The following is a 288,358-nucleotide window of genomic DNA, read 5'->3' as shown; positions in this document are numbered from 1 at the left end:
CATAATATCGTGTACGTCTTGCAGCCAGTGTCTCTATAAAGAACGGAGGCACTGTTGCCAACTTCCATTAGCAAAATGTCAGTAAATTCAGTTTAGAAAGTTGCCAGAAAGTCGCTAAAACTGATATTTTGCCGAATTCAAGCGCAAAAACTTTTTTATATTGCGAAAACACAACATAAACTTAACTGGTATACGTAAATAATATTTATTTAAAACAGAAATCCTGTAAAGGAACTTACCTATTCCTAAAGAAAGACGATCTCATTCCGTGTCAGCCTTCGGAAAATTCTGTGTACAACAACGCAACGAAAAAGGTAAAAAGTCATTATAACTGCCATGTCAATTATTGCAAACTAAACAGCAAATTTTACACTCCTTTGACGCAAACTGTTAAGAAATGTGACCGACTGTCTGCTCAATACTTCTTCACCTTTTTCGAGTTTACCCATGTTAATTTAGAAACATGGCATTTTTAAGGTGGAATAAAAAAAAACACACACACACAAACGAAACACTTTAGTCACTTGAATTTATTAATAACATAACAGTTTACGCGCTATACTACTATCGCACTACGCACTATACAGAACACAGTGCAATAAGACATTGTCTAAACTTGATTCGAAATGCTCTGATTCAATGGTGAGTAAACTATGGCTTGTGGGCAAGATGCGAACTCCTGAAAGTTCTCTTCGGTCCGTGATTATGATGCTTAATTTTAAGAATGAAAAGATAAATGTCGTTTCTTTGTAAGATACGTGAAAATTTTACTTCATTTCAGAGAATCACTGCACCAAAGTACGAACAAGATTAAAAAAAAAAAAACTTGGTAATAGAAATTAGTACTATAAGAGTTGTCAAATGTGCCAGTTTATTTATTTATCTATTTATTTTTTTTAATATATTGGACCGCTTAACATTATCCCTCTTTTTCTTTGGCCCCCTTCGAAGAAAGTTCAATCATCACTGCCTTCTGTTTGGAAAACGAATGTGCAAAAACCACCCGCAATCAATTTTTTCCTTGCCCAGTCATGAACTGTCAAGTGTCAATTGACATGAGGCATCAGTACCATTGCCAAGAGGTTATGTTGTCAGTTGTAACAAACCACAAGGGAAGTTCCAAATATATTTCACATGGTGAGTTCAGGTGACGACGTCATCAATTTTTTGACAATCGCTCAGTAAATAATATCAACAACTTTAAAAGGCAAAGCATAGGGCGAATTCGCCAGTTTTGTCGCCAACACATTTTATAAAAGTCGGTAAAAAAGATCGTTAGTCACTTTTCGAAAAATTTTGTCGTTTGCCTCTCAATATCCGCTAGATTTAGCGACTTGTCGTTAAGATTGGCAACGGAGGGAAAATGCAATCTGTATAGATCTGCGGGAATTGTGATGGATCTAGGTTCATTCTCTGGATTTAGTCTTTGATGGCCTTAGGCTCGGTTCAGACGTGCAGAAAAGTCTGTTGCGGGCCCGCAGCAGACTCGTGCGGGCGTCTCAGCCCAACCACTTCACATAGACATAGAAAACAGCTCATTTTATTTTCAGCTGCAGTTGAATGAAGATGGAAACTGAAAGAAGAAAACGTTCTGTTTTTGTATACTTAGCCAGTAAAATCCTAAGGAAGAAACAGAGGCGATACTGGGTTCATCCGTACGTAAGCTCACGACTGCTTAAACGTGAATTTTCTTCCATGTTTATTGATTTGCGCAATGACGAAGAAAAGACCTTTAATTATTTTCGCATGAGCATCACTTCATTTGATGAACTCTTATCGAAAATAAGTGATAAAATTAAAGCAGAAGATACTTTCATGAGACTTGCGATACCAGCAATTGAAATGTTGGCTGTTACATTAATGAGTTGATTTTGAGTTTAACGTCCCGTTCAGCAGCGAGGCTATATGAGACGTTGACGTACTGATTAACTTGGAATCCGAACCACATGAGCTCCCGACGAGAATCGAACCCGCGAATCCCACGCCAAAGGCGGGTACGCTAACCGCTTAGCCACGGAGGAGCTCTGGCTGTTATATTAAGGTAAGTTAATTATGTTAACTAATTATCGTTTGTAAGAGCACAGAAAGTTAAACATTCGGAGACCTACTCATAGACATTTTCAAACGTTATTAGTGGCCACTGGCGTAGTTTAACAATTGCGTGACTAATTTCGATTTTTTGACATAGTTGGTGGCATTAAATTAAAAATAAAACATTTATTTGAGACTTCCCGAATATCCCGCTTAAGAGGGGGCGTTTCAATAATAGTAAAATTTCCCTTTATTTATTCACAAATTACCGAATGTGAGGATTCGCTTCAGTTAAAGATGTAAACTTCGGCATATAAACTCATATTAAAAATAATGGAGCACAGGTTTCAGCGTCTTCGAAAATTTTCTTGAAGGGGAGATGGGAAATTTCTATAGTAGTGGGATCCGGTGGCTCACTGATAGTGTGTTCACCTCTGGTTCGATCCCAGCTTGCGTCAAGTGGGCTTTGTGGTGCGAGAAGCACCGTGTGCGCGAGTTTTCTCGCGGTTCTTCCGTTTCCTCTCACTTTATTCATTCCACCATTTCATTCATTTAGCATCATCATCATTATTTCCTTTAGCCTACCCTGTATAATCGTGCGACGTAAAACTCAAGGATTTAATTTCATTCCTATAATAGTGACATTTCCCGTTATATATTGAGAAAGTATAGGACTCGCTTAGATTGGAGACGTGAAATTCTTAATGTAAACTCTTAAATAAAAATAATGGATTTAGTATTTCCGAATAGTCCATTTCTAAGGTGAGAAAAAGGAAACATTTTTATAATTGTGACATTTAACGATAGGAGGTTTTGACGAAATCCCCAATACGTGTAGCACACCAAAAGGAGGCAACGCAGCAAACGGAAGCAGAAACAGGTGGGCTGATTATTTTGTAAGCGACATAGGTAGAGGAGTTCCATGGCAAGATAACTTTGTTTAAGTTGTTCTTTATGTAAGAAAATATTCAGTTGTTATCTCTAGAAAAGCAACGACGTGCACAATATTATCAATTGCACGAGAAACAAAAATATTTCTGTTACATCTCCAGCATGCTTTTTTTATTTTTTAACCTCATAAGTACCCTGATGTTCAACAATTTTCGTGTTAACTCTATCTTTTTTTTTTAATTTAGTACATTAACAAATAAAGACAATTGTCAGCCGAAAAACGATGTTTTTTCTTTCTTTTCTGTTCTATTATGTTGTTGGTTGTTTTGGACTTCAGCGACCCTTTTGAGCACAGAAGCTACTATATAATACGTGACCTCGACCCAAGAGCGCACATGTTGTGGTTTTCAAGGGGGGGGGGGGGCAAATATAAGAGACTTTTCAAATATAGTTTCATTTTTTGCTGCAACTAATGTAAAAATTCTATTGGGTTTTCGATATTCCCAAGTACAATTTCCTCTTACGGGGGGCGAACGCCCCACCTTGCCCCCCTTGATAGGCACCCTTGTCTCGACCTAAAGTATAATGCAACGTACGTTATAAACAGTCGGTTCATTCCGGAGTGAGTGACAAGAAATCTCATCAAAGAAACTGCATTAACAATAAAGGCTTTTTCTCCAAGCGTATTTGTTGTCTATTGTTACCACAAAAAAGTATTCACAGCCTCTCTGCTGGAAAGGGACGCTAAACGAAAATCAAATGTAAACACTACATGAATATTAGATTTTTACATTGAAAAGTAATAATAATACATACCAATGCTGTTTTTTTCTTCTGTTTTTTCATTAAATTTCTCACATAAAGTTTCACACCTTATTCCATGCATCCCGTTTTTTATTTCTATCTCTATACATTTCGCACTTTAAATTCCATATCTTGTGATATTTTTGTATTTCGTTAATGAATAGTTCTTCATTCAGTTCTTCGCTTTCCATTTCTGCGGGCGCGGGGAAGTCTGCACGTGTGGCTTGCCTCATTCCCAGCAATGGTTTTCCGACCCGCAACACCTGTGCGGACTCGCTGCGAGCCAGCAGTCCCCGCAACTCAATTTTTGCCCGCTGCGGGCCCGCAGCAGAGTCGTGCGGGAAAGTCTGCACGTGTGGCATGAATGATATGAACCAATGTATTTCCGGCTCGCGCGAGTCCGCAACAGAGTTTTCTGTTGCGGGCCCGCAACAGACTTTTCTGCACGTCTGAACCGAGCCTTATGGAGTGGCCGTTCCGGCGAGTACATCGTGTCTTGTGTGCTCTGTGAGGACGAGAGTTGAGTGGGCCTTTCTATACATATACAGTACACTTACACTCTTTTTTCCATTTACACGTTCATACATTCCCTTCTTTTTTCAACACTTTTTCCATTCATTTTACACTCCCACTTTTCTCTACCTTTTGCCCTGTCCATGTTGGCCTTCAGACCTCTTTAACTGTTCGAACTTCTCTCCCGATTTTGACCTTTACCCTATTGTGTCATACTTCTCTCCTGATTTTACTTTTTCCCGATTGTGACATTACTTTTTTATCACGTATTTTTTACTTTATCATACTTATTCCTTTGTACATGTCTTTTACCTTTGTACTCATCTTATTACTTTGTATCAGTTTTCCACTCATCAAATCATTACATTTTACACGTTTAATTACTTTTGTAAATTGCCGATAAGTCTTTTTCAAGACAGTGGCAACGTTCTTTTGCGCCACTTATGTGACGCTTCTACAAATAAACAATGGCCTTATGCAGAGTCGTTCTGCCGCGTGATTAGTGCCATACTAAAAAGTTCGACTAACGTATGTTTCCTACAGTAGTTAGCCCTTTAGTATGACGTTAATCACACGTCAAAACGACTCTGCATAAGGCCCTGAGTTTCCAGATTTATGTGAACAGGAGGTACCCTCAGGATGCGAGTGTATTTGTAGAGACGCGTTGCCCATTTTGAGCATGTTTTTCGTAAATGCATTTTTTTTTTCAGTTGCTGAACTCAACGACAATATATCGTTACTGTAGCTGCTTCCTGTACAGAATTTTCAAAGTTTATAATGCTATTGAGATCTACATCGTATAAGCAATATGGTGTCTCTATGCAAGGGCGCCCATCAGGGGGGTAAGGTGGGGCGCTCGCGTCCCCCCTAAGAGGAAATTGTAATTGGGAATATCGAAAACCCAATAGAATTTTTACATTAGTTACAGCAAAATTTGCAACTATATTTGAAACGTTGCTTATACTTGCTCCCCTTTGGAAACCACAACATGGGCGCCCTTGCCTCTATGCCTACAATTTCAGAAAAATAAGCAGGAACTCTATTCTCGTTCTCTTCAGCAGTATATCATATAACTCGTAATTTAAAACGAGCATTGGAGGGAATGCTTTTACATGGCATCCTGCCTTTAAGGGGAACGGACAGAATGGCAGGCGGACAAAATGGCAGGGGACATAATGGCAGGAAATAATGGCAGGAGGACAAAATGGCAGAGGACGAAATGGCAGGCGGACGAAATGGCAGGGGACAAAATGGTAGGCGGGCGAAATGGCAGAGGACGAAATGGCAGGAGGACAGAATGGCAGGAAGTTCATTTGAATTGTCGGGTTTTAAACTATTTTGTTTCTTGCTTGATAAATGAAGATTTCAACATAAATTTTCGATTTATTCATTATGCTCCAAAATTCGAACTGCTAATAATATTTCAATTCTAATTGACAGTCGTTTACAAACACCTTATTATTGCAAGTTTCTATTCACACCAGCAGTGTCTTAATGAAAGAAATTAGTTTTAGTCGTTTTCTTTATATATATGTATTGTTTAAGATCTTTTCGGGTATTACTAGAAGGAAGCAGCGTTTATCTTTATTTCCCACTGTGATATGTATATGCTCAAGTGAAGACAAAAGTTATTTGCAAAACATTTTAAGTAACAAGCCAAAAAAAAAAAAAAAAATGGCAAATACATAATCCTCCATATTAACTTGCGAATAAACTAACCTCGGTATTGTACAAAGGATCAGATACTTTCTGTGGCAAAGAAAACGAATTAAAATTGATCGATTCGACTCGTTCCGAAGTTTTTCACGAGAGGATATATAGGATGTGTACTCATTATTTTCTGGTGACTATCTCTAGTATTTTTAAGTCTATAAAATATGCATAGGGACAAATTCAAGGGAAGCTTGGGGCAAATATCATCGGAGTAAACAAATTGTAGAGTACTCACAAGAAACATAGAACTTTCGGTAGACATAGGGTCTCCCATTTTCAAAATATAGGATATTATTAATTGGGGGGCAGGAAAATTCGGTGTAGGAAAATTCGGTGTAAGAAAATTCGGTGTACGAAAATTCGGTGTACGGAAAACTCGGTGTGGGGAATGTTAGGTGTAAAGAAAGATTCGTTGTAGTAGGCCGTAGGATTTATTAAAACTCAACTTTGAGGATAAATGAGCGTATTAGTTTTAAGTTCAAACTGAAGTAGACCGTAGGATTTATTAAAAACTCAACTTTGAGGATAAATGAGCGTATTTGTTTGAAGTTCAAATTTTGTGTAGAAGTACTTTTACTGTCTACTATCATTTTTACTGTTTACTGTCTACTTTATATTGCTTTATATTGAATTGTGTTCCTGAAATTATTGGAATTCTAGATTTCGACGGATTTTAACATTTTATGGCCCTTACATGACGAGAAATTTGTTTTTCGAAGTCCGTTCGTGTGATTTAGCGAAGCGACCATCGCTACCAATCGACATTTAATTTAAAACTTAAGTTCTTATGCTGTTTTGGAGGATGCCTCCTAGAATTTTCTACTTCCAAAAAAAAATATAGGTTACTGGATGGGTAAAGTTGAAAATTGTAGATTTTTCAAAAATGTTCTAACGATTTTATGTCTATTTTATAAATAAATATTTAAATCTAAATTCTTCAAAAATGACATTGTTTGTTTATGTTACTCAATGGTGTAAAAATAAATGTCTCAACTAAAGTATCTACGGCTGATTGGAGAAGTCAATAAGGAGTCAATAGGGTTGCAGTACTTGTTTACCTTAACTTAAGGCAAACAAACTAAAGTGTCTTATTGGAGGAAAAGTCAACTATTTGTACAACTATTATCTGATAAAACCATCCTGCTTTATATTGCCCTTTCCACTAAGACTTTTTTGATCAATATATTTTTGCATCTTACATATGTATATACAGAGTGATTCTTTCAAAACTCACGGATTTCATTTGGCTCTAGAAATTCTAACTCAAATCCGATTTTCATGCGGTTTACTGCAAATCATCAAGGAAGGATGGAAGATTTATGGGATTATGTTTACTGGTTTAAATTCATCCGGGGTAATATAGAGCAGGCCGCAAGAAAAACAGCAAATATTCGCCATTGTACGTTACAGTTCGAATGAGATATTGGATATTTGAAGCGAAACTTAAGAATACAAATTAAGTGTTAGTGGTAACCCACATAAATCACATGTTGAATAGAAATTTCTTGGGTGACTTAGAGTCGGTAACTGACATCTTCCACAACATCCGCCAGCGAGGTCCGATCCTTACCTGTCTTCCTCAGAAGCGATCCTGTTTCCTGCAATTTATTCACTAACAACCATATTATGTTTCTGTCTGGGACAGAACGTGAGGCAAAGTGGTGCTTTTAGTTGTTCCTATAACTATTCTCTGAACTTATAGTTGTAATTGTTTTATTTCTGACAAAAAGTGTCAGATTCATGGTGTGATGTAAAGTAGTTCATAGTAATACCCCGCAAAAGACATGAAACAGATATTGGACTCAAGGCACAAAAAAAAAAAAAAAATGCTTTTCTTGAAATAGGTAATACATTTTATTCATTACATTTTATGGTTTTCGTTTTTACAATATGAAGTGTCGTAAATTATCGTAAGTGGTAATATTCAATATGTATTACACCGAAACTACCTTACACCTGAATTTCCCCACACCGAGTTTTCCGTATACCGCATTTCTGTACACCGAGTTTTCTTACACCGAATTTTCCTACACCGAATTTTCCTAGACCCGATTAATTGTATATATGTCATATGATTAATTGTATATATGTCATATGCAGTTTGATAAGGTAATATTATGAACACAAGAAAGAGCATTTATCAACGTTTAAAGATGCGCAAGTCATTACATAATTTACTTCATTAATAAATATGATTTAAGTGTCGTTATATCAATCTTTCGTGGACTCGTCGTAACCTGGAAGAATTCCGATAAATTCTATATGAAACTAAGACGGAAATCAGGACACATTTTGTACATAAATTTACAAAAAGAGACGAGACTTTTACAAACATTTACGACACGAGACGACAAAACCTGAATTCTCATCTCGTCTCGAGGGCAACGCTATGAGCAAGCAAATTAGAAATCAAATATGCACGATCATGGTTCCTTTAAGCTGCACTAAGCTGTAAATATACCCAATATCGCATTGGGGATGAAAGGGGAGCGGTTAAAGTGGAATGCCTGATAATTTAAGGTTCTTCATAACTCCAGTGAAATTCAGGAAAAAATCTCTGGATTACGAAAAAACAAAAACATACAAAATACATTTTCAGGGTAACTCTTACAGCCATTACGTCATTATAAGATTAATGCTACTTCTGAAACCGATTTGATTGAATATGTATTTGGATGATGAAACTACTTTCATAAGTTTTTCAAAGTATCAAGTTTGAGAAGAACGAAGTTTGTCTTCCACTGTTGTTATCTCGCTGCTCATAGATACCTGTGATGAAATAATTGGTCGAAAATCACTCGGCCGCTTCTTACATCAATTCCTGAAGAAAATTAGTTCCAATATTAGATACCTAAGTTCAGTATTAACAAAAAAAAAAAAAAAAAAAAAAGCCTCTTGCAACCATGCGTAGCACATTTTAATACTTACACTTGAAATAAAAATATGACTGGATAAAGACGATTGCCTTTGTCTTTGAATTTCATATGTGAATAACAATATAGGGCTTTTCAGATAGAGGAGGGGGAGGGGCAGGTTTTATTAAACAAGATCGTACATCTGATATGTTTTAACTATAGGCAACTTGTACTTGTAGGCTAAACTCAGTCATCTGAAGTCAAACGACAAATACCATTAAGATGTTCAGGAGAATAACGTATCAGCATTATTACATAGTACAGACACAAAGATACCACTAGGCTCCCAAGTTTCAAAATTATATTGTGTGTGAAAGCAGTTAGTAGATTTAATTCTTTGTCACATGGTAGCTAGACCCTGAGAGAAATTCAGAGGGAGTCCACGGGAAAATTCTTTCGTCATAAATAAAAGTTGTACTACTTAGAATTATTATAAAACCAAGATATCAATTGGAAGATGGTTAAAAAGAAATAAATTTAAGAAAAAAGTTAAGACATGGATAACGGGTCTAGGATGTTTCGGTGTAGGATGTTTCGGTGTAGGGCGTTTCGGTGTACGGATGTTTCGGTGTACGGACGTTACGGTGTTCGGGCGTTTCGGTGTAAGGACGCTTAGCTGTAAAGGACGTTTCGATGTATAGCCTAATATTTGATTGTATTAATCATATAGTTGTAATGAACAGTCATGAAGTGTCACAGTGTAGCAATACTAAGGCTACTCTGCAATAGTTTAAACTAATTAACGTTGTTATTGAGTCTCGTTGTTATTGAGACAGTATGATAATACAACACCAATCCATTCGTAACAATAATTTCGATTCAGAAGTATCCATAGGCGAATTTTATAGAATAATAATCAAATCTAATTCAAAGTCAAATTTACTGCAAAGTATTCAGCTTAATTTCTGAATAGAAATAAATATATTGCACAAAGTTCCTGAGATACAGTAATAATACATACAAACTGAATAATATCTCAAAGGAATTTTGTTGAAAAAATATACATAGAATCACTCAACTCAGAATCTAAAATTGCACGCAATTCCTCTTAAGAATTAAATTACATCAGATTTGTAATTTTCACAAACGTTGCTCAGTCTCTTCGTAACATCGGCTATTTTTCTTTGTTCTGACTTTATGTCCGCCAATTATTTGTTCCACTTGAACAGCACTAGCAAGGAGACTTACGGAAGTGTAATTTAATGATTTGAATGAAATTTGGATACTTGTAGAATATCAAAAAAAATAATCGACACGTATTTTTTTTTTATTTCGGTAGTGGTGCGGGTTTAAGGGTAGAAACCACTCTTTGAATGTTAGGGGTGGCCTCCAAGCATAAAAAGAAAATAATCATTAAATTATAAGATTAAATGATGCGGACAGCTTACTGCCAAGGGGGTTTTAGGACAGGTGATTCAGAATCTGACGTTAAAATTACAAAATTGAAATTGGTGGATCCAATATGATGACTACAATTACAAATAGTCTTCTGGTTTGAAATGCTCTGCAGTTAGCCAAGAACAATTATAATTGGCAGGGGCTACTGCGAGAAGGTGCAGACTGATTTGAAACCCCTTTCTGTACATATTTAACAGGACGCTTGATTAAAGTAAATCTATAGCCAAATTATTTAGAAGCCAGACCCAATGCATTTGTCGCGAATGTGAAGCAACACATGTTGGAAAAGAAAATATTTATAACTCTGAACAATACGGTTTAATTTGGAAATTCAGACGGGACTTACTCCAGTGTTTACAGGGACACAAACAGTAGAAAGTGTGGCACAGTCAGTAAATTCTATGTCTCGTAGCTACACTATACAGCCTTTAATTTCTGCAAATAGTGTTTTGTTATCACCGCTGTTAACTGTTTTGTAGGAAAACAATGGAATATTTGATCTTATAGTCCAAAACAGCCTCTTTAAATTTGAAAATATCCTTGTGAAAGCATCAAATTCGGAAAAATTAACAGCAAGTCTTGTGAGATCATGGTTTCAAGACATTTTTCTTCAAGCGTTTAATGAAAAGTCCATTTTGTTATTAGCTTCGTGGAGTGGTCACAATTCACCAACTTTGAACCTATTTTAAGAACAAAAGAGTAACTCATAATAGAAACCATTCCTGTAATAACAACTGGTAGGATTCAGCCTCTTGATGTGTTATTCTTTAGGCCGTGGAAAAACTTCTTGAGACATTTTCCTGACACTGTCCTTCTCTACAACTATAGCATGAATTTATATCTCCGTAATAATATAATTAAGATCCCATCACTGATTCATAATCAGTTTTTTTCTCCTAGATTTGCTAATCTTATTGGGTATGCATAATATAAAAGCGGTTATTTGGAAGAAAAACCACCTGTGTTTAAAAATTTCCTTTCAAAGATTGTGCAGCACTTTGCGATTCGTGCACAGTTATTGCCGTAATAAGGTGTGTGCGGTGTAAACAATGTTTATGCATCACACACTTTTTTACGGAATATCATTACCGTAAAACGTTTTCCCAATCAATTCATAATTATAACATTTGAGGATATATGAAGTTCTGACATAAGTGAGGCGAGGGAACTCACTATAAATAAGCACCTCGAATGGTGGGAGGTAGAGACTTACTTTAATCAAGAATCCCATTAAAATAAGTACAGAAAGGGCTTTCAAATCGGTCTGCAAACTTCTCCCTTCAAATTATAGCAGCCAGTGGCGTATTTAGGGGGGGCTTCCGGGCTTAAGCCACCCCGAAATCTTACTTACTATAGTAAAGTATATGAAATATCTTGCAGAATTTTCACATTTTCAGGCAAATCCCCCCCGAAAGTTAGCAAAGCCCCTCCCGAAACAAAATCGTAAATACACCACTGATAGCAGCATTTAATTTTTATTTTATTTATTAAATTATATTTTCTATTTCATGAATTTTTTTCTCCCTAACGAATAATTTTCATTTTGAAGAGTGGACGTTTCGGTGTAAACATTGGAACTTTTCTACCGAACCAGCCTCACACCTAAACGTCCTTACACCGAGACACCCGTACACCGAAACGCCCTACACCAAAACGTCCTACACCGAAACAGCCGTATCCCATGGATAACTGATATTTACCCTCTTTTACGATCTTGGTTCAATTTAGCTGTATTTATATGCTTTAAACATTTGAGGTAGAAATGAATAAATCGAGAACCGTTACCTACTAACAAACACAATAAGTAAAAGCTAAAAGTACGAGCCCTAGGAGTTATAATTTTTTTTGCCAAATTAACTTCCTGCCATTCTGTCCTTCTGCCATTTCGTCCGCTGCCATTTCGTCCTCCTGCCATTTTGTCCGCTGCCATTTCGTCCTCCTGCCATTTCGTCCGCTGCCATTTTGTCCTCCTGCCTTTATTTCCTGCCATTATGTCCCCTGCCATTTTGTCCTCCTGCCATTCTGTCCTAAATTCGCCTTTAAATGGCAGGCAGTCATGCTTTATTCCGTCTGCAATGATATCTGAACGAGTCAAATTGCTTTGTAAACAAAATTTTCTTCTTATCATCATTATCTTTGAAAATCGAGTTACCTGTATTTTTATTTTATTTTGTTTTATTTATTTTTTTTAAGTCGTACCAAGTGTGTGACAATTTACTGTGTACAAAGTCTAAAATTCTCGTTGCAGCAATGTCACTTGGTAATAAAGTTGTGTTGACAATTTCAAAATTATCTGATCATGTTAAACAAACAAAAAAAGGAGTGTATGTTACGTAATGGGTGAGATACGTATGAAATGAACTGTGACGATGTTTGACAAGTATCAACACCAGACTGAAGATAAACTAAGGCGTTTCCAGCGAACTATTACTATCTAAGTGGACAGAAAATAAGAAAATCGTGAAGTGTATTCACTTTTATATAATAACAAGAAATTATAGCCTCTTTTCCTGGCGTTGCTTTTATTATACTGCGCTATGGAATAGAGCGGGAACGTGATGGAATATTACACTAGGATACTCCAACTATGAGTCTTACACTTACAAAACTACCTTTGCTCACGGAACGTTGAGGGGAGGGTGCCAGTATTGCAACTGTGAAATATACTATTCTACTCTTTAAATGGAGTTTTAAAGTCCCATGATCTTGTTTGTTAAACGGAGACAATGGTAAATGAAATGGAATGATAATAATAATAATACGAAGGTCGTTCAATAAGTTCTTAGAAAATCCGAAAGATGGCACGCATAGTATCGAAAAAGATTTGGTGGCCCCGCGTGGCGTAGTCGCTAACACTCCCGGGTTCGATTCCCGGTGGGGACACTCGGTCGAAAAAGTTCAATAGCTTTTTCAGGCCAGCCATCTTTAGTGAGGTTTTTCCTAGGTTTCCCTCATTCACACCAGGCAAATGCCGGGATGGTACCTACCATAATGGTCCGAGGCCAGTTCCTTTCTTCGCCAATCCTTTCTTCCTTCCCTTTCATCGGATAGTGTGCTCACCAAGGGACGTCATCCCTCATAGCGATGACCTAAATAGCCTTAGATGCCGACAGACCAGGAGTCTAATTCCTAATCCTAATCGAAAAAGGTTTGATTTTAATAAGCATCATGACTCATTAGATTGTTGTTAAAGTTTCAGCCATTTTCGTTATGTGGTTTCGTTGTCATACTGGATTGAAGTAACACTTTTGTTTATTTAGAAAATGAAAAGAAATGACTTTCGTGCGGTTACTAAACACTTCTATTTAAAAGGTTTAACACCCAAAGAGATCAAAGCCGATTTGGATGAAGTTCATGTGTTTGCGACGGTTTATAATTGATTAAATGAGTTAGACGTGGCTGTACATCCACAAATGAAGAAGATCGTTCGAGACGTTCAGTGGAAGTGATTTCTTCCGAAATGATTGACAAAATCCACAATATGGTTTTGAGTAATCAACGAATCAAAGTGCACGAAGTAGTTGAACCCATAGGCATATCACAAGGTACAGTGTTTTTAATTTTGCACGAAAAATTGGGTGTGAAAACAATCTCGGCAAGATGGGTGCCGTATTGCTCTCAGTGGAGAATCAACGCAATTGTGTGATCGATTCGGAGGGTGGTTTGGCGCTTTTTCGTCGCAATCACGACAAATTTCTGCGTCGATACATAACAGTAAATGAGACATGGATACATTGCTACACTCCAGAAACAAAGAAACAGTCGAAACAGTGAGTTTTGAAAAGCGATACAGTTCCCAAGGAGGCGAAGACGATGAAATCGGCCACAGTTTTCTGGGATGCACGCGAAAATATCTATATCAGCGTTTCCCAACCTTTTTCAACTTGCGGCACACTGCGGGTGTAACTTGAATTCTCGCGGCACACTCATAGATAATATTTATTATTATTATTATTATTATTATTATTATTATTATTATTATTATTATTATTATTATTATTATTATTATTATTATTATTATTATTATTATTATTATTATTTGCAAATACAAAATACCATGGTATGTTTTTTTCTGTGATTACTGATCTCCTCCTCACAGAGATGAAAGCTCGATCACTGGTTTTCCCCTATACTAATTATTTGTGCTTATTTTTTATTCTAATTTTAAAATAGAAAACAATTGATGTGAAATATAGGATTCAGATTTTTAAAAATACGCTTTCTTTTTCGAAAACTGTATCCAACCTTTCACTAAGAACGAAGATCACTAAATAACGAACGAACAAATAAATGTCTTGTACTTTTAACTTTGCTGTTTTAACCAAAACCGGTGCATATTATTGCAATCACACAGCTTGCGATGCGTCGAAGTCAAAACACAACTGTTGAACAAAGTGTTGTTCTGTCATTCAAGTGCGAAAGAGTGTTCTACAAACGTTCACTTGACGCGTACCATACAAGTGCTTTCATTTTTCAGTGTTAGTATGACTCTCAATTGAAGCATAACATAGCAGCTAAACGTGGAAATGTGTACAAGCCGAAATACTGTCTGCTACACAGTAATAGATGTAGAATAATATATTACAATTACAGTAATTTTTCCATGGTAGAAATTCATAGTAATGTGAAATACAAAAATGTACCATTCTTTCCCTATGTCTTGCAATTTGGTTGCTATAGAATTAATAATTTTGTTTCGATTTCCTCGCGGCACACCAGCGATCCATTCGCGGCACACCAGTGTGCCGCGGCACACCGGTTGGGAAACGCTGATCTATATCGATTACTTGGGGAAAAAAGACAAACGATAAATGGAGAGTATTATGCGTCGTTATTGCATCGGTTGAGAGATGAAATTAAGAAAGAACGTCCTCTTTTGGTAAAGAAAAAAAATCTCTCCCATCAAGAAATCCACAGATGCACACCTGTGCAGTTTCTATGGCGAAAATTATGGAATTAAAATTCGAATTATTACAACATCCAGCGTATTCACCAGATTTCGCATCCAGTGACTTTTTTTTATTTCCAAACTTGAAAAAAATCGCTTGGCGGAAAACGATTCACGTCGAACGAGCGTGCCATCGCCCAAGCAGATGCCTAATTTGATGATCTTCCGAAATCCTACTTTCTGGACTGTTTAAAGAAGTTGGAGAAACGCTGGAAAAAATGTATCGAGCTGAAAGGAGATTATATTCAAAAATAAAAACCTACCTAAATGATTTGCTGTTTTATCCTTTTCTAAAAATAAATATTGAGCGACCATCGTACTAATAATAGTAGAATAAAAAAGTGGGAAGGCAGGCAAACCTACCAATACGGGATTGTCCACTACAAAATTGATATAGCACGATCCAGGGTTGAAGCAGGAATTTGCGATCACTAGGGCTGAAATTTTTGGTGTGTCATCAAATCATAGAAATTGCTGGTGGTGAGTAGGGGTTTCCTGCAAAAATATTTCTTAAGTTAGCTCATGACTTTTGAGGTTCCAAGTTCGAAATTTATGTCCCCCAAATTCCGCCAAAAAAAAAAACTCTACTCAATCAGATAATTCTAACTAAATAAGTACTAAATTTTAAGTTTTCATTCGTTATCCATGCATACTATACCTACAGGGTGGCCGTAAAGTCCCGTTACCCTTGAAAATAAGTAAAGTAACATTAACAAATAAATGCACGTAAATAACTACACAGAAGGAACTGATTGACATGAACAAATCTGAAATGTATCAATCTTATCTCAGCCAAATCTGTTAGAATGTGTTTGGTTTCAAGATGACACAAGAAAATACTTACAGCCAGTGATGCTTCCAGACAATGTAACTATAGCCCCGGTTAATGTTCTATAAATGAAACTCTGCAGTTGTTTACAACAACCTATGTGTTCGATTTTGCACAGTGTGGATGTTTCACATCAAAACTGAGTTGTACAACTTTCTGTGGATGTAATGATGATCATACTTATGTGAATAGCTTCACGAAAGTTTCGAATATTTGAGTGAATACCGATGAATCACATCGAAAATTTGTTAAAATGTACATTTGTTTTGAAAAAGTTAAAAAGTATTTGGTGCAGAGGCACTTGTGTTAAGCAGTCACAAAGTAACGTGCTTTCCCAATTAATACGAAGAAAAATAATTAAGAGAATATATTTACATTTATTCTCTTATACGAATGAGGAACGAATAAACAAAACATTAATTATTTCAATACGGATTTTACAATTCTGTTTATGAGAAATTTGGCAACATTATGTAAGTCACGGTGCTTGATGTTACTCTGTTTATGCGTTCTGGTTTGGTTCTTTCTAGGGATCACCTGCCCCACAGAGCACCCCTTTAAACACATGTCTTACGTACGATGTAATCACACGTATTTCGTGATTAAATAAAGAAGAATCGATTTCGCTCGACAGATGGGTCCGCGTGAGAAGAGGAAATACGGCAGAGTCAAGATCTGTGGCTGTGCTGATGCACTCAACCGGAGCGAAGTAGGATGAATTTGTTCACTTCTCACTCAGACACACAAAAGAATGACTCATATCAAAGACGAGATGAATTCACAGTGGGTTTTCGAATGTTTGTTTATGATGCTCATATTCAAATTATTATAAGGGGAAAGGAATAAGAGCACTTCTTAGTGTACTTTATAATTTCGGAACTTAATTAACACCTGATGTAGGGTAGAGTGGGGTTAACTGGGACGGCAGGTCAACTGGAACATTGCTTGCTGGCGACAACTGGTGTGAGAAACGAGAACTCAGAGTAGTACTGTGGATGCAGTGTCAGACAGTCGTTGTGTATAGCACGTGATTCATGGCATCACAAAATTACAAAGAAGAGGAAAGCATAAAGATCATTTTGACAGGTAAAAGTAAATTCTTTGTACTATAGTATAAATGCAAGTTCCCCCTTAGAACATTGATTTATTATTCAGACGAATATCAATTGTGAACATATGCTATTAGGACTCCAACACAGCAACCCGAATCCATGTGCTAGTTTAAGCGGTTTCGAGTGAAAAGGTGGAATATTAAAAATGGCCATGTGTGGTCAACTGGGACATTTCGCTTGGAGGCAACTGGGACACTGACCCAGTTGTCCCCACTGGATATATTTTTGTATGTAGTGCTTCTAATAGTGTAAATAATTTAATGTATTGGTTTCCCTCAGTGGCGCTGAATGTACTAATAGCTGCATTCTTTTCAATATGTTTCAGGTAGGCCGAAGTTGTTATTGGAAACCATGCCACGGAAACTACTGCAGAAGACCACGACATCTTACAGCGAAGAAGCTCTGAAAATAGCAGTAGAAGAAGTAAATTCTCGTCGGCTGAGTGTAAGAAAATCCAGTGAGAAATACTCTGTGCCAAAATCTGTGAGACATAGATACTGTGTTAAATTTAAGCAACTCGAGGATCCCGCATTGATGAGTTTCCGTCCCAATTGTGAACATTCTAGGGTTTTCTCTGCCGAAGAAGAACTCATGTTTTTTAAAAAAAGTACATCGAGACATCTGTTAAGATGCACTTTGGACTGACTACTACTCAAGCCAGACGCCTTGCATATGAATTTGCTGTAAAGCGTGGTAAAACGTTTTCTGCAAATTGACAAGAAACGAAACTGGCGGGAAAAGAGTGGTTGATAGGTTTCCTGGATTGATACAAAATCAGCGTACGTACTCCAGAGCAGAAATCATTAGCGCGTGCTACAAGTTTCACAAGAAAGAATGTGGAAGTCTTCTACTCCAATCTTGAGCGTGTGATGGTAAAATATAAGTTCGAAGCTAGCGATATTTACAATCTAGATGAAACAGGCGTTCATACAGTTCATAAGCCCCCTCCAGTTCTTGCACCAAGAGGAATGCGTGGTGTGGCTAGTGTGACATCTACAGAACGTGGCGAACTGGTTACAGTATGTGCAATTGTTTCTGCTACTGGAAACGCAGTACCACCATTTTTTTGTTTTCCCTAGTGTCCATTTCCGTGATCAAATGATAGAGCATGCGCCCCCAGGTTCGGCTGTAAATGCATCTCCATCAGGCTGGATGAATTCAACAATATTCCTCCAAGTTCTTCAACATTTCATGAAACATGTGCGTCCGAATCCTCTGCAACCTAAATTACTTATCATGGACAGTCATGAAAGTCACATTTATATAGAAGCTATAGGCTTTTGAACGACTAATGGCAGCATCGTGTTAACCTTCCCACCCCATTGCAGTGATTGAATGCAACCACTCAGCATTTCTGTATTTGGACCATTCAAAATCTATTATAATGAAGCGTGCAGAGAGTACACCGTGATCAATAATCCTGGAAAACCCATCAATATTTTCGATGTCGGCGAGCTAGTTAAAAAGGCATTCCAGAGAGCTTTTATTCCAGAAAATATCTGCAGTGGATTTGCAAAATCTGGAATTCATCGATTTTCAAGGTCCACATTTACAGATGCAGACCTTTTATCTGCAGCTGTAACAGATCGTGATGTTCCGGCCGTTGGCAAGAGTGAGGCTGGACCTTCTTCTTCAAGTCAGGATATGTAAACCAGCTTACAATCCATCAGGACATAGCTAGCGATGAAAACGTAGCTCTAATCTTGGATATCTCCACCTTGCCTTCTGGTTCCACTCATGCCGATGGTGAGCCCTCCAGTTGTAGTTTGCAAAATAGTCCTATACTTGACCCTATTCCTACCTGTAGCATTACTCCTGAACACATACTACCCTAACCAAAGGCAGTCCACAGGAAAAAAAAAAAAAAAAAAACAGAAACGGAAAAGGAAAAGGATGACATCTGTTCTCACGTATACACCAGTGAAGCAACAAAGGGAGGCAGAGGCCGCAGAAAGAATTAAAAAGAAAATGGAGTTGCAACGTAGAAAAGAAGCAGAACCTGTTCAGCAAAAAGGAAGAAGACAAATGACACGCAATTGATCGACAGCACATCTGAAGATGAGAGTGACGAGCAAACATCATCCAACACAGAGTTTTCATATGAAGAGGCAACTTTTAGTGATATTTCTGACATGTCTGACCTTCAACCTAGTTCGTATATTGTTGTGCGCGTTCACGGAACGAAGAAGGATACTGTGTGGCATTACGTGACAAAAATAACAGACACATTTCAGGAGGGGTACAATGTCAAGTTTTACAGACACAAACTAGGAACTTAGCGATTTTCAGAGACATTGGAGGAACCAGCATTTGTATCATTAGCAGATATCTTCGCACAACTTCCGCATCCATTGGCAAGCTCAGTAGGTCGCTTCTCCGAGTTTGTTACTTTCCAGTAGATTTGTCTGATATCTCCAGTTTGCAATAGAACAGGACTAAATTCTGCTTTGTAAACATAATGGCAGTTATTACTACTTAATACTTATTACTACTTACTACTACTTGGTTAGGTATTACTACTACTTACTACTTATTACTACTACTTACAACTTATTACTACTTACAATAAAAGTTACAAGCATTCTGAACCTTTTTTTAAAAATATTTTTGCCGATAGTCGTAAAGGTAATTTTTACAATCTTGATCACTAAGAATTGCTCTTAAAAATAGGTCGTAAATATGATATTTCTTGTTTCTACACTCATATACTTAAAACTGGTACTGGTATGCCGTGTAAGTAGCCTATGTAATTTAATGTCAATTACTTATTATTTAGATAAATATTAATTTGTCCCAGTTGACCTGCCAATGTGGACAAATGGGACAATCTGCACTGTCGAAGAAACTTATACATATCTTTAATAAAATATTTTTTATTGATCTCCAAACAATGTGGAATGTAGGCGAAGGATCACTCTTTAATATGTCGCCTTTGGTTTCTCAATTGAAGCAAAATTGTCAGTTGAAAGAAAATCGGAATGAAAAATTGTTCCAATTATCCCCTCTCTACCCTATGTCAAGTGGAATCATTTAGCAAGCATTTAGGGAACGAATGAATATTCTTAAGCTACATTTTAAATTGATGATGTTACTGTGAAAGCAAATGTGGAGAGCCACAGATAAATATGAAGTGTTACACTTGAATTTCAAATACATAATTATAAAATATTATAGGTAAAATTAGAAGAAAGTTTAAGATGGGCAGCACTCACAGGTCAACAAGATCATTGAATTCGGTTCTCAGTAGACTTGAATATTTTGAAGCTTTCTTGTTTGTATATGGTTTACAACCGTGTCTTCGGCATGGGATACCAGAGTTCGATTCTCAATAGGAACATGTGTGATTCAGAGTCTATGTTCAACAGTCAGTCTACGTCTTGGTGCTGAAAATGAATGGTCGACTGAATTATTTATTTACTTTAGAAATGATCGAAATTCAATGCATACTTGTTTAGATACATCATGAAAATATTATCGTGTCTTTATTTTAGAAGAAAATAAATAAATAAAAAAAAATACGATAAGCGAAGCTAGTAATTATTCACTGGTATTTAGTTTTTGTATTCGTTTCAAATTACATTCTTAACTATCTATGTTAATGGATATGTAACTGATTTTTTACGGGATCGATTGAGAGGGGGACACGTGGCTTAGTGGTAAAGCGCTCATCTCTGGTATGAGGTGTTTCTGCTTTGATCACCACCACGCGAGTTTGTATTGGACAATATAATATGTATGGGTTTTATCTGGGTTTTCTCGTTTCCTTACACATTCTCATTCCACCAATTATTTTACTATTCAATTTAATCAATTCATCCGTTTCCCTAAGCCTAAAGGGAAATTGCATAGAACCAGCAACGTACGTAGGGGTGCGTCCTCGAAATACCGAATTTTCTATAACCCTAAATTTAGTCTAATTTTAGGGGTGATTTTATAGATTTTAATACAATTTAACCTCATATCTCATATTGAATTTGAGCCCCCCAAAAGCTTTAGACCCCAAAACCGAAGAAAACATTTGATCGATCAAATTCAATGGAAGAAATAGATTGAGTAATGTTGGCAACGTTAATTATTTTTCACTTCTTGAGTGATTTAAATTCTTTGTGCTGAATAGTATATAATATCAGTTAAGCTAAATATAAGGTAATTCTGCTAGCCTATGGATATATGATTATACAATGGCAAATTTTTCTTGCAACACTTGTATCTGATATCAGAATTAAAAGAAAGACTTCAATGTAAAATATCACTAGAGATACCAAAACTAGGGAGTGATTTTGTGACATGGGAGTACGTTAGTGTAAAGTCAGTTGTACTGCCATAATCGATGTGACTTCCTTGTTGCGAAACTTTAGGGCCGCCACTGTTTTGGTATAAAATGTATATTTTAAACATGGTCAAAAAATACACAGATATGTAGCATAAAAGTTAATAATTGTGTAATGCTTGTATGTATTGCGCATGAAGCGTAAAGGCTCAAGGTTGTGTAATTATGTAAGCAACGTAAAGCTAGAAAGTTCGTGAAATTCGTTTGAGTCATATAACTGTAGGTTAAAATAAGAAAAATGTTTTAGCAGCCATATTGAATTCATGCAACTAGATAGTATGACAAATTTAATCTCGGTTCCAACCATCCTCACTGAACGATATCCCGGTATTCAGCTAAATGTCGGGTCGGGACAATATCTTTAGATATATGTCGGCTTTCAAAGTCTCTTTTCATTTTAAATGGTTTTCAAGTGCAAAGCTTAACAGCTGTATTTAAAATTTTGTTAGAAATAAAAATGAGTGCCCCGAGTGAGGATCGAACTCACGACCTTCAGATTATGAGACTGACGCGCTGCCTACTGCGCTACCGAGGCTTCTTAGGCAGAGCGCTGCTTACTATTATATTCTTCAGTGAGACCAGTTACTCGCTGATAGTATGATATAGAAGGTCTTTTTCTTTTTTTCATTTCCGTTCAAAGTGACGCATGACGTAAGATCTGTTAGAGACGATGTGTAGTTCCGTTATTCAGTGAATAAATTCCTCGTGCATGCTTATTGTTTCTTCTTTCTTTTGAGCTGATGAGAGATAATCTATGGATAAGAATGAATTACTACCCAGAATGTTCGTATGAATTTACTGTAGACCTATCGTATACTTCAGCAGTGGCGGCGTCAGGCAAATTGGGACCCGGGGCCAATGAAGTAGGTTGGGGCCCCTTTTCAAACAATCGTGAGTTATACACTTCTATTTTTGACATTCATTTACATAATCGTTCTTTCTGTTTGCTCCTCCCCCTTTCCCGTTGGTGTGTGTGTTTAGATCATTATAATCTGGGATATATTAAACGAATGCATAGCTGTCTATTTTTTAAAAACTTAGAACCGCCTTCAGGCTGGTATCTACAAATAAAGTCGACCACGATTGTCATTGCATATTTTTTTCTTTTTTTTATTCATTTTTAAACAAAGAACACGATAGAAAAAGGATTAGGGATACAAGTGTAACGGAAACTACAACCCACAACAGAAATAACAATCTTAAGGGGTCAGACTACTAAATATTTTTCAAAACCTAAAAATTTTTCTTTTGCCAGTTTTCCGTAAGTGAAAAAGTGATAATGAAATGTTACTTACCACAGTAATAGATAATGTTATTCTACACCCGAAAATACGTATCAGAAGAATTTTCAGTGTTGCCATCCATAGAAATTACAATGGGACCAGAATTTGAATTACCCAAAAATCTAGGTTATGGCAGCGACTAGAAAAATGAACTCAACGGCAATTGATGACTTATCATGCTGTCTGTGTTCCTTGTTAACTACTTTTTAAAAAAATATTTGTATTTATTTTGTAATAAAGAGTACAAAATAAATAATTTTTAATAAACAGTAGAATTAAAATACAAATATTATTTAAAAAGTAATTAACAAGGAACACACACAACATGATAAGTCGTCAATTACCGTTGAGCTCATCTTTCTAGTCACTGCCATAACCTAGATTTTTGGGTAATTCAAATTCTGGTCACACTGTAATTTCTATGCATGGCAACACTGAAAATTCTTCCGATTTTCGGGTGTAGATTAACATTAATTACTGTGGTAAGTTATATTTCATTATCACTTTTCACTTACGAAAAACTGGCAAAAATTTTTAGCTTTTGAAAAATATTTAGTAGTCTGCCCCCTTAAGAACAAACAAAACGTAACAACCAAGAATCGAGAATTTATCCTACACCTATACTATTGTAGTATCAACGCGTACTGTAATTAGATGGAATAGTGGAAGTAATGCTCCTGATAATACAGTTAGAGACAAATTTACGTACAAAACGTAACAATGAACTGATATTGCAAAAATTGCAAATAATAATATAACCGATGCGATTTTTAAATGTAAGCTCTATGATTTCTAGAATATTTTTGTTCGGTTCTCGCCTTCGGTGTTTCTCCTGCGCAATTTCTCATATGGTTAAGTTTATTCATAGTTTCTGACCTGTCTGAATTTACGTTAGATGGATTTTATTTGATTACATTTTTCTTCCTAAAATTAGCCCTATTCACTTTAACCTTTGGTTTCTCTCCAATGATAATGTACGATCTATTTAGTCCCACTGCTTTTACCGAAATATCAATGAATAGTTAAGCACTAGAATATTTCTCTCCTGCTTGTCTTTTTTACTATTGTTTCCAGATTTCACACTTGTTTTATGATTATATTATTTTGTATTTACTAATTCAGTTATGTTTATATTCCGTCACTTATGACTAGTTCCATTATCATTTACTAACATACTTAGTATTAGAATATATTATAACAAAAAATCCTGAATATATTGAAGAATTGGGGATATTATAGATTAAATATGTGAGCACAGAATTCTACTACGGGTTATACCATCCTACCTATCATTACCACCTATCACCAGTCAATTAACAAATCTTGACAGGTTTTTACTCTAGTCTTTTGGTACTTTTGGGGGCACAATGGCTGAGTTGTAGAGCATTCATCTTCGATGCTTGGGGTCCCTGGTTCATTCCCAGCTCGCGCCGTGTGCTTTATGGTGGACAAACACCATGCTCGTGGGTTTTCTAGGGGTTCTCCCGTTTCCTCCCGCTTTCTTCATTCCACCTTTTCATTAATTTCTTATCATTACCGTCCCCTTTAGCCTAACCGGCATAACCGTGGGACGTAAAACAAATATTTCATTTTCTTTTGGTACTTTTGTATTTTTATTGCCTTTACTTGAAACATGAAACTACTTTCAACAGTGGTTCCACTACCATATTAATCTGTGTTCCACCAACATTCAGAATGATACCTTCCTTGCTTTGGTAGCAGCGAAAGTCTCAACTATATTATCAGAATCCAGTGGATGCTATTTCATTTTATATAGAAAGAATTGCCAGATTCGTGAATCTTTGGAACTCATTGTGGAACTCAAGAATGATTTTATCAATTTCATTTTGATGAAAAACCGTTCACATGATGCAACAGATACGGGCAGTGTTATCAAAATCTGAAGAGCGGTTGCCAAACTTAAGAAATTTCAAGCCCCATTGAAGATACATATTTCAGGATACCTTGTGGTGAAAAGTCAAGTTGTTCTTTAGCTTTCTGAGCATACCTTAGTGAACGGATCAAATCCTTACAGTCCTGAAATAATAAACCGTCCAGGTCATTCGGGTAGAACAATGCCAAATCAGAGAAACAATTTTTTAGCCTTTCCTTGCTCTTATCGTCTAGCTGCTTCACAAAGTTGGCCATAGAACACAGGAATCCAAATCTGTCGTTCAGGTCATGCATCTGAGTAAAATGATCATTTGTTGTCTCATCTCATCTAGAATTTCATTGATAAAGCGCTTCACTTCGGCCTGTGCAGTCAGGTTTCATTCTTTGCTTCTCCAAGCAAGCATCTCCTTCTACTGTGTGTACCCACAGTTATGTTCCATGCTCTACAACTTCTTTGAGCTGTGGATATGATTTCCTTGTCCAGCTCAAGTCTCCAGATATTAATGGTCTTAACCAGGCTCTGTAACTGAATAAGAGTTTGATTGAAACTCATATCCTGAGATTGAAGGCATTTTTGGATCCGATCAATATATGAGAGATTTGCAGACCAGAAATATAGTAAAGTGATGAAGTTAAATGACTGGATGCTTGCAAGAAGAAGACCAGCATCTCCTGTCGTATCAAGCGTTTCAATCGAAGTGTTACGCAGATCTTTCAACGGATCAATTACTTCATCCAATTGACTAGAAAGTGCCTTTAAAGCTTCTGCTTTTGATCTCCATCTAGTGTCATTTTCACGTTTCAGACCAATCTTTACGTGATTTTGCACCACATTCCATCGGTGAGTAGATCTAGAGAAGAATACCAACAAACGTTCCATTGCTTCCTTCAAAGTCACCGCCAGAACGTTAACGTGCGCAGCATGTAAGCACAAGGTTCAATGAATTATTATTACAAGGAACGAAAATGGCCAAAGGACTTATATTCCGTATGAAAGTTTGAACTCCAGAATATTGCCCGGCCATTGTAGCCAGATTATTACAAGACTGGCCTCTGGAATCTTAATACCAAGCCTATCACATTGAAGTTTCTTCAGTATTTCATCAGAAATACTCTCAGCAGTCTTTCCTTCGACAGAGATGAAATCAATAAATGCTTCCCGAACTTGAACAGAATCACGTTGTATGTCAACAAATCGAATGATTTGAGACAAGTGTTCCATAAAGAGAACAATCAGGAGTTGAATTAAATATAATGCTGAAGTATTTTGATTATTTGAACACTTGTTTTCTTATTGAACTTTTTCTTCACTCTAAATTTGTGGGCTGAAATGTAAATTCATATATATATATATATATATATATATATATATATATATATATATATATATATATATATATATATATATATATATATATATATATATATATATATATATATATATATATATATAAAAACAAGAGCAGAAATGGGGAAACCAGCTAAGCAAAAGGGTTTCGCTCGCTGAAAATTCGACTTGTAAAGGACAAAAGAATGAAGACAGAAGGAAAACAAGTGAATCAGCGACTAGAGCGTCTGCAACAAAGAGCTTTTAATTAGGAACAGAATGCTAGTATCCGAATAAAGCATTATATATACTCACCGGACAAAAAATTAGTCACCCCTCAAGAATTCGTGAACAGCAGTAATTAATAGCGTGTAACACCACCTCTGGCTTTGATAACCGCCTGGATTCGGTTTGGAAGCGAGTCCACAAGGTTTTGCAGGTATGTCACATCCAGTTGAAGCCACCCGTTCAGGATTTGATCGCGCAAATACGCCAAACTGCGTGGATGCCGATTTCGGCGTTTTACCTGCTGTTCCAACATGTTCCACAGATTCTCGATGGGGTTCAAGTCTGGTGACTTTGCAGGCCAATCTAGATGGAAGAGGGTTCGGGAGTGTTCATCATACCACGCACAAATTGTTCCAGCCCTATGAACTTTGCTGTTGTCGTCTTAAAAAATAGGAGTCTCCACAGCATACTCATCATGAAGATGTTGACTGAAAGGCAACACTTACTCATCCAGAATGTTCAAATACACATGCTGGTTCATTGGGCCCAAATCATGATAAGGAAAACACCCCCAAAACATCACAGACCCACCTCCGGCTTGAACATGTCCTTGCACACATTCAGGATGAAATGCTTCATGTGGCTTTCGGTGCACTCGACGACGTGCGTCATTGGAATACAAGCAAAAACGTGATTCGTAAGACCACATTACCTTCCGCCAGTCAGCTACTGTCCACGTGTGGTGATTTCTGGCCCATTGAAGATGCGCAGCTTTATGTGCCTGTGTGAGCAATGGCCCCTTGGGAGGTGCCGACTCCAAATGTTCAATGCATGCGGTTCCCGTCGTAATGTTCTTTCGCTAACAGGTTGGGATGGACCTGCATTCACTGTCTGCAGCAATTCCTGTCGGGTTTGGAACCGATTTTCATTCACAAGCCGAGAAACGCGTCTTCGGTCCGTTTCAGTCATGATCTTCTTCCGACCACAATTCTAACGCCGTGTTTCGTGGCCACGTGTATGAACCACTGCTTGTACACGCGTTGAACAGTTCGCTGCGAAACACCAACAAATCCAGCAACTTCCCTCACCGTATGGCCATGGGCACTTCCAAACACGATTGCCCCTGTAGGGATGGTACCGAGACCGAGACCGAGACGGACTTTTATATACCGAGACGAGACCGAGACCGAGACGGACTTTTAAATACCGAGACGAGATCGAGACAGACCTCTATAAATCGAGACGAGACCGAGACGAGACTTAGGTCAGTCTCGAAAGTCTCGGTCTCGTCTCGAATATTGATATTGATGTATACTAAAATTGCCTTCATTCAAAATTTGTTTCGTTGTTGTGTTAGGTAATATGAGAACGGTTGACTGATGTACAGTGGCGTATTTAGGGGGTGGTTATCAGGCTCAAACCCCTCCCAAAATAAATTTGTGATCATTTTTTGCATTGCACGTACAACGCAAATGTTTCTTACTCGTTCCTCAAGCCTCTCCCTAAACAAAATCCACTGCTGATGCAAATATAATTCTTTTTCTCTCTATCTCTCCATATATATATATATATATATATATATATGGTCGCGGTGCCACCCAGGACCGCCCTGCATGGGTTCCCAGGGCCCAACTTTAATTTTAAATGGAAGCACTCGTGGTACCTCGTTCGATACATCTTTAAAAACTAAAAAGCGTTCTGGCAAAAGATCTTTCATATCGGGCACTGTATTCAAAATGGCCGCCAAGACATGTTGCCTCTACCAGATACAGTAAAACGTGCAGTACCACTAATATGAAAACGGTTGAACATAAAGGAACGGAGCAACAACTCAAATAGAAAATGTCATGTGGCACATCGATTGATATTGTCGCAGAGGCTCCCAGGGCCAGCCACCCTTCATGGGGGCCCAGGGCGCAACTTCAAAATTGTAAATGGAAACATAGGGTGAATGATACCTCGTCCGACATATCTTTAAAAACTAAAGAGTGCTATTGCAAAAGATGTTCATATGGATCACCGTTTTCAAAACGACCACCAAGACATGGTACTTGCATCAGATAAAACGTCCAGTATCACTAATATGAAAACACCAGAACAAATATTCGAATAGAAAATCACAGAAAGTATTTATCATTCTATATCTCGGGAATGTTGCAACAGTCAAAAAGATGATTAGAGTGAAAGTACCATAATGGAAAGGAAGAAATCTAACTTCTAGAAAATTATTGCTCCAACCTCCGTAAGTGAGTGAAACGGAAAGGATCGGTGGAATTGCAGATGAGAGCCTTAGTTTTTGCAAATTGTATCTACGAAACAAAGTTATTTGAAATATGTTTTTATAAGAGATAAATGTCTCTGTAAAGGGATAAAGTATGTAAAATTCTTGTTAAATGGTACCTTCCATTTTGATTGCAGGCAATGATTTAATGCAAAAATGAATCAACTGAAATGCGAAACAAAATTGTCGAACAATGCAATTTTAGAACAATATTTAAAACGTTGGTTTTGTTCAACAGTCGTCTTCATGATATTGGTTCGCTTCTTTTCCTTTTATGTCTTCTTGCAAGTGATAGAATATGAGTTTCACTGAGATGTTGTCCACAGTTACATTCCGAATAACTTGGTAATTTCAGCTGTGATCCTTTGGTAATTTCAGCTGTGATCCTTAGTAACGAAACGGTACATACTGATGCAGATATGCCCCAAAAATCTTGCACGCATTGCGTTAAATTATCAAGGGCGGGCAAAATGTTGTTGAACTTGAATTTCACTTTATTTTTATTCATTATAGTACCAGTCATTTGTACACACAAGTGTTTCAGACAAACCATATCTATTGCAAATAAAAGTGAGGTTCTCATTTGAGATTTTACCATTCATTCCCGCTTCACCTACTTACGGACAGAGTTCGGAAAGATAATTTTCTATCATTTCCTCTTTTACATCATATCAATTATACTTTAATAATCTTTTTCTCCGTTGCATTTAACTTGAGCAGTGGAATGATAAATACCCTCTGTGCTTTCCTATACGAGTTTTATTCTGTTCGTTTATCTCCAACTATTTTCATATTAGGGGTCTAGTACTACTGGACGTTTTATCAGATACAGGCACCATGTCTTGGCTGCCATTTTGAAAATGGTGACCCATATGAAAAATCTTTTGCCACAACAGTGTTTAGTGTTTCAAGATTTATCCAAACACGTATCACTTGACCCATATTTCGGTTTCAAATTTCTAAGTTTGGCCACCTTGAAAGGTAGCCCTAGGAGCACTGCGAGAACATTACTAGACGCGCCCCATGCCCTTCCTGTTTCACTTTTTGACTGTTCGTTTATCTCCAACTGCTTTCATATTAGTGGTACTGGACGTTTTATCAGATACAGGCACCACGTCTTGGCGGCCATCTTGAATATGGTTACCGATATGAAAATTCTTTTGCCACAACGCTTTTTACTTTTTAAAGATCTATGGAACGAGGTGTTACTCGCCCCATGTTTTCATTTAAAATTTTAAAGTTTGGTTCTGGGACCCCATGAAAGGCGGGCCCGGGAGGCACCGCGACAAAACCGTTCGGTGTGCCCCATGGTATTTCTTATTTGAGTTTTTGTTCGGTTCATTTATGTTCAATCGTTTTCGAGATATCTTCATGGAAAGATTAAAATGGGCCATCCCCCCCCCCTCTCATTCTCTCTCTCTCTCTCTCTCTCTCTCTCTCTCTCTCTATATATATATATATATATATATATATATATATATATATATATATATATATACAGCCACGGATCCAGTATATGATCAAGGGAGGGGCTTCTGTGAAAGGGCACGAACAAATATTCTCAGTAAATCTCCGCTGTGGAGAATGTGTGACTCCTACAATGAATTAAGTCATAAAACTGATGTATTAGATATATTCAGTATGTCAGAATATGTATTTAGAAACAAGATTATTACCGAGTACCTGACACTCGAAGTGCATTGATTTATTGTACGGGTAAAAGTATATATGTATATGTATGTATTATACGACACTATAATTAGGCATTAAGCCTGTTGTGTTGTTTTCTAAATAAATAAATAAATAAATAAATAAACCATGGTTTACTGCTTTATCAAGTGTAAAGAAAGTAGGATTGAAGCCCATTTTATCCAGTGTATACCTAAGCGTTAAGTGGGGCTATAGTCCCTATAGCCTTCCCCCATGATCTGCGATATATATATGTATACTAAAAATGCTGAAATTTTGTACCAAGTCGGAAAATTCTTCTAGATTGCAAAACCACTAGATAAACAAAAATGAAAATGAAATGAAATCTTTGAGTTTTACGTCCCACGATTATGCCGGGTAGGCTAAAGGAGACGGTGATGATGAGTAATGAATGAAATGGTGGAATGAAGAAAGTGGGAGGAAACGGGAGAACCCCGAGAAAACCCACGCACACGGTGTTTGTCCACCACAAAAGTTCACTTGGCGGGGACTAGATAAACAAGCAATGTTGCTAAAGCAAAATACAAAAACCACAATAGCCCATACATTATTTAGTATAACAAAGGACAATACAGTATCACTAACATCAACATTTTGGAGATCTCTAATAACTCAAATGGTATGGAGTCTCATGGTATGGTATCATCATGTAGATGCTTCCCAAAGACTTAAATTCTTATAACGCCATTTACAACAATTGTTATTTCAAATCGTTTTAGAGATACCAAACACATTGGTAGTGGTGGTCATATTGCTTAAAATGACGTATTTGTATTAAATTTTTATAATGATTATTGCTTTCCTTTGCTTCTATAACATTACAACAATAGTTTTTGGTGGTTTTAATTACAAGTCGCAGTTACACTATTTTAAGCAGTGTTGCCCACTTAAATAAATTGCTAAATATTATTCTAAATATGTGCAAATAACGTAGATAAACTGCAAAATATTTTTAAATTACTCGTAATTTGTTTTATGGTGCAAGAATGATTTCAAGAGACGACGTTTTTCATAGTCTTTGGGCTACTTATAATGTTAATGTTTAAGTCTTCGTTCCAGAAATACATGTAAATGCAAATTGTAACTGAAATTAAATGTAACTGATACATTTTCAGTAACACTAGTTGTTCCCCCTAAGCCTTAGGCCTGGTGTACACTTTAGGTTAAGACCTGCTTAATTAAAAGTTATAATGACACCCTAATTACACTTCACTTGCTTTAGTTGGACCACCGATCACCTCAAACTCGATCCATACCATATAGCTATATGTAATTATTCAAGGACTTACAGTTAGTAATACACAGTATTCATTTTTGTTTTGTTTTGTTTTGTTTCACTTGATGTCCCAAAGTTATGCTAGGGCGGCTAAAGGAGACGTGGAGCTAATGATTATAGTGGAATCTGAACCATTTCGGTCGTTCAACATTACCCCTACCGGAAATTGAACTCGGGACCATGCGAACCGAAATCAAGCGTGCTATCCGCTAGACCAAATGGGGGTCCTCACATTGTGTTGATTTAAATCATTCAGTCATGTTTCCAGATCCGAGGATTAAAAAGTAGCGTGTCTGTATTCCGAAAGTAGCGAATTCGAACTATTTGTAGCCCAAATATGTAGAAATGAATACTGATGGTGCTAATGACATAATTTAATATGAGCTGGAAAATGTGCTGGACGTATTGCAAGAAGAAATTATGATGGACGGACGAAAACAATTTTAGACTGGATACCACGAGACAAAGAGAGCCTAGGAAACCTCCGCATACAAGAAGGTTTGACGAAATCAAGAACCACTGAGGAGTAACCTGGAAAAGAATTGCCAGAGTTAGATAGTTGTGAAGAAGACTTGGAAAGACCTTCATCCAGCAGTGGATTGATAATGGTTGATTATGATGATGGTGATGATTTTATTATATCTGGACCTCAAGGGTAAACTAAATCAAGTCATAATTTCGTGATTTTACAGAAGCGAAAAACCGGTTCCTCAACTGAGATCTATAGTACTGTTTTTCAAACTTACTAAGTAGTTACAAAGTTGTAGGATGCTTACAAAGTTACCTTATTACACCACTAGAAAGAACATAGTCTATTAAAGAAAGCATTCTTAACTCAATTTCGGCCCAAAAGTGACTTAGCATAGTCTACCTCTAAAGTTCATATATATATATATATATATATATATATATATATATATATATATATATATATATATATATATATATATAAACTACATAAGGTAGGGTAAAAATGGATCCAAAATTTAATGAAAGTCGTAGAGCGAAAATGTCTTTTTGACTATTCAATCCTTCATGTTGCAGCAAAACTACGAAAATTAATACAAAATAAAACTAGAAAGTTGAGAATCACTTGTTTTGGCGAGTGAGAAAAAATAGATACAGATAACTCGAATTACCTATATACTTATATAATATGTATGTCCATGTTTCGCAAGTAATTTTCAATCAATATAAAATTTCAACGTAATGAACACAGGATTAATTTTCTCGAATAAAGATTGCATGCACCGCTGAGAGCTAAGGAATTAGATTAATCTATGTTACAGCACTGGATATGTACTTATGTATTGCATTACGATCTCATGAACTTGTATAAGAAACAGAATGCACTTAAAATGAGACGCGAGCTATACGAAACATCGGACTTTGAATCTAACTTGTTTTCTAATCCAACCCGAGACCATAGATAGCAAAGATGAGTGTAGTGGCTCCCACCACAAGGTTTAGGACGTTCGTGTTATAAAGTGTCAATTAAACACAGAGATGTGAAAAGGTGATAAAGCATTTCATCAATTTCAAACAAAATACCTATATTGTAGTAATAATTTACCCTATTTGTTAAGATATGAACGTTATACTCTGTTTTGAAAATGACAATCAAAGCAGAATGTGTTGAATAATAAATGACAAATTGTAAAGTTTCAATTTCGGTACGATTAAATACATTCGTGCTGGTATGTGTTGCGTTATCCGTTAGGAGGTATTGATCAATTCTGATTGAAAGGAAGGAAATAAACTACTGTATAGTACTGGAGTTAATTTAATAGAGTTTAATTGTATAGGCAGTACTGAGGCTATATGAGACAAAGTCTATTGCTGAAAGTGAAATATGGGTTACTATTAGGGTTTTAGGGTGATATACCCACTGATCATTGAACTGGAATACACACATAAGTCAAAAATGAAAGGAAAAATAAGGGGAAACGACAGACTGTTCGAGAATAATACTTTCACTATTTTAATTTTATACTATTTATTTCGAGACTTTCGAGACTTTCGAGACGAGACCGAGACTTGGTACTCGAGACCGAGACCGAGATCGAGACAAGCATTTGTTGACCGAGACGAGACCGAGACCTAGACGGTGATTTTTTACTCGAGACGAGACCGAGACCGAGACCGTTATTTATCAACCGAGACGAGACCGAGACTGTACAAAGTCTCGTCTCGTCTCGTCTCGATACCATCCCTATTGCCCCTTTTTGACAGTCTGTTACATCGTTACTTTTACCCATTTTGACGGACACTGTCCACTTGCAACACACTTGTCTCACTGACTGAAGGTGCCTTATGGTTCCGTAGAGGCAGTGCGTGCACAGTTGTGCACGTAACTCGACTGCTGCGCCATCTGTACAGGCTTTACGATTCATCTCTCCTTCTGCACAATGGTGACTAATTTTTTGTCCAGTGAGTGTACGTTGATCCCTTCTTTTTACCCTTCTCTTGAACTGATATATCAATAAATAAATAAATAAACAGTGATAGTTTAGGGAGCAGGCTAGCAGATAGGGCCCCATTACTTGCATCATAAGTAGGGATGGTATCGAGACGAGACTTTGTACAGCCTCGGTCTCGTCTCGGTTGATAAATAACGGTCTCGGTCTCGGTCTCGTCTCGAGTAAAAAATCACCGTCTCGGTCTCGGTCAACAGATGCTTGTCTCGATCTCGGTCTCGGTCTCGAGTACCAAATCTCGGTCTCGTCTCGAAAGTCTCGAAATAAATAGTGTGAAATTAAAATAGTGAAAGTATTATTCTCGTACAGTCTGTCGTTTCCGCTTATTTTTTCCTTTCATTTTGACTTAGAATTATGGTATGGTGTACCTCTTCATAGCTAATTTGCTAGTGCTAATACTTTCCATGCGCGTATTCCAGGTTCAATGATCAGTGGGTATATCACCCTAAAACCCTAATATAACCCATATTTCACTTTCAGCAATAGACTTTGTCTCATATAGCCTCAGAACTGCCTATACAATTAAATTCTATTAAATTAACTCCAGTACTATACAGTAGCTTATTTCCTTCCTTTGATTCAGAATTGTTCAATGCCTCCTAACGGATAACGCAACACATAACAGCACGAATGTATTTAATCGTACCGAAATTGAAACTTTACAATTTCTCATTTATTATTCAATACATTCTGCTTTGACTGTCATTTTAAAAACAAAATTTAACGTTCATTATCTTAACAAATAGGGTAAATTATTAATAGGGTAAATTATTACTACAATATACGTATTTTGTTTGAAATTGATGAAATGCTTTATTACCATTTCACATCTCCGTGTTTAATTGACACTTTATAACACGAACGTCCTGAACCTTGTGGTGGGAGCTACTACAATCATCTTTGCTATGTGAGGTCTCGAGTTGGATCACAAAACAGGTTAGATTCAAAGTCCGATGTTTCGTATAATTCGCGTCTCATTTTAAGTGCATTCTGTTTCTTATACAATCCGCGGCAAAAAACCTGCAACATGAGCATATAAGTTTATTGTGAAATCACGAAGTCTTTTGCTCTAAAATAAGTGTGCATGGGAGGAGGCCGAGGTTTATCCTGGCGTGATTCGTTCCACTTAGACATTATGTTCATTCCCTGTGCTGTTAGGTGTAGTTTCACAATAAACTTATATTATGATGTTGCAGGTTTTTTGCCGCGGATTGTACAAGTTCATAAGGTCGTAATGCATTACGTAAGCACATATCCAGTGCCATAACATAGATTAATCTAATTCCTTAGCTCTCAACGGTGCATGCAATCTTTATTCGAGAAAACTAATCGTGCGTTCATTACGTTGAAATTTTATATTGATTAAAAATTACTTGCGAATCATGGACATACATATTATATAAGTATATAGGTAATTCAAGTTATCTGTATCTTTTTTTTCTCACTCGCCAAAACAAGTGATTCTTAACTTTCTAGTTTTCTTTTGTATTAATTTTCGTAGTTTTGCTGCAACATGATGGATTGAATAGTCAAAAATACTTTTTTCGCTCTATGACTTTCATTAAATTTTGGACCCATTTTTACCCTACCTTACCTAGTAAAAGTTATACGTATATATAGTCTTAGTTGAGGAACCAGTTTTTCGCTTCTGTAAAATTACGAAATTATGACTTGGTTTAGTTTACCTACGAGGTTTAGATATAATAAAATCATCACCATCATCATAATCAACCATTATCAATCCATTGCTGGATGAAGGTCTTTCCAAGTCCACAACTATCTAACTTGGGCAATTCTTTTCCAGGTTACTCCTCAGTGGCTCTTGATTTCATCACACCTTCTTGTATGCGGAGGTTTCCTAGGCTGTTTTTGTATTGTGGTGTCCAATCTAGAATTGTTTTCGTCCGTCGATCATAATTTCTTCTTGCAATATGTCCAGCAAATTTTCCAGTTCATATTAAATTATTTCATTAGCATCATCAGTATTCAATTCTATATATTTGGGCTATAATAGTTCGAATTCGCTTCTTTCGGAGTACAGACACGCTACTTTTTAATCTTCGGATCTGGCAACACTGACTGAATGATTTAAATCAACATAATGTGAGAACCCCCATTTGGTCTAGCGGCTAGCACTCTTGATTTTGGTTCGCGTGGTCTCAAGTTCGATTTCCGGTAGGGGTAAAGTTGAACGACCGAAGTGGTTCGGATTCCAGTATAATCATTAGCTCCACGTCTTCTTTAGCCGCCCTAGCATAATGTGGGACGTTAAACTAAAACAAAACAAAACAAAAGTGAACATTGTGTATTACTAACTGTAAGTCCTTGAATAATTGCATATAGCTATATGGTATTGATCGAGTTTGATGTGATCGGTGGTCAAACTAAAGCAAGTGAAATGTAATTAGTGTGTAATTAGAACTTTTAATTAAGCACGGTCTTAATCTAAAGTGTGCACCAGGCCTAAGGCTTAGGGGGAACAACTAGTGTTACTGAAAATGTATCAGTTACATTTAATTTCAGTTACAATTTGCATTTACATGTATTGCTGGAACGAAGACTTAAACATTAACATTATAAGTAGCCCAAAGACCATGAAAAACGTCTTCTCTTGAAAGCATTCTTGCACCATAAAACAAACTACGAGTAATTTTAAAATATCTTGCAGTTCTACGTTATTTGCACATATTTAGAATAATAATTAGCAATTTATTTAAGTGAGCAACGCTGCTTAAAATAGTGTAACTGTCATTTGTTTTAATTAAAACCATCAAAAACTATTGTTGTAATGTTATAGAAGCAAAGGAAAGCAATAATCATTATAAAAATTTAGTACAAATACGTCATTTTAGGCAGTATAATAATCATTACCAATGTGTTTGGTGTCTGAAACGATTTGAAATACCAATTGTTGTAAATGGCGCTATAAGCATTTAAGTCTTTTGGAAGCATCTGCATGCATGATGAGACGTGATGTCAGCGCGTTTTCGAAGTAAAGTAAAGAAAATTTAGAAATATTTAAATTTTCCGTTTCTTGTAACTTTGTTCCCTCATTCATTCGAAATATATTATACCATGATCACAGTATTTGACGCTAAGATACAGTTGATGCGCATTGCACCGTCCATGCCATTTGAGTTATTAGAGATTTCCAAAATGTTGATGTTAATGACACTGTGTTGTCCTTTGTTACACTAAATAATGTATGGGCTATTGTGGTTTTGTTAAATAACTAAATTAGAAATATGTAATACTCTACGTAGCGCAATTTGAGAAAATACAACTTTATTTTGCTTTTAGCAACATTGTTCATCTAGTGATATTGCAGAGAATCTAGAAGAATTTCCCATCTTGGTACAAAATTTCAGCATTTTTAATATATATATATATATATATATATATATATATATATATATATATATATATATATATATATATATATATATCGCAGATCATAGGGGAGGGCTATAGGGACTATAGCCCCCCTTAACGCTCAGGTATACACTGGATAAAATGGGTTTCAATCCTACTTTCTTTACACTGGATAAAGCGGCAAACCATGGTTTAGCCCCTCCCTTGATCATATACTGGGTCCGCGGCTATATATATATATATATATATATATATATATATATATATATATATATATATATATATATATATATATGTACAGGATGGCCCATTTTAATCTTTCCACAGGGGATATCTCGAAAACGGTTGAACATAAATGAACCGAACAAAAATTCAAATAGGAAATGCCATGGGGCACACCTGATGGTGTTGTCGCGGCGCCTCCCGGGGCCACCCTTCATGGGGTACCAGGGCCAAACTTTAAAATTTTAAGTGGAAACATGGGGCGAGTAATACCTTGTTCCGTAGATCTTTAAAAAGTAAAAAGCGTTGTGGCAAAAGATTTTCATATTGGTCACCGTATTCAAGATGGCCGCAATGACATGGTGCCTGTATCTGATAAAACGTCCAGTACCACTAATATGAAAACAGTTGGAGATAAACGAACAGTCAGAAAGTGAAACAGGAAAGGCATGGGGCGCGTCGAGTGATGTTCTCACAGTGATCCACGGCTGCCTTTCAAGGGGGCGAAACTTAGAAATTTTGAACCGAAATATGGGTCAAGTGATACGTTGTTGGATAAATTTTGAAACACTAAACAGTATTGTATCAAAAGATTTTTCATATGGGTCACCGTTTTCAAAATGGCTGCCAAGACATGGTGCCTGTATCAGATAAAACGTCCAGTACCACTAGATCCCTAATATGAAAATAGTTGGAGATAAATGAACAGAATAAAACTCGTATAGGAAAGCAAAGAGGGTATTTATCATTCCACGGCTCGAGTATAATCAGGCACGTAGCCAGGATTTCGTAATAGGGGGGTCCATGACATGAAATACTGTGGTTATCACACCAGGGGTTCGATAATTCTAAACTATTTTACTGGCAACATATATTGGTTCGTTTATCGAGGATTTTGTAATGAGGGAAGGGGGGTCGTGACTTGAAATACTGTGGTTACACACCAGGGGCTCAATCAATCTAAACTATTTTACTGGCAACACGCCCATATTAGTTTGTTAGGACAATAAAATGAGGATATATTAATCTTTTAATAACAAACTATAAAGAAATCTGAGGTAAAATAATATTTAAAAAATATTGAAAAATATACAGTCTTCGTAGGTAATTCGAACTCGGTTCTTGTTGTCTTCTTCCTTCTTCTTTTTCTTATCTTCGATTAATGCCGTCAAAGATAGCAATGAGATCTCTTTCGGCGATAAACACATCCTATAAAATGGATTAGTGTTGCCGCGAAATTAAAATTACTTTAAAGTGTAACTGGAATTTATGTTGCCAGGCTCTGGTGATTGTTGGCATTTCTTAAGTTCTATCTGAGAATCTACCTGATAGAACAGGTTTATTGATTGTCATTTGTAGTCCATAGATTTAGCATGAAGCTAAATGGAATTCGAAAAGGTCCGTTCAAATAATATAAATTTTTAGATTGAACCCCTTTCCTTTCCTACACACAAAGTTCCGCATAAGAAGGAGTAACCAAACGTTTGCTGTAGTTTTATACTTTTAAGGCTGATTCTTTTTTTTCTCGCTTCTTTTTATTTCATCCTTTGTTAATTTTTTTCATATATGATCTCGAAGGGGGGTTCCGGACCCCCCGGACCCACCCCTTGGCTACGTGCCTGGTATAATGCAACGGAGACAAAGATTATTAAAGTATAATTAACATGATGCAAAAGAGGAAATGATAGAAAATTATCTTTCCGAACTCTGTCCGTAAGTGGGTGAAGCGGGAATGAATGGTAAAATCTCAAATGAGAACCTCACTTTTATTTGCAATAGATTTGGTTTGTCTGAAACACTTGTGTGTACAAATGACTGGTACTATAATGAATAAAAATAAAGTGAAATAAGGTGAATGAAAATAAAGTGAAATAAGGTGAATAAAAAATAAGGTGAAATTCAAGTTTAACAACATTTTGCCCGCCCCTGATAATTTAATGCAATGCGTGCAAGATTTTTGGGACATATTTGCATCAGTATGTACCGTTTCGTTACTAAGGATCACAACTGAAATTACCGTTGAAAGTTATTCGGAATGTAACTGTAGACATCTCAGTGAAACTCATATTCTATCACATGCAAGAAGACATAGAAGGAAAAGAAGCGAACTAATATCATGCAGACGACTGTTGAACAAAACCAACGTTTGTAAACATTGTTCTAAAATTGCATTGTTCGAATTGGTTTCGCATTTCAGTTGATTCATTTTTGCATCAACCATTGCCTGCAATCAAAATGGAAGGTACCATTTAACAAGAATTTTACATACTTTATCCCATTACAGAGACATTTATCTCTTATAAAAACACATTTCAAATAACTTTGTTTCATAGATACAATTTGCAAAAACTAAGGCTCTCATTTGCAATTTCACCGATCCTTCCCGCTTCACTCACGTACAGAGTGAGGTTGGAGCGATACTTTTCTAGGAGTTAGATTTCTTCCTTTCCATTATGGCACTTTCACTCTAATCATCTTTTCGACTGTTGCAACATTCCCGAGCTATAGAATGATAAATACCCTCTGTGATTTCCTATTCGAATATTTGTTCTGATGTTTTCATATTAGTGATACTGGACGTTTTACCTGATGTAGGTACCTTGTCTTGGTGGTCATTTTGAAAACGGTGACCCATATGAACAATCTTTTGCAACAGCACTATTTAGTTTTTAAAGATATGTTGAAAGAGGTATCACTCACCCCATGTTTCCATTTACAATTTTGAGGTTGCGCCCTGGGCCACCATGAAGGGTGGCCCTGGGAGCCTCCGCGATAATATCAATCGATGTGCCACATGACATTTTCTATTTGAGTTTTTGTTCGGTTCATTTATGTTCAATCGTTTTCATATTAGTGGTACTGCACGTTTTACTGTATCTGATAGAGGAAACATGTCTTGTCGGCCATTTTGAATACAGTGCCCGATATGAAAGATCTTTTGCCACAACGCTTTTTAGTTTTTCAAGGTCTATCGAACGAGGTACAACTCAGCCCTTGCTTCCATTTAAAATTAAAGTTGGGCCCCGGGAACCTATGCAGGGCGGACCTGGGTAGCAACCGCGACCATATATATATACCATATATATATACCATATATATATACCATATATATATATATATATATATATATATATATATATATATATATATATATATATATATATATATATATAGAGAGAGAGAGAGAGAGAGAGAGAGAGAGACAGACAGAGAGACAGAGAGAATCCTATTTGCATCAGCAGTGGATTTTGTTTCTGGAGAGGCTTGAGGAGCGAGTAAGAAACATTTGCGTTGTACGTGCAATGCAAAAAAAAAAAAAAAAAAAAAATATCACAAATTTATTTCGGGAGGGGTTTGAGCCCGATAACCACCCCCTAAATACGCCAGTGTACATCAGTCAACCGTTCTCATATTATCTAACACAGCAACGAAACAAGTTTTGAGTGAAGGCAATTTTAGTATCCATCAATATCAATATTCGAGACGAGACCGAGACTTTCGAGACTGACCTAAGTCTCGTCTCGGTCTCGTCTCGATTTATAGAGGTCTGTCTCGATCTCGTCTCGGTATTTAAAAGTCCGTCTCGGTCTCGGTCTCGTCTCGGTATATAAAAGTCCGTCTCGGTCTCGGTCTCGGTACCATCCCTAATCATAAGACCTTAGAATGTAAATAACACAATACACCTTGACTTTCATTATATTTTAATCTACACTCAGCTTTTCCTTTAAATTTCTCTGAGATTATTGAACAGAGTGAAACTTTTATTTATTCATATTTTAATCCACATACATTTTTTCCTTTAAATTTCTTTGGTGCCCCAAGAGAGTAGAACTTTTATTTTATTTATTTTTCACCTACATTCAACATTTTTAAAAAAAAATTCTTGGGAGACCCAAGAAAGTGAAAGGTCTGTTTTATTTTTTCGCCTGCATTCAGCCTTTTCCTTTAAAATTCTTTGGAGGGCCCCAAGAGTATGAAACATTTACTTTATTTTTCACCTATATTCAGAGCTTTTTCCTTTAAATTTCTTTGGAAGCCTCCAAGATAATGAAACTTTTATTTTATTTATTTTTAATCTACATTCAGTTTTTTTTTTTTTTTTAAATTTCTTGCGGGTTCCCAAGCGAGTGAGGCCCGAAGATTATAGTTTGTTTAGCTTGTACGGAAATCCGGAACTGATTAGTTTTATTAGACACATATTTCTGTTGTTTCATCCGTTATTTGGTGTAATATTGATTGACAGTTAATTGCGTTTACATTTAGGGAAAGTGTGGATTATAAACCTTGACGGCCCTTGTACGGCTCATGCTAACAAGGTTCCTTACTAATTATCTTTTACCTACCTTCGGGGGCCTCCATAAAGTGGGGCCCGGGGCGGGGGCGCGGCTCGCCCCGCCCTTCGCCGCCACTGTACTTCAGTACAGTAGATTTTATTTTTAATTGTGTATAGCTACTATTACTTTTTTTGTAACTCCCTGAACACGGAGTTGAGTTTCACCCTATAATCACTGGCGCAAATGCGGGGGGATGAGGGGGACTGTATCCCCCAATAATCCGATTTGAAATGTGTTTTTGGGGAGAAATTTGATTTTTGTCCGATTGCCACACAGGAATATGAGATGAAATTGATGTCCCCTAGAATAAGCCTCAAATCTTCCCGCCTCCGAACGTTGAAGACAACTCTATTCCTCTGATCCTCCACAACATTGTTTTTTCAACTTCATAAATATTTTGGACATTGCAAAATAATAATAATAATAATAATAATAATAATAATAATAATAATAATAATAATAATAATAATAATTTATTATTATTATTATTATTATTATTATTATTATTATTATTATTATTATTATTATTATTATTATTATTATTATTATTATTATTATTATTATTATTATGGGAACGGTCTTACTCGTCCCCCCCAATGTTGAAGACAGATTTGTGCCGCTGCATATAATAACTATAAATATATAGTATTTCTTGAGAAATCGAACTCTCCCAATGTTTTTAGAGCTGTACATTGTATTGGTGTATTTAGAATTTTTCTTTCATATAATTTTGTTTCATAGAATTTTTTTGGATATACCCCTGAGTGAACTTTGTTCCACATAAATCCAACATATTTGATAATGTTTATAAAATATCCTATCGTGACATATAGGGGTATATCCCAACGTGACTCCCTTCTTATTTATCGTTAAATTAGTTTTTTTTTTTCTTTTTGTCAAGAAAATTCTCAACTCCACATATCCTTTTCATACCAGTAACACGGCGATATTAGGTATCTTACCCAGAAACTCTACTAATGAAGTGACGCGTGAAATAATTTGGAATTAGCCTATTATAAATAACTATGTCGAAAGAAATTTGTGAAGTACAAATTAACAAAATAATTTGTCAGTGTAGCGATCCGCAAGAATCGGCAGAACACGAGATGAGACTTAAGGGTTTATCATCTCGTCTACTGAAATTTATGTCTTGTCTCTCGAATTTCCACGCGAGACTAGAATAATACGAAATAAAATCGTAAGAAAAATATAGAGTGCTAGAAATTTCAACATTTTGATAATCGTACAACAAAACTTATAAGTTATGGCGGAAACTACTGACAATCGGACAAGAGAGACGGTAAAATGAGGAGACAATGTTCTTTTTTGTCTCTTTGAGTTACCCAACTTTGAAGTAGTGTTGCCAATTTGGGGAGAAAGTCGCTAGAGTACGTTTGTTTTATCTTGGCACGCTTCCGCCGAAAGGATGAATCTGTCTGCAACGCGTTCTTCCCACGCCACGGTTATGTTGTGAGTTACAATACGCTAGGAAACAACAAAACGCTACACCACTCTCAAATCACTGTAACACACTTGTTTGCGTGTGGCAACTAAGCACTTCAACTACCCGCCAAATAGCAATGACCTCATTTGATGGGCTGGCTGACAACTAACGTCACCTACACGACAAAGCCAATAAGGCGTCTATTGGATTAAAACGTTCACGTGAGTGCTAGCAGAAAATATTTAAAAGCCAACCAAGTGCATTGGTGGGAAATGTGCCAAGATAAAACAAACATACTTTAAATCTAGGGGATTCAATCTCCACGATAGCGACAAAAATTAATGTTTTTCGATTGGCGACTTTTTTTTGATGATTTTTGAATGACGAGTTATTGACTTACATACAAATCTAGCGACTTTTTGCTGCAAACAACCTGTTAATCTGTAGAGAACAGCGTTGCCAGATCTAGCATAATGATGCTAGATCTAGCATAATTCGCATGTCTTTAGCATCTATCATCTTGCTTTTGGCATCCTGCCCAAATCTAGCATAATTTCAGCAAGTTTATCAAAAAGCCGCAAAACCTGGAGATGAGAAAGAAGTTGGTCGTGGGAAGAAAAAGAACGGCAGAAATGTATTCTCTCCCATTGATTCATAGAGTCGGTAAACCATAAAGGCAGTCTCATTTTCCGAAGTAAGTTAGAAACGGCTTTCTAATCCTGTAACTGCGAGACATGGGTGGAGCTATGGGGGCCATTCTCCCCCCAACGTTTTGACAACTTCACCGTCTTTATTTCTGACTTCATGGCCATCTTTATTCCTGAAATGAAAGGTCCGAGACCGACCAAAAATCTGCCCACCAGCAGACAATTCCCAACTCCGTTTATGCTGCGAGGTAATTTTCTTTCAAAATATGTAAACAAACACTTTGCATTCATTTATACGATATATACGCCATTGAGTCTGGCAACGACTGCACTAGTTTAGTTGAATTAAAGCTTTGGTGGCGTATTGAGTTCTATCCACACATTCTTGCGCTCTGCGTATTTTAAGTTACGTTATCGTATCTCAACTTTGTGTATTTTACTTTTAAAACTCCTGAATTAGTAATTACGAGTATCTAGCATAATTTGACCAAATCTAGCATAATTTCGATCAGGTTTTGGAATAATTCCGAGCTGTGAGTCTGGCAACGCTGGTAGAGAAGCATTATTAGTTCAAAGCAATTACGTTCCTTTTTTCTGTTTGTTTCAATCAGCACTAAGTGATGACGAGTTAGGGAATACAGCGTAACTATCGTCAATAATTTTGCATTGCTATCTGTCCGAGAGAACAATTCCAGCCTGCATGTCCTTTAGTTTGCAGAATTTCCTTTGAGAGGCACAAGTAATGCAGCGTTACCGATAGCAACGAGACAAGCTATAGATACGTAAATAATTTGTCCTTTGGGATTCTTGTTTATTATTCTGCACTTTTCCTTTTTTTTTTTTTAAAAAAAAAAGCATAACGTAAGTACTGTAGGGTTAATTATTTCGAAACTATTACGATTCCAAAATATGAACAAAAGTGCCGGAAACAATGTGAAATTATCCCTGAATTCAAGGATTGGTTGCGTCCTGTTGACAAAAATGTGAAAGAACATATTGTTTATTTACATCTACAACTTTAAAACAATGGTTATAATTATAGTAGAAGTGGGTTATTCCGATCGATTTCGGAAGACGGGTGATTCAAATCGGAAGCAATAACTTCGCGACAAATGCTGCCATGTGACTGAGATTGAATACGACGTCAGTGTAGAGTGGAGTGTCCAACGTCAGTGACATTTAAGTGTGAGCGTAGAATATTTCCGAGACAGGAGCAATTGACAGTAAATATTACCTTGTAGACCGTGGAGTTATATTTTTATAATGACGTCTGGAAGTAGTATGTGATAACATACGCCTTGTGATACGAGTGGGACTAATGCAGAGATCCTTATATGAACAATGTGCAACAGGGACGTACGGAAGGGGGGGACACGGGGGTCCGGACCCCCCCCGAAATTTCGACTTTTTAAAAATTTAGCCTAATTTTAGGGGCAATTTTAGCAATTTTAATATAAAATAGCTTCATATTTAGTTTGAACCCCCCCCCGAAATAAATTCCTGGGTACGCTACTGATGTGCAATATGACCAGTGTTGCCACAGTCCTAGCTCTGGAGTGGGCTGAAAAATAGTACCAAATTGAAACAAAAAGGGCTGAATTATTTTTTATATATACTAGTGTAATATATGGTTCTATAACATGAAACTAAAAGAGGTAAAGTTCTAGAACACTTCCTCCCCTCTTTTCCAAGATTCCAAATCAAGAAAGTGCTCTTCTTAAAAATTAATTTTTAAAAACATCCAAATTGGGGACTCCGAATAACCATGAAAGTAGATGAAACTTTTCCCGCACGTAGGAAGTATAACAGAGGCCGCAAATTAAAAGGGAAAAACAGTTATCTTCCGTATGCATTGTAAGGAAACCAAGCGCATCTCTATTTCAAAGTGACCAATGAACCGAAACAGTACTATGGACATATATGAAAAAAAAAATATATAAAACAAGGGACAAATCAATCATCTCCGAGTTCGTGTGTAAACAGTACATTATAATAAAATATTAAAATATAAATTGTTGCACCATATTCTCGCTTATTTCACGACCAAAGGTTGATAATAGACACACAAAGTTCGTAGCGTTATGCGGTGCAACGTCACAGAATGAATGTTCAACAGAATTTTTTTTTAAAGAGTTTAACTCACAGTATAAGTAACGTGAGATGTAGGAGAAGTCTTACTGACACTTTTGAAAATGTGACAAGTATTCGTTAAATGGTGCTGAATTGGGTAGAATTGTACCAACTTTTTCACAAAAGCAGTGTTGCCACAATTCTAGCTCTGGAGTGGGCTGAAAAATAGTACCAAATTGAAACAAAAGGGGCTGAATTAGGACTAGCTCGGGAGAGTAATGCTCCCGAAAGTAGAAACGAGAAACACATTTCTGATTGGTTGGCGTTATTCACTTCTTGCCACGTTGCATTCAAATAGCAGACAACAAACACAATCTCTGATACGCTGTTGTCATCCTTAGTGGCCGAGTGGGCTAGTGCTATATGCTAGTAATAAAATACTCTTTTGGCGCGAGTTCAAACCCCGCCCGAGGAAAGTTTTTTTTTTACATTTCTTTTTACATTTTTATGACACTTATTAAATTAAAATAATATGAAAATAATACTTAAAAAAGTGATTTATTTATTTTTATGCAGATAAGTAGTTGTAGTACTTATGCCCTTGTACTCCATGATATAGGGTCGTTTTGTTCCCCATTTACTTCATGATATAAATTTTGTGACCAACTTAAAACAACTGGCTAGGACAGCGCGTAAAACAGCTGTCTAGAGTAGCGCGCGGAAAAACGTACTTCCGGGAGTATTACTCTCCCGAGCGGGTCGTGCTGAATTCATTATTTTATACTAGTGTAATACATGGTTCTGTAACACGAAACTAAAAGAGGCAAAGTTCGAGAACACTCCTTTCCCCCTCTTCCAAGAGTACCAATCAAGAAAGTACTCTTTTTAAAAAAATACTTTTTAAAAAGAGCCAAATAGAAGGACCCCCGAACAACCATGGAAGTAGATGAAACTTTTCTCGCACGAAGGAAGTATAACAGAGACAACAAATTAAAAGGAGAAACGGTTTTCTTCTTCAGTATGTGTTATAAGAAATCGAATCGCTTCTATTTCATAGTGACCAATAAGCCAAAACGGTATTATGACCATACATGAAAAAATATATAAAACGGGGAACAAATCAATCATCTCCGAGTTCGTGTGTAAACAGTACGTTATAATAAAAATATTAAAATATAAATTATTGCACCTTATTCTCGCTTACTTCACTACCGAAGGAGATTGTAAGAAGATTATAAGGTAAGTAAACTGACATTTTTAAAAAAAACGTAAAACCAGTCCAGGTTCCTAAAACCTTCCCTGAAAGACATCACAACACATTATTAATAATTTTAAGTCACAATAGTATCTATGGTGCTGAATTGGGTAGAATTGTACCAAATTTTTCACAAAAGGGGCTGAAAATGCCAGCGTGGTACCAACGGGCCGATGAATGACAAAAAGGGCTGAATTTGGTACAATTGTACCAAGTGTGGCAACACTGCACAAAAGGGGCTGAAAATGCCAGCGTGGTACCAACGGGCCAATGAATGAGAAAAAGGGCTGAATTTGATACAATTGTACCAAGTGTGGCAACACTGAATATGACTCAGAACGCAATGCCGGCTGCAGTGTTGCCAACCCAATGTTCAAAAGTATCTATCAATGTCGGTCGATTCCAATCGGCTTTTTGCGGTTGATTTCGATCGCGTGTACAAGTAGTTTATACAATTGTTCTATTGGAATAAAGTATTTCATCATAAATACTACACAAGGGAATCTATTTTTCTCGTTGCAGATGGGAAAGTACATCAGGGTAAAAGAAAAACGCTGAAGTGATGACGATATGAAGAAAGCCATTCAATCCGTATGGAGTGGCTTGGCATTAAAGGCAGCTGTCATGAGGTTCCATATTCCTTATACTACCCTCCAGAATAGATTTGCACAAACAATGGGTCGTAAACAGAACACATGAAAAGATTGGAGCTATGCAAATGTTTACAGCTGATCAAGAGAAAACGTTGAAACAACGCATGATCAGGTTGGCGAAGTTCGGGCGTAGTCTTACATGAAAGGATATCAGGAAAGCTGCATATGCTTTTGTAGTAGCTAATGACATTCCTAACAGATTCAGTGCGGTAAAACAAATTGCAGAAAAAGATTGGTTGAATGCATTTTTAACTGTCATCCTGACTTGAACATTTGTAAACTACAGGGATTATCGGAAGCTCGAAGTGCTGGACTGAACAAAAGAAGTAGACAGATATTTCGCTATCCTGAAAGAAATATTGGCATCACTTAGTCTGATGAACTCTCGTCAATCGATATACAACTGTGACGGAACTGGTATCCCACTAAATAATCCGACACAGCCCATAGTAACTCTTGCATGTAGTATCCAGAACATGTGTGGAAAGGGCTGGAAAATGTTACCATTTCCAAACGCTACTGGAGATTTCATTCTGACCTTTGTTATATTCAAAGAGAAGAAACGTTCTTCTGTTGACATGCAACTTGGGTTTCCAAATGGAACAAAAGTCACAACTACTGAATCCGGCTGGATCACAGAAGCTGCATTTCTTAAAACAGCATGACTGAAAGCTGCTACACCGGCAAACACTGAGAGTGCCTTTTGATCAACTGGCATTTTCCCATTCAATTCAGTCTTCCTTAATTATCGCCCCTTTTACAGATTCTATCCATACCAGACACGCTGAAACATCGACTTCCTCAATCATCACAACTGGACCTAATGTCGAAGACCTCCCTTAGACTACTGTGAAGGAAACACTGCCGGAAGCAATCAGTCTAGCCCTATCTACAATATCATCAGGTGCGTCATTGAAGGACATTCTTCCATCATCCAAAAAAAGGGAACATGCCAATTTTACACCCACGAAGTCCGAAACAAAGTGCCACTGTCTTGACATCAGTATATCATATTGCTGCACTGAAGTTAAAATCTGGTGGGAAGAGTTTGCTTGCCCTCACTAAACACAAATCAAAGACGCAATCAGGCAAGTCTACGTGGACTAAGAAATGATTTCTAGACACTCTTGATGACACGGTCGATGACTCCGATTCTTCGTACGAACCATCTGCCATGAAGTCCGCATTTGCATTCTTGCAACGGAGACCTGCACACGATTTCTGCAACTGGACTGGATTCAGTATCAAGGTAAAGGACGCGAATGGTACCACAAAGGTTGAGTGGGATCCAAGGGTAAAATGCAGTTTGTTTGCGGTATTGAATCTAAAAACGTCTAACATCTTTGATATTCGATTATCATTTTCGCCTCCATGTTATAGGATAGTTACGTTTATTATTAGCACATTACAAATTGTGTTCGTTTACGTGTTCTAAGCTATCATTTCTATTTATTGTATGTTCTATCAGGCACGTAGCCAAGGGGTGGGTCCGCAACCCCCCCCTCCTTCGGAGCCAGAAATGAAAAAAAATGAGGAAGGATGAAACAAAAAGAAACGAGAAAAAGAAAAATATAAATATAAATTAAAAATATAAAGCTATAGAAAGCGTTTGGTTACTCTTTCTTATGAGGAGCTTCGTGTGAAGGAAACGGGGGGAAGGGGGTCAAGTTGAAAATGGATATTATTATAACGGAGCATTCCGAATTTCATCCAGGTAAATACTAATCCTATGGACTACAAATGACCATAAACCGGTTCGATAAGATAGACTCTCAGGTAGAACTTAAGAAATGTCCACAATCACCAATAACATGAACCTATGGTAACGTAGATTCCAGTTACACTTGTTAAAGAAATTTTCAATTTCGCGGCAACACTAATCCATTTTATAGGATGTCTTTACTGCCAAAAGAAGTTTCGTTGCTATCTTTGACGGCATTAAACGAAGATAAGAAAACTAAGATAAAAAAAGACAAGAGAACCGAGTTCGAATTACCTCGGAAGTCTACCTTTTTCAATACTTTTTAAAAAAAATATTCTTTTACTTGAGATTTCTTCATAGTTTGTTATTACAATACTTACTAACATTTCCTCATATTATTGACCTAACAAAAGTATGGCAGTATGGTTATGTTGCCAGTAAAATAGTTTAGATTGATCGAGTCCCTGATGTGTAACCACAGTATTTCGCCACGGACCCCCCCCCATTACGAAATCCTGGCCGAACGAACCAATGAGTATATGTTGCCAGCAAGTAGTTTAGAATGATCGAGCCCCTGGTGTGATAACCACAGTGTTTCGCCACGGACCCCTCTATTAAGAAATCCTGGCTACGTGCCTGGTTCTATGTTATCATTTTCATTACTTGTTTGTACAGTGATATTTCCATGTTGTATGTTTAATATTAAACATAATAATGTAGCATGGTTTGTTTTGTGTAGTGATCGAAGTCACCCACCTGTGTGTCGGAATCACCCGCGATCGACAATAGGCATTTACAATTTTCTATATACATAATATATGACGTGCTGGCTTACTCAGTACTATTTGGGGAATTTTGGAGGACATATCAAGGTATGTCATTGTAATTTGTTTTAGTAAATTGCGTTTGTTATATTCAGCTCAGAGCTGTTTGTCCCCAAGATGATTAGAATCAGCCTCCTTTACTCTAGCTGATTTGAGGGGGCCGCGGTGGCTCAGTGGTAGAGCGTTCACCTCTGATGCTTGGGGTCCCGGGTTCGATTCCGACCCCCGCTAAGTGAACTTTGTGGTGGACAAACACCGTGTGCGTGGGTTTTCTCGGGTTCTCCCGTTTCCTCCCACTTTCTTCATTCCACCATTTTCATTCATTACTCATTATCACCGTCTCCTTTAGCCTAACCGGCATAACCGTGGGACGTAACACTCAAAGATTTCATTTCATTTCTAACTGATTTGAAGAATAACTTTTTTAAGCGACTTTTCACACAAAATTGGAGTCATTTCACCTCTCGTTTAGCGACTTTTTGTGCGAACATTTTGGCAACACTGCTTTGAGGTCAGTAATTTAGTTTATGTTTTGTTGCCCATCATCAGCAAATCCCATTCTTCCACTTATTTAAACACTAGCGAAAGTAATATTATATATATATACGTAACTATTTGCTACCTATAAAATAATAGTTTTTTTTTGTGTGTGTGTGTTGTCGGTGTGACTCATTCTGAAAGAATAAGTGGTCAATTCGATTATGATGTTATTCGCTTAGAGGGCAAACAAGCAAAGACGAAACTCACTTCAGAAACATTGATTAGCTTATTAAGTAGTATTTTGTATTCTGTATCAAATTACACAAACATATTAAGATATTATTCTTTCTGAACTATCTGGAAAAAGAAAACAAGGGATGGGACTAATAAACATCTAAGGCTCGAATACAAGAAGTTTGTTGTTCTCATATTTCAGATTTAAATATGTAAGTAAATCAACGTTTAGAGAGAAATATTAAGATTCTGATGATAATATTTATAATTATTTCACGACAGAAAAATACTACTTAAGATTTGATAACAGGTTTCGTACGTTGGTCTAAATCCGCGATAGCTCTGCTCTTCGGAGTGAAGTTTCAGGGTTCAGCGTTCAGGGCACGAATTCCCTTTAAATTCCGAATTATAGTAACCATGGTGAATCCTAAAGCTTGACCTAGATTTACCAATTTCATCGTGCAATATAACGCAAGGGTGTGTCCCGGTCGTCAACCCCCACGCATGAAATGTTGCCAGTGTCATCTTCTGAGGACGCAGTGTTATCGGATCGCCGCTAAGTTTCGTTTTTTGTTATTGTTTTATATTTTTGCTGTTATTATTATTATCATTTAATACGAATAACTTTTAGTGTTATAGTTCTTTAAAGTTTTTTTTTTTTTTTTTTGTCGCTCGTTTGGCAGCGTTCTTGGTGCACTTTTGCTGTTTCACTTTTTCTTAAATGTGCTTTCGGAAGGCAGCTACACGAATCGTACCGAATTCTCCCGATCCATCACACGAGAGGGAAAGCAGTTCTGTGATTCGTGTAAAATCCAGACTTCACGAGTCGTTGCTATCACTATAGTTATGTTAGGATATCAAGACATGATGTTCCGTAGTAGTAATTGCATGACTTGGCCTCACTTTTTGGCCCCTGGGTCCCTGCCTCAGGACCCATGGTCCCTGGCCCAGGGTCAATGACCTAGGGGTACCATGGCCCACCCCCTAAAATTTGGCAGGGGTACATAGGACCACCCCCAGGACCCATGGTCCCTGGCCCGTGTCAATGACCTAGGGGTACTTAGGACCACCCCTCTAGATTTTGGCAGGGGTACATAGGACCACCCTTAAATTTTGGAAATTGCCAAATCTAAAAATTGGGTGTGGTAGCCTAGGACCACAGTATGTACCTCTATCAGTATTGGGTGTCTATGTCGTTCCCTTTTATGGGTAAAAAATTGCCAAAAAAATTCAAATTTCTGGGGTTTTTTGACCTAATTTATCCCCTTTGATGAGGTATTATTATCCTATATGATTATATGGGCGTATACAGGGATTCATTACCTTTCATAAGACATGGGTATATTAATGCACCCCTTTAATTTTTGGGAGGGGTACCTTGGCCCACCCCTTCAATTTTGGAAATTGCCCAATTTCAACATTGGGTATTATAGTATAGAACCCTAGTATGTATTACTATAAATTTGGGTGGTCCACTTCGTTCCCTTTTAGGGGTACAAAATTGCCAAAATTTTAGTACAACCACGTGTTTGGTTTTTTTTTTTGGTTCATTTTTATTCCCTTGGATGAGGTCCTATTACCTTATATGGGTGTATACAGGTGTTTATTTCCTATTGTAAGACATAGGTACATTTGTTCACCCCTTTAAATTTGGCAGGAGTGCCTTGGCCCACCCCTTCAATTTTGGAAATTGCCCAATTTAAACATTTTGGTACAATAGTATGTATTACTATAAATTTGGGTGGTCCACTTCGTTCCCTTTTTAGGGGTACAAAATTGCCAAATTTTAGTACAACCACGTGTTTGGTTTTTGGCTCATTTTATTCCCTTGGATGAGGTCCTATTACCTTATATGGGTGTATACAGGTGTTTATTTCCTATTGTAAGACATAGGTACATTTGTGCACCCCGGTAGGGGTACCTTGGCCCACCCCTTTAATTTTGGAAATTGCCCAATTTAAACATTTGGTATTATAGTATAGGACACTAATATAGATCACTATAAATTTCGGTGGTCTATCTCGTTCCCTTCCAGGGGTACAAAATTGCCAAATTTTTAGTACAACCACGTGTTTGGTTTTTGACCTAATTCATTTCCTTGGATGAGATCCTATTACCTTATATGGTTATATGACCATGTATAGGAGTCCATTCCCTATTATGAAACATAAGTACATATGTGCACCCCCGGGAATGGTACCTTGGCCCGCCCCTTAAGTTTTTAGAAATTGCCAAATTTAAACATTTGGTATCATAGTACTGGACCCTAATATATATTACTACAAAATTTGGGTGGTCCACCTCGTTCCCTTTTAGGGTGCATTTTGTTCCGCTTTAGGAGTGAACCTTGCAATCGTCCCGAGTTTGATTCTTGGAAATGTTGAATTTAACGTCCCCGCGAAAACGGTGAGAGATGATAGGACGAAACATGAACTTACTTGACTGAGGATTGAAGCAGGGACCTCATACAGTAGAGACAAGCACTGAGCCATCGTACACGTGTGTTGATTACTATGCAATGGTCCCGAGTTTGATTCTAGGTGTTAGTTTCAGGAAATGTTAACGTTCCCTTGAAACGATGATGAGAAATGAGAAAACATCATAAACTTACTTGCTTGCGGATTGAAGCAGAGACCTCACACATCAGAAATAAGAGCTGAGTCACCATGGCCCATTGAGAAGTTCAGTTTGTTGATTACTATGTCATGGTCCCGAGTTCGATTTTTTGTGTTAGTTTTAAGAAATGTTGAGTTTAACGTCCCCTTGAAACGATGATGAAAAAATGATAGGAGGAAACATGAACTTACTTCGTTGTGGATTGAAGCGCTGAGCCGCCGTACTCCATTCAGTGCGAACAGTTTCGCGTATGAAAAGAAGACGAGCAGATTATGTTACATTACACATTTCAGTGCGAGCAGTTTATACTAGGTTTATGTTTCATATAGAAAGATAGAAGATCTGCGTTGTCATCTTTTTTACTTCGTGTGCAACTTTGACCTTGAAGAAAACCTTGTTGACTCAGTGCTAGCATTGACGTATACACACAATCTTATTGTTTAGTTGGCTGTATTTAGAGATGAATCAGACATGTAAGGTTGCTGGTTCGAATCTAGTTGTGTTCGCTGTAACTCAGGGTCTGAGCGATACTTACCGAAATTTTTCCAGTGTTGCCAACACTATCAGAATGAATCGATTCATTTAGTCGGAGCAGTTTCGTGACGAAAACTGATTTTTGTTTTGCACACAAAAAATTTTCTGAAACAGAATTTTGTTTGTACATAAAATTTTTTTTCTGAAACAGAATTTTGTTTGTACATAAAAATTTTTCTGAAACAGTTTTTGTTTTGTACACACAAAAAAATTTCTGAAACAGAATTTTGTTTTCGTACACAAAAAATTTTTCTGCAAACATTTTTTTTTCGTACACAAAAATTTTCTGAATCAGTTTTTTTTTTCGTACACTAAAAATTTTCTGAAACAAAAATTTAGTTTGATTTTTTTTTCGCAAAACATTGATTTATTTTATCGGTAAACTGATTCAGAAAAAAGAAATTGAAATCGCAGTACAGGAAAAAGAATTTGATTTTAGGATGTGAAATAAAAACACAGAATCATGTTTTTGTACATTTATTTTTAGCATGTGAAATAGAATACAGAATTTCTTTTTTCTTCAAAGGAAGACGTGTCCGTGACGGGTACAAATTCTGTAAAGAGAAAATAAAACATATGAATATACATGGTAATATTTATTTTGTTTCCTGTGAAAGAAGAAAAACAGATTATTAACATCGAACTAACTGATCAAGAGAGAGTGAGGTGAGAAAAGAAACGCAAATGTGACGTACCTGAATTCCTTTTTTTTTCTCCACGGGTTTCTGCAAGGTGATGTCATCTGAGTTTTTGTCTTCGCTGTGGCCTTGTTGAAGCATGTCCCGTGTTGCGTTGATTCTTTGCCCCGTCTTTGGGAGGTGATGTTGGTGGGATTAGGGGAAAATATGGCTGTTATTCTGTTCTGGCTTTTTTATACCCATAGGGCAATGTCTCGTATGTGTCTGGTATTAATCGGCGTTTTTTATAGTTGAAACTGTACTTCTTTTCTTCAGGTTTTGTGACAAGATGATGATCGTGGGTTCTGTAAATTTTGTGCGGCGTGCTAATGGAGATTTTTTCACTCGATTGATTTATGATCATTTGCTCCAGACTATTGAAATTTAACTTTTGACTTGCAGTATAATTGAGTGTGAATCCACGAATTTTGCATACATAACTGGTTGATTTCGTGTCGGGGTTGTAGATTTCCAAGGCGTACTGTTTTGGGCCACCAGACACGAATTTTTTAATGTATGCTTTTGGTCCAATTGATTCAAGTTCATTTGACATTGAACCAAGAAATACTTCTGGTTCTATTGTGGGCTGTGATGGTCGCTGCGTGAATATCACTGAATCTGTATCGAAATATAGTACTCTTTCTTGCAGAAGTTCTAAATATTTGTAGAGTTCCAGACGAGCTTGACACGTTGTAAATGCTCCAAGGACAACATTAGCATTGTGATTTTGTACTGGAACATCATCTTCATACTGCCAATAAAGGTATAACATCGAATCGTTAACAGGTAAAATTTGGTTGACTTTTATGTCTGGAGCAGTTAATTTCTGATACAGTTCTTTGGGGTCGTTAATGATGGTCGTTTGGCTGAAATTGTCTCTTATAGCGAGTCGTCCCCAGAAGGCATTCAAACAGAGCTTTGCAAGACTACGACGTGCTGAATTTGTCATTATATTTGCTGCATCTAAAGTTATGCCTTCCCGTTGTTGTACCACTTGGATATACTGCTGCTTTTCTTCTTCGGTGACGCAATTGGCAGGCCAACCAGAAGCTTCCAGCTTAGATTTCAAAAATGTATTAATGTATTCGCTGAATAATCCGCCAGTCTTGGTTTCTGGATCATATACGGTGATGTCGTAATCCCAAATTTCGTAAATTTCAATGACTTGATACCCAAGTTCAATGGCTTTTTGAATTTCATAGGACACCCATGTTCCTGTTAGACTTCGTTCACTGTCCGAATGTGTACATTCAGAATCTTGATTTAATGCTGTGGCACAGGCAGCACAAAGTGGAAACAACAACTTCTTATTTGAACGAAATGGCAGCACTGGATGAAACACATTTCTGCTAGGCAAGATCTTCAACTTGACCAATCCGTTGACAGTTTGAATGTCGGGCATTTCTGGATCTCCCTGTAGATATATTCGTGGATGCCCTATTGGATACCGTCCACATTTATTCACATAAGGATACAGGGAGACGATATCCAAGAATTTTATTTCTTCGCCTTCATTTTCATTTGCGACGTGGTACAATTTAATGGCATTAACACGGCCACCATAGAAGCTGTCTCTTGGATTTAATGGTGTCTTATTAGTATAAGGATGTGTGCTTAAAGAAGAGGCCAATGCTGGATTGGATTTTAACACTTGACGAAATTCACATTCCCACATTTCATGTACTTTATATCCCATGGATCGTAATAACTTCATTTTACGCTGTGTTCTCTCGTAGCGATAGTTCATTGTTTCTTCGGAGTTCTCATAAATGGGTTGATCACGGCCTGTAGGGACACATAGAGGACAGCCGTGGAATCTGCACCCTTCAAATTCATACACGTGTTTCTCTTTAGTGTCAGGATCTTTGTAGTAACCGTCCAGATGAAAACCAGCAACATAAACTTCTTTTCCTCTCGCAGCATGTTGAATTGAATGACCCTCTTTTTCCTCCATGTAGGCAAGCCACTGCAAAGCAATCCGTGACTGATTGTTTCTGTGACGGTATCCACGTGCAGGGAGAATGCTAATAGTATTAGGTTTTAAGAAATTTCGTCGAAATACTAAATTGCACGCACTCGCCAAAGTGATAGCCTCCAGGAAAGGATTGACGTGAGTTTCTTGTTCAAAAGTGGTCATGAAAGATATACAAGCCAATCGAAGTACGTTGACGTCCTGGATACAATAGTTCACCAATTCTTTTTGGAAAATAAACGTATCGTTCTGGTGTTCGTTGTACCATGTCATGAATTTCTCTCGTTCATCCACTTTCATTTCATCTGCACCATAATAATGGATGTCCGGTAATTTTCCCACATACGTTTGATTTGCAGCAGTATTAAAAAAGTGTGGAAAATATCCTTTGGTCGCTGGTAAATGAAATGCCTTGGATAATTTACTTAAAGCCATTGGCATGAAATTTAAGGAGTCAATAAACGATAAGTGATTCACTTTCATGCTTAAAATTTTTGCTCCGTTCAAGATCAAAGTAGGTTTCAATTCATGTTCTTCCACTAAAGATTTAAGAATAAAATGACCATCATATCCCTTACAGTTATGTGCCAAAGATACAATAAGTTTGGTGTTGGGTCGTGGTTGACGTAAATACGCAAGAAAGGCATTGATCGGATCATCTTGAAACATATGTTCCCGCTGTCCACAAACTTCACACGGATGATGTATATCCTCATCTTGAACACAGTTGTAACATACTTGTTGGGCCACCAGTAAATTGGGCTTATGAATGAACGTGTCTTCATCGAAGAAAGTATCCTGTGTGGCTTCGATATCATAGAAGACAATCATAGCCTTCTTGGCATGTAACACTGATGGAACTCCAGGCTTTAATTGAGTCGTATCAGGCTTCATGTAGCATTGGTGGGTAGACGTAACATGTTTATGGCACACATTACAAAAATAATCAGTACAATCATGTTTTCTTTCCCCTGTATGGACAAACGAATAAATGCGTAGACATTTGGCACACTGTTTCACCATCTTGCATATTGGTTGGCCTTTATGGTATGGTACAGTCAGATGATTTGTATAGCATGTTTCACCATAAAATTCACGATTGCATTCTAGGCACTGCTTCTCCGTATTGGTCTTACTGCATGGCGGTTTCTGCAAACATTTCTCACACATGGCCGAACAGTTCTTGACGTGTGCATTACGATGATCATATTTTTTGTGGCATGCAGCACAATAGTAGTTGGTAGAAAAAACAGACGTTAATGACGTGATGATGTCATAATGAGAATTGATGCACATTAAATTGATTGGAATTTTGTCTTCGCCACCAGGCCCTTCATACAGAATATCTTCTCCTGAAAAGCTAGTGTATACGGTAAGTTTATAATTTGTCAAGTAGCGTTGCAATTGTCGTAATTCTTCCACGGATCCCCCATGCTCTAAATTCACTGATGATCTGGACAAAAGTTCATGTACGGCTGGAATAACAACACACTTTCTCTGGTTGTGATATTGTCTGTACAGTTTCTTATTTGTATCCTTATATTTCTTTAGGCCAATAGCAATCACAATCGCATACGCTAAACATTTCTTGTCGGTGTTTTTTACACGTAAAATGCCTTTCTTGCGTTTTAATAATTCGTCGTTTGATAAAAGACCTCGACGCACCAATCCAAATCCACGGGGCACATCCACATGATGAAAATGGACAATGAACGGTTCGTTCATGAGAAAACTATCGTTACTTTGAAGGATGCGATCAAAGGATGCCCATAAAGTCTCCAGTGTCAAATTACTTGCATGCCGGAAAGATAGATAAAATGGCTTGTTCTTCTCATCGTGGGATAAAATCGATAATCCAACCATCGATGATTCGTCGACGTTTTCCAATAAATAATCCAACATCTGTTGAAAGGAGGCCTGAACCCACTCCACAATATCGGTGCCACTGGTCGGAGCATTAATTTGAATTTCCAGCATTCGTCCTTCAAGATTAAAACGCCGATAATGTCTATTGATTTCTCGCAAGACAGTAAAGCCAGAAGTAGCCATATTCAAATAGGGAAAAAAGGTAAGGTAAGCAAAAAAAGGAATAGGCAAAGAAAAACAAATATCTAAAACGAAAAGAGAAAAAAAAGCACGAATTAAAATTGAATTCAGAGATCACTACGTTATCAAAATGACTACACGATCAATCCTAAAAGAATGATCATATCTCAAATAGTTCTACTACTGAAACGTTTTATTGTCGTCAAACCCGGACCAACATCAACATGTAAATGACCTAAGTTTCTGTAGTGATAAAAAGAATGAATGAAATTGTTTTTCTAACTGTGCTGAAAGAATCATTGTAGTAAGCATTTTTTCCTCTCACACTGAACTTTAAAACGTATGACGAACATGAAACGAAAACAAAATCTCATGCGCTTGCTTTTCTCGAGCTAAGGCAAGAAAGACTCGAATTCGTTTCTCGGCGGGAGATCAGATCCCACATTAAACTGTAGGTCCACGTCTCACGTTGTAGGGAACAAATTCGTGCGTAGTTTCTTTGTTTACTATCAGAAACTGAGCTAAGTGGTTAGCGTTACGCACCTCTGGCCCGGTTCAACACCCAGTATGCGATCAGATTCAACATTAAGCTGTATTCCTAGCCCCACTACTGAAGGGACGCTAAAACCAAAATCAACAAATTTCTCGTGCTTACTTCTAATGTCTGGGATGTGGCCCGGGTTCAACACCCAGTATGCGCTCAGATTCAACATTAAGCTGTATTCCTAGCACCCCACTACTGAAGGGACGCTAAACCAAAATCAACAAATTTCTTGTGCTTACTTCTAATGTGTGGGATTCCTAATTCGATCCCCGGTCAAGTTATTCTTCCATTTGCTAAATATTTCGTGTTAAAATAAAACAATGATAACAATGTTATCCTCATGCAAAAAAACACTCCATTGATGTTAAGAAAACGCAGTCGATACTTACCTCAAATTCAAGGAACGGAGTAAAGTCACGCTGTCACTAGAGGTACACCTACGTTCATTCAAGATCTTCGTGGAAGTAGGATTTGAAAATGAAATTAAGAAATTTATTTAGGTCTAAAACGTGTTCAACTATAAAGTGACATCACTATCAGCCAATCAGAAACGAGGAAAATGAATCAATGACATCACGGAGAACCAATGAAAACACAGCTTTCATCATGAGCCGAAACGTGATGTAAGAAGCAATCTGATTGGTTGTGACATTATTCACGTTTTTTCTCCTTACACATCAATCGTTACGACATCTAGTATCGCAATTTTGATAATGACATCATACCGTTGACTCGTTAGTTTCTTACGACATTCAAATTAACACATCTAAAATGTGATTCATTTTCCTTAAACTTGATTGAAAAAATGTAACACTCATCGATATGTTACGAAACTGTCTTTGACATAAATGTAAAGTTGAGCTTTAAAAGTCCGTCAGCTGAGAAAAAATGCTGATGTAGTAAAAGCAGATTCTGCAATTTCACAATAACAAGCTTCTATGCGTAACAACAAGCAGAAATGTGTAGTAATGTAACATAATCTGTTCATGTTCTTTTCATACGCAAAACTGCTCGCACTGAATGGAGTACGGTGGCTCAGCGTTTTTTTTCTGATGTGTGAGTTCTCTGCTTCAATCCGCAAGCAAGTAAGTTTATGATGTTTTCTCATTTCTCATCATCGTTTCAAGTGGGACGTTAAATTTTTCTAACACTAGCACCAAGAATCAAACTCGGGACCATTGCATAGTAATCAACACACGTGTACGATGGCTCAGTGCTTGTCTCTCTACTGTATGAGGTCACTGCTTCAATCCTCAGTCAAGTAAGTTCATGTTTCGTCCTATCATCTCTCACCGTTTTCGCGGGGACGTTAAATTCAACATTTCCAAGAATCAAACTCGGGACGATTGCAAGGTTCACTCCTAAAGCGGAACAAAATGCACCCTAAAAGGGAACGAGGTGGACCACCCAAATTTTGTAGTAATATATATTAGGGTCCAGTACTATGATACCAAATGTTTAAATTTGGCAATTTCTAAAAACTTAAGGGGCGGGCCAAGGTACCATTCCCGGGGGTGCACATATGTACTTATGTTTCATAATAGGGAATGGACTCCTATACATGGTCATATAACCATATAAGGTAATAGGATCTCATCCAAGGAAATGAATTAGGTCAAAAACCAAACACGTGGTACAACGTAATGCTTACGTTTATATTTTGGCAATTTTGTACCCCTAAAAGGGAACGAGATAGACCACCGAAATTTATAGTGATCTATATTAGTGTCCTATACTATAATACCAAATGTTTAAATTGGGCAATTTCCAAAATTAAAGGGGTGGGCCAAGGTACCCCTACCGGGGTGCACAAATGTACCTATGTCTTACAATAGGAAATAAACACCTGTATACACCCATATAAGGTAATAGGACCTCATCCAAGGGAATAAAATAACCAAAAACCAAACACGTGGTTGTACTAAAATTTGGCAATTTTGTACCCCTAAAAGGGAACGAAGTGGACCACCCAAATTTATTATAATACATGTTAGGGTCCCGTACTATAATACCAAATATATAAAATGAGCAATTTCCAAAATTTAAGGGGTGGGCCAAAAGTACCCCTCCCAAATTTTTAAAGGAGTGCACAAATATACCCATATCTTATGAAAGGTAATGGACCCCTATACATGACCATATAACTATATATATAGGGTAATAACCTCATCAAAGGGGATAAAATCGACCAAAAACCAAACACGTGGTACTACGTATTGCTTACGTTTATATTTTGGCAATTTTGTACCCCTAGAAGGGAACGAGGTGGACCACCCAAATTTATCATAATACATATTAGGGTCCTGTACTATAATACCCAATGTTTAAATTGGGCAATTTCCAAAATTGAAGGGGTGGGCCAAAGTACCCCTCCCAAAAATTTCAAGGGGTGCATTAATATACCCATGTCTTATAAAAGGGAATGAATCCCTGTATACGCCCATATAACCATATAGGGTAATAATACCTCATCCAAGGGGATAAATTAGGTCAAAAACCTCCGAAATTTGAATTTTTGGCAATTTTTTACTCATAAAAGGGAACGACATAGACACCCAATACTGATAGAGGTACATACTGTGGTCCTAGGCTACCACACCCAATTTTTAGATTTGGCAATTTCCAAAATTTAAGGGTGGTCCTATGTACCCCTGCCAAAATCTAGAGGGGTGTTCCTAAGTACCCCTAGGTCATTGACACGGGCCAGGGACCATGGGTCCTGGGGGTGGTCCTATGTACCCCTGCCAAATTTTAGGGGGTGGGCCATGGTACCCCTAGGTCATTGACCCTGGGCCAGGGACCATGGGTCCTGAGGTAGGGACCCAGGGGCCAAAAAGTGAGGCCAAGTCATGCAATTACTACTTCCGTCACCAAACTTCACAGGGACAATGTTGACATCTAATCAAGGTGCTCATTAGGAAGTGTAAGCTAATTAATTTCGTGTTTCTACTCCTATAGCGAAGTTTGATTTACAAAAATGAGCGAAGTGAAATGACGCAAACGAAATGACAAGAAATTGTGACGCAAGAATTAAACTCTAAAGCTAAGTAACACAGATAACAGGAAGAGTTTGGGTTTACCTTAAACGTGAATGAAAATTCATCATTAGAAGTAGTTGCCACTGATAATGAAGTAAACACTTCAAAGTGAAAGCCGAACAATTTGAATTTGATAATAAGTTTACGAGGCAAACATTACATACGATTTGTACAGCTCTTCTTGTGGATTTTTCCATCGTATTGATAAATAAAAACAAGCAGTGAAGGTGGAATTGAAGTACCTTGTGTCGCCATTCTTACCGAACCTGATAACAAGGTTTACCAATTGAGAATGTTTAACTTTCAACACAATAATTTAATAACTTGATTTAACGTCACTAACGCATCTACACATAGTACAGTATTAATGATTATATGCTAAGTTGGTTAAGCAATTTTCACATCAACAAAATGTCAAAACAAACCTTGAAAATGACTGTTACAATATAATGGTTCAAATATCAAAATATGATCTGTCCTGCCCATCAGGGACGTACATAAGGGTTGAGTTCTGAGGATCCGTACCTCCCAAAATCCCGACTTTTCTATAAGTTTAGTCTAACTTGTGGGGTTACATTTTACAAATTTTATCCTCATATTGAATTTTGACCCCTTGAAATAAATTCCTGCGTACGTCCATGCTGGCCACCATTAGTACAGTATCATTTAAGTACTTAGACAAACGTCAGTTGAATATACAGTATTTTAAAACACAAATAATAATTGATAATAACTTATCTATACTGTTATACTAACAGAATAACCGTTCTTCATAGGGGCAGAATATGTTTCATTTTGGACATAAAGGGGTTAATTTAGACTTAAACGGCATCGAAAGTGTCACTGTTTATCTCAGCAACCCCGAAAACTATGGATTCGACACTAATATCGGTCGTTTTCGATCATTTTTAAATATCTCTCCTCACCTCTCACCGAAGTTGCACCGTCTGAGTTAAATTATAACATCACGCCTTTAGGCCTGAATCTCATCTATGTTGAAAATTTGATCGATATCGGTCGAATGGCTCAAGGGGTATAAAGTCACAAACATACTCACTTTCATATATGTAAGAGAAGTGAGTGACTCTATCATCGCATAGTTACTGTATTAACGTGAAATTTGGAAAGCATACTCCTTTTGCTACGAAAGCAAGGGTTTTAAGGAAATCCCTATCCAAAGCGAAGAGGGGGGGGGCAAAGGAAGTTCAAAAATTTCCCTCAAGAATACTGTATTTGGCGAGTCCCTGGCAATTAAGAGATGAAACCAGGTATGTGAACTCTTCACTAGAAAAAAAAAAAAAGTGAACCCCTGTTTCGTCGGTTTCTAAAATTCCGCTCCAAACGGGAGGAGGGGACATTTATAAAATACTCAAATTTCCCTTTGTTTAATCTTAAAGTGTCGAATGTGAGGATTTACTTTAAGTTGGAGATCTGAAATACGGTAAATTGATCTTTAATAAAAAGGTAAGGGATCACGTAATTCAGTGTTCCTGATAAGTTCGCTCCAAAGACAAAACAAGGTAATTCCGGTAATATTAAAATTTCCCTTTAATATATTTTTAAAGTGCTAAATGTGGGCATTTGGTTAAGTTGGAGATGTAAATTTCGGCATATAAACTCTTAAATATCCCCTCTTAAATAAGGGAATACGTTTCTCGGTGTTTCCGAAAATTATTCTTCTAAGGGGGAACAGTTGGTCATTTCTATAATATCCATATTTCTCTTAGAGAAAGTGTCTAATGTGAGGATTCATTTAAGTTGAAGATATGAAATTCGGTTTATAAACTCTTAAACAAAAACAAGGGATCACATGTTCCAGCGTTTTCGAAAATTTTCCTTAAAAGGGGAAAAGGAGACAATCAATTTCAGTAGCATTGACATTTGTCTTTATTTGTTCACAAGGTAACGATTAGGAGAACTCGCTTAAGTTGGATATGTGCAATTCGGTTTATAAACTTTCAAGTGAAAACTAAATACATGGAAGTTCGTCGGGATCGTAATACTGCAAATTATGGATACGTTATAATATCAAATAATATTTCCGATAAAGTGGATACTTTCAAATATCTGGGATCAATATTAACAGACCAAAACCATATTTACGAAGAAATTAAATGTCGACTAAAAGCAGGTAATTCGTGTTATTATTCAGTTCAAAATATTTTGACATCGCGAATTCTGTCGAAGAATTTGAAGCTTAAAATATGTAAAACAATAATCATGCCTCTTGTGCTATATGGTTGTGAAACATGGTCGCTTACTCTGAGGGAAGAACGTAGACTGAAAGTATTTGAGAATACGATCCTGAGGTGAATAGTCGAACCTAGGAGGAACAGGAATGGGGAATGGCGGAAACTTCATAACGAGGAATTGCACAATTTATACCAAACGTTGTTAGAGTCTTCAAATCTAGGAGGCTCAAGTGGGCATGTCGTGTAGCCAGAATGGAAGAAAGTAGGAATGTTTTTAAAAGTTTTAGCTGGAAATCCAATTGGAAAATGACCATTAGAAGGCCTAGGCGCAAATGAAAGGACAATATTCAGATGGATCTCGCAGAGATAGGACTACAAAGTAGAAACTAGATCCAATTGGCTAATTATAGAAATCAATGGAGAGCTTTTGTAAACGCAGTATTGAATCTACGGGTTCCATAGGCCATAGCGTTAGTTAATTAGTTAATGTTTCCAAAAATTCTGTTCCAAACATTTGAAACGGGGCCATTTTTTAATATTGAAATTTTCCTTTATTTATTCACAAAGTGTCAAATGTAGGGATTCGCTTAAGTCGGAGATGTAAATTTTAGTATATCAACTCCGAAATAAAAATAATTAATTCCATATTTCAGCGTCTTCGAAAATTCCGCTTCTAAAAGAGATAAAGAGAACAATTTCTATAGTATTAAAATTTCCCATTGTTTTCTCAGAAGATGCTTAATGTGAAATTTTACCTATTTAGAGGAATACTACTTGGTCTATGAATGGAAATGTGAAATTCGTTACACAACCTCTTATTTCTAATTAAAAATAAGGGAAAGAGGTATTAGAGCGTTTTTGAAGATTCCGCTTCTGGAAAGGTAAGAGCAGTATAAATAGTGTGTTATATTATATGCAAGACCAAAATTGATTCACTGAAAATGTAGGCCATACCAACATATCTAGAAACGTGAGATTTGGACAGAATACGGTATTCGTTTTGTTAAAAGAACAATGAATAAGAAATAAATTTTAAAAAATGTCTGTGTCAAGGAAGGGTTATAAAAAAGATTAAAATGTTTTGTCCAGAATAGTCATCATCTTCATAGACATTCTACGATTATTGGCAGGTCAGTTGCCGCGACTGACAAGAAGAAGGCAGACTTTGGTAAGTGAACTTCGGGGCCATTTTTTGCGAGGTGGTAGTGCACATATAAAGAGTTAATTTTACAAACTGAGAGAGCGCAATGGCCAAAAATAACCAAGAAAAACCGTCATAAAGTTTTCTACTCGCGCATATATCGTAAGACGCGCAAAGTTATCAAATGACGGCGTGGCAGAGTGAGAGGAAACTTAGATTCAATCGCAAAGGCTCTCGTGTTCGACTCCCATTCGAGTCAAATTTTTATTTTTGTTTTTTGCTTCAACTAATAAAGTATCCATTTGCAACCATAAGTAAAATATTAATTTACCATATGTTCATAATGTATTAAAACAATAGAAATTTTCAATCACTTGTAAAATCTTTCAATGTTCCATGTTAACTAGGAACAACATTTAATCTCTTCCGTAAATATCATTGTTACCGCAGTCGTTGTGTAAAAATGTTCTTGAAACTTCGTGTCTACATCTGTTGACAGTGTGCCAATTACAAGGGGAATGAGGGGGAAATCTCCTTTGGTTATAGCAACATCCAGTATTAGCAAAGGGGATTACCCCCTCAACTCCTTTGTAATTCACACACTGTCAACAGATGTAGACACGAAGCGTATTACACGACGATTATCGTAACCAAAATATAACTCGTGATATCAGTATATTTACGTAATAGATTAAATTTTCTTGCTAGTTAAAATGGAACATTGAAAGATTTTACAAGTGATTAAAAATTTCCATTTTTTAAATACATTATAAACATATGGTGAATTAATATTTTACTTATAGTTACAAATGGCTACTTTACTGCTTCAAGCAAAAACCGTAAATAAAATTTTGACTAGAATGGAAATCGAACCCCTGACCCTTTGCACTTGAGTCTCAGGTTCTTCTCACTCTGCCACGCCGTCACTTGGTAAGATCGCGCGTCTTACGATATATGCGGCGAGTAGAAACCTTTAAGACGGTTTTTCTCGGTTATTTTAGACCATTGCGCTCTCCCAGTTTGTCATATTAACTCTTTAAATGTGCACTACCACCTCGCAAAAAATGGCCCCGAAGTTCATTTACCAAAGTCTGCCTTCTCCTTGTGAGAAGCCTCCATATTCCACAGTCTTCCGCTAACCTTTTACTCTTCACGTAAGATTTTCCTGTTTTCATATTGTCCATCAATTGTAGTCTTCTTTGCCCCTCTCTCTCTTTCCTGCCGCCATACTCTCTATCACATCCCTAATGATAGTTCCTTCTTAGCCAATGTCCCAACCAGTTTCTCTTCTTCTTAATAATAATAATATCTAAAGTTGTTCTATTGTCTCCCATCATTTCTAACACTCACTCATTCGTTTTGCTCTCACCCTGTTATTTATCTCAATTCTTACCCACACCAATCATCAGTGGCGTATTTAGGGGTGGCTATCGGGCCCAAGCCTCCCTCTGAAATAATTTTTATATGTACACAGCCCCCCGAAAATATCCTAAACACGCCACTGTCAATTACTTTTCATTATTTTTGTGTAATGTGCATGTTTTTGCCCCATGCGGTACAATACTCCACACGAAGCATTTTATGAGTCTTTTTCTCAACTCTTTACTCAAGATCCAACAAAATTGTATTTTCTTTCTGCTAAAGGTTTCTTTCGCCATTCCTACTCTTGCTTTTATTTCACATTCGCACTTCATATCTTCACTAATAATACTACCTAGATATCGAAAACTAGTCACTGATCTGTTCTCTCTCCTCCTCAGGGCCTGTTCTAGACATTTCTTAAGTGTAAACAAACAATATTTAGCCGCCCCCACCTAAATCATAATAAAAGAATAGAAAGTTGTAATGGACAAAATAATTTCACATAACTGTTACAATTGCAATCTTCTTCAATATCTATAGCCTCTATGTTCGAACGTAGCTAGGATTTCGTAATAGGGGGGTCCGTGACGAAACACTGTGGTTATCACACCACGGGTTGGATCATTCTAAATTATTTTACTGGCAACATATATTAGTTCCTTTAGCCAGGATTTAGTAATGAGGGGGGTCGTGACATGAAATATGGTGCGTACACACCAGGGGTTAAAAAGACAAAAACTTTCACTTTTCTAAATTCCACCTCCTACACCTAAAATACATTTCCTGATCATCAGAGAAATAACTTTCCTTTTGTCAATATCCTTCTCACTACGGCACCACAACACGGCTTTCCTCTACTTTGAATACGCGATATGATAATGTGAAAAGTAATTTATCAACACGCTTTGCTAAGAATATAGCTATTTATTTCTGAAAATTGTTTATGTAACTCTTCGTATTCACTTTTACTAAAACGAAAAATCTTCATTCTCTTTTCTAAACTTTTCCTACTATACAAAACTCCTTTCCCTGATAATCTGAGAAATGACTTTCCTTTTGTCAATATCCTACCCATTAATTCGATTGAGTCAACAATGTGAGCTTCTTACATTTTGCGATCATTTTACCATTTGTTGTTCTATTATATTATTTATGTGGGTTGCACGCTTCGTGTATTAAGTATGCGGGGTATTTGTGCGTTGTTTATTTACTCTCAGAAAACCAGAGTATATAAGAAAACCAACGGACACGATGTTGTCCAACACAAAATTGGCTGGTGATCGAACCAGGGGTAATCGCTCTAGCAGTGACCCCTATCAATAAGAATTCAAGATAAAAACTTGTTGGAAAAGGATCCAATGAGAAAGAGCTGGAAATTGCACAGCTAAAAACTTACCCAACTCATGTGATGGATGATGCTGTCGAATTAAATTCAGGGAAAGGAGCTAAGAGTTAGATTTGATTATCGCTACTAAAGTTAATAATCCAGCCGAAGATCTTAGGTGACGAGTTTTCAGATACAACTTTGACATTATTGATTATTACTGCATTACTACATTTCGAATTAATATAGCAGGGATAACTAAAAATTTCGAACCACCAACCTTTCGGTTAACAGCCGAACGCGCTAGCCGATTGAACCACGGATGCCCGCTATAACACATAATGTAGTAACTGAGTAAAACGGAGGGCAGTAGTGTTTATTGGGCGATCTCACTGTTCTATTTTCATTCTCTTTGCTCTTCATCATATTTCACTGATACCAATTAATAATATCGTACAATAACTACAAAGAATCGAAACTTGCCACAGATTACAGATTAGTTATTTAAGTTGGAGAATCTCCGTTTTGACGTCTGTATTTCTTACATAAGATATATATTTTTCCTAAGTTGTAATCTTCTAAATTTTTCATGTCAATAATCGCCAGATCAACTAATTCAATTACCAAATTGGCTACATTGATGTAACCAAATGAACCCGTCAGGACTTGATTGATATGTCATTCGCTGTCGTACAAACTCCTAAACACAAAGCGCCCTTCCACGTCATAGTATGTGGCAGTCCAGATAGCTGGATAACAGAGTTAGAATGGAAAGGTCCAATTTACGCACGGCCATAGGTCCCAAGCGGCATATTTTTAGAAATTGAGAATAAAGTATGGTAAACGGAAATAAGAGGCTGTCTACAAACGTAAGGTGAATCATTACTGATGGCAATGGTGATGCAGTACTACATCGCGACCTTTGCAACGCTGCTGTTTGTGTAAAACTATTTTAAAATGGTTTATTTTTCGTGCTGTGTTTACAAGGTTTGTTTCATTTACAAAGGCATTGCTATAGAAAACAAAACGAGAGACGCAAAATATGTTGTGCGAATAATATGCCGAACGGTAAAAGTGTTAGATACTGCCCTGCTCTTAGCCGTGATCTCTCATTTTTCAGGTAAGTGTAATAGACGTTTGAGTATGGTTTTCGCATGCAAAATTGTGGGTAATCCAATCTCGTGTTTTACAAATATTAGTTTATACGAAATATGAGTACAGGTCGCAAGAAGTCACACATGTGTTCCCTACATCACATGAATATTCTTACATTGTTTGCTTGAGTATAAGCAATCATCAATGTGTGTGCTCGTGGTGTAGTGGTTATCACATCCGCCTAACACGCGAAAGGTCCCAGGTTCGATCCCTGGCAAGCACACTGATGTTTTATTTTATTACGTCTATATTAACGAATGCTGGTCTGCACTTTCACAGTCAACCTTAATATGCCTTCAAGGCAGTACCTATGCTATTCTATCATATACAACATGCGATTCCCTTATTTTACTATGACATTACATGTAATTATTAAGGGAAGTGCGAATATTAAATAAAAGTAAGGCTAGCAAAAGTGAAGTAAGCATATACGGAAAAGAACAATATTTTCGAGTTTTTGTATGAAATGTTAAGAGACACTCACGAAATGATATTGTGTAGATTATGACAGATGAGTGAGGAGAGCGGACAAAATGCAAGAAATTTAAAATAATAAGCCACTTTTGAAATATGGGCGTAAATACGAATAAGAAATGGCATCTTTGAATTTAAGGTCCGTCGGTTATGTTCTTGAGACTAATGGGGACTACGATTAAAACAAACGAATGGTTATGGAAGAATTAGTAGAATGAGAGAATGGGAGGAACTAGGAGTATATCAGAAAACCAACGGACACGATGTTGTCCACCACAAAATTGGCTGGTGATCGAACCAGGGGTAATCGCTCTAGCAGTGACCCCTATCAATAAGAATTCAAGATAAGAACTTGTTGGAAAAGGATCCAATGAGAAAGAGCTGGAAATTGCACAGCTAAAAACTTAGCTAACACATGTGATGGATGATGCTGTCGAATTAAATTCAGGGAAAGGAGCTAAGAGTTAGATTTGATTATCGCTACTAAAGTTAATAATCCAGCCGAAGATCTTAGGTGACGAGTTTTCAGATACAACTTTGACATTATTGATGATTATTACATTAGTACATTTCGAATTAATATAGCAGGGATAACTAAAACTATCGCCCCCAGGTGAGCTCGAACCACCAACCTTTCGGTTAACAGCCGAACGCGCTAGCCGATTGCGCCACGGAGGCCCACTATCTTATTTGAGCGCTGTTTCACAATACTACAGCACCACAACACGCCTCTACTCTACTTTGAATACGCGATATGATAATGTGAAAAGTAATTTATCAACACCCTTTGATAAAGCTATAACTATTTATTTCTGTAAATTGCTGTATGTAATTCTACATATTCACTTTTACTAAAACGACGAATCTTATTTCTCTTTTCCAAATTCCTCCTGCTATAATAAAATCCTTTTCATGATTAACTGAGAAATGACTTTCCTTTGGTCAATATCCTTCTCATTGATCCAATTCACTCAACAATGTGAGCTTCTTACACTTTGAGATCATTTTACCATCTGTTGTTCTATTATATTATTTATGTGGGTTGCACACTTCGTATATCAAGTATGTGGGATATTTGTGCGTTGTTTGTTTACTCTCTCTATGGGCAGTGTTTCTTTATATAAAAGGATTTTATGCGTACGAGGCATGTGAGAGCGTGGTAATAATACTTTTCTCATCTCAATTTTGAAAATTTTTAAAAATTTAAATCATAACGGCAGCAGCACCTTTACGCGATTTCATGTTAACATTTTCTCCAGAACTACTAAGTAAAGACTGCTCAGATTGTTCTAAACGAGATTTCCGAATCATATATAATTATATGAAGTGAGGCGTTACCCATACTGAACTTGTCTTCAAAATGCAATTTTCTTCGTGATTTCCTAACTATGTGAGAAGCAAAATGAATTAGCAGAGCGTGGTTTCGATCCACGGACCTCTGGGTTATGGGCCCAGCACGCTTCCACTGCGCCACTCTGCTGCTGTTTGATAATATACTGTTTGACTATCCAAATTCATTATTGTTATTTTGTATTAGCAGATTGCAGTACATGATGAGCAATATATAACACACAATGTAGTAACTGAGTAAAACAGAGGGCAGTAGTGTTTCTTGAGCGGTCTCACTGTTCTATTTTCATTCTCTTCGCTCTTCATCATATTTCACTGATACCAATTAATAATATCGTACCAAATTTCACAGAAGTAAATCCCCACGCTGAGCGGGTTTGCATATCCAGGCTCCTAACTATGAAAATATTTACGATCACTCCAACCCCAATCATTTCACAGATTCAACCTGTTGTATAAAAGTTATTAGGACATAAAATTGAATGTAATTTATACGAAAAACCCTTTTATGCATTGCAAGATCTGTAACGTCCAAATATTCACCACAAACTTATAGTTGTATCGACATAAACAAAACAAAAAAGTGTGGAGCAGGAAACCACTTTACAACACAAAAGTCAAAAGAGGTCACTGAAGACATACGAACTGGTCGAGCGGTTTGGGTGACTAGTCTGTCAATCAGAAGTTTATGTGTTCAAACCCTGTAGAAAATATTCGTTTTTTTTTTTCTTAAAAGTGTGTTCCTATTTTCATCAGAGGACTGAGAACATTTCTTTGAATAAATCTTTGGAAATTACTTTTCTCTCAAATTCGATTAGAAGCGAACATTATATAAATTGCTAATCTAAAATCCACAGCTGAGAACAAAATATTAAGTATGTTCAATATGTCATTATTATCATTTGATTTGTAATTAAAAAGTAATTATAAGCATTGACGATTTCAGAAGATTCTCCCCGGTAATGGTCAAGATATGAATAAGAAAAAACTGATAAAACATTATTAGTCTACTTTGAGCATGATCGAAAATAACTTATGGCCAGGAAGGGGAAATTTATGTCGACAGGGTCTCAAATTCTCCGACGGGTCATGACCTGAAATTATCATTGTTTGAAAGGTTTCCTTAACAAATAGAATATTATATTTATTTCTCCTTCTACGTTTTGAAATGGAAAAATCATAATTTTAAATAGAATTATAATACGATAAGCATAAAGATTTATACAACTAATGAAGTAAATATCCTTGTGTAAGTTATCGATTTCTATTCGGATTAAAACTCGAATATTCGTTTGCATCACACTTTAAAGTAAATCCTCTCTATATATAGTTCCTACTGGAAAGCATGTTTAACTCCAATTACTTAATCAATATTTTTAATAATATATTTTTATTGTAATACTCTTACTATTCAATGTTGTATGCACTTAATTTCCCAAAGCAAAACCTCACAAATGTATAATTGACTAGTAAATATTATCAAATAAATTATCATTTAGTTTACGTAAACATTGCATCGCCTGATTTGAAACTTCGTATTTTAAATAATAATAATAATAATAATAATAATAATAATAATAATAATAATAATAATAATAATAATAATAATAATAATAATAATAGTAATAATAATAATAATAATAATAATAGTAGTAGTAGTAGTAGTAATAAAATCATAGCCATATCTTTATCAGAATTTCAGGCTTAGTCAATAAATGAATTCAACATAGTCTCTATTCGAAGCTCTATTTAATCGAATCAGATAGAAATATGAAGAGGAACTTCGAGAACAGATAAAAGAAAAATGTTACTTTGGTGGGTTTGGATGTAACTTTTAAGAGTTAGTTTTTTTTTTTTTTTTTTTTTGCAAATTACAGACAAATGCCTTGGACACTTTTTTCTTTTCTTTAAGTTAACTGATTCACCGAACGTATCTGACATATGAGTAACTTGTCTCTATATTCTACTCGGTTATACACGTTTTACAATCTTTTCCATTAACCTTGAACGACAAGAACACGAACACAAAAACATCCACATAGGTATGACAGTTAAAATTCCTAACCTCCCCCACGGGGAATCGAACCCGGGGCCACATACACCTGAGGCACACGTGCTAGCCACTAGACCAGCGGGAAGAGCAAATAAAATGTATTTTGTAGTGTCTGAAGTTTATAGCTATTTCACCCTGTTGTAGTATGTTTATTGATTTTTTAATGTTTACCGTATTCGTTACTTTGAGGAATGATATATATTATTGATATAGGTTTTATTACATATTCGGCCATAAATATTATATAAATTATCAGAATTATTCATGATCTTCCATGGAAATTCACTGGTGCATGCGCAGTAGACAGACAGTGTAATTGGAAGATGAGTTCAACAGAGATTATAGGGCTATATTCCGCCGATTATATTTTATTTAATAACTATTTAGAAGAGATAACGAAAACGAGTCTACATAATGAAGATGGAATTTCCGTAGAAGATAGAATGGTGAGGTGTATACGGTTTGGGGTTGATATGGTTGTTGTTGTAGAATCTAAAAAGAAAATTAATAAGATGTAGAAAACTTGAGAAAGGCTTGTGAAGAATATGGGATGAAAATAAATGTTAGAAAGACAAAATCCATGGTGATTGAAACGAAGCGATCGGTGTGAAATATAGAAGTAGGAGCGGGAAAAAACAACAAGTGATTAGTTTTCGATATCTGAGTACTATTACTAGTGATGATTTGACATGCGAACGTGAAATAAAAGCAAGGATAGAAATGGCGAAAAGAGCCTTTAGGATGGAGGAAATAGTATTTTGAGGGGTATGGTGGCAGGGAAGAGAGGGAGAGGACGAATTAGACTATATAGAAACAGAATTAGGCTATTGGCGATATCAAAACAGAAAAATCGTATGTGAAGATGGAGAGGTTAACAGAAGATCGTGGAGCATGGCAGCTTCTCAGCTGCGGTAAGTGACCCGCTGGTAATGGCGGAATACTTCTGATATAATGATACTGATGATGCACAGTAGGAACAGAAATATCCACTTTACTGTCATTGCTAATACGAATCACAATGCAAATTTCTACAGGTTGTCAAAATACCTCGCTCTAAAAGCTGTAGAAAACTATCTGTTACTATGCGAGGGAAAATCATAGGTCGAGCAACAATTAGACAAATTGCCATTCAGATAGCTAGGAGTATGAGCTGTGACGAGAAAACAGTGAAGAAATTGATTTAGCGGTATGAAGAAGGTAGTGAATATTTCACATCTTGGCCAAGAAGTAGGAGACCAATAATAATAATAATAATAATAATAATAATAATAATAATAATAATAATAATAATAATAATAATAATAATAATAATAATAATAATAATAATCCCAGGAATTTATATTTATTTCCAGCAAAACTTTTGCATACCCTCCTAGTGCAATATGATGTTTTTGTAAAACGGCAATTATAAAATTGTCAAGCTGAATTTGAAAGTCATAATAAGTAGTGCTTTATTTACTTATTGCACAATTCTTTTATGCCAGTAGCTTTCGCCACCTTACTCGCTCTTCATGCTTACTCAGGAGGAAGCTGCAGGTCCCTAGGTTGGGAACTACTGCTTTCCACCAAGGAATTCAGACAGCCTGTTAGAAATTTGCGTTCTGACCAACATCAGAAAATTGTGTTCTTCTGTTTCTACTGCGCATGCAGCAGTGAATTTCCATGGAAGATCATGAATAATTCTGATAATTTATATAATATTTATGGCCGAATATGTAATAAAACCTATATCAATAATATATATCATTCCTCAAAGTAACGAATACGGTAAACATTAAAAAATCAATAGACATACTACAACAGGGTGAAATAGCTATAAACTTCAGACACTACAAAATACATTTTATTTGTTCTTCCCGCTGGTCTAGTGGCTAGCACGTGTGCCTCAGGTGTATGTGGTTCCGGGTTCTATTCCCCGTGGGGGAAGTTAGGAATTTTAACTGTCATACCTACGTGGATGTTTTTGTTTTTGTGTTCGTGTTCTTGTCGTTCAAGGTTAATGGAAAAGATTGTAAAACGTGTATAACCGAGTAGAAAATAGAGACAAGTTACTCATATGTCAGATAACCGAGTAGAAAATAGAGACAAGTTACTCATATGTCAGATACGTTCGGTGAATCAGTTAACTTAAAGAAAAGAAAATAGTGTCCAAGGCATTTGTCTGTAATTGTAAAAAAAAAAAAAAAAAAAACTCTTAAAAGTTACTTTCAAACCCACCAAAGTAACATTTTTCTTTTACCTGTTCTCGAAGTTCCTCTTCGTATTTCTATCTGATTCGATTAAATAGAGCTTCGAATAGAGACTATGTTGAATTCATTTATTGACTAAGCCTGAAATTCTGATAAAGATATGGCTATGATTTTACTACTACTACTACTACTATTATTATTATTATTATTATTATTATTTAAAATACGAAGTTTCAAATCAGGCGATGCAATGTTTACGTAAACTAAATGATAATTTATTTGATAATATTTACTAGTCAATTATACATTTGTGAGGTTTTGCTTTGGGAAATTAAGTGCATACAACATTGAATAGTAAGAGTATTACAATAAAAATATATTATTAAAAATATTGATTAAGTAATTGGAGTTAAACATGCTTTCCAGTAGGAACTATATATAGAGAGGATTTACTTTAAAGTGTGATGCAAACGAATATTCGAGTTTTAATCCGAATAGAAATCGATAACTTACACAAGGATATTTACTTCATTAGTTGTATAAATCTTTATGCTTATCGTATTATAATTCTATTTAAAATTATGATTTTTCCATTTCAAAACGTAGAAGGAGAAATAAATATAATATTCTATTTGTTAAGGATACCTTTCAAACAGTGAAGATTTCAGGGCATGACCTGTCGGAGAATTTGAGATCCTGTCGACATAAATTTCCCCTTCGTGGCCATAAGTTATCTTCGATCATGCTCAAATGGACTAATAATGTTTTATCAGTTTTTTCTCATTCATATCTTGACCATTACCGGGGAGAATCTTCTGAAATTGTCAATGCTTATAATTAGTTTTTCACTACAAATCAAAGGACAATAATGACATATTGAACATACTTAATATTTTGTTCTCAGCTGTGGATGTTAGATTTGCAATTCATATAATGTTCGCTTCTAATCGAATTTGAGAGAAAAGTAGTTTCCAAAGATTTATTCAAAGAAATGTTCTCAGTCCTCTGATGAAAATAGGAACACACTTTTAAGAAAAAAAAACGAATATTTTTTACAGGGTTTGAACACATAAACTTCTGATTGACAGACTAGTCACCCAAACCGCTCGACCAGTTCGTATGCCTTCAATAACCTCTTTTGACTTTTGTGTAAAGTGGTTTCCTGCTCCACACTTTTTTTTATTTTGTTTGTTTGTTTATGTCGATACAACTATAAGTTTGTGGTGAATATTTGGACGTTACAGGTCTTCAGTCTTGGGAAGTAACGTAACGCAAGTAACGCGTTACTTGTAACGCGTTACTTTTTAAGTAACTTTTCCTAGTAACGCGTTACATTTTTTCCAAAGTAACTGTAACGGTAACGCGTTACAAATTTTTAAGTAACGTACCTAGTTTGCGTTACTTTTTTTGCGTTACATTTCGGATGAGTAACTACAATATATGTATTTTTTTCGGAAACATGTGTTCCTTTCCTGTAAGTGAATTTCTCAGAATGAAACAATCGAGCATGAACTACGTATGTCAGTGACCGACAATCACCGACGCATAGAGAAACAGATAAGTTCGTAGTGCCACTTGCTGTTTTTAAAAGATGAGGACAGCCTTAGGGTAATCACGTGTACTGATTGCAAGCACCTGGAAGATTTTGTCGTGGATTTTGACAGCTCCAAATCAATATATTCAGTGAGTGAACTACGAGTGCAATGATACCGGTAGTCCATTTTACTTTGATTGGTGTTGTTTTTATAAAGATGGAGAACGAAAATATTTTACCGTTCGAACATTTGAAAGAATGCTTTTTTCTTAAGAGCTGAGGATGATGGTGGAGAATTTAAAAGTAAAGTATCTGAAGTGCCCCGGCGGAAAATATCAACAACTAGGGTGCCATAATTAGCGATATACAGTAAGGGGTTAATGTGAATAAACTGTTCTGTTGAGCAGGCCTACTTTATTACTAGAAAATAGTTTGCTGATGGTATGTAATATTGGAGTTCTTTCAGATCAGTTTGCTTATCTTAGAGTCCCATTGATTATAGAGTTTAAAACTAGCTTTAAAAAGCATGTATCGATTTTAGAGTTACTGGCAAGTTTTGATTCACCCACAGTTCGTGTGTTCTCATTTTGTCAGTTGTAGTGTAATGTTTCTCTATATTCTGTATTTTTAATTTTACATAAGAACATTGTTATTATTATACAATTAGTTTAGCAGAATAATAATAAGCAACAATTTTTTCTAACGCATAAGGATGAGCACGAGTCAAGATAAAACTCGACTCGACCGGAATTCAAGACGAGTTTCGAGTCAAGTCGAAGGTAATATTCTCGAGTCGAGTTCCGAGCCGATTCAGTTTTTCGCGTCGAGTTTCGAGTCCAATCGAGTTTGATAAATGGCTCGTTCGTTTTACTTCGTCTTGAAATCATGGCCTGATTACACTGGAAAGCGAAAGCCATAAGAAATGTAAGCTAAGCAGTAATATGGATTACTTTTAATGTTGCTCACGAGAGTGGATACTGCTCGCATCTCGTCTCGTCTTGATAGCGAGACCACAAGATATTTTTTATAACAAGCTCAGCTCCGCTCGGCTCAACTGAGAAGATGGCTCGAGCCGGCTCGCTTGGGGTGAACCATCGACTCGAGCTGGCTTGGTTGGGATGAGCCATCTGCTCGGTACGGCTCAACTGAGCCGAGTCGGTTCGGTGAGCTGTTGGCTCGGCTCACTTCTCGGTTCGGATCGATAGTGAATGAGCTGTGAGCCGAGCTGTTCGAGTCGTTGACAATTCTAAACCCGGGCCGAGCAGTTTTGAAGATATTTGGCCAGTGCCCTATAACTTTTAACAGTGTTCGGCTCGATTCCGAATACTCAACCTAGACCCTCAACCCAAATTCAGAAGCTCGTGAACAATGTCCTTGACTCCTAGACTTCATGATTACCGAGAGCTCCTCCGTGGCTAAGCGGTTAGCGTACGCGCCTTTGGCGTGGAAGACCCGGGTTCGATTCCTGGCGGGAGCTCATGTGGTTCGGACTCCACTTTAATCAGTAGGTCCACGTCTCATATAGCCTCGCTGCTGAACGGGACGTTAAACTCAAAATCAACTCAATTCACGATTACCGAGGTTGGCAATCAACTAGTTTTTTAGTATTCAAATACAAACCACATATCTTTCATGTTTATATACAGTGTTATTATTATTATTATTATTATTATTATTATTATTATTATTATTCTAATAATAATAATAATAATAATAATAATAATAATAATAATAATAATAAAAGTTGTAGTAGTAGTAGTAGTGTCATTGTTAATAATTATATTGTCTTATGTAATATACTTGAAGAGAGTACTCGAAACTATAGACCGGATTTGGCTCGACTCGACTCGAAACTCGACCCCAATTCGAGTCGAGTTGGAGGAAATTTTTCGAGCCGAGTTCTCAGGTCGAGCTCAAAGATGTATGTTTCTAGTCGAATCGAGTTTCAAAGAAAAGTCGCTCGAACTCGCTCGTGCCCATCCCTACGAGTAACGCAGTATGGCATTTTATCAATGTTACATTATACGAAAATGTTTATATAACAAGTAAAAATTTGTCCTTGCATTTATATAAAGCGATTCAGGAATGCAATAACAATAATAATAATAATAATAATAATAATAATAATAATAATAATAATAATAATAGCGGTAATAATACCTAGTAGTACGGAAAATTGAAGCAGTAATTTTTTTCACATATTTCAAGTTTCGGACCTAAAAGTAACGCGTTAGTAACGCGTTACTTTCAAAGTAAAGTAACAGTTACTTTTTTGGGGCAAGTAACGCGTTACTAACGCGTTACATTTTAAGAGAAAGTAAAGTAACTTGTAACGCGTTACATTTTTACAAGTAACTTACCCAACACTGCAGGTCTTGCAATGCATAAAAGGGTTTTTCGTATAAATTACATTCAATTTTATGTCCTAATAACTTATATACAACAGGTTGAATCTGTGAAATGATTGGGGTTGGAGTGATCGTAAATATTTTCATAGTTAGGAGCCTGGATATGCAAACCCGCTTAGCGTGGGGATTTACTTATGTGAAATTTGGTACAATAACTACAAAGAATCGAAACTTGCCACAGATTACAGATTAGTTATTTAAGTTGGAGTATCTCCGTTTTGACGTCTGTATTTCTTACATAAGATATATATTTTTCCTAAGTTGTAATCTTCTAAACTTTTCATGTCAATAATCGCCAGATCAACTAATTCAATTACCAAATTGGCTACATTGATGTAACCAAATGAACCCGTCAGGACTTGATTGGTATGTCATTCGCTGTCGTACAAACTCCTAAACACAAAGCGCCCTTCCACGTCATAGTATGTGGCAGTCCAGATAGCTGGATAACAGAGTTAGAATGGAAAGGTCCAATTTACGCACGGCCCATAGGTCCCAAGCGGCATATTTTTAGAAATTGAGAATAAAGTATGGTAAACGGAAATAAGAGGCTGTCTACAAACGTAAGGTGAATCATTACTGCTGGCAATGGTGATGCAGTACTACATCGCGACCTTTGCGACGCTGCTCTTTGTGTAAAACTATTTTAAAATGGTATATTTTTCGTGCTGTGTTTACTAGGTTTGTTTCATTTACAAAGGCATTGGTATAGAAAACAAAACGAGAAACGCAAAATATGTTGTGCGAATAATATGCCGAACGGTAAAAGTGTTAGATACTGCCCTGCACTTAGCCGTGATCTCTCATTTTTCAGGTAAGTGTAATAGACGTTTGAGTATGGTTTTCGCATGCAAAATTGTGGGTAATCCAATGTCGTGTTTTACAAATATTAGTTTATACGAAATATGAGTACAGGTCGCAAGAAGTCACGCATGTGTTCCCTACTTCACATCAATATTCTTCCATTGTTTTGCTTGAGTATAAGCAATCATCAATGTGTGTGCTCGTGGTGTAGTGGTTATCACATCCGCCTAACACGCGGAAGGTCCCAGGTTCGATCCCTGGCGAGCACACTGATGTTTTATTTTATTACGTCTATATTAACGAATGCTGGTCTGCACTTTCACAGTCAACCTTAATATGCCTTCAAGGCAGTACCTATGCTATTCTATCATATACAACATGCGATTCCCTTATTTTACTATGACATTACATGTAATTATTAAGGGAAGTGCGAATATTAAATAAAAGTAAGGCTAGCAAAAGTGAAGTAAGCATATACGGAGAAGAACAATATTTTCGAGTTTTTGTATGAAATGTTAAGAGAGACTCATGAAATGATATTGTGTAGATTATGACAGATGAGTGAGGAGAGCGGACAAAATGCAAGAAATTTAAAATAATAAGCCACTTTTGAAATATGGGCGTAAATACGAATAAGAAATGGCATCTTTGAATTTAAGGTCCGTCGGTTATGTTCTTGAGACTAATGGGGACTACGATTAAAACAAACGAATGGTTATGGAAGAATTAGTAGAATGAGAGAATGGGAGGAACTAGGAGTATATCAGAAAACCAACGGACACGATGTTGTCCACCACAAAATTGGCTGGTGATCGAACCAGGGGTAATCGCTCTAGCAGTGACCCCTATCAATAAGAATTCAAGATAAGAACTTGTTGGAAAAGGATCCAATGAGAAAGAGCTGGAAATTGCACAGCTAAAAACTTACCCAACTCATGTGATGGATGATGCTGTCGAATTAAATTCAGGGAAAGGGGCTAAGAGTTAGATTTGATTATCGCTACTAAAGTTAATAATCCAGCCGAAGATCTTAGGTGACGAGTTTTCAGATACAACTTTGACATTACTGATGATTATTATTTGGTCTAGGAATTAATTCGTGCGGGTGGACAAGAGATGGCGCAACGAACGGAGCGTCCCACAATTCCGTGTATCCACACATGTGTTGCAAACCCCTGTCATCGCGTATCGTTCGTAGTATAGGGCAGTGGTTTAAAGCGTCAACAACACCAGTTTGTAGTTATGTGAACATGGCGCAATTTGTGCCTGATAAAGTGTTTTTGCGGGGTGTCCTGCTGCATTACTTTAACATGCAGAAAAGTGCGACTGAAAGTCATCGTATTTTGGTGGAAGTGTATGGTGACCATGCTCTAGCTGAGCGAACGTGTCAGATGTGGTTTGCACGGTTTAGAAGTGGTGATTTCGGCTTGGCAGACCAAGAGCGAGCTGGACAGCCAAAAAAATTTCAAGACGAAGAATTGACAGCATTGCTCGAGCAGGATTCGTGTCAAACGCAGGAACAACTTGCAGCAGCATTAGGCGTTGATCAAACAACAGTCTGCAAACGCTTGAAAGCCATGGGAATTATTCAAAAGATGTCACATTGGGTTCCACATGAATTGAAAGACAGAGACGTTGAAAGACGAAAAAACATTTGCGAATTGCTGCTTCAACGACAGAGCAGAAAGGGGTTTCTGCATCGAATTATTACGGGTGATGAGAAGTGGATCCATTACGAAAACCCTAAACGAAAAAAAGGCCTGGGTGAAACCAGGTGAACCAGGTCCATCACAACCAAAACGAGATATTCACTGTGCAAAGGTTATGCTGTGCATATGGTGGGATATGAAAGGTGTGGTGTACTATGAGCTGCTGCAACCGGGTGAAACTACCTAGGTATGAATGGAGAACGTTATCGACGACAATTAATGCGTTTGAAGCAAGCTCTGGCCAGAACACGACCAGAATGGGAGAACAGACATGATAAACTTATCTTTCAACATGATAACGCTCGCCCACATGTCGCAAAACCGTTCAAAACCTATTTAGAAAATGTCGGATGGGAAGTTTTACCCCACCCGCCGTATTCACCAGACGTTGCTCCTTCGGACTACTACTTGTTCGATTGCATGAACAACGATTTGATTGGACAGCGGTTTACTTCTTCAGAAGATATCGAAACATGGGTCTCTGACTGGATCGCTTCCAAGGATGAGGACTTCTTTCGCCACGGAATCCGTACATTGCCTGACAGATGGGCGAAAGTGGTGGCTAGCGATGGACAATATTTTTCTTAAGGTATTTATGTATTTTCTGTTTGTACTACGTACTACAGCTTCAATGTGTGCGTACCAACCGCACGAATTAATCCTAGAACAAATACATTAGTACATTTCGAATTAATATAGCAGGGATAACTAAAACTATCGCTCCCGGGTGGGCTCGAACCACCAACCTTTCGGTTAACAGCCGAACGCGCTAGCCGATTGCGCCACGGAGGCCCACTATCTTATTTGAGCGCTGTTTTTACAATACTACAGCACCACAACACGCCTCTACTCTACTTTGAATACGCGATATGATAATGTGAAAAGTAATTTATCAACACCCTTTGATAAAGCTATAACTATTTATTTCTGAAAATTGCTGTATGTAATTCTACATATTCACTTTTACTAAAACGACGAATCTTCTTTCTCTTTTCCAAATTCCTCCTGCTATAATAAAATCCTTTTCATGATTAACTGAGAAATGACTTTCCTTTGGTCAATATCCTTCTCATTGATCCAATTCACTCAACAATGTGAGCTTCTTACACTTTGAGATCATTTTACCATCTGTTGTTCTATTATATTATTTATGTGGGTTGCACACTTCGTATATCAAGTATGTGGGATATTTGTGCGTTGTTTGTTTACTCTCTCTATGGGCAGTGTTTCTTTATATAAAAAGATTTTATGCGTACTAGGCATGTGAGAGCGCGGTAATAATACTTTTTTCATCTCAATTTTGAAAATTTTTAAAAATTTAAATCATAACGGCAGCAGCACCTTTACGCGATTTCATGTTAACATTTTCTCCAGAACTACTAAGTAAAGACTGCTCAGATTGTTCTAAACGAGATTTCCGAATCATATATAATTATATGAAGGGAGGCGTTACCCATACTGAACTTGTCTTCAAAATGCAATTTTCTTCGTGATTTCCTAACTATGTGAGAAGCAAAATGAATTAGCAGAGCGTGGTTTCGATCCACGGACCTCTGGGTTATGGGCCCAGCACGCTTCCACTGCGCCACTCTGCTGCTGTTTGATAATATACTGTTTGACTATCCAAATTCATTATTGTTATTTTGTATTAGCAGATTGCAGTACATGATGAGCAATATATAACACACAATGTAGTAACTGAGTAAAACAGAGGGCAGTAGTGTTTCTTGAGCGGTCTCACTGTTCTATTTTCATTCTCTTCGCTCTTCATCATATTTCACTGATACCAATTAATAATATCGTACAATAACTACAAAGAATCGATACTTGCCACAGATTACAGATTAGTTATTTAAGTTGGAGTATCTCCGTTTTGACGTCTGTATTTCTTACATAAGATATATATTTTTCCTAAGTTGTAATCTTCTAAACTTTTCATGTCAATAATCGCCAGATCAACTAATTCAATTACCAAATTGGCTACATTGATGTAACCAAATGAACCCGTCAGGACTTGATTGGTATGTCATTCGCTGTCGTACAAACTCCTAAACACAAAGCGCCCTTCCCCGTCATAGTATGTGGCAGTCCAGATAGCTGGATAACAGAGTTAGAATGGAAAGGTCCAATTTACGCACGCCCCATAGGTCCCAAGCGGCATATTTTTAGAAATTGAGAATAAAGTATGGTAAACGGAAATAAGAGGCTGTCTACAAACGTAAGGTGAATCATTACTGATGGCAATGGTGATGCAGTACTACATCGCGACCTTTGCGACGCTGCTGTTTGTGTAAAACTATTTTAAAATGGTATATTTTTCGTGCTGTGTTTACAAGGTTTGTTTCATTTACAAAGGCATTCCTATAGAAAACAAAACGAGAGACGCAAAATATGTTGTGCGAATAATATGCCGAACGGTAAAAGTGTTAGATACTGCCCTGCACTTAGCCGTGATCTCTCATTTTTCAGGTAAGTGTAATAGACGTTTGAGTATGGTTTTCGCATGCAAAATTGTGGGTAATCCAATGTCGTGTTTTACAAATATTAGTTTATACGAAATATGAGTACAGGTCGCAAGAAGTCACGCATGTGTTCCCTACTTCACATCAATATTCTTCCATTGTTTTGCTTGAGTATAAGCAATCATCAATGTGTGTGCTCGTGGTGTAGTGGTTATCACATCCGCCTAACACGCGGAAGGTCCCAGGTTCGATCCCTGGCGAGCACACTGATGTTTTATTTTATTACGTCTATATTAACGAATGCTGGTCTGCACTTTCACAGTCAACCTTAATATGCCTTCAAGGCAGTACCTATGCTATTCTATCATATACAACATGCGATTCCCTTATTTTACTATGACATTACATGTAATTATTAAGGGAAGTGCGAATATTAAATAAAAGTAAGGCTAGCAAAAGTGAAGTAAGCATATACGGAGAAGAACAATATTTTCGAGTTTTTGTATGAAATGTTAAGAGAGACTCATGAAATGATATTGTGTAGATTATGACAGATGAGTGAGGAGAGCGGACAAAATGCAAGAAATTTAAAATAATAAGCCACTTTTGAAATATGGGCGTAAATACGAATAAGAAATGGCATCTTTGAATTTAAGGTCCGTCGGTTATGTTCTTGAGACTAATGGGGACTACGATTAAAACAAACGAATGGTTATGGAAGAATTAGTAGAATGAGAGAATGGGAGGAACTAGGAGTATATCAGAAAACCAACGGACACGATGTTGTCCACCACAAAATTGGCTGGTGATCGAACCAGGGGTAATCGCTCTAGCAGTGACCCCTATCAATAAGAATTCAAGATAAGAACTTGTTGGAAAAGGATCCAATGAGAAAGAGCTGGAAATTGCACAGCTAAAAACTTACCCAACTCATGTGATGGATGATGCTGTCGAATTAAATTCAGGGAAAGGAGCTAAGAGTTAGATTTGATTATCGCTACTAAAGTTAATAATCCAGCCGAAGATCTTAGGTGACGAGTTTTCAGATACAACTTTGACATTACTGATGATTATTATTTGGTCTAGGAATTAATTCGTGCGGGTGGACAAGAGATGGCGCAACGAACGGAGCGTCCCACAATTCCGTGTATCCACACATGTGTTGCAAACCCCTGTCATCGCGTATCGTTCGTAGTATAGGGCAGTGGTTTAAAGCGTCAACAACACCAGTTTGTAGTTATGTGAACATGGCGCAATTTGTGCCTGATAAAGTGTTTTTGCGGGGTGTCCTGCTGCATTACTTTAACATGCAGAAAAGTGCGACTGAAAGTCATCGTATTTTGGTGGAAGTGTATGGTGACCATGCTCTAGCTGAGCGAACGTGTCAGATGTGGTTTGCACGGTTTAGAAGTGGTGATTTCGGCTTGGCAGACCAAGAGCGAGCTGGACAGCCAAAAAAATTTCAAGACGAAGAATTGACAGCATTGCTCGAGCAGGATTCGTGTCAAACGCAGGAACAACTTGCAGCAGCATTAGGCGTTGATCAAACAACAGTCTGCAAACGCTTGAAAGCCATGGGAATTATTCAAAAGATGTCACATTGGGTTCCACATGAATTGAAAGACAGAGACGTTGAAAGACGAAAAAACATTTGCGAATTGCTGCTTCAACGACAGAGCAGAAAGGGGTTTCTGCATCGAATTATTACGGGTGATGAGAAGTGGATCCATTACGAAAACCCTAAACGAAAATAAGGCCTGGGTGAAACCAGGTGAACCAGGTCCATCACAACCAAAACGAGATATTCACTGTGCAAAGGTTATGCTGTGCATATGGTGGGATATGAAAGGTGTGGTGTACTATGAGCTGCTGCAACCGGGTGAAACTACCTAGGTATGAATGGAGAACGTTATCGACGACAATTAATGCGTTTGAAGCAAGCTCTGGCCAGAACACGACCAGAATGGGAGAACAGACATGTTAAACATATCTTTCAACATGATAACGCTCGCCCACATGTCGCAAAACCGTTCAAAACCTATTTAGAAAATGTCGGATGGGAAGTTTTACCCCACCCGCCGTATTCACCAGACGTTGCTCCTTCGGACTACTACTTGTTCGATTGCATGAACAACGATTTGATTGGACAGCGGTTTACTTCTTCAGAAGATATCGAAACATGGGTCTCTGACTGGATCGCTTCCAAGGATGAGGACTTCTTTCGCCACGGAATCCGTACATTGCCTGACAGATGGGCGAAAGTGGTGGCTAGCGATGGACAATATTTTTCTTAAGGTATTTATGTATTTTCTGTTTGTACTACGTACTACAGCTTCAATGTGTGCGTACCAACCGCACGAATTAATCCTAGAACAAATACATTAGTACATTTCGAATTAATATAGCAGGGATAACTAAAACTATCGCTCCCGGGTGGGCTCGAACCACCAACCTTTCGGTTAACAGCCGAACGCGCTAGCCGATTGCGCCACGGAGGCCCACTATCTTATTTGAGCGCTGTTTTTACAATACTACAGCACCACAACACGCCTCTACTCTACTTTGAATACGCGATATGATAATGTGAAAAGTAATTTATCAACACCCTTTGATAAAGCTATAACTATTTATTTCTGAAAATTGCTGTATGTAATTCTACATATTCACTTTTACTAAAACGACGAATCTTCTTTCTCTTTTCCAAATTCCTCCTGCTATAATAAAACCCTTTTCATGATTAACTGAGAAATGACTTTCCTTTGGTCAATATCCTTCTCATTGATCCAATTCACTCAACAATGTGAGCTTCTTACACTTTGAGATCATTTTACCATCTGTTGTTCTATTATATTATTTATGTGGGTTGCACACTTCGTATATCAAGTATGTGGGATATTTGTGCGTTGTTTGTTTACTCTCTCTATGGGCAGTGTTTCTTTATATAAAAAGATTTTATGCGTACTAGGCATGTGAGAGCGCGGTAATAATACTTTTTTCATCTCAATTTTGAAAATTTTTAAAAATTTAAATCATAACGGCAGCAGCACCTTTACGCGATTTCATGTTAACATTTTCTCCAGAACTACTAAGTAAAGACTGCTCAGATTGTTCTAAACGAGATTTCCGAATCATATATAATTATATGAAGGGAGGCGTTACCCATACTGAACTTGTCTTCAAAATGCAATTTTCTTCGTGATTTCCTAACTATGTGAGAAGCAAAATGAATTAGCAGAGCGTGGTTTCGATCCACGGACCTCTGGGTTATGGGCCCAGCACGCTTCCACTGCGCCACTCTGCTGCTGTTTGATAATATACTGTTTGACTATCCAAATTCATTATTGTTATTTTGTATTAGCAGATTGCAGTACATGATGAGCAATATATAACACACAATGTAGTAACTGAGTAAAACAGAGGGCAGTAGTGTTTCTTGAGCGGTCTCACTGTTCTATTTTCATTCTCTTCGCTCTTCATCATATTTCACTGATACCAATTAATAATATCGTACAATAACTACAAAGAATCGAAACTTGCCACAGATTACAGATTAGTTATTTAAGTTGGAGTATCTCCGTTTTGACGTCTGTATTTCTTACATAAGATATATATTTTTCCTAAGTTGTAATCTTCTAAACTTTTCATGTCAATAATCGCCAGATCAACTAATTCAATTACCAAATTGGCTACATTGATGTAACCAAATGAACCCGTCAGGACTTGATTGGTATGTCATTCGCTGTCGTACAAACTCCTAAACACAAAGCGCCCTTCCCCGTCATAGTATGTGGCAGTCCAGATAGCTGGATAACAGAGTTAGAATGGAAAGGTCCAATTTACGCACGCCCCATAGGTCCCAAGCGGCATATTTTTAGAAATTGAGAATAAAGTATGGTAAACGGAAATAAGAGGCTGTCTACAAACGTAAGGTGAATCATTACTGATGGCAATGGTGATGCAGTACTACATCGCGACCTTTGCGACGCTGCTGTTTGTGTAAAACTATTTTAAAATGGTATATTTTTCGTGCTGTGTTTACAAGGTTTGTTTCATTTACAAAGGCATTCCTATAGAAAACAAAACGAGAGACGCAAAATATGTTGTGCGAATAATATGCCGAACGGTAAAAGTGTTAGATACTGCCCTGCACTTAGCCGTGATCTCTCATTTTTCAGGTAAGTGTAATAGACGTTTGAGTATGGTTTTCGCATGCAAAATTGTGGGTAATCCAATGTCGTGTTTTACAAATATTAGTTTATACGAAATATGAGTACAGGTCGCAAGAAGTCACGCATGTGTTCCCTACTTCACATCAATATTCTTCCATTGTTTTGCTTGAGTATAAGCAATCATCAATGTGTGTGCTCGTGGTGTAGTGGTTATCACATCCGCCTAACACGCGGAAGGTCCCAGGTTCGATCCCTGGCGAGCACACTGATGTTTTATTTTATTACGTCTATATTAACGAATGCTGGTCTGCACTTTCACAATCAACCTTAATATGCCTTCAAGGCAGTACCTATGCTATTCTATCATATACAACATGCGATTCCCTTATTTTACTATGACATTACATGTAATTATTAAGGGAAGTGCGAATATTAAATAAAAGTAAGGCTAGCAAAAGTGAAGTAAGCATATACGGAGAAGAACAATATTTTCGAGTTTTTGTATGAAATGTTAAGAGAGACTCATGAAATGATATTGTGTAGATTATGACAGATGAGTGAGGAGAGCGGACAAAATGCAAGAAATTTAAAATAATAAGCCACTTTTGAAATATGGGCGTAAATACGAATAAGAAATGGCATCTTTGAATTTAAGGTCCGTCGGTTATGTTCTTGAGACTAATGGGGACTACGATTAAAACAAACGAATGGTTATGGAAGAATTAGTAGAATGAGAGAATGGGAGGAACTAGGAGTATATCAGAAAACCAACGGACACGATGTTGTCCACCACAAAATTGGCTGGTGATCGAACCAGGGGTAATCGCTCTAGCAGTGACCCCTATCAATAAGAATTCAAGATAAGAACTTGTTGGAAAAGGATCCAATGAGAAAGAGCTGGAAATTGCACAGCTAAAAACTTACCCAACTCATGTGATGGATGATGCTGTCGAATTAAATTCAGGGAAAGGAGCTAAGAGTTAGATTTGATTATCGCTACTAAAGTTAATAATCCAGCCGAAGATCTTAGGTGACGAGTTTTCAGATACAACTTTGACATTACTGATGATTATTATTTGGTCTAGGAATTAATTCGTGCGGGTGGACAAGAGATGGCGCAACGAACGGAGCGTCCCACAATTCCGTGTATCCACACATGTGTTGCAAACCCCTGTCATCGCGTATCGTTCGTAGTATAGGGCAGTGGTTTAAAGCGTCAACAACACCAGTTTGTAGTTATGTGAACATGGCGCAATTTGTGCCTGATAAAGTGTTTTTGCGGGGTGTCCTGCTGCATTACTTTAACATGCAGAAAAGTGCGACTGAAAGTCATCGTATTTTGGTGGAAGTGTATGGTGACCATGCTCTAGCTGAGCGAACGTGTCAGATGTGGTTTGCACGGTTTAGAAGTGGTGATTTCGGCTTGGCAGACCAAGAGCGAGCTGGACAGCCAAAAAAATTTCAAGACGAAGAATTGACAGCATTGCTCGAGCAGGATTCGTGTCAAACGCAGGAACAACTTGCAGCAGCATTAGGCGTTGATCAAACAACAGTCTGCAAACGCTTGAAAGCCATGGGAATGATTCAAAAGATGTCACATTGGGTTCCACATGAATTGAAAGACAGAGACGTTGAAAGACGAAAAAACATTTGCGAATTGCTGCTTCAACGACAGAGCAGAAAGGGGTTTCTGCATCGAATTATTACGGGTGATGAGAAGTGGATCCATTACGAAAACCCTAAACGAAAAAAAGGCCTGGGTGAAACCAGGTGAACCAGGTCCATCACAACCAAAACGAGATATTCACTGTGCAAAGGTTATGCTGTGCATATGGTGGGATATGAAAGGTGTGGTGTACTATGAGCTGCTGCAACCGGGTGAAACTACCTAGGTATGAATGGAGAACGTTATCGACGACAATTAATGCGTTTGAAGCAAGCTCTGGCCAGAACACGACCAGAATGGGAGAACAGACATGATAAACTTATCTTTCAACATGATAACGCTCGCCCACATGTCGCAAAACCGTTCAAAACCTATTTAGAAAATGTCGGATGGGAAGTTTTACCCCACCCGCCGTATTCACCAGACGTTGCTCCTTCGGACTACTACTTGTTCGATTGCATGAACAACGATTTGATTGGACAGCGGTTTACTTCTTCAGAAGATATCGAAACATGGGTCTCTGACTGGATCGCTTCCAAGGATGAGGACTTCTTTCGCCACGGAATCCGTACATTGCCTGACAGATGGGCGAAAGTGGTGGCTAGCGATGGACAATATTTTTTTTAAGGTATTTATGTATTTTCTGTTTGTACTACGTACTACAGCTTCAATGTGTGCGTACCAACCGCACGAATTAATCCTAGACCAAATACATTAGTACATTTCGAATTAATATAGCAGGGATAACTAAAACTATCGCTCCCGGGTGGGCTCGAACCACCAACCTTTCGGTTAACAGCCGAACGCGCTAGCCGATTGCGCCACGGAGGCCCACTATCTTATTTGAGCGCTGTTTTTACAATACTACAGCACCACAACACGCCTCTACTCTACTTTGAATACGCGATATGATAATGTGAAAAGTAATTTATCAACACCCTTTGATAAAGCTATAACTATTTATTTCTGAAAATTGCTGTATGTAATTCTACATATTCACTTTTACTAAAACGACGAATCTTCTTTCTCTTTTCCAAATTCCTCCTGCTATAATAAAATCCTTTTCATGATTAACTGAGAAATGACTTTCCTTTGGTCAATATCCTTCTCATTGATCCAATTCACTCAACAATGTGAGCTTCTTACACTTTGAGATCATTTTACCATCTGTTGTTCTATTATATTATTTATGTGGGTTGCACACTTCGTATATCAAGTATGTGGGATATTTGTGCGTTGTTTGTTTACTCTCTCTATGGGCAGTGTTTCTTTATATAAAAAGATTTTATGCGTACTAGGCATGTGAGAGCGTGGTAATAATACTTTTTTCATCTCAATTTTGAAAATTTTTAAAAATTTAAATCATAACGGCAGCAGCACCTTTACGCGATTTCATGTTAACATTTTCTCCAGACTACTAAGTAAAGACTGCTCAGATTGTTCTAAACGAGATTTCCGAATCATATATAATTATATGAAGGGAGGCGTTACCCATACTGAACTTGTCTTCAAAATGCAATTTTCTTCGTGATTTCCTAACTATGTGAGAAGCAAAATGAATTAGCAGAGCGTGGTTTCGATCCACGGACCTCTGGGTTATGGGCCCAGCACGCTTCCACTGCGCCACTCTGCTGCTGTTTGATAATATACTGTTTGACTATCCAAATTCATTATTGTTATTTTGTATTAGCAGATTGCAGTACATGATGAGCAATATATAACACACAATGTAGTAACTGAGTAAAACAGAGGGCAGTAGTGTTTCTTGAGCGGTCTCACTGTTCTATTTTCATTCTCTTCGCTCTTCATCATATTTCACTGATACCAATTAATAATATCGTACAATAACTACAAAGAATCGAAACTTGCCACAGATTACAGATTAGTTATTTAAGTTGGAGTATCTCCGTTTTGACGTCTGTATTTCTTACATAAGATATATATTTTTCCTAAGTTGTAATCTTCTAAACTTTTCATGTCAATAATCGCCAGATCAACTAATTCAATTACCAAATTGGCTACATTGATGTAACCAAATGAACCCGTCAGGACTTGATTGGTATGTCATTCGCTGTCGTACAAACTCCTAAACACAAAGCGCCCTTCCCCGTCATAGTATGTGGCAGTCCAGATAGCTGGATAACAGAGTTAGAATGGAAAGGTCCAATTTACGCACGCCCCATAGGTCCCAAGCGGCATATTTTTAGAAATTGAGAATAAAGTATGGTAAACGGAAATAAGAGGCTGTCTACAAACGTAAGGTGAATCATTACTGATGGCAATGGTGATGCAGTACTACATCGCGACCTTTGCGACGCTGCTGTTTGTGTAAAACTATTTTAAAATGGTATATTTTTCGTGCTGTGTTTACAAGGTTTGTTTCATTTACAAAGGCATTCCTATAGAAAACAAAACGAGAGACGCAAAATATGTTGTGCGAATAATATGCCGAACGGTAAAAGTGTTAGATACTGCCCTGCACTTAGCCGTGATCTCTCATTTTTCAGGTAAGTGTAATAGACGTTTGAGTATGGTTTTCGCATGCAAAATTGTGGGTAATCCAATGTCGTGTTTTACAAATATTAGTTTATACGAAATATGAGTACAGGTCGCAAGAAGTCACGCATGTGTTCCCTACTTCACATCAATATTCTTCCATTGTTTTGCTTGAGTATAAGCAATCATCAATGTGTGTGCTCGTGGTGTAGTGGTTATCACATCCGCCTAACACGCGGAAGGTCCCAGGTTCGATCCCTGGCGAGCACACTGATGTTTTATTTTATTACGTCTATATTAACGAATGCTGGTCTGCACTTTCACAGTCAACCTTAATATGCCTTCAAGGCAGTACCTATGCTATTCTATCATATACAACATGCGATTCCCTTATTTTACTATGACATTACATGTAATTATTAAGGGAAGTGCGAATATTAAATAAAAGTAAGGCTAGCAAAAGTGAAGTAAGCATATACGGAGAAGAACAATATTTTCGAGTTTTTGTATGAAATGTTAAGAGAGACTCATGAAATGATATTGTGTAGATTATGACAGATGAGTGAGGAGAGCGGACAAAATGCAAGAAATTTAAAATGATAAGCCACTTTTGAAATATGGGCGTAAATACGAATAAGAAATGGCATCTTTGAATTTAAGGTCCGTCGGTTATGTTCTTGAGACTAATGGGGACTACGATTAAAACAAACGAATGGTTATGGAAGAATTAGTAGAATGAGAGAATGGGAGGAACTAGGAGTATATCAGAAAACCAACGGACACGATGTTGTCCACCACAAAATTGGCTGGTTATCGAACCAGGGGTAATCGCTATAGCAGTGACCCCTATCAATAAGAATTCAAGATAAGAACTTGTTGGAAAAGGATCCAATGAGAAAGAGCTGGAAATTGCACAGCTAAAAACTTACCCAACTCATGTGATGGATGATGCTGTCGAATTAAATTCAGGGAAAGGAGCTAAGAGTTAGATTTGATTATCGCTACTAAAGTTAATAATCCAGCCGAAGATCTTAGGTGACGAGTTTTCAGATACAACTTTGACATTACTGATGATTATTATTTGGTCTAGGAATTAATTCGTGCGGGTGGACAAGAGATGGCGCAACGAACGGAGCGTCCCACAATTCCGTGTATCCACACATGTGTTGCAAACCCCTGTCATCGCGTATCGTTCGTAGTATAGGGCAGTGGTTTAAAGCGTCAACAACACCAGTTTGTAGTTATGTGAACATGGCGCAATTTGTGCCTGATAAAGTGTTTTTGCGGGGTGTCCTGCTGCATTACTTTAACATGCAGAAAAGTGCGACTGAAAGTCATCGTATTTTGGTGGAAGTGTATGGTGACCATGCTCTAGCTGAGCGAACGTGTCAGATGTGGTTTGCACGGTTTAGAAGTGGTGATTTCGGCTTGGCAGACCAAGAGCGAGCTGGACAGCCAAAAAAATTTCAAGACGAAGAATTGACAGCATTGCTCGAGCAGGATTCGTGTCAAACGCAGGAACAACTTGCAGCAGCATTAGGCGTTGATCAAACAACAGTCTGCAAACGCTTGAAAGCCATGGGAATGATTCAAAAGATGTCACATTGGGTTCCACATGAATTGAAAGACAGAGACGTTGAAAGACGAAAAAACATTTGCGAATTGCTGCTTCAACGACAGAGCAGAAAGGGGTTTCTGCATCGAATTATTACGGGTGATGAGAAGTGGATCCATTACGAAAACCCTAAACGAAAAAAAGGCCTGGGTGAAACCAGGTGAACCAGGTCCATCACAACCAAAACGAGATATTCACTGTGCAAAGGTTATGCTGTGCATATGGTGGGATATGAAAGGTGTGGTGTACTATGAGCTGCTGCAACCGGGTGAAACTACCTAGGTATGAATGGAGAACGTTATCGACGACAATTAATGCGTTTGAAGCAAGCTCTGGCCAGAACACGACCAGAATGGGAGAACAGACATGATAAACTTATCTTTCAACATGATAACGCTCGCCCACATGTCGCAAAACCGTTCAAAACCTATTTAGAAAATGTCGGATGGGAAGTTTTACCCCACCCGCCGTATTCACCAGACGTTGCTCCTTCGGACTACTACTTGTTCGATTGCATGAACAACGATTTGATTGGACAGCGGTTTACTTCTTCAGAAGATATCGAAACATGGGTCTCTGACTGGATCGCTTCCAAGGATGAGGACTTCTTTCGCCACGGAATCCGTACATTGCCTGACAGATGGGCGAAAGTGGTGGCTAGCGATGGACAATATTTTTCTTAAGGTATTTATGTATTTTCTGTTTGTACTACGTACTACAGCTTCAATGTGTGCGTACCAACCGCACGAATTAATCCTAGACCAAATACATTAGTACATTTCGAATTAATATAGCAGGGATAACTAAAACTATCGCTCCCGGGTGGGCTCGAACCACCAACCTTTCGGTTAACAGCCGAACGCGCTAGCCGATTGCGCCACGGAGGCCCACTATCTTATTTGAGCGCTGTTTTTACAATACTACAGCACCACAACACGCCTCTACTCTACTTTGAATACGCGATATGATAATGTGAAAAGTAATTTATCAACACCCTTTGATAAAGCTATAACTATTTATTTCTGAAAATTGCTGTATGTAATTCTACATATTCACTTTTACTAAAACGACGAATCTTCTTTCTCTTTTCCAAATTCCTCCTGCTATAATAAAATCCTTTTCATGATTAACTGAGAAATGACTTTCCTTTGGTCAATATCCTTCTCATTGATCCAATTCACTCAACAATGTGAGCTTCTTACACTTTGAGATCATTTTACCATCTGTTGTTCTATTATATTATTTATGTGGGTTGCACACTTCGTATATCAAGTATGTGGGATATTTGTGCGTTGTTTGTTTACTCTCTCTATGGGCAGTGTTTCTTTATATAAAAAGATTTTATGCGTACTAGGCATGTGAGAGCGTGGTAATAATACTTTTTTCATCTCAATTTTGAAAATTTTTAAAAATTTAAATCATAACGGCAGCAGCACCTTTACGCGATTTCATGTTAACATTTTCTCCAGAACTACTAAGTAAAGACTGCTCAGATTGTTCTAAACGAGATTTCCGAATCATATATAATTATATGAAGGGAGGCGTTACCCATACTGAACTTGTCTTCAAAATGCAATTTTCTTCGTGATTTCCTAACTATGTGAGAAGCAAAATGAATTAGCAGAGCGTGGTTTCGATCCACGGACCTCTGGGTTATGGGCCCAGCACGCTTCCACTGCGCCACTCTGCTGCTGTTTGATAATATACTGTTTGACTATCCAAATTCATTATTGTTATTTTGTATTAGCAGATTGCAGTACATGATGAGCAATATATAACACACAATGTAGTAACTGAGTAAAACAGAGGGCAGTAGTGTTTCTTGAGCGGTCTCACTGTTCTATTTTCATTCTCTTCGCTCTTCATCATATTTCACTGATACCAATTAATAATATCGTACAATAACTACAAAGAATCGAAACTTGCCACAGATTACAGATTAGTTATTTAAGTTGGAGTATCTCCGTTTTGACGTCTGTATTTCTTACATAAGATATATATTTTTCCTAAGTTGTAATCTTCTAAACTTTTCATGTCAATAATCGCCAGATCAACTAATTCAATTACCAAATTGGCTACATTGATGTAACCAAATGAACCCGTCAGGACTTGATTGGTATGTCATTCGCTGTCGTACAAACTCCTAAACACAAAGCGCCCTTCCCCGTCATAGTATGTGGCAGTCCAGATAGCTGGATAACAGAGTTAGAATGGAAAGGTCCAATTTACGCACGCCCCATAGGTCCCAAGCGGCATATTTTTAGAAATTGAGAATAAAGTATGGTAAACGGAAATAAGAGGCTGTCTACAAACGTAAGGTGAATCATTACTGATGGCAATGGTGATGCAGTACTACATCGCGACCTTTGCGACGCTGCTGTTTGTGTAAAACTATTTTAAAATGGTATATTTTTCGTGCTGTGTTTACAAGGTTTGTTTCATTTACAAAGGCATTCCTATAGAAAACAAAACGAGAGACGCAAAATATGTTGTGCGAATAATATGCCGAACGGTAAAAGTGTTAGATACTGCCCTGCACTTAGCCGTGATCTCTCATTTTTCAGGTAAGTGTAACAGACGTTTGAGTATGGTTTTCGCATGCAAAATTGTGGGTAATCCAATGTCGTGTTTTACAAATATTAGTTTATACGAAATATGAGTACAGGTCGCAAGAAGTCACGCATGTGTTCCCTACTTCACATCAATATTCTTCCATTGTTTTGCTTGAGTATAAGCAATCATCAATGTGTGTGCTCGTGGTGTAGTGGTTATCACATCCGCCTAACACGCGGAAGGTCCCAGGTTCGATCCCTGGCGAGCACACTGATGTTTTATTTTATTACGTCTATATTAACGAATGCTGGTCTGCACTTTCACAGTCAACCTTAATATGCCTTCAAGGCAGTACCTATGCTATTCTATCATATACAACATGCGATTCCCTTATTTTACTATGACATTACATGTAATTATTAAGGGAAGTGCGAATATTAAATAAAAGTAAGGCTAGCAAAAGTGAAGTAAGCATATACGGAGAAGAACAATATTTTCGAGTTTTTGTATGAAATGTTAAGAGAGACTCATGAAATGATATTGTGTAGATTATGACAGATGAGTGAGGAGAGCGGACAAAATGCAAGAAATTTAAAATAATAAGCCACTTTTGAAATATGGGCGTAAATACGAATAAGAAATGGCATCTTTGAATTTAAGGTCCGTCGGTTATGTTCTTGAGACTAATGGGGACTACGATTAAAACAAACGAATGGTTATGGAAGAATTAGTAGAATGAGAGAATGGGAGGAACTAGGAGTATATCAGAAAACCAACGGACACGATGTTGTCCACCACAAAATTGGCTGGTGATCGAACCAGGGGTAATCGCTCTAGCAGTGACCCCTATCAATAAGAATTCAAGATAAGAACTTGTTGGAAAAGGATCCAATGAGAAAGAGCTGGAAATTGCACAGCTAAAAACTTACCCAACTCATGTGATGGATGATGCTGTCGAATTAAATTCAGGGAAAGGAGCTAAGAGTTAGATTTGATTATCGCTACTAAAGTTAATAATCCAGCCGAAGATCTTAGGTGACGAGTTTTCAGATACAACTTTGACATTACTGATGATTATTATTTGGTCTAGGAATTAATTCGTGCGGGTGGACAAGAGATGGCGCAACGAACGGAGCGTCCCACAATTCCGTGTATCCACACATGTGTTGCAAACCCCTGTCATCGCGTATCGTTCGTAGTATAGGGCAGTGGTTTAAAGCGTCAACAACACCAGTTTGTAGTTATGTGAACATGGCGCAATTTGTGCCTGATAAAGTGTTTTTGCGGGGTGTCCTGCTGCATTACTTTAACATGCAGAAAAGTGCGACTGAAAGTCATCGTATTTTGGTGGAAGTGTATGGTGACCATGCTCTAGCTGACCGAACGTGTCAGATGTGGTTTGCACGGTTTAGAAGTGGTGATTTCGGCTTGGCAGACCAAGAGCGAGCTGGACAGCCAAAAAAATTTCAAGACGAAGAATTGACAGCATTGCTCGAGCAGGATTCGTGTCAAACGCAGGAACAACTTGCAGCAGCATTAGGCGTTGATCAAACAACAGTCTGCAAACGCTTGAAAGCCATGGGAATGATTCAAAAGATGTCACATTGGGTTCCACATGAATTGAAAGACAGAGACGTTGAAAGACGAAAAAACATTTGCGAATTGCTGCTTCAACGACAGAGCAGAAAGGGGTTTCTGCATCGAATTATTACGGGTGATGAGAAGTGGATCCATTACGAAAACCCTAAACGAAAATAAGGCCTGGGTGAAACCAGGTGAACCAGGTCCATCACAACCAAAACGAGATATTCACTGTGCAAAGGTTATGCTGTGCATATGGTGGGATATGAAAGGTGTGGTGTACTATGAGCTGCTGCAACCGGGTGAAACTACCTAGGTATGAATGGAGAACGTTATCGACGACAATTAATGCGTTTGAAGCAAGCTCTGGCCAGAACACGACCAGAATGGGAGAACAGACATGATAAACTTATCTTTCAACATGATAACGCTCGCCCACATGTCGCAAAACCGTTCAAAACCTATTTAGAAAATGTCGGATGGGAAGTTTTACCCCACCCGCCGTATTCACCAGACGTTGCTCCTTCGGACTACTACTTGTTCGATTGCATGAACAACGATTTGATTGGACAGCGGTTTACTTCTTCAGAAGATATCGAAACATGGGTCTCTGACTGGATCGCTTCCAAGGATGAGGACTTCTTTCGCCACGGAATCCGTACATTGCCTGACAGATGGGCGAAAGTGGTGGCTAGCGATGGACAATATTTTTCTTAAGGTATTTATGTATTTTCTGTTTGTACTACGTACTACAGCTTCAATGTGTGCGTACCAACCGCACGAATTAATCCTAGACCAAATACATTAGTACATTTCGAATTAATATAGCAGGGATAACTAAAACTATCGCTCCCGGGTGGGCTCGAACCACCAACCTTTCGGTTAACAGCCGAACGCGCTAGCCGATTGCGCCACGGAGGCCCACTATCTTATTTGAGCGCTGTTTTTACAATACTACAGCACCATAACACGCCTCTACTCTACTTTGAATACGCGATATGATAATGTGAAAAGTAATTTATCAACACCCTTTGATAAAGCTATAACTATTTATTTCTGAAAATTGCTGTATGTAATTCTACATATTCACTTTTACTAAAACGACGAATCTTCTTTCTCTTTTCCAAATTCCTCCTGCTATAATAAAACCCTTTTCATGATTAACTGAGAAATGACTTTCCTTTGGTCAATATCCTTCTCATTGATCCAATTCACTCAACAATGTGAGCTTCTTACACTTTGAGATCATTTTACCATCTGTTGTTCTATTATATTATTTATGTGGGTTGCACACTTCGTATATCAAGTATGTGGAATATTTGTGCGTTGTTTATTTACTCTCTCTATGGGCAGTGTTTCTTTATATAAAAGGATTTTATGCGTACTAGGTATGTGAGAGCGTAGAATAATAATTTTCTCATCTCAATTTTGAAAATTTTTAAAAATTTAAATCATAACGGCAGCAGCACCTTTACGCGATTTCAAGTTAACATTTTCTCCAGGACTACTAACAAGGGACATCATCCAATTGTCCGGCTCCGATTTCAATGAAATTTTTATTGCTGGTAGAGGAAATGTATTCATTACTTGTGATGACAGAAATTTTTGCCATGGTGCAGGTTTTCCACTTTTAATAATTTTTAAAAGTTGTGATGTGGTTAATAGAGATTGCTGCAGAAGTCCCTTACTATCCTTTGTAAACGGAGTGTTAATGAAAGAACAACCATTTAGATACGTATAGGGCCTAGGGGGAAGTCTATGGTACGTATGACCTTGGCGGCAGCCATCTTGAAATCCGCCATTTTGAATTAAGGTGAAGTTTTGTAAATAGGAATAGGGTAATATGATACATAATTTCGAGCTAGAATTTAATCAGAAAGACAATGGTGAAGTTAGTTTTAAGATGCGCCTATTTGGTGAAAAGTTACAGGCATATTAATTGTTTATACTTACTATGTGCGTAAGTCCCATACCTCCGCTTCTAACCCGCGTATTAATGATAATAAGTGGATAAAGGTTTCCTTAAAACATATTATGCCTAGAGGGAAGTGATACGATAAGGGTATCATTGACGGGAGCCATCTTGAAATCCGCCATTTTGAATTAAAGTGAAGTTTTGAAACTGAAAACCATAGCATGTGTCACCAAATTTTAATAGTAAATTTTCCCCAAAAGCCAATGGTATGCTTATTTTTGTTCTATAGTTAACCAGTATGAATTTATGACTCTTCTAATGTGCACGAAACGTCCATTATTCGATCTTTCAAACTGGCAACACTACTAATTTTCACCGCATGTTTTAAGATTCCAACTGGCACTTTGCAATTATTTCCATGGGTCGTGTTTTCTAAATTTATTACATTTTTTAAGAGTTGTGATTTGTCAGTTTATGAATAGTGTTGGGATAAGCATCCAGCAATTTTTCTAATATTGAAGACTTGCCATGTAATTATTAATTTCATAGGCAATGTAATTATTTATTTCCTATACCTGCCCTTCAAAAACTTGTTTACTGACATGAATCATCGCAGAACGAAAGAACTCCAACTTTGCATTCAGGTAATACTGGGGACGTAGCTTGTAATGGATAGTAGATGAGACGAGAAATAAGTTGAAAATTCACTTCAGAAAAGAAAACGAAATATGATTGTGTAAATGAATGGTTTTTTGTTTTGTTTTATATTTATTTGTTTATTGTATATTTATTTATTTATTTATTTATTTTCTATGGCAATATTTTAGCTAGACAGACAAAAAAGTCATTCGTTTTCTAGCGATTGCTGTCGATGGTTTATGTTTGTAAGATTTATAATCAGTATTGATCGGGAACTGGATTAAATTACACCTCTTTATAAATAAGTTACCTGTTTTCATATTTTGTTCATGGTACAAACAGTGTGTTGGGAACAGTCATATTATGTCTCTTTGATATGTTCTGTCATTGCTGGTGATTCTTTAAGATTGTAAAGTTGTATTTATTTTAAACAAAAATACTGCTTTTCGTTTGCGCAACATGTAGACTACATTTCATGATAATTTTGAGTTCGTGTTACACCAATTTCTTATAATTTCATTTGTATTTCTTTACATCACATAGGTCCATAGGTTCCTCATGTACTCTGGGTTAAAATAAATAATTACACTGCCTAGGAAATTAATAATTACGTGGCAAGTCTTCAAAATTCAGAAAGATTGCTGATTGCTTATCCCAACACTATTCATGAACTGACAAATCGCAACTCTTAAAAAATGTAATAAATTTATGTAATAAAATGTATTAAAAAAAGTAATAATTTCAATGATACTCTTATCGTATCACTTCCCTCTAGGCATAATATGTTTTAACGAAACCTTTATCCACTTATTATCATTAATACGCGGGTTAGAAGCGGAGGTATGGGACTTACGCACATAGTAAGTATAAACAATTAATATGCCTGTAACTTTTCACCAAATGGGCGCATCTTAAAACTAACTTGACCATTGTTTTCCTAATTAAATTCTAGCCCGAAATTATGTATAATATTACCCTATTCCTATTTAAAAAACTTCACCTTAATTCAAAATGGCGGATTTCAAGATGGCTGCCGTCAAGGTCATACGTACCATACGACTTCCCCCTAGGCCCTATACGTATCTACATGGTTGTTCTTTCATTAACACTCCGTTTACAAAGGGTAGTAAGGGACTTCTGCAGTAATCTCTATTAACCACATCACAAACTTTAAAAATTATTAAAAAATAGAAAACCTGCACCATGGCAAAAATTTCTGTCATCACAAGTAATGAATACATGTCCTCTATCAGCAATAAAAATTTCATTGAAATCGGAGCCGGACAATTGGATGATGTCCCTTGTAAGTAAAGACTGCTCAGATTGTTCTAAACGAGATTTCCGAATCATATATAATTATATGAAGTGAGGCGTTACCCATACTGAACTTGTCTTCAAAATGCAATTTTCTTCGTGATTTCCTAACTATGTGAGAAGCAAAATGAATTAGCAGAGCGTGGTTTCGATCCACGGACCTCTGGGTTATGGGCCCAGCACGCTTCCACTGGGCCACTCTGCTGCTGTTTGATAATATACTGTTTGACTATCCAAATTCATTATTGTTATTTTGTATTAGCAGATTGCAGTACATGATGACCAATATATAACACACAATGTAGTAACTGAGTAAAACAGAGGGCAGTAGTGTTTCTTGAGCGGTCTCACTGTTCTATTTTCATGCTCTTCGCTCCAGGGGCGGATCCAGGGGGGGGAGCGATCGGGGCGATCGCCCCCCCCCCAGAAGAGGAAACTTTCTTATTTTATATATATAAATAAAAGCAATTCCAAAGTTTGAAGCCCTTAAAAGTGGCAGTATGACAACCCACCGCCCCCCCCCCAGAATTCGGTCCTGGATCCGCCCCTGCTTCGCTCTTCATCATATTTCACTGATACCAATTAATAATATCGTACAATAACTACAAAGAATCGAAACTTGCCACAGATTTCAGATTAGTTATTTAAGTTGGAGAATCTCCGTTTTGACGTCTGTATTTCTTATATAAGATATATATTTTTCCTAAGTTGTAATCTTCTAAATTTTTCATGTCAATAATCGCCAGATCAACTAATTCAATTACCAAATTGGCTACATTGATGTAACCAAATGAACCCGTCAGGACTTGATTGATATGTCATTCGCTGTCGTACAAACTCCTAAACACAAAGCGCCCTTCCCCGTCATAGTATGTGGCAGTCCAGATAGCTGGATAACAGAGTTAGAATGGAAAGGTCCAATTTACGCACGCCCCATAGGTCCCAAGCGGCATATTTTTAGAAATTGAGAATAAAGTATGGTAAACGGAAATAAGAGGCTGTCTACAAACGTAAGGTGAATCATTACTGATGGCAATGGTGATGCAGTACTACATCGCGACCTTTGCGACGCTGCTGTTTGTGTAAAACTATTTTAAAATGGTTTATTTTTCGTGCTGTGTTTACTAGGTTTGTTTCATTTACAAAGGCATTGCTATAGAAAACAAAACGAGAGACGCAAAATATGTTGTGCGAATAATATGCCGAACGGTAAAAGTGTTAGATACTGCCCTGCACTTAGCCGTGATCTCTCATTTTTCAGGTAAGTGTAATAGACGTTTGAGTATGGTTTTCGCATGCAAAATTGTGGGTAATCCAATCTCGTGTTTTACAAATATTAGTTTATACGAAATATGAGTACAGGTCGCAAGAAGTCACGCATGTGTTCCCTACTTCACATCAATATTCTTACATTGTTTTGCTTGAGTATAAGCAATCATCAATGTGTGTGCTCGTGGTGTAGTGGTGGAATACTGTGTTTGGTTGTTGAAGTGTGTAGACGTGTCTTCGCTCTGTGCTAGAAGCCTTGACGTGTTTACCTTCAGCGTTGCTTTCCTTAGCAATCAAGTTTGCTGTCTTTTTTTTCTTTTCTTGTTGTGTTTGTCTTCGTGACTGATTTAGTTGAATACATCATGTCGTTAAAAAGGGTAAATACCTTAAAATATGATTTTGGTGGTGTTTCGGAGCGACCAAGTAGCCTGACCTTGCATCAGTGGCTCAGTGATAATTTCCGATTTTCTGTTGATGATGTATTAAGCATTGAAATGGACGTTTATCGTAAATTTTTGTTTGTGAAACTTCGTGCGGAAGATTTATGTGAAAATGTTTTGCGTACTTCTGATGGAACTGTGTATTATAGTGATACAAATGGAAAACACACAATCCCAGTTTCGTGGGCTGATGTTCAAATTGTGACTGTTAAGTTGTTATGTACTCCAATGGAACTCGCAGATTCAGACATTCGAAAAGTACTTAGTGACTATGGTGTCATATCTAATAGTGCTGTCGAAATCGGTTTTTGAAAAAACCGAAAACCGGTTTCTGAAAAAAGTGAAATTTCATAAAACCGAAATGTCGGTTTTGAAAACCGCTTTTGCGGTTTCGGTTTTGAAAGCCGCATTTGCGGTTTTCGGTTTTTAGAAAATCGGTTTTCTGAAAAACCGAAAACCGCAAATGTCACAAAAATTCTACAGCACTAATATCAAGTAACGACGAGAAAACAGCAAAGAATCTTTCCCCACACCGGTTCTCAGTTGCCAGATGGAGGGAAATTTCCCTCGGCGGCTTAGGGAAAAATGATCAAAATTTGCAGAAGGAAAAGAAGGTATTTTTTCTTAAAATGTCCTAAAGTGTAGGGAAATTCTATACTTTTACAATTGGCAGAATAAAAAAAAAAAAAAAAAAGTTGCAATTTCTCAAAGAGGCACGGCTATCGTTATTGGGAAGTAAAAAGATACAGAATAAAATATGATCGGTGTTTCCGTCTAGTATAAACTATTGCAGGTGTCTGGGACTTGCGATAAGAAGCCAGTCGACACATGCAAAACCACAACATTCACATTTATCGGAGTGGCAACAAATCAACAATAAAATTGTGTATTGCGATAGAGATTTTCTTTCTTTCTTTTCTCTGTCTTTATATTAAGAAAGGGAGGTGGTGCCTTTTTGTTAACAAAAGAAAGAGTGGCAGTACTATTTTTAAAAATATGGGGAAAGAGTAATAATAATATAAAAGATGTCAGTCTAAGTGGATGATATTTCAAATTGAATTTCATGAGTTGCATGTGTAGTGATCTTAAATAGGGATATACCTTATTTCTATTGAGTGTTGGCTTATTACCCTATTTTAGCGGGTACCACCCGATTTTCAGGTTATATATTCGTCCCCCGCTTAAACATATCTTAATCACGAAAAACCACCCGCTTTTTGGGATTGGAGAAAAATCTAAGAGGACTTAGTTGATAAAGTGTTGGTATGGTATATTCAACGTAAACCGCTACACCTTTGACAATCTCAATCGCGATTGAGTTAAATTTGGACTCGCGCTCAGGCTCAAGCTCTGGGCTATCTGAGCAGTGCGCGTGTGCAGAATCATTTGCTAATAAGAGATCTGCTCTAATGCACAATGGTTTTCTTTGTATAGTTCATGTGTTTTCTATGTAATGTATTGGCGGTTCTATACGAATGAATATTCGTTTGTAGATGATGTAACAAACATACTTGAATTATTCATACCTTCACAAGCTACAAGAATGCCGAACGACAATTTCAAGTGTAACTTTAAAGACTCTTATAGAAGCGAATTTACGTTTCTTAGCCAGGGCAGAACTCAGTTTGAAGCAAAATGTACACTCTGGAAAACTGTTTCGTTTGAAAAGTAGGATGCAGGGAAGCAAATTGGACCTCCCCTGATTTTTATATATTTTGTAAACTAGATCACGAGGAACACGAATCTGAAGGCGTTTTGACATTCCGACCTCAGGAACTCGAGATATTAAAACTTAAAGTTTAATATAGACGTTATATGAAAAAAACACAATATTCTTTATACGAAACATATTATGTCCTGAGAGATATATAAAGGTAACCAAGAAAGTTCTGTCGCTTTTTGTGGAATTCTGTGTAAAATTGACCCTCATACCGTGAGTTTAATGCGAATGGAGATAAGGCGAAGGTCAGTTGTTGGTGTGGGTATATCCGACATTCTACCTGGTTGTGGAAGTTCAGTTACAACGTAAACGTATGTAAGGACGGAGTGAATATGGAACCTCCACAGAGCGTCATAGGGGCGTGTATGCTGTACGAGTTCCAACTTGGATCAAATGCCACTGTAGCGGGGGGGGAAGATACCTCAGGCCTTTGGTGAGGGTGTCGTGATTACGCAGACAGTGCAAGGGTGGTTTAGCAAGTTTAAGAACGGTGACGAAACACTCACGAAAGACGCACCATACGTGCCGGAAGACCAACACATGTACAAAATGAGGATCTTCAGGTAGCAATTGAGCCGAACAGACATGTGAGAAACTGGTGCTAACATTCAATGTTAGTCGAGAAACCATTCGCCAGCACCTCCATCAATTTGGGAAGCACTACAAGTTGGGTCTATGTGTCCCAGATGATTTGTTTCCGGGCCAGAAAGTCCTTCTGTGTGTTTGGTGGACTGCTCACGACATCGTGCATCGGGAACTGCTACCGGGCGGTCAGAGAAGAACATCAATGCAACTGTCTACTGTCAGCAGTTGAGCCGTGTTCAAGAAAAACTCAATACCCTGGAGCCAACACTTCTCAATCGCTAAGGGGTTCCCCCATTACGGGACAACGCTATGCCCCACATAGCTAGAATAAGCCGGAACACCATCCTACACCTTAAATGGGAAACACTATTGCATCCGCCATACTGTCCGGACATTATACCGTCAGGTTATCACCTGTTCCTTTCCTTGGACACTCACTTTAGAGGACTCCAGTTCAACTCCGTAGTAGAGGTGCTAAATGCACTTGATACCTTCTTCGCTTCACGGCAAACCAAGTTCTACCGCGAAGGAATCCATGCCCATCCCGAACGTTGGCAGAAGGTCATTGATACTGATGGGTACTATTTTTGATCTTCCAGGTACGTCTTTGGTGACATATCTATGCTCTAAGTGATAGGTCAAAAAGCGACAGAACTTTCTTCGTTACTTTTATACATATTACATATAACTACTGTATAAGTTCTAGTATCTCGAGATCGGGAAATCGGAATGTCAAAATTCGTTCAGATAATTGCTAATTTTGGTCCAGTTTACAAAATATATAAAAATCAAATAGTGTCCTTTTTGCTTCCTGGTTACTTTATGTTCGAATATCTCGAGTTCCGAAATTCGGAATGTCAAAATTCCTTCAGATTCGTGTTTCTCGTGGTTTAGTTTACAAAATATATAAAAATCAGTTGGGGTCTAGTTTGCTTCCGTTTTCACTTGATGTTCGAATATCTCGAGTTCCGAAATTCGGAATGTCAAAATTCCTTCAGATACGTGTTCCTTGTGGTCTACTTTACAAAATATATGAAAATCAGGTGGGGTCCAGTTTGCTTCCATGGTCAATTTATGTTCGAATATCTCGAGTTCCGACATTCGAAATGTCAAAATTCCTTCAGATTCGTGTTCCTGGTGGTCTAATTTACAACATATATGAAAATCAGGTGGGGTCCAGTTTGCTTCCCTGCAGCCGAAAAGTACATTGAAAGTGTCGTCAAAGAAATAACAAAAAAAAAAAAAAAAAAAAGCTAAGGATCGAACGTCAGTATTTGTCACGCTAATTTAGCTGTGACTTGTACAACCATCGAATTATCCCTTTCGCACTGTGCTGCACATATTACCATAATAGTCTTGGAGTAAATAAAAAAAGTTAAAACACACATATAAATCAATACATTTGTCTCGATCGATAGATGCTTTCACAATTGTTAAAAGGTGTAATTAAAAACAGCAAACATTGTTTCTGCTTTGAAAAGGACAATCCCTTATAAAACCGCAAACACGGTTTCGGGCGGCTTTCGCTTTCGAAAAGAGCTTCTTCGGTTTCAGTTTTGGAAACCGCTTTTGCGGTTTCGGTTTTGAAAACCGCATTTGCGGTTTCGGTTTTGAAAACCGCATTTGCGTTTTTCGGTTTTCAGAAAATCGGTTTTCTCAAAAACCGAAAACCGCAAATGTCACAAAAATTCAACAGCACTAATATCTAACATCTGTGATGAAATGTATTCTGTCGAACATGTGTACCCAATACGAACGGGACGTAAGCTAATACGTATGGAAGTTAAAAAACCTATTCCATCTTTTGTAGTTATTCAAGGGCAAAAGTTTTGTGTAACCTACCCTAATCAGATACGGACCTGTCTCAGGTGTAATGGTGCACATATGTATTCCAATTGTCCTCTTCGCGTACCCAGTGATCCTAACAGTTATGCTGGAAAAGTGGCTCCTACAATTAAAAATAGTGATCCTTCAGCTACTCTTATGCCTAAATTTGATAGCATTCCAGTTTCATCTCGCAACAGGAAGAAGGCATCAAATATAGTTTCTTGCCCACCTGACCCCAGTATGCCTACCTTTGACGAAAATAATTTTCCAGTACTATCAAGTTCCGTGTGTGAGACAAAGAATACGAATTCTCTTTCGTCAGGAGTTCAAATAAATACATCTAATGGTATTCTTACTGAGGAGCCAGTTCTTACTGAGGAGCAGTTCATGATCCTCAGCTACCGTTATCTCCCGTACCACAGGTACACATTTCAACGGAAGTCCCTCCATCTCATTCTGCACATGACATGGCGACTGTACCTAGTGAGCAAGAAGTTTCTTCTGATAAGTTGTATTCTACAGAAAGCGATGGTAAGGTTTGCAGTTTCCCTGGTTCCCAAGAGCGGAATGACTTGCCTGATAACAATGCAACTGATCACACCATGTCTACTCAGTCTAGTGACATACAGGTTGATTCTCCTATCACAGACTTGAGTGCAAGTACCGAAGAAACCCGTACTCGTCGCAAACGTACAAAAAGGAACGAATTGAGTCAAAAGTTGTTCAAAAAGTCTGAAACTGACGCTAATAATTCTAGCATGTCTAAAGGAGGTGCTGCTATGCTGTAATTCTTTCTCTTGTAAGTTGTATTTTTATTGGGTTAAGTTTACACTGGGTTCAGCTATGTTAGTTTCTTTTTTATTAATTAGGTGAAGTTTACTCTATGCTATTTATATGTTCTAAATTTTGTTTAATTACTTCCTATGTTAGTTGCTATGCTATTTTTGCTATTTTATTTCAAGAACTTTATTTTTTATTGGTCTTTGTGTGTATTTGCCAATGTGATGCTGCTTAAACTAGCTACAATTAATATTAACAATTTACAAAGCCCCGTCAAGAAATTTGCACTCTGTGATTTACTACGAAGTGAAGGAATTGCTGTTGCTTTTTTCCAAGAAGTTGGTGTGCCGGACCTGAATCTAAGTCCATCATACATAGTCGAAAATAATTTTAACAACAGTGGTACAGGTACAGCAATTGCTTTCAGATCTTCCACTCGTTTCTCTTCTCCTGTGTGTCACCCGTCTGGTCGCATACTAAGTGGTAAACTAGGAGATATCAATCTTGTCAACCTTTATGCTCCTAGTGGCTCACATGCTCGAACCGATCGAAATTCCTTCTTTTCCCAGGATGTAGCTCTTACACTAGGACCTAATGTTGATAGATTAATTATGGCAGGGGATTATAATTGTGTTTTACGGCCTGAAGATCAAACCCCAGGCTTTAATTTCAGTCATGCCCTCCAGGAATTAGTGACTGGACTTCATTTACAAGATACATGGATATGTCTGAGGCTACAGACTCGTGATTATACCTACATATCCTACCAAAGTGCATCACGCCTTGACCGTATATATGTCTCCCCACCAATGGTGCCGTGTATTAAACAAGTTGAAATTGTGCATACTTCCTTTTCTGATCACTCTGCTTATGTTGTAACTTTTTCTTTAAATAATCTAACTGTTGAACGAGGTAGAGGTTACTGGCAGTTAAATATATCGTTATTGGAAGACGAACACTTTTGTGCTGAATTTCAATCAAAATGGCAATACTGGCTTAGGCAGAGGAAATATTTTCCCACTGTTACAGAGTGGTGGCATACTTACTTCAAACCACGATTTGCGAGTTTCTGCCGTTGGTACTCCTCCGAAATGTCTCGTGATCTTCACAAATTGCTTTACTTTTATAACAGATGCTTACGAGAAGCTCGATGTGCTGCTGTTTCTGATTTGTCCACGTTACCTCAGGTTAAACGTTATCAAGCATTGCTTTTAAATTTGAATCGCCGACGTGTAGGTGGACTCAAGATTAGAAGCAAGGTTCCCTAGTAGATGCTGATGAAGAACCATCATTATATCATGTACTTCGTGAAATGAAACGAGGCCAAGGCAAATGGATCCATCACATTCGTGATGAGGAAGGGCAACTTCATGAAGATCTTGCCTCCATTAAAAGTGCATTTTTGTTGTATTACAAGAACCTTTATGGTCTTTCTGAAGTTCATACAATGCCTGAGGAATCTTTCACACCACCGTCTTGTGTTCTTGATGATACAGCACGACAATTTCTAGTGCGCCCATTTACTATTGAAGATGTACAACAAGCGGTCATGACAGCTCCTAAAGGAAAATCTCCAGGACTAGATGGAATACCTGCAGAATGGTATATTAATTTTTTTCCCCTCGTTGGTGAGTTACTAACTTCTCTAGTTAACGAATATTTCAGCGAAAATCCACAAAAACTGTATCGTACTCCTGGTGTTACAGTGTTTATACCCAAACAAGCACATCCTACAAATGTTACTCACTATCGACCCATAACTCTTCTCAATTGCGATTACAAATTACTTGCTCGTTGTTTGAACAATAGACTCGTTCCATTTACTGAAATTCTTGCTGGACCATTTCAGTATGCCCGAGGAGGTGATAAGAAAATTTACCACGTGCTACAAACTCTGCGTGATGTTATTGCGAATTACCAGTCTCACAATACTAGTCATGCCTTGCTTGCCTTAGATTTCAACCAGGCATTTGATCGTGTAAATCACAATTATTTGTGGTCTTTGTTGCACCATATGGGAGTTGGATTCGAATTTTGTATGATGCTGCACAGTCAAAGCTAAAAGTCAACGGGTTTCTGACCACTCCTATTGCCATAAAACGTACTGTCAGGCAAGGCTGTCCATTAAGTATGAGTCTTTTCATAATTTCTATATGTCCTTTACTACACAGCATCAATCAACGTATCCAGGGTCTTCATATCTGCACTGTTTCTGTCAAAGTGTGTAGTTTTGCTGATGACGTAACTGTATTTCTTCGGGACCCACAGGATTTAGAACTAGTTGAAGATTGTGTTCAAAAGTACTGTGATCATTCAGGCGCACTTCTTAATCGAGCGAAAACTAAACTCATGCCCTTAGGGAATGGTTCTACAAATTCATATGACCATTTCCCGACAGTGGTGCCAGTTCAAAAAGTATTGGGCATTTATTTTTCCTGCAACTTGCATGAGAGCATTTCTAAAAATTTTGAAGATGTTTTCTTGAGGGTCAGATCTGTTTTACATCAGCACCAATATCGTCAACTTTCGTTGATATCTCGTGTGTATTTTGTGAACACTTATGCCTTTTCTAAGCTGTGGTACATATGTCAAATTTTGCCAATGCCTAAACTTTATATTCACAAATTTACAAGCATCGGTAACTGGTTTTTGTGGGCAGGTATGATTTTTCGAGTGCGCTATCCAGCCTCCTGTTTGCCCTATCATGAAGGAGGACTGAACTTGATACATGTTGAAAGTAAAATAAAAGCTTTATTCTACCATAGAGGATTCCAAAATATACAAGGAATTGGAGACCAACTCAGCAGTACATTACTTTCACCTCTAGTTGATACCAATGATGGAACATTACCTGTGTGTTTGCCTCTCATTCCTCCCGACTTTTGGTATTTTACGGACGTTATATGTACTTACTTTTACTTGTCTGCCAGTGGCACCCAACATATTCCTAAAAGTGTCAAACTTCTGTATACGTTGCTATTACAACAACAAAACAGCCACTGTCATCGCATAACTTTCAACTTACCTAATACGAATTGGACGCAGATATGGAGGAACATTTCCTTGAATTTTCTATCAACCTCAGCTCGTTCGTTATGGTACAGGGTTGTTAACAACATCATAGACACTAAGGGAAAACGACATCATCTCCAGATTACAGACGACAATCGATGTGATCTCTGCGGAAAAGTGAATACGTTGGAACATCGTCTCACGCTTTGCAACAGATCAAAACCAGTTTGGGAAATGTATTGTGAAATGATTCAATATCTGTGTAAAATCAGCTCTGACTGTATCACTGTTGAAATGCTTACGTTACCTGCTTTTAAACACTTTCAACACCAGAAACATCATTCTGTCGTTTGCCTTAGTGTAAACACCATTGAATATATCCTGTCTCCTCGTTCTCCTCAAGCACATCACACGTACAAGGATTTCCTGTGTCTAAAATATGGTAAATTTCCCCACCAAGGAAGAAAACACTATTTGCCAATTACCTTCATTATCTCTTATGTGGTCACTCTGTGTAATAATAATGTAACGGTTTTCCTTATACACATTTCTCTGTGCAAGTAATTACAATTGTAAATTATGTAACTTTCTCACTCTAACTCGCAAACAATGTAAATAAAAAGTAAATAAAAAAAGTGGTTATCAAATCCGCCTAACACGCAAAAGGTCCCAGGTTCGATCCCTGGCGAGCACACTGATGTTTATTTTATTACGTCTATATTAACGAATGCTGGTCTGCACTTTCACAGTCAACCTTAATATGCCTTCAAGGCAGTACCTATGCTATTCTATCATATACAACATGCGATTCCCTTATTATACTATGACATTACATGTAATTATTAAGGGAAGTGCAATATTAAATAAAAGTAAGGCTAGCAAAAGTGAAGTAAGCATATACGGAGAAGAACAATATTTTCGAGTTTTTGTATGAAATGTTAAGAGACAGTCATGAAATGATATTGTGTAGATTATGACAGATGAGTGAGGAGAGCGGACAAAATGCAAGAAATTTAAAATAATAAGCCACTTTTGAAATATGGGCGTAAATACGAATAAGAAATGGCATCTTTGAATTTAAGGTCCGTCGGTTATGTTCTTGAGACTAATGGGGACTACGATTAAAACAAACGAATGGTTATGGAAGAATTAGTAGAATGAGAGAATGGGAGGAACTAGGAGTATATCAGAAAACCAACGAACACGATGTTGTCCACCACAAAATTGGCTGGCGATCGAACCAGGGGTAATCGCTCTAGCAGTGATCAGTCGTGCCCCCTATCAATAAGAATTCAAGATAAGAACTTGTTGGAAAAGGATCCAATGGGAAAGAGCTGGAAATTGCACAGCTAAAAACTTACCCAACTCATGTGATGCTGTCGAATTAAATTCAGGGAAAGGAACTAAGAGTTAGATTTGATTATCGCTATTAAAGTTAATAATTCAGCCGAAGATCTTAGGTGACGAGTTTTCAGATACAACTTGACATTATTGATGATGATTACATTAGTATATTTCGAATTAATATAGCAGGGATAACTAAAACTATCGCCCCCGGGTGGGCTCGAACCACCAACCTTTCGGTTAACAGCCGAACGCGCTAGCCGATTGCGCCACGGAGGCCCACTATCTTATTTGAGCGCTGTTTCGCAATACTACAGCACCACAACACGCCTCTACTCTACTTTGAATACGCGATATGATAATGTGAAAAGTAATTTATCAACACCATTTGATAAAGCTATAACTATTAAGTTCTGAAAATTGCTGTATGTAATTCTACATATTCACTTTTACTAAAACGACGAATCTTCTTTCTCTTTTCCAAATTCCTCCTGCTATAATAAAATCCTTTTCATGATTAACTGAGAAATTACTTTCCTTTTGTCAATATCCTTCTCATTGATCCAATTCACTCAACAATGTGAGCTTCTTACACTTTGAGATCATTTTACCATCTGTTGTTCTATTATATTATTTATGTGGGTTGCACACTTCGTATATCAAGTATGTGGGATATTTGTGCGTTGTTTATTTACTCTCTCTATGGGCAGTGTTTCTTTATATAAAAGGATTTTATGCGTACGAGGCATGTGAGAGCGTAGTAATAATACTTTTCTCATCTCAATTTTGAAAATTTTTAAAAATTTAAAACATAACGGCAGCAGCACCTTTACGCGATTTCATGTTAACATTTTCTTCAGAACTACTAAGTAAAGACTGCTCAGATTGTTCTAAACGAGATTTCCGAATCATATATAATTATATGAAGGGAGGCGTTACCCATACTGAACTTGTCTTCAAAATGCAATTTTCTTCGTGATTTCTTAACTATGTGAGAAGCAAAATGAATTAGCAGAGCGTGGTTTCGATCCACGGACCTCTGGGTTATGGGCCCAGCACGCTTCCACTGCGCCACTCTGCTGCTGTTTGGTAATATACTGTTTGACTATCCAAATTCATTATTGTTATTTTGTATTAGCAGATTGCAGTACATGATGAGCAATATATAACACACAATGTAGTAACTGAGTAAAACCGAGGGCAGTAGTGTTTCTTGAGCGGTCTCACTGTTCTATTTTCATTCTCTTCGCTCTTCATCATATTTCACTGATACCAATTAATAATATCGTATAATATTATAACTACAAAGAATCGAAACTTGCCACAGATTTCAGATTAGTTATTTAAGTTGGAGAATCTCCGTTTTGACGTCTGTATTTCTTACATAAGATATATATTTTTCCTAAGTTGTAATCTTCTAAATTTTTCATGTCAATAATCGCCAGATCAACTAATTCAATTACCAATATGGCTACATTGATGTAACCAAATGAACCCGTCAGGACTTGATTGGTATGTCATTCGCTGTCGTACAAACTCCTAAACACAAAGCGCCCTTCCCCGTCATAGTATGTGGCAATCCAGATAGCTGGATAACAGAGTTAGAATGGAAAGGTCCAATTTACGCACGGCCCATAGGTCCCAAGCGACATAGTTTTAGAAATTGAGAATAAAGAATGGTAAACGGAAATAAGAGGCGGTCTACAAACGTAAGGTGAATCATTACTGATGGCAATGGTGATGCAGTACTACATCGCGACCTTTGCAACGCTGCTCTTTGTGTAAAACTAAAATGGCTTAGTTTTCGTGCTGTGTTTACTAGGTTTGTTTCATTTACAAAGGCATTGCTATAGAAAACAAAACGAGAGACGCAAAATATGATGTGCGAATAATATGCTGAACGGTAAAAGTGTTAGATACTGCCCTGCACTTAGCCGTGATCTCTCATTTTTCAGGTAAGTGTAATAAACGTTTGAGTATGGTTTTCGCATGCAAAATTGTGGGTAATCCAATCTCGTGTTTTACAAATATTAGTTTATACGAAATATGAGTACAGGTCGCAAGAAGTCACGCATGTGTTACCTACTTCACATGAACATTCTTCCACTGTTTTGCTTGAGTATAAGCAAACATCAATGTGTGTGCTCGTGGTGTAGTGGTTATCACATCCGCCTAACACGCGGAAGGTCCCAGGTTCGATCCCTGGCGAGCACACTGATGTTTTATTTTATTACATCTATATTAACGAATGCTGGTCTGCACTTTCACAGTCAACCTTAATATGCCTTCAAGGCAGTACCTATGCTATTCTATCATATACAACATGCGATTCCCTTATTTTACTATGACATTACATGTAATTATTAAGGGAAGTGCAATATTAAATAAAAGTAAGGCTAGCAAAAGTGAAGTAAGCATATACGGAGAAGAACAATATTTTCGAGTTTTTGTATGAAATGTTAAGAGACAGTCATGAAATGATATTGTGTAGATTATGATAGATGAGTCAGGAGAGCGGACAAAATGCAAGAAATTTAAAATAATAAGCCACTTTTGAAATATGGGCGTAAATACGAATTAGAAATGGCATCTTTGAATTTAAGGTCCGTCGGTTATGTTCTTGGGACTACGATTAAAACAAACGAATGGTTATGGAAGAATTAGTAGAATGAGAGAATGGGAGGAACTAGGAGTATATCAGAAAACCAACGAACACGATGTTGTCCACCACAAAATTGGCTGGCGATCGAACCAGGGGTAATCGCTCTAGCAGTGATCAGTCGTGCCCCCTATCAATAAGAATTCAAGATAAGAACTTGTTGGAAAAGGATCCAATGAGAAAGAGCTGGAAATTGCACAGCTAAAAACTTACCCAACTCATGTGATGCTGTCGAATTAAATTCAGGGAAAGGAACTAAGAGTTAGATTTGATTATCGCTATTAAACTTAATAATCCAGCCGAAGATCTTAGGTGACGAGTTTTCAGATACAACTTGACATTATTGATGATTATTACATTAGTATATTTCGAATTAATATAGCAGGGATAACTAAAACTATCGCCCCGGGTGGGCTCGAACCACCAACCTTTCGGTTAACAGCCGAACGCGCTAGCCGATTGCGCCACGGAGGCCCACTATCTTATTTGAGCGCTGTTTCGCAATACTACAGCACCACAACACGCCTCTACTCTACTTTGAATACGCGATATGATAATGTGAAAAGTAATTTATCAACACCATTTGATAAAGCTATAACTATTAAGTTCTGAAAATTGCTGTATGTAATTCTACATATTCACTTTTACTAAAACGACGAATCTTCTTTCTCTTTTCCAAATTCCTCCTGCTATAATAAAATCCTTTTCATGATTAACTGAGAAATGACTTTCCTTTTGTCAATATCCTTCTCATTGTTCCAATTCACTCAACAATGTGAGCTTCTTACACTTTGAGATCATTTTACCATCTGTTGTTCTATTATATTATTTATGTGGGTTGCACACTTCGTATATCAAGTATGTGGGATATTTGTGCGTTGTTTATTTACTCTCTCTATGGGCAGTGTTTCTTTATATAAAAGGATTTTATGCGTACGAGGCATGTGAGAGCGTAGTAATAATACTTTTCTCATTTCAATTTTGAAAATTTTTAAAAATTTAAAACATAACGGCAGCAGCACCTTTACGCGATTTCATGTTAACATTTTCTTCAGAACTACTAAGTAAAGACTGCTCAGACTGTTCTAAACGAGATTTCCGAATCATATATAATTATATGAAGGGAGGCGTTACCCATACTGAACTTGTCTTCAAAATGCAATTATCTTCGTGATTTCTTAACTATGTGAGAAGCAAAATGAATTAGCAGAGCGTGGTTTCGATCCACGGACCTCTGGGTTATGGGCCCAGCACGCTTCCACTGCGCCACTCTGCTGCTGTTTAGTAATATACTGTTTGACTATCCAAATTCATTATTGTTATTTTGTATTAGCAGATTGCAGTACATGATGAGCAATATATAACACACAATGTAGTAACTGAGTAAAACCGAGGGCAGTAGTGTTTCTTGAGCGGTCTCACTGTTCTATTTTCATTCTCTTCGCTCTTCATCATATTTCACTGATACCAATTAATAATATCGTACAATATTATAACTACAAAGAATCGAAACTTGCCACAGATTTCAGATTAGTTATTTAAGTTGGAGAATCTCCGTTTTGACGTCTGTATTTCTTACATAAGATATATATTTTTCCTAAGTTGTAATCTTCTAAATTTTTCATGTCAATAATCGCCAGATCAACTAATTCAATTACCAATATGGCTACATTGATGTAACCAAATGAACCCGTCAGGACTTGATTGGTATGTCATTCGCTGTCGTACAAACTCCTAAACACAAAGCGCCCTTCCCCGTCATAGTATCTGGCAATCCAGATAGCTGGATAACAGAGTTAGAATGGAAAGGTCCAATTTACGCACGGCCCATAGGTCCCAAGCGGCATATTTTTAGAAATTGAGAATAAAGTATGGTAAACGGAAATAAGAGGCTGTCTACAAACGTGTGAATCATTACTGATGGCAATGGTGATGCAGTACTACATCGCGACCTTTGCAACGCTGCTCTTTGTGAAAAACTAAAATGGCTTAGTTTTCGTGCTGTGTTTACTAGGTTTGTTTCATTTACAAAGGCATTGCTATAGAAAACAAAACGAGAGACGCAAAATATGATGTGCGAATAATATGCTGAACGGTAAAAGTGTTAGATACTGCCCTGCACTTAGCCGTGATCTCTCATTTTTCAGGTAAGTGTAATAAACGTTTGAGTATGGTTTTCGCATGCAAAATTGTGGGTAATCCAATCTCGTGTTTTACAAATATTAGTTTATACGAAATATGAGTACAGGTCGCAAGAAGTCACGCATGTGTTCCCTACTTCACATGAACATTCTTCCACTGTTTTGCTTGAGTATAAGCAAACATCAATGTGTGTGCTCGTGGTGTAGTGGTTATCACATCATAACGTGTTTGGTTGCTGGAGTGTGTGGACGTGTGCTGCGCGCTCTCTGCGATTGATTCACTTCGTAGTGTTTGGTTGTCAAATACCTCGCTTTCTACGTTTGAGTGTTTGTTTTCCCATTGTTTGATATAGTGAAGTTTCTATTAATTGTTTTTCTAGTGTTTTTTTTTTTTTTTTTTTTTTGCTTTTCTTAAGTTTTCGTTTTCTTCCTTTTGAATACTGTGCTCCATTTGAGGATGTCAACTCTCAAACGAGTAAACACTCTGAAGTTTGATTTTGGCCCTGTCTCTGAGCGACCTACGTCTCTTGTAATCCATGAGTGGTTACATAACACCTTCGCCTTTACTGTTGATCAAGTGTTGAGTATCGAAATGGACATGTATCGTAAATGTATTTTTGTCAAATTGGTCTCTTTACATTTATGTGAAAAAATCCTTCGTGATACAAGTGGTGTTGTCAAGTTTCGTGATTCACAAAGTTCATATGACATAAAAGTAACTTGGGCAAATGTTAGCATTCTAACAGTGAAACTGCATGTTACTCCCTTGGAGTTGTCACATAATGAAGTCAGGGATGTCTTTGAGAAATACGGCAAGATATATAGTATACAGGATGAACTTTATTCAGCCGACCATGTCTACCCTATACGAACAGGTACTAAGTTGATCAAAATGGAACTGAAACATGCCATCCCTTCGTTCATAAGTATTCAGAACAGTAGATATTGTGTTACCTATCCCGGTCAACAAAAGACATGCTTGCGCTGCAATTCTCTCCAACATCTACACTCAGCATGTCCACTCCGTCCTCCCCCACTGGCTGTTTCTGGTACCTTGAGTTATGCTGGACGAGTATCTGTTCCAAAGCCCTCCAATTTGACATCACCGCCGGATTTTGTTCCGAAATTTTCCAACCTTGCCCCACCTATTCTGCCACGAGGAAGTGAAGCAAGTTTACCTGCAGTGTCTCCAAAGGTTTCAGTGTCCGAAAGTTGTGTTTCTCATGTTAGTGAGCATAATACCGTAACGCCTGTGTCATCTGATATCAACAATACCAGTGATTTTCCACCCCTCATGTCTCAATGTGCTGCTGATCGTGACAAAACCTTTTCATGTGATAATGAGGCTGATGAGCGCCCCTCTCTGAACAAACAACCAGGTGATATTCCGGAGGCAAAACCGCAACCTCAACGTTCAACTCTCTCTCCACTTGGCACCCCTTCAAATATGGTTACTTCCTTACCCCCTTGTCCAGAAGATGATTCCAGTACCATGATTACCGATGAAAGTGCAACCCCCATTCAACCAATCTTAGGAACTCTCAGTGCTTCGTCTCTGTCTTCCCCCGTTCTCAGTCTTCCAGCAGATGATCAAGTGCAGGACTACCCGTCTCCACGAGAAACAGTAAGAAGTGCACCCAGTTCCCCCGACCATACTAAACGTAAACGCACTAAGCGACAAGAACTGAGTAAAGCCCTCTCTCAGAGAACTGATCAACAGTCTGAACATAGCGTTTCTACATGTTCCTCCGATAAAAAGTAAGTACTCTAACCTTAGGTTAGTTGTGCACAGTATACGCTTCGTGTCTGTTTCCTGTTTGTCAATTTCTTGACAACATTGAACGTTGTATGACATTTCCGTTTCCAGTAATAGTGCAGTTTGTAGGATATTTCTATTCAGCATATCGATTCTTCCTGATTTCAATAGCTTGTGTAAAATATGATGTCCTTACAAACCGATTTACATTTTTCTACAATGTTTTTCTTTTTCATCATCATGTCTATTAAAATAGCAACTATCAATATTAACAACCTGCAGTCACCTGCCAAAGAATTTTCGTTACATGATTTTCTAATTCAGTCGCATATAGATGTCGCGCTATTACAGGAAGTTGGCTTAGAAAGGCTAAATTTCGGTGCAGCTTATACAGTTTATAATAATTACACCACAAATGGCACAGGTACTGCAATAGTGGTCAAGAGTGACGTAAACTTCACACCTGAAATATTTCACCCAACCGGCAGAATAATGACTGGCACGTTAGGAAGCATAAAGCTCGTAAATCTGTATTCACCATCCGGATCACAACATCGTGAATGAATTTTATGTACATGAAAGGAATGAATTTTATGTACATGATGTTCCATCTGCCTTCTCCTCAAACACTGACCATTTTTTACTGGCTGGAGATTTCAACGCCGTCCTCCGTCCTGAAGACCAATCTCCTGGTTTTAACTACTGTCCTACCTTAAATGAACTGGTTAAAGGGTTTCACTTACAAGACAGCTGGCTATTGAAACGTCCACATGAACGTGGATATACTTACGTTCGGAATAATTCAGCTTCAAGAATTGACCGTATCTATTTGTCTCCCAGCCTAGCTAAAAAGATTATAGACGTAGAAGTAACTCCTACCATCTTTTCTGATCATCACGCATACGCCATATCTTTGAAAATTCCTGATGTCAAAATTGAACGTGGTAGAGGATACTGGCACTTCAACACTTCCCTTCTCGCTGACACTAATTACTGTGAAGCTTTTACAGCTAAATGGCACTATTGGGTGACACAACGACGACATTTTCGAACGCTCAGCGAATGGTGGCATCAATATCTGAAACCTCGTGTTTCTAGTTTTTCCAGATGGTATTCGTCAGAGAAGAGTCGAGATGATCGTAACCTGTACAATTTTTATTACAGATGTTTATGTGATGCTCAACATTCAGCACTTTCTGATCGTACGCTTCTATGTACTGTTAATAAATTTAAAGCAAAACTTTTAACCATGACCAGAAACAGAATGAAAGGTGTACTTATCAGAAGTAAATCTCCTATATTCGACCTCGAAGAAGAGCCATCCCTACATCATGTTATACAGGAGTATAAGCGTGGTGCGAGTAAATTAGTAGCACGCATTCAAGATGACGAAGGGAACACATTTTTCTCTTTCCCTGAAATCAAAACAGCGTTTTACACCTACTATAATTCCCTATTTGGTGACTGCGGCGAAGCAAACACCCAACAACAGATTTTCCACAACCTTTCTCCAGTGCTCGATTATGATTCAGCTAGAGCGATGGACACCCCGATTTCGAAAGAAGAGGTAGAATCTGCTGTGATGAATGCCCCTTCTAACAAATCTCCTGGTCTAGATGGACTTCCAGCAGAATGGTACCAACGCTTCTTCCCTTTGATAGGAGACACATTAACAGACATAGTCAATGAATATTTCAGTGATGCACCTGTGCAAAAGTATAAATCTCCAGGAGTGACAGTCCTTATTCCCAAAGTAAATAATGCGACTTTAGTTACTGATTACCGACCCATCACACTAATGAACTCTGACTATAAACTTCTGGCCCGCTGCTTGAATACCAGACTACAACCATATTTGGAATCCTTGGCAGGGCCATACCAATTTGCAAGTGTAGGAGATAGGAAAATCTATCATCTTCTGCAAACGATTCGGGATGTAATTGCTAGTTGCCAAGCTTTCTCTAGCACTCCTGCAGTTTTATCTATTGATTTCCATCAGGCATTTGATAGAGTAAATCATGCCTATTTATGGGCGCTTCTACAAAAGTTTGGCATAGGGGAGAAATTCATCAGATGGATCCGTGTACTCTATGATGAAGCACAAACAAAACTTAAAATAAACGGATTTTTGAGTGAGCCCATAAAAATCAAACGCAGTGTCCGACAAGGCTGTCCTCTGAGCATGACCCTTTTTATTATTTCCCTTAGTCCTCTACTCTGGCACATTGCAGCACATATACAAGGGATTTCTTTTCATAATAATGGATTAAAAGTTTGCAGTTATGCGGATGATGTGACGGTGTTCTTACGTGACCAAGAGGATCTTCATTCTGTAGAAGCATGCATTGAAGATTATGTGAATATGTCTGGCACTCTGGTAAATCGTGCAAAGACTAAAATACTGCCACTTGTACAGAACTCTTTTATCACACAAATACGAACGGTCGACCAATTGAAAATCCTTGGGATAACCTTCACGCGTCTCCTTGCTGAAACCATACAGTTAGATTACAACCAGTTAGTTAATACTGTGCGACATGTTCTCCCACTTCACAGATCCCGTCAACTCAGCTTACGGTCCAGAGTGTATTTTCTAAATGTCTTCGCATTTTCCAAACTATGGTATCTAGCCCAGATCCTACCTATGCCCTCCCACATTGCGAAACGTCTTACCAGTGTTGGGAATTGGTTTCTTTGGCACGGTCACGTCTTCAGAGTCAAATACCCATATACCTGTCTACCCACCGGACATGGAGGTTTGGGTCTTGTTCATATTGAATGTAAAGCTACTGCTTTATTCAAGTTTCGATCATTTGAAAATATTCAACACAATGTAAATTGGGTCAGCCATGGTATCTTAGCTGATTGTATCGAACGTATAGGTAAAAACTTGCCTCTACATATCAAATCAATCCCTTGTTGCTACTGGTATTTCAGAGACGTGGTTGCTGATTATATTTATATGAGTGCTGAACAACAAGCATCAATAACTTCAGTGAAGTGCTTTTATATATTGCTCCTCAACCAGCTGAACCTTGAGCCTCCTCGTATGGAACTGAAACATCCAAACAACAATTGGTCCCAGATTTGGGGCAATGTGTTTGCTCGTCACATTCCACGATCTGTTCAATCTACTTGGTACACTGTTGTCAATGAGCTTCTCCCCACGAATGCCAAAAAGCACCGTCTCAAATTTAGTGACACTACTAGTTGTGTCACATGTGGTAATGAAGATGATATTGTGCATCGCTTAATTCAATGTGGATCTGCAGCGACAATATGGCTCAAATTCCAAACAGCTGTCAGCAAAGTCTGCCGTACAGCTCCTACTCTTACCACAGTTCGCATATTCGTTCTACCGGACTTTCACTTTTATCCAACCACTAAACTCAATTCAATTACCTGGTTAGCAGCTCATACGATTGAATACATACTACAATCCTCAAAACTACGCTTTGTAACAGACTATCAAGATTTCTTGTGCACTCAATACAGACACTTTCCGCCCGCTAGAAAGAAAAAGCTATTTGCGAACTACCTGGACATTGTACTTTCTGAATATATTTGAAGTTCAACAATAGCATGGTAAAATTCTACTTCTCTCCATCAAATCCCGATTTTAGCACTCTTGTATACTATTTGTCGATATCTGTGTGACACTTCTCTACTGTATAAATGCTGTAAACATTATTTGTATATTCATTCTGTAATCATGTAATACTTCTGCTGTTATAGTATATTGTATTTCATATGTAATTACTCTGTAATCCTTAAAGAACAATAAAAAAAAGAGAAAAAAAATCACATCCAAAACGCGGAAGGTCCCAGGTTCGATCCCTGGCGAGCACACTGATGTTTTATTTTATTACGTCTATATTAACGAATGCTGGTCTGCACTTTCACAGTCAACCTTAATATGCCTTCAAGGCAGTACCTATGCTATTCTATCATATACAACATGCGATTCCCTTATTTTACTATGACATTACATGTAATTATTAAGGGAAGTGCGAATATTAAATAAAAGTAAGGCTAGCAAAAGTGAAGTAAGCATATACGGAGAAGAACAATATTTTCGAGTTTTTGTATGAAATGTTAAGAGACAGTCATGAAATGATATTGTGTAGATTATGATAGATGAGTCAGGAGAGCGGACAAAATGCAAGAAATTTAAAATAATAAGCCACTTTTGAAATATGGGCGTAAATACGAATTAGAAATGGCATCTTTGAATTTAAGGTCCGTCGGTTATGTTCTTGGGACTACGATTAAAACAAACGAATGGTTATGGAAGAATTAGTAGAATGAGAGAATGGGAGGAACTAGGAGTATATCAGAAAACCAACGAACATGATGTTGTCCACCACAAAATTGGCTGGCGATCGAACCAGGGGTAATCGCTCTAGCAGTGATCAGTCGTGCCCCCTATCAATAAGAATTCAAGATAAGAACTTGTTGGAAAAGGATCCAATGAGAAAGAGCTGGAAATTGCACAGCTAAAAACTTACCCAACTCATGTGATGCTGTCGAATTAAATTCAGGGAAAGGAACTAAGAGTTAGATTTGATTATCGCTATTAAAGTTAATAATCCAGCCGAAGATCTTAGGTGACGAGTTTTCAGATACAACTTGACATTATTGATGATGATTACATTAGTATATTTCGAATTAATATAGCAGAGATAACTAAAACTATCGCCCCCGGGTGGGCTCGAACCACCAACCTTTCGGTTAACAGCCGAACGCGCTAGCCGATTGCGCCACGGAGGCCCACTATCTTATTTGAGCGCTGTTTCGCAATACTACAGCACCACAACACGCCTCTACTCTACTTTGAATACGCGATATGATAATGTGAAAAGTAATTTATCAACACCATTTGATAAAGCTATAACTATTAAGTTCTGAAAATTGCTGTATGTAATTCTACATATTCACTTTTACTAAAACGACGAATCTTCTTTCTCTTTTCCAAATTCCTCCTGCTATAATAAAATCCTTTTCATGATTAACTGAGAAATGACTTTCCTTTTGTCAATATCCTTCTCATTGATCCAATTCACTCAACAATGTGAGCTTCTTACACTTTGAGATCATTTTACCATCTGTTGTTCTATTATATTATTTATGTGGGTTGCACACTTCGTATATCAAGTATGTGGGATATTTGTGCGTTGTTTATTTACTCTCTCTATGGGCAGTGTTTCTTTATATAAAAGGATTTTATGCGTACGAGGCATGTGAGAGCGTAGTAATAATACTTTTCTCATCTCAATTTTGAAAATTTTTAAAAATTTAAAACATAACGGCAGCAGCACCTTTACGCGATTTCATGTTAACATTTTCTTCAGAACTACTAAGTAAAGACTGCTCAGACTGTTCTAAACGAGATTTCCGAATCATATATAATTATATGAAGGGAGGCGTTACCCATACTGAACTTGTCTTCAAAATGCAATTTTCTTCGTGATTTCTTAACTATGTGAGAAGCAAAATGAATTAGCAGAGCGTGGTTTCGATCCACGGACCTCTGGGTTATGGGCCCAGCACGCTTCCACTGCGCCACTCTGCTGCTGTTTGGTAACATACTGTTTGACTATCCAAATTCATTATTGTTATTTTGTATTAGCAGATTGCAGTACATGATGAGCAATATATAACACACAATGTAGTAACTGAGTAAAACCGAGGGCAGTAGTGTTTCTTGAGCGGTCTCACTGTTCTATTTTCATTCTCTTCGCTCTTCATCATATTTCACTGATACCAATTAATAATATCGTACAATATTATAACTACAAAGAATCGAAACTTGCCACAGATTTCAGATTAGTTATTTAAGTTGGAGAATCTCCGTTTTGACGTCTGTATTTCTTACATAAGATATATATTTTTCCTAAGTTGTAATCTTCTAAATTTTTCATGTCAATAATCGCCAGATCAACTAATTCAATTACCAATATGGCTACATTAATGTAACCAAATGAACCCGTCAGGACTTGATTGGTATGTCATTCGCTGTCGTACAAACTCCTAAACACAAAGCGTCCTTCCACGTCATAGTATGTGGCAATCCAGATAGCTGGATAACAGAGTTAGAATGGAAAGGTCCAATTTACGCACGGCCCATAGGTCCCAAGCGGCATATTTTTAGAAATTGAGAATAAAGTATGGTAAACGGAAATAAGAGGCTGTCTACAAACGTAAGGTGAATCATTACTGATGGCAATGGTGATGCAGTACTACATCGCGACCTTTGCAACGCTGCTCTTTGTGTAAAACTAAAATGGCTTAGTTTTCGTGCTGTGTTTACTAGGTTTGTTTCATTTACAAAGGCATTGCTATAGAAAACAAAACGAGAGACGCAAAATATGATGTGCGAATAATATGCTGAACGGTAAAAGTGTTAGATACTGCCCTGCACTTAGCCGTGATCTCTCATTTTTCAGGTAAGTGTAATAAACGTTTGAGTATGGTTTTCGCATGCAAAATTGTGGGTAATCCAATCTCGTGTTTTACAAATATTAGTTTATACGAAATATGAGTACAGGTCGCAAGAAGTCACGCATGTGTTCCCTACTTCACATGAACATTCTTCCACTGTTTTGCTTGAGTATAAGCAAACATCAATGTGTGTGCTCGTGGTGTAGTGGTTATCACATCATAACGTGTTTGGTTGCTGGAGTGTGTGGACGTGTGCTGCGCGCTCTCTGCGATTGGTTCACTTCGTAGTGTTTGGTTGTCAAATACCTAGCTTTCTACGTGTGAGTGTTTGTTTTGCCATTGTTTGATATAGTGAAGTTTCTATTAATTGTTTTTCTAGTGTTTTTTTTTTTTGCTTTTCTTAAGTTTTCGTTTTCTTTCTTTTGAATACTGTGCTCCATTTGAGGATGTCAACTCTCAAACGAGTAAACACTCTGAAGTTTGATTTTGGCCCTGTCTCTGAGCGACCTACGTCTCTTGTAATCCATGAGTGGTTACATTACACCTTCGCCTTTACTGTTGATCAAGTGTTGAGTATCGAAATGGACATGTATCGTAAATGTATTTTTGTCAAATTGGTCTCTTTACATTTATGTGAAAAAATCCTTCGTGATACAAGTGGTGTTGTCAAGTTTCGTGATTCACAAAGTTCATATGACATAAAAGTAACTTGGGCAAATGTTAGCATTCTAACAGTGAAACTGCATGTTACTCCCTTGGAGTTGTCACATAATGAAGTCAGGGATGTCTTTGAGAAATACGGCAAGATATATAGTATACTGGATGAACTTTATTCAGCCGACCATGTCTACCCTATACGAACAGGTACTAAGTTGATCAAAATGGAACTGAAACATGCCATCCCTTCGTTCATAAGTATTCAGAACAGTAGATATTGTGTTACCTATCCCGGTCAACAAAAGACATGCTTGCGCTGCAATTCTCTCCAACATCTACACTCAGCATGTCCACTCCGTCCTCCCCCACTGGCTGTTTCTGGTACCTTGAGTTATGCTGGACGAGTATCTGTTCCAAAGCCCTCCAATTTGACATCACCGCCGGATTTTGTTCCGAAATTTTCCAACCTTGCCCCACCTATTCTGCCACGAGGAAGTGAAGCAAGTTTACCTGCAGTGTCTCCAAAGGTTTCAGTGTCCGAAAGTTGTGTTTCTCATGTTAGTGAGCATAATACCGTAACGCCTGTGTCATCTGATATCAACAATACCAGTGATTTTCCACCCCTCATGTCTCAATGTGCTGCTGATCGTGACAAAACCTTTTCATGTGATAATGAGGCTGATGAGCGCCCCTCTCTGAACAAACAACCAGGTGATATTCCGGAGGCAAAACCGCAACCTCAACGTTCAACTCCCTCTCCACTTGGCACCCCTTCAAATATGGTTACTTCCTTACCCCCTTGTCCAGAAGATGATTCCAGTACCATGATTACCGATGAAAGTGCAACCCCATTCAACCAATCTTAGGAACTCTCAGTGCTTCGTCTCTGTCTTCCCCCGTTCTCAGTCTTCCAGCAGATGATCAAGTGCAGGACTACCCGTCTCCACGAGAAACAGTAAGAAGTGCACCCAGTTCCCCCGACCATACTAAACGTAAACGCACTAAACGACAAGAACTGAGTAAAGCCCTCTCTCAGAGAACTGATCAACAGTCTGAACATAGCGTTTCTACATGTTCCTCCGATAAAAAGTAAGTACTCTAACCTTAGGTTAGTTGTGCACAGTATACGCTTCGTGTCTGTTTCCTGTTTGTCAATTTCTTGACAACATTGAACGTTGTATGACATTTCCGTTTCCAGTAATAGTGCAGTTTGTAGGATATTTCTATTCAGCATATCGATTCTTCCTGATTTCAATAGCTTGTGTAAAATATGATGTCCTTACAAACCGATTTACATTTTTCTACAATGTTTTTCTTTTTCATCATCATGTCTATTAAAATAGCAACTATCAATATTAACAACCTGCAGTCACCTGCCAAAGAATTTTCGTTACATGATTTTCTAATTCAGTCGCATATAGATGTCGCGCTATTACAGGAAGTTGGCTTAGAAAGGCTAAATTTCGGTGCAGCTTATACAGTTTATAATAATTACACCACAAATGGCACAGGTACTGCAATAGTGGTCAAGAGTGACGTAAACTTCACACCTGAAATATTTCACCCAACCGGCAGAATAATGACTGGCACGTTAGGAAGCATAAAGCTCGTAAATCTGTATTCACCATCCGGATCACAACATCGTGAATGAATTTTATGTACATGAAAGGAATGAATTTTATGTACATGATGTTCCATCTGCCTTCTCCTCAAACACTGACCATTTTTTACTGGCTGGAGATTTCAACGCCGTCCTCCGTCCTGAAGACCAATCTCCTGGTTTTAACTACTGTCCTACCTTAAATGAACTGGTTAAAGGGTTTCACTTACAAGACAGCTGGCTATTGAAACGTCCACATGAACGTGGATATACTTACGTTCGGAATAATTCAGCTTCAAGAATTGACCGTATCTATTTGTCTCCCAGCCTAGCTAAAAAGATTATAGACGTAGAAGTAACTCCTACCATCTTTTCTGATCATCACGCATACGCCATATCTTTGAAAATTCCTGATGTCAAAATTGAACGTGGTAGAGGATACTGGCACTTCAACACTTCCCTTCTCGCTGACACTAATTACTGTGAAGCTTTTACAGCTAAATGGCACTATTGGGTGACACAACGACGACATTTTCGAACGCTCAGCGAATGGTGGCATCAATATCTGAAACCTCGTGTTTCTAGTTTTTCCAGATGGTATTCGTCAGAGAAGAGTCGAGATGATCGTAACCTGTACAATTTTTATTACAGATGTTTATGTGATGCTCAACATTCAGCACTTTCTGATCGTACGCTTCTATGTACTGTTAATAAATTTAAAGCAAAACTTTTAACCATGACCAGAAACAGAATGAAAGGTGTACTTATCAGAAGTAAATCTCCTATATTCGACCTCGAAGAAGAGCCATCCCTACATCATGTTATACAGGAGTATAAGCGTGGTGCGAGTAAATTAGTAGCACGCATTCAAGATGACGAAGGGAACACATTTTTCTCTTTCCCTGAAATCAAAACAGCGTTTTACACCTACTATAATTCCCTATTTGGTGACTGCGGCGAAGCAAACACCCAACAACAGATTTTCCACAACCTTTCTCCAGTGCTCGATTATGATTCAGCTAGAGCGATGGACACCCCGATTTCGAAAGAAGAGGTAGAATCTGCTGTGATGAATGCCCCTTCTAACAAATCTCCTGGTCTAGATGGACTTCCAGCAGAATGGTACCAACGCTTCTTCCCTTTGATAGGAGACACATTAACAGACATAGTCAATGAATATTTCAGTGATGCACCTGTGCAAAAGTATAAATCTCCAGGAGTGACAGTCCTTATTCCCAAAGTAAATAATGCGACTTTAGTTACTGATTACCGACCCATCACACTAATGAACTCTGACTATAAACTTCTGGCCCGCTGCTTGAATACCAGACTACAACCATATTTGGAATCCTTGGCAGGGCCATACCAATTTGCAAGTGTAGGAGATAGGAAAATCTATCATCTTCTGCAAACGATTCGGGATGTAATTGCTAGTTGCCAAGCTTTCTCTAGCACTCCTGCAGTTTTATCTATTGATTTCCATCAGGCATTTGATAGAGTAAATCATGCCTATTTATGGGCGCTTCTACAAAAGTTTGGCATAGGGGAGAAATTCATCAGATGGATCCGTGTACTCTATGATGAAGCACAAACAAAACTTAAAATAAACGGATTTTTGAGTGAGCCCATAAAAATCAAACGCAGTGTCCGACAAGGCTGTCCTCTGAGCATGACCCTTTTTATTATTTCCCTTAGTCCTCTACTCTGGCACATTGCAGCACATATACAAGGGATTTCTTTTCATAATAATGGATTAAAAGTTTGCAGTTATGCGGATGATGTGACGGTGTTCTTACGTGACCAAGAGGATCTTCATTCTGTAGAAGCATGCATTGAAGATTATGTGAATATGTCTGGCACTCTGGTAAATCGTGCAAAGACTAAAATACTGCCACTTGTACAGAACTCTTTTATCACACAAATACGAACGGTCGACCAATTGAAAATCCTTGGGATAACCTTCACGCGTCTCCTTGCTGAAACCATACAGTTAGATTACAACCAGTTAGTTAATACTGTGCGACATGTTCTCCCACTTCACAGATCCCGTCAACTCAGCTTACGGTCCAGAGTGTATTTTCTAAATGTCTTCGCATTTTCCAAACTATGGTATCTAGCCCAGATCCTACCTATGCCCTCCCACATTGCGAAACGTCTTACCAGTGTTGGGAATTGGTTTCTTTGGCACGGTCACGTCTTCAGAGTCAAATACCCATATACCTGTCTACCCACCGGACATGGAGGTTTGGGTCTTGTTCATATTGAATGTAAAGCTACTGCTTTATTCAAGTTTCGATCATTTGAAAATATTCAACACAATGTAAATTGGGTCAGCCATGGTATCTTAGCTGATTGTATCGAACGTATAGGTAAAAACTTGCCTCTACATATCAAATCAATCCCTTGTTGCTACTGGTATTTCAGAGACGTGGTTGCTGATTATATTTATATGAGTGCTGAACAACAAGCATCAATAACTTCAGTGAAGTGCTTTTATATATTGCTCCTCAACCAGCTGAACCTTGAGCCTCCTCGTATGGAACTGAAACATCCAAACAACAATTGGTCCCAGATTTGGGGCAATGTGTTTGCTCGTCACATTCCACGATCTGTTCAATCTACTTGGTACACTGTTGTCAATGAGCTTCTCCCCACGAATGCCAAAAAGCACCGTCTCAAATTTAGTGACACTACTAGTTGTGTCACATGTGGTAATGAAGATGATATTGTGCATCGCTTAATTCAATGTGGATCTGCAGCGACAATATGGCTCAAATTCCAAACAGCTGTCAGCAAAGTCTGCCGTACAGTTCCTACTCTTACCACAGTTCGCATATTCGTTCTACCGGACTTTCACTTTTATCCAACCACTAAACTCAATTCAATACCTGGTTAGCAGCTCATACGATTGAATACATACTACAATCCTCAAAACTACGCTTTGTAACAGACTATCAAGATTTCTTGTGCACTCAATACAGACACTTTCCGCCCGCTAGAAAGAAAAAGCTATTTGCGAACTACCTGGACATTGTACTTTCTGAATATATTTGAAGTTCAACAATAGCATGGTAAAATTCTACTTCTCTCCATCAAATCCCGATTTTAGCACTCTTGTATACTATTTGTCGATATCTGTGTGACACTTCTCTACTGTATAAATGCTGTAAACATTATTTGTATATTCATCCTGTAATCATGTAATACTTCTGCTGTTATAGTATATTGTATTTCATATGTAATTACTCTGTAATCCTTAAAGAACAATAAAAAAAAGAGAAAAAAAATCACATCCAAAACGCGGAAGGTCCCAGGTTCGATCCCTGGCGAGCACACTGATGTTTTATTTTATTACGTCTATATTAACGAATGCTGGTCTGCACTTTCACAGTCAACCTTAATATGCCTTCAAGGCAGTACCTATGCTATTCTATCATATACAACATGCGATTCCCTTATTTTACTATGACATTACATGTAATTATTAAGGGAAGTGCGAATATTAAATAAAAGTAAGGCTAGCAAAAGTGAAGTAAGCATATACGGAGAAGAACAATATTTTCGAGTTTTTGTATGAAATGTTAAGAGACAGTCATGAAATGATATTGTGTAGATTATGATAGATGAGTCAGGAGAGCGGACAAAATGCAAGAAATTTAAAATAATAAGCCACTTTTGAAATATGGGCGTAAATACGAATTAGAAATGGCATCTTTGAATTTAAGGTCCGTCGGTTATGTTCTTGGGACTACGATTAAAACAAACGAATGGTTATGGAAGAATTAGTAGAATGAGAGAATGGGAGGAACTAGGAGTATATCAGAAAACCAACGAACACGATGTTGTCCACCACAAAATTGGCTGGCGATCGAACCAGGGGTAATCGCTCTAGCAGTGATCAGTCGTGCCCCCTATCAATAAGAATTCAAGATAAGAACTTGTTGGAAAAGGATCCAATGAGAAAGAGCTGGAAATTGCACAGCTAAAATCTTACCCAACTCATGTGATGCTGTCGAATTAAATTCAGGGAAAGGAACTAAGAGTTAGATTTGATTATCGCTATTAAAGTTAATAATCCAGCCGAAGATCTTAGGTGACGAGTTTTCAGATACAACTTGACATTATTGATGATTATTACATTAGTATATTTCGAATTAATATTATAAAACTATCGCCCCCGGGTGGGCTCGAACCACCAACCTTTCGGTTAACAGCCGAACGCGCTAGCCGATTGCGCCACGGAGGCCCATCATCTTATTTGAGCGCTGTTTCGCAATACTACAGCACCACAACACGCCTCTACTCTACTTTGAATACGCGATATGATAATGTGAAAAGTAATTTATCAACACCATTTGATAAAGCTATAACTATTAAGTTCTGAAAATTGCTGTATGTAATTCTACATATTCACTTTTACTAAAACGACGAATCTTCTTTCTCTTTTCCAAATTCCTCCTGCTATAATAAAATCCTTTTCATGATTAACTGAGAAATGACTTTCCTTTTGTCAATATCCTTCTCATTGATCCAATTCACTCAACAATGTGAGCTTCTTACACTTTGAGATCATTTTACCATCTGTTGTTCTATTATATTATTTATGTGGGTTGCACACTTCGTATATCAAGTATGTGGGATATTTGTGCGTTGTTTATTTACTCTCTCTATGGGCAGTGTTTCTTTATATAAAAGGATTTTATGCGTACGAGGCATGTGAGAGCGTAGTAATAATACTTTTCTCATCTCAATTTTGAAAATTTTTAAAAATTTAAAACATAACGGCAGCAGCACCTTTACGCGATTTCATGTTAACATTTTCTTCAGAACTACTAAGCAAAGACTGCTTACTGTTCTAAACGAGATTTCCGAATCATATATAGTTATATGAAGGGAGGCGTTACCCATACTGAACTTGTCTTCAAAATGCAATTATCTTCGTGATTTCTTAACTATGTGAGAAGCAAAATGAATTAGCAGAGCGTGGTTTCGATCCACGGACCTCTGGGTTATTGGCCCAGCACGCTTCCACTGCGCCACTCTGCTGCTGTTTGGTAATATACTGTTTGACTATCCAAATTCATTATTGTTATTTTGTATTAGCAGATTGCAGTACATGATGAGCAATATATAACACACAATGTAGTAACTGAGTAAAACCAAGGGCAGTAGTGTTTCTTGAGCGGTCTCACTGTTCTATTTTCATTCTCTTCGCTCTTCATCATATTTCACTGATACCAATTAATAATATCGTACAATATTATAACTACAAAGAATCGAAACTTGCCACAGATTTCAGATTAGTTATTTAAGTTGGAGAATCTCCGTTTTGACGTCTGTATTTCTTACATAAGATATATATTTTTCCTAAGTTGTAATCTTCTAAATTTTTCATGTCAATAATCGCCAGATCAACTAATTCAATTACCAATATGGCTACATTGATGTAACCAAATGAACCCGTCAGGACTTGATTGGTATGTCATTCGCTGTCGTACAAACTCCTAAACACAAAGCGCCCTTCCCCGTCACGGTATGTGGCAATCCAGATAGCTGGATAACAGAGTTAGAATGGAAAGGTCCAATTTACGCACGGCCCATAGGTCCCAAGCGGCATATTTTTAGAAATTGAGAATAAAGCAGGGGTGCCCACAAGGGGGGGCTATGACGCAAACTGCGTCATTGAAATATTCTGGGGGGGTTAAAAATCCATATAAATATGTTTGATGGGGGGGGGGTAAAATTAATCGAAAAGAAGATTTTTTTCATGGAAGAACACCTACGGATAGACACTTGGGGGGGTGCGTCATGGACATAAGGGGGGGTGGGCACCACTGAATAAAGTATGGTAAACGGAAATAAGAGGCTGTCTACAAACGTAAGGTGAATCATTACTGATGGCAATGGTGATGCAGTACTACATCGCGACCTTTGCAACGCTGCTCTTTGTGTAAAACTAAAATGGCTTAGTTTTCGTGCTGTGTTTACTAGGTTTGTTTCATTTACAAAGACATTGCTATAGAAAACAAAACGAGAGACGCAAAATATGATGTGCGAATAATATGCCGAACGGTAAAAGTGTTAGATACTGCCCTGCACTTAGCCGTGATCTCTCATTTTTCAGGTAAGTGTAATAAACGTTTGAGTATGGTTTTCGCATGCAAAATTGTGGGTAATCCAATCTCGTGTTTTACAAATATTAGTTTATACGAAATATGAGTACAGGTCGCAAGAAGTCACGCATGTGTTCCCTACTTCACATGAACATTCTTGCACTGTTTTGCTTGAGTATAAGCAGACATCAATGTGTGTGCTCGTGGTGTAGTGGTTATCACATCCGCCTAACACGCGGAAGGTCCCAGGTTCGATCCCTGGCGAGCACACTGATGTTTTATTTTATTACGTCTATATTAACGAATGCTGGTCTGCACTTTCACAGTCAACCTTAATATGCCTTCAAGGCAGTACCTATGCTATTCTATCATATACAACATGCGATTCCCTTATTTTACTATGACATTACATGTAATTATTAAGGGAAGTGCGAATATTAAATAAAAGTAAGGCTAGCAAAAGTGAAGTAAGCATATACGGAGAAGAACAATATTTTCGAGTTTTTGTATGAAATGTTAAGAGACAGTCATGAAATGATATTGTGTAGATTATGATAGATGAGTCAGGAGAGCGGACAAAATGCAAGAAATTTAAAATAATAAGCCACTTTTGAAATATGGGCGTAAATACGAATTAGAAATGGCATCTTTGAATTTAAGGTCCGTCGGTTATGTTCTTGGGACTACGATTAAAACAAACGAATGGTTATGGAAGAACTAGTAGAATGAGAGAATGGGAGGAACTAGGAGTATATCAGAAAACCAACGAACACGATGTTGTCCACCACAAAATTGGCTGGCGATCGAACCAGGGGTAATCGCTCTAGCAGTGATCAGTCGTGCCCCCTATCAATAAGAATTCAAGATAAGAACTTGTTGGAAAAGGATCCAATGAGAAAGAGCTGGAAATTGCACAGCTAAAATCTTACCCAACTCATGTGATGCTGTCGAATTAAATTCAGGGAAAGGAACTAAGAGTTAGATTTGATTATCGCTATTAAAGTTAATAATCCAGCCGAAGATCTTAGGTGACGAGATTTCAGATACAACTTGACATTATTGATGATTATTACATTAGTATATTTCGAATTAATATTATAAAACTATCGCCCCCGGGTGGGCTCGAACCACCAACCTTTCGGTTAACAGCCGAACGAGCTAGCCGATTGCGCCACGGAGGCCCACCATCTTATTTGAGCGCTGTTTCGCAATACTACAGCACCACAACACGCCTCTACTCTACTTTGAATACGCGATATGATAATGTGAAAAGTAATTTATCAACACCATTTGATAAAGCTATAACTATTAAGTTCTGAAAATTGCTGTATGTAATTCTACATATTCACTTTTACTAAAACGACGAATCTTCTTTCTCTTTTCCAAATTCCTCCTGCTATAATAAAATCCTTTTCATGATTAACTGAGAAATGACTTTCCTTTTGTCAATATCCTTCTCATTGATCCAATTCACTCAACAATGTGAGCTTCTTACACTTTGAGATCATTTTACCATCTGTTGTTCTATTATATTATTTATGTGGGTTGCACACTTCGTATATCAAGTATGTGGGATATTTGTGCGTTGTTTATTTACTCTCTCTATGGGCAGTGTTTCTTTATATAAAAGGATTTTATGCGTACGAGGCATGTGAGAGCGTAGTAATAATACTTTTCTCATCTCAATTTTGAAAATTTTTAAAAATTTAAAACATAACGGCAGCAGCACCTTTACGCGATTTCATGTTAACATTTTCTTCAGAACTACTAAGCAAAGACTGCTTAGACTGTTCTAAACGAGATTTCCGAATCATATATAGTTATATGAAGGGAGGCGTTACCCATACTGAACTTGTCTTCAAAATGCAATTATCTTCGTGATTTCTTAACTATGTGAGAAGCAAAATGAATTAGCAGAGCGTGGTTTCGATCCACGGACCTCTGGGTTATTGGCCCAGCACGCTTCCACTGCGCCACTCTGCTGCGGTTTGGTAATATACTGTTTGACTATCCAAATTCATTATTGTTATTTTGTATTAGCAGATTGCAGTACATGATGAGCAATATATAACACACAATGTAGTAACTGAGTAAAACCAAGGGCAGTAGTGTTTCTTGAGCGGTCTCACTGTTCTATTTTCATTCTCTTCGCTCTTCATCATATTTCACTGATACCAATTAATAATATCGTACAATATTATAACTACAAAGAATCGAAACTTGCCACAGATTTCAGATTAGTTATTTAAGTTGGAGAATCTCCGTTTTGACGTCTGTATTTCTTACATAAGATATATATTTTTCCTAAGTTGTAATCTTCTAAATTTTTCATGTCAATAATCGCCAGATCAACTAATTCAATTACCAATATGGCTACATTGATGTAACCAAATGAACCCGTCAGGACTTGATTGGTATGTCATTCGCTGTCGTACAAACTCCTAAACACAAAGCGCCCTTCCCCGTCACGGTATGTGGCAATCCAGATAGCTGGATAACAGAGTTAGAATGGAAAGGTCCAATTTACGCACGGCCCATAGGTCCCAAGCGGCATATTTTTAGAAATTGAGAATAAAGTATGGTAAACGGAAATAAGAGGCTGTCTACAAACGTAAGGTGAATCATTACTGATGGCAATGGTGATGCAGTACTACATCGCGACCTTTGCAACGCTGCTCTTTGTGTAAAACTAAAATGGCTTAGTTTTCGTGCTGTGTTTACTAGGTTTGTTTCATTTACAAAGACATTGCTATAGAAAACAAAACGAGAGACGCAAAATATGATGTGCGAATAATATGCCGAACGGTAAAAGTGTTAGATACTGCCCTGCACTTAGCCGTGATCTCTCATTTTTCAGGTAAGTGTAATAAACGTTTGAGTATGGTTTTCGCATGCAAAATTGTGGGTAATCCAATCTCGTGTTTTACAAATATTAGTTTATACGAAAAATGAGTACAGGTCGCAAGAAGTCACGCATGTGTTCCCTACTTCACATGAACATTCTTGCACTGTTTTGCTTGAGTATAAGCAAACATTAATGTGTGTGCTCGTGGTGTAGTGGTTATCACATCCGCCTAACACGCGGAAGGTCCCAGGTTCGATCCCTGGCGAGCACACTGATGTTTTATTTTATTACGTCTATATTAACGAATGCTGGTCTGCACTTTCACAGTCAACCTTAATATGCCTTCAAGGCAGTACCTATGCTATTCTATCATATACAACATGCGATTCCCTTATTTTACTATGACATTACATGTAATTATTAAGGGAAGTGCGAATATTAAATAAAAGTAAGGCTAGCAAAAGTGAAGTAAGCATATACGGAGAAGAACAATATTTTCGAGTTTTTGTATGAAATGTTAAGAGACAGTCATGAAATGATATTGTGTAGATTATGATAGATGAGTCAGGAGAGCGGACAAAATGCAAGAAATTTAAAATAATAAGCCACTTTTGAAATATGGGCGTAAATACGAATTAGAAATGGCATCTTTGAATTTAAGGTCCGTCGGTTATGTTCTTGGGACTACGATTAAAACAAACGAATGGTTATGGAAGAACTAGTAGAATGAGAGAATGGGAGGAACTAGGAGTATATCAGAAAACCAACGAACACGATGTTGTCCACCACAAAATTGGCTGGCGATCGAACCAGGGGTAATCGCTCTAGCAGTGATCAGTCGTGCCCCCTATCAATAAGAATTCAAGATAAGAACTTGTTGGAAAAGGATCCAATGAGAAAGAGCTGGAAATTGCACAGCTAAAATCTTACCCAACTCATGTGATGCTGTCGAATTAAATTCAGGGAAAGGAACTAAGAGTTAGATTTGATTATCGCTATTAAAGTTAATAATCCAGCCGAAGATCTTAGGTGACGAGATTTCAGATACAACTTGACATTATTGATGATTATTACATTAGTATATTTCGAATTAATATTATAAAACTATCGCCCCCGGGTGGGCTCGAACCACCAACCTTTCGGTTAACAGCCGAACGCGCTAGCCGATTGCGCCACGGAGGCCCACCATCTTATTTGAGCGCTGTTTCGCAATACTACAGCACCACAACACGCCTCTACTCTACTTTGAATACGCGATATGATAATGTGAAAAGTAATTTATCAACACCATTTGATAAAGCTATAACTATTAAGTTCTGAAAATTGCTGTATGTAATTCTACATATTCACTTTTACTAAAACGACGAATCTTCTTTCTCTTTTCCAAATTCCTCCTGCTATAATAAAATCCTTTTCATGATTAACTGAGAAATGACTTTCCTTTTGTCAATATCCTTCTCATTGATCCAATTCACTCAACAATGTGAGCTTCTTACACTTTGAGATCATTTTACCATCTGTTGTTCTATTATATTATTTATGTGGGTTGCACACTTCGTATATCAAGTATGTGGGATATTTGTGCGTTGTTTATTTACTCTCTCTATGGGCAGTGTTTCTTTATATAAAAGGATTTTATGCGTACGAGGCATGTGAGAGCGTAGTAATAATACTTTTCTCATCTCAATTTTGAAAATTTTTAAAAATTTAAAACATAACGGCAGCAGCACCTTTACGCGATTTCATGTTAACATTTTCTTCAGAACTACTAAGCAAAGACTGCTTAGACTGTTCTAAACGAGATTTCCGAATCATATATAGTTATATGAAGGGAGGCGTTACCCATACTGAACTTGTCTTCAAAATGCAATTATCTTCGTGATTTCTTAACTATGTGAGAAGCAAAATGAATTAGCAGAGCGTGGTTTCGATCCACGGACCTCTGGGTTATTGGCCCAGCACGCTTCCACTGCGCCACTCTGCTGCGGTTTGGTAATATACTGTTTGACTATCCAAATTCATTATTGTTATTTTGTATTAGCAGATTGCAGTACATGATGAGCAATATATAACACACAATGTAGTAACTGAGTAAAACCAAGGGCAGTAGTGTTTCTTGAGCGGTCTCACTGTTCTATTTTCATTCTCTTCGCTCTTCATCATATTTCACTGATACCAATTAATAATATCGTACAATATTATAACTACAAAGAATCGAAACTTGCCACAGATTTCAGATTAGTTATTTAAGTTGGAGAATCTCCGTTTTGACGTCTGTATTTCTTACATAAGATATATATTTTTCCTAAGTTGTAATCTTCTAAATTTTTCATGTCAATAATCGCCAGATCAACTAATTCAATTACCAATATGGCTACATTGATGTAACCAAATGAACCCGTCAGGACTTGATTGGTATGTCATTCGCTGTCGTACAAACTCCTAAACACAAAGCGCCCTTCCCCGTCACGGTATGTGGCAATCCAGATAGCTGGATAACAGAGTTAGAATGGAAAGGTCCAATTTACGCACGGCCCATAGGTCCCAAGCGGCATATTTTTAGAAATTGAGAATAAAGTATGGTAAACGGAAATAAGAGGCTGTCTACAAACGTAAGGTGAATCATTACTGATGGCAATGGTGATGCAGTACTACATCGCGACCTTTGCAACGCTGCTCTTTGTGTAAAACTAAAATGGCTTAGTTTTCGTGCTGTGTTTACTAGGTTTGTTTCATTTACAAAGACATTGCTATAGAAAACAAAACGAGAGACGCAAAATATGATGTGCGAATAATATGCCGAACGGTAAAAGTGTTAGATACTGCCCTGCACTTAGCCGTGATCTCTCATTTTTCAGGTAAGTGTAATAAACGTTTGAGTATGGTTTTCGCATGCAAAATTGTGGGTAATCCAATCTCGTGTTTTACAAATATTAGTTTATACGAAAAATGAGTACAGGTCGCAAGAAGTCACGCATGTGTTCCCTACTTCACATGAACATTCTTGCACTGTTTTGCTTGAGTATAAGCAAACATTAATGTGTGTGCTCGTGGTGTAGTGGTTATCACATCCGCCTAACACGCGGAAGGTCCCAGGTTCGATCCCTGGCGAGCACACTGATGTTTTATTTTATTACGTCTATATTAACGAATGCTGGTCTGCACTTTCACAGTCAACCTTAATATGCCTTCAAGGCAGTACCTATGCTATTCTATCATATACAACATGCGATTCCCTTATTTTACTATGACATTACATGTAATTATTAAGGGAAGTGCGAATATTAAATAAAAGTAAGGCTAGCAAAAGTGAAGTAAGCATATACGGAGAAGAACAATATTTTCGAGTTTTTGTATGAAATGTTAAGAGACAGTCATGAAATGATATTGTGTAGATTATGATAGATGAGTCAGGAGAGCGGACAAAATGCAAGAAATTTAAAATAATAAGCCACTTTTGAAATATGGGCGTAAATACGAATTAGAAATGGCATCTTTGAATTTAAGGTCCGTCGGTTATGTTCTTGGGACTACGATTAAAACAAACGAATGGTTATGGAAGAACTAGTAGAATGAGAGAATGGGAGGAACTAGGAGTATATCAGAAAACCAACGAACACGATGTTGTCCACCACAAAATTGGCTGGCGATCGAACCAGGGGTAATCGCTCTAGCAGTGATCAGTCGTGCCCCCTATCAATAAGAATTCAAGATAAGAACTTGTTGGAAAAGGATCCAATGAGAAAGAGCTGGAAATTGCACAGCTAAAATCTTACCCAACTCATGTGATGCTGTCGAATTAAATTCAGGGAAAGGAACTAAGAGTTAGATTTGATTATCGCTATTAAAGTTAATAATCCAGCCGAAGATCTTAGGTGACGAGATTTCAGATACAACTTGACATTATTGATGATTATTACATTAGTATATTTCGAATTAATATTATAAAACTATCGCCCCCGGGTGGGCTCGAACCACCAACCTTTCGGTTAACAGCCGAACGCGCTAGCCGATTGCGCCACGGAGGCCCACCATCTTATTTGAGCGCTGTTTCGCAATACTACAGCACCACAACACGCCTCTACTCTACTTTGAATACGCGATATGATAATGTGAAAAGTAATTTATCAACACCATTTGATAAAGCTATAACTATTAAGTTCTGAAAATTGCTGTATGTAATTCTACATATTCACTTTTACTAAAACGACGAATCTTCTTTCTCTTTTCCAAATTCCTCCTGCTATAATAAAATCCTTTTCATGATTAACTGAGAAATGACTTTCCTTTTGTCAATATCCTTCTCATTGATCCAATTCACTCAACAATGTGAGCTTCTTACACTTTGAGATCATTTTACCATCTGTTGTTCTATTATATTATTTATGTGGGTTGCACACTTCGTATATCAAGTATGTGGGATATTTGTGCGTTGTTTATTTACTCTCTCTATGGGCAGTGTTTCTTTATATAAAAGGATTTTATGCGTACGAGGCATGTGAGAGCGTAGTAATAATACTTTTCTCATCTCAATTTTGAAAATTTTTAAAAATTTAAAACATAACGGCAGCAGCACCTTTACGCGATTTCATGTTAACATTTTCTTCAGAACTACTAAGCAAAGACTGCTTAGACTGTTCTAAACGAGATTTCCGAATCATATATAGTTATATGAAGGGAGGCGTTACCCATACTGAACTTGTCTTCAAAATGCAATTATCTTCGTGATTTCTTAACTATGTGAGAAGCAAAATGAATTAGCAGAGCGTGGTTTCGATCCACGGACCTCTGGGTTATTGGCCCAGCACGCTTCCACTGCGCCACTCTGCTGCGGTTTGGTAATATACTGTTTGACTATCCAAATTCATTATTGTTATTTTGTATTAGCAGATTGCAGTACATGATGAGCAATATATAACACACAATGTAGTAACTGAGTAAAACCAAGGGCAGTAGTGTTTCTTGAGCGGTCTCACTGTTCTATTTTCATTCTCTTCGCTCTTCATCATATTTCACTGATACCAATTAATAATATCGTACAATATTATAACTACAAAGAATCGAAACTTGCCACAGATTTCAGATTAGTTATTTAAGTTGGAGAATCTCCGTTTTGACGTCTGTATTTCTTACATAAGATATATATTTTTCCTAAGTTGTAATCTTCTAAATTTTTCATGTCAATAATCGCCAGATCAACTAATTCAATTACCAATATGGCTACATTGATGTAACCAAATGAACCCGTCAGGACTTGATTGGTATGTCATTCGCTGTCGTACAAACTCCTAAACACAAAGCGCCCTTCCCCGTCACGGTATGTGGCAATCCAGATAGCTGGATAACAGAGTTAGAATGGAAAGGTCCAATTTACGCACGGCCCATAGGTCCCAAGCGGCATATTTTTAGAAATTGAGAATAAAGTATGGTAAACGGAAATAAGAGGCTGTCTACAAACGTAAGGTGAATCATTACTGATGGCAATGGTGATGCAGTACTACATCGCGACCTTTGCAACGCTGCTCTTTGTGTAAAACTAAAATGGCTTAGTTTTCGTGCTGTGTTTACTAGGTTTGTTTCATTTACAAAGACATTGCTATAGAAAACAAAACGAGAGACGCAAAATATGATGTGCGAATAATATGCCGAACGGTAAAAGTGTTAGATACTGCCCTGCACTTAGCCGTGATCTCTCATTTTTCAGGTAAGTGTAATAAACGTTTGAGTATGGTTTTCGCATGCAAAATTGTGGGTAATCCAATCTCGTGTTTTACAAATATTAGTTTATACGAAAAATGAGTACAGGTCGCAAGAAGTCACGCATGTGTTCCCTACTTCACATGAACATTCTTGCACTGTTTTGCTTGAGTATAAGCAAACATTAATGTGTGTGCTCGTGGTGTAGTGGTTATCACATCCGCCTAACACGCGGAAGGTCCCAGGTTCGATCCCTGGCGAGCACACTGATGTTTTATTTTATTACGTCTATATTAACGAATGCTGGTCTGCACTTTCACAGTCAACCTTAATATGCCTTCAAGGCAGTACCTATGCTATTCTATCATATACAACATGCGATTCCCTTATTTTACTATGACATTACATGTAATTATTAAGGGAAGTGCGAATATTAAATAAAAGTAAGGCTAGCAAAAGTGAAGTAAGCATATACGGAGAAGAACAATATTTTCGAGTTTTTGTATGAAATGTTAAGAGACAGTCATGAAATGATATTGTGTAGATTATGATAGATGAGTCAGGAGAGCGGACAAAATGCAAGAAATTTAAAATAATAAGCCACTTTTGAAATATGGGCGTAAATACGAATTAGAAATGGCATCTTTGAATTTAAGGTCCGTCGGTTATGTTCTTGGGACTACGATTAAAACAAACGAATGGTTATGGAAGAACTAGTAGAATGAGAGAATGGGAGGAACTAGGAGTATATCAGAAAACCAACGAACACGATGTTGTCCACCACAAAATTGGCTGGCGATCGAACCAGGGGTAATCGCTCTAGCAGTGATCAGTCGTGCCCCCTATCAATAAGAATTCAAGATAAGAACTTGTTGGAAAAGGATCCAATGAGAAAGAGCTGGAAATTGCACAGCTAAAATCTTACCCAACTCATGTGATGCTGTCGAATTAAATTCAGGGAAAGGAACTAAGAGTTAGATTTGATTATCGCTATTAAAGTTAATAATCCAGCCGAAGATCTTAGGTGACGAGATTTCAGATACAACTTGACATTATTGATGATTATTACATTAGTATATTTCGAATTAATATTATAAAACTATCGCCCCCGGGTGGGCTCGAACCACCAACCTTTCGGGTAACAGCCGAACGCGCTAGCCGATTGCGCCACGGAGGCCCACCATCTTATTTGAGCGCTGTTTCGCAATACTACAGCACCACAACACGCCTCTACTCTACTTTGAATACGCGATATGATAATGTGAAAAGTAATTTATCAACACCATTTGATAAAGCTATAACTATTAAGTTCTGAAAATTGCTGTATGTAATTCTACATATTCACTTTTACTAAAACGACGAATCTTCTTTCTCTTTTCCAAATTCCTCCTGCTATAATAAAATCCTTTTCATGATTAACTGAGAAATGACTTTCCTTTTGTCAATATCCTTCTCATTGATCCAATTCACTCAACAATGTGAGCTTCTTACACTTTGAGATCATTTTACCATCTGTTGTTCTATTATATTATTTATGTGGGTTGCACACTTCGTATATCAAGTATGTGGGATATTTGTGCGTTGTTTATTTACTCTCTCTATGGGCAGTGTTTCTTTATATAAAAGGATTTTATGAGTACGAGGCATGTGAGAGCGTAGTAATAATACTTTTCTCATCTCAATTTTGAAAATTTTTAAAAATTTAAAACATAACGGCAGCAGCACCTTTACGCGATTTCATGTTAACATTTTCTTCAGAACTACTAAGTAAAGACTGCTCAGACTGTTCTAAACGAGATTTCCGAATCATATATAATTATATGAAGGGAGGCGTTACCCATACTGAACTTGTCTTCAAAATGCAATTATCTTCGTGATTTCTTAACTATGTGAGAAGCAAAATGAATTAGCAGAGCGTGGTTTCGATCCACGGACCTCTGGGTTATGGGCCCAGCACGCTTCCACTGCGCCACTCTGCTGCTGTTTGGTAATATACTGTTTGACTATCCAAATTCATTATTGTTATTTTGTATTAGCAGATTGCAGTACATGATGAGCAATATATAAAACACAATGTAGTAACTGAGTAAAACCGAGGGCAGTAGTGTTTCTTGAGCGGTCTCACTGTTCTATTTTCATTCTCTTCGCTCTTCATCATATTTCACTGATACCAATTAATAATATCGTACAATATTATAACTACAAAGAATCGAAACTTGCCACAGATTTCAGATTAGTTATTTAAGTTGGAGAATCTCCGTTTTGACGTCTGTATTTCTTACATAAGATATATATTTTTCCTAAGTTGTAATCTTCTAAATTTTTCATGTCAATAATCGCCAGATCAACTAATTCAATTACCAATATGGCTACATTGATGTAACCAAATGAACCCGTCAGGACTTGATTGGTATGTCATTCGCTGTCGTACAAACTCCTAAACACAAAGCGCCCTTCCCCGTCACGGTATGTGGCAATCCAGATAGCTGGATAACAGAGTTAGAATGGAAAGGTCCAATTTACGCACGGCCCATAGGTCCCAAGCGGCATATTTTTAGAAATTGAGAATAAAGTATGGTAAACGGAAATAAGAGGCTGTCTACAAACGTAAGGTGAATCATTACTGATGGCAATGGTGATGCAGTACTACATCGCGACCTTTGCAACGCTGCTCTTTGTGTAAAACTAAAATGGCTTAGTTTTCGTGCTGTGTTTACTAGGTTTGTTTCATTTACAAAGGCATTGCTATAGAAAACAAAACGAGAGACGCAAAATATGATGTACGAATAATATGCCGAACGGTAAAAGTGTTAGATACTGCCCTGCACTTAGCCGTGATCTCTCATTTTTCAGGTAAGTGTAATAAACGTTTGAGTATGGTTTTCGCATGCAAAATTGTGGGTAATCCAATCTCGTGTTTTACAAATATTAGTTTATACGAAATATGAGTACAGGTCGCAAGAAGTCACGCATGTGTTCCCTACTTCACATGAACATTCTTGCACTGTTTTGCTTGAGTATAAGCAGACATCAATGTGTGTGCTCGTGGTGTAGTGGTTATCACATCCGCCTAACACGCGGAAGGTCCCAGGTTCGATCTCTGGCGAGCACACTGATGTTTTATTTTATTACGTCTATATTAACGAATGCTGGTCTGCACTTTCACAGTCAACCTTAATATGCCTTCAAGGCAGTACCTATGCTATTCTATCATATACAACATGCGATTCCCTTATTTTACTATGACATTACATGTAATTATTAAGGGAAGTGCGAATATTAAATAAAAGTAAAAGTGAAGTAAGCATATACGGAGAAGAACAATATTTTCGAGTTTTTGTATGAAATGTTAAGAGACAGTCATGAAATGATATTGTGTAGATTATGATAGATGAGTCAGGAGAGCGGACAAAATGCAAGAAATTTAAAATAATAAGCCACTTTTGAAATATGGGCGTAAATACGAATTAGAAATGGCATCTTTGAATTTAAGGTCCGTCGGTTATGTTCTTGGGACTACGATTAAAACAAACGAATGGTTATGGAAGAACTAGTAGAATGAGAGAATGGGAGGAACTAGGAGTATATCAGAAAACCAACGAACACGATGTTGTCCACCACAAAATTGGCTGGCGATCGAACCAGGGGTAATCGCTCTAGCAGTGATCAGTCGTGCCCCCTATCAATAAGAATTCAAGATAAGAACTTGTTGGAAAAGGATCCAATGAGAAAGAGCTGGAAATTGCACAGCTAAAATCTTACCCAACTCATGTGATGCTGTCGAATTAAATTCAGGGAAAGGAACTAAGAGTTAGATTTGATTATCGCTATTAAAGTTAATAATCCAGCCGAAGATCTTAGGTGACGAGATTTCAGATACAACTTGACATTATTGATGATTATTACATTAGTATATTTCGAATTAATATTATAAAACTATCGCCCCCGGGTGGGCTCGAACCACCAACCTTTCGGTTAACAGCCGAACGCGCTAGCCGATTGCGCCACGGAGGCCCACCATCTTATTTGAGCGCTGTTTCGCAATACTACAGCACCACAACACGCCTCTACTCTACTTTGAATACGCGATATGATAATGTGAAAAGTAATTTATCAACACCATTTGATAAAGCTATAACTATTAAGTTCTGAAAATTGCTGTATGTAATTCTACATATTCACTTTTACTAAAACGACGAATCTTCTTTCTCTTTTCCAAATTCCTCCTGCTATAATAAAATCCTTTTCATGATTAACTGAGAAATGACTTTCCTTTTGTCAATATCCTTCTCATTGATCCAATTCACTCAACAATGTGAGCTTCTTACACTTTGAGATCATTTTACCATCTGTTGTTCTATTATATTATTTATGTGGGTTGCACACTTCGTATATCAAGTATGTGGGATATTTGTGCGTTGTTTATTTACTCTCTCTATGGGCAGTGTTTCTTTATATAAAAGGATTTTATGAGTACGAGGCATGTGAGAGCGTAGTAATAATACTTTTCTCATCTCAATTTTGAAAATTTTTAAAAATTTAAAACATAACGGCAGCAGCACCTTTACGCGATTTCATGTTAACATTTTCTTCAGAACTACTAAGTAAAGAGTGCTCAGACTGTTCTAAACGAGATTTCCGAATCATATATAATTATATGAAGGGAGGCGTTACCCATACTGAACTTGTCTTCAAAATGCAATTATCTTCGTGATTTCTTAACTATGTGAGAAGCAAAATGAATTAGCAGAGCGTGGTTTCGATCCACGGACCTCTGGGTTATGGGCCCAGCACGCTTCCACTGCGCCACTCTGCTGCTGTTTGGTAATATACTGTTTGACTATCCAAATTCATTATTGTTATTTTGTATTAGCAGATTGCAGTACATGATGAGCAATATATAAAACACAATGTAGTAACTGAGTAAAACCGAGGGCAGTAGTGTTTCTTGAGCGGTCTCACTGTTCTATTTTCATTCTCTTCGCTCTTCATCATATTTCACTGATACCAATTAATAATATCGTACAATATTATAACTACAAAGAATCGAAACTTGCCACAGATTTCAGATTAGTTATTTAAGTTGGAGAATCTCCGTTTTGACGTCTGTATTTCTTACATAAGATATATATTTTTCCTAAGTTGTAATCTTCTAAATTTTTCATGTCAATAATCGCCAGATCAACTAATTCAATTACCAATATGGCTACATTGATGTAACCAAATGAACCCGTCAGGACTTGATTGGTATGTCATTCGCTGTCGTACAAACTCCTAAACACAAAGCGCCCTTCCCCGTCACGGTATGTGGCAATCCAGATAGCTGGATAACAGAGTTAGAATGGAAAGGTCCAATTTACGCACGGCCCATAGGTCCCAAGCGGCATATTTTTAGAAATTGAGAATAAAGTATGGTAAACGGAAATAAGAGGCTGTCTACAAACGTAAGGTGAATCATTACTGATGGCAATGGTGATGCAGTACTACATCGCGACCTTTGCAACGCTGCTCTTTGTGTAAAACTAAAATGGCTTAGTTTTCGTGCTGTGTTTACTAGGTTTGTTTCATTTACAAAGGCATTGCTATAGAAAACAAAACGAGAGACGCAAAATATGATGTACGAATAATATGCCGAACGGTAAAAGTGTTAGATACTGCCCTGCACTTAGCCGTGATCTCTCATTTTTCAGGTAAGTGTAATAAACGTTTGAGTATGGTTTTCGCATGCAAAATTGTGGGTAATCCAATCTCGTGTTTTACAAATATTAGTTTATACGAAATATGAGTACAGGTCGCAAGAAGTCACGCATGTGTTCCCTACTTCACATGAACATTCTTGCACTGTTTTGCTTGAGTATAAGCAGACATCAATGTGTGTGCTCGTGGTGTAGTGGTTATCACATCCGCCTAACACGCGGAAGGTCCCAGGTTCGATCTCTGGCGAGCACACTGATGTTTTATTTTATTACGTCTATATTAACGAATGCTGGTCTGCACTTTCACAGTCAACCTTAATATGCCTTCAAGGCAGTACCTATGCTATTCTATCATATACAACATGCGATTCCCTTATTTTACTATGACATTACATGTAATTATTAAGGGAAGTGCGAATATTAAATAAAAGTAAAAGTGAAGTAAGCATATACGGAGAAGAACAATATTTTCGAGTTTTTGTATGAAATGTTAAGAGACAGTCATGAAATGATATTGTGTAGATTATGATAGATGAGTCAGGAGAGCGGACAAAATGCAAGAAATTTAAAATAATAAGCCACTTTTGAAATATGGGCGTAAATACGAATTAGAAATGGCATCTTTGAATTTAAGGTCCGTCGGTTATGTTCTTGGGACTACGATTAAAACAAACGAATGGTTATGGAAGAACTAGTAGAATGAGAGAATGGGAGGAACTAGGAGTATATCAGAAAACCAACGAACACGATGTTGTCCACCACAAAATTGGCTGGCGATCGAACCAGGGGTAATCGCTCTAGCAGTGATCAGTCGTGCCCCCTATCAATAAGAATTCAAGATAAGAACTTGTTGGAAAAGGATCCAATGAGAAAGAGCTGGAAATTGCACAGCTAAAATCTTACCCAACTCATGTGATGCTGTCGAATTAAATTCAGGGAAAGGAACTAAGAGTTAGATTTGATTATCGCTATTAAAGTTAATAATCCAGCCGAAGATCTTAGGTGACGAGATTTCAGATACAACTTGACATTATTGATGATTATTACATTAGTATATTTCGAATTAATATTATAAAACTATCGCCCCCGGGTGGGCTCGAACCACCAACCTTTCGGTTAACAGCCGAACGCGCTAGCCGATTGCGCCACGGAGGCCCACCATCTTATTTGAGCGCTGTTTCGCAATACTACAGCACCACAACACGCCTCTACTCTACTTTGAATACGCGATATGATAATGTGAAAAGTAATTTATCAACACCATTTGATAAAGCTATAACTATTAAGTTCTGAAAATTGCTGTATGTAATTCTACATATTCACTTTTACTAAAACGACGAATCTTCTTTCTCTTTTCCAAATTCCTCCTGCTATAATAAAATCCTTTTCATGATTAACTGAGAAATGACTTTCCTTTTGTCAATATCCTTCTCATTGATCCAATTCACTCAACAATGTGAGCTTCTTACACTTTGAGATCATTTTACCATCTGTTGTTCTATTATATTATTTATGTGGGTTGCACACTTCGTATATCAAGTATGTGGGATATTTGTGCGTTGTTTATTTACTCTCTCTATGGGCAGTGTTTCTTTATATAAAAGGATTTTATGCGTACGAGGCATGTGAGAGCGTAGTAATAATACTTTTCTCATCTCAATTTTGAAAATTTTTAAAAATTTAAAACATAACGGCAGCAGCACCTTTACGCGATTTCATGTTAACATTTTCTTCAGAACTACTAAGCAAAGACTGCTTAGACTGTTCTAAACGAGATTTCCGAATCATATATAGTTATATGAAGGGAGGCGTTACCCATACTGAACTTGTCTTCAAAATGCAATTATCTTCGTGATTTCTTAACTATGTGAGAAGCAAAATGAATTAGCAGAGCGTGGTTTCGATCCACGGACCTCTGGGTTATTGGCCCAGCACGCTTCCACTGCGCCACTCTGCTGCGGTTTGGTAATATACTGTTTGACTATCCAAATTCATTATTGTTATTTTGTATTAGCAGATTGCAGTACATGATGAGCAATATATAACACACAATGTAGTAACTGAGTAAAACCAAGGGCAGTAGTGTTTCTTGAGCGGTCTCACTGTTCTATTTTCATTCTCTTCGCTCTTCATCATATTTCACTGATACCAATTAATAATATCGTACAATATTATAACTACAAAGAATCGAAACTTGCCACAGATTTCAGATTAGTTATTTAAGTTGGAGAATCTCCGTTTTGACGTCTGTATTTCTTACATAAGATATATATTTTTCCTAAGTTGTAATCTTCTAAATTTTTCATGTCAATAATCGCCAGATCAACTAATTCAATTACCAATATGGCTACATTGATGTAACCAAATGAACCCGTCAGGACTTGATTGGTATGTCATTCGCTGTCGTACAAACTCCTAAACACAAAGCGCCCTTCCCCGTCACGGTATGTGGCAATCCAGATAGCTGGATAACAGAGTTAGAATGGAAAGGTCCAATTTACGCACGGCCCATAGGTCCCAAGCGGCATATTTTTAGAAATTGAGAATAAAGTATGGTAAACGGAAATAAGAGGCTGTCTACAAACGTAAGGTGAATCATTACTGATGGCAATGGTGATGCAGTACTACATCGCGACCTTTGCAACGCTGCTCTTTGTGTAAAACTAAAATGGCTTAGTTTTCGTGCTGTGTTTACTAGGTTTGTTTCATTTACAAAGACATTGCTATAGAAAACAAAACGAGAGACGCAAAATATGATGTGCGAATAATATGCCGAACGGTAAAAGTGTTAGATACTGCCCTGCACTTAGCCGTGATCTCTCATTTTTCAGGTAAGTGTAATAAACGTTTGAGTATGGTTTTCGCATGCAAAATTGTGGGTAATCCAATCTCGTGTTTTACAAATATTAGTTTATACGAAAAATGAGTACAGGTCGCAAGAAGTCACGCATGTGTTCCCTACTTCACATGAACATTCTTGCACTGTTTTGCTTGAGTATAAGCAAACATTAATGTGTGTGCTCGTGGTGTAGTGGTTATCACATCCGCCTAACACGCGGAAGGTCCCAGGTTCGATCCCTGGCGAGCACACTGATGTTTTATTTTATTACGTCTATATTAACGAATGCTGGTCTGCACTTTCACAGTCAACCTTAATATGCCTTCAAGGCAGTACCTATGCTATTCTATCATATACAACATGCGATTCCCTTATTTTACTATGACATTACATGTAATTATTAAGGGAAGTGCGAATATTAAATAAAAGTAAGGCTAGCAAAAGTGAAGTAAGCATATACGGAGAAGAACAATATTTTCGAGTTTTTGTATGAAATGTTAAGAGACAGTCATGAAATGATATTGTGTAGATTATGATAGATGAGTCAGGAGAGCGGACAAAATGCAAGAAATTTAAAATAATAAGCCACTTTTGAAATATGGGCGTAAATACGAATTAGAAATGGCATCTTTGAATTTAAGGTCCGTCGGTTATGTTCTTGGGACTACGATTAAAACAAACGAATGGTTATGGAAGAACTAGTAGAATGAGAGAATGGGAGGAACTAGGAGTATATCAGAAAACCAACGAACACGATGTTGTCCACCACAAAATTGGCTGGCGATCGAACCAGGGGTAATCGCTCTAGCAGTGATCAGTCGTGCCCCCTATCAATAAGAATTCAAGATAAGAACTTGTTGGAAAAGGATCCAATGAGAAAGAGCTGGAAATTGCACAGCTAAAATCTTACCCAACTCATGTGATGCTGTCGAATTAAATTCAGGGAAAGGAACTAAGAGTTAGATTTGATTATCGCTATTAAAGTTAATAATCCAGCCGAAGATCTTAGGTGACGAGATTTCAGATACAACTTGACATTATTGATGATTATTACATTAGTATATTTCGAATTAATATTATAAAACTATCGCCCCCGGGTGGGCTCGAACCACCAACCTTTCGGTTAACAGCCGAACGCGCTAGCCGATTGCGCCACGGAGGCCCACCATCTTATTTGAGCGCTGTTTCGCAATACTACAGCACCACAACACGCCTCTACTCTACTTTGAATACGCGATATGATAATGTGAAAAGTAATTTATCAACACCATTTGATAAAGCTATAACTATTAAGTTCTGAAAATTGCTGTATGTAATTCTACATATTCACTTTTACTAAAACGACGAATCTTCTTTCTCTTTTCCAAATTCCTCCTGCTATAATAAAATCCTTTTCATGATTAACTGAGAAATGACTTTCCTTTTGTCAATATCCTTCTCATTGATCCAATTCACTCAACAATGTGAGCTTCTTACATTTTGAGATCATTTTACCATCTGTTGTTCTATTATATTATTTATGTGGGTTGCACACTTCGTATATCAAGTATGTGGGATATTTGTGCGTTGTTTATTTACTCTCTCTATGGGCAGTGTTTCTTTATATAAAAGGATTTTATGAGTACGAGGCATGTGAGAGCGTAGTAATAATACTTTTCTCATCTCAATTTTGAAAATTTTTAAAAATTTAAAACATAACGGCAGCAGCACCTTTACGCGATTTCATGTTAACATTTTCTTCAGAACTACTAAGTAAAGACTGCTCAGACTGTTCTAAACGAGATTTCCGAATCATATATAATTATATGAAGGGAGGCGTTACCCATACTGAACTTGTCTTCAAAATGCAATTATCTTCGTGATTTCTTAACTATGTGAGAAGCAAAATGAATTAGCAGAGCGTGGTTTCGATCCACGGACCTCTGGGTTATGGGCCCAGCACGCTTCCACTGCGCCACTCTGCTGCTGTTTGGTAATATACTGTTTGACTATCCAAATTCATTATTGTTATTTTGTATTAGCAGATTGCAGTACATGATGAGCAATATATAAAACACAATGTAGTAACTGAGTAAAACCGAGGGCAGTAGTGTTTCTTGAGCGGTCTCACTGTTCTATTTTCATTCTCTTCGCTCTTCATCATATTTCACTGATACCAATTAATAATATCGTACAATATTATAACTACAAAGAATCGAAACTTGCCACAGATTTCAGATTAGTTATTTAAGTTGGAGAATCTCCGTTTTGACGTCTGTATTTCTTACATAAGATATATATTTTTCCTAAGTTGTAATCTTCTAAATTTTTCATGTCAATAATCGCCAGATCAACTAATTCAATTACCAATATGGCTACATTGATGTAACCAAATGAACCCGTCAGGACTTGATTGGTATGTCATTCGCTGTCGTACAAACTCCTAAACACAAAGCGCCCTTCCCCGTCACGGTATGTGGCAATCCAGATAGCTGGATAACAGAGTTAGAATGGAAAGGTCCAATTTACGCACGGCCCATAGGTCCCAAGCGGCATATTTTTAGAAATTGAGAATAAAGTATGGTAAACGGAAATAAGAGGCTGTCTACAAACGTAAGGTGAATCATTACTGATGGCAATGGTGATGCAGTACTACATCGCGACCTTTGCAACGCTGCTCTTTGTGTAAAACTAAAATGGCTTAGTTTTCGTGCTGTGTTTACTAGGTTTGTTTCATTTACAAAGGCATTGCTATAGAAAACAAAACGAGAGACGCAAAATATGATGTACGAATAATATGCCGAACGGTAAAAGTGTTAGATACTGCCCTGCACTTAGCCGTGATCTCTCATTTTTCAGGTAAGTGTAATAAACGTTTGAGTATGGTTTTCGCATGCAAAATTGTGGGTAATCCAATCTCGTGTTTTACAAATATTAGTTTATACGAAATATGAGTACAGGTCGCAAGAAGTCACGCATGTGTTCCCTACTTCACATGAACATTCTTGCACTGTTTTGCTTGAGTATAAGCAGACATCAATGTGTGTGCTCGTGGTGTAGTGGTTATCACATCCGCCTAACACGCGGAAGGTCCCAGGTTCGATCTCTGGCGAGCACACTGATGTTTTATTTTATTACGTCTATATTAACGAATGCTGGTCTGCACTTTCACAGTCAACCTTAATATGCCTTCAAGGCAGTACCTATGCTATTCTATCATATACAACATGCGATTCCCTTATTTTACTATGACATTACATGTAATTATTAAGGGAAGTGCGAATATTAAATAAAAGTAAAAGTGAAGTAAGCATATACGGAGAAGAACAATATTTTCGAGTTTTTGTATGAAATGTTAAGAGACAGTCATGAAATGATATTGTGTAGATTATGATAGATGAGTCAGGAGAGCGGACAAAATGCAAGAAATTTAAAATAATAAGCCACTTTTGAAATATGGGCGTAAATACGAATTAGAAATGGCATCTTTGAATTTAAGGTCCGTCGGTTATGTTCTTGGGACTACGATTAAAACAAACGAATGGTTATGGAAGAACTAGTAGAATGAGAGAATGGGAGGAACTAGGAGTATATCAGAAAACCAACGAACACGATGTTGTCCACCACAAAATTGGCTGGCGATCGAACCAGGGGTAATCGCTCTAGCAGTGATCAGTCGTGCCCCCTATCAATAAGAATTCAAGATAAGAACTTGTTGGAAAAGGATCCAATGAGAAAGAGCTGGAAATTGCACAGCTAAAATCTTACCCAACTCATGTGATGCTGTCGAATTAAATTCAGGGAAAGGAACTAAGAGTTAGATTTGATTATCGCTATTAAAGTTAATAATCCAGCCGAAGATCTTAGGTGACGAGATTTCAGATACAACTTGACATTATTGATGATTATTACATTAGTATATTTCGAATTAATATTATAAAACTATCGCCCCCGGGTGGGCTCGAACCACCAACCTTTCGGTTAACAGCCGAACGCGCTAGCCGATTGCGCCACGGAGGCCCACCATCTTATTTGAGCGCTGTTTCGCAATACTACAGCACCACAACACGCCTCTACTCTACTTTGAATACGCGATATGATAATGTGAAAAGTAATTTATCAACACCATTTGATAAAGCTATAACTATTAAGTTCTGAAAATTGCTGTATGTAATTCTACATATTCACTTTTACTAAAACGACGAATCTTCTTTCTCTTTTCCAAATTCCTCCTGCTATAATAAAATCCTTTTCATGATTAACTGAGAAATGACTTTCCTTTTGTCAATATGCTTCTCATTGATCCAATTCACTCAACAATGTGAGCTTCTTACACTTTGAGATCATTTTACCATCTGTTGTTCTATTATATTATTTATGTGGGTTGCACACTTCGTATATCAAGTATGTGGGATATTTGTGCGTTGTTTATTTACTCTCTCTATGGGCAGTGTTTCTTTATATAAAAGGATTTTATGCGTACGAGGCATGTGAGAGCGTAGTAATAAAACTTTTCTCATCTCAATTTTGAAAATTTTTAAAAATTTAAAACATAACGGCAGCAGCACCTTTACGCGATTTCATGTTAACATTTTCTTCAGAACTACTAAGTAAAGACTGCTCAGACTGTTCTAAACGAGATTTCCGAATCATATATAATTATATGAAGGGAGGCGTTACCCATACTGAACTTGTCTTCAAAATGCAATTTTCTTCGTGATTTCTTAACTATGTGAGAAGCAAAATGAATTAGCAGAGCGTGGTTTCGATCCACGGACCTCTGGGTTATGGGCCCAGCACGCTTCCACTGCGCCACTCTGCTGCTGTTTGGTAATATACTGTTTGACTATCCAAATTCATTATTGTTATTTTGTATTAGCAGATTGCAGTACATGATGAGCAATATATAAAACACAATGTAGTAACTGAGTAAAACCGAGGGCAGTAGTGTTTCTTGAGCGGTCTCACTGTTCTATTTTCATTCTCTTCGCTCTTCATCATATTTCACTGATACCAATTAATAATATCGTACAATATTATAACTACAAAGAATCGAAACTTGCCACAGATTTCAGATTAGTTATTTAAGTTGGAGAATCTCCGTTTTGACGTCTGTATTTCTTACATAAGATATATATTTTTCCTAAGTTGTAATCTTCTAAATTTTTCATGTCAATAATCGCCAGATCAACTAATTCAATTACCAATATGGCTACATTGATGTAACCAAATGAACCCGTCAGGACTTGATTGGTATGTCATTCGCTGTCGTACAAACTCCTAAACACAAAGCGCCCTTCCCCGTCACGGTATGTGGCAATCCAGATAGCTGGATAACAGAGTTAGAATGGAAAGGTCCAATTTACGCACGGCCCATAGGTCCCAAGCGGCATATTTTTAGAAATTGAGAATAAAGTATGGTAAACGGAAATAAGAGGCTGTCTACAAACGTAAGGTGAATCATTACTGATGGCAATGGTGATGCAGTACTACATCGCGACCTTTGCAACGCTGCTCTTTGTGTAAAACTAAAATGGCTTAGTTTTCGTGCTGTGTTTACTAGGTTTGTTTCATTTACAAAGGCATTGCTATAGAAAACAAAACGAGAGACGCAAAATATGATGTGCGAATAATATGCCGAACGGTAAAAGTGTTAGATACTGCCCTGCACTTAGCCGTGATCTCTCATTTTTCAGGTAAGTGTAATAAACGTTTGAGTATGGTTTTCGCATGCAAAATTCTGGGTAATCCAATCTCGTGTTTTACAAATATTAGTTTATACGAAATATGAGTACAGGTCGCAAGAAGTCACGCATGTGTTCCCTACTTCACATGAACATTCTTGCACTGTTTTGCTTGAGTATAAGCAGACATCAATGTGTGTACTCGTGGTGTAGTGGTTATCACATCCGCCTAACACGCGGAAGGTCCCAGGTTCGATCCCTGGCGAGCACACTGATGTTTTATTTTATTACGTCTATATTAACGAATGCTGGTCTGCACTTTCACAGTCAACCTTAATATGCCTTCAAGGCAGTACCTATGCTATTCTATCATATACAACATGCGATTCCCTTATTTTACTATGACATTACATGTAATTATTAAGGGAAGTGCGAATATTAAATAAAAGTAAAAGTGAAGTAAGCATATACGGAGAAGAACAATATTTTCGAGTTTTTGTATGAAATGTTAAGAGACAGTCATGAAATGATATTGTGTAGATTATGATAGATGAGTCAGGAGAGCGGACAAAATGCAAGAAATTTAAAATAATAAGCCACTTTTGAAATATGGGCGTAAATACGAATTAGAAATGGCATCTTTGAATTTAAGGTCCGTCGGTTATGTTCTTGGGACTACGATTAAAACAAACTAATGGTTATGGAAGAAGTAGTAGAATGAGAGAATGGGAGGAACTAGGAGTATATCAGAAAACCAACGAACACGATGTTGTCCACCACAAAATTGGCTGGCGATCGAACCAGGGGTAATCGTTCTAGCAGTGATCAGTCGTGCCCCCTATCAATAAGAATTCAAGATAAGAACTTGTTGGAAAAGGATCCAATGAGAAAGAGCTGGAAATTGCACAGCTAAAATCTTACCCAACTCATGTGATGCTGTCGAATTAAATTCAGGGAAAGGAACTAAGAGTTAGATTTGATTATCGCTATTAAAGTTAATAATCCAGCCGAAGATCTTAGGTGACGAGATTTCAGATACAACTTGACATTTTTGATGATTATTACATTAGTATATTTCGAATTAATATAGCAGGGATAACTAAAACTATCGCCCCCGGGTGGGCTCGAACCACCAACCTTTCGGTTAACAGCCGAACGCGCTAGCCGATTGCGCCACGGAGGCCCACCATCTTATTTGAGCGCTGTTTCGCAATACTACAGCACCACAACACGCCTCTACTCTACTTTGAATACGCGATATGATAATGTGAAAAGTAATTTATCAACACCATTTGATAAAGCTATAACTATTAAGTTCTGAAAATTGCTGTATGTAATTCTACATATTCACTTTTACTAAAACGACGAATCTTCTTTCTCTTTTCCAAATTCCTCCTGCTATAATAAAATCCTTTTCATGATTAACTGAGAAATGACTTTCCTTTTGTCAATATGCTTCTCATTGATCCAATTCACTCAACAATGTGAGCTTCTTACACTTTGAGATCATTTTACCATCTGTTGTTCTATTATATTATTTATGTGGGTTGCACACTTCGTATATCAAGTATGTGGGATATTTGTGCGTTGTTTATTTACTCTCTCTATGGGCAGTGTTTCTTTATATAAAAGGATTTTATGCGTACGAGGCATGTGAGAGCGTAGTAATAAAACTTTTCTCATCTCAATTTTGAAAATTTTTAAAAATTTAAAACATAACGGCAGCAGCACTTTACGCGATTTCATGTTAACATTTTCTTCAGAACTACTAAGTAAAGACTGCTCAGACTGTTCTAAACGAGATTTCCGAATCATATATAATTATATGAAGGGAGGCGTTACCCATACTGAACTTGTCTTCAAAATGCAATTTTCTTCGTGATTTCTTAACTATGTGAGAAGCAAAATGAATTAGCAGAGCGTGGTTTCGATCCACGGACCTCTGGGTTATGGGCCCAGCACGCTTCCACTGCGCCACTCTGCTGCTGTTTGGTAACATACTGTTTGACTATCCAAATTCATTATTGTTATTTTGTATTAGCAGATTGCAGTACATGATGAGCAATATATAAAACACAATGTAGTAACTGAGTAAAACCGAGGGCAGTAGTGTTTCTTGAGCGGTCTCACTGTTCTATTTTCATTCTCTTCGCTCTTCATCATATTTCACTGATACCAATTAATAATATCGTACAATATTATAACTACAAAGAATCGAAACTTGCCACAGATTTCAGATTAGTTATTTAAGTTGGAGAATCTCCGTTTTGACGTCTGTATTTCTTACATAAGATATATATTTTTCCTAAGTTGTAATCTTCTAAATTTTTCATGTCAATAATCGCCAGATCAACTAATTCAATTACCAATATGGCTACATTGATGTAACCAAATGAACCCGTCAGGACTTGATTGGTATGTCATTCGCTGTCGTACAAACTCCTAAACACAAAGCGCCCTTCCCCGTCACGGTATGTGGCAATCCAGATAGCTGGATAACAGAGTTAGAATGGAAAGGTCCAATTTACGCACGGCCCATAGGTCCCAAGCGGCATATTTTTAGAAATTGAGAATAAAGTATGGTAAACGGAAATAAGAGGCTGTCTACAAACGTAAGGTGAATCATTACTGATGGCAATGGTGATGCAGTACTACATCGCGACCTTTGCAACGCTGCTCTTTGTGTAAAACTAAAATGGCTTAGTTTTCGTGCTGTGTTTACTAGGTTTGTTTCATTTACAAAGGCATTGCTATAGAAAACAAAACGAGAGACGCAAAATATGATGTGCGAATAATATGCCGAACGGTAAAAGTGTTAGATACTGCCCTGCACTTAGCCGTGATCTCTCATTTTTCAGGTAAGTGTAATAAACGTTTGAGTATGGTTTTCGCATGCAAAATTGTGGGTAATCCAATCTCGTGTTTTACAAATATTAGTTTATACGAAATATGAGTACAGGTCGCAAGAAGTCACGCATGTGTTCCCTACTTCACATGAACATTCTTGCACTGTTTTGCTTGAGTATAAGCAGACATCAATGTGTGTACTCGTGGTGTAGTGGTTATCACATCCGCCTAACACGCGGAAGGTCCCAGGTTCGATCCCTGGCGAGCACACTGATGTTTTATTTTATTACGTCTATATTAACGAATGCTGGTCTGCACTTTCACAGTCAACCTTAATATGCCTTCAAGGCAGTACCTATGCTATTCTATCATATACAACATGCGATTCCCTTATTTTACTATGACATTACATGTAATTATTAAGGGAAGTGCGAATATTAAATAAAAGTAAGGCTAGCAAAAGTGAAGTAAGCATATACGGAGAAGAACAATATTTTCGAGTTTTTGTATGAAATGTTAAGAGACAGTCATGAAATGATATTGTGTAGATTATGATAGATGAGTCAGGAGAGCGGACAAAATGCAAGAAATTTAAAATAATAAGCCACTTTTGAAATATGGGCGTAAATACGAATTAGAAATGGCATCTTTGAATTTAAGGTCCGTCGGTTATGTTCTTGGGACTACGATTAAAACAAACGAATGGTTATGGAAGAACTAGTAGAATGAGAGAATGGGAGGAACTAGGAGTATATCAGAAAACCAACGAACACGATGTTGTCCACCACAAAATTGGCTGGCGATCGAACCAGGGGTAATCGCTCTAGCAGTGATCAGTCGTGCCCCCTATCAATAAGAATTCAAGATAAGAACTTGTTGGAAAAGGATCCAATGAGAAAGAGCTGGAAATTGCACAGCTAAAATCTTACCCAACTCATGTGATGCTGTCGAATTAAATTCAGGGAAAGGAACTAAGAGTTAGATTTGATTATCGCTATTAAAGTTAATAATCCAGCCGAAGATCTTAGGTGACGAGATTTCAGATACAACTTGACATTTTTGATGATTATTACATTAGTATATTTCGAATTAATATAGCAGGGATAACTAAAACTATCGCCCCCGGGTGGGCTCGAACCACCAACCTTTCGGTTAACAGCCGAACGCGCTAGCCGATTGCGCCACGGAGGCCCACCATCTTATTTGAGCGCTGTTTCGTAATACTACAGCACCACAACACGCCTCTACTCTACTTTGAATACGCGATATGATAATGTGAAAAGTAATTTATCAACACCATTTGATAAAGCTATAACTATTAAGTTCTGAAAATTGCTGTATGTAATTCTACATATTCACTTTTACTAAAACGACGAATCTTCTTTCTCTTTTCCAAATTCCTCCTGCTATAATAAAATCCTTTTCATGATTAACTGAGAAATGACTTTCCTTTTGTCAATATCCTTCTCATTGATCCAATTCACTCAACAATGTGAGCTTCTTACACTTTGAGATCATTTTACCATCTGTTGTTCTATTATATTATTTATGTGGGTTGCACACTTCGTATATCAAGTATGTGGGATATTTGTGCGTTGTTTATTTACTCTCTCTATGGGCAGTGTTTCTTTATATAAAAGGATTTTATGCGTACGAGGCATGTGAGAGCGTAGTAATAATACTTTTCTCATCTCAATTTTGAAAGTTTTTAAAAATTTAAAACATAACGGCAGCAGCACCTTTACGCGATTTCATGTTAACATTTTCTTCAGAACTACTAAGTAAAGACTGCTCAGACTGTTCTAAACGAGATTTCCGAATCATATATAATTATATGAAGGGAGGCGTTACCCATACTGAACTTGTCTTCAAAATGCAATTTTCTTCGTGATTTCTTAACTATGTGAGAAGCAAAATGAATTAGCAGAGCGTGGTTTCGATCCACGGACCTCTGGGTTATGGGCCCAGCACGCTTCCACTGCGCCACTCTGCTGCTGTTTGGTAATATACTGTTTGACTATCCAAATTCATTATTGTTATTTTGTATTAGCAGATTGCAGTACATGATGAGCAATATATAAAACACAATGTAGTAACTGAGTAAAACCGAGGGCAGCAGTGTTTCTTGAGCGGTCTCACTGTTCTATTTTCATTCTCTTCGCTCTTCATCATATTTCACTGATACCAATTAATAATATCGTACAATATTATAACTACAAAGAATCGAAACTTGCCACAGATTTCAGATTAGTTATTTAAGTTGGAGAATCTCCGTTTTGACGTCTGTATTTCTTACATAAGATATATATTTTTCCTAAGTTGTAATCTTCTAAATTTTTCATGTCAATAATCGCCAGATCAACTAATTCAATTACCAATATGGCTACATTGATGTAACCAAATGAACCCGTCAGGACTTGATTGGTATGTCACTCGCTGTCGTACAAACTCCTAAACACAAAGCGCCCTTCCCCGTCACGGTATGTGGCAATCCAGATAGCTGGATAACAGAGTTAGAATGGAAAGGTCCAATTTACGCACGGCCCATAGGTCCCAAGCGGCATATTTTTAGAAATTGAGAATAAAGTATGGTAAACGGAAATAAGAGGCTGTCTACAAACGTAAGGTGAATCATTACTGATGGCAATGGTGATGCAGTACTACATCGCGACCTTTGCAACGCTGCTCTTTGTGTAAAACTAAAATGGCTTAGTTTTCGTGCTGTGTTTACTAGGTTTGTTTCATTTACAAAGGCATTGCTATAGAAAACAAAACGAGAGACGCAAAATATGATGTGCGAATAATATGCCGAACGGTAAAAGTGTTAGATACTGCCCTGCACTTAGCCGTGATCTCTCATTTTTCAGGTAAGTGTAATAAACGTTTGAGTATGGTTTTCGCATGCAAAATTGTGGGTAATCCAATCTCGTGTTTTACAAATATTAGTTTATACGAAATATGAGTACAGGTCGCAAGAAGTCACGCATGTGTTCCCTACTTCACATGAACATTCTTGCACTGTTTTGCTTGAGTATAAGCAGACATCAATGTGTGTGCTCGTGGTGTAGTGGTTATCACATCCGCCTAACACGCGGAAGGTCCCAGGTTCGATCCCTGGCGAGCACACTGATGTTTTATTTTATTACGTCTATATTAACGAATGCTGGTCTGCACTTTCACAGTCAACCTTAATATGCCTTCAAGGCAGTACCTATGCTATTCTATCATATACAACATGCGATTCCCTTATTTTACTATGACATTACATGTAATTATTAAGGGAAGTGCGAATATTAAATAAAAGTAAGGCTAGCAAAAGTGAAGTAAGCATATACGGAGAAGAACAATATTTTCGAGTTTTTGTATGAAATGTTAAGAGACAGTCATGAAATGATATTGTGTAGATTATGATAGATGAGTCAGGAGAGCGGACAAAATGCAAGAAATTTAAAATAATAAGCCACTTTTGAAATATGGGCGTAAATACGAATTAGAAATGGCATCTTTGAATTTAAGGTCCGTCGGTTATGTTCTTGGGACTACGATTAAAACAAACGAATGGTTATGGAAGAACTAGTAGAATGAGAGAATGGGAGGAACTAGGAGTATATCAGAAAACCAACGAACACGATGTTGTCCACCACAAAATTGGCTGGCGATCGAACCAGGGGTAATCGCTCTAGCAGTGATCAGTCGTGCCCCCTATCAATAAGAATTCAAGATAAGAACTTGTTGGAAAAGGATCCAATGAGAAAGAGCTGGAAATTCCACAGCTAAAATCTTACCCAACTCATGTGATGCTGTCGAATTAAATTCAGGGAAAGGAACTAAGAGTTAGATTTGATTATCGCTATTAAAGTTAATAATCCAGCCGAAGATCTTAGGTGACGAGATTTCAGATACAACTTGACATTTTTGATGATTATTACATTAGTATATTTCGAATTAATATAGCAGGGATAACTAAAACTATCGCCCCCGGGTGGGCTCGAACCACCAACCTTTCGGTTAACAGCCGAACGCGCTAGCCGATTGCGCCACGGAGGCCCACTATCTTATTTGAGCGCTGTTTCGCAATACTACAGCACCACAACACGCCTCTACTCTAGTTTGAATACGCGATATGATAATGTGAAAAGTAATTTATCAACACCATTTGATAAAGCTATAACTATTAAGTTCTGAAAATTGCTGTATGTAATTCTACATATTCACTTTTACTAAAACGACGAATCTTCTTTCTCTTTTCCAAATTCCTCCTGCTATAATAAAATCCTTTTTTGATTAACTGAGAAATGACTTTCCTTTTGTCAATATCCTTCTCATTGATCCAATTCACTCAACAATGTGAGCTTCTTACACTTTGAGATCATTTTACCATCTGTTGTTCTATTATATTATTTATGTGGGTTGCACACTTCGTATATCAAGTATGTGGGATATTTGTGCGTTGTTTATTTACTCTCTCTATGGGCAGTGTTTCTTTATATAAAAGGATTTTATGCGTACGAGGCATGTGAGAGCGTAGTAATAATACTTTTCTCATCTCAATTTTGAAAATTTTTAAAAATTTAAAACATAACGGCAGCAGCACCTTTACGCGATTTCATGTTAACATTTTCTTCAGAACTACTAAGTAAAGACTGCTCAGACTGTTCTAAACGAGATTTCCGAATCATATATAATTATATGAAGGGAGGCGTTACCCATACTGAACTTGTCTTCAAAATGCAATTTTCTTCGTGATTTCTTAACTATGTGAGAAGCAAAATGAATTAGCAGAGCGTGGTTTCGATCCACGGACCTCTGGGTTATGGGCCCAGCACGCTTCCACTGCGCCACTCTGCTGCTGTTTGGTAATATACTGTTTGACTATCCAAATTCATTATTGTTATTTTGTATTAGCAGATTGCAGTACATGATGAGCAATATATAAAACACAATGTAGTAACTGAGTAAAACCGAGGGCAGTAGTGTTTCTTGAGCGGTCTCACTGTTCTATTTTCATTCTCTTCGCTCTTCATCATATTACACTGATACCAATTAATAATATCGTACAATATTATAACTACAAAGAATCGAAACTTGCCACAGATTTCAGATTAGTTATTTAAGTTGGAGAATCTCCGTTTTGACGTCTGTATTTCTTACATAAGATATATATTTTTCCTAAGTTGTAATCTTCTAAATTTTTCATGTCAATAATCGCCAGATCAACTAATTCAATTACCAATATGGCTACATTGATGTAACCAAATGAACCCGTCAGGACTTGATTGGTATGTCATTCGCTGTCGTACAAACTCCTAAACACAAAGCGCCCTTCCCCGTCACGGTATATGGCAATCCAGATAGCTGGATAACAGAGTTAGAATGGAAAGGTCCAATTTACGCACGGCCCATAGGTCCCAAGCGGCATATTTTTAGAAATTGAGAATAAAGTATGGTAAACGGAAATAAGAGGCTGTCTACAAACGTAAGGTGAATCATTACTGATGGCAATGGTGATGCAGTACTACATCGCGACCTTTGCAACGCTGCTATTTGTGTAAAACTAAAATGGCTTAGTTTTCGTGCTGTGTTTACTAGGTTTGTTTCATTTACAAAGGCATTGCTATAGAAAACAAAACGAGAGACGCAAAATATGATGTGCGAATAATATGCCGAACGGTAAAAGTGTTAGATACTGCCCTGCACTTAGCCGTGATCTCTCATTTTTCAGGTAAGTGTAATAAACGTTTGAGTATGGTTTTCGCATGCAAAATTGTGGGTAATCCAATCTCGTGTTTTACAAATATTAGTTTATACGAAATATGAGTACAGGTCGCAAGAAGTCACGCATGTGTTCCCTACTTCACATGAACATTCTTGCACTGTTTTGCTTGAGTATAAGCAAACATCAATGTGTGTGCTCGTGGTGTAGTGGTTATCACATCCGCCTAACACGCGGAAGGTCCCAGGTTCGATCCCTGGCGAGCACACTGATGTTTTATTTTATTACGTCTATATTAACGAATGCTGGTCTGCACTTTCACAGTCAACCTTAATATGCCTTCAAGGCAGTACCTATGCTATTCTATCCTATACAACATGCGATTCCCTTATTTTACTATGACATTACATGTAATTATTAAGGGAAGTGCGAATATTAAATAAAAGTAAGGCTAGCAAAAGTGAAGTAAGCATATACGGAGAAGAACAATATTTTCGAGTTTTTGTATGAAATGTTAAGAGACAGTCATGAAATGATATTGTGTAGATTATGATAGATGAGTCAGGAGAGCGGACAAAATGCAAGAAATTTAAAATAATAAGCCACTTTTGAAATATGGGCGTAAATACGAATTAGAAATGGCATCTTTGAATTTAAGGTCCGTCGGTTATGTTCTTGGGACTACGATTAAAACAAACGAATGGTTATGGAAGAATTAGTAGAATGAGAGAATGGGAGGAACTAGGAGTATATCAGAAAACCAACGAACACGATGTTGTCCACCACAAAATTGGCTGGCGATCGAACCAGGGGTAATCGCTCTAGCAGTGATCAGTCGTGCCCCCTATCAATAAGAATTCAAGATAAGAACTTGTTGGAAAAGGATCCAATGAGAAAGAGCTGGAAATTGCACAGCTAAAAACTTACCCAACTCATGTGATGCTGTCGAATTAAATTCAGGGAAAGGAACTAAGAGTTAGATTTGATTATCGCTATTAAAGTTAATAATCCAGCCGAAGATCTTAGGTGACGAGTTTTCAGATACAACTTGACATTATTGATGATGATTACATTAGTATATTTCGAATTAATATAGCAGGGATAACTAAAACTATCGCCCCCGGGTGGGCTCGAACCACCAACCTTTCGGTTAACAGCCGAACGCGCTGGCCGATTGCGCCACGGAGGCCCACTATCTTATTTGAGCGCTGTTTCGCAATACTACAGCACCACAACACGCCTCTACTCTACTTTGAATACGCGATATGATAATGTGAAAAGTAATTTATCAACACCATTTGATAAAGCTATAACTATTAAGTTCTGAAAATTGCTGTATGTAATTCTACATATTCACTTTTACTAAAACGACGAATCTTCTTTCTCTTTTCCAAATTCCTCCTGCTATAATAAAATCCTTTTCATGATTAACTGAGAAATTACTTTCCTTTTGTCAATATCCTTCTCATTGATCCAATTCACTCAACAATGTGAGCTTCTTACACTTTGAGATCATTTTACCATCTGTTGTTCTATTATATTATTTATGTGGGTTGCACACTTCGTATATCAAGTATGTGGGATATTTGTGCGTTGTTTATTTACTCTCTCTATGGGCAGTGTTTCTTTATATAAAAGGATTTTATGCGTACGAGGCATGTGAGAGCGTAGTAATAATACTTTTCTCATCTCAATTTTGAAAATTTTTAAAAATTTAAAACATAACGGCAGCAGCACCTTTACGCGATTTCATGTTAACATTTTCTTTAGAACTACTAAGTAAAGACTGCTCAGACTGTTCTAAACGAGATTTCCGAATCATATATAATTATATGAAGGGAGGCGTTACCCATACTGAACTTGTCTTCAAAATGCAATTTTCTTCGTGATTTCTTAACTATGTGAGAAGCAAAATGAATTAGCAGAGCGTGGTTTCGATCCACGGACCTCGGGGTTATGGGCCCAGCACGCTTCCACTGCGCCACTCTGCTGCTGTTTGGTAACATACTGTTTGACTATCCAAATTCATTATTGTTATTTTGTATTAGCAGATTGCAGTACATGATGAGCAATATATAAAACACAATGTAGTAACTGAGTAAAACCGAGGGCAGTAGTGTTTCTTGAGCGGTCTCACTGTTCTATTTTCATTCTCTTCGCTCTTCATCATATTTCACTGATACCAATTAATAATATCGTACAATATTATAACTACAAAGAATCGAAACTTGCCACAGATTTCAGATTAGTTATTTAAGTTGGAGAATCTCCGTTTTGACGTCTGTATTTCTTACATAAGATATATATTTTTCCTAAGTTGTAATCTTCTAAATTTTTCATGTCAATAATCGCCAGATCAACTAATTCAATTACCAATATGGCTACATTGATGTAACCAAATGAACCCGTCAGGACTTGATTGGTATGTCATTCGCTGTCGTACAAACTCCTAAACACAAAGCGCCCTTCCCCGTCACGGTATGTGGCAATCCAGATAGCTGGATAACAGAGTTAGAATGGAAAGGTCCAATTTACGCACGGCCCATAGGTCCCAAGCGGCATATTTTTAGAAATTGAGAATAAAGTATGGTAAACGGAAATAAGAGGCTGTCTACAAACGTAAGGTGAATCATTACTGATGGCAATGGTGATGCAGTACTACATCGCGACCTTTGCAACGCTGCTCTTTGTGTAAAACTAAAATGGCTTAGTTTTCGTGCTGTGTTTACTAGGTTTGTTTCATTTACAAAGGCATTGCTATAGAAAACAAAACGAGAGACGCAAAATATGATGTGCGAATAATATGCCGAACGGTAAAAGTGTTAGATACTGCCCTGCACTTAGCCGTGATCTCTCATTTTTCAGGTAAGTGTAATAAACGTTTGAGTATGGTTTTCGCATGCAAAATTGTGGGTAATCCAATCTCGTGTTTTACAAATATTAGTTTATACGAAATATGAGTACAGGTCGCAAGAAGTCACGCATGTGTTCCCTACTTCACATGAACATTCTTGCACTGTTTTGCTTGAGTATAAGCAGACATCAATGTGTGTGCTCGTGGTGTAGTGGTTATCACATCCGCCTAACACGCGGAAGGCCCCAGGTTCGATCCCTGGCGAGCACACTGATGTTTTATTTTATTACGTCTATATTAACGAATGCTGGTCTGCACTTTCACAGTCAACCTTAATATGCCTTCAAGGCAGTACCTATGCTATTCTATCATATACAACATGCGATTCCCTTATTTTACTATGACATTACATGTAATTATTAAGGGAAGTGCGAATATTAAATAAAAGTAAAAGTGAAGTAAGCATATACGGAGAAGAACAATATTTTCGAGTTTTTGTATGAAATGTTAAGAGACAGTCATGAAATGATATTGTGTAGATTATGATAGATGAGTCAGGAGAGCGGACAAAATGCAAGAAATTTAAAATAATAAGCCACTTTTGAAATATGGGCGTAAATACGAATTAGAAATGGCATCTTTGAATTTAAGGTCCGTCGGTTATGTTCTTGGGACTACGATTAAAACAAACGAATGGTTATGGAAGAATTAGTAGAATGAGAGAATGGGAGGAACTAGGAGTATATCAGAAAACCAACGAACACGATGTTGTCCACCACAAAATTGGCTGGCGATCGAACCAGGGGTAATCGCTCTAGCAGTGATCAGTCGTGCCCCCTATCAATAAGAATTCAAGATAAGAACTTGTTGGAAAAGGATCCAATGAGAAAGAGCTGGAAATTGCACAGCTAAAAACTTACCCAACTCATGTGATGCTGTCGAATTAAATTCAGGGAAAGGAACTAAGAGTTAGATTTGATTATCGCTATTAAAGTTAATAATCCAGCCGAAGATCTTAGGTGACGAGTTTTCAGATACAACTTGACATTATTGATGATGATTACATTAGTATATTTCGAATTAATATAGCAGGGATAACTAAAACTATCGCCCCCGGGTGGGCTCGAACCACCAACCTTTCGGTTAACAGCCGAACGCGCTGGCCGATTGCGCCACGGAGGCCCACTATCTTATTTGAGCGCTGTTTCGCAATACTACAGCACCACAACACGCCTCTACTCTACTTTGAATACGCGATATGATAATGTGAAAAGTAATTTATCAACACCATTTGATAAAGCTATAACTATTAAGTTCTGAAAATTGCTGTATGTAATTCTACATATTCACTTTTACTAAAACGACGAATCTTCTTTCTCTTTTCCAAATTCCTCCTGCTATAATAAAATCCTTTTCATGATTAACTGAGAAATGACTTTCCTTTTGTCAATATCCTTCTCATTGATCCAATTCACTCAACAATGTGAGCTTCTTACACTTTGAGATCATTTTACCATCTGTTGTTCTATTATATTATTTATGTGGGTTGCACACTTCGTATATCAAGTATGTGGGATATTTGTGCGTTGTTTATTTACTCTCTCTATGGGCAGTGTTTCTTTATATAAAAGGATTTTATGCGTACGAGGCATGTGAGAGCGTAGTAATAATACTTTTCTCATCTCAATTTTGAAAATTTTTAAAAATTTAAAACATAACGGCAGCAGCACCTTTACGCGATTTCATGTTAACATTTTCTTCAGAACTACTAAGTAAAGACTGCTCAGACTGTTCTAAACGAGATTTCCGAATCATATATAATTATATGAAGGGAGGCGTTACCCATACTGAACTTGTCTTCAAAATGCAATTTTCTTCGTGATTTCTTAACTATGTGAGAAGCAAAATGAATTAGCAGAGCGTGGTTTCGATCCACGGACCTCTGGGTTATGGGCCCAGCACGCTTCCACTGCGCCACTCTGCTGCTGTTTGGTAATATACTGTTTGACTATCCAAATTCATTATTGTTATTTTGTATTAGCAGATTGCAGTACATGATGAGCAATATATAAAACACAATGTAGTAACTGAGTAAAACCGAGGGCAGTAGTGTTTCTTGAGCGGTCTCACTGTTCTATTTTCATTCTCTTCGCTCTTCATCATATTTCACTGATACCAATTAATAATATCGTACAATATTATAACTACAAAGAATCGAAACTTGCCACAGATTTCAGATTAGTTATTTAAGTTGGAGAATCTCCGTTTTGACGTCTGTATTTCTTACATAAGATATATATTTTTCCTAAGTTGTAATCTTCTAAATTTTTCATGTCAATAATCGCCAGATCAACTAATTCAATTACCAATATGGCTACATTGATGTAACCAAATGAACCCGTCAGGACTTGATTGGTATGTCATTCGCTGTCGTACAAACTCCTAAACACAAAGCGCCCTTCCCCGTCACGGTATGTGGCAATCCAGATAGCTGGATAACAGAGTTAGAATGGAAAGGTCCAATTTACGCACGGCCCATAGGTCCCAAGCGACATATTTTTAGAAATTGAGAATAAAGTATTGTAAACGGAAATAAGAGGCTGTCTACAAACGTAAGGTGAATCATTACTGATGGCAATGGTGATGCAGTACTACATCGCGACCTTTGCAACGCTGCTCTTTGTGTAAAACTAAAATGGCTTAGTTTTCGTGCTGTGTTTACTAGGTTTGTTTCATTTACAAAGGCATTGCTATAGAAAACAAAACGAGAGACGCAAAATATGATGTGCGAATAATATGCTGAACGGTAAAAGTGTTAGATACTGCCCTGCACTTAGCCGTGATCTCTCATTTTTCAGGTAAGTGTAATAAACGTTTGAGTATGGTTTTCACATGCAAAATTGTGGGTAATCCAATCTCGTGTTTTACAAATATTAGTTTATACGAAATATGAGTACAGGTCGCAAGAAGTCACGCATGTGTTCCCTACTTCACATGAACATTCTTCCACTGTTTTGCTTGAGTATAAGCAAACATCAATGTGTGTGCTCGTGGTGTAGTGGTTATCACATCCGCCTAACACGCGGAAGGTCCCAGGTTCGATCCCTGGCGAGCACACTGATGTTTTATTTTATTACGTCTATATTAACGAATGCTGGTTTGCACTTTCACAGTCAACCTTAATATGCCTTCAAGGCAGTACCTATGCTATTCTATCATATACAACATGCGATTCCCTTATTTTACTATGACATTACATGTAATTATTAAGGGAAGTGCGAATATTAATTAAAAGTAAGGCTAGCAAAAGTGAAGTAAGCATATACGGAGAAGAACAATATTTTCGAGTTTTTGTATGAAATGTTAAGAGACAGTCATGAAATGATATTGTGTAGATTATGATAGATGAGTCAGGAGAGCGGACAAAATGCAAGAAATTTAAAATAATAAGCCACTTTTGAAATATGGGCGTAAATACGAATTAGAAATGGCATCTTTGAATTTAAGGTCCGTCGGTTATGTTCTTGGGACTACGATTAAAACAAACGAATGGTTATGGAAGAATTAGTAGAATGAGAGAATGGGAGGAACTAGGAGTATATCAGAAAACCAACGAACACGATGTTGTCCACCACAAAATTGGCTGGCGATCGAACCAGGGGTAATCGCTCTAGCAGTGATCAGTCGTGCCCCCTATCAATAAGAATTCAAGATAAGAACTTGTTGGAAAAGGATCCAATGAGAAAGAGCTGGAAATTGCACAGCTAAAATCTTACCCAACTCATGTGATGCTGTCGAATTAAATTCAGGGAAAGGAACTAAGAGTTAGATTTGATTATCGCTATTAAAGCTAATAATCCAGCCGAAGATCTTAGGTGACGAGTTTTCAGATACAACTTGACATTATTGATGATTATTACATTAGTATATTTCGAATTAATATAGCAGGGATAACTAAAACTATCGCCCCCGGGTGGGCTCGAACCACCAACCTTTCGGTTAACAGCCGAACGCGCTAGCCGATTGCGCCACGGAGGCCCACTATCTTATTTGAGCGCTGTTTCGCAATACTACAGCACCACAACACGCCTCTACTCTACTTTGAATACGCGATATGATAATGTGAAAAGTAATTTATCAACACCATTTGATAAAGCTATAACTATTAAGTTCTGAAAATTGCTGTATGTAATTCTACATATTCACTTTTACTAAAACGACGAATCTTCTTTCTCTTTTCCAAATTCCTCCTGCTATAATAAAATCCTTTTCATGATTAACTGAGAAATGACTTTCCTTTTGTCAATATCCTTCTCATTGATCCAATTCACTCAACAATGTGAGCTTCTTACACTTTGAGATCATTTTACCATCTGTTGTTCTATTATATTATTTATATGGGTTGCACACTTCGTATATCAAGTATGTGGGATATTTGTGCGTTGTTTATTTACTCTCTCTATGGGCAGTGTTTCTTTATATAAAAGGATTTTATGCGTACGAGGCATGTGAGAGCGTAGTAATAATACTTTTCTCATCTCAATTTTGAAAATTTTTAAAAATTTAAAACATAACGGCAGCAGCACCTTTACGCGATTTCATGTTAACATTTTCTTCAGAACTACTAAGTAAAGACTGCTCAGACTGTTCTAAACGAGATTTCCGAATCATATATAATTATATGAAGGGAGGCGTTACCCATACTGAACTTGTCTTCAAAATGCAATTTTCTTCGTGATTTCTTAACTATGTGAGAAGCAAAATGAATTAGCAGAGCGTGGTTTCGATCCACGGACCTCTGGGTTATGGGCCCAGCACGCTTCCACTGCGCCACTCTGCTGCGGTTTGGTAATATACTGTTTGACTATCCAAATTCATTATTGTTATTTTGTATTAGCAGATTGCAGTACATGAAGAGCAATATATAACACACAATGTAGTAACTGAGTAAAACCGAGGGCAGTAGTGTTTCTTGAGCGGTCTCACTGTTCTATTTTCATTCTCTTCGCTCTTCATTATATTTCACTGATACCAATTAATAATATCGTACAATATTATAACTACAAAGAATCGAAACTTGCCACAGATTTCAGATTAGTTATTTAAGTTGGAGAATCTCCGTTTTGACGTCTGTATTTCTTACATAAGATATATATTTTTCCTAAGTTGTAATCTTCTAAATTTTTCATGTCAATAATCGCCAGATCAACTAATTCAATTACCAATATGGCTACATTGATGTAACCAAATGAACCCGTCAGGACTTGATTGGTATGTCATTCGCTGTCGTACAAACTCCTAAACACAAAGCGCCCTTCCCCGTCACAGTATCTGGCAATCCAGATAGCTGGATAACAGAGTTAGAATGGAAAGGTCCAATTTACGCACGGCCCATAGGTCCCAAGCGACATATTTTTAGAAATTGAGAATAAAGTATGGTAAACGGAAATAAGAGGCTGTCTACAAACGTAAGGTGAATCATTACTGATGGCAATGGTGATGCAGTACTACATCGCGACCTTTGCAACGCTGCTCTTTGTGTAAAACTAAAATGGCTTAGTTTTCGTGCTGTGTTTACTAGGTTTGTTTCATTTACAAAGGCATTGCTATAGAAAACAAAACGAGAGACGCAAAATATGATGTGCGAATAATATGCCGAACGGTAAAAGTGTTAGATACTGCCCTGCACTTAGCCGTGATCTCTCATTTTTCAGGCAACTGTAATAAACGTTTGAGTATGGTTTTCGCATGCAAAATTGTGGGTAATCCAATCTCGTGTTTTACAAATATTAGTTTATACGAAATATGAGTACAAGTCGCAAGAAGTCACGCATGTGTTCCCTACTTCACATGAACATTCTTGCACTGTTTTGCTTGAGTATAAGCAAACATCAATGTGTGTGCTCGTGGTGTAGTGGTTATTACATCCGCCTAACACGCGGAAGGTCCCAGGTTCGATCCCTGGCGAGCACACTGATGTTTTATTTTATTACGTCTATATTAACGAATGCTGGTCTGCACTTTCACAGTCAACCTTAATATGCCTTCAAGGCAGTACCTATGCTATTCTATCATATACAACATGCGATTCCCTTATTTTACTATGACATTACATGTAATTATTAAGGGAAGTGCGAATATTAAATAAAAGTAAAAGTGAAGTAAGCATATACGGAGAAGAACAATATTTTCGAGTTTTTGTATGAAATGTTAAGAGACAGTCATGAAATGATATTGTGTAGATTATGATAGATGAGTCAGGAGAGCGGACAAAATGCAAGAAATTTAAAATAATAAGCCACTTTTGAAATATGGGCGTAAAAACGAATTAGAAATGGCATCTTTGAATTTAAGGTCCGTCGGTTATGTTCTTGGGACTACGATTAAAACAAACGAATGGTTATGGAAGAATTAGTAGAATGAGAGAATGGGAGGAACTAGGAGTATATCAGAAAACCAACGAACACGATGTTGTCCACCACAAAATTGGCTGGCGATCGAACCAGGGGTAATCGCTCTAGCAGTGATCAGTCGTGCCCCCTATTAATAAGAATTCAAGATAAGAACTTGTTGGAAAAGGATCCAATGAGAAAGAGCTGGAAATTGCACAGCTAAAAGCTTACCCAACTCATGTGATGCTGTCGAATTAAATTCAGGGAAAGGAACTAAGACTTAGATTTGATTATCGCTATTAAACTTAATAATCCAGCCGAAGATCTTAGGTGACGAGTTTTCAGATACAACTTGACATTATTGATGATTATTACATTAGTATATTTCAAATTAATATAGCAGGGATAACTAAAACTATCGCCTCCGGGTGGGCTCGAACCACCAACCTTTCAGTTAACAGCCGAACGCGCTAGCCGATTGCACCACGGAGGCCCACTATCTTATTTGAGCGCTGTTTCGCAATACTACAGCACCACAACACGCCTCTACTCTACTTTGAATACGCGATATGATAATGTGAAAAGTAATTTATCAACACCATTTGATAAAGCTATAACTATTAAGTTCTGAAAATTGCTGTATGTAATTCTACATATTCACTTTTACTAAAACGACGAATCTTCTTTCTCTTTTCCAAATTCCTCCTGCTATAATAAAATCCTTTTCATGATTAACTGAGAAATTACTTTCCTTTTGTCAATATCCTTCTCATTGATCCAATTCACTCAACAATGTGAGCTTCTTACACTTTGAGATCATTTTACCATCTGTTGTTCTATTATATTATTTATGTGGGTTGCACACTTCGTATATCAAGCATGTGGGATATTTGTGCGTTGTTTATTTACTCTCTCTATGGGCAGTGTTTCTTTATATAAAAGGATTTTATGCGTACGCGGCATGTGAGAGCGTAGTAATAATACTTTTCTCATCTCAATTTTGAAAATTTTTAAAAATTTAAAACATAACGGCAGCAGCACCTTTACGCGATTTCATGTTAACATTTTCTTCAGAACTACTAAGTAAAGACTGCTCAGATTGTTCTAAACGAGATTTCCGAATCATATATAATTATATGAAGGGAGGCGTTACCTATACTGAACTTGTCTTCAAAATGCAATTTTCTTCGTGATTTCTTAACTATGTGAGAAGCAAAATGAATTAGCAGAGCGTGGTTTCGATCCACGGACCTCTTTTTTTTTTGTTGTTGTTTTTTCATTTGTTTATTGTTAATAATTCATATTACATATCAGCGCAAAATTCAGGAAAAAAAAATAAGACTACACATTGGTATAGTTTGTAGTTACAAAGTGAATATATATAGTAGAGCAAGTAACAAGAAATTTACAAGTCAATTATAGTGCATACCCATACAAGAGGTAATTCAGGTAATGCGCAAAGAGTTTTTTCGTTCTTGGTGGTGGTAATTTACTTTATCGTAAACACAGGAAATCTTTGTAGGTGTGATGTGCTTGAGGAGAACTAGGGGACAGAATAAATTCAATGGTATTAGCAGTGAGCCATACAACAGAGTTTTGCTTCTCATTAGGAAAAAACTTAAAATCAGGAAACAAAAGCGTGTGAACAGTAATGGAATCCATGCTTATTTTACACAAATATTGAACCATTTCTCTATAGGTTTTCCAAACTGAGATCGATCCGTTGCAGGTGGTGAGACGGTGTTCTAAAGTATCAACTTGTCCACAAAGAGAACACTGGTTGTCATCTGTAATATGAAGGTGATGTCGTTTAGCCTTAGTATCTATAATGTTATTAACAGTTCTGTACCATAAGGAGCGGGCTGAGGTTGACACAACAGTAGATGAAATTGTTCTCCAAATACGTTGCCAATGCGCAGATGGGAATTTTGTAACTATGTGAGGACATTGGCTTCGTTGTTCTTGTAGAAACAAGTTATAGAGAAGTTTCACTCTGTGAGGTAAGGTTTGAAGGCCACGGGCAGACAGGTAGAAATAATTACATATTACATCTTTAAAATACCAAAAGTCGGGAGGAATTTGAGATAAGTTCACAGGTAGTACTCCATCATTGGTAGCTACAAGAGACGAAAGAACGGTCGTGCTGAGTTGATCTCCAATACCTTGAATGTTTTGGAATCCTCGGTAGGAGAATAAAGCTTTCGTTTTACTTGCAACATGGATCAAGTTGAGCCCTCCTGCACCATATGGTAAACATGGAGTTGGATATCGTACTCGAAAAATCATACCTGTCCACACAAACCAGTTACCAATGCTCGTAAACTTCTGAATGTAAGATGTAGGCATAGGCAAAATTTGACAGACGTACCACAACTTGGAAAATGCATATGTATTCACAAAGTAGACACGAGATATCAACGACAGGTGACGAGATGTATGTTGATGTAAAACAGAGCGAACCTTCAGAAAAACATCTTCAAAATTTTTTTCTATACTCTCATGCAAGTTGCAGGAAAAATAAATACCAAGTACTTTCATAATCTTCACTACCTGAGGAAAATTGGTATATTCATTCGTAGAACCATTTCCTAATGGCATAAGTTTAGATTTAAAGCGATTAAGACGTGCTCCTGACTGTTCAGAGTACTTGTGAACGCAATCTTCAACTACTTCTAAATCCTGGGGATCACGAAGGAAAACATGTACGTCATCAGCAAAACTATACACCTTAACAGGAACATTGCAGATAGTAAGGCCTTGGATACGTTGAGCAATGCTGTGTAGGAAAGGACAGATGGAAATTATAAAAAGAGTCATGCTTAATGGACATCCTTGCCTAACGCTGCGTTTGAGTTTAAGAGGTGTAGTCAGGAACCCATTGATTTTAATTTCGATTGAGCGTCACCATACAGGACGCGAATCCAACGGACAAATAAGTCTCCAACGCCCATATGGTTCAATATTGACCACAAATAATTGTGATCTACACGATCAAAGGCTTGGTTAAAATCTAAAGATAGCAAAGCATGACTAGTAGTGTTAGTCTGAAAATTTGCAATAACATCTCGAATAGTTTGAAGTACGTGATATATTTTTTTCACTCCGACTCGTGCATATTGAAATGGTCCAGCGAGAATATCAATATAGTGGGATAGTCTGTTGTTCAAACAACGAGCAAGCAACTTGTAATCACAATTCAGGAGAGTGATGGGTCGATAATGAGTAACACTTGTAGGGTGTGCTTGCTTAGGTATAAATACTGTGACACCAGGACTTCTATACAGTCTCTGTGGGTTGTTACTGAAATATTCATTAACGAGACAGGTCAGTGTTTCACCAATTAGAGGGAAAAACTTAACATACTATTCTGCAGATATGCCATCTAGTCCTGGAGATTTACCTTTCGGAGCTGCGAGAACAGCGTGATGTACATCTTCAATACTAAAAGCTCGAACAAGAGATTGCTGCGCTGCATCATCAAGAATACCAGAAAGTGAAGCAGATAATTCCCCAGACGTTGTAGTAGTGTCTGCAATACTATAAAGTTCTGAGTAGTGCATCCAAAACACATGTTTGATGGAAGCAACATCCTTATGAAGATGTCCGTCGTCATCTATGATTTGATGGATCCATTTTCCTTGGACTCGTTTGATTTCTTTGAGGACATGATGTAATGATGGTTCTTCATCAGCATCTATTATGGGAACCTTGCTTCTGACCTTGATGCCAGCTACACGGCGGCGATGCAAATTGAGAAGCAAAGCTTGATAGCGCTTAACCTGAGAGAACATAGATAAGTCAGAAACAGCAGCACAGCGAGCTTCTCGCAAACACCTGGTATAAAAGTAATGCAGATTACGAAGATCTCTGGATTTTTTAGATGAGTACCACCGACAGAAACTTGCAAACCGTGGTTTGAAATAAGTATTCCACCAGTCGCCTACTGTGGGAAAGTATTGACGTTGCCTAAGCCAGTAACGCCATTTGGACTGAAACTCAGAACAAAATTGATCGTCTTCCAATAACGATGTGTTGAATTGCCAATAACCCCTACCTCGTTCAACTCGTAGATCAGGAAAGCTGAAAGATACGATATAGGCTGAGTGATCAGAAAAGGAGGTGGGGGCAATTTCAACGTGCTTAATGCATGGTACCAACACAGGAGATACATATATGCGATCAAGGCGAGAGGCACTCTGGTGTGATAAATAAGTGTAATCCCGTGCTTGTGGCTTCAGACAGATCCATGTGTCTCGTAAATGAAGTCCATTGATTAACTCGTGGAGGGTATGGCAGTAGTTAAATCCCGGCGTTTGATCTTCAGGCCTTAAAACGCAATTATAATCTCCAGCCAAAATTAACCTTTCAACATTGGGTCCAAGCGACAGAGCAACGTCCTGAGAAAAGAAAGCATTTCGCCTGGTGCGAGCTTGTGAACCACTCGGAGAATAAATATTGACAAGATTGATGTCTCCTAGATTACCCCGTATTATTCGAGCAGAGGGATGGAACACAGGTGAAGAAAAATTTGTTGAATGTCGGTAAGCAATAGCTGTACCTGTGCCACTATTGTCAAAGTTATTTTCTATAGCATAAGATGGACTAAGATTTAATTCAGAAATACCAACCTCTTGTAAAAAGGCAACGTCAATGCCCTCTATGCGCAAAAAGTCACAAAGAGCAAATTGCTTGGCGGAACTTTGCAAATTATTAATGTTAATCGTAGCAATTTTAAGCATCATCACACTGGTAAGCACAGAAAACCACCGACACAAAAGAATGAGCAGAGAAAGTAAATATAGCGGCATAATATCTGACAAGAGAAACAATAAAAGAAAGCTTAAAACATCTAAATGACATACATATCAATCTAACGTATTATAGAAGAAGAGACTAACGTGCTGTAAGATACTTAAACTGAATTCATTAAAATATAGCACATGTACTGTATTAAGAACCATATTACGACATAATGTCAGTAGTTGGAGACAGAATAGAGGCATTCGTGTCATTTTCAGACTTTTTAAATAGCTTTTGACTCAATTCATTACGTTTCGTACGCTTGCGTCGATTTCGATTGTCGTCACTAACTGTACTTACTTCCATGATAGGAGAAGCGACCTCCGACTCACTAGACTGAGATGGGGGGAGGGAGCATGAAACCTTTCTTCAGGAGAACCACACTTTGCTTGGGAGCCAGGCGAGCAGCTCTCATTACGATTAACTGTCGTAGAAATCGGCGCAGTAGAGAGATCTTCTCCCCCAGGAACTGTTTCGAGATCAGAAACAGAATTAGATGAAGGTGCAGCAGATGGGAGTAGTAACGGCTGTGAACCATCTTGTTTTTCAGTGGAACAACTAAAACACGCACTTGCGGACGATTCTGAGGAAACACTCTTAGCACTGTTCGGCTCGCAGGAAACATTCGTACTTGGTAGTTCCGGAAATTGAGAAGCGTCTATTGTAGGTACATTTGCGTCAGATGAGCACGGTACACTAGTGGTGGGTTTGTTCCAGTGTCGGGAAGGAATGGGCAAACTGTCAAATTTAGGCATAAGACGCTCTGCAGGATCGTTATTGCGAAATATAGGAGCTACCTTCCCTGCATAACTGTTCGGATCACTGGGAACTCGAAGGGGACAATTGGAGTACATATGAGCCCCATTGCACCTGAGACAGGTTCGGATCTGGTTGGGGTACGTGACACAAAACTTTTGTCCTTGGATGACAACAAAAGATGGAATAGGCCTTTTTACTTCCATACGTATTAATTTACGCCCGGTTCGTATAGGGTAAACATGATCAACGGAATATAGTTCATCAGAAATTTTCGAGATGATCCCATAGTCCCCAAGAACTTTCTTAATTTCAAAATCGTCAAGTTCCATTGGTGTACAAAGCAATTTAACTGTTATAATTTGCACATCAGCCCACAAAACTGGTACCGCATGTTGTCCATCTGTATCACTATAGTACACAGTTCCGTCAGAAGCACGCAAAACGTTTTCACAAAGTTCTTCGGTACGTAGTTTCACATACAACAATTTACGATAAACATCCATTTCAATACTCAACACATCATCAACAGAAAACTTGAAAGAATCACTGAGCCACTGATGCAAACTCAAGGTACTTGGTCGCTGTGAAACACCACCAAAATCATATTTTAATGTATTGACCCTTTTTAACGACATGGTTCATTCAACGAATTCACTCACAAAAATTACAGAGGAAAAAAAAAACGAAAAAATGAACAACAGCAAAACGAATGTTAAGGAAAGCACCGTTGAAGGTAAACACGTCAGAGCTTGTTGCACAGAGCGAAGACACGTCTACTCACTTCAACAACCAAACACAGTATGCAGCACCTTTACGCGATTTCATGTTAACATTTTCTTCAGAACTACGGCAAATTTTTACTTTGACTCCAACTGTGACTTCAACCGATTCATGTGATCCGGTTCCCGGAGCAGTTTAGGAATCATTCCTAAACTGCTCCCGGAACCGGATCACATGAATCGATTACAATTACTAACACAGTGAAAGTAACGTACGATGTTAAGAATTATACTATAAGTACAAGGGCCACAATGTTACTATACGATGTTAAGAATTATACTATAAGTACAAGGGCCACAATGTTACTATACGAAGTTAAGAATTATACTATAAGTACAAGGGCCACAATGTTACTAAACATCAATTCAGGTGAAGCGGCGACTATGAATTTTGAGATCTAAATGGGGGGCTACCGCCCCCCAACCCCCCCCCCCCGCTCAAGTACCATAAAAACATCCAAAATAATAATAAATAATCACACCACTACTATAAAGCTAAGATAAGAAGGGAAAAATAAAAAAAACACTCGTCTCTAATCATAAATCAGTGCATGACAAAGAAAAAAAAATTACATCTCAACAAGACAATAGGACAAGCAGCAGCAAACCAAATACTTTGCCTAATACTCAAATGCAAAACAAATCAAGAATAAAAATAATATGAATTAAAAAAAGAAAACACTCACCATTTCGCCATAGGAGAAATCTCATGAATAATGAACTCATAACTGCTGATTCCACACACGAAAAAATAAGATACCAAGAACACATGCACATTACTCAACATTACTGAAAAATGTTCTTTTCCGCACACACGTCGTTTCATTAAACCGAGCACACTTGCTATTATTACAAACAAGAAACCAATAAACGTCCACTTTTAGAATACGTCGAAAATATCTTCAGTTTAGACCACAACTATGATAGGTTTTCTCTAACTCAATTCAACCAATTCAATTACGCGCTCCCGCATGCCGCAAACAGCAGCACACACATACATGCACACAGAACATGTGACTACTAACCAACTACCATATGACTACACAGACACCTAGTGGGAAAAATATGAACTAAGCCGTCACACCAAAGGCACGAACAGTTCTAACAAGTGACTCACGCACAAACAGTTCCAGGAAGTAACTGAACCTATAACAACCGATTAAAGTCACAGTTGGAGTCAAAGTAAAGACTTACCAGAACTACTAAGTAAAGATCGCTCAGATTGTTCTAAACGAGATTTCCGAATCATATATAATTATATGAAGGGAGGCGTTACCCATACTGAACTTGTCTTCAAAATGCAATTTTCTTCGTGATTTCTTAACTATGTGAGAAGCAAAATGAATTAGCAGAGCGTGGTTTCGATCCACGGACCTCTGGGTTATGGGCCCAGCACGCTTTCACTGCGCCACTCTGCTGCTGTTTGGTAATATACTGTTTGACTATCCAAATTCATTATTGTTATTTTGTATTAGCAGATTGCAGTACATGATGAGCAATATATAACACACAATGTAGTAACTGAGTAAAACCGAGGGCAGTAGTGTTTCTTGAGCGGTCTCACTGTTCTATTTTCATTCTCTTCGCTCTTCATCATATTTCACTGATACCAATTAATAATATCGTACAATATTATAACTACAAAGAATCGAAACTTGCCACAGATTTCAGATTAGTTATTTAAGTTGGAGAATCTCCGTTTTGACGTCTGTATTTCTTACATAAGATATATATTTTTCCTAAGTTGTAATCTTCTAAATTTTTCATGTCAATAATCGCCAGATCAACTAATTCAATTACCAATATGGCTACATTGATGTAACCAAATGAACCCGTCAGGACTTGATTGGTATGTCATTCGCTGTCGTACAAACTCCTAAACACAAAGCGCCCTTCCCCGTCATAGTATGTGGCAATCCAGATAGCTGGATAACAGAGTTAGAATGGAAAGGTCCAATTTACGCACGGCCCATAGGTCCCAAGCGGCATATTTTTAGAAATTGAGAATAAAGTATGGTAAACGGAAATAAGAGGCTGTCTACAAACGTAAGGTGAATCATTACTGATGGCAATGGTGATGCAGTACTACATCGCGACCTTTGCAACGCTGCTCTTTGTGTAAAACTAAAATGGTTTAGTTTTCGTGCTGTGTTTACTAGGTTTGTTTCATTTACAAAGGCATTGCTATAGAAAACAAAACGAGAGACGCAAAATATGATGTGCGAATAATATGCCGAACGGTAAAAGTGTTAGATACTGCCCTGCACTTAGCCGTGATCTCTCATTTTTCAGGTAAGTGTAATAGACGTTTGAGTATGGTTTTCGCATGCAAAATTGTGGGTAATCCAATCTCGTGTTTTACAAATATTAGTTTATACGAAATATGAGTACAGGTCGCAAGAAGTCACGCATGTGTTCCCTACTTCACATGAACATTCTTCCACTGTTTTGCTTGAGTATAAGCAAACATCAATGTGTGTGCTCGTGGTGTAGTGGTTATCACATCCGCCTAACACGCGGAAGGTCCCAGGTTCGATCCCTGGCGAGCACACTGATGTTTTATTTTATTACGTCTATATTAACGAATGCTGGTCTGCACTTTCACAGTCAACCTTAATATGCCTTCAAGGCAGTACCTATGCTATTCTATCATATACAACATGCGATTCCCTTATTTTACTATGACATTACATGTAATTATTAAGGGAAGTGCGAATATTAAATAAAAGTAAGGCTAGCAAAAGTGAAGTAAGCATATACGGAGAAGAACAATATTTTCGAGTTTTTGTATGAAATGTTAAGAGACAGTCATGAAATGATATTGTGTAGATTATGATAGATGAGTCAGGAGAGCGGACAAAATGCAAGAAATTTAAAATAATAAGCCACTTTTGAAATATGGGCGTAAATACGAATTAGAAATGGCATCTTTGAATTTAAGGTCCGTCGGTTATGTTCTTGGGACTACGATTAAAACAAACGAATGGTTATGGAAGAACTAGTAGAATGAGAGAATGGGAGGAACTAGGAGTATATCAGAAAACCAACGAACACGATGTTGTCCACCACAAAATTGGCTGGCGATCGAACCAGGGGTAATCGCTCTAGCAGTGATCAGTCGTGCCCCCTATCAATAAGAATTCAAGATAAGAACTTGTTGGAAAAGGATCCAATGAGAAAGAGCTGGAAATTGCACAGCTAAAAACTTACCCAACTCATGTGATGCTGTCGAATTAAATTCAGGGAAAGGAACTAAGAGTTAGATTTGATTATCGCTATTAAAGTTAATAATCCAGCCGAAGATCTTAGGTGACGAGTTTTCAGATACAACTTGACATTATAGATGATTATTACATTAGTATATTTCGAATTAATATAGCAGGGATAACTAAAACTATCGCCCCCGGGTGGGCTCGAACCACCAACCTTTCGGTTAACAGCCGAACGCGCTAGCCGATTGCGCCACGGAGGCCCACTATCTTATTTGAGCGCTGTTTCGCAATACTACAGCACCACAACACGCCTCTACTCTACTTTGAATACGCGATATGATAATGTGAAAAGTAATTTATCAACACCATTTGATAAAGCTATAACTATTAAGTTCTGAAAATTGCTGTATGTAATTCTACATATTCACTTTTACTAAAACGACGAATCTTCTTTCTCTTTTCCAAATTCCTCCTGCTATAATAAAATCCTTTTCATGATTAACTGAGAAATGACTTTCCTTTTGTCAATATCCTTCTCATTGATCCAATTCACTCAACAATGTGAGCTTCTTACACTTTGAGATCATTTTACCATCTGTTGTTCTATTATATTATTTATGTGGGTTGCACACTAGTAGGGTGGGGACACTTGGTGCTGTTTTTTTTCCTACTGCGCATGCGCAAACCCTGGACGCTGATTGGCTGGCGCAGGTCACGTGACCCGGCCACGCCCCCTGACGCTGATTGGTTGGCCACGCCCCCGGCCACGCCCCTTCACGCTGATTGGCCGGTGCAGGCCACGCCCCCGGCCACGCCCCTTGACGCTGATTGGTTGGCCACGCCCCCTTCACGCTGATTGGTCGGCGCAGGCCACGCCCCCGGTCACGCTCTTTTACGACCTCCTATCTACTGCGCCGACTGGCTGGCAGCGGACCCCACCGATTGGCTGGCGCGGGACTCCCTTCCGATTGGCTGGCAGCGGACCCCGCCCCGTACGCACCGATTGGCTAGCGCAGGACCCTCCCTCTTTACGCTGATTGGTCGACCACGCGCACGCTCTGCTGCGCCGCACACCGCACACATGCCACGCGCCACATAAGACTCGTCCCCTTTTATGAGCACTTTACGAACACATAACATAGCACATATTACACAAAGACTCGTTCCCTTTTATGAACACTTTACAACCACATAGCAGAGCTAATAAAGAGTATGGCATATTTTCCAACTCCAATTTAAACATAGCAGAATTAATAAAAGAGTATGGCTTATTTTCCAACCCATTCATTCAACATGAGAACAGAAAGCGGTGGAACTCCTTGAAAACTTGTTCTTTAAGCTGTGTCAAAAATTGCGATTTTCGAAAAAAAAGTTGAAAGTTGGCTGATGTTTACCAAACGTAGGCAGATGATACATTTGATGATCCTAAATCGAATGGCGTTAAAATTTTATTTCTATCTCTCACTGTTTTCCCGATATAACGATTCGAATTTTTTTCAAAATTTCGACCCATTTGGTTTCTGAGTTTTTGAAACTCTCTATATGTGTACTCCTCTGGAAAGACCGGTCAAAAATGTGGTTCTATCTCTTACCGCTTTCGAGATATGACGGATTAGAGGCAAAAAATTTCGATTTTCGAAAAAAACGGTTGAAAGTTGGGCGATGTTTACCAAACTTGGGTAGATTATACATTTGATGATCCTAAATCGAATGCCGTTAAAATTTTATTTCTATCTCTCACCGTTTTCGAGATATGACGATCCGAATTTTTTTTTGGCAACTTGGCCCACCCTGGTCGTACAAGTTTGAAACATGGTTCCATGGGTTCTTCATGTGGAAAATCGGCAAGGGGATTCATAAAGGGGAGATTTTTTCGATTATTTTTTCGATATTTTTGACCGTTTTCGAGATATGGGCCATTTTATGATTTTTGGACACCAAGTTTTTTTCGGGGCCACCGTGGCCCCCCACACTTGTCGTACAAGATTGAAACATGGTTCCATGGGTTCCTCATGTCTAAAAACGACAAGGGGTGAGGTACGGGGGGATTTTTTCGATTATTTTTTTGATATTTTTGACCGTTTTCGAGATATGGGCCATTTTATGAATTTTGGCTACCCAAAATGGACTTAGAAAATATTTACCATGAAAGACGAGAAACAGCACTTCAATGTGTTATGGCTGCTCTATTTTCAAGAGAAGTTTTTTTCGGGGCCACCGTGGCCCCCCACTCTTGTCGTACAAGATTGAAACATGGTTCCATAGGTTCTTCATGTCTAAAAACGACAAGGGGTGAGGTACGGGGGGATTTTTTCGATTATTTTTTTGATATTTTTGACCGTTTTCGAGATATGGGCCATTTTATGAATTTTGGCTACCCAAAATGGACTTAGAAAATATTTACCATGAAAGACGAGAAACAGCACTTCAATGTGTTATGGCTGCTCTATTTTCAAGAGAAGTTTTTTTCGGGGCCACCGTGGCCCCCCACTCTTGTCGTACAAGATTGAAACATGGTTCCATAGGTTCTTCATGTCTAAAAACGACAAGGGGTGAGGTACGGGGGGATTTTTTCGATTATTTTTTTGATATTTTTGACCGTTTTCGAGATATGGGTCATTTTATGATTTTCGGACATCAAAAATGGAGGTAGAAAATATTAGCACATATCTTAGTCGTTTTTGTTTGGAGCCAATAGTAAATAGTTTTATTTTAGCCAATGAGATACTTGACTTGTAGATTTTGCTCCAATGAAAAAAAGTTTTATTTTAGCCAATCAGAGGAAAGCAGAACACTATATAAGGGGTGAGGTTCGAAGCAGTTCTCAGTCAGTTATTCGTCGGATTTCAAAAAGATAACATCGTGTGCAGTGTGTGAGAACAGTGAAGTGAATTTTTGGCGAATTAATGGTAAGTATTTTTTGAACTTTGTCAAAATTTTCGGTGGTGGATTTTAAGTGTTCCTCATAACCTCACCCAAGATAGATTATTTTTTGAAATATACGTCGAGTTGAATACGATCGTGAAAACCCGGTGTCACAGCGTCCAAAAATAAGCCGAATATAGATTTTTTTAAAAAATAAGCATTTTTTAACTGTCAAAATTTTCGGTGGTGGATTTTAAGTGTTCCTCATAACCTCACCCAAGACCGATTATTTTTTGAAATATACGTTGAGTTGAATACGATCGTGAAAACCGCGCGTCACAGCGGCAAAAAATAAGCCGAATATAGATTTTTTTTAAAATAAGCATTTTTTAACTGTCAAAATTTTCGGTGGTGGATTTTAAGTGTTCCTCATAACCTCACCCAATATAGATTATTTTTTGAAATATACGTCGAGTTGAATACGATCGTGAAAACCACGCGTCACAGCGTCCAAAAATAAGCCGAATATAGATTTTTTTTAAAATAAGCATTTTTTAACTTTGTCAAAATTTTCGGTGGTGGATTTTAAGTGTTCCTCATAACCTCACCCAAGATAGATTATTTTTTGAAATATACGTCGAGTTGAATACGATCGTGAAAACCACGCGTCACAGCGTCCAAAAATAAGCCGAATATAGATTTTTTTTAAAATAAGCATTTTTTAACTTTGTCAAAATTTTCGGTGGTGGATTTTAAGTGTTCCTCATAACCTCACCCAATATAGATTATTTTTTGAAGAATACGCTGTGCTGAATACGATCGTGAAAACCACGCGTCACAGCGTCCAAAAATAAGCCGAATATAGATTTTTTTAAAAATAAGCATTTTTTAACTTTGTCAAAATTTTCGGTGGTGAATTTTAAGTGTTCCTCATAACCTCACCCAAGATAGATTATTTTTTGAAATATACGTCGAGTTGAATACGATCGTGAAAACCACGCGTCACAGCGTCCAAAAATAAGCCGAATATAGATTTTTTTAAAAATAAGCATTTTTTAACTTTGTCAAAATTTTCGGTGGTTGTTTTGCAAAGTAAAATTCCGTTTTTTTCTATTTACAGGTTTAGAAAGAATACGTTATTGGGAAAAACACTAATTTGTGTTCTATAGTTGGAACAGTCCCAATTACTTTTTTCTTGCAAATACCTGATTTTTCCGAGAAGAATTTTGCAAAAAATATATTGCTTTACAGTGAATAATTGTTGAACGTTAAGAATAATAGGCTATTAGAAAAAACACTAATTGGTGTTCTATAGTTGGAACAGTCCCAATTACTTTTTTCTTGCAAATACCTGATTTTTTCGAGAAGAATTTTGCAAAAAAAATATAGTGTTACAGTGAATAATTGTTGAACGTTAAGAATAATAGGTTATTAGAAAAAACACTAATTGGTGTTCTATAGTTGGAAGACAGCAATATTCTAAAAGTTAGATAAACAGCAAAAAAATGGAGAGATTTAATATAATATCTGAATCTCAGCAATATTATAGACAGTTTAAAGATAATGGGAATTTACTGACAATTGAATTAACTCCTCCCCCCGAGGGAGAAAACCCCCTTGAATGGGTAGAAAATGGTATTAATGATTTGGTACGGTATGTAATGAGAGGTGTGCTCCCTCATCATCGTGTAGGGTTGACTTTTATAAACCAAAATCACCCAGATAAACCATTCTACTTGTCGTTTCGAACTGCTAATAATATGACTGCTGAAAATGTGTGGGGTGCGTTAGAAAAAGTAATTCAATCCAATACTTCATTCTTATATCAAGATCGCTTTATTCTCTATTTTCACCACGTCGAATTACCTATTGGTATGGGACGGGTGAAACAGAATTTTTCTGACATAAACGAGTACATAAAACATAACAGAGGTATTATAGTCATTAAAAACCCTGAATACTATTGTTTGGGTCAAGCTCTGGTGGTAGCTATAGGGCTTATTGAACATAAAAATGATACAAAAGAAAGATATAGATATTGCCATCAATACGCAAAACATATGTTTCAAAAGGTATCCGAACTAAGTGAAAAGGCTGGTGTTAGCCTAGAGAATGGTGGGGGGATACCGGAATTAAAAAAATTTCAGGCATATTTAGCGGACTATAAAATCACCGTGTATGATGGGTTATCGGGAGAAAAAATATTTTTTGAGGGTCACGGTCATGGCAAACAGATTAATTTGTTATATATTAACAACCATTATAACGTGATCACTAGCCTAACAGCAGCCTTTTCATGCGGATACTTCTGCGAAGAATGTCACAAAAAATTTCAAACCAAAGACAGGCACGTAGGGAAGTGTAAAGCTTTATGCAATAAATGCCGGAACAGACCACCATGCACAATTACGGAGCATGTAGTATACTGCCGGGAATGCAATAGATGTTTTTATGGGCCTCAGTGCCTCAAAAACCATAAGGCTTCATTGTGCGCTATTCTGAAGGTGTGCCCTCAATGTCGTAAAGCCTACGTCGTGAAAAAAGGGCGGAATCCACATGTCTGTGGGGAGGTATTCTGCACGGGGTGTAATAATATGATGCCGTCAGGCCATTTATGTTATATACAACCATGCCGAACGCGTACCCCACAGAAATGGCTATTAGTATTTTACGATATTGAGTGCCGCCAAGACAAAGAGATAGCCGGAGGTATTTTTGAGCATGAGCCCAACCTGTTAGTCAGCCAACAGGTGTGCTACCGTTGTAAAAACAGTGAGACTGAACGGTGTGGTGTATGCGGCGATAGAACACGTGTATTTTACGGGGACAAATGCATCGGCGAATTTTTAGACTATTTAGCACAAAGACGTTCTGAAATAAATAAAATAGTCGTCGTGGCCCATAACGCAAAGGGCTACGACGCCCATTTTATTTTACGTGCAATGATGCTTCATAAAGAATGGACACCGCGAATAATTATGCGGGGGTGCAAAATTTTATCGATGGAGTATTTATACTTAAAATTTATCGATAGTCTAAATTTCTTGCCGATGCCTTTGGCCAAATTAGGCGACGCGTTCGATCTGCCCGTCTCGAAGGGTCATTTCCCTCATCTGTTCAATGCAAAAGCTAATCAGGAGTATAGGGGTGCTTTACCGGCTATCGAGTATTACGATGTGGAGGGTTTGAAAAAGAAACAGAAAGAGAAGTTTTTGCGTTGGTACAATGAGGAAAAGGAAACACTTGGAGAGACGGGTTTCGTTTTAAAAGAACAACTTATAAAATACTGTACGAACGATGTGGACGTGCTGCGCAATGCTTGCGTAAAATTCATGAACGAGTTTGAGGCTATATCGGGCGTCAACCCGTTCGTGGAGACTATAAGCATTGCCAGCGCGTGCAACTTAATGTATCGAAAAAAGTTCCTGTGCCAAGACACCATTGGTATTATCCCACATAGTGGCTACCGGTGGCGTGATAATCAATCTGTCGGCGCCGTTCAGTGGCTCGTGTACGAGGCCGACAGATTGAAATCACGAATCCAACATTCTGGTAACGGGCGAGAGGTTGTGGTGAGAGGATGGATATGCACACTATAACGGAGAAGAACACGTTTGGGAGTACCAAGGGTGTCTATTTCACGGGTGCCGGGAGTGTTACCCCACAGGCCGTGACAACCCCATATATAATGACGCGTACACTACTTTTAATATGCGTTATGAAAGTAGTGTAAATAAAATTATCCGATTAAAAGAGCTGGGGTATATAGTCCATGAAATATGGGAATGCCGGTGGCGTGAGTTTTTAAAAGAACACCCACCGGTGAGTATATTTGTAAAAAACCACATCATGACTAAAAAAGCCCCAATTCACCCGCGGGATGCCCTGTATGGCGGTAGAGTCGACAACGTGAAACTCTACAGAAAGACGAAAGAGGGAGAACGTATCATGTATACAGATATAATCTCCCTCTATCCTTACTGTTGTAAGGTGGGAAAATATCCTGTGGGTCATCCGAAAGTTTATGTTGGTGATGACGAGTGTCCCGATATTTCAGCGTTTGAGGGAATAATAAGGTGTTCGGTTTTACCCCCGACCAATCTCTACCACCCGGTGCTGCCCTATCGGAGTGGTGGAAAATTATTGTTCCCCTTATGCCGAACGTGCGCGGACACTCTGAATGAGGAAGAAGAATGCAGGCATTCGGAGGGGGAAAGAGCTTTGACTGGAGTGTGGGTTGTAGACGAAGTGCGGGTAGCTGTCGAGAAAGGATATAGAGTGCTAGAAAAACACGAGGTATGGAGCTATGAGGTTGTAATGTATGACGCTGAAAAGAAAGAGGGCGGTCTTTTCACGGAATACATTAACCTGTTTATGAAGATCAAGACTGAGTGTAACGGTTGGCCTGCAGGATGCGTCACCGAACAACAAAAAGACCGGTTCATACAGGAGTATTATGAGAAAGAGGGTATCCGATTAGACCGGGAAAAGATTATGCGCAACAAACCTAAGAAACGAATTTCAAAGCTAGGAGTAAACAGCCTGTGGGGTAAGTTCGCACAAAGAGAAAACATGGAGCAAATCGCTATCATTAAAACTCCCGAGGAGTATTTCGATAAATTAACAAATCCGAATATTGAGGTTAATTCGTGTATTCCAATCGGCGACAAATTCCGTGTGCTCAACTGGAGTGTTAATGAGAGCGTTATTGCTCCTGCTAAAAACATTAACGTGATAATCGCCGCATACACCACGACACACGCTCGCCTCGAGTTATTTCGTTATTTGGATTTACTTGGCGAGCGTGTGTTATATTATGATACCGATAGTATTATTTACACTCAATCGCCTGGTGAGCCACAGTTAAAAATAGGAGTGCATTTAGGGGAATGGAAGAATGAGTTGGCAGAATATGGTCCGGATGCATATATCGAAGAATTTTGTGCTGGTGGTCCCAAATGTTACGGCTATTCTGTTGTTAACACTCTTAATGGTAAAACAAAGACAGTATGTAAAATCAAGGGAATCACACTGAATAATAAAACATTAAAATATGTTAACTTTGAACAAATGAAAGATATGATTTTAAATAATTCGCCTTCTATTAGCGTTCCTCTCGGTCGACAAATTGTACGTACTAAAGATTATAAATTGATTACTAAGCCGGAGGCGCATAAAATCTATCAGGTTACTGCTAGTAAAAGGAAACGAATAGAAAATTTTGATACACTTCCCTACGGTTATAAAAGAAATCGAATAGGGTAAATACAGTATTAGTAGAAACGATAGTTTTTAATTAAGTAGAGAGTAAAAAATGGATAATCAAATTTTAAATCGTTATTATTATTATTTCGATGAAATCGAGGTATGTGTTGGTCTAGCATACGATGGTGAGGGAGAATTTTCTGTTATTATCATTTTACATAATTACTATGATCGTATTCGCCTTTCACTTGATGAGTGGTATACTTTTCTATCATATTATTCAGATATTGAAAACTACTTTAACGCTGTTACAGATTCTTCATTGCCTACACAATTTTTCATTAGTGAAAATTATAAAATATCATTGTCAGATACTCTTAACGGTATTCGTCAGTGTTTTATTCAATCGTCAGATGACGATAGTAATGGTCAGGTAAATTTCAGTGTTTGTACATGGCGAAAACTCCAGCTTCATTTGCCGTGCATTCAGCGGACCATAATTACTAGTTCTCAATTATGTAAAGTTGTAAACATGCCTGAATTTACTACTACTACTACTGCTACCAATCTACCGTCTGAATCGTAATAATAATATGTTATTATATTCATAATTATTTTGTGGTGTAACAGAATATGGAGTTTCAACACCCATTTACTTGTATTATAGCTGGTCCCACTGGGTGTGGTAAATCATATTTTGTAAAAGAGTTTTTAAAACATTATGCCGAAAAATGGAAAAATATAGTATGGTGTTATGGTGAGTGGCAACCTCTGTATGAAACTCTATCCTCAGGTTGTAGATTTAAAGAAGGGCTCCCCAAAATAGATGATTTTCCAGCACAAGTCGGCCCCCATCTGGTAATTATTGACGATTTAATGCGAGAGTGTGATACACGAATTGTTGACTTTTTTACTAAAGGTAGCCACCACCGAGATTTAAGTGTTATTTTTATAACACAAAATTTGTTTCATCAAGCTAAAGGTATGCGAGACATATCATTAAATTGCCATTATATAATATGTTTTAAAAACCCCAGAGACCAGGCTCAAATTAATTATCTAGCACGCCAATTATATCCTCGTAACACAAAATTTGTACAGGAAGCCTATCAGGACGCAACACAAGATCCTCATAGTTATTTGGTTTTTGATTTAAAACAGGGCACTCCAGACGAACATCGTGTTCGAACAAAAATTTTCCCCTCAGATTCTTACAATTATGTTTATGTACCGGTAAAAAAAATAATCTCAATAACTGATATGTTTTAATACTCAATTTTAATATAATAGCTACAAAAAGAAAAAAATGATTAGCAAAGAGAGTGCACATTTACTAAAACTTTTAGCAAAGGCAAAACCCAAAGTACGCCAAGCAATTTTACAAAATGCTGATCCCGAATTAATTCGCTCTATTTGTGAATGTTCCTATAACGTATTACAAGGAAATGTTCCGTTAAATAAAAAAGAGAAAAATAGATTAAAAAGGTATAGAAAGGAATTGAGGTATTTAGCGAAAAAAGGTCCATCATTAAAACAAAAGAAAAAACGAATAATTGTACAAAAAGGTGGGTTTCTTACTGCTTTGCTTGCACCTATTATTGGAGGTATACTATCTACTTTAATTAAATAATTATGCAGCATGCACAAAAGCTTGTTTTAATTGCACCAGAAAAATTGCACCAATATCAAACTATATCTAATTTAGATGATGAGATGAAAAATATTTTAAATAATAAAAATATGAGTGTTGAAGAAAAATGGATACGCTATAAAGAGGTGTTACAAAAATATTTACACATTGTGCAAAAACCTACTGCAACAACATCAACTAGTGTTGGTACTAAGAAGGAGGAGGAGGAGGAGGATGAGGACGATGAAATGCTATCTACTCTCCCCGAAAATTGTCTGCGTAAAGCAAGACCTTTATTACGTAGATTAAAACAAAATTCCAACATTCATTGGGATGACAGTGGTAATGTTAATATTTATAATAAATTAATTCCTGGAGCTAATATAGTAGATCTAATAGCAGATTTTGTCAGGTATCGCAAGAAAAATATTCCCCCTACAGGTTGGGAACCCTTTGCTGTACTGTTAGCAAAATCCAATATACCTTTAGAGTATATAGGTAACCCACAACGTATAGAATATATTCGTAAGCTGACATCATCATCTGCCGCTGCCGCTGATCCAAAACAGGAAGAAGAAGAGGAGGAGGAGGAGGAGCCACCACGTAAACGTAAAGTTGTCAACAGATGGTGTGATTATAAAATATGAAGAAGCTGGCCGATATTTATTATAACCCTTCACACCCTGCCTCGTTTTCAACTGCTACCGCATTATGGAGAGCTGTGAAGAAATCTATTCCTTTACACAAAGTGCAACAGTGGGTAAAAGAACAATCGACTTATACTCTGCATAAGCCTGTACGTAAAAAGTTTCCACGTAATCCCTATTTAGTGTTCAATATCGACGATCAGTGGCAAGCTGATTTAAACGATATGCACAGTCTGCAGAAGTATAATGATGGTAATAGGTATATTTTAACAGTGATTGATTTGTTTAGTCGTTATGCCTGGGCTGTGCCTGTACGTACAAAAACTGGTGAAAACATAAAAGCATTTAAGCAAATATTTGCATCTACACGTCGTAGACCCTTACGTCTACAAACAGATAAAGGTACAGAGTTTGTTAATAGACCATTTCAGTTATACTTAAAAAAGCAAAATATTAAATTCTTCACAACACAAAACGCCGATATTAAAGCAAGTGTGGTGGAACGTTTTAATCGAACTCTTAAAGAACGAATGTGGAAATATTTTACAGCCAAGAAGACTTACCGATACATAGATGTGCTATCGAAACTTGTTCAGGCATATAATTCTAGACCGCATAGAGCTCATCAATTACCACCCGCCAGTGTGAACCAGGACACTTTTCAACAAGTTTGGAATAAATTAATAAAACCAGTGCCACATACTAACATTGCAAAATATAAAAAAGGTGATACTGTGCGCATTACTAAAGCAAAACGGCATTTTGAAAAAGGGTACAAGGAAAAGTGGACTGTAGAAATATTTAAAATAAAACAGGTGATACGTAAGGAAAAGAAAGTGGTTTATGTGTTGGAGGACTTAAATGGTGAAGTAATTGATGGTACATTTTACGAGGAGGAATTACAAGGAGTGCCTCTGCCTAAAGTTTATGAAATAGACGAAATTTTAGAAGTTAAAGGTAAACGTGTACTTGTTCGTTGGCGGGGATATCCCCCTTCCTTTAATTCATGGATTCCTGTGTCATATTTAAAAAACATTTAGCCACAATACAATATTATAAACGATTGTTATATTTGTGTATATAGGAAAAAATAATAATAATAATGAATGATCCATACTTTAAATACTATACTCACCAAGCAGGAGGTGGTTATAACGTGTATAGAGGTGCACCATATCAAGAAGGTTATGGTATTGGAAGTTTTTTAGGTGGTTTATTTCGAAGTGTATTTCCGTTAATTAAACAAGGAGCAAGAACTGTTGGTAAAGAATTGTTACGTACAGGAATTAATGTAGCAGGAGATGTATTAGGTGATAATAGACCTATTGACGAAGCTTTAACATCACGTTGGCAAGAAGCTAAAAATAATTTAAAAACTAAAGCTCAAAATAAAATAAATCAAGTGTTGGTAGGATCTGGAAGAAAACGGAGAAAAGTTCATTTTGCAAAGACGACTGGTGGTACAAAGAAAAGGAAGAGTGATATTTTTGATTAATATGGAACAGACTAGCTTTTATCTTACACTACCGAGTAACAGTTCTATGGAGTATTTTCCACAAAATACTTTGTCATGTTATACTACCAAATTATATCATCCATTGGTGCTAGAGAAAGGTGAGTGGGAGACGGCAGTTGTTGAAGTACATTATACAAATTCATTTCAGAATGTTTCCAAATATACTAATAATATTTATTACCGTCTCATGAATACAGAAAGCTGGAACATAACTAAAATCTTACCAGGACACTATTATAATGTCGATGATATTCTATCTCAAATTAATCATAAAAGTGATATATTAAATTTACAATTAAAAGTTAAAGCATCAGTAAAACGAATTGAAGTCAGTAGAGTAATAAAAGATCAAGAGAGGCGTATAGAAGTACGTCTATCTCCTGAACTAGCCAGAATACTAGGTTTTGATCACATACAACAAGAAGATATTGCAGTTGTGCATCATGCTCGTTATCCACCTGATTTACAGAAATCGCTACCTACACTTATGTATATTTACAGTGATATTGTAGAACCACAAATGGTGGGTGACACAGTAGCTCCATTGTTACGTATTATAAATACAAATATTACAGAGTATGGTATTAATAATGTACATATTTTTGACAATCCTCACTATGTCCCCGTGCAACGTAAACAATTTGATCAAATTATTATTGATTTAAGAGATAGTACAGGTAATCCGCTTCCTTTCCAACATGGCAGTGTATGTGTAAAATTACATTTTCGCAAACGTAATACGGTATTATAAATTTTACCATGTGTGAATATAATAGAGAGAAAATGCAGTGTGAGTGTATGAAATCAGAATTAGATTTATTTGCTGGTTTACCCACTCAAACCAGTATTATAGGTAATAAAATAGTTCCATATAAGCCTGTGGCTTCGATAGCTGATAATGCACCAATAGAATTTGTTGTCCCCGGTCATGGGGACGACTATATTGACTTATCGCACACAATGTTTTATATTAAAGGTAAAATTACTAAATCAGATGGTTCTAATTTAACTTCTGCCGATAAGAAAATCGGCCCTGTAAATGATTTTCTCAATGCAATGTTCAGTGAATTGCAATTATATTTAAATAATCAACTTATTTCCTACTCTTCACACACATATCCATATCGATCGTATATTGAAAAACTACTAAATTATAATGCTGAAGCTAAATCAACGCATCTTCAAACATCAATGTGGTTTAAAGATACTGCAGGACATATGGATAGTGTGGCCGATGCTAATGTAGGATTTAAACAACGTTTTCTTCTCACTACTTTAAGTCAGTCATTTGAACTATTGGGTTATATTCATGCTGATATATTTAATCAGGAGAAATTTTTACTGAATGGTGTACAACTACGCATTAAACTAATTCCAGCTAAACCTACATTCTGTCTAATGGGTGACGCAGATGCTGATGGAAAAGTTGTAATTACAGATGCAACATTGCTTGTGAAAAAGGTTGATGTATCACCAGCAGTTAAAATAGCGCATAATAAAGTATTACAAAATCCTAAATTTAGAGTAAAATATCCTATAACAAAAGTGCAAGTGAAGACTGAAACGCTGCCACAAGGAATTATGGATAGTACACTTCCAGATCTATTTTCAGGCCTAGTGCCTAAACGTATTATTATTGGTTTTGTTACTAATACTGCTTTTAATGGTACTTATCAGACAAATCCGTTCAATTTTCAGCATTTTAATATGTCATTTTTTACACTGTATGTTGATGGAACGCCTGTGCCTTCCAAACCATTACAACCTGATTTTGATAATAAGCTATATATACAAGCATATTCCACGTTATTTACAGGTTCAGGTATTTATTATTCTAATCAAGGTAATAATATTTCACTAGCCGAATATCCTAATGGTTATACTCTACTGGTGTTTGATTTAACTCCCGATTCTAGTGCTAGCGCTGGATTTCATACTAGCCCACAACGGCAAGGAAGTGTACGCCTAGAGGTTCATTTTAAAGAAGCACTGCCATCTCCTGTAACAGCAATTATTTATGCTGAATTCTCTTCAGAATTAGAAATTGATTTCCAGAGAAAAGTATATATTAATTAAAAATGTTAAATACAATTGAGCTTTATGAAGTATTACAACAAAATTTGCCTAAAGATCATTTTATTGGTGTGTATGCCGCCGATGAGTTACCTTTGTTTATTCATACATTTCCAGCCGCCATAATTATAAATACTGATTCTAGTGATAAGCCTGGTGAACATTGGGTTGCTGTTTATATATCTAATATGCGTGTGGGAGAGTATTTCGATAGCTATGGTATACCTCCCTATATACAACATCATATAAGGTTTTTAAAACGAAACTGTCTGTATTATACATGGAATAATAGACGTATTCAAGGTGATTTATCTCGATTTTGTGGACATTACTGTTTTCTATATCTAGCATGTCGTGCATCTGGTTATTCACTGCACGATTTCTTAAACAAATTCTCACTCACCAATATTGATGCTAATGATATTATGCTTTATTCATTTATGAGAGTATGATGGTATTATTTTTTTAAACTCCGCCATTGCCGGTCCCAAGCCCTGGATGAGAAAGGAGGAGGGTTGGGGTGTTGCTACCCCGTAAAAGAAAATAAGCCATACTCTGCTATGTGGTTGTAAAGTGTTCATAAAAGGGAACAAGTACACCCCTGCTATGCTATATAGTCTTATGTAATATGTGCTATGCTAAATAGATGGATGGAGAATGTGTTATCGATCTGCTATGTGTTCGTAAAGTGCTCATAAAAGGGAACGAGTGCGTGGAGGGTGATCTGCGCAGACCGTGCGCGTGGTCGACCAATCAGCGTAAAGAGGGAGGGTCCTGCGCCAGCCAATCGGTGCGTACGGGGCGGGGTCCGCTGCCAGCCAATCGGAAGGGAGTCCCGCGCCAGCCAATCGGTGGGGTCCGCTGCCAGCCAGTCGGCGCAGTAGATAGGAGGTCGTAAAAGAGCGTGACCGGGGGCGTGGCCTGCGCCGACCAATCAGCGTGAAGGGGGCGTGGCCAACCAATCAGCGTCAAGGGGCGTGGCCGGGGGCGTGGCCTGCACCGGCCAATCAGCGTGAAGGGGCGTGGCCGGGGGCGTGGCCAACCAATCAGCGTCAGGGGGCGTGGCCGGGTCACGTGACCTGCGCCAGCCAATCAGCGTCCAGGGTTTGCGCATGCGCAGTAGGAAAAAAAACAGCACCAAGTGTCCCCACCCTACTCACACTTCGTATATCAAGTATGTGGGATATTTGTGCGTTGTTTATTTACTCTCTCTATGGGCAGTGTTTCTTTATATAAAAGGATTTTATGCGTACGAGGCATGTGAGAGCGTAGTAATAATACTTTTCTCATCTCAATTTTGAAAATTTTTAAAAATTTAAAACATAACGGCAGCAGCACCTTTACGCGATTTCATGTTAACATTTTCTTCAGAACTACTAAGTAAAGACTGCTCAGACTGTTCTAAACGAGATTTCCGAATCATATATAATTATATGAAGGGAGGCGTTACCCATACTGAACTTGTCTTCAAAATGCAATTTTCTTCGTGATTTCTTAACTATGTGAGAAGCAAAATGAATTAGCAGAGCGTGGTTTCGATCCACGGACCTCTTTTTTTTGTTGTTGTTTTTTCATTTGTTTATTGTTAATAATTCATATTACATATCAGCGCAAAATTCAGGAAAAAAAATAAGACTACACATTGGTATAGTTTGTAGTTACAAAGTGAATATATATAGTAGAGCAAGTAACAAGAAATTTACAAGTCAATTATAGTGCATACCCATACAAGAGGTAATTCAGGTAATGCGCAAAGAGTTTTTTCTTTCTTGGTGGTGGTAATTTACCGTATCGTAAACACAGGAAATCTTTGTAGGTGTGATGTGCTTGAGGAGAACTAGGGGACAGAATAAATTCAATGGTATTAGCAGTGAGCCATACAACAGAGTTTTGCTTCTCATTAGGAAAAAACTTAAAATCAGGAAACAAAAGCGTGTGAACAGTAATGGAATCCATGCTTATTTTACACAAATATTGAACCATTTCTCTATAGGTTTTCCAAACTGAGATCGATCCGTTGCAGGTGGTGAGACGGTGTTCTAAAGTATCAACTTGTCCACAAAGAGAACACTGGTTGTCATCTGTAATATGAAGGTGATGTCGTTTAGCCTTAGTATCTATAATGTTATTAACAGTTCTGTACCATAAGGAGCGGGCTGAGGTTGACACAACAGTAGATGAAATTGTTCTCCAAATACGTTGCCAATGCGCAGATGGGAATTTTGTAACTATGTGAGGACATTGGCTTCGTTGTTCTTGTAGAAACAAGTTATAGAGAAGTTTCACTCTGTGAGGTAAGGTTTGAAGGCCACGGGCAGACAGGTAGAAATAATTACATATTACATCTTTAAAATACCAAAAGTCGGGAGGAATTTGAGATAAGTTCACAGGTAGTACTCCATCATTGGTAGCTACGAGAGACGAAAGAACGGTCGTGCTGAGTTGATCTCCAATACCTTGAATGTTTTGGAATCCTCGGTAGGAGAATAAAGCTTTCGTTTTACTTGCAACATGGATCAAGTTGAGCCCTCCTGCACCATATGGTAAACATGGAGTTGGATATCGTACTCGAAAAATCATACCTGTCCACACAAACCAGTTACCAATGCTCGTAAACTTCTGAATGTAAGATGTAGGCATAGGCAAAATTTGACAGACGTACCACAACTTGGAAAATGCATATGTATTCACAAAGTAGACACGAGATATCAACGACAGGTGACGAGATGTATGTTGATGTAAAACAGAGCGAACCTTCAGAAAAACATCTTCAAAATTTTTTTCTATACTCTCATGCAAGTTGCAGGAAAAATAAATACCAAGTACTTTCATAATCTTCACTACCTGAGGAAAATTGGTATATTCATTCGTAGAACCATTTCCTAATGCCATAAGTTTAGATTTAAAGCGACTAAGACGTGCTCCTGACTGTTCAGAGTACTTGTGAACGCAATCTTCAACTACTTCTAAATCCTGGGGATCACGAAGGAAAACATGTACGTCATCAGCAAAACTATACACCTTAACAGGAACATTGCAGATAGTAAGGCCTTGGATACGTTGAGCAATGCTGTGTAGGAAAGGACAGATGGAAATTATAAAAAGAGTCATGCTTAATGGACATCCTTGCCTAACGCTGCGTTTGAGTTTAAGAGGTGTAGTCAGGAACCCATTGATTTTAATTTCGATTGAGCGTCACCATACAGGACGCGAATCCAACGGACAAATAAGTCTCCAACGCCCATATGGTTCAATATTGACCACAAATAATTGTGATCTACACGATCAAAGGCTTGGTTAAAATCTAAAGATAGCAAAGCATGACTAGTAGTGTTAGTCTGAAAATTTGCAATAACATCTCGAATAGTTTGAAGTACGTGATATATTTTTTTCACTCCGACTCGTGCATATTGAAATGGTCCAGCGAGAATATCAATATAGTGGGATAGTCTGTTGTTCAAACAACGAGCAAGCAACTTGTAATCACAATTCAGGAGAGTGATGGGTCGATAATGAGTAACACTTGTAGGGTGTGCTTGCTTAGGTATAAATACTGTGACACCAGGACTTCTATACAGTCTCTGTGGGTTGTTACTGAAATATTCATTAACGAGACAGGTCAGTGTTTCACCAATTAGAGGGAAAAACTTAACATACCATTCTGCAGATATGCCATCTAGTCCTGGAGATTTACCTTTCGGAGCTGCGAGAACAGCGTGATGTACATCTTCAATACTAAAAACTCGAACAAGAGATTGCTGCGCTGCATCATCAAGAATACCAGAAAGTGAAGCAGATAATTCCCCAGACGTTGTAGTAGTGTCTGCAATACTATAAAGTTCTGAGTAGTGCATCCAAAACACATGTTTGATGGAAGCAACATCCTTATGAAGATGTCCGTCGTCATCTATGATTTGATGGATCCATTTTCCTTGGACTCGTTTGATTTCTTTGAGGACATGATGTAATGATGGTTCTTCATCAGCATCTATTATGGGAACCTTGCTTCTGACCTTGATGCCAGCTACACGGCGGCGATGCAAATTGAGAAGCAAAGCTTGATAGCGCTTAACCTGAGAGAACATAGATAAGTCAGAAACAGCAGCACAGCGAGCTTCTCGCAAACACCTGGTATAAAAGTAATGCAGATTACGAAGATCTCTGGATTTTTTAGATGAGTACCACCGACAGAAACTTGCAAACCGTGGTTTGAAATAAGTATTCCACCAGTCGCCTACTGTGGGAAAGTATTGACGTTGCCTAAGCCAGTAACGCCATTTGGACTGAAACTCAGAACAAAATTGATCGTCTTCCAATAACGATGTGTTGAATTGCCAATAACCCCTACCTCGTTCAACTCGTAGATCAGGAAAGCTGAAAGATACGATATAGGCTGAGTGATCAGAAAAGGAGGTGGGGGCAATTTCAACGTGCTTAATGCATGGTACCAACACAGGAGATACATATATGCGATCAAGGCGAGAGGCACTCTGGTGTGATAAATAAGTGTAATCCCGTGCTTGTGGCTTCAGACAGATCCATGTGTCTCGTAAATGAAGTCCATTGATTAACTCGTGGAGGGTATGGCAGTAGTTAAATCCCGGCGTTTGATCTTCAGGCCTTAAAACGCAATTATAATCTCCAGCCAAAATTAACCTTTCAACATTGGGTCCAAGCGACAGAGCAACGTCCTGAGAAAAGAAAGCATTTCGCCTGGTGCGAGCTTGTGAACCACTCGGAGAATAAATATTGACAAGATTGATGTCTCCTAGATTACCCCGTATTATTCGAGCAGAGGGATGGAACACAGGTGAAGAAAAATTTGTTGAATGTCGGTAAGCAATAGCTGTACCTGTGCCACTATTGTCAAAGTTATTTTCTATAGCATAAGATGGACTAAGATTTAATTCAGAAATACCAACCTCTTGTAAAAAGGCAACGTCAATGCCCTCTATGCGCAAAAAGTCACAAAGAGCAAATTGCTTGGCGGAACTTTGCAAATTATTAATGTTAATCGTAGCAATTTTAAGCATCATCACACTGGTAAGCACAGAAAACCACCGACACAAAAGAATGAGCAGAGAAAGTAAATATAGCGGCATAATATCTGACAAGAGAAACAATAAAAGAAAGCTTAAAACATCTAAATGACATACATATCAATCTAACGTATTATAGAAGAAGAGACTAACGTGCTGTAAGATACTTAAACTGAATTCATTAAAATATAGCACATGTACTGTATTAAGAACCATATTACGACATAATGTCAGTAGTTGGAGACAGAATAGAGGCATTCGTGTCATTTTCAGACTTTTTAAATAGCTTTTGACTCAATTCATTACGTTTCGTACGCTTGCGTCGATTTCGATTGTCGTCACTAACTGTACTTACTTCCATGATAGGAGAAGCGACCTCCGACTCACTAGACTGAGATGGGGGGAGGGAGCATGAAACCTTTCTTCAGGAGAACCACACTTTGCTTGGGAGCCAGGCGAGCAGCTCTCATTACGATTAACTGTCGTAGAAATCGGCGCAGTAGAGAGATCTTCTCCCCCAGGAACTGTTTCGAGATCAGAAACAGAATTAGATGAAGGTGCAGCAGATGGGAGTAGTTACGGCTGTGAACCATCTTGTTTTTCAGTGGAACAACTAAAACACGCACTTGCGGACGATTCTGAGGAAACACTCTTAGCACTGTTCGGCTCGCAGGAAACATTCGTACTTGGTAGTTCCGGAAATTGAGAAGCGTCTATTGTAGGTACATTTGCGTCAGATGAGCACGGTACACTAGTAGTGGGTTTGTTCTAGTGTCGGGAAGGAATGGGCAAACTGTCAAATTTAGGCATAAGACGCTCTGCAGGATCGTTATTGCGAAATATAGGAGCTACCTTCCCTGCATAACTGTTCGGATCACTGGGAACTCGAAGGGGACAATTGGAGTACATATGAGCCCCATTGCACCTGAGACAGGTTCGGATCTGGTTGGGGTACGTGACACAAAACTTTTGTCCTTGGATGACAACAAAAGATGGAATAGGCCTTTTTACTTCCATACGTATTAATTTACGCCCGGTTCGTATAGGGTAAACATGATCAACGGAATATAGTTCATCAGAAATTTTCGAGATGATCCCATAGTCCCCAAGAACTTTCTTAATTTCAAAATCGTCAAGTTCCATTGGTGTACAAAGCAATTTAACTGTTATAATTTGCACATCAGCCCACAAAACTGGTACCGCATGTTGTCCATCTGTATCACTATAGTACACAGTTCCGTCAGAAGCACGCAAAACGTTTTCACAAAGTTCTTCGGTACGTAGTTTCACATACAACAATTTACGATAAACATCCATTTCAATACTCAACACATCATCAACAGAAAACTTGAAAGAATCACTGAGCCACTGATGCAAACTCAAGGTACTTGGTCGCTGTGAAACACCACCAAAATCATATTTTAATGTATTGACCCTTTTTAACGACATGGTTCATTCAACGAATTCACTCACAAAAATTACAGAGGAAAAAAAAACGAAAAAATGAACAACAGCAAAACGAATGTTAAGGAAAGCACCGTTGAAGGTAAACACGTCAGAGCTTGTTGCACAGAGCGAAGACACGTCTACTCACTTCAACAACCAAACACAGTATGCAGCACCTTTACGCGATTTCATGTTAACATTTTCTTCAGAACTACGGCAAATTTTTACTTTGACTCCAACTGTGACTTCAACCGATTCATGTGATCCGGTTCCCGGAGCAGTTTAGGAATCATTCCTAAACTGCTCCCGGAACCGGATCACATGAATCGATTACAATTGCTAACACAGTGAAAGTAACGTACGATGTTAAGAATTATACTATAAGTACAAGGGCCACAATGTTACTATACGATGTTAAGAATTATACTATAAGTACAAGGGCCACAATGTTACTATACGAAGTTAAGAATTATACTATAAGTACAAGGGCCACAATGTTACTAAACATCAATTCAGGTGAAGCGGCGACTATGAATTTTGAGATCTAAATGGGGGGCTACCGCCCCCCAACCCCCCCCCCGCTCAAGTACCATAAAAACATCCAAAATAATAATAAATAATCACACCACTACTATAAAGCTAAGATAAGAAGGGAAAAATAAAAAAAACACGCGTCTCTAATCATAAATCAGTGCATGACAAAGAAAAAAAAATTACATCTCAACAAGACAATAGGACAAGCAGCAGCAAACCAAATACTTTGCCTAATACTCAAATGCAAAACAAATCAAGAATAAAAATAATATGAATTAAAAAAAGAAAACACTCACCATTTCGCCATAGGAGAAATCTCATGAATAATGAACTCATAACTGCTGATTCCACACACGAAAAAATAAGATACCAAGAACACATGCACATTACTCAACATTACTGAAAAATGTTCTTTTCCGCACACACGTCGTTTCATTAAACCGAGCACACTTGCTATTATTACAAACAAGAAACCAATAAACGTCCACTTTTAGAATACGTCGAAAATATCTTCAGTTTAGACCACAACTATGATAGGTTTTCTCTAACTCAATTCAACCAATTCAATTACGCGCTCCCGCATGCCGCAAACAGCAGCACACACATACATGCACACAGAACATGTGACTACTAACCAACTACCATATGACTACACAGACACCTAGTGGGAAAAATATGAACTAAGCCGTCACACCAAAGGCACGAACAGTTCTAACAAGTGACTCACGCACAAACAGTTCCAGGAAGTAACTGAACCTATAACAACCGATTAAAGTCACAGTTGGAGTCAAAGTAAAGACTTACCAGAACTACTAAGTAAAGATTGCTCAGATTGTTCTAAACGAGATTTCCGAATCATATATAATTATATGAAGGGAGGCGTTACCCATACTGAACTTGTCTTCAAAATGCAATTTTCTTCGTGATTTCTTAACTATGTGAGAAGCAAAATGAATTAGCAGAGCGTGGTTTCGATCCACGGACCTCTGGGTTATGGGCCCAGCACGCTTTCACTGCGCCACTCTGCTGCTGTTTGGTAATATACTGTTTGACTATCCAAATTCATTATTGTTATTTTGTATTAGCAGATTGCAGTACATGATGAGCAATATATAACACACAATGTAGTAACTGAGTAAAACCGAGGGCAGTAGTGTTTCTTGAGCGGTCTCACTGTTCTATTTTCATTCTCTTCGCTCTTCATCATATTTCACTGATACCAATTAATAATATCGTACAATATTATAACTACAAAGAATCGAAACTTGCCACAGATTTCAGATTAGTTATTTAAGTTGGAGAATCTCCGTTTTGACGTCTGTATTTCTTACATAAGATATATATTTTTCCTAAGTTGTAATCTTCTAAATTTTTCATGTCAATAATCGCCAGATCAACTAATTCAATTACCAATATGGCTACATTGATGTAACCAAATGAACCCGTCAGGACTTGATTGGTATGTCATTCGCTGTCGTACAAACTCCTAAACACAAAGCGCCCTTCCCCGTCATAGTATGTGGCAATCCAGATAGCTGGATAACAGAGTTAGAATGGAAAGGTCCAATTTACGCACGGCCCATAGGTCCCAAGCGGCATATTTTTAGAAATTGAGAATAAAGTATGGTAAACGGAAATAAGAGGCTGTCTACAAACGTAAGGTGAATCATTACTGATGGCAATGGTGATGCAGTACTACATCGCGACCTTTGCAACGCTGCTCTTTGTGTAAAACTAAAATGGCTTAGTTTTCGTGCTGTGTTTACTAGGTTTGTTTCATTTACAAAGGCATTGCTATAGAAAACAAAACGAGAGACACAAAATATGATGTGCGAATAATATGCCGAACGGTAAAAGTGTTAGATACTGCCCTGCACTTAGCCGTGATCTCTCATTTTTCAGGTAAGTGTAATAAACGTTTGAGTATGGTTTTCGCATGCAAAATTGTGGGTAATCCAATCTCGTGTTTTACAAATATTAGTTTATACGAAATATGAGTACAGGTCGCAAGAAGTCACGCATGTGTTCCCTACTTCACATGAACATTCTTGCACTGTTTTGCTTGAGTATAAGCAGACATCAATGTGTGTGCTCGTGGTGTAGTGGTTATCACATCCGCCTAACACGCGGAAGGTCCCAGGTTCGATCCCTGGCGAGCACACTGATGTTTTATTTTATTACGTCTATATTAACGAATGCTGGTCTGCACTTTCACAGTCAACCTTAATATGCCTTCAAGGCAGTACCTATGCTATTCTATCATATACAACATGCGATTCCCTTATTTTACTATGACATTACATGTAATTATTAAGGGAAGTGCGAATATTAAATAAAAGTAAGGCTAGCAAAAGTGAAGTAAGCATATACGGAGAAGAACAATATTTTCGAGTTTTTGTATGAAATGTTAAGAGACAGTCATGAAATGATATTGTGTAGATTATGATAGATGAGTCAGGAGAGCGGACAAAATGCAAGAAATTTAAAATAATAAGCCACTTTTGAAATATGGGCGTAAATACGAATTAGAAATGGCATCTTTGAATTTAAGGTCCGTCGGTTATGTTCTGGGGACTACGATTAAAACAAACGAATGGTTATGGAAGAATTAGTAGAATGAGAGAATGGGAGGAACTAGGAGTATATCAGAAAACCAACGAACACGATGTTGTCCACCACAAAATTGGCTGGCGATCGAACCAGGGGTAATCGCTCTAGCAGTGATCAGTCGTGCCCCCTATCAATAAGAATTCAAGATAAGAACTTGTTGGAAAAGGATCCAATGAGAAAGAGCTGGAAATTGCACAGCTAAAAACTTACCCAACTCATGTGATGGATGATGCTGTCGAATTAAATTGAGGGAAAGGAGCTAAGAGTTAGATTTGATTATCGCTACTAAAGTTAATAATCCAGCCGAAGATCTTAGGTGACGAGTTTTCAGATACAACTTGACATTATTGATGATTATTACATTAGTACATTTCGAATTAACATAGCAGCGGTAACTAAAACTATCGCTCCCGGGTGGGCTCGAACCACCAACCTTTCGGTTAACAGCCGAACGCGCTAGCCGTCCGCCACGGAGGCCCACTGTCATATTTTAGTGCTGTTTTGTGATACTATTACCTGACCAGGATATTAGTGCGGTTTTTCGTGGAGGGCGCTAGTTTTGTGTTTACATCAGTTTCTAGGTAAACGCGGTGGGACAGGGGAACGGAGAGCGTCACTCTGCAGTGTATCCAACGATTTTCAAAAGTTGCAGTTTACATGTTATAAGTAGCCTAATCTGTTTCGCTTAATAAAGAACTCCATAAATTGTATAGTTGTTATTGAATGCAGTAATTGTTATTCCTGCAGTAATGCAGATGTATTGTGGATAATGGCATATGCATGGAAATTAACAATTTAAGAACAAGATAGCACACAAGTGAATTTCTACCGTGTATTAAGCAGATTATAGCTATATATATAAAAATGATTACGTTTTATTTGATTTCATTATAAAACAGTAGAAACCTGTAAAACTCAGTAATAAGATGTTAATGACTAAAAGATTAATTATGGGTTGGTGGCTTAGATACTTGCGCAATAGCTTGTAACTGTAAGTTTAAATCAAGTTAAAGCTCGCGATGCTTGTATTTGTTTTAATGTAGGTCTATCGATTGACAACTAAATTATTTTCTTAAGTTGTAGCCAAGAAAGAATTCCGATACGTTTCCACTCGAGAACTGTGAAGTTATCTTCGTTGGTCTATTGGCTAGCGCATGTGTCTTTGTCAGTCTTGGGAAGTAACGTAACGCAAGTAACGCGTTACTTGTAACGCGTTACTTTTTAAGTAACTTTTCCTAGTAACGCGTTACATTTTTTCCAAAGTAACTGTAACGGTAACGCGTTACAAATTTTTAAGTAACGTACCTAGTTTGCGTTACTTTTTTTGCGTTACATTTCGGATGAGTAACTACAATATATGTATTTTTTTCGGAAACATGTGTTCCTTTCCTGTAAGTGAATTTCTCAGAATGAAACAATCGAGCATGAACTACGTATGTCAGTGACCGACAATCACCGACGCATAGAGAAACAGATAAGTTCGTAGTGCCACTTGCTGTTTTTAAAAGATGAGGACAGCCTTAGGGTAATCACGTGTACTGATTGCAAGCACCTGGAAGATTTTGTCGTGGATTTTGACAGCTCCAAATCAATATATTCAGTGAGTGAACTACGAGTGCAATGATACCGGTAGTCCATTTTACTTTGATTGGTGTTGTTTTTATAAAGATGGAGAACGAAAATATTTTACCGTTCGAACATTTGAAAGAATGCTTTTTTCTTAAGAGCTGAGGATGATGGTGGAGAATTTAAAAGTAAAGTATCTGAAGTGCCCCGGCGGAAAATATCAACAACTAGGGTGCCATAATTAGCGATATACAGTAAGGGGTTAATGTGAATAAACTGTTCTGTTGAGCAGGCCTACTTTATTACTAGAAAATAGTTTGCTGATGGTATGTAATATTGGAGTTCTTTCAGATCAGTTTGCTTATCTTAGAGTCCCATTGATTATAGAGTTTAAAACTAGCTTTAAAAAGCATGTATCGATTTTAGAGTTACTGGCAAGTTTTGATTCACCCACAGTTCGTGTGTTCTCATTTTGTCAGTTGTAGTGTAATGTTTCTCTATATTCTGTATTTTTAATTTTACATAAGAACATTGTTATTATTATACAATTAGTTTAGCAGAATAATAATAAGCAACAATTTTTTCTAACGCATAAGGATGAGCACGAGTCAAGATAAAACTCGACTCGACCGGAATTCAAGACGAGTTTCGAGTCAAGTCGAAGGTAATATTCTCGAGTCGAGTTCCGAGCCGATTCAGTTTTTCGCGTCGAGTTTCGAGTCCAATCGAGTTTGATAAATGGCTCGTTCGTTTTACTTCGTCTTGAAATCATGGCCTGATTACACTGGAAAGCGAAAGCCATAAGAAATGTAAGCTAAGCAGTAATATGGATTACTTTTAATGTTGCTCACGAGAGTGGATACTGCTCGCATCTCGTCTCGTCTTGATAGCGAGACCACAAGATATTTTTTATAACAAGCTCAGCTCCGCTCGGCTCAACTGAGAAGATGGCTCGAGCCGGCTCGCTTGGGGTGAACCATCGACTCGAGCTGGCTTGGTTGGGATGAGCCATCTGCTCGGTACGGCTCAACTGAGCCGAGTCGGTTCGGTGAGCTGTTGGCTCGGCTCACTTCTCGGTTCGGATCGATAGTGAATGAGCTGTGAGCCGAGCTGTTCGAGTCGTTGACAATTCTAAACCCGGGCCGAGCAGTTTTGAAGATATTTGGCCAGTGCCCTATAACTTTTAACAGTGTTCGGCTCGATTCCGAATACTCAACCTAGACCCTCAACCCAAATTCAGAAGCTCGTGAACAATGTCCTTGACTCCTAGACTTCATGATTACCGAGAGCTCCTCCGTGGCTAAGCGGTTAGCGTACGCGCCTTTGGCGTGGAAGACCCGGGTTCGATTCCTGGCGGGAGCTCATGTGGTTCGGACTCCACTTTAATCAGTAGGTCCACGTCTCATATAGCCTCGCTGCTGAACGGGACGTTAAACTCAAAATCAACTCAATTCACGATTACCGAGGTTGGCAATCAACTAGTTTTTTAGTATTCAAATACAAACCACATATCTTTCATGTTTATATACAGTGTTATTATTATTATTATTATTATTATTATTATTCTAATAATAATAATAATAATAATAATAATAATAATAATAATAATAATAATAATAATAATAATAATAATAAAAGTTGTAGTAGTAGTAGTGTCATTGTTAATAATTATATTGTCTTATGTAATATACTTGAAGAGAGTACTCGAAACTATAGACCGGATTTGGCTCGACTCGACTCGAAACTCGACCCCAATTCGAGTCGAGTTGGAGGAAATTTTTCGAGCCGAGTTCTCAGGTCGAGCTCAAAGATGTATGTTTCTAGTCGAATCGAGTTTCAAAGAAAAGTCGCTCGAACTCGCTCGTGCCCATCCCTACGAGTAACGCAGTATGGCATTTTATCAATGTTACATTATACGAAAATGTTTATATAACAAGTAAAAATTTGTCCTTGCATTTATATAAAGCGATTCAGGAATGCAATAACAATAATAATAATAATAATAATAATAATAATAATAATAATAATAATAATAATAATAATAATAATAATAATAGCGGTAATAATACCTAGTAGTACGGAAAATTGAAGCAGTAATTTTTTTCACATATTTCAAGTTTCGGACCTAAAAGTAACGCGTTAGTAACGCGTTACTTTCAAAGTAAAGTAACAGTTACTTTTTTGGGGCAAGTAACGCGTTACTAACGCGTTACATTTTAAGAGAAAGTAAAGTAACTTGTAACGCGTTACATTTTTACAAGTAACTTACCCAACACTGGTCTTTGTTGTACGTGGTTCTGTGAGAGCCCAACAATTAATTTTACAATCTTTCACTTTCATTAATCATCTGTCTCCTCTAGCATAAAGAGCATAATCATGGGATGTTATGAAACTAAAGAAATTTCATTTTTTCGATGAATGTGAACCCTTTGGGGGAAAAGGAAGTGAAGAAGAAATTTTCCTTAATTTTTTAAAGGGCTACGGGATTGGATAGCTTGTCTTTCGGGATTGCCTTGTAAAACCTGATTACAATGCATCTTTCTTTTAGGATTATTATCGTAATCCAGCCTTTTGGTAAATGTGAAATAAAAGTATCGATAAAACATCAGCGTATGGGTAATGTAAGCATAAATATCATTGGTTCAATACACAATAAATTCACAAATTTTATTTATGAGTATAGAAATTCCCTTTGAACTTCCTCTGAATTTCTTTCAGACCCTAGGTCTCTTGTGACAGAATTAATTCTACTATCTGTTTTCATACACAATATAATTTTGAAGCTTGGGAGCCTAGTGTTGTCTTTGTGTCCGTAATACATAATCATTTGTCAATTGACTTCAGAAGACTGAGTTTAGCCCGTGAGCATAAGTTGCATATAGTTCAAACATATCAGATGTACGGTCTTGTTTAACAAATCCTGTGTGCACATATGAAATTCAAAGACAAAGGCAATCAATCGTCTTTAAACAGCTGTGTTTTTATTTCAAGTGTAAGTACGAAAATGTGCTACGTATAGTTCCAAGAGAGGATCCTTAAAAAGGAAAAAAAAAACTGAACTTACGTACCTAACGTTGGCACTCATCATCTTCTTTATGATTTGATGTAAGAAGCGGCCGCATGATTTCCGGCCAATTGTTTCATCGCCGGTGTCTTTGAGCAATGAGATGACAGTGGAAGACAAACTTGATCTTCTAACTTGATATTTTGAAAAACTTACGCAAGTGGTTTTGTTACTTAAATACATATTGATTCACTCTAATCAATTTCAAAAGTACCATTAACTTTATAATAACATAATGAATGTAAGAGTTACCATGAAAATGTATTTTGTATTTCTTTTTTAATATGAAATTCGTTTTTTTCTGAATTTCACTGGGGCTATAAGAAATCAATTGTCAGGCTCCCCACTTTAAATTTTAATCGCTCCCCTACCGCCCCCAATGTAACATTGGGTTTATTTCTTTTAAATATTTTTTTTTTTTCAAAATATGGTAGAAATACTGGATTTTTAAATTACCAAACCATGCTAAATAATGACAGGTTAGATATCAGAGAAAGTTATCTTTATCTACCATCTTAATTAGGGGCGGATCCAAATCTCCTTCGTAGGCGGTTAGATTATCAGTTTTTCTGTCACCAGTCTTTCGCAGCACATCCGAAAATGATCTCAATGTAAATTTCTTACTGAAGGTACTGTCAATCAATCGATCACATGGTCCAAATTGGTAGCAATTTCGAAAACGCCTTATCTCAAAACTACACAACAAAACTTGCTTTAAACAATGAAAGCGCAGTTGCCAAAGATAACTTTGATTCACAAAGATGAACTTCGAGGTTTTGTTAACAGATGAAGTAGGAATTCCTTACACTCTAATGCTACGAAGTTCTCAGTGTTCCTTTGTACAACACTGAGATTAGTTTATTCGCAAGTTATTGCCAAATTAATATGGAGGGTGTATGTACTTTTTTTGCAGTCCCTTAAAATGTTCTGAAAATAACTTACATAACTTTTGAAATTGTGTTTGTCTTAACTTGAACATATGCGTGAAGTGGTTTATTATGAACAGGGCAATAACAACTGTGATAGATTAATTACAAGTAATCCGGTTAGAAACACTGTTGTTTGTATTTTAGTTCCAAAACCGGCCGCCCGCACTCGTTCGCTGGTCAGGATATACGGCACCACAACATGGCGGAATACGCGATATGATAACGTGAAAAGTAGATCATCAACACACTTTCATAAAGCAATAACTATTTATTTTTGAAAATTGTTGTACGTAATTCTACTTATTCATTTGTACTAAAACGATAAATCTTTCTTTAAAACTCTATTTCCTGATCGTCTTGGAAATAGGAAACGAGAGACGAACAACTAAAACACTCCACATGAATAAGTTAAGATTGAAGCTCTTCTAGTTTCGTTATTTAGTAGAAGATTGGAGCACATAAGTGTGATGAAAAAAAGTAAAATCTCATCAAAATACGTTTGTTTTCATTAAGATTTTCAATTATCTCTTTAAATTAAAGAAGATATTTTTCATAAAGTAGTTAGTAAACGTAGAGGATTTGAATTGTTTAATAATTTACTCATGTATTGTGTAAAGTGAGTGGTATACAGTTTTTTTTTCTATTTCATAAGTTTTGATAATTAGTATAGCGTGAAATGGAAAATTCAAAAGAAAATTGGAATTTGTGCCCCTCGAGAAGGGAGTTTGAAGTGCAAAGCTAGAAGCAGTGAATGCCTGAGGGCTTATCATTACCCACATTGAAGAAATACTTTCAATAAATAGAAATGAGAATGAAATAAAAAAATGACACTGAACAGTTATACAGGACCAAAGCTTCCTGAATTACGTATTTCTACCAGGGCATCGCCTTGTGCAGTTCGCAAGAGCACGTGAACCACCTGTTTGTTGCTTCTTAAGATATTTAATAACAGTGTTGCCAAACGAGTCAGTTGGAAAAGCAGAAGATTCGAAGATAAAAAGCAGGAGAAAGCAGTAGACATATACAGTGGTGGCGTTTGAATGTGAATCCGGGGGGGGGGATTAATAACATTTGCCATTATTAAGGGGGCAGTAGTCAAAACAAGCAGTCTAGAATTCATTTCCGATTAACTACGTTGAGCAAATGAAAGGAAAAAGTCCCGATTTATATTAATATTATTTGATACACACGTGTGTGAAGTAAAACGTAGTGAAAGAGCAAAGTGGAGTGGGAAAATGTCTTTTCATGCACGTAGCGATAACGTAGCTATATGGTACAGTCACACGTAATCGTGGCGTAAGACGGTTTCTTGCTGACGATCGTGGAGAAATGATCTAAGCCACTCTTCCAACCCAAGTTCCAATCTAAACAACACTTATTTGTAAATCTTACAGAAAGTCATAAAAACGCTAACCATAATGCATATAGAAGATGACGTACAGTTGTATTCTTTGGATTCATATTATATACAGTAAAACTCTATAACTATATGCTCTACAGAGTTTTCGTCTTTTTATGTGAGGAAACATTGAAAATTCAATATTAATAATAATATATTTCTTTAACTTCTCGAAGTAAGGAAAAAGCAGGAGATTGTTCACTTTTCATTTTCTTTCGCAGTAGATCAGTAGAACGTAGAAAAAGCAGGAGATCTCCTGCAAAATCAGTAGATCTGGCAACACTGTTTAATAATAGAATATTATTATATTGTCGTTTCATTTCTACTCTTCGCTTGCTTTACCCCTTGCGTACATGCATTCCATCATCACACCACGTTCACAACAAAGCAGCGAGCGAGCTCAAGATTTGCACGAGCAGCGTTAAGAGCTATTGTTGACTAATTTCCACTAATGTGGCGCTTTAAACAGAATCAAAGAATGAACTGTAATTTAAAACAGAACGTAGTAGTAGTATATAACCAGTGGCGAAGGGTGGTAAGAGGCTCTGAGGCCCGGCCTACCCATTTAGTTTCATAAATTATGATTTATAATTAATTCATTTTCCTTGCACAGAATGTATGATAATTTTCAAACTTGAGAAAATATTTTTGTCCGATAAAGAAATTGTGGTTAGCACCACTGCTAGAAGGCTCAGCGAGCAGTGTCTCAAGCCAATGTCACCTGGACAGATGGCATTCCTCCAGCGACAGTAGAACGACTGCTAAGCTCAGTGTTGCCACAGCCCTAGCTCTGGAGTGGGCTGGAAAATAGTACCAAATTGAAACAAAAAGGGCTGAATTCATTATGTTATACCACTGTAATACATGGCTCTGTAACACGAAACTAAAAGAGGTAAAGTTCTACAACCCCCCCCCCCCCCCTCTTCCAAGAGAACAAACCAAGGAAGTGTTCTTCTTAAAAATTACTTTTTAAAAACATTCAAATAATTGGATCCCGAACAACCGTGGAAGTAGATGAAACTTTTCTCGCACGTAGTAAATATAACGGACACCGCAAATTAAAAGGAGAAATAGTTATCATCTTTGGTATGTATTGTAAGGAAACCAACCGCGCCTCTATTTCAAAGTGACCAATAAACCAAAACAATATTATAGCCGTATATGAAAAAAATATATAAAGCAAGGAACAAATCAATCACTCTGTAATGTGTAAAGAGTACATTATAATAAAATATTAAAATATAAAGACTGTAAGACAGTAAAAAGCACATTATTCTCGCTTATTTCACGACTGAAGGAGAATAATAGACTGTAAGGAGAATATAAGGTAAGTACACTGATATTTGTAAAAAAAAAAAAATAATAATAAATGTAAAACCAGTCCAGGGTCGTAAAACCTTTCCTGAGAGACATCACAACACATTATTAATAATTTTAAGTATTATATTATAACAGTAAGTATTTGTTAAATGGTGCTGAATCGGATAGAATTGTACCAACTTTTTTCACAAAAGGGGCTGAAAATGCCAGCGTGGTAGGAACGGGCCGATGAATGACAAAAAGGGCTGAATTTGGTACAATTGTACCAAGTGTGGCAACACTGGCTAAGCTACTCAGAAAATCCCGCGACAGAACGTGTTGGTATTAAGCTGCGAAAGAGACCGGCCTCAGCGCTTATCGACATTTGTTTCTACCTAAAGCATTTCTGTCGAGACCTTCGATTTCAATTCGATATGTCAAACAAATAAAGAGCAAGAGAATGTGGGCCCCATTCCGTACCAACTTTGCTTAAGTTTGCGGACTCTAACGCAATGCAAAAACTGTTACAAGCGATTGTAAAGATGCTACGCCTATTATCACAAACTAATTCTCTTTTATTCCGTACATTGACGCATACCCATACGATACCAAACTCGTTGTATTTATTAGAATTGACTAGAGAGTGTGTGTTTCTGAGATATTGTAAGTGACGTACAAAATGACTTGATTGAGTATTTGTCATGTGTTTTGAATAATATAAATAAAGACGAAATTTTACAAGCAGAGTATATTTCAGTACAAGTATACGAAACAGCATATGTTTCTTATGAAACTTAGGTAGTGTAGTGGTCCATCTTCCCCACTCGATCACACCCAACTGAAACAATTAAATTGCATTACGGCGAATTAAGATCAGCCATGAGTCACATACGTGTATTTCATTACGAAAATTGAGATCCGGATCGAATAGGTGTTGTCGATGGTCTTCAATTATGTTAAATTCATGTGAATTTGTCTTGTGTTTCTATAGTAAAATATTTTAGCCTTATGCAGAGTCGTTTTGAAGTTTGATTAGCGTCATACTAAAAGGCCTGACTACTGCAGGAAACATATGTTAGTCGAACTCTTTAATATGGCACTAATCACGCGTCAAAACGACTCTGCATAAGACCTTTATGTCTATCGATAATGTTTCATATATTGAAAAAGAAAATATACTTCCAGTCTATCAAGCTTAGCTACAAAGGAGTGATGCAAACATTAAGTGCGTTCACAAGAAACTGTACATGATTTGTTAAAATATTAGTTCGTTGCAGTTCGGTGATAAGGAAAAGCAAAGCTTAAAAACTACTTTCCTGCGAAATTTTGGATGTACTTGAAGCTTGGGTGGATGTGATTTATTCTCTTTGGAATCTTCAGAACTACTTGACTGTGAACAGTTTCAGGATTACAATAGTGATTTTGCAAGAACGAAATTAGAGAATCTTAAACTGTGTCCCACTTTCGACGGTAATCAGCTGCGGAATGAACTGGCAGTCATCTTTTACGACGGAAAGCACTATCTTCGACCTGTTAATTTTGTTCAATATATCTCATCAAACGGCCTGCAAGAAGTGTACCTATAATGACTTCGTTTGTTACATGTGCACTCAAGCATTCCAGTTACTACAAGACTATGTAAGACAAGCGCAGAGGTGCACCGAAGAAAATCAAAACATTCCAGAGGAATATAATGAGTAACAACTGACTTAGCTTGTTAGCTTCAATCGCTACAGAAATGAACTCTGAAGGATATTAGTCAACGAGTCAGCTTTCAAGAAGAAAGTAATTGATATATTTGATGAGAAGAAAAACTGACATTTGGAATTAATTTACAAGATGATATAAGTAATGCAGATATTATTATTATTATTATTATTATTATTATTATTATTATTATTATTATTATTATTATTATTATTATTATTATTATTATTTTATTATTATTATTATAGTAATAGAGTTTGGTTTGGTTTATTATTATTATTTGGAATAGTATAGGTATAACTGGCAAAAAAATTGAGTCTGTACAAAAATGTTTTATTAGGTTACTCTGCCATAAAATGAATAGAGATTACTACTCAGGTAGTTATGAATTTTGGGGATTGCAGGCATTGAGCGACAGGAGAAAACTTATTGAAAGATATTTTATTAAGCAACTACTAGACAATAGCTATCATAGTGAATATTGCTTGCATAATATAGGTATAAGGGTCAGGCCTGTAACCAGTCCAAAAATGTAGGGGGAGAGGGCCGGCTGAAGTTAGGAGGGGCCCGATCCAACCATATGATAGTTCATCACCATATTATAGTTCTTTTGCAAGCCTACTGTAAAAATTTTAGGGGGCCAGCAAAAATTTAGGGGGGCTCGGCCCCCTAGACCCCCCGTGGATACGGGCCTGATAAGGGTACCAATGTATAATACAAGAAATAGATCAACATTAGTTCCTTTAAATCCGAAATTTGTAATTTTAAGAAGATTGACTAATTCTTTTAATTTAGTTTAATTATTATTAGTATAAAAGCATGAATTTTAGAGCTTGACAAATATTATTTTTAGTATTTATGACGACTATTTTGAGACTAAAAAAATATTTGGTGTTAATTTGACTAGGAATTATTAATCTGATGTTATTTTACTTTATTTTATCATTATGCTTTATTGTTTTAGTATGTAGCTTACATTGTATGTAATATGTGTTTATCTTGTCTGATAAAGTGTTGTATTTTTGCCATTAGGCTGTTCATTGCACAGAAATAAACATTATTATTATTATTATTATTATTATTATTATTATTATTATTATTATTATAACAACATTGGACCTACCCTGTTGAAACTATCACCCTTCACCACTGTATATAACTCATTATTTTAATCAGTTCTCTACATTTCTTTTTATCTCAATTTCTTCTAATGAAAATACACTAATGGAACGAACAAAGTTACGGCTTTCAGAGGTCGTACCAAGGGAAATGGGAAATTTAGAAACCCTCCCCAGAGATTCATGAGTAAATGCAGAACAAAATTAAAATTTTAATTTATTTTCAAGACTTCCTAGAAATAGGCTACTTATAATCTTTGATTTTTCTTTAGTCTACGGTTTTCCTGCCTAAATAAACTATTTTTTTTTTTTTATAGCGAATAGCTTATCAAAACATACCGTACTTTTCAACATTCATCTTTAACACATGCAAAATAGAAAAATACAAGTATTGGTATTTGCAGTAACGTAGTTCAGTTGTAACACTTCTACAATTTTGGATATTATGTATAGTGATGTTTTTTGGAAAATTTTCCACTATATTTAACAGCACATTCAGCTATAAAATTCAGTTCCTGTAGAGGAAAGAGGTAGCAACAAATTATAATTTTCCAATTAGCTTTCGGGAACTAGAAAATTTTCTAATATTTCAAGTTGGGAAGTAAAAATATACAGTGTTTATCTCTCTCTCTCTCTCTCTCTCTCTCTCTCTCTCTCTCTCTCTGTGTGTGTGTGTGTGTGTGTGTGTGTGTGTGTGTGTGTGTGTGTGTGTGTGTGTGTGTGTGTAAATTGCAGGGAATATACATCGAGTTCGTAGAGAACAAATATCCCATTCCAATATTTAAAATGTGACAAGAAATTGAAAAGAAACCTTTGTGAATTAATCAATTTCAGAAACAGAAAATTCCACTACTTTTTCACATGTAGGCCTGCCTATGTAATGAAATAACTACATAAAAGTTCCTTATGAAGATTATTTTTGTAACAGAAAATAATCTTCATAATCTTCAGAAAATGATTTTATTGTGTTTAACACTTGTAAGTCATAATTTCAGTATTGGAATTCTGTATAATCAACATCTTAGAGCAGATATTTGTATTGTAAAACTACCATTATTATGTATAAAAATGTATTCGAAAATATGACGATTCCATAGAACAAGTACATACATATGTAAAAAAGAAATATGTTTTATTTATTTTGTAAATTAAAATTAAATCACTTTTTGCTTTTAGAACGCAGCGCTAATAGTGCAGCTTTTTATGTTTCTTTTATTATTTTATTGGAAGAACAACTACACAAATCAGCTTCCTTATTAGTTATATTTCACTTTCTCTTCTGAATGAATATATGAATAAATAAATGTTTATTCCCAGAAAATGGTCAGTATTTTCTTCCATGAGTTACTTAAACTCGAATTTTAGGTAGTCAAAAATTGACAGTAGGCACTTTGTATTATATCTACATATTTATAAATGTTGCAGTATGTAAATCTATAAAAGTAGTAAAGCTATGAGAAAACCGTCTTAGGCGTATTAAACTGACGAAATCTAATGTTGTAAGATCAAAGATGAATTCTGAGGGAAGAATGCATTGAAGTTTTTGAAATGAAGAATCGTTAGATTTTCACTTCATGAAACTTTTTAAGACAATATTTATTACCAATAAATTTTACGGCTAAAAAACGATGTAGGAATAAGTGGAGTATGTCTTTATGAATCGGAATATATTCATGACTTTTAAAAAATTGAAATTTTAAATAATAGAATGGGATATTTGTACTCTACGAACTCAATGTATGTTCTCTGCGCTTTGCATACACACACACACACACACAGAGAGAGAGAGAGAGAGAGAGAGAGAGAGAGAGAGAGGAGTTGAATTGAGTTGATTTTGAGTTTAACGTCCCTTTCAGCAGCGAGACTATATAAGACGGGACCAACTGATTAACGTGAAATCCGAACTACATGAGCTCCCGCTGGGAATCGAAGCCAGGTCTTACATGCCAAAGGCGCGTATGCTAACCGCTTAGCAACGAAGGAGCTCGCAGAGGAAGAGAGAGAGAGAAACACTGTGTAAAATTTTACTTCCCAACTTGAAATATTAGAAACTTTTCCGGTTCCCGAAAGCTAATTGGAAAATTATAATTTGTTGCTGACTAACTTTCCTCTACAGAAATTCAATTTTGTAGCTGAATGTGCAGTTAAATATAGTGGAAAATTTTCCACCTAACATCACTATACATAATATCCAAAATTGTCCGGCTTATGAAAAGTTTTTTCCACTTGTTTCTACAGCGTGATGAAAATTTTCCGATCTATGAAAATTCCTTTCATTTGTTTCTACAGAGCAATAAAACTTTCCGATTCACAAAAAGTTGTTTTACTTTTTGCTTGAAAATGATGAAAATTTTCCGACTTATAAAATGTTCTTCAATTTTTGCATATCAGACAGAAAATATTTCGATTCATGAAAAATTGTTTAACTTGTTTCTACATAGTACTGAAAACTGTCTGAGCCATGAAAATTTTCAGATTCTTTAAACGATCTTTCATTTTTTTTAAACATTTCTGTACATGAATTCAACCAATTTTATGATTGCTGAGGAATTGTTACTTGATTACTGATTTTTTTTTTTTTTTTTAGAACGGAAAATTTTCCGGAAAAATATAGCGGGAAATTTTCCACCTCACATCACTACCAGTGATGTTATGAGACACTCTGTGAAGAATCTAAAGCATCACTGCCAAGTACTACAAAAGACAGATTGTATGAAAGCATGCGTTTCAAGTGCAAACGCAGAAAGCCAAAAGCCAAGCACAAGCCGAAAGCTTTCTTGCTACTAGGGAATGGGCGGCATTGGCTCAATGGTAGAACGTTAACCCCCTAGTGCATGGTGTCTTTGGTTCGATTCCACCTCGCACCAGTTCGATATGAGCTTTTGTGGTGGACAAACGCCGTATGCGTGGGTATTCTTGGGGTTCTCCCGTTTCCTCCCGCTTTCTTCATTCCACTAGCCAAGCCGGCATAACCGTGGGTCGTAAAACAAAGATTTCATTTCAATCGGCACAACTCAATGGTAGAGCGCTTACCTCTGGTGCGTGGAGTCCCTGGTTCGATGTCCAGTCCAGTAAATTTGTGGTGGACAACATTGTGTTCGAGGGGTTTTCTCGGGGTACTCCAGTTTTCCTCCCACTTTCCCATTTCACCAATTCTTCCATCATCATTCATTTGCTTTAACCATGGTCTCCCTTTGTCTCAAGGACATAATAGTGCGATGGTTAACTCAAAGATTTCGTTTCACTTTTCTGAATCGGCACAAAATTTTCTTACAGATGACGGGATATCGGATTTGTATTCCTGCTGCGATGAATCTTTTGTGTTTTTTGGAAGGCCATATAGAGTTATAGTGCGTCCAGGAAGAGAACGTCTCTGACAGCTCGCAGTCACATTGCCACTACTTGCGTGTCAAGGTTTTTTTCGGTGCAACTGTAGTGGCAATTTAATTAATGGTATAAGACAGAGTGATCGTGGTTGGTAACGCTGGTATCAAAGTAGGGGCTACAATGTCCCACCGCATGTGATAAGAAACGTCAGAGACCATCTCTTATTGGCCGCACTATAGTTCTGGTTCCATTGGTTTAGTGGTTGATTAGAGTTTAGCGTCTGTTTCAGTCAGTGCATTTTTTTTAAGAAATCGCTACTGGGTATCCAGGCACAAAAGGGCCCTTGACACACACGTCAGAGTTTTTAAAGTGCATTTTTGTATAATGTACACTTTTTAAATAATGACATACAAAATGACGTATTTGTCAGACTTCTGCTAAGCGTTCCATTTCCGATTCAACACATTGCAATCAATACAGGAGTATTGTATGTAGCCCTACTTTTCCTATGAAAATAGAATGCATGCGGTGTATTGCAGATTTCGGTATTAGATACTATTAGGACAGTCCATTAATTATGTAATGCTACAAAGCATGACAAAGGTGTACAATTTGTTACGCTTTGTGACATAAGGGATTTTTTTTAACAATTTAACTGTCATAAACTTTCAATCAATTTGTGGCATCTCACTGAACATAAAATTACCAAAGAAAAGGAAAATTTTCTGGCAATATTTAAGAAAAACTCGCGCTGAAGAAAAAACGGGAAAATGGACAGTGATTATAATCTGAGTATTAGAGATTCTAACATCTGAGTGTAAGAGAAAAAAGGGGATGAGCACGAAGGTAACCAGCGACAGATTTTTTTTTTTTTTTTTTTTTGTAGGGGCTTCTCTTTAGGAATACTTTGTTTTTATAAATTTTTAATTTTAAGGGGAGGGGCTTGAAGATTATGAGTAATATTTGATTCGTTTTCTATAGAAATTCTAAAATTTTGGAGGGGCTCAGCCCTTCCCCCCGGCGTAAATCCGACACTGAAGGTAACTGTGCAACAAATTGGGTAAAAAAAATTGTTAAATATAGCGCTTTGTACCTAATGGACAATCGGCTACCTATATTGTCCATAACAGACACGAAATGTTTGATTGCCAGGAAATGTTAGGCCAGAATAAAACAGATTAGGTAAAAGAGAACCATCTTTGAGAAAACTGGAATTCGGCGATAATGAGAATTGGGAATTTCTGGATAGCGAACCAATACGAATGCAAGAGCGTGGATCAGGAATAGCTGATAGTTAGCCTCAACAGGCTTCTAAAATAACAACTTCAAACTTATATATGCACTCAATATGACCCAACCTAAGCAAAATATCAAAATTGCTTTATCAAAGTTTATAACATAATATGCGTCGCATCAACTGAATATCAAATCAACAATATAGTGCATAGTAGATCGGTGTGATGGTAGGATGTGTGAAACAATCACGTTATGGTAAAGAATAAAAGACAATCTGACTTTAAAGGAAAAATTGTGTGTGATCGACTCTTCTCAATAAAACGGAAATAGATGCTAGGAAACCCGATATTCAATTGTCTCCAGAAAATATACAAGCAGCAAAGCAAAACAAACATGGCAAGCCTAACTAAACGGCGTGACAAACATCTTGGCATTTGAAGGAGGCGCTCCAAGTTCCCTTTAAATGCTGCTAGCAAACGAGAGACCAGCGGTGTTGCCACGTTTATTTTGTACACATCCACGTCTATCCCCTGCCACCTGATCGCTCTGTATTTCCCTTTACCAGTTGGCAATGTCGCGTCAGAGCTTGCGTTTTATTCGTTTAGCTGAAATGCCAAGATGTTTCTCACAGGCTTTAATTCTGTCGCTCTAGTTCCTCCCTCCTCTTCAATAGGCAGGTTAGCTTAGCCTCAATATGTTGTAACACGCGGGCCTACCTTATAGATAGACGACGATCCTGGATTTGACTTCACGTAGCTACATTAATCATTTGGCATGAGAGATTTTCACTAAAAAACCATCGGCGTCAGCACTGAATCAGCAGCTCCTTCTTGCTCTACATATTGCCGATTAAAGTAAGTGGCTATCGTCGCAACGCAAAGTATTCCCCAAAAGTGTTATAAATGTTCTATTCCCAATATTTTATCAGAAATAATGAGTCTTAATTGTAACGAACCAAAACAGTATTAAGTAAGAATTCCATTTCATAAAAATTAAATATCCAAATAGCAAGTTGTTTTCTTCTGTTATTTTCTCTCAGAGACTATTCAAAAGGTGTATAATCCAAACGTCATTTGGACCGTTACATGTGAGAGTTCGGCTTCAACCTTCCTGCCTCTTTAGTCGGTCTATTAACTTTCTCTGTGCTAGCATCTAGAGGTGGACAAATGAGTACGTGAGACGAAGGAAAGAGGAATAGCTGAAATTTCAAGAATGAAGCTCTCCAATTTTATACCTATCCACAGAATACAAGCTAAAACATGTAGTCATGAAACTAAAATATATTGTAGTAATTTTAAATTTACAGTAATTCAAGTAATTTATTGTTCAAGTACTCTTTCAGTAATTTAAAGATTTATGAAGTGCACTGTGTATCCAAAATCCAAGTGCTGGGACTGGGTATCCATTTGGATACAAAAAGGTAGCTTAAAAAATGCCCTGCTTTCAGTAGCAAGGCTATATGAGACGTAGGCTTAACGAGGGATCCGAACCGCAGGAGTTTCCACCAGTAATTGACCTTGGGTCTCCCGTGCCAAAGACATGTATGCTAACCATGCTATAGTTAAGTTCCGGTTTGGCCTTTTATATACAGGGTGTTTCAAAACAACACCGATGTTTGGGAGGTGGTTCCTGACACCAAGATAAGACAAAAGTATAGACCATCACGGGTGCACAAATGCTTCCTTTCGGAGTTATAAGCTGCCGAAAACATGAAAAAAATGAAATTTAAAGGTCCATAGTTAAAAAAACTAGTATTTGCCCTATCCAAATATCCATCAGAATATTGAGGTACTTCCGCAATAATTTTTATAGAGGTAGTTGGTAAGTACTTCAAATTACACGCCCGTAGCCAAACTCTATAAAAATTGTTGTGTGAGTACCTTAGGATTGTGAAACATGTATTTATGGGTAGCCTACATGTTACTTCCTAAGTGAAGTCTTGACCCGACTACGATACCAGTAGCGGCGCTACAGGGGGGCGAAGAGGGGCGACCGCCATCCCAATATTTTTTCTCGATCCCCTATCACCCCTCATTTTTCTATGTACAACCAGTAAATAATAATAATAATAATAATAATAATAATAATAATAATAATAATAATAATAATAATAATAATAATAATAATAATAATAAGTATTCAAAGCAAAACAAGTGTGGTTGCCTCGCCACCCCAAAATTTTGGAACTATGGATCTTTAAAGTTCATTTTTTCATGTTTCCGGCAGCCTTTAATTTCTAAAGGAAGCATTTGTATACCCAGGTTGGTCTATACTTTTTGTCTTATCTTGGTGACAGGAATCACCTCCTAAACGTTGTCGGTGTTGTTTTGAAACGCCCTGTATATATCAGCTACAAAAACTGCTGAAGATCAGGGCCAATGTTAACGTTTGCAATTATGTCAAGGTTATATAAACAATATAACTTTATTACAGAAAAGTGTCTCGTAAACAAGATTTCTGTGATAATCATGATGTAAGAACATATGTATTTCTTACATAAATAATAACAAAGAAAAAGAAATTCGTCACTTCTTAGTGTCGTATGCTTATTATCTACAGAAAATAAAAAGAAGTTTTTGGTATGATTTGTTCTGTTTCGTAACACATCAGAAATGTTTGTGAGCAAGTTCAGAAGCCCTTTACAGCATCAAGGTTATCGACAAATTGTAGGGAGGTGGATATACAGTAACACTTATTAAATTCTTTTGAGATTGGTCGCTCGTTATGGTTATATTTCCCCCCACTTCCTTTTCGTGCCTACAGTACATCATTAAAACCAACAAAACAAGATCATTCATTGGTCGTGACGTCACAGCGCAATTTATTTCTCCGGACTCGGCAAAAGTATTCTGTTGACGAATGCGTTTGAGATTGTCCTTCCTTTGGTGTCTGGAGGTGTGTACAGTTAGCAGTGTCACGTCGCTCGTGCTTTTAATTCAACCCACTACGGAAGAAGTTTACTCTGCGTGGAATATCTACTCCCGCTAGGCATTTTTTTTTTCATTCGTGAAGGAAGAAGGAAATTGAAGCATGTCTGCAACCACTGATAACCTGTCAGCCATTCTTTATAAGAAAAATGACTTAAGATTGGTAAGTAAATGCTCTTTTATTTATTTATCAGTACATCATAAATAGATATCTTGCGTAAATATGAGTAAGAGCTTACCATACGGTATGTTTACCTCTTTGATATTTTACAATTCTATAATTGATGCTTTATATACCTATACATTTTTCTCTTTGTATGTAACACATATGTGGTCTACTGGCTGGTATTGGGCTTCGTTGTGATGGTCTTAAGTTCAATTCTCAGTTAAGATATGGTGGCGTTAATCCGGTTCATGAGTGCACGGGAAGTTAGTTGAATAAAAATGCAGTCAATTTATTGATTTCTATTTAGGTTCCTTGTAAGCAGTGAACCTATATAGAACATGACCTACAGTGTTAAAAGTGAGTTCTAAACATGGGCGTACCTCCGCGGGAGCTACAGGATCTGGAAACCCTCTCCCGAAACTTTGTAACAAGAAATATACACTATTTGTACACTTTATTAATAAAACTGTACTCATTTAGCAAAGAAATTATAGATGTAGCCTACACTTAATCCGTGTTATGTGGTTCGGATTCCACGTTAATCAGTAGGTCCACGTCTCATATAGCCTCGCTGCTGAACGGGACGCTAAACTAAAAATCAACTCAACTCAACTTAATCCGTGTTCTTTCTTTTCGTATAAAAACAATCTATCATTTTTTTCTGAGAATATTGGTCGCAGTACTTAACAATTACTTACCGTCTTTCCGAGTACTGAATAACACTAGTTCAGTACTGCATAGACGCTGGTTCAGTAGCATCTCGTAATATTGGATCCTATCCCAGCAAAATATTTTGGATGCGCGCCTGCATCTGGACTACTCCAGTGTTCAGTTCTCATCCGCAGTGAATCAAACCCGGGACCTCGAGTAAAAAAAAGACATACGCACTAGCCTTTTTGTTGTTAGCAGTGAAGAGGGCTGAAGATTACAGCACTGGTAAATCGATGTGCGCTAACCATACATTATTCAGTAGAACTTACGCCGTCCATTGGGCTGGAGACCTTCATACCCTGAAAGACTTAAAATTTATTTTGTAGTAGTAATAACACATACTTATTTCATATATTGATAATTCAATAGGACATGTATAGATCATTTATCATATATGTTTACAGTTTCAATTTGTTTCTTGTACGACGTGAATTACTTATAACAAGCTATTTTTTAATTAACATCTCCCGATGCGAATCCAAAATTCACAAAATAAAAATGTTAACTGTCCAAAAAGAGTATTGGGCAGGATAATTGGAGGCTGTGATAGAACAAATTATGGCGCCTTCGGTTGTGGAGCAAACCCACCAGGAGCGTCATTTCAGATTTTGCTTGGGGGGGGGGGCGAAACCCATTGATATAAATAAAATTTCGCGTATTTCACTGATTTACTACTATTTTATTGATACAATCTATAGAAATTTCAAACTCAGGGGGGGGAATTGCCCCTCCCTGCCCCCCTAAATGACGCCCCTAAAACCCGCCTAATAAGAATTGAAATGGCATCTTCACTTTAAAGTACCACGATTATGGCCTTTAGATTAAAGGAGAGGGAAAGTAATGAAAAGTGAATGATAATCAAACCATCGGTGGAATGATAATGTGAGAGGAAAAGGAGAATCCCGAAAATCTCACATAGTCCTGAGCCACGTGTTCCTCACACACTACGGCTAACTTGAAGTGCTACCCGAAACCTGCGCTACCTAGGTATAGATGTTGTGTACTGCTTGTGTGGTAGAAGGTGTAGCGTCCAGTAGAGGTCTGCACGGGGTCGGGCCTAAAAAACATATATCATTTCGGGCCCGAGTCGGGCTCGGGCCGTGAATTTTTAATTATACAACCATATTTCTCGGGCCTAACTTTGTAGATATACTGTACAACGATATATATTGCTCCGTTTTTTCTAGAGAACTTTTAAAGCACAACTGCAAAATTAAACCATCAATTGCTGTAAATGAAAATACAATTTTGCGTTAGTCATTAAGTTTCTGTAATTCGGGCTCATTTGGTTATCACACGGGCTCGGGCCGGGTTCGGGCCTAAAGGTTAAAACATATTTCGGACTCGGGTTGGGCATCACATTGTAAATTTACAGGCCGGGACGGGCCCGGGCTAAAAATTCCGGCTCGTGCAGACCTCTAGCGTGCAGATGGAAAATGTTATAGGCCTACTTCTGTCAATTACTGTACTGAGATTGATTTGTTTTAAACACTATTGAGCGTCCTTTTTTTCGCTCGAGGCATAGAGTGCAACATATAAATACCAACAAATGATACAGCAGTTGGCCGACAATCCAATTTGGCTCCGTGGCTCAGTGGTAGAGCGCTTATCTCTGGTGTGTGGGGTCCGTGATTCAATCCCCGGCCAAATAAGTTTGTGGTGGAAAACACGGTGTCCGTGGATTTTCTCGGGGTACTCCCGTTTCCTCCCATTTTCTCTTTCCACCAATTCTTCCATCATTATTCACTTACCTTAATCATTCGTCTCCCTTAGCCTAAAAGGCATAATCGTGGGACGTTAAACTAAAAGATTTCATTACATTACATTTCATTTCCAAGCGCTTCGTCCGGTGCTGGATACGTTACGTGTCACATCGAATACGTGAAGCTAATTATAATCAGGTGTATTAAAACGACGTGATGTTTCTTATGGTGCTTTACATATCTTAACCCTTAACGTATAGGTGCAGCCATTTCAAACTGAATGGTCTGTGACGTCACAGTCCTTGTCTTCTCAGTTTGGGGAGAAGGAGCTGAAAGATGAGCAGATGATTTTATAGCCAAACTACTCGTGTATGCATGACTGCTCGCGTACTGCCATCAGTTGTTCTCCTACATCATTCCCTCCTTCCCTCACTATATTTCTCTTTGCTTTCCTTAGATTGTAAAACCGCGACGAGTTGGAAATAACTGACGTAGCAGTATAAATCGACTCATATTAATCAGCTCAGCTCGACTTGCTTTCTTCACCGCATAGGATCAATTAACTCCTCGTAGCAAGTTAAAGATGGTATTTTGTACATTTGACACTAATGTTGAATGGTTAGAAGAATTTCGTATATGTAGATCTCTATTTATCTTGATGGATGTACCTAGGTAGATCTTCTGGCTCAAATCGTGAGCAGGCGGCTTGAACCAAGTTTGACTCGCCTCAAACTGAACAAATCATGTAACGGTAACGGTGACTTAAAAAGTTCATATCTGTATCTCATTTTATACCACTTAAATAGATATATGATTATAGAATGCTAGAAGGTATACAGTGCGTCCGTAAAGTGACGCAAAAGAGACTTTTATCGTCTGTATCTTTTGAAGCAAAAATGATAAAGCGTTGATTCTTGCAGCAAAATTTAGCGTTACCCATACAGATATTTTGGGAGGAAAACCAATGACAGAAACCGTTAATTTTAGTAATTGTTTAAAGGAAGCAAATGTATTTTTTTAAAAATAGCGAATTGCAAATAATCAATCACGAGGAACTAAAAAAATGAAATAATTGCGAAATTCTTGGTGTAGATGTTTAGTACGCATCAATATTATCAGATGAGACGAAAATTGCGTATTGTTTTGCAGCGTTGCCAGCTGTAAAGACTATTTTTACTATTTACAAAGACACTTTAAAAAAAACTAGCGTATTCTGGAAACAATGTTGTGGCAAAAACACTATCGTAAGAGTATATCATCCTCAAGCATGTCATTCATGTGATTTATCAGTAAAATTATATATGTATTTGAAAAAAAAAAGTTTAAAGATAATTACTTACCTACAGCTGGCAACCTTGCTAACTGGAAGAAAAATAAAATAATTCTTTATTCGCGGTTGATCTTTGCTTCAAGACAGTTTTATGTCTCATTTCATTGGGTCCTATGCTGTGTTGATTGGTGCAGTGAGTATGATGGAGGGATAAAGGAGTGCCCCTATCCCCCGGTGACATCGTTTGCCTCCCTGACTGCCCCCGAGACATGTATTACAAGGTACGCGAAGCAATATAAAACTAATATTATCTCTGTACAAAAATATAATTAACCCCCAAGAAAATTCTGCTCCTCCATTCGTCCCATCTCCAAGAAATCACAGTTTAACGTCCCATGATTATGCTTTATAGGTTAAAGAAGACGATGATTAAGGCAAGTGAATGATGATGGAAGAATTAGTGGGATGAGAATCTCGAAAGAAACGGAAGTACCCGAGAAAACCCACGGACACGATGTTGTCCACCATTGGCCGGAGATCGAACCAGGACCTCATTCACCGGAGGTATGCGCTTTACCACTGAGCCACCGTTTTCTGAAAAAATATTTTCTCTGAATAAGACGAGTTTTGCTATTTGGTGGACTAATATAGAATATTAAGAAGTTAGTATGAATATCTTTAGTGTGTGTGTGTTCCAGGTTCGACTCCCATTATCGTGAGGTATACTCATGACCAAAATGATTGTCGCATATCTATAACTATCTTCTTGTAAGAATATAATTTGATAATGATTTTGCAGGGTACTTTTAATACCGATACTATGTGTATAATCGGGAAATGTATATTTGTAGTACATTTCATAGGAAAAGAATTATAAATACGAAAATTAGAGTGAGTAAAACAAAATGTTTCTAAATGGACAAGAAAGTTTTATTTTCGTCTTATTGCTCTTTTTTAATGCTCGTTTGACATGAAATTTGCCCCATACATGTCTTTGCCGATTATACACATACTAACATTATAAGAAATATCGGGCGAATTCGTTATCAAATTATATTCCTCCAACAACATATTTATAGACATGCGACAATAATTTTGGACATGAGTGTACTTGGGGAGGTTGATTTGGAATTTAGAGTCCCTTTCAGCACCGATTCTATGAGAGTAAACCTACATTCACAGAAAAAAAAAAGTTTTTTTACAACAAATTCACATGGAACTCGAACCACATGATTAATCTTGAATCGAACCTGCGCGCCTTCGGCTAACCATTTAGCCACCGAAGAGATCTGAAAATTGAAAGCTTTTTGAATTAAATGTGTCCAACGCTGACTCAGTGATGTCCTTCTGGCTGGTCTAGTAGTTTCCCGGTGGGAGAGCCTTTGGAATTTTAAATGTCCTCGATGCTTCTGTGTTCGTGTCCCCGTCGTTATACATTACTGGAAAAACTAGTAAACCAAATAAAATGAAGAAAAACATAGTGATAAATAGTTAAGCAAGTTGCTGACGAACGTTCGGTAAATCAGTTAACTTAAAAAAAAAAAAAAAAAAAACAGTAGAGCATTCACGTCTGGTCTGGTGAGTGTTTTTCCTGTTTCGATCCCAACTCGCGCCAAATTGGCTTTGTGGTGGACAAACACCGTGTGCGTTGGTTTTTTCGGAGTTCTCCCGTTTCCTTTCACTTTATTCATTCCATCATTTCATTCATTTTTCATTATCGCCGTCTTCTTCAGTCTAGTCGGCGTAATCATGAAACAAGTGAAAGATAAAGATGCCCAAATCCGGTCTTGACAGCCAATTGAATTGAAATTCATGAGCCAATCTCAACCAATTACACGATGATTCCTTGCTCATCAGTCATCAACCGATTCATGAAAATTTTTCATAATTTACGCCTTCATTCTGTTTAATTATAATTTTATCTGCAATTGCGCTGATAATTCACTCTTCTTTCAGTAGTTCTTCAAGTGTCATTTGAATGCATTCGTACAAGTTAGAATATAATAATAGCATTTCCTATTGAAGTTATTAGAATGGGCAACAGTTTTATAGCTTGTTATTGCTTGTAGTGATGGGTGTGTCTGAGTAGCCAAGCCATTACCCAATCAGAGGCTAGGATTTGTAGGCAGACAAGTTGTCTAATTTTAAATGCTGGTCAGCTGTGGCGTGTGTAGTTAATGTTCATTCTTCTCTTAATATGTCTACAACCCTTCAAGGATATCATGTTAACTTGATTCTTACGTCTTTCTATTTTGGAACCGGATTTTGCTATTTTCGTTTCAACGTAGCGAGTAGAATTAATATACTTGTAAAAGCCATGCAAAGTACTTTTTTATACAAGATAGTTCTCAAGTTATTACACAGGTCATAATTTGCAATGTCGCAAAACCTTGAGCCCTTCTCCCACAGGATTACATTGCTTACAGAGTCATTGACTAGTTTAATTCATTTTCAACGCCAGGACTTACAGCCAGGGGCGTCATTTCAGACTTCGCTTGAGGGGGGGGGGGGGCAAGAGCATCACCGACATAAGACTTTCACGTTTTGTACTAGTATATTAGTATACAATTAATTAAAGTATATGTGTTTCTCAAACTCTTGAGGGACAATTGCTCCCTCCTGTCCCCCTAAATGACGCCCCTGCTTACAGCTTAACGTGGGACCTACACCACATTCACTTACACCGCAAATCGAACCCAGGTCTTCCACGCCAGAGGAAAAAAAAAACTATTTGCGGTAAACTTAACGTCGTAATTTCAGCATCAGGGCTATGTGAAACAGATTGTACAGATTCACGTGCATACGTGTAAGATAACGTAATAAATCTCGAATTGCGGCTTTGGAATCCATTGCCGTATCCAGTGGCATACGTAATATATACAGGATGTTAATGGACTACACTGACAAACTCCAAGAGGTGATTCCTCACATCAAAATAAAAGAAAAAAGTTGTTATGGACAGAGGCGGTTCTAGAAGGTAACAACTGGAGGCGCCAGCCAGACCCCAGACTATAATATCATGAATTTACTATATACTTTAAGAAGTTTATAAGTAATAGCTTAAATTATTTTTGTAACTCAAAAACTGGGGGCCTAGGTCCCCCGACCCTGGGCTGATCCGCCACTGCTTATGGACCTGTAAGAAAAGTGCATAGTTTTAAACCTAGGGCCATCCTAATAATGGAAAAATACATTTCATACTTATAACACGAAAAACCATAGAGAAAGTCGAAAACACGCCATCCAAAAATGCGTATTTTACCAATGGGTAATGGATGGGCAGTGGATTCCCAACAGGGCATAAAAAGTTTCAAGACATACTTGGACAAAGGTCGGTCCATAGCTTGGAAAAATTAGGCCTTGACAATAGTGAACAAGGAATATGTCGGCGGGTAGTGGGAAGTGTTATGAACCGCCAGCCCCACGGTTCCTCACGTAACTGTAAGAACTTGTATCATGATGTGTTTTATTCTTTGCTGTCAGAGAACCATCGTTATTTGCATTTACGAATTTTTTTATAGTGCAATCTTGAAATGATTTTTCGGAACATCCTGTGCCTCCTTAGTTCAGGCTTGGAACATATTCATTCTTTCGACCCAACAAATCATTCAACAAAATATATGCACTCATTTAAGAATTACCCTATATACTCTGAATAATATGAACATGAATCTTCCTGTATAAGCCTAATTTTTGTTTAATTTCCAAGTCATGTTTTCTAAGTTGGGCAAGAACTAAATGAACATGTAAATATAATAATCATTTAGATATTACTTTTTTATTATTATTATTAGACTAACTCTAGTATTTCTAGCTCTAATGGAATTAACTTATGATTCTATACACACAGTAAATCATGTAGCTTTTCGAGCGTCTTTATCAAGTTTAGAAATAACACTTGAAAAAAGAGATAACAAATGACTATATAATATATCATTAGGCGCGAGATGCAATTCATGCTTATCAGTTGAACGCGCAATTGTCACGAGTATGTGCTAACTTGTACTCAGTAGGGATGGCCAGAACCGGTTCCTAGTGGAACCGGTTTTCGGGTCTAAACGGATCCGGTTCTAGAAGATCCGGTTTTTCGGATCCAGGTCTGGAACCGGTTTTTCGGATCCAGGTCTGGAACCGGTTTTTCGGATCCAGGTCTAGAACCGGTTCTTCGGATCCAGGTCTGGAACCGGTTCTTCGGATCCAGGTCTGGAACCGGTTCTGAAACAGAACCGGTTCCTCGCAGAACCGGTTCCGCTGGAACCGAAACTTTGTGACCATCCCTACGCTAAACCCGAGCTGCTGGCAAGCTGTGAACAGTATGCTAGATGAAATGGTGGAAGCGACAGGCAGGCGCCCAGGCGGCGGCAGCTTGTCTCATTTGGCTAAATAAACTGGGTAACTGGCAAACTCATTGGTTAAACAGGCAAACTGGCCAACTCATTTGGCTAAACACCCACTGGTGGACCAAAATTTTTTCCTGGGGGCACAAGCGGGTCTGGGCGAGGAAGGCACAAGCGCATGGTCCTCTTTGCATTATTTTTGAAGGTGAACTTTATGCCTCCTTTACGGGTCTTTAAGGGCTTTCGGATCCAGGTCTGGAACCGGTTCCTAAGATCCGGTTCTGGAACCGGGTTTTCAGATCCAGATCTGGAACCGGTTCCTAAGATCCGGTTCTGGAACCGGGTTTTCAGATCCAGATCTGGAACCGCTTCCTTAGATCCGGTTCTGGAACCGGGTTTTCGGATCCAGGTCCGGAACCGGTTCCAGAACCGGTTCTGAAAACCGGGTCTCCAAGAACCGGTTCCTTGCGGAACCGGTTCCGCCGGAACCGGAACTTTGTGGCCATCCCTAGTACTCAGGAGATAAATTGGTTAAAGGCTGCAAGTGATTTTAATTTACTCGTACCTGTAGCCAAATTACTAAGTATGTTAAATACTTAAATATTTAATCATTTTTCAAGGAACGCAATTAAACACCATTTATTTGGGAAGGGTGAACGTAAGTTTCGAACTTAGACGAGTTCGGTCAATTATAACTGGAACGTGTGATGTATTTGTCGAAAACACTGTAACTATACAGGGTGTTAATGAACTATAGCGACAAACTTTAAGAGGTGATTCCTCACATCAAAGTAAGAGAAAAAGCTCATATGGACCTATGACGAAAAGTGCATAGTTTCAGAGCTAGGGCTGTCCAAAATTGTGAAAAAACCAAATTTCAAGAGGCCCTATTTCGAATTCGAGAGACTGTGGATGGTAGCTCTTATCAGCGTAAAAGAAATCACGCATACGTAATCCAAAAATGCATATTTCATTAACGTTCAATGTGTACGGACTATTCTCTGCAGGGTGAAATGCCCAGACATGCCATCAACCAAATTTTGAGATATGCTCTGACTTGTGGTCCAAAGTAGGCAAACGATAAGAATTGATAGCAATGAACACAGAATCCTTTAGCGCGATGTCAGAAGTGTTAACGATCGTCAGCAGCACGGTCTCTCGTACTCGGGAACTCGCATGGTACGATGTTTTCTTTCACGCTTATAGAGTAAGTGAAGAAAACGTGAAATATGCCGTGACAGAATACACGTTTTTGCGAACACAAAGAAACATGGAGCTGCCGGTTCCTAGCACTTCCGCCTTCCCTCCGAAGGATTGGATGTCCATTGTTGACAAGGTTTACTTCCTGCCTACTTTGGACCCTTCTTCAAATCAGGGTATATCTGAAAACTTTATTGAAAACATATCTGAGAATTACATCCTGTAGGGAATACTCTCTACACCTATTCACAATTGATGAAATATGCACTTTTTGGATTGTGTATGCCTGGCTTCCTTTAATCTGATAAGAAGCACCATCCACAGTCTCTCGAATTCGAAATAGGACTTGTTGAAATTTGGCTTTTTCGCAATTTTGGACAGCCCTAGCTCTGAAACTATGGACTTTTCGCCATAGGTCTATATGAACTTTTTCTCTTATTTTGATGTGAAGAATCATCTCCTAATGTTTGTATTAACACCCTGTATATACATATAAGGATTAAAAAAAATACTTCAAGTAAAAGTCGTGTATTTCCAGTTGCAGAATCCGAACCTCCAATAAAAATAGGGAGGTTTGCAATTGAAATTTTAAAGTTCCTCATCCCTCCCCCTTAAGCAGGGGAGGACAACTTTATTTTAAGTTAGTTGAATAGATCTTTTAAAGTTATTGGAAAGTATTTCGTGTTCTTTTAAATAGCAACTGTATTTCTCGAGATATTTAGTTTAGTATCAACCTCAGGTAACATAGAATAATATTAATTTTTTTGCGATTATAGCGCAATCTAGAAGGATAACGGAAAAGTATTTCTAGTAAAAGCTGCGTATTTGCTGTCGCAGAATCCGAATCTGTAATAAAATAAGGGATCTGCGTTTGACATTTTAAAGTTGCACTTCCCCTCTCCCTTAGGGTGGGAAGGGCAACTTCATTTTATGTTAGCTGAATAGACGTGTTTCGTGATTTTTGAATCGTAAGTGCATTTCTCCAGATATTTCACTGTCCCGACCTTTTTTTGTTGCACGCTGTATATAACCATTACCTCTAGTTTCGTATTATACCCAGGTACAGTGATATAACGAAACAATTAGTTCTTTCTTTCTGTGGGTCCCACGAACAAAACTCATTTTCAGATTAGCTAATTTCTTCACTTACCTTCGGCATTGTCGCAGACTTACTGAGAGTTTTAATAACTTTTTTTTATAATTACCAACCAACATATACGATAGCGGATGAATATATAGGCGGAGATATATCAAGAATATATACACAAAATAACGTGTGTTGTAGTTGTATCTACTATACTTACATACTAATACACGTAGTTGTTCATATTAATACTAAAGATACTTTTCAACATAACCACAAAGTCACTCAACACATTGCTCTCATCGTTTCCTAAGTTTCAAAATATTCTTTTCATAGAAGTCCGTCCTTTTGGGAGTATAGCCATCTGCACATAATCAATTTGACTTCGTCGTCAGAATTGAAACATAAGCCGGCCAATTTTTTCGTCGGGCCAAAAATATCACGACTGTACGGAGTGTGCTAGGACACCTCTCACACAAATTTTGGAGTTTCTCACGTACAGAAGCAGCAGTGTAGGGGCGTGCATTATCGTGAAGAGCTTGTCATGTTCATAATTAATGTTAAGGCGCATGGTGAAACATTTCCAATGTTGTTCCATAGGAAGTAACCTTCGAAGGGGCTACGGGCGTTAGGATATCCACTAGTTGAATCCTTGCATATCCCACAATAGTCACTCACTAGCACTTTTTTTTTTTTTTTTTTTTTTTAATGAGCCTCCTAATTTCTAAGGAATCGGTATATTTCCATTTCGGGATGCCCGCTTTGTCTCAGGTGTATAGTGGTACGCCCAGAACTCGTCACTTCTGACGGCGTCTTTTGGAAAAGCACGTTATTCTTAGCATACAGTACCAGATGGTTCTGCCATATAGTCATTCAATGGCCTTTCTGGACGTCCGTCTGCTTATATGGACTACATCGTACAGAATGTTGAACGCATACTACAACGTTTGAAGATGGACGAATGCTCTTCAAAAGCCGTGACATTCTGTTAGGCTGATATTGTTACTGGACAAATCTGCAATGTTCACACAGTTCTCTTCATTAAGAACTTGTATCACCTGGAAATGTTGCTATGATCCATGTAGTCCCCATACACACATATCATTTTTTAATTAATTTTACTCGAGTTTTGTCCTTCCGCCTACAAAAAACGAACTACACCTCACTGCTCTTCACAAGTAGACTAGTGTAACATACGCGCCATCTTTGCACAGTATTTCACGCTTCTACCGTTAGAGGTACACTTAATTAAACAAGTCCTGTCTATAGGGCGAACTTCAAAGTACTTATCTGTCAATTTTCACGCTCTAGATCAATATACGATCGCGTGGAAAAAAGTGTGCGTTACTTTTTCATCCACTCTTCTATTATCTCGAATTTGCTTAAGGAATACATCTGTGCTGGTTAACGAGTCCATTTGTCCTAACCGGGACAGCAAATATTCAAATTCATCCGCTTCTTCCACATACACTACTCGTGAGTGCTCCACGGTAACTACAATATATGGAATCTTTTTTTTAATACCTAATATTGTATTTTTTTTAAAAAAAAAGATGCTTTAGTATTCGTAAAAAAAAAGATGCTTTAGTATTCGTAATTCGTATTAATGTGGGATGTGAACTACATGAGCTTCCAGCGGGAATCGAATCCGGATTCCCCTGTATGTTAACCATATATTCCGCTTAGCAAGCTTGATTTTAAAACATTCTGTAGAATTGTAGAAGTGGCTCTTTACAAAACACATGCGATGCATGACTTGTGAAACACACAAGCAAAGAACAGACCATTGGAAAGGGCAAAATTAATCTAATGACCGAATTTGATGCAAGAACGCTGAATTTTACGTGGCTGAAAATAATAAAAAGAAAAAAATGAATAATTGCAATTAGGAGAGCAAAGGTAATGATTGAGTAGTGGGAACAGCTGCTATTGCAATCAATCAAATTCTTTCTAATTCCAATGACGACAGACTAATTGAATCTTAAAAGCTTGCCTAACAAAAGTAAAGTTGTGTATTCCTGTCGTGACGTCATGGAATGATGTTTCTCCAAACGACGATGAAAGACAGTTTGGGTTCTGTGTACAACTGGGCTCTTGTAGATGTTAAAGATGAAAAAATAAAATTCGTATCCTTTGTTTCGGATATTAATATGACTCAATAATAATAAACTACGTTCTGGTAGTGACAAAGGTGTTATTAGGGCTGATACTGATTTCCTGAACATTTGAACTCCGGATTTATTTTCGGGTTTACGGAAATCTTATTAATGTAAGAAGTAATTTGCACTAAGGAGGAATCACATTGAGGAGATTATTCCCAACCCTGTTCACGTGAGTTAACTTCTCCGAGAGACTTGCTGCTTTTACATGAGGTCTGTAAGCAGCTCTTCCAAACAAATCCAGTGTCTGCTGTAATAAAATATTCTTTTCGATACTAAGCTTAGTGCTTTTAGACAGAGAAGAGAAACAATACTTGAATTTGTTTTCGAGGAAAACAAATAATTCATCCATAGTAGTTTACAAGTACCAGGTTACCTATATAATTAATTTAGGTATCTAAATACCCGTGATCTACTCACAGGTAATTGAGGAGTGAACAATGAAAAGTGATTTCGGAAATTCAAGACTGCATTATTGGTCTAATACTATGAAATGAAATGAAATGGGAATTTTAACAACGCACGTTTATGTCCATGAGGCTAAAGGAAACAGATGATGAGTAAACAAAGTGAATAATGAAAGGAACTGAGGGATGAAGTGGAACGCAATAAAGAACTCTTAGAAACAAATGGACACAATCTGTTCAACACAAACTTGAATAAAACTGGAATCGAGCCTATGACCTTGAAACTAAAACTCTAATTGTGACGGAAAAGAGCTTCCGATTCCGAGTCGATTGGTTGGGTGGTGCATTGATTTGGAGTTTAGTATTCTGTTCAGCGCCGAGACAATTTAAGACGTGGACCTATATCTTAACGTGGAATCTGAATCACATAAGCTTCCACCAGGAATCGATCCCGGGTCTCCCGTCCTGAAGATGAGAACTCCTGTCTCAGGGACATGATAGGGAAATGTGAATAGTACCGTTTGAAAGACTTCTCTATTGTGAAAGAAAACGATGTATGAAGTTCATGAACCATGATACTATGAACCATGATCTCATGATAAATAGCAGTGAAGCAGTACCTGCCAGGGGCGGATCAATGATTCTCTGAGGGGGGCTACACTAATAACTACTAGTGCATTTGAATTAAATTTAAGTTTTTTAAAATGCCTTTAGGCATCTTTGATGTGAATGAGGAATTCCTTTGGAAATGCTAAGTGTCTGCTCTCGATGAATTCTTTTCCTTCAACCTTCAGAAAATTGATTTTGTAAAACTCACCGTTAACTTCTCACTTTAGGTAGTGTATATTTACAACGAATGGGGGTGCACGTGCACCTTTGCATCTCCCTAAATCCGGCCCTGATACCTGTTTATCTGAAAGTCTACAATTTACCTTAAAAAGGCAGGATATTAAAAGGGATAATGCATATTTAGAAGGAAGTTCTCCCCTCCCCTCTTCCTGTGGACCTGGCCAGTGGATCCAGAAGAATCGTTATAAAAAGAAGCAAAATAATAGATGTCCAACAGACAGTTTCCTGCATTATTAACACGTTAAACTATCATTGAATTAACAAACAGGAAGTATTTACTTATCTTCTGGCACGTTGTTAGGAAATAGATATAAGTACGTACAGAACTGCTGTATGTGTATGTATGTGTTTTTTTTTCTTTCTGTTAAGATGTTTTGATTAATTAGAGTATGTGAAAGACCAGCAGAAATTTATCACTAGAAAGAGATCGAAGTGTGGCCGAACAAAGAATTCTATTTGATGAATGGCAGTGCCTATCGATTGACATTCTAATCTATGTTAATGATATTTTTTTCATTTCCTATTATAGATTTTGTCAAGGATTATTATTTCAAGAATGCGCATTTTTTTCACCGTAGTCCACAATGTAATAAAATGGACTGCTATGTACACTGAATTTTTGTTTAAATATTTATTTATCGTATTAATAAACTTATATTGAGATAGTTCCAAAATACAGTTAATGAAATCATTTGACCGGAATGCAATTAATTTAAAATATGAGCAGGAATTTAGTAGGGAACGTATTTTCATGTTTTCAGTAAACGATTTGAATTATATATATACAGTGGCGGGTCCAGGATATGATCAAGAGAGGAGCTAAACTATAGTTTGCTAATTTATCCCGTGTAAAGCAGGATTGAAGCCCATTTTATCCAGCGTGTACCTGAGCGTCAAGGTATACACCCTATACCCCCCCTTGGATCCGCGCCTCTATCTATCTATCTATCTATCTATCTATCTATCTATCTATCTATCTATATATATATATATATATATATATATATATATATATATATATATATATATATATATATATATATATATATATATATAATTGTGCGAAGCACTTAATATTTTACACACACAAGTACTATATATGTCAAAATTTTCGTGGTAAAAATTGTAATACAATTTAACTCACAAATATGAGCCCACGTTGTTACCCTACCCACATCAATTCAGTAATCCAGTTCCTCCCAGACCCATTTCAGAATGTTTTCATCAACCAGCAAGATCACCGGACTTAAACCCCTGCGATTATTTTCTGTGGGGACATTTCAAAGCTGATGGAGGGATGAATTCGGATTTAAATAGCATCGAGTGTTGCTATTCATCTCAGCAACATCGGAAGCTATGGATTGTACACTAATATCGGTATTTTACTATTATTTCTACATGTTACACTTTCCATCCCCATCCCTCACCCTTAACTTAATAAAAGCCTAAGTTAAACTATGGTTCACTCGTGTGCATAAAATCATCAAATTCGATGGAGTGGTGTGAAATGAAAATGAAAGGAAATCTTTCAGTTTAACGTCTCACGATTACACCCTTTATGCTAAGGGAGATGATGATTAAAGCAAGTGAGTGATGATGAAAGAATTGGTGGAATGAGAAAGTGGGAGGAAGCAGGAGTACTCCGAGAAAATCCACGGACACGATGTTGTTCACCACAAACTTACTTGGCCGGGGAACGAACCAGGGACCCCACTCACAAGAAGTAAACGTTCTATAACTGAGCCACCATGTCCCCAGGTGGAGCGGTGCAGAAGGAGTTGGGCACTAAACATCGTTACGTTCATTTTTATATATATTGAATAAGCCCCTTGTCCCTCTAAAGCAAAAACTTTCAGAAGTGCTGGGACAGATGTCCGCTTATTTTTGATGGGGAATATGTGCCGAGTTTCATCTATCTTGACGGGTTTCGTAAGAAACCATATTTTTTGGTATAAATATTGAATGCTCTCTACTCCTCTTAAGATTCAGCCTTCTGGAAAAGTAATGCGAATGGTCCATTTATGTGACAAACTTGATCGAAATCACTCCAGCTTTGTGTGAGGGGTTAACCATCGAACATTTTTACATTCCACTTTATACAGGGTGGCCCATTTTAATCTTTCCACGGAAATATCTCGAAAATGGTTGAACATAAATGAACTAAACAAAAACTCAAATAGGAAATACCATGGGGCAAATCGAATGGTGATTTCACGCTGCCCTCCAGGGACGCGGAGGGCTCTTCAAGGGGATCCGGGGCTCAACTTTAAAATTTTAAATGGAAACATGGGGCGACTGACACCTCGTTCGATAGATCTTTAAAAACTAAAAAGCGATGTGGCAAAATATTTTTCATATCGGTCACCGTATTCAAAATGGCCACCAAGATATGTTACCTGTATCAGATAAACGTCCAGTACCACTAATATGAAAACGGTTGAACATAAATGAACCAAACAAAATCTCAGATAGGAAAGCCATGGGGCAAATCGAATGATGTTGTCGCGGTGCTCTCCAGGGCCGCCTTTCATGGGGACCCAGGCGCAACTTAGAAATTTTAAACAAAAATATGTGTGAAATGATACCTCGTTCGATAGATCTTCATACACTAAACAGCGTTGTGGCAAAAAATTGTTCATATGGGTCACCGTTTTCAAAATGACCGCCAGGACATGGTGCCTTTATCAGATAAAATATCCAGTACCGCTAATATGAAAACGTTTGGAGATAAATGAACAGGATAAAACTCGTACAGGAAATCACAGAGGGTATTTATCATTCCACGCCTCAAGAATAATCCAACGGAGAAAAAGATTATTGAAGTATAAGTGACATAATGGTAAAGAGGAAATCTAATTGTTAGAAAATTATCTTTTCTATCTCCCTCCGTAAGTGGGCGTAGCGGGAATGAATGGTAAAATCTCAAATGAGAACCCCACTTTTAGTTGCAATAGGTATGGTTTGTCTGAAACATTTGGGTGTACAAGTGACTGGTACTGTAATGAACCAATATTGTGCAGACGACTTTTAAGCAAAATCAACGTTTGTACACATTGTTCTAAAATTGCATTGTTCAACAAATTGGTTTCGCGTTTCAGTTGATTCATTTTTGCACAAATCATTGCCTGCAATCTAAATGGAAGGCACCATTTAATAAGAATTTTACCTACTTTTTTCCATTACAGACATCAATCTCTTATAAAAACAGATTTCAGATAATTTTGTTGTGTAGATACAATTTGCAAAAGCTAAGATTCTCATTTGCAATTTCACCGTTCCTTCCCGCCCCCCTCCACCCACTTACGGAGGACGTTGGAACGATGATTTTCTAGGAATTAGATTTCCTCCTTTGCATTATGGCACTTTTACTCTAATCATCATCTCCTCTGTTGGAACATTTTCGAGCCGCGAAATGATAAATACTCGCTGTGATTTCCTATAGGAGTTTTTATTCTGTTCATTATCTTCAACCGTTTTCATATCAGTGGTGCTGAACGTTTTATTTGGTACAGGCACCATGTCTTGGCGGCCATTTTGAAAACGGTGACCCATATGAACAATCTTTTGCCACAACGCTGTTTAGTGTATGAAGATCTATCGAACGAGGTATCACTTCACACATATTTTCGTTTAAAATTTCTAAGTTGCGCCTGGGTCCCCATGAAAGGCGGCCCTGGGAGGGCACCGCGACAACATCATTCGATTTGTCCCATGGCTTTCCTATTTGAGATTTTGTTTGGTTCATTTATGTCCAACCGTTTTCATATTAGTGGTACTGGACGTTTATCTGATACAGGTAATATATCTTGGCGGCCATTTTGAATACGGTGACCGATATGAAAAATCTTTTGCCACATCACTGCCATTTTAGTTTTTTAAAGATCTATCGAACGAGGTGTCAGTCGCCCCATGTTTCCATTTAAAATTTTAAAGTTGGGCCCCGGACCCCCTTGAAGAGCGTCCCTAGAAGGCACCGCGACATTACCATCCGATTTGCCCCATGGTATTTTCTATCTGAGTTTTTGTTTAGTTCATTTATGTTCAACCATTTTCGAGATATTTGCGTGGAAAGATTAAAATGGGCCACCCTGTATATGCTGCCTCTTGAGGTATACATTTCATAATAGCTTCCTGTTTCAATCCTATTTACATTCCTAACAGTTTACAGTATAGACGAGAATTATCAGCTGCACAATAGCAATGAAAAGAATGGTCTATCGAACTGAAGTTGATGTGGATCAATTTTAGTTCCTTCTCGCTGTTTTTTGTACCGGAAACATAAATGACTGGTTCCACTTGAAAATGCAAATGTTGTTCAGGGTCGTTTAATACAGATAACAGTTTGTTTACGATGCGAAGATATCTTCTGCCCCCAAGATTGCATTGTTTACGATAAGAACTATTCAAACTACCTTTGTTAGTGTAAACTGTTTTCGTTATCAGTGTTACGTAATAAACCAAGCGCGATACAACTTCTTGAAAAATAAGTAGACCGTATATACTATCGTATTGTATTGGCCAATGTCATAAGAATGGCTGTTAAGGCAATACGTGTGGGAAACGACTCTAGAACGCGTATCATAGGCTATTTATTTTTTAATGACTAAGCGAATATATATATTTTTTTAATTTTTGGGAAAAGGGGAATAAGGGGCCGTTCACATATTATATAATGCTATTTTTGACACATTTTTACCCCATTCCACTCCTTGTCACACTTCGTTACGCAAGGCGAAACCCCTCCCACTTTTTTATGTAACATTTTTTCATTTTTGTTTTTTCACCAATTTTGCTTATTTTGCCAAGTTATTACAGCAAAAAACTATTATTAATGGCAGAACTTTTTATTACAAAATACTTGTATTCTGAATATATTTGTAGTGTTTTTCGCCAACATATCAAAGTATTAGAAAATTGTAGTACCGTAATAATATTTTAACCCAATAAGGTTGTTTAATTAACCAATTTTAATTATTCGAAATTGCATACTATCGTTTTCCCAAGGACATCGCACCCATCCTTTTAGGTCACCAATGATTGGCAAGGACAAAATGCTGCCTGAAAATGCAAGAGAAACAGGATGTAAATAATTGACATCGACCTCATTTTCCGGTGTCCAGGATGCTTCGTGTATTTGAAGTTCACCAGTGTCGACGATGAAAAAAAAAAAATCCTCGATGACCACAGATTCGAAGTGGGTGCACACGTGAAGGTGCAGGGACATCTTCGAGAACAAGCTTTCGATCACCTTCTTTGCACTTTGGACTTCAGTTTATCCCTTTTCAAATTATTCTTGTCCTAAATCAGTGCCAGAATCCAAATAAACTGGATTTCATCAGAAATATTCAAATCCAAAAGTTAAAGAAAAAAATACCAGATGAATACTCGACGAATCAGGTTTTTAATATCTTATTTTGCACCATATTGTGGATCATTCCGTCGCGGAAAATATTATTTCACGAAAAACGAGTTTCTTCTGTTTCACTTACCAAAAACCCTTAGAAGAATACAGTAGAGCAATAATTCAAATCCAAAGTTTTTAAATAAATTGGGGGCGCGGTGGCTCACTGGTAGAGCGTTCACCTCCGGTGATTGGGGTCCCTGATTCGATCCCAGCTCGCACCGTGTGGACTTTGTGGTGGACAAATACCGTGCTGGTGGGTTTTCTCGGGGTTCTTCCGTTTCCTCCCACTTTCTTCATTCCACCATTTCATTCATTTCTCATAATCACCGTCTCCTTTAGTCTAACCGGCATAACCGTGGGACGTAAAACTCAAAGATTTCATTTCCTTTTTCCAAAGTTTTAAATAATACTTTCAGAAATAGCGATACGAGTGGGAACATGAGGGCGTTTTCAATCGGTGATCAGTATGAAATTCAGCTGCATTTTCCTGAATTTTCAGAGAAACAAGAAAACTTTTAACAGAGATTATTTCCTTATATCAGTGCTCCATCTGAAACTGGTTAGGGTGAAAATGTATCTCACGAACAATATCACTAACATACAAAATTTCTGATAGAAACTTGTTTCAGAGACAAACACTACAGACAATCAAGTTTCAGAAGAGGAAACTGAATTTACCTCAATTTAAATGAATTCGGTCAAAGAGAGCACTGACAAGACATTCGGTTGGAAATTGAACGGTCGGTATTTATATTAACATCATAAATAATTGCTTCAATACTTTAGAATTAATGCGTGTTTTGTTATTTCTTTGCAGGAACAACGGCCAATTCCTGAACCAAAGGATGATGGTACGTATTTTACATTATTGTAATCACTGAATATTTTCTTCATTCTATCCACTTGTTGCTATTAGTTTAAATGGCAACCATTGTTGATTTGTGAGTAGTTTGGCTTTGGAAGGGTCCTAACAGTTCTTTTGAAAGTTGTTGAGTATCTGCATCATTAAAAAAATCCTTCTTTTATTTATCTTATGAGCTTCTTCGTAGCTAAGCGGTTAGCGTACGCGCCTTTGACATGGGAGACGCGGGTTCGATTCCCGGCGGGAGCTCATGTGATTTGGATTCCACGTTAATCAGAACTTAACTCAAGTAATAAAAATCCATTACAATTTACGGTTTTAATGTTGATCTACAGACAGCAAAAAGGATGAAGGCGTTAATGGTGCAAGTACTTTTTCCACAATGCGGTTGGATTTCGTGCGGTCAGGTTTAATATATAGGCCTATTACAATTGCAGACTCAGTAAACATAATATTTGCCAATTTATTTGACAATCCTGGCTGTTATAATTAAGATGGTGTTTAAGTACGTGATATGTTGCTATGATTTCTGGTGGCGTAATGATATTGTTTTCATTAGAGCTTGAATCAGCGGTGCCAACCTGTAGGAAAAATTCCATTTTGAAGGATTTTTTTTACATTAATTTTTCCGACAGAGATAAGGAAGTTTTGTTGAAATTGGCAACATATATGGAATTTTTCGTATACAGTAGCTACATATAAAGTCTATGCCAACAAGATTCTCAAGGGGCATAAAAATAGATACAATGAATGACCAAACCGTGAAATTAGTGTTATTTCTCAAATTTTAACCATTGTACCAAGTGACCTTTGTGATGGACAAACACCGTGTGCGTGGAGTTTTTTCGGGGTTCTCCCTTTACTTACCACTTTCTTCATTCCACCATTTCATTCATTTCTAATCATCACCGTCTCCTTTGGCCGAGCCGGCATAATCGTGGGACGTTAAGGCGGCAGACTACTAAATATTTTTGAAAAACTAATAATTTTTCTTTTGCCCGTTTTTCGTAAGTGGAAAGGGGTAATAAAATGTAACTTACCACACTAATAGATAATGTTATTCTACACCCAAAAATACGAATCGGAAGAATTTTCAGTGTTGCCATCCATAGAAATTACAGTGTGACCAGAATTTGAATTACTCAAAAATCTAGGTAAAGGTAGCGACTAAGAAAATGAACTCAACGGTAATTGATGACTTATCATGCTGTCTAGGTTTCTTATTTACTACTTTTTAAATAATATTTCTACTCATTTTATAAACCTTACATAAATTATTACAAAATAAATAAGTTATTACAAAATAAATAGAAACATTATTTAAAAAGTAGTAAACAAGAAACCTAGACAGCATGATAAGTCATCAATTACCGTTGAGGTCATTTTTCTAGTCGCTGCCTTAACCTAGATTTTTGAGTAATTCAAATTCTGGTCACACTGTAATTTCTATGGATGGCAACACTGAAAATTGTTCCGATTCGTATTTTTGAATGTAGAATAACATTATCTATTAGTGTGGTAAGTTACATTTTATTACCTCTTTCCACTTACGAAAAACGGGCAAAAGAAAAGTTATTAGTTTTTCAAAAATATTTAGTAGTCTGCCCCCTTAACACGTAAAGAATTTTAAAAATTCAAATTTTAACCAGAACGTTTTTTTTTTTTTTTTAATCTCGAAAGTTCGTTCTGCTGAGGAAGTGGTTTGTGGAGTGTATGATAGTTAAAAATCTATCGCCAAGGAAGAAAAATTATGCTTTGTTAAAATCAAATAATGAAGAAACGGATGAAACAAAGTTATCAAAGGAAAAACAAATAAAGAAAGTAAAATATCAAACGGGAAACAATCAACTTCCAAAATTTGCGCAGAATATTTTTCTATTATCTTCAAGCGATTTCACATCGGCATGAAGGCAGGGGCGGATCCAGGACCGACTTCTGGGGGGAAGGGCGGTGGGTTATCATACTGCGATTTATAAGGGCTCCAAACTTTGAGATGGGTTTTATTTATATATATATATAAAATAAGAAAGTTTCCCCTGGATCCGCCCCTCCATGAAGGACACACTACACTCCTCATAACAAAAAAATCTTGTTTTCGGTTAAGGAATACTTACACACAAACTATTTTATCTTTGAGGAAGATCGAATAGTTTCGTTTCTTCTTCTTCTTCTTCTTATCCTCTTTTCTTCTTCTTCTTATTATTATTATTATCTTGTAAGTAGTATAACGTGGGAAATTCGATAGAAAAATGGGACTTTTTGACTCTTGAGATGGGATTTTCTAACTTTTTTAGATTGGCATCTCTGGTTTGACCCCCCCCCCCAAAAAAAAACGAATGGAAGAACTACATTTTGTCTTCTCTGCTTTTCAAAATGTTGGTGCTTAGCAGAATAAGCATGAATATTTTTTTGGATCAATACACTCAAATTTTATGGAAAACGTTTGGCGACAATTTCTACATTCCTTTTCATATTTGCCCTTTTTCTGCATCCAATCGAAAGTGCTTTTTTTCCCACGCGTCATTAAATGTGCAGTAATACTTTCTTTTCTTTTCTCGCGATTCCGAATCGGTCATAGCTAAATAACAACAGGAATGCCGAAGAAACGCACTTCATCCCACTATAACAATCTACGAACTAAATCTATAAATACAATGAACCAAAATCAGTAAAGGGGAACAAAGAAGTCTCGAGACTTCGACAAGCAAGGATTTTGTGTTTTCGTTTCTCTGCACTGCTTGTGTAAACGCTTTGCTGCAACAATGTTTTAACCTATTTCCCCCTCCTCACAGTAAAACAATTACTCGTTTCTCACTAATCGTAAATGCAGAATTGTGGATTTGTTTTCGAATTTAATAAAATTTCTTCTCTTGGTAGTGCATGCGAAAAGAAAATTAACTTCAGATTAAAATAAAACTTCAGATAGAAAATTAAAACAATGTTTTTAGAAAGGTCATTAATAACGTTGAATCACGTAATCCCTGAAGATACCAAAGCTTGTCCGAGAGACCGGAAGAATGAGTTCGATTCCGGGAGACTCCCAACCATTCAGTGAGGGATGGCAAATGTAATTATCAATAGTGAAAAACTGCCAGATCTTCACTCAGTGATGCCAACCTGTGAGAAAATCCTATGTTGAGGGATTTTTTGATTAATTTTTTGAATAGGGTTAAAAGGCTTTTCCGTCAACATTGCAACATAGGCCTATATGGGATTCATCATGTTTATTTCATCAACGCCAACAATGACGCTTGAATAAACGTTAAATGAGTGTTAATTGTCAAATGTTATTTGAAAGTGCATGTTAATGTAAAAGTGATTTATCCAGAAACACTGTTGCCACACTTGGTACAATTGTACCAAATTCAGCCCTTTTTGTCATTCATCGGCCCGTTGGTACCACGCTGGCATTTTCAGCCCCTTTTGTGGAAAAGTTGGTACTATTCCACCCAATTTAGCACCATTTAACAAATACTTGTCACATTTTCAAAAGTGTCAGTAAGACTTTCCCTACCTCTCTTTCTTTTGATGTCTTTCAAGGAAAGTTCTAGGACCCTGTACGACGGACCATGGACACCCATTAGTGACGGTGGGTAACCAGCGTGTAATTCCCATCCGTCGTACCTGGACCGGTTTTACATTTTTTTACAAATGTCAGTTTACTTACCTTATATTCTTCTTACATTCTATTATTCTCTTTCAGTCGTGAAATGAGCAAGAATAAGGAGCATTAATTTATATTTTACTATTTTATTATAACGTAGGGGAAGGCGGGGCGGAACAGGGTACTTAACATAAATGGCTATGCAAGGGTAACAAAAATGACAAGAGAATACTGAACATGAAGTTCATATATTATTTGAAGTTTTAGGCATAAATAGCACCAATAGTTGGTTGATATGTGTCCAAACCTAAGGATGCACACGTGTTTATCGAAAGTAATGTTTTTTCGCATGGACGTGAACACACGGGGCACAATGGGGTACCCTGAATTACGGCTGGCAGTACTTACAACCGTAAACTTCTTCGTCGTCGTCACTATCTACACTTGCACAGAATTATGCGATCAAAGTTTGCACAGTATACGTGCAATAAATCCTTCATTAGATTGGGAATACCACCCACCACAATAAAGACATGAGCTTCCTCTGATGAGCTAGTGCTCAATTTCTTCCTTCTTCCTGCTGTTAGCTCTCTTGCATACTCAAGTGCGTGCGGTGCTTGGGGTCCCTGGTTCGATCCCAGTTCGCGCCGTGTGGACTTTGTGGTGGACAAACACCGTGCTCGTGGGTTTTATCGGGGTTCTCCCGTTTCCTCCCACTTTCTTCATTCCACCATTTCACTCATCTCTCATCATCACCGTCTCCTTTAGCCTAACCGGCATAACCGTGGGACGTAAAACTTAAAGATTTCATTTCATTTTTTTCAAGTGCGTGATCTCTCTTCTTCATCAGCTTCTCCTTGCCCTGCTGTTTCCTTTTATTTCTTCCATCTTTTGCTTCCTCTTCCTTGGCTCTTGTTTCTAATGCTGCTTTATACGGCGATGATGTCAAAATTGCTGTTTTTCCTCGTCTTTTGATCAGTCTCCTGCCACATCTTAACTCTTGGGAAAGGTAAAATATCCTTCAGTGACATGTGTAGTAATGCCATGTAAGGAATGTCTGTTCCTGTGGTTGGCGTCGAAGGTCGTACAATCGGTTCGTCAAGAGGTCTATTTCCTGAAACCGTGGTCACATCTGGGATTGTGATTCTGTGGATGACGACGAAGGTCCAAGTTTCGATACTGCAAGGGAACAACTTCCTGGAACAGTTTGTTTGTAGACATTTCTCGCTGGTCTGGGTTTCTTCTTTCTGGTTGCAATGTGATATCAGTAGCGCATTTCGTCCCTGCCCCGTTTCGCCCTGATACACATGTTGGTGCTTCATATGGTGTCAGCGGTAACTACATGGGAAAGATTACATACTATAGTCACTAAAACATACAACAACTATGATACTCTGAATCTATAATTACGACTTCAGCATTCTGTGCATTCTTATTTTACTTATCTTGAGCTTTTTTTCTGTTGATGTTGCAACAGGCGTCGAAAAACAGAGCACAAACACTTGAATGATTAGCAGGTGCCACTAGCCTTCTCCAACGCTAACGCTACTTGCTTCACACATCGGTAGGGAGTCGACATTTAGTTTCCTGCTGTTTCCGCAAGGCTGCAGCACCATAGCGGGGAAATTGGAGGGGTGCCCCATTCCACCCCGCTACCCGGTTCTGCCCCGCCTTCCCCTACTATTTACACACAAACTCGATGATTTATTTGTTTCTAGTTTTATATTTTTTCATACACTGAGAAAAAAATTGTAGGTGGCGTACTTAAAAAGCTAGGTTGCATGCGTAATTCCTGTAGTTTTTGGACTTAACGTACAGCAGACGTGTAACTGAAAACGTATGTTTTATAATACTTTCCGTAAGTGTTCCATTTATACGTACTTTCCATATGAAACAATATAGGCAGTCAGGATCTCACATAGAAGTGGACGTATAGCTGAGGAATGTAACATAAGTACTGTATATGCATGTGATATACGGAAAATTGTTAGATGTCAGGAATCCTGCAACGGCATAATGTAACATCTAAGGACAGTGCGTATGTAGCATATGGATAACGTATGCTCCATATTGATTTCTGTAGTAAGCAAGAGGATTCCGTATATTTGTACAATATAACACTGTCCGGAGAATGGCCTTTTCTCAGTATATATGGCCATAACAGCGTCTTGGTCTATTGGTCACTTTGAAATAAAGGCGCGTTTGATTTCCTTACAATACATACCGAAAATAATAACTGTTTTCCCTTTTAATTTGCGTCTTCTGTTAAACTTCATACATGCAATAAAAGTTTCATCTACTTCCACGGTTGTTCGGGTTACTCCTATTTGGATGTTTTTTAAAAGAGTACTTTCTTGGTTTGCACTCTTGGAAGAGGGGGTAGAAGTGTTCTAGAACTTGACCTCTTTTAGTTTCGTGTTATAGAGCCATGTATTACGCTGGTATAAAATAATGAATTCAGCCCTTTTTGTTACAATTTGGTACTATTTTTCAGCCCACTTCAGAGATAGGACTGTGGCAACACTGTCCAGAAACTTCCGAATCTCACAAAACAATCAACAAGAAACGTAAATTGTACTCTGGAGTTTAAAAAAAATCATGAACGGAAGAAAATAAGCTATTACATGAGAAATAGCCAATTTCTAAAACGTCTCACACATGATAACTGGATAACGAAGTTTGTCTAATTTAATTACGTTCAGTAGAACATTATGGCTCAAAAGCGTGATGAAGATACTAAATTCTGGCAACAAATTGTGCTTATTTTCATCAATAATTTCAATAATCTCTTTTAATTAAGAAAAATACTTATTAGGAATTTAGAAGATGATAATTTACTAATGATTCACTCAAATATCGGGGAAAAGGCAAGTAATGTATAGTAGTATCCACGGGCGTCTCTGGCGGGGAGACGAGGGGGACGCGTCCCCCCAATATCTTGAAGTACAAAATATTCAATATTTTATTCTAATTTAATATATTTACTAACCACAGAATATCATATAAATAATAATAATTATATTTATTTGGAATATAATATTCAGGCTCTGAAACGATTGTAATCGAGTTCTTGATACACCTTAGGGGATCCGTGATGGTAAGCAGAAAGGTAACAAATGGAATCGAAGTTAATAAACAGGTTGGGCTAGGTAGTACCATTTAAATCACTTTCTTTGATGTCCCCCCCAACTTTGATATGGCAGAGACGCCAGTGGTAGTATCATATTTAAGGTTCCTGGTTGGTATCTCTGTCTTCACTCTACTGGCCAGCTACTTAGACGGTTTCATGTAAATTAATGATTTCATTTCCCTCCAAGTTTCGAAATTTATGTTTAAAAACATATTGTTTTGGTATTATTATAAACTAGCATATATTACTCGTTTCGCTGGGTTGAAATAAAAATTTAAATCCACAACTCCGTATCTCATGTGTTTTGTACCCGCGAAATACGCTGTTTTCGGTTTTAATGGCATCGATTTAAACGGCATCGGAAAGATTATAGACATCTCGGTGACCCCGAAAAACCATTAATTCGACACTAATATTGGTTATTTTCGATCATTTTATTATATCTCCCTCTCCCAAGTTGCGGGGCTGAATTTGGTTTTAAACGGGATTGGAATTGTCACTCTTCATCTCAGCGACCCTAAAAACTACGGATCAGACAGATACTAATATCGGCCATTTTTGATAATTTTTATATAACTCCCCTTCTTCCTCTTTCATGTTGCGGGGCACGGCATCGGAAGTGTCACCGGTCATCTTAGCAACCCTGGAATCTATGGATTCGACACTAATATGGGTTATTTTTGATCACTTTTATGTATTTCCTTCATTCTCCCCAAGATGCGGGGCTTTAATCTAAGCGACCCAGAAAACTATAAATTCGACATTGACAGTTGCCATTTTTGATCATTTTTATATAGCTCTTTTTCCCCCTCTCCCAAGTGGCGGGGCTGATTTTGAATTTAAACCGGATAGAAAATGTCACTGTTCATCTGAATGATCCCAAAAACTATGGATTAGACACTAATATTGGCCATTTTCGATTATTATTATATATAGCTCCCACACGGCATCAGAATTGTCACTGTTAATCCCAGCTACCCCTAAAATTATGAATTCAACACTAATATTAGTCATTTTCGGTCATTTTTAAATGTTTATCCCTCTCCCCTACGTTGTACCCTTCCCCTCCCCGACGATGAGGGCTGAACTTGAATTGAAACAGCATCAGAAGTGTGACTTTTTTCTTATCGACCACAAATCGGTCATTTTTTATTATTTTTAAATTTATCTCCCCCTCCCCTACGTTGCATCGTCAAAGTGAATAGCCTAAATAATTCCTGCTCCTAAACTCATGTATGTTGAAAATTTGATTGAGATCGGTCGGGTGGTTCAAGAGTTATTAAGTTTTATTTATTTTTGTTATACCCTCTCCCCGTCCCACCCCCTCGGTTCTACCATCAGAGTGAATAGTCTGAAACCAGCCCAGCCTCAAACCTCATCCATGTTACAAAATTGATCGAGATCGGTCGGGCGGTTCAGGAGATTTAGAGTGACAAACATAGTGATTTTCAATTTTATATATATAGATTATACTTGACGATTCCACAACCTGAACTCATGTCTAGTTTTGAGATCGTGATGCCATCTGGCTTATTTCCAAACATATTTTCGGATCACGTGTCTAAGCAGAAGTTAATGTGCACAGTAATTTGATATTGCAAATGACTACATTTTAACATGCAAGCTGTGTGAGCTTCAATTATTAAAACGTCCTCACCTCCTTAGCGTTTTGTGACACAAGTTATCTACAATTTAATTCCCTTAAATTATCCAATTTAATTGGTGTGGAAGAGTTTTACACAAACCACTTTCAATTCACGATAAGAACAGATGTTGAGTCAGTGATGCCAGCCTAAAACATTATAAAATCCCATCTCAAGAAGCAGATATTTCTATTTTGTTCTTGAATTTCCCACGTTATACTGATTGCAAAACTAAACTAAACTAAAGAAAGAAAGGAAAATGAAACTGTTGTGTCACATATTTTCTTCAATATATAAATAAATTACCCTTAAATTTCGATTTTCTACGTTTATCAAGTAGCTGATGAATAACTAATTTTCTTAATTCAAAATGTTAATGTGAAATCAAGTTCATTTTGTCGTCAGTATTTAGTATTTATATAATTCCTTTGTGTCATCATATTGTAATGAACGTAAAGATATTAGAAGAACTTTATTCTCCAGGTTTTTTGTATAGAACGTTTCCGAAGTTGGTTGTTTCTCATTTTACTTTTTTTTCCCGTTGCTTAATTCTTTGTATTTAAAAAAAACACCAGAACACAATTTACTTTTCTTAGAGGTTGTTTATTGAGAATTACAAGTTATTTTTCTGCGTAGCATGCATTTTCCGATAACAAAATTTGAAAGTTAATAGTACTTCCAGATTTCTGAAGAGTCATTAGCAGGGCCCGGATCTTGTTGACAAATCAACTTTTTTCTGTTACGCATAGGACAAGGCAAGTTCAAATAAAAACATATTCATCAACTCTTGGTTCTAAAAATATGTTTTTTTATGGTCAACTTTTGGTCACTTTTTGCTGTTTTGAAGTTTCAGGTCAATTTTTAATATTTTAAGGTAACTTTTAGATCACTTATGGTCTTTCTGTTCTTTTTCTTCTACAGAAGGAAATCTTAAAATGAAAATTCTTTACGGATTTAAAAACACGAAGTTAAATGATCTTTTTTCCTGCTTCCTCATTATTGGGGGGGGGGACTGCATTTCTAACAAGTTAATGAGCACTAAGCCGTAGCTGGTTGACGAGGGCTGGGGGTTCGTAAGTTGCCAAAGCAGATGGTTGTAGGTTGTTTACCACAAAGGATATGACTACATGAATAACTAAAAATAGATTAGAAGACGTACAAAGATTTTAAACAGGATTTTTTTATATATTATTCTGGTGTATACAATCTACACTTGCGAACTTTTATTCTTTAAGTGTGCTTCCTAGTTTCAACTCGAGAGTGAATTGATGCTTTTAGTATGTAGAATGCCGAAGCCTAAACCATCTACAGCTTCTCATTTAAGACAGATTGTTTCTGAATTTGGTGAGGATATTTTTAGTACTGACGGTACAGTATTGTTTTGCAAGGTATGTGAAGTAAAAGTGGCAGCAGAGAAAAGATACACTGTGCAAAAGCATATCAGAAGCGAAAAACATTTACGCGCAGTTGAAAATAAACATAAAACCAAGTATTCGCAATTGTTACTTGTGTAGAGTGCTTCGATTAGTAAAGGCAAATCCTCAGTTTTCAAAAGAGTTGTGTGAAGTTTTTGTGTCTTCAAATATTCTTCTTTGGAAACTGAACAATGTGAAATTGCGGGATTTCCTGGAACCTCACACAGATCGTTCCATTCCAGACGAAACGAATCTTAGGAAAAATTACATGAAAAAGTGTAACGAGGACACAATAAGAAAAATAAGGGAGGAACTTTGGACTCAGAATAGTTTTGTTTCTATAGACAGACTACTGATGTGAAGGAACGCTATATAAAAAATGAAATGAAATCTTTGAGTTTTACGTCCCACGGTTATGCCGGTTAGGCTAAAGGAGACGGTGATGATGAGAGATGAGTGAAATGAAGAAAGTGGGAGGAAACGGGAGAACCCCGAGAAAACCCACGAGCACGGTGTTTGTCCACCACAAAGTTCACTTGGCGGAGGCTGGGATCGAACCCGGGACCCCAAGCACCAGAGGTGAACGCTCTACCACTGAGCCAGGAACGCTATTTAGTCAATATTATTGTTGGGGTAATAAAAACCGACGAACCTAGCAAAATATTTTTGCTAACTGGTGGTGTTGGAATCTGTCAACAATTTTACAATATGTAGACTTTTCGATAAATTCGATATTCCTACTTTGGCCTGAAAGTGTCCAACATGGCCATGTTTTTGCAACAGATCCTGCTCCATATACAATTAAGGCTGCTAATTCAATAAGATCGTAACATTGTTTACAGGTATCTACTGGAATGCTGAATAAGGTATGAGCTAAATTTTCTGATGATTAGAAAGTTTCTGAGTTAGTTTGTTGTATCACAGCTTATAAAATGTTTATATGTTAACTGGATATAGGCCTATATATCTGTATTTCAAATATGAAATGCTTAGCTATTTACTAAATTGGTCAAAGCTTAGTTTTAATATTATTGTTTTTTTTAAACCAAAGACACAAATGCTCAATGGATTGCCACTAAATGAAACAAAACTTTTGAAAATGAGTGAGAAATAGTAGCTAAAATCCAATACACATTCAAAAATGTTTTAAGGTCAACTTTTGTGAATTTTAGGGTCATTTTACAGGAATTTTAGGATCATTTTATAGGTCACTTTTTAGAAAATTTTAGGTCAACAAAATCCATGCCCTGGTCATTAGTCTACTTTCTGCCATAGGGAATTTTGTTGCTATCGATGAAAAATCACAGATTTGCTGCCAATTCCGATGAAAACTCCCTTTATCCCGTTTTGAGAAATTAATTGAAAAAATTTCCACAAAATGGAGTTTTTTCACGGGTTGGCATCACTGTGTTGAATGCATAGACTAACATAAGTCGTTCTATGAATTGATATAACAGTTTTTTTTTTCCTAAAAAGAAGTAATTAAAATAAAAAGTATGAACCACCGCACTAAGCTATCTCGCTCCAATTTCTCAAACTAAATCATATTGTGCTGCATTTATTAATGAAACATTTTCTTGTGAAATACGAACAAAATTATAAGGGGTCTTATGCAGAGTCGTTTTGACGTATGATTAGCGTCATACTAAAGGCCTATGATTAGCGTCATATTATGTACTGCATGAAACATAATGTTAGTTTGAACTCTTTAGTATGACACTAATAACGCGTCAGAATGACTCTGCATAAGGCCGAAGGCGCTTTCGAAAAACTTAACCGAAAGTAGTCATCCCCAAAAGTAAACTAGGCCTACTCCTTGTATACTTTTCTATAACAAATAACTTATGCTATATGTTAGGGTTATTAATAAAATATTTGTTCATAAAATAATAACAAAATCGCATGAGTAATATTTTACAAATTTGTCAAGAAACTCACTCCAAGAGTAAACTGCTCCTTGTAAATATTCTCATAGACGTAATATATACATCATCATAATAATGAAATATTTATTTATGAAATTTAACGAAATATGACTATCGCCGGTGTCGCTTTTGAGAAAGTAGTCTGGAAATAAAACTCTTCCCTAAGAGAAAACTATTTCTTGAGATTGTTTTCGTAAGGAGCAGTGGCGTATTTACGATTTTGTTTCGGGGGGGAAGCTTTGCTAACTTTCGGGGGGCTTGGCCTGAAAATGTGAAAATTCTGCAAGATGTTTCATATACTTTACTATATAAGTAAGATTTCGGGGGGCTTAAGCCCGGAAGCTCCCCCCCCCCTAAATAGGCTACGCCACTAGTAAGGAGTAATTTACATAATATCATAGATTTGTTAATGAAATATGATCAAAATAGCATGACTGGTTAATGAAAATATCGTCCGAATGGAGGTTGAGAGCCTGTAAGAGTTTAGCAACTGCATTTCATGTTTGATTACACTGTCTATATCAGTGGCATCATGTGAACGGTTCTTCTGTAAAATGAAACTAATAAAATAGTACTTGCGATTCCACTATGAGGCAGGAAAGACTTACAAATCTGCATTCAGCATGGAACAGAACAGACCTTGGATTTTGAAGTTATAATTGAAACTTTCGCAGCTACCACAACACGAAAGGTTTATTTCTAAATGTTGATGGGGAAACAGGGTAGCGGAATAATAGAACGGTAATTGGAAATATCGTCTCGTGTAACAAAATATACTGAATAGTCATTTATGCAGACCATACTATACTTAAATCCCATAAAAGTACATAAAAACAATTTAAAATTTAAAAAAAAATATATAAAAATAAATAGACGGTGTTATGCATCAATTGACCAAGCACCAAAACACGGTTCTGAGATATTGAAGGAAATAAAAAACATGTTCCTATTACGATCCAGTACTTGGTGCTTCATCGAATAGCTTTTCCTGAACGTTTAAACAAATAGTAAGGTTTCAAACATTAAATATATATTTACATTGTTTCCTACTCACTGATGTAAAAATCTCGAAAATCGCAAAATGACGCTTGGTCAATTGATGCATAACACCGTCCAAATGTCCGTCAAGATCTCTCTCCTAAATTCCACGCGGTGATGGGTGGTAATAGAAAACAAGCTCTTATTGCTTTCGTAAAGCTGATCTCGATGAATTTAATTTATCCCGAGCCTCAGTTGAGCTTAAGCTGCTTCTGAATCTCATAATATTATGTGGGATGATTGAAGTGGAAATAAAATCTACAACCAGAAATACATTATTATTAGAAGATTAAAAAAATAAAACATAATATTAGCAAGTTTTGTGTCCTTATAGGTACTCTATTATGATACATGAAATTACTATCACAGTATAAATTATGTCGTAATACTACGGTTCTAAACTATTTTGTTCTTTTAAAATTACAGAAGTGCTCCTGAAAATGCATTCTGTTGGGATTTGTGGCTCTGATGTTCATTATCTAGTCAATGGTGCCATAGGAGATTTCGTGGTGAGATCTCCAATGGTATTAGGACATGAAGCTAGCGGAATTGTTGCGAAAGTAGGAAAAAATGTAACAAATCTCAAAGAAGGTAAGTAACATTTGTAGGAATCTAATGTATAATTTTTCCTATATGTTATTTCTTAGTAATAATATTATTATATTTTGTTCTAAATTTCCTATATTATTAATATTTACTCATTTTTTTTCAAATTCTTCTTTACGTCAATTAGTTGGAGTCTTGTAGTTATTTAACTAGCTTATATGTGGGCGTAGTATAAGTTCGTTACCCATCGAAACCACATAGCTATTTAGAAAAGTTGTTCTAAATTGTGTGTGTTTATATTATTCTAGTATTGTCGTATTCTGAATATTCGATTTCGTTAATTGTGATAAATGTTTTAAAAATGATTCACTCAGAAACTTCGATGATTGTTAACAACAAGAGGATTATATTCACAGTCTTGTATAGGTTTACATTGCCATATGTTTTAATCCAATATTGCCATGGAAACAGGTATGTGAACCCCTGATTTGCTGTACATCTGGAGTTGAGACTAGGTACTGTACTTGATGGTAGTTTTGAAATGGAAGTCAGTAATACTTAATTTATGTTCCTGAATATATTTGACAATTTTGTTGATTTTAGCAGAAATAAGGTATGTTAGACACCTGGAATTTAATTAGTAAAACCCAAAATGAAATATTGAACTGAAATTGTGAAAGAAAATCCACTGAATAAAACAACTGGGAATTAAGCAGGTAGGCTACTATTTCACCAATGACATAACTTGTTTAAATGCTTGCTGATCAGTAAATATTGGGCAGTACCATAAGCTGAAACATTATTTGGATAGAAAGATTCCTCAAAATTAAGGTAAAACTAGATGTAATGTTTTAGTGGATTTAATAGTGCAGTTCAAATTACTTTTACTAAGTAAAAGTTGCATTTTGAGAGTATGGGAAAGGCAACGAACATGATTTGTGGCTAGTTTTATTTTAGTCTTTCCTCCCACAGAGTAAAATGACTGTATTTCCGAGCATTGCACAATATTTTATTATCCCTTACAGACCCAGAAAGAAAATACTTTACTCTTCTTGATTTTAAGTACTTATTTTTGATAGATGCACCTTAAATTGATAGTGATATGTTTCTTGACGTTTCCCCCAAAGTGGGGAGTGGAAAACCACGATACTCACGATTATGATGATTCGGACGTAACCCTTCCTAATTCTGATACTCACAAAAGTGCGGGTTGTGACTTGTAATGCTTTTTATTAGTACTAAAGAGTATATCTTTTTGTTTTCTCATAATCAGATTAACAATTAGAACACAATAAAAAAGTACAATGCAATGACAATGTTGGATGCCCACATTACTCGTTTGTGTGAAACTTAATGAAACAGTTATCGTCATTGTTAAGATATAAATACACATCACATTTTCATACACTTTGTTCGGGGTCGTATAGCCCTGAAGTCTGTAGCATATCGAGCTTTAATTTTGTCCAGTATAGGGCAGTGATTAATCCCCTTCAAATTTTTTATTTCGTGATGGCAGTGCTTTAGGTCTTTTATTCGTAAATATTTTTGGTGGCTCTTCGGCATTTTCTGGTCCTTCAAAGTGATCAGGTGAGCGCCTTCGAGTTGGTCCATCGAGGAGGTACTCTGAAATAAAGAGACGAAATTCCAGGAGATTAAGCGGATTTTGTTTCTTGATATTTAATAGCTCACAGTCTTGACGGTGTCACAGGGATTTTTTACCCCTGGAAAGTTTTACCCCCTGGAAAATTTTACCCCCTGGAAATCTTTACCCCCTTGTCGGTTTCTGGTAACTTCAAAGGAAAAGTCAAAAGTCACATTAAAAATTCATATAATTGAATGTGATCTCTCAGTGTATGCACTCACTTTGGTCAAGATGGCTTTAAATCCGAAGATTTGGTAGGGGGGTAAAAATTTCCTAGGAAATTATTACCTCTCTGTCGGCTATTGATTACTTCAAAGACAAACTCAAATGTTATATTACAAATTGATACCACTCTGTAGTATCTCTTAACAGACACAGTCACTTTGGCCAAGATGGCTTTAAATCCGAAGATTTGGTAGGGGGGTAAAAATTTCCTAGGAAATTATTACCTCCCTGTCGGCTATTGGTTACTTCAAAGACAAACTCAAATGTTATATTATAAATTGATACCACTCTGTAGTATCTCTTAACAGACACAGTCACTTTGGGCAAGATGGCTTTAAATCCGAAGATTTGGTAGGGGGTAAAAATTTCCTAGGAAATTATTACCCCTCCTGTCGGTTATTGGTTACTTCAAAGACAAACTCAAATGTTATATTACAAATTGATACCACTCTGTAGTATCTCTTAACAGACACAGTCACTTTAGCCAAGATGGCTTTAAATCCGAAGATTTGGTAGGGGGGTAAAAATTTCCTAGGAAATTATTACCTCCCTGTCGGCTATTGGTTACTTCAAAGACAAACTCAAATGTTATATCATAAATTGATACCACTCTGTAGTATCTCTTAACAGACACAGTCACTTTAGCCAAGATGGCTTTAAATCCGAAGATTTGGTAGGGGGGTAAAAATTTCCTAGGAAATTATTACCTCCCCGTCGGCTATTGATTACTTCAAAGACAAACTCAATGTTATATTATAAATTGATACCACTCTGTAGTATCTCTTAACAGTCACAGTCACTTTAGCCAAGATGGCTTTAAATCCAAAGATTTGGTAGGGGGGTAAAAATTTCCTAGGAAATTATTACCCCTCCTGTCGGTTATTGGTTACTTCAAAGACAAACACAAATGTTATATTACAAATTGATACCACTCTGTAGTATCTCTTAACAGACACAGTCACTTTAGCCAAGATGGCTTTAAATGCGAAGATTTGGTAGGGGGGTAAAAATTTTCTAGGAAATTATTACGTCCTTGTCGGCTATTGGTTACTTCAAAGACAATCTCAAATGTTGCATTATGAATTGATACCACTCCGTAGAATCTATTAACAGACATACTCACTTTGGGTAAGATGGCTTTAAATTCGAAGATTTGGTAGGGGTGGTAAAAATATCCTAGGAAATTATACCGACATGTCGGTTTTTGATTACTCCAAAGTAGTGCTCTGAAACGCGTCTCGGGTCGGGTTACGGGTCTGGTCGGATCAGGTCAACTCAGGTCGGTTTGTGGGGTGGGGTCAGTCGGGTCAGCAAGGGTCGCGTTGTCGGGTTAGTCTACTCGGGTCGAGTCAGTCGGGTCAGCTCGGGTCGGGTTGTCGGGTCGGGTCAATCGGGTCAAGTCGGATCGGGTTATCGGGTCGGGTCAGTCTGGTCAGCTTGTGTCGGGTTGTCGGATCTGGTCAATCGGGTCAGTTCACTTTGGTCAACTGAGTTTAGGTTGAGCTTAAACTCGGCTGGAGTCGAAAACTGCTGTTTTTTACTAGCTGCCTAATTGAAAATAGCAATTTTCTATTGATTTTATAGAAACCATAAATCTATTTTGAACACTTGAAGCTAGTACTTTTATGGTAAATGCTTATTTTTGTAATTGTGTGTACTTTAATTTTTAAATATGGAAGATTGATTTTTCCAATCGACTGTAATATTAATATCTACGCCAATATGGCGTCTGGATTTAGAACAAAACTAGAAGTTGTTTAAGTAAGGCAAAAAGAAAGATTGGATATGGACGACCAAGCCCAAGCAGGGCTGCGGTGGCTCAGTGGTAGAGAATTCATCTCTGGTGCATAGTGTCCATGGTTCGATCCCAGCTTGTGCTAAGTAGGCTTTGGGGTGGAGAAACGCCGTGTAGTGGGTTTTCTCGGGATTCTCCTGTTTCCTCCCACTTTCTTCATTGCACCGTTTCATTCATTTCTCATGGTCACCATATCCCTTAGCCTCGGTGCAGAATCGAGGGACCTTAAACTCAATATTTCATTTTATTTCACCAAGCCCAAGGACATCGATACAAGAACAAGATAAAGATTGGATATGCAAGACGAATTGCATAGTAATCTTGCTCTTGGCCTGCTTTTGGTGATCACCAAGTAGCGATGAGCGTATTTTCTTGCTTTCCGTATAGTATGAAAGACCATAATCAAAATCACACTTGGTCTTCATTTGTACCGATGAGGCAAGCATTCTTGGCTCTTATATAGCATGAAAGACCACCAAGACTACGAAATGCAGGACCAATACTTGACTGCAAGACAAAGAATAAGACGCAGTATTGATGACCAAGACCCAGGGAGCGAATCGTTTGAATTTTATTTGTAGGGCTGAAAGTGATGAAATAAAATTAGTACTTCATAATTAAATATCATACTGTATTTTTAAATTTTAAATTACAAAATTCATTTTATGTATCTTGTTACGTGCAACTATATATACTGTAAAATACGTTTTAATTACCGAGAAAGAAAAATCAAAGTAGCACGGGTCCCGGAATCATAAGAACCTATTTTGGAATGAAACTTGAAGGGTTGGAAAAAATCACAGGTGTTCTCCTGTTTCCTCAACCCTTATCATTGTAATTAAACGATTTCCTTTTGTCTCCGCCAAGAAACTCTTGCTACTGCATTCCGAGAAGATCCCCTGCCGTCCGAGCAGGTGAGAACACTGACCTTGAAGAAAATTTTCGTCACATAGAACTAAAGCAAGAAAAAATAATTTTTTCCCACGTCGGACGTTGTTAATAGTTATAAAAAGAAATAACCAAACCTCAAAAGTGCCAAATATTCATTAAAATGCATATACAAATCCCCCGTTCGATCTAGCTAGTGGTTAACGTGTAAGACTTCGGTACACGTGGTCCGGGCTTAATTCCCAATGTGAGTGCATTTTGGCGTTCACCCAGTGTCGTGACCATAGTGCTCTCAAACAGATCGGGTTGACCCGACGCGACGCGTGACCCGACCCGACCCGACTCGGATCGGGTGAGCTGGGGTCGGGTTACGGATCTGGTCGGGTCGGGTTGTCGGGTCAGGTCAATCAGGTCGGATCACGGTTCGGGTCAGTCGAGTCTGGTCAGTCAATTCGGGTCGGGTCGGTCTTCAACCCGACCCGACCCAACCCGACCCGTTGAGAGCACTACTCTAAAGACATCAAATGTTACATTATAAATTATTACCATTCTGTGTTGTTCGTTAACGGAGGCATTCACTTTGGTCAATATGACTTTATGTCCGAAAATTTGATAGTGGGTAATATTTTCCTGAGATATTTATACCGCCTGTCGGTTATTTGTTTACTTCAAAGATAGTATCAAATGTTATATTATAAATTGATGCTACTCCGTGTTATTTCTTAACAGACGCAATCATTCTGGTCAAGATTGCTTTGTCCGAAAATTTGGCTTCATGACCAAAAACTTGATAGTCGGTATTGTTTTCCTAGGAAATAATTGCTTTTCATGTTTTGCACGTGATTTGCTGTCTGACGAGGGTGTCTTAAGAAAAAAATGAAATGAAATCTATTAGTTTTACGTCCTACGGCTATGCCGGTTAGGATAAAGGAGACAGTGATTATGAGAAATGAATGAAATGGTGGAACGAAGAAAGTGGGATTAAACGGTAGAACCCCGAGAATGCCCACAAGTACGGTGTTTGTCCACCATAAACTCCACACGGCGCGAACTGGGATCGAACCAGTGATCCCAAGCACCAGAGGTGAACACTCTACCACTGAGCCACCGCGCCCCCCAGGTGTCTTAAGATGGTTGCAGTGTCAAAGTGGTAATTTCTATTAATTGTTTTCTTATTATATCAATGAAATTTGTATAAGTTGCTCTTCAAGAGGAACAATTCAAATCTTACATATTAGCGGCCTAGTATAAAAGGAGGAAGAAACTTTCCTCCGAAACACTGCACTGTTAAAAAATATTTCATAGTTTCGTTCGTGAAAGCAGCTCTTGACTTGTTCTACTAGTAGTCGAGATTTAAGGATTTAGTAGCGTCGAAAGGAAAATATTGATTTTGAAACTCGATTTTACTCTTTTGACAGTGTGGAACACGTAGGAAGAAAAATATATAGAGAATAAACAATCTTTTGAAACAAAGGTAAGTAAATCTAACTTTAAATTTTGTTATTTGCAACTGAGAAAGCAGACTTTGATTCCAAAATATAACCTAGTTTGCAGTGTAAAATATTAGATATTAGTTGCCTTATAATCTTGATAACTACTATTACACAGTTTATAACATAAATGATTGTAAACATAAAACACATCTTTCAATTAAAAACAACGTTGTTGCAATTTATTCCTCTCTCTGTCCCTATATACACATGGTAGACAATTTATCGTGATCATCCGCTATAACGGGTTTAGACAGAAATTCACAAGTGTTGCCAACCAAATATAAATTTATATTTTTTCAAATGGCACTACGTCAGTTTATTACACATTTCTAACCATGTTAAATGTAAACTTAAAATACTACTTGTATTAATCAGTGTTACAAGTTAAAGATATTATGGTATCACAAACATCCGAAGTTTGGAAGCCTCTAACGCAGACACAGCACAACAGAGATGCACAGGATAATATAGTTCGAAAGAACTTTAGCGCTGAATATCATGGTCATGGTATGACGTTTTTCGAATGAATAGAAACGAAGTTACAGGGGTTGAAAATTTGAATTTTTTGAAAGTCTTTATTTACAAAAATCTTAAGTAAATATTATATCTAGTTACATGTGTGGTTTGCAAGGAACGTTCAAATTATTTTACCGTTTACAACACTTCGATTTCTCTAACCGTACCGGAGATATAATAAACATTGATAAAGTTGTCAACACTGTTGAAAATGGCGTAGCTAGCTAGTGCGAGCTAGCCACCAGAACAACGTACAAGGCTTGTAAAAAGAAGATTCTCAAGTCGTATGTACAACCGCTGAACTTAGAAACTTAAAGCTTGGTCAGTACATGGGATCTGAGACGTGATATATCACAGAGAATCGATTTTTGGAATTTCAAAGCGGAAGCGAAGAATACGTATGAAAATTATCTTATAAAAACGTGTACATTTTCGGGCTCTATTAAACCCGAGTCATCAAATTTGGTATTTCAACATCTCCTTTAAAATAAAAATAAGTTTTAGCTTTCTTTATATATTACCTCCCTATGAACTTTCGAAAATAAAACCATCCTTCATCGTCCCCAAAGTGAGTGCGTCTGTTAAGACATAAATCGGTATAACATCAATTTATAATGTAAAAATTTGACCTTATCCTTGAAGTAGCACAGAACCAATACAAGAGTATAAGCACCCCTATAAAATTTCTGATATAAAGACATCTTACCGACAATCAGTACGTCTGTTAAGAGATAACAGGGTATAATATCAATTCATAAAATCATATCTTGGCTAAAGTGAATGTGTCTGTTAAGAGATACTACAGAGTGGTACCAATTTATAATATAATATTTGTGTTTGTCTTTGAAGTAATCAATAGCCGACAGGGAGGTAATAATTTCCTAGGAAATTTTCACCCCCCTACAAAATCTTCGGATTTAAAGCCATCTTGGCCAAAGTGACTGTGTGTGTTAAGAGATACTACAGAGTGGTATTAATTTGTAATATAACATTTGAGTTTGTCTTTGAAGTAATCAATAGCCGACAGGGAGGTAATAATTTCCAGGAAAATTTTTACCCACTACCAAATCTTCGTATTTAAAGCCATCTTGGCCAAAGTGACTGTATCTGTTAAGAGATACTACAGAGTGGTATCAATTTATAATATAACATTTGTGTTTGTCTTTGAAGTAATCAATAGCCGACAGGGAGGTAATAATTTCCTAGGAAATTTTTACCCCCCTACCAAATCTTCGCATTTAAAGCCACCTTGGCTAAAGTGACTGTGTCTGTTAAGAGATACTACAGAGTGGTATCAATTTATAATATAACATTTGAGTTTGTCTTTGAAGTAATCAATAGCCGACAGGGAGGTAATAATTTCCTAGGAAATTTTTACCCCCCTACCAAATCTTCGGATATAAAGCCATCTTGGCCAAAGTGACTGTGTCTGTTAAGAGATACTACAGAGTGGTATCAATTTATAATATAACATTTGTGTTTGTCTTTGAAGTAATCAATAGCCGACAGGGAGGTAATAATTTCCTAGGAAATTTTTACCCCCCTACCAAATCTTCGCATTTAAAGCCACCTTGGCTAAAGTGACTGTGTCTGTTAAGAGATACTACAGAGTGGTATCAATTTATGATATAACATTTGAGTTTGTCTTTGAAGTAATCAATAGCCGACAGGGAGGTAATAATTTCCTAAGAAATTTTTACCCCCCTACCAAATCTTCGCATTTAAAGCCATCTTGGCTAAAGTGACTGTGTCTGTTAAGAGATACTACAGAGTGGTATCAATTTATAATATAACATTTGAGTTTGTCTTTGAAGTAACCAATAGCCGACAGGGAGGTAATAATTTCCTAGGAAATTTTTACCCCCTACCAAATCTTCGGATTTAAAGCCATCTTGGCTAAAGTGACTGTGTCTGTTAAGAGATACTACTTAGTGGTATCAATTTATAATATAACATTTGAGTTTGTCTTTGAAGTAATCAATAGCCGACAGGGAGGTAATAATTTCCTAGGAAATTTTTACCCCCCTACCAAATCTTCGGATTTAAAGCCATCTTGGCTAAAGTGACTGTGACTGTTAAGAGATACTACAGAGTGGTATCAATTTATAATATAACATTTGAGTTTGTCTTTGACGTAATCAATAGCCGACAGGGAGGTAATAATTTCCTAGGAAATTTTTACTTCCCTACCAAATCTTAGGATTTAAAGCCATCTTGGCCAAAGTGACTGTGTCTGTTAAGAGATACTACAGAGTGGTATCAATTTATAATATAACATTTGAGTTTGTCTTTGAAGTAATCAATAGCCGACAGGGAGGTAATAATTTCCTAGGAAATTTTTACCCCCCTACCAAATCTTCGGATATAAAGCCATCTTGGCTAAAGTGACTGTGTCTGTTAAGAGATACTACAGAGTGGTATCAATTTATAATATAACATTTGAGTTTGTCTTTGACGTAATCAATAGCCGACAGGGAGGTAATAATTTCCTAGGAAATTTTTACCCCCCTACCAAATCTTCGGATTTAAAGCCATCTTGGCTAAAGTGACTGTGACTGTTAAGAGATACTACAGAGTGGTATCAATTTATAATATAACATTTGAGTTTGTCTTTGACGTAATCAATAGCCGACAGGGAGGTAATAATTTCCTAGGAAATTTTTACCCCCCTACCAAATCTTCGGATTTAAAGCCATCTTGGCTAAAGTGACTGTGACTGTTAAGAGATACTACAGAGTGGTATCAATTTATAATATAACATTTGAGTTTGTCTTTGAAGTAATCAATAGCCGACAGGGAGGTAATAATTTCCTAGGAAATTTTTACCCCCCTTCCAAATCTTCGGATTTAAAGCCATCTTGGCTAAAGTGACTGTGACTGTTAAGAGATACTACAGAGTGGTATCAATTTATAATATAACATTTGAGTTTGTCTTTGAAGTAATCAATAGCCGACAGGGAGGTAATAATTTCCTAGGAAATTTTTACCCCCCTACCAAATCTTCGGATTTAAAGCCATCTTGGCTAAAGTGACTGTGACTGTTAAGAGATACTACAGAGTGGTATCAATTTGTAATATAACATTTGAGTTTGTCTTTGAAGTAATCAATAGCCGACAGGGAGGTAATAATTTCCTAGGAAATTTTTACCCCCCTACCAAATCTTCGGATATAAAGCCATCTTGGCTAAAGTGACTGTGTCTGTTAAGAGATACTACAGAGTGGTATAAATTTGTAATATAACATTTGAGTTTGTCTTTGAAGTAATCAATAGCCGACAGGGAGGTAATAATTTCCTAGGAAATTTTTACCCCCCTACCAAATCTTCGGATATAAAGCCATCTTGGCTAAAGTGACTGTGTCTGTTAAGAGATACTACAGAGTGGTATCAATTTATAATATAACATTTGAGTTTGTCTTTGAAGTAATCAATAGCCGACAGGGAGGTAATAATTTCCTAGGAAATTTTTACCCCCCTACCAAATCTTCGGATATAAAGCCATCTTGGTTAAAGTGACTGTGTCTGTTAAGAGATACTACAGAGTGGTATCAATTTGTAATATAACATTTGAGTTTGTCTTTGAAGTAATCAATAGCCGACAGGGAGGTAATAATTTCCTAGGAAATTTTTACCCCCCTACCAAATCTTCGGATTTAAAGCCATCTTGGCCAAAGTGACTGTGTCTGTTAAGAGATACTAGAGAGTGGTATCAATTTATGATATAACATTTGAGTTTGTCTTTGAAGTAACCAATAGCCGACAGGGAGGTAATAATTTCCTAGGAAATTTTTACCCCCCTACCAAATCTTCGGATTTAAAGCCATCTTGCCCAAAGTGACTGTGTCTGTTAAGAGATACTACAGAGTGGTATCAATTTATAATATAACATTTGAGTTTGTCTTTGAAGTAATCAATAGCCGACAGGGAGGTAATAATTTCCTAGGAAATTTTTACCCCCCTACCAAATCTTCGGATATAAAGCCATCTTGGCCAAAGTGACTGTGTCTGTTAAGAGATACTACAGAGTGATATCAATTTATAATATAACATTTGAGTTTGTCTTTGAAGTAATCAATAGCCGACAGGGAGGTAATAATTTCCTAGGAAATTTTTACCCCCCTACCAAATCTTCGGATTTAAAGCCATCTTGGCTAAAGTGACTGTGTCTGTTAAGAGATACTACAGAGTGGTATCAATTTATGATATAACATTTGAGTTTGTCTTTGAAGTAACCAATAGCCGACAGGGAGGTAATAATTTCCTAGGAAATTTTTACCCCCTACCAAATTTTCGGATTTAAAGCCATCTTGGCTAAAGTGACTGTGTCTGTTAAGAGATACTACAGAGTGGTATCAATTTGTAATATAACATTTGTGTTTGTCTTTGAAGTAACCAATAACCGACAGGAGGGGTAATAATTTCCTAGGAAATTTTTACCCCCCTACCAAATCTTTGGATTTAAAGCCATCTTGGCTAAAGTGACTGTGACTGTTAAGAGATACTACAGAGTGGTATCAATTTATAATATAACAATTGAGTTTGTCTTTGAAGTAATCAATAGCCGACAGGGAGGTAATAATTTCCTAGGAAATTTTTACCCCCCTACCAAATCTTCGGATTTAAAGCCATCTTGGCTAAAGTGACTGTGTCTGTTAAGAGATACTACAGAGTGGTATCAATTTATGATATAACATTTGAGTTTGTCTTTGAAGTAACCAATAGCCGACAGGGAGGTAATAATTTCCTAGGAAATTTTTACCCCCCTACCAAATCTTCGGATTTAAAGCCATCTTGGCTAAAGTGACTGTGTCTGTTAAGAGATACTACAGAGTGGTATCAATTTGTAATATAACATTTGAGTTTGTCTTTGAAGTAACCAATAACCGACAGGAGGGGTAATAATTTCCTAGGAAATTTTTACCCCCTACCAAATCTTCGGATTTAAAGCCATCTTGCCCAAAGTGACTGTGTCTGTTAAGAGATACTACAGAGTGGTATCAATTTATAATATAACATTTGAGTTTGTCTTTGAAGTAATCAATAGCCGACAGAGAGGTAATAATTTCCTAGGAAATTTTTACGCCCCTACCAAATCTTCGGATTTAAAGCCATCTTGACCAAAGTGAGTGCATACACTGAGAGATCACATTCAATTATATGAATTTTTAATGTGACTTTTGACTTTTCCTTTGAAGTTACCAGAAACCGACAAGGGGGTAAAGATTTCCAGGGGGTAAAATTTTCCAGGGGGTAAAACTTTCCAGGGGTAAAAAATCCCTGTGACAACGGTACTTGAACCATGAGTAAACTATTGTCAAGCCAAAAAATTAAAATTCACTTTAAAAAGTCCGGTTTTGGGTTCTAATCCATGTCCGAAAATATTTCAGCATTTGATCGTTTAAATCCTAACAGCAGTACAGCGAACACTAACATATTCCTCATTTTGATTGCCCCCTGTTCGGACATCTTCAATGTGGTTGGAGCCAGTGCTAGCCGAAACAGTCATAATGGATTTGCTGTCCTTTCACTCTAGTAGAGTTACTTTGTTATCGTCTCGTGTGAACTCTTTGAATTCTCCTCTCTTCATGTCTTGCTCGTTAGGGAGTTTTATATTTTTACGATTTGAATTATTCTTGGGAATTATTTTAAGTTGAAGTGTTCCAGTTCGATTTATCTGCCTGTCGCTGAACCATTCTTGGAGAGAAATCGATGTAAAACATATCTCGAAATAGACAAAACTTTATACAGGCAGAGTCTTGATTAGTCTTAAGACTATTGCAGGACCATGGCCTAGACTGGTATCTGGATAAGAAGTACTTGACCCTGATGGATTTCAAAGTACTATTTGGGTATCGTTTAAACCTAACACTTACTTTTGTGAGAGTTACTAATAATTGTCCAAATAGAGCATTCAATTTTTAAACAAAGCTCATAACATTAACTGAATAACATCTTTCAACATTTAATCTAACAACGCATACAATAAGAACTCGAAATAGAACAACAATCGTAACGTTTACACAAGTTTTCAAAATTATTTGCTGAATGCCTTCTAGCTAGCAGCACCCTTCAACAAAAAGAATTCAATGTGGCGAAAACATGTGAACAAATTAAACTGGTGCGCACCAATTCTCGTTGTGTAAACCCTCACGATCGTTGGAGCTCGAGCCGAAGTCTTTTTACGCAGCATATGTGTAATTTAACTATTGGTTATATATCCTCATTACAGTGAGTGCCTGTTCTGAAAGGGATATATATCTAAATTATTAATATTTTGACAAAATTAAAGAGTTTTGGTGAATAAAAATGTATTTTTTTTTTCAATTCAATGACCTCAAATTTATAGTATTGATAAAATTCTTCGAACCAGTTTTGTTCCGTAATAATAATACTTATTTTGTACATACAGTCACAGCAAATAGATGTCAATGGAAGAAATACAGTTTAAAGGATACATTTAGTTTATTTAGAATTATTCTTTGCTGGTGTTTACAAAACTAATTCCCGCAAATATTTAGATTTGAATACCTTCCTATTTTGATTTTGGTAGAAATGCATGCTTACAGGCCCAGAAAAGATCGTTAGTTTGTGGTTTGATAATATATGTGTTTACTTATAGTGAAATGTGAATTATAGACTATTAATAATGCACGACATTTCTATTTACGTGGGACAATGTTATAGTGAAGTAGTGATGTATATTATGATGTGTAGAAAACATGCAAATTTATTACCATATATTTCATTTGATATGTATATTAACATTGGATGTACACAAAATAACAATTTAATATTTCATACACAATGCATGTAAACACCTAAGCACAATCTTATATAAAAATGTGAAATTTATATTTTATTTAAAATTTGAAAATTACATAACTATTGAAAGTAGATTATAGCGACAATTAACATAATTGTAAATCAATCCATGTCAGTTGTTGCTAGAAGTTTATTGTAAACTTCCTTTTTCTTTTGAAATGCTCATATATACATAATCTTCTGTGAATAAAGATTGACCTAATTATTACAAAATTTTATTTTCGTATTTAGCTAAATAATTTCCTTGCGTTTTAGAAGTCCTTCAAAAAAATTCTTCATTGCATTTTCAATTATGAGAAATTAATTTTTTTAAAAAACTAATAATAGCAGCAGGGTTCTCATGTGTAGACGAATGTGGAACATATCTTCTGAATTATAAGTTAATAGGTTTATGATAAGTAAAATCTGCAGTTGCGTAAGAATAATAAACATTAATTTTTATTTTAAATAGAATTTTGTTTTTAGCATTTGGGAGAACATATTTCCTAACGTGCTAAAATGGCGGCCTTTTATTAAATATCTAATTTATATTTATTATTATTATTATTATTATTATTATTATTATTATTATTATTATTATTATTATTATTATTATTATTATTATTATTATTATTACTATGATGCGCCCTATGACATTTTCCTATCTCAGTTTTCGTTTCATCTTTTTATTCTCAGCCGTTTCGGATTTATAAGCACTGGACGTTTTATCTGAAACACCCTGTATATCTGTTTATTTACAAGTTATTATAAACCATTGTTAAACAGACTAAATGAAGAGATCCACACAATTTTCGCCCCGGGCGCCAAATAAGGGGGCGAAAATTCGGGAGAAAAATTCGGGAAGGAAAAAAGATAGGAAAAATTGCTTGGAATATATGTATGGGGGCGCCGTCGAATACTCTTGCCCCGGGCGCTGGTTTTCCACGTCACGGCCCTGCATACAGGCCAGCAGCTAGGAAGTGGCCAAGGGAGCTAAGTCCTCCTAAGACCACCTTCAGCCAACCTGAAACTTTCAGTTGTTTGTTGGTAGGTACATATGAATGTAAGGTGAACTCAAGTTAGCATTCCTTCCGCTCTTAGCACCACCTGTTTTAGTGATCTGGTTACGAGTCTGAGTCCATAACGACCATACGGATATAAGTTTACAAATCTATTGTATTCTAGTATTGATAAAGCCTTTTGAATGGGAATACGTAGTTGAATTTATTATAATCTCTTAACAGGTGACCGTGTGGCCATAGAACCAGGCGTTCCATGCCGTTATTGTAAATTCTGCAAGGATGGGAAGTACAATCTTTGTCCCGATGTCATTTTCTGTGCTACGCCGCCAATAGACGGAAATTTGTGTCGTTACTACACGCACGCAGCAGATTTTTGTTACAAGTAAGTGTTTATTTATTTTCATTGAAGTACCTAATCATTAGCCCGAAACTGAAATTTATTGCATTCATATCGTCGCATGAGAACCAGAGGAACGCAACTCAATTTTCGTAGGATTACAGGCGAATGGACAAAATTTTAATTTTCTCAGAAAGATGTTTTTTTAATAAGATGGTAATTGAGCTACATTACAACAGATGATCGACAAGGAGAACAGATGGCGTTACGTTCAGTTTACAACAACTGGGGTTTTCAAAATTATGTCCAAACATGAAGAAAAGGAAAACAGCATTTTTGGAGTTACGTTCCTCTGATTTTCATGCGACGATATGATCATTACATAGTATATAGAAATATACAAATGGTATAGAACATATCAGTCTTGAATACATAAAGTACATAAAATGCATAGTAATAGAATTATGACGATACATCAATTTTAATAAATGACAAAATTACCTGTGCATTGAATCCAAATTGTAAGTATTCTTCAATTGATTAGCATACCTGCTCAGTTAATATCTTCTTCAGTCCACGTCAAAACAAAGTTTTATCCTGTATGTTTTTTGCTTTATTTGGTAGTCTGTTATACAACATTGTTCTTGTATACATAGGTAAATTTACAAATATTCTCGTTCTATGAGAAGGTATGAGCAGCGAATTTTGATTCTGAGTTTCGTAGTTATGGATATCAGAGTATGAAGTTATAATCTAGGTTACTTTTCATGAACATTAGTACTTCATATATATACAAACGTGGTACAGTCATAACGTTTAATTCACAGTAAAAATTTCCTACAACTATTTCGAAAATATGTGTGTGTATGTGCTAATTCGAATGACTTGTTTCTGCAATTTGAAAATATTTCGCTTGCTGAGCCCCAGTATATATCATATTTAACGCATGAGTAAAAATTAGTGTAATATAGAGTTATGATTTCTTTACTCAGCACAGGAGTGAGTGCTCTAACCATGTAAATCACTAAAGAAAGTGTACTGCACTATTTGATAATGTGTTTTCCAATTTAACTTATCATCTATGCAAAGACCAAGAAATTTGAAATTTTTCACACATTCTGTAGAGTTTTTATTTATGACAAAATTAGGAGAATTCACGTGGTTATAAATATATACACTTAGTTTTACTCGCATTCAATACTAAGTTGTGGTAAAACCAGTTTTCTAGTTCTATAAGAGGCTATTATTAACATTCTTTTGCACTCTGTCAACCCGCCTCATTTAACTATAATATTTGTATCGTCTACATGTAAGACTAAATTACCATGTTTTATATTGTTTGGCATCTCACTCATGCAAACAAGGAATAATAATGGAACTAGAACTGATCCTTGTGGAATACCAATATACATAAATGCTTTTTGACATAAGTAATACTTTACTCCCTATACTGTTTTCTGTTTTTACCATTCATTAGCAGTTTCTCTTATACCATACGAATACAGTTCAGATAGTTTGGTGATAAACGCAATCAAAAGTCTTACTGAGTGCACAAAAAATGAAAATGGGTATTCTTTATTGTCCGTAGGTAATAATATAATTTGCAAAAAATCTAGTATTGCAGAGGTTGTTGATTTATTCTTGAGAAATTTAATCTGTAGAGAAGCGCTTTTGCAAGAAGAATATTAGAATTAATTTAGCGTTTTAAAGAACATTATCCTTTTTGTAAACATCACATGTCAAAACTAATATGAACTCATCTTGAACCATATATGTATAACAATGTTTCCAAATTAGATTAACGTTTGTTAAATGATTAACAAGGTTAAGGACGGCAAAGTCTTACTTTTGACCTTTTAGTGGTACCCTTGTTTTCAGCTTGATCTACAACTATGTAATACAGCTTAACGGAACTGGGCAGAATATTACAACGTTTTCCTGTTTCAAGACATGCTTAATTAAGATCTAGATATGTTTTACTTTCATTTTCAAAAATCTTGCATTGTATATCACAATATGAGTACATGAAAATTAAAATTGAAGGTACTAGCGAGCTCTGATTATCTTGAGTAACTGATATAAAGTCGCAAACGGAAGTTATTCTTTCGATTATTATTTTAGATCACCACAAAGAGCAGAAGAAAAGAAAGAAGTAAAAAGAAAAAATACCAGAAAAGCCGATGTGGCTATACTGATTGTAATGATCGATAGGTGTTAATTGATAACATTTACAATTTTTTTTTTCTTGTAGACTCCCTGACCATGTCTCTTTGGAGGAGGGAGCGTTGCTGGAACCTCTTTCTGTTGGAGTCCATGCTTGCCGAAGAGCTGGAATTACACTAGGTTCAGTGGTACTAGTCACTGGAGCTGGCCCTATTGGTCTCGTAAGCTTACTTGCTGCCAAAGCTATGGGAGCCAGTAGGGTCATTATTACAGGTAAGTAAAGAGAACATTTATTTTCCTTAACGTAGTAAATTAGTAGTTCAGTGAATTTTTTTTATATGAATTTCATGTGGTTAGGATATTAGGTCAAATCAAACTATAGCCTTACATTTCACAGCCTCAATATTTAAGTAATATTTTCTTAATTCTGCTCGAAGGCAGATTCTAGTCCATTTATCCATCGTTTCTAGATGGAGATGCTTTGCCAGTAATTCAAACGGACATGTGGAAAGTGGAAATTACAGAACTGAAGTAAAATGATAAATAAATATTTAGGGTTAGATATACCACCGTATATAAGAATTGAGTAATACTAGCTTCAATTCACACATAGTAACTTCTACACGTCAATTCCTCGGATTCCAATTCAGCACGTATTCCTCTGATATAAAGCATTTTGACTTCCTGTAATGTCAAGAAACTGCATCCTGAAAAGTACGGACATACACTGAAAAGTGAAATTGCATCTTTCTTTTAAATTTATTGGTGAAAAAATCGTCCCTAGGGAAATAATTAACATTTTCACATAGTAATCGAGTCTTGTACTTTCAAATCCTATGGACAGCCATCTTGATTGGAGGCTTTCTCTCTAGTCCTATAAGGGCTCGAGTTCTAGAATAAGGCTTTTAAAATTAGGGCTCTGGTAAACTTCCCTACAAGAAGTTTCCATATATTTATTAATGTTTCAATGGAAATTAAATGAATTCATATCGCGCGTAATAATTTCCGATGGAAACACTTTAATGCGTTCCATTTGTACAATTTGAAGGAAAGAAAAAAAAATACAAGATATGCATTATTTTCATATGGCAATTACAGAAGAGGAACAACAACTAACTGATCACGATTTAACGCATATTTAATTATATCATCTTGCTGAAAAGTTAACGTTAGGCCATGGGGAGCTGCTCTTTCAATGATAAACTTTAAAAAATCATCACTCGTAAAAAAAACTTATTGGAAGATATTTATTTTATCGTATCCTGAAAGTAGAAAAATCTTTAGTTTCTTTCGTCTCAAGAAAATTTACTGTTCATTTTGATAGTTTGGATGTCAAATGTTAAGATGTAAATCTATTCTCTATTTTATACGTATGGAAATTCAAGTTTTTATTTAGATTGACTGTTATCTATAACTACTGAAATTTTAATAAAGTGTAACATATAGCTTTAAAAAAACATAATGAGTTTATTCATAATTTTAATCGAAGATTTAGTCGATTTACTGGAGTGTTCCTTATTCAAAATATAATATACATATAATTCAAAAGTGATTTGAATTGTTCAAAATAAATATTGATTAATGCAAATTTGCGTAACTTTTCTCTTAGAATTCTTAACATAACAAATATTACCTTTTTTTTTTAAAAAAAAAAAAAGTTTATGAATATGTTTAAACCATTTTGAGGATTTATCTGTATGAATCTTAAGGAACTTGACATTCGGAATTATTTGAAGAGGCTTAAAATAAATTTTACACAATCAGAAGTTCCCGCTATATGGCGAGCACGAATTCCCTGACTTTTCCAGGTTTTTCAGGTCATAATTTACAAATTTCCAGTACTATATATAATGTAAAAGAGCAACTATATTTTTCCTAACTAAGAGGTTCCTCACCCAATTTTGCCTATATAATGCACATATGGATAGAAAAGTTTTGCTAAACAAACTAATTTATTTTATGAAATATCCCCAAACAATAGCCAGGTAAGGTAAAAAGAGAAAACCAGCAGATTTACATTATTCAAGTATTCCGAGAAAACAAGAAAGCAAGAACAATTTTCGAATTATAACAGGGTTTACACTGATATTCATTTTGAGACACGTTCCTTGCTAGAGCTTTGCTCGCCACAATACTGTTCACAAACTTCTAATACTCTACCGTTATCTTGTAATGAATGTGAAGGCTCAGTAACCACGTCTTCCAAAAACCGAAACTCGAAAAGTAATTTAATTGATATTGTGGTGCTGAAAGCACTACTCTGTTTTCTTTTTTTTTTTAAAAAAAGAAAGAAGATATTATACAATTGATTCCAATTGCAAGAGTCGCCATCTACTTCAAGCATTTTTTGCTGTAGCGAAATAAAGGTTTACAGCAATGGGTTGTAAGAGGTAAAAATCCGTACTTAATTAAAATTCCCTGACTTCTCCAGTTTTTGTGGTTTTCATGAAATTCCCTGACTTTTTACGGGTAAACTGAGTTCCCTGATTGAGAATTAAGTAATAGTTTCTGGTAAAATTCATTCAAAGAGGTTTCTGGATGTGTATATGTTAACTTGTTGGAACTTTCATGATTCTAAGTTTTATTTAAGTGCTACACTAATTTAACATTGTCAACGGTATCTCTTATATCAAAATTGTAGTGTATTTAGCATATCAAAAGAGTGTAGGCGGGTTTTATAAATTGAGAGGAAAGTTTTGTATTTAGAGACTTCGTGGCACTCTTATTGTTTACAAATTTCTGGCCAGATTTGTATGATGATGAAGTTTCCTTTATAAACTTTATTTTTTACTTTCCTTTGTAGAATTTATTTTTAGTTCCTTTTGTAGAATTTGTTCTCAATACCTTTCTATTCTTACATATTATTTTACCTAGTCATAACAGATACCACGAAAACCATTAATATGCAGTTTATGTGATAAAATAGAATGATTTACCGTATCAAAGACTTCAGACCATTTAGGTAGTTATCACAGTTTTGATATGAAAACCTAGTCTTGTCTTTGTCACAAGTAAGTTTCTTATTATTAAAGGTGGAAACAAGCTTTTTTTAAATATTTTTTTTAAACAGATGTAGAGGTAAAATCAAGAAATAAAGATAAAAGAGCTAGTTGCCTGGAATTGCAAACTGATATATAGAGATTGAAGCTCAATATTGAATTCTATAAAAAGGATTACCATCTTTCCTCTGCACGTGTGTTTGCTTTATCTTTCAGTAACATAATAGATTATTATTTAAAGAAAAACAAACACAACGATATTGTATTTGTAGTGTTTAGGCCTTTCTGAGTGCAAGTGCACTTTCCATTCCCCTTCATTGTTCATGATGGGGTAGCACACTTAAATTCGTGGCTTTTAAAATTTGTTCTTTCTGGAGAAACGGAGGCGGCAAATGTTGCCATTGCATGAGGCAGTAAATTACCTAGGGTCGGCACTGATGAGAAGTATGATAATAAAATACAGTGATCATTTTCTATTAGATGTGTAAAGACTTTCTTGTACAATGATCTAATAATTTTTTCAAATCCTGAGGAAATGCCACTTTTTATAATGAATCATGTACAAAGAACAGACAGTAATTTTGTTAATATTGATCCAAATTTTGTTTTAATTATTGACATTGTTATACCATCCCCCGTCTGTGACTTCCTGTTCGGATTCCGCATCATCATGATGTATTTTCTGTCCAGACCAGATCTTTACATGGCATACAGAAAATAATTTGTTCCTACAAAATTCAATTGAAGTCTAACAGAAATGTTTCAAATACTTGTTTGGGCATGGATTTCCGTCAATACTAATGTGTATTTTCCAATTTCCGTCATTGATGGAACTTTACTGATTTCTAGTTTGAAGAAGTTTTTCATTGTTTGTCATAACATCATTACGAAAGTGACCTCTTTAGTATTACGAAATTGATGAGCTCAGTGAAAAAAGACAAAATATAGATTTTAGGAAATTTAGTTTTTATCCCTATCCTTATTGGTAAATTGCTAATTCTATAATATTGTACGATAAAATAAAAATCTATGCATATCCACGTCAATGCTTGTAGTGGGGTACCACCAGGGCCGGATTAAGGGAGGGGCTTAGGGGGCTATAGCCCCGGGCCTCCACTCTGATCAAAATCTCAACTGACTATTTAAAAAGAATCATGAATATACAATCATCATAAAATAAAATATGAAACCTATTCCCTTAACTTTCCTACTGTACTTTCACAGAAATGTATTAGATGAAGTCAGCAGGAGCCACATACTTTTTATAGCTCCGGGCCTCTAGATGAGTTAATCCAGTCGTGGGTATCACGTGTTTCTCTAAAAAGAAATATTTTGTCATGTCGTGTGCCTCCTTTTGAACTAACTGTATCATCTGCAAAAAATATTTTAGTACTCCAATTTATGTATAGTTAGAGATTCATTGAAAAACTAGTTTTTCTTTTCAAAAATAAAGAAATTGAGCAATAGCAACCAAATATCTTTTTTGATGGTTCGATAGAAGCTGTGAAACTTTTTGGATATATCTTCTGTATCACAATCCTACAAATAGTTTTCTTTCAACGACTCCTCTACTAATTTGAAGTATTTATTTTATTAATTCAATGATTATTTTGAGTTTGTATATCTTTATTTATTCTTTATATATAGAAAACACTCTATATGACTGGAAACCTTTATAATGATTTTAGTAAGTCTTCTCGGGCTATCAGCCATGTTAAGGTATTGATATCCGACGTTTCGAATGCAGACATCGCATTCATCTTCAGGGATTGTAATGAAGAGACCGGAGATGTGAGCATGTATATATGGTGACTACTTAGGGTCAGAGCTATAAATGGGGGCTTGTGATTGACTGAAGGATGCCGGCTCCTGATTGTTGTTGTGGCTACGAGAAATGACTGTCGAATCTGTTTCTGTTCCTGACACGGGCTGACCAGATAGGGCTGAGTTGAAACCCATTGTCTCTATTGAGACTGTTCCTTTCCCGTGAGACAGATATGGCTTTCTTTATTGCTCTGTTCCCAAAATTGCTACACTTGGCTACTATGGTGCTATTTGTAATATTAATTCTGTGTCCTAGAGCTTGGATAGAGAATTGATTTTACAAATACCACCAAATACCACTATGCTCTGCTAGTCCTGACATTTTCCTCAGCCAATCACAAGCCCCCCATTCATAGCTCTGCTCCTAAGTAGTCACCATATATACATGCTCACATCTCCGGTCTCTTCATTACAATCTCTGAAGATGAATGCGATGTCTGCATTCGAAACGTCGGATATCAATACCTTCACCTAGCTGATAGTCCGAGAACAGTTACTAAAATCACGTCGCCAGGAAAAATTCAATTCTTTCATCTTTATAATAATGTAATTTTACATCAGTAATGGACCGGTGTATGACATAGAAGCACTCTTTTACGATCAGAAAAATTACAGAAAAAATATAGAGCAAAGAAGCGGAGAGGATGATAGAAAGTAAAATAAACAGATGTTGGCAGTGTGGAGGTAGTGATGGATCCACGAGTAGTGTATCTGAAATTTTATCGAATTTGCAGTCAATCTTCACTGCTCGCCTGTCATAACTGTTTTTATTAAAGCTAGGCTTCTTCCCTGTTCCTTGTTCTCTTCATGTGCTTTACTACAAACGGGATAGCAAACTGTAACGTCACAGAGTAGCCAGTTGGAAATGGCTGTTCTAAATGATATGAATATCTCTAAGTTTGTTAAATAAGATGTTTAATAAGTATGTAGCTCTGGAGGTTAATTAATACTAGATAACTGATATAATTTCTCTGATGTTAGATATTGTTGCTCACCGTTTGGAAGTTGCTAAAGAGATTGGAGCTGATGATACTCTTCTCATGGGAAAAGTTTCAACGGAAGAAGCAGCTCAACAGATTGAGAAGATTCTAGGACGCCAACCAGACAAAACAATTGAATGCAGTGGTGCAGAACCTTGCATACAATTAGCTATTCAGGTAAAATTGCTTGTTAAAATATATTGTTCTATTTGTAGCATTACGTATTACCGTTGAGTATTGAAGTTTCTAGTTTAATGTCTAACAATTATGCTCCAAATTAAGGGACAAACCGTTAATAATGAAAGAAATTATGGGATGAAAAAGAGGGAGGAAACAGGAAAACCCCGAGAAAGGGGTTTCATCGGAATGCACGAGGAGGATGGGTTAAAAATATTTGTGGTACTATAGCTGTCTCTGAATATTTATATTATTATAATTGAATGGCTTAGTGCAGCAGATGACTAAGCGCCACCTGTTGCCTTTCTTAGCAGACAAGATCCTATATTATATGTAAAATATATCACGACATTTCAAGTCTTTAGCTTTCTTTCCCCCTCAAAACTATTTAAATGGAACTTTTTAGTACCCAGTGAACCTGGCCAGTCCTCTTATATTAAGCTTTTGAGATCCTTGTATATAAAATTGTTAATTTAGGAAATAACTAAAACACTTCCGAGAAAATAAAATAATTTATTCTTAATTATTGTCGTTATAGGCTACTGAATCTGGAGGTGTAATCGTTCTTGTTGGCCTTGGACCACCTAAAGTGAATGTACCCCTTGTGAATGCAGCTTGTAGAGAGATTGACATACGGGGAGTTTTCCGTTATGCTAATGAGTAAGTATTAACAGGCTGACTAGTTTAAATGTATCTTAAGGTGAAGTTAAAGCGACATATACAGGGTGTTTCAAAACAATACCGACAACATTTGGGAGGTGATTCTTGACACCAAGATAAGACAAAAATTATAGACCAACCTGGGTGCACAAATGCTTCCTTTCGGAGCTATAGGTTGCCGAAAACATGAACATTAAAGGTCTATAGTTCTAAAACTATGGGACCTACCGTAGTCGGGTCAAGACTTCACTTAGGAACTAGTATATGCCTTATCCAAAAATACATGTTTCAGACTCCTGCGATACTTCCTCAACAATTTTTATAGAGATAGTTGATGAGTACTTCAAGTTATATGACCGTAGAAAAACACCCTCTATAAAAGTCGTTGTGTGAGTACCTTAGGATTTTGAAACATGTATATTTCGATAGGGCACATATTAGTTCCTAAGTGAAGTCTTGACCCGACTACGTTAGGCCCCACCGTTTTGGAGCTATAGACTTTTAAAATTCATTTTTTCATATTTTCGGCAGCCTATAACTCCGAAAGGAAGCATTTGTGCACCCAGATTGGTCTATACTTTTCGTGTTATCTTGGTGTTAGGAATCACCTCCCAAACGTTCTCGGTGTTGTTTTGAAACACCCTGTATCAGCAAAATAATTTTTTCTGCTTCACGTTAATTTTCGTATGTTATCAGATTTTTATGATAGGTTTCTTTAAGCCTTATACATACTACCTATTGTTTGGAAGCTTGAAATCTGTCAACTATAAGGAAGAGTATTCATCAAAGTACATTTTCACTTCTACACTGATTAAACAACGAATTGAAATATTATAAAACCATGTTCACTGAATTAAAGAACACATCTTGCAAGGGTTACCACAAACCCTCATCTCACATTTACTCCAAAAACACCAAAACTCTTAAATTCTAGATTTTCCCTGAAGTCTACATACCAGCAACGCAGGAAAAGCTACTGTTTCTGTGGGGTTAATATGCATGATATAGGGTGGAAAGCGCCATGAATAATTGCACATACTGCTAATTGCTATAGTTGAGAAAATAATCTGTGAGACTGCGAGATAAATTAGAATATTTTTAAGGCGAAAGATTACATAGAAGTAGGGAGAGGAAGATGGTGCCATAATCGATAAGTATACGGGAGCTTTGCTCTTCATTTTTTATTATTTTTTTACTTATTACAACTTATTACTTTAGACAATTTTATGTTTAATATAATCGTAATATATGTTTTACAATTTTAAAATGTTTGGCGCCGTTTCTCTTTCTTTATTACATTAAAATGTGTGGAAAACAAATCTAATTATAACAGGCTAATCGTTTATGTTGGATCGAGCCATTTTGTATAACAAGTTTTAAACTAATAACAAATTTTATCACTTCTTTCGGACTTGCTAATTTCATTGAAATGTTAGATGCAATCTATTTTAATACTTTTCCGAACTTGCTAATTTCATTGAAATGTAATGTTAACTGTTTTAACATTTTTACGGACTTGTTAATTTCATTAGATGTTATCTGTTTTAACAGTTTTCTGGACTTGCCAGTTTAATAACATCATGTTCTGGAACTTGCTTTAGGCAGACTTTTTAATATATCAGTGAATGAATTTTGCGTCCTAATATATGATACAAGGTTGGCGAAAACCATGGTTTCTATTGAAAAAAAGCGTTTTTCTTTTTCTTTCTTTCTTTTTTTCTTTTCTTTTTTTGGTTTAAACCAGGTTTATTTGGTTTAAATAATTTGTTCTATGTATTTATATCACATATGGACAGAACTAAGTTTGTTTCGCCTTGGTATCATTATGTAACAACCGGGTTATGCTGGAAGGGGTCACATAAGCTTAAAACGGAATCCAAACCGCTTCTCGGCTTACATCCGAGAGAAATTGTCTTCCATTTGAACTCGAAACCGGGACTAATTGGCCACAAATGCGATACTTCTGCCGACTCACTCACAAAGCACTCCTGATAAAAATACGTTGTACTGATCTTTACATACTTGTTAATATAATTGTCAAGAGTCATTTCAGAAGGACAAAAAGATAAACAGTTGCACAAATGAAACCATTATACCGAATTACATATGGACAATTTCAAAATACTGCAGAGTACAGGTTAAAGAAATGCGACGACTTAATTTGCATATCAGTAAGAAAAGTGAATAAAGATAAGAATTATTTGAGTCCACTTTAGCTTTGACCCATTTATACGTAAATAGATACCAAAGATACTTCTGATGTCAATAAATGACTCTCGTGGGGTTTGTATGACCTCCCCCCTCCCCCCCAAAAAAGTACGGCATTTCGATGTATTTTATCAATAGTAAACATTATTAAAACGAAACAATATTTAGAATTTTTCTTTGATAGCAAGTGCATAAGAATAATAAGAAACTATAAAAAAATCACAAAAGAAACATTCATAAACTTATATATGCATATATACCATATATATATATAAATATATATATATATATATATATATATATATATATATATATATATATATATTTAGTTGCTTTTGTAGTATTATCTCTTTGAGTAATGAATGGGGAATTTAGTTCTGAATATAATACGAATAATATACGGGAATGAAACGTGATAACCCACAAATTTGTGTTCATCATGATTTTACGAACATTTTTCGTTTTTTAGTTTAAACCATTTAAAAAAAACAACTGGTTTAAACCACCTTAGTTTAAACCAGCCAACCCTGATATGATATAATTAGTTTTGGTAATTTTTGTATGAATATTTATACAGTAAAGTCCCTAAAACTCGCTACTCGATAACCCAGCAGTTCGGATAACTTGGCCACACCCTGGCAAGGCGAAAAAAACCCGAACGCAGACCCGTTCAAGGTCATTGCCCGCGTGCGTGTGTCCCTTCTTCCCGCATTGCTTTTTCTCGCATCATACTCCCACTTCACCACGTGTCTGGCGCTGGCGTGCTCAGCCGCTCAATCTACCTGCAACCTTTGCCAAAGTTAATCGACTTCTTAAGTGTATTTGGGCAGTTTATTCTCTGTTGTATTCTCCAGCAACTCATACATACAAGTGCAGTACTGTATTTTTTTAGGAAACTCTCGTATTTATTATCTTTTAACCCCATTCCCGACAACCCGGCATTTTCACGAACTCGGCCACCTTTCAGTCCACATTAGGCCGTTATCGAAAGTCTATTGTACTTGAAATTTGCGCATTTTTTAAAACCAAAGTTAAATGTTTTTCTTTCCGTATAATCATGTTTTATTCGTATATTTTTTAGTCTTCTTACATAACTATACTTTTATTCATTTTTTCTCTTCTGTCTCCAATTTACGTTCTGAACAACCCGTTAGTTTTATCTACTTTAGCCGAAAACGGAACAAAACCACGTGACTTCCACGATTATGGCCATCTGAACGCTTCACAGCAACTTTTCTATACTTTCTGTTTTCTTCCTCTCCCATCTGATGAAGTATTTAGCGATAGTGTACTTTCTTAGTGTTGTAATATGTGTTCATATAATGTTTTCTTTCTTTAATTTCAGTTACCCACTGGCGTTGTCAATGGTGGCTTCTGGAAAATTAAACGTTAAGAAATTAATTACTCACAATTTTAAACTCGAAGAAACTGCTCAAGCCTATGAAACAGCCAGGACAGGAGCAGGAGGAGCAATTAAAGTCATGATCAATTGCCTTAAGGAATAGTAAATACTCTGCAAACAGTGTACTCATAAAATTTCAATAAAAATGTTGCAAGCCAATTCTTTTGTCGGATTCAGTTTTTTTTTTCCTACTACGTCAGCCTCTTTCTACATTAACTTTTATTGTAACTCTAAGGGACGCTAGATGTTGTATTGAAAAGAAAACAAGTGACATCTATCGTTAAGTAATTTATATGGGCCAGATATATTTTTGATGACAGATAATAATTATACTAGGAAATGGATCAGGAAAATATAGGTGATGTGAAAGGATCCCATATAACACTCCATCCAATCTATTGTCGATATATTTTCTTTATTAGTACTCGATTTAAAGACGATTCAAGATTTAATGACAGTTTTATTATTA

The 288,358-nt window shown here is 37.2% G+C and overlaps 2 protein-coding genes and 76 non-coding genes across 78 annotated transcripts; 25 read left to right on the top strand and 53 right to left on the bottom strand.

Annotated features, from left to right (window-relative positions):
* Nucleotides 1-19,429: 19,429 nt before the first annotated feature.
* On the bottom strand, nt 19,430-60,610 carry LOC145665908 (uncharacterized). The gene is made up of 3 exons (XM_081733014.1): nt 59,975-60,610; nt 57,574-59,106; nt 19,430-19,599 (listed from the first exon to the last, which is right to left on the bottom strand). Exons 2-3 carry the CDS (start codon nt 59,042-59,044, stop codon nt 19,430-19,432), a joined length of 1,641 nt encoding a protein of 546 aa, XP_081589140.1. The 5' UTR covers nt 59,045-59,106; nt 59,975-60,610.
* On the bottom strand, nt 21,947-22,019 carry TRNAM-CAU (transfer RNA methionine (anticodon CAU)). The gene has a single exon. It is a non-coding gene; the product is annotated as a tRNA-Met (tRNA).
* A 9,337-nt stretch (nt 60,611-69,947) lies between the features above and the next one.
* On the top strand, nt 69,948-70,020 carry TRNAV-AAC (transfer RNA valine (anticodon AAC)). Its single transcript has one exon. It is a non-coding gene; the product is annotated as a tRNA-Val (tRNA).
* Nucleotides 70,021-70,875: 855 nt separating this feature from the next.
* On the bottom strand, nt 70,876-70,949 carry TRNAN-GUU (transfer RNA asparagine (anticodon GUU)). Its single transcript has one exon. It is a non-coding gene; the product is annotated as a tRNA-Asn (tRNA).
* Nucleotides 70,950-71,679: 730 nt separating this feature from the next.
* Nucleotides 71,680-71,751, bottom strand: TRNAM-CAU (transfer RNA methionine (anticodon CAU)). Its single transcript has one exon. It is a non-coding gene; the product is annotated as a tRNA-Met (tRNA).
* Nucleotides 71,752-80,805: 9,054 nt separating this feature from the next.
* TRNAV-AAC (transfer RNA valine (anticodon AAC)) lies at nt 80,806-80,878 on the top strand. The gene has a single exon. It is a non-coding gene; the product is annotated as a tRNA-Val (tRNA).
* Nucleotides 80,879-83,036: 2,158 nt separating this feature from the next.
* TRNAN-GUU (transfer RNA asparagine (anticodon GUU)) lies at nt 83,037-83,110 on the bottom strand. The gene has a single exon. It is a non-coding gene; the product is annotated as a tRNA-Asn (tRNA).
* A 731-nt stretch (nt 83,111-83,841) lies between these two features.
* On the bottom strand, nt 83,842-83,913 carry TRNAM-CAU (transfer RNA methionine (anticodon CAU)). Its single transcript has one exon. It is a non-coding gene; the product is annotated as a tRNA-Met (tRNA).
* Nucleotides 83,914-84,973: 1,060 nt separating this feature from the next.
* Nucleotides 84,974-85,046, top strand: TRNAV-AAC (transfer RNA valine (anticodon AAC)). Its single transcript has one exon. It is a non-coding gene; the product is annotated as a tRNA-Val (tRNA).
* Nucleotides 85,047-87,204: 2,158 nt separating this feature from the next.
* On the bottom strand, nt 87,205-87,278 carry TRNAN-GUU (transfer RNA asparagine (anticodon GUU)). Its single transcript has one exon. It is a non-coding gene; the product is annotated as a tRNA-Asn (tRNA).
* Nucleotides 87,279-88,009: 731 nt separating this feature from the next.
* TRNAM-CAU (transfer RNA methionine (anticodon CAU)) lies at nt 88,010-88,081 on the bottom strand. Its single transcript has one exon. It is a non-coding gene; the product is annotated as a tRNA-Met (tRNA).
* A 1,060-nt stretch (nt 88,082-89,141) lies between these two features.
* On the top strand, nt 89,142-89,214 carry TRNAV-AAC (transfer RNA valine (anticodon AAC)). Its single transcript has one exon. It is a non-coding gene; the product is annotated as a tRNA-Val (tRNA).
* Nucleotides 89,215-91,372: 2,158 nt separating this feature from the next.
* TRNAN-GUU (transfer RNA asparagine (anticodon GUU)) lies at nt 91,373-91,446 on the bottom strand. Its single transcript has one exon. It is a non-coding gene; the product is annotated as a tRNA-Asn (tRNA).
* Nucleotides 91,447-92,176: 730 nt separating this feature from the next.
* Nucleotides 92,177-92,248, bottom strand: TRNAM-CAU (transfer RNA methionine (anticodon CAU)). The gene has a single exon. It is a non-coding gene; the product is annotated as a tRNA-Met (tRNA).
* Nucleotides 92,249-93,308: 1,060 nt separating this feature from the next.
* TRNAV-AAC (transfer RNA valine (anticodon AAC)) lies at nt 93,309-93,381 on the top strand. Its single transcript has one exon. It is a non-coding gene; the product is annotated as a tRNA-Val (tRNA).
* Nucleotides 93,382-95,539: 2,158 nt separating this feature from the next.
* Nucleotides 95,540-95,613, bottom strand: TRNAN-GUU (transfer RNA asparagine (anticodon GUU)). Its single transcript has one exon. It is a non-coding gene; the product is annotated as a tRNA-Asn (tRNA).
* Nucleotides 95,614-96,344: 731 nt separating this feature from the next.
* On the bottom strand, nt 96,345-96,416 carry TRNAM-CAU (transfer RNA methionine (anticodon CAU)). The gene has a single exon. It is a non-coding gene; the product is annotated as a tRNA-Met (tRNA).
* A 1,060-nt stretch (nt 96,417-97,476) lies between these two features.
* TRNAV-AAC (transfer RNA valine (anticodon AAC)) lies at nt 97,477-97,549 on the top strand. Its single transcript has one exon. It is a non-coding gene; the product is annotated as a tRNA-Val (tRNA).
* A 2,158-nt stretch (nt 97,550-99,707) lies between these two features.
* TRNAN-GUU (transfer RNA asparagine (anticodon GUU)) lies at nt 99,708-99,781 on the bottom strand. Its single transcript has one exon. It is a non-coding gene; the product is annotated as a tRNA-Asn (tRNA).
* Nucleotides 99,782-113,910: 14,129 nt separating this feature from the next.
* TRNAN-GUU (transfer RNA asparagine (anticodon GUU)) lies at nt 113,911-113,984 on the bottom strand. Its single transcript has one exon. It is a non-coding gene; the product is annotated as a tRNA-Asn (tRNA).
* Nucleotides 113,985-114,714: 730 nt separating this feature from the next.
* On the bottom strand, nt 114,715-114,786 carry TRNAM-CAU (transfer RNA methionine (anticodon CAU)). Its single transcript has one exon. It is a non-coding gene; the product is annotated as a tRNA-Met (tRNA).
* Nucleotides 114,787-115,846: 1,060 nt separating this feature from the next.
* On the top strand, nt 115,847-115,919 carry TRNAV-AAC (transfer RNA valine (anticodon AAC)). Its single transcript has one exon. It is a non-coding gene; the product is annotated as a tRNA-Val (tRNA).
* Nucleotides 115,920-116,764: 845 nt separating this feature from the next.
* On the bottom strand, nt 116,765-116,839 carry TRNAN-GUU (transfer RNA asparagine (anticodon GUU)). The gene has a single exon. It is a non-coding gene; the product is annotated as a tRNA-Asn (tRNA).
* Nucleotides 116,840-117,568: 729 nt separating this feature from the next.
* Nucleotides 117,569-117,640, bottom strand: TRNAM-CAU (transfer RNA methionine (anticodon CAU)). Its single transcript has one exon. It is a non-coding gene; the product is annotated as a tRNA-Met (tRNA).
* A 7,317-nt stretch (nt 117,641-124,957) lies between these two features.
* TRNAN-GUU (transfer RNA asparagine (anticodon GUU)) lies at nt 124,958-125,031 on the bottom strand. Its single transcript has one exon. It is a non-coding gene; the product is annotated as a tRNA-Asn (tRNA).
* A 730-nt stretch (nt 125,032-125,761) lies between these two features.
* Nucleotides 125,762-125,833, bottom strand: TRNAM-CAU (transfer RNA methionine (anticodon CAU)). Its single transcript has one exon. It is a non-coding gene; the product is annotated as a tRNA-Met (tRNA).
* Nucleotides 125,834-133,131: 7,298 nt separating this feature from the next.
* TRNAN-GUU (transfer RNA asparagine (anticodon GUU)) lies at nt 133,132-133,205 on the bottom strand. Its single transcript has one exon. It is a non-coding gene; the product is annotated as a tRNA-Asn (tRNA).
* Nucleotides 133,206-133,933: 728 nt separating this feature from the next.
* On the bottom strand, nt 133,934-134,005 carry TRNAI-AAU (transfer RNA isoleucine (anticodon AAU)). Its single transcript has one exon. It is a non-coding gene; the product is annotated as a tRNA-Ile (tRNA).
* A 1,264-nt stretch (nt 134,006-135,269) lies between these two features.
* Nucleotides 135,270-135,342, top strand: TRNAV-AAC (transfer RNA valine (anticodon AAC)). Its single transcript has one exon. It is a non-coding gene; the product is annotated as a tRNA-Val (tRNA).
* Nucleotides 135,343-136,179: 837 nt separating this feature from the next.
* TRNAN-GUU (transfer RNA asparagine (anticodon GUU)) lies at nt 136,180-136,253 on the bottom strand. Its single transcript has one exon. It is a non-coding gene; the product is annotated as a tRNA-Asn (tRNA).
* Nucleotides 136,254-136,983: 730 nt separating this feature from the next.
* Nucleotides 136,984-137,055, bottom strand: TRNAI-AAU (transfer RNA isoleucine (anticodon AAU)). Its single transcript has one exon. It is a non-coding gene; the product is annotated as a tRNA-Ile (tRNA).
* Nucleotides 137,056-138,115: 1,060 nt separating this feature from the next.
* On the top strand, nt 138,116-138,188 carry TRNAV-AAC (transfer RNA valine (anticodon AAC)). Its single transcript has one exon. It is a non-coding gene; the product is annotated as a tRNA-Val (tRNA).
* An 837-nt stretch (nt 138,189-139,025) lies between these two features.
* TRNAN-GUU (transfer RNA asparagine (anticodon GUU)) lies at nt 139,026-139,099 on the bottom strand. Its single transcript has one exon. It is a non-coding gene; the product is annotated as a tRNA-Asn (tRNA).
* Nucleotides 139,100-139,829: 730 nt separating this feature from the next.
* Nucleotides 139,830-139,901, bottom strand: TRNAI-AAU (transfer RNA isoleucine (anticodon AAU)). Its single transcript has one exon. It is a non-coding gene; the product is annotated as a tRNA-Ile (tRNA).
* Nucleotides 139,902-140,961: 1,060 nt separating this feature from the next.
* On the top strand, nt 140,962-141,034 carry TRNAV-AAC (transfer RNA valine (anticodon AAC)). The gene has a single exon. It is a non-coding gene; the product is annotated as a tRNA-Val (tRNA).
* An 837-nt stretch (nt 141,035-141,871) lies between these two features.
* TRNAN-GUU (transfer RNA asparagine (anticodon GUU)) lies at nt 141,872-141,945 on the bottom strand. The gene has a single exon. It is a non-coding gene; the product is annotated as a tRNA-Asn (tRNA).
* A 730-nt stretch (nt 141,946-142,675) lies between these two features.
* Nucleotides 142,676-142,747, bottom strand: TRNAI-AAU (transfer RNA isoleucine (anticodon AAU)). Its single transcript has one exon. It is a non-coding gene; the product is annotated as a tRNA-Ile (tRNA).
* Nucleotides 142,748-143,807: 1,060 nt separating this feature from the next.
* Nucleotides 143,808-143,880, top strand: TRNAV-AAC (transfer RNA valine (anticodon AAC)). Its single transcript has one exon. It is a non-coding gene; the product is annotated as a tRNA-Val (tRNA).
* An 837-nt stretch (nt 143,881-144,717) lies between these two features.
* On the bottom strand, nt 144,718-144,791 carry TRNAN-GUU (transfer RNA asparagine (anticodon GUU)). The gene has a single exon. It is a non-coding gene; the product is annotated as a tRNA-Asn (tRNA).
* A 730-nt stretch (nt 144,792-145,521) lies between these two features.
* Nucleotides 145,522-145,593, bottom strand: TRNAM-CAU (transfer RNA methionine (anticodon CAU)). The gene has a single exon. It is a non-coding gene; the product is annotated as a tRNA-Met (tRNA).
* Nucleotides 145,594-146,653: 1,060 nt separating this feature from the next.
* On the top strand, nt 146,654-146,726 carry TRNAV-AAC (transfer RNA valine (anticodon AAC)). Its single transcript has one exon. It is a non-coding gene; the product is annotated as a tRNA-Val (tRNA).
* Nucleotides 146,727-147,554: 828 nt separating this feature from the next.
* Nucleotides 147,555-147,628, bottom strand: TRNAN-GUU (transfer RNA asparagine (anticodon GUU)). Its single transcript has one exon. It is a non-coding gene; the product is annotated as a tRNA-Asn (tRNA).
* Nucleotides 147,629-148,358: 730 nt separating this feature from the next.
* Nucleotides 148,359-148,430, bottom strand: TRNAM-CAU (transfer RNA methionine (anticodon CAU)). Its single transcript has one exon. It is a non-coding gene; the product is annotated as a tRNA-Met (tRNA).
* Nucleotides 148,431-149,490: 1,060 nt separating this feature from the next.
* Nucleotides 149,491-149,563, top strand: TRNAV-AAC (transfer RNA valine (anticodon AAC)). The gene has a single exon. It is a non-coding gene; the product is annotated as a tRNA-Val (tRNA).
* Nucleotides 149,564-150,391: 828 nt separating this feature from the next.
* TRNAN-GUU (transfer RNA asparagine (anticodon GUU)) lies at nt 150,392-150,465 on the bottom strand. The gene has a single exon. It is a non-coding gene; the product is annotated as a tRNA-Asn (tRNA).
* A 730-nt stretch (nt 150,466-151,195) lies between these two features.
* On the bottom strand, nt 151,196-151,267 carry TRNAI-AAU (transfer RNA isoleucine (anticodon AAU)). The gene has a single exon. It is a non-coding gene; the product is annotated as a tRNA-Ile (tRNA).
* Nucleotides 151,268-152,327: 1,060 nt separating this feature from the next.
* TRNAV-AAC (transfer RNA valine (anticodon AAC)) lies at nt 152,328-152,400 on the top strand. The gene has a single exon. It is a non-coding gene; the product is annotated as a tRNA-Val (tRNA).
* An 837-nt stretch (nt 152,401-153,237) lies between these two features.
* TRNAN-GUU (transfer RNA asparagine (anticodon GUU)) lies at nt 153,238-153,311 on the bottom strand. Its single transcript has one exon. It is a non-coding gene; the product is annotated as a tRNA-Asn (tRNA).
* Nucleotides 153,312-154,041: 730 nt separating this feature from the next.
* TRNAM-CAU (transfer RNA methionine (anticodon CAU)) lies at nt 154,042-154,113 on the bottom strand. Its single transcript has one exon. It is a non-coding gene; the product is annotated as a tRNA-Met (tRNA).
* Nucleotides 154,114-155,173: 1,060 nt separating this feature from the next.
* Nucleotides 155,174-155,246, top strand: TRNAV-AAC (transfer RNA valine (anticodon AAC)). Its single transcript has one exon. It is a non-coding gene; the product is annotated as a tRNA-Val (tRNA).
* An 828-nt stretch (nt 155,247-156,074) lies between these two features.
* On the bottom strand, nt 156,075-156,148 carry TRNAN-GUU (transfer RNA asparagine (anticodon GUU)). The gene has a single exon. It is a non-coding gene; the product is annotated as a tRNA-Asn (tRNA).
* A 730-nt stretch (nt 156,149-156,878) lies between these two features.
* TRNAM-CAU (transfer RNA methionine (anticodon CAU)) lies at nt 156,879-156,950 on the bottom strand. Its single transcript has one exon. It is a non-coding gene; the product is annotated as a tRNA-Met (tRNA).
* Nucleotides 156,951-158,010: 1,060 nt separating this feature from the next.
* Nucleotides 158,011-158,083, top strand: TRNAV-AAC (transfer RNA valine (anticodon AAC)). Its single transcript has one exon. It is a non-coding gene; the product is annotated as a tRNA-Val (tRNA).
* Nucleotides 158,084-158,921: 838 nt separating this feature from the next.
* TRNAN-GUU (transfer RNA asparagine (anticodon GUU)) lies at nt 158,922-158,995 on the bottom strand. Its single transcript has one exon. It is a non-coding gene; the product is annotated as a tRNA-Asn (tRNA).
* Nucleotides 158,996-159,724: 729 nt separating this feature from the next.
* Nucleotides 159,725-159,796, bottom strand: TRNAM-CAU (transfer RNA methionine (anticodon CAU)). Its single transcript has one exon. It is a non-coding gene; the product is annotated as a tRNA-Met (tRNA).
* A 1,060-nt stretch (nt 159,797-160,856) lies between these two features.
* Nucleotides 160,857-160,929, top strand: TRNAV-AAC (transfer RNA valine (anticodon AAC)). The gene has a single exon. It is a non-coding gene; the product is annotated as a tRNA-Val (tRNA).
* An 847-nt stretch (nt 160,930-161,776) lies between these two features.
* TRNAN-GUU (transfer RNA asparagine (anticodon GUU)) lies at nt 161,777-161,850 on the bottom strand. The gene has a single exon. It is a non-coding gene; the product is annotated as a tRNA-Asn (tRNA).
* A 730-nt stretch (nt 161,851-162,580) lies between these two features.
* TRNAM-CAU (transfer RNA methionine (anticodon CAU)) lies at nt 162,581-162,652 on the bottom strand. Its single transcript has one exon. It is a non-coding gene; the product is annotated as a tRNA-Met (tRNA).
* A 1,060-nt stretch (nt 162,653-163,712) lies between these two features.
* On the top strand, nt 163,713-163,785 carry TRNAV-AAC (transfer RNA valine (anticodon AAC)). The gene has a single exon. It is a non-coding gene; the product is annotated as a tRNA-Val (tRNA).
* Nucleotides 163,786-164,632: 847 nt separating this feature from the next.
* Nucleotides 164,633-164,706, bottom strand: TRNAN-GUU (transfer RNA asparagine (anticodon GUU)). The gene has a single exon. It is a non-coding gene; the product is annotated as a tRNA-Asn (tRNA).
* A 729-nt stretch (nt 164,707-165,435) lies between these two features.
* On the bottom strand, nt 165,436-165,507 carry TRNAM-CAU (transfer RNA methionine (anticodon CAU)). The gene has a single exon. It is a non-coding gene; the product is annotated as a tRNA-Met (tRNA).
* Nucleotides 165,508-166,567: 1,060 nt separating this feature from the next.
* On the top strand, nt 166,568-166,640 carry TRNAV-AAC (transfer RNA valine (anticodon AAC)). The gene has a single exon. It is a non-coding gene; the product is annotated as a tRNA-Val (tRNA).
* Nucleotides 166,641-167,487: 847 nt separating this feature from the next.
* Nucleotides 167,488-167,561, bottom strand: TRNAN-GUU (transfer RNA asparagine (anticodon GUU)). The gene has a single exon. It is a non-coding gene; the product is annotated as a tRNA-Asn (tRNA).
* Nucleotides 167,562-168,291: 730 nt separating this feature from the next.
* Nucleotides 168,292-168,363, bottom strand: TRNAM-CAU (transfer RNA methionine (anticodon CAU)). Its single transcript has one exon. It is a non-coding gene; the product is annotated as a tRNA-Met (tRNA).
* A 1,060-nt stretch (nt 168,364-169,423) lies between these two features.
* On the top strand, nt 169,424-169,496 carry TRNAV-AAC (transfer RNA valine (anticodon AAC)). Its single transcript has one exon. It is a non-coding gene; the product is annotated as a tRNA-Val (tRNA).
* An 838-nt stretch (nt 169,497-170,334) lies between these two features.
* Nucleotides 170,335-170,408, bottom strand: TRNAN-GUU (transfer RNA asparagine (anticodon GUU)). The gene has a single exon. It is a non-coding gene; the product is annotated as a tRNA-Asn (tRNA).
* A 730-nt stretch (nt 170,409-171,138) lies between these two features.
* On the bottom strand, nt 171,139-171,210 carry TRNAM-CAU (transfer RNA methionine (anticodon CAU)). The gene has a single exon. It is a non-coding gene; the product is annotated as a tRNA-Met (tRNA).
* A 1,060-nt stretch (nt 171,211-172,270) lies between these two features.
* On the top strand, nt 172,271-172,343 carry TRNAV-AAC (transfer RNA valine (anticodon AAC)). The gene has a single exon. It is a non-coding gene; the product is annotated as a tRNA-Val (tRNA).
* An 847-nt stretch (nt 172,344-173,190) lies between these two features.
* Nucleotides 173,191-173,264, bottom strand: TRNAN-GUU (transfer RNA asparagine (anticodon GUU)). Its single transcript has one exon. It is a non-coding gene; the product is annotated as a tRNA-Asn (tRNA).
* Nucleotides 173,265-173,994: 730 nt separating this feature from the next.
* Nucleotides 173,995-174,066, bottom strand: TRNAM-CAU (transfer RNA methionine (anticodon CAU)). The gene has a single exon. It is a non-coding gene; the product is annotated as a tRNA-Met (tRNA).
* Nucleotides 174,067-175,126: 1,060 nt separating this feature from the next.
* TRNAV-AAC (transfer RNA valine (anticodon AAC)) lies at nt 175,127-175,199 on the top strand. Its single transcript has one exon. It is a non-coding gene; the product is annotated as a tRNA-Val (tRNA).
* Nucleotides 175,200-176,037: 838 nt separating this feature from the next.
* TRNAN-GUU (transfer RNA asparagine (anticodon GUU)) lies at nt 176,038-176,111 on the bottom strand. Its single transcript has one exon. It is a non-coding gene; the product is annotated as a tRNA-Asn (tRNA).
* Nucleotides 176,112-183,302: 7,191 nt separating this feature from the next.
* Nucleotides 183,303-183,374, bottom strand: TRNAM-CAU (transfer RNA methionine (anticodon CAU)). The gene has a single exon. It is a non-coding gene; the product is annotated as a tRNA-Met (tRNA).
* Nucleotides 183,375-184,434: 1,060 nt separating this feature from the next.
* Nucleotides 184,435-184,507, top strand: TRNAV-AAC (transfer RNA valine (anticodon AAC)). Its single transcript has one exon. It is a non-coding gene; the product is annotated as a tRNA-Val (tRNA).
* An 847-nt stretch (nt 184,508-185,354) lies between these two features.
* On the bottom strand, nt 185,355-185,428 carry TRNAN-GUU (transfer RNA asparagine (anticodon GUU)). Its single transcript has one exon. It is a non-coding gene; the product is annotated as a tRNA-Asn (tRNA).
* Nucleotides 185,429-207,079: 21,651 nt separating this feature from the next.
* TRNAM-CAU (transfer RNA methionine (anticodon CAU)) lies at nt 207,080-207,151 on the bottom strand. Its single transcript has one exon. It is a non-coding gene; the product is annotated as a tRNA-Met (tRNA).
* Nucleotides 207,152-208,211: 1,060 nt separating this feature from the next.
* Nucleotides 208,212-208,284, top strand: TRNAV-AAC (transfer RNA valine (anticodon AAC)). Its single transcript has one exon. It is a non-coding gene; the product is annotated as a tRNA-Val (tRNA).
* An 18,875-nt stretch (nt 208,285-227,159) lies between these two features.
* LOC145666382 (sorbitol dehydrogenase-like) lies at nt 227,160-288,048 on the top strand. The gene is made up of 8 exons (XM_081733572.1): nt 227,160-227,468; nt 247,413-247,446; nt 260,639-260,803; nt 275,362-275,521; nt 277,728-277,912; nt 283,444-283,619; nt 284,158-284,279; nt 287,833-288,048. Exons 1-8 carry the CDS (start codon nt 227,409-227,411, stop codon nt 287,990-287,992), a joined length of 1,062 nt encoding a protein of 353 aa, XP_081589698.1. The 5' UTR covers nt 227,160-227,408; the 3' UTR covers nt 287,993-288,048.
* The last annotated feature ends 310 nt before the right edge of the window (nt 288,049-288,358 follow it).

The sequence above is a fragment of the Thermobia domestica genome, chromosome 12, assembly GCF_964235325.1.
Source record: "Thermobia domestica chromosome 12, izTheDome1.hap1.1, whole genome shotgun sequence".
Classification (NCBI taxonomy): Eukaryota; Metazoa; Arthropoda; class Insecta; order Zygentoma; family Lepismatidae; genus Thermobia; species Thermobia domestica.
The sequence above is the reverse complement of the archived record's forward strand: the minus strand, read 5'-3'. Positions and strand labels throughout refer to the sequence as shown.

Excerpts from the sequence above, each read along its gene's own strand:
- LOC145665908 (XM_081733014.1), bottom strand. The coding sequence starts at position 59,044 with ATGGCTACTTCTGGCTTTACTGTCTTGCGAGAAATCAATAGACATTAT. Across the intron at positions 19,600-57,573 it reads TGTATCTTTGGCACATAACT|CAGAATTTAGTCCTGTTCTA; the intron begins GTAAGGGATATG and ends ATGTTTACAAAG.
- LOC145666382 (XM_081733572.1), top strand. The coding sequence starts at position 227,409 with ATGTCTGCAACCACTGATAACCTGTCAGCCATTCTTTATAAGAAAAAT. Across the intron at positions 275,522-277,727 it reads GCAGCAGATTTTTGTTACAA|ACTCCCTGACCATGTCTCTT; the intron begins GTAAGTGTTTAT and ends TTTTTCTTGTAG. Across the intron at positions 283,620-284,157 it reads GCATACAATTAGCTATTCAG|GCTACTGAATCTGGAGGTGT; the intron begins GTAAAATTGCTT and ends TTGTCGTTATAG.